General features: G+C 45.5%; 1 protein-coding gene and 1 long non-coding RNA gene across 7 annotated transcripts; both read right to left on the reverse strand.

Annotated features, from left to right (window-relative positions):
* Positions 1–4653: 4653 nt before the first annotated feature.
* On the reverse strand, positions 4654–143427 carry BCAR3 (BCAR3 adaptor protein, NSP family member). Of its 6 annotated transcripts, none has more exons than XM_045036216.1 (12): positions 143208–143427; positions 112680–113010; positions 85328–85367; positions 37295–37423; positions 34344–34786; positions 30530–30633; positions 28795–29447; positions 23306–23421; positions 18756–18927; positions 15995–16106; positions 8311–8523; positions 4654–5275 (listed from the first exon to the last, which is right to left on the reverse strand). In XM_045036216.1, exons 2-12 carry the CDS (start codon positions 112994–112996, stop codon positions 5097–5099), a joined length of 2478 nt encoding a protein of 825 aa, XP_044892151.1. In that variant the 5' UTR covers positions 112997–113010; positions 143208–143427; the 3' UTR covers positions 4654–5096. The 6 variants fall into 6 exon arrangements, with proteins under 6 accessions (XP_044892151.1, XP_023114685.2, XP_023114684.2 ...); XM_023258917.2 differs by lacking the exon at positions 143208–143427 and adding an exon at positions 120647–120787 and having other exon boundaries at positions 28795–29165; XM_023258916.2 differs by lacking the exon at positions 143208–143427 and adding an exon at positions 120647–120786.
* A 71101-nt stretch (positions 143428–214528) lies between these two features.
* Positions 214529–244849, reverse strand: LOC123379701. The gene is made up of 2 exons (XR_006584554.1): positions 244416–244849; positions 214529–214774 (listed from the first exon to the last, which is right to left on the reverse strand). It is a non-coding gene; the product is annotated as an uncharacterized LOC123379701 (long non-coding RNA).
* Between the last annotated feature and the right edge of the window lie 1288 nt (positions 244850–246137).

Here is a 246137-nt window from a genome sequence, read left to right on the forward strand (position 1 = left end):
CCACACGTGATTCTTTGTGACGCATTTCTGGTTTGAGCACTGGGGCCAAAGCTGAAGGACTTACAGTAGATATACTATTATTTCAAGTGTTGGGGAATCTTACCTGGTTTTGTAAGCCCTTGAGTGGGAGGAGGAACCTGGGCAACCAAGCTAAAGAGGATCTCGTCTGTTCATCCTCCCAGAGAAATGCCTCATCTGCTGAAGGGCAACATATGTCTAAGCTCTGGTAGCAGCTGGGAAGATTGGAAGGGAGTGTGGGCAGGCGCAGGTGTTTAGGGACATAGCCCCTTGTGGTGCAGTAATGGCCCTTTAGATTTTTTTTTTTTTTTTTTTTTAACATTTTGGCAACTTGTTCTGTGGTGGAGGGTGGCCTGTCGTGTGCACTGAAGAGGCATGAGGCGAGTGACTCTTCCAGGATTCTCCTACCCAGAAGAGTATGCTCTAAAGCAAGTGATAACACAACTGCTCTTTTCTTCCCTCTCTTCCCTTGGCTGAGCTCCAGACAGGAGTATATATTTGTTTGCCCTCCCCATCTCTACAAGTTCACCCTTCTTGACCTAACCAAGCTGCTCATCCAACCATTGTTTCTTGGTTGGCCAATGCAGGGGCTGGGGGCAGTTTTGGGTATGAAATGAGACAGAAACACAAGTTTCCAGTTCTGGCAACCAAGATCATCAGTCCCCACCCAATTAGCCCTGTCTTCTCACCCTTTATCTCTAGTTGGGAGCACCTGCCACTAGCTCTTGGCATTTAGCCAGCACCCAGGTGGTACTGTCCTGTCTGATAAGATGGGGATCAGCTGCATGTCCCTTCTCTTCAGGTGCCAAAGAACAAATTCGTTAATGACTACCAATTGAATGGGGGAAGTCCTTGGAAGAGTTTGCATCCGCATATGAGAGCATCATTTAGCTGGTGGGAGCCATGTCAAAAAAATTCTACCAACCCAACTGTTGAAACAAGTGATTTGGAAATGATTAGTGATTGCTGAATGATTTGTGCTAATTTCATCACTTGATAAAGTTTTATTGTGTAGTTGGTTTATTTAAAGAATACAAGGGTTGGGTCCCCTGGGTGGCTCAATTGGTTACACATCCGACTTCGGCTCAGGTCACGATCTTATGGTTGGGGAATTTGAGCCCCATGTCAGGCTCTGCTGACATTTCGGGGCCTAGAGCCTGCTTCAGATCTTGTGTCTCCCTCTTTCACTGACCCTCCCCTGCTTGCACTCTGTCTCTCTCTCAAAAATAAGTAAACATTAAAAAAAAATAAAGGGTTTATTTTCTTGATTTACACATTGACATCTATTGTTGATTCATATATGAATTATATATTAACATTTAAATATTTTGAATATTGCATGGTATCTTCTGAGACTTGGTTTTTCACTCAGCTCTAAGATTTAATCATGTTTATGCATAGTTCATTTTAGTGTGTATAGTTCATTTTAGTGTGTATAGTATTCTATTATATAAATACACAATTTACCCATCCTCTTGATGGACAATTGGGCTATGTCCTGAATTTTGCTTGCATAAACAATGCTGCTATGCACATTCTTATGCATGTTTACGGATACAGGAGTTCTGTATTGCTAGTTTGTGGGTTATATTTATCTTCAGTTTTTAAAAAAAATGCCACATTTTTCCTTCACAGTGATTATAACAGTTCTACATACCTACAACTTGTGTATCAAGGTTACTTAGGCTCCATATCCTGGCCAATTTTTGTCATTTCGACAGATGAAAATGGTATGTATCTTTAATTTGCCTTTCCCTGTTTATTGATGAAGTTAAACGTACTTTGCGTTTTCTGTGAAAAGCCTGTTTATATCTTTTGCCCATTTTTTTCTGGTTATCTTTGCATATCTATTCATGGGAATTCTTTATTAAGGATGCTAATTAGTTATTTTGCTGTGTAGCATAATAAAACTGGCCCAGTTTCTCAGGAGGCTGCAGTCAAGGTGTCAGTCACATGATTGTTGGCCAGCCTCAGGACCTTGCCGTGTGGATTTCTTCATAGGGATGCTCAGAACATGGCATCTTGCTTGCCTCAGGGATCCAAGAGAAAAAGACAGAAGCTGTAGTTTTTGTAACCTAATCTCAGACATGATACAGCATTACTTCTGCCCCATGTACTTGGTAATGCAGAGCAAACCTGCTACAGTGTAGGAGGGGACAACAGAAGGGTGTGAACACCAGGCTGCAGGGACGGTCAGTGACCATTGTTGGAGGCTGCCTATCATACTAATCTTTGGTTAGTTTCATGTCTTTTTAGTAACATCTCTTTGTTCTTTCAATTTATGACTTCTTTTGATGAGTAGAAGTCTGTTTTAATGTAGATTGACCAATCTTTTATATTTAATGTTTTCTGTCTAGTTTAAGAAATTCTTCCTTGATTCAAAGTAAAAAGGATATTCTAGATTTCCTTCTAAATGTGTTATAGTTTTGCCTTTCGCATGTATGTTATTTTGGTGTATGATAAGGAGGCAAGGGGCTGTTTTCTTCCCTTTCATTTGCTTAACCAGTTGTCCAAGAATTATTTAAAAAGTCATCCTTTCCCCCACTGATTGCCAAAGTTACTTCTGTCATTTATCAAATTTCCAATGACAATTTAATTACTGTAGCTTAATCAGCTTTTAGGTCTAGTAGAACAGATTCCCCCCTCCCTCCATCTTAACTTCCTAGGATGGTGTTGACTACTTCTAGCCATGTAAATTTTAGGAAAACCTTATCAAGCTTGAAAAATCCTGTTGGATTTTGAATGGGATTGCATTGAGCTTCTAGGTCATTTTAAGAACTAGTATCTCTGATACCAAATTTTGAAATCTAGGAACATGATGCTCCCATTCATTTACTTTTCTTCAGATGTTAAAAGTTAAAAATTTTTTTCACCAAATTCTTGTACATCTTTTGTTAAAACCATTCCTAGGTATCACTTTTTTTTTTTTTGCAAATGTTTTAATACCTTGTTATAAAGTATACGTTCAGAGAAATGCATAAAACTTAAATGTAAGCTTAAGATACTAGAAAGTCAACACTTGGGTCTGGAAATACATTACCAGTACTCCATACTCCCACTGTGTCCTCCTGATCACACCCTGTTCTCTTATAATTATCCTGACCTCTTCTAACGCACTTTACTTTTTTATGTATTTTTATGCTTTATGTTTCTTAGAGTATAAGGTGGTTTTGTGTTAAATCTAGAATGCTCTTTTAACTGGCAGGTTCAGTGTATTTATGTTTGTAATGATTATTGATAAATTTGGACTTATTTCTGCCATTTTTGTGCCTGCTATTCATCTCACTTTACTGTCTCTTTACATATATATTTTTTCGTTTTCTCCATTTTTTTCCTCTACTGTTTGAAACTTTGACCCTAATTTTTCTTAATAGCATTTACCCTTGACATTTTATATACTTAAAGCTAATCACTATGTTTTAGCTGAACAAAGGGGGTCCCTTTGTTCTTCTACTGATGAGAAGAATAACACTTGATCAGAACTCTAGTAACGAATCTCCCCATTCCTGGCTTCTGTTGTTTTAATTAACTTCTCAACCTCACATGGTAGACACTGTTGTTTTAATATACCTAAAAGCCTACCAATTTCTCTGCTTGACAATCCTTAAGTCTCCACCCTTTCTTCTAGATGAATTGCTTCCTCCCCACCCCACTTTCTTTCCTTCTGGAGCTGTTAGCACAGAGCCAGAGTCGGGTCCCAAACTCAATGAACCACGTTGAGTTTGATCTGAGCCAAAGTTGGATGCTTAATTGAGCCACTTAGGTGCCCCTCTAGTTGCTCTTTTAAACTATGGCTTTTTCACCCCAGGGCATTTGGGGCTGCTGTGGGCTAGGGGCCTGGGGCTCACCAAGGTGGCAGGCCGGCTATGGTGCCAGGACCATGTTCCTAGCTGCACTGTTAAGGTGAAAGGGAAACAAACCATGGTGCTCATTAGTCTCTCTGACCCAGAGAGTTCCAGCAGCTCCCCAACTATTTGGCAGGGTGCTAGGGCTAGTTCCTTTATGTTCTAGTAGCCCTTTTAAACCATGGCACTTTTTTTTTTTCCTGTGCCCCAGGGCAAACGAATCTGCTCACGGTTTTTCAGTACCATCCTTCTTCACTGCAGTTTGCAGCTTTGGGGGTGTGTGTGGGGTGGGGTCCCTTTGTTACTGTGTCACCATTCCTCTTGCTGTTCTCTGTGTGGTTTCTACCTCTTGTTGAGCAGAAGCTGTTCAGTCAGCCCTCAGTTCTTTAGGAGGAATTGCTCTATAAATAGGTGTAAATTTGGTATATCTGTGGAAGAGGTGAGTTCAGGGTCTTCCTATGTTGCCATCTGGGACTGGAAGCTCACCAGTCCCATTAGTTTCAAATGCATTGATGTCATGAAATATACTAACATCTGGGTACCTACTTTATATCAGGTGCTGTGTTGCACACAGGATATGATGAGGTTAACCTGACCAAAGTCAACTGCTAGCAAACACCACAGGTCTACCCTATATAACTATTGACTCTGTCTCCCAGGCCGAACCTTAAATTCTCCATCCCACGCTCATTAATTTTGGTTTATTAGGATATAGTCTCTAGAGAAGAAGGTAGGAGATAAGATTATTCTATGCTGATGAGTTGTTTAATATTAAAGAGACTAGATACAATTGTTTCACAAAAAGATATATTTTCATTTGACTATTTACATTTCTCATATTTAAAGAATATCATACAACTGATACCTTCTGAAATGTTTCATGCTTTTAAACTCTGTTCTATTTACACTTATCTGACAAGAAATTTAAAATGGTCAAACGCCTCAGTAATAGAAAGCAACCAGCCAACATAGCCAGATCTTCTCTTAAATTTGCTGATCAACATTAGCAATAGTTACCTTCATAATAAATTATCTTCATTTTAAAATCAGTAGTAATTTTAAACAATTCATAAATAAGTGTGCTCTGTGCAATTTACATGTTTAATATCCTGTGGATACTAAAAGCTTGTATACTGTCAGATTTGCACATTGTTACTTTATCAAACAATAAGCCTTCCCAAAGAAGAAACTGGAGAAGCTTGAAATAATATCCTAAGGTATTCTCGAGAGTTATCAAAGCTCTGCCTGCTTTACTGGAGGAGGTTCCAATTTACGTGAGAGGGCAGTTAAAATCTGGTTGAATTTCTCATATCTTTCTGTCTGATTGACTTGTGCACCTTTGCTGCCCCATAGCAATCGCATTTGAAATTCAGTCTTGAAGATTTCACTCATTTCTTCATCTGGTTGAAAACCTAATATAAAAAGAGAACAGTTAATTCAGTTTTCAAATACAGACTGAAAGACTACTTGCATAAGGTAGGTAGGATCAAAATGAACTTCATCTTGTATCAGAACTTTAAGAAGAGCCCCAAGGAAAAATCCAGGCTCTGTTTTCCATAAGGGAAGGGCAGAGCCCCATGGTCAAGGACCTGAGCACTTTCAGAGAAGGGATACCAAGGAGACTGACTAAAACAGGACAGAATAAAATTGGTGTGCACAAGCCACTGTGGGAAAGTGTTTAAAGTACCTTGTTCTGTTTTTACAGCTTTCTTGATGTACAGTTTATGTGTCATGATTCTGCAGTTTGATTTAGAATACCCTGTACAAGTTGTAGAACCATCACCACCACTTTTAGAATATTTCCGTCACCCTCACAAGTTACCTAGTGCCTCTTTGCTTTCTGTTGCTATTGTTTCACCTACAGATTTGATAGAAATGCAAACCTACAATGTGGCCTTTAGGTCTGGTTTATCTTGCACCGTGTTTTTGAGAGTATTCCATGTTGCCTGTTATCAATTCATTCCTTTTCACTGCTGAGTAGTATTCAGTTATACAGACATTCCATGTTTTGTTTATCCATTTACCAACTGATAGATTCGGACTGTTTCCAGTTTCTGGCTGTTATGAATACTGTTGTAAACATTTGTATATAAGTCTTTGCACGGACATGTGTTTTCTGTAGTAGAGGAATTACTGGGGCATATGGTAAATCTATGTTTATTTTAGAGAAACTGTCAAACTCTTTTCCAAAATGGTTGTACCATTTTATATTCTCACCAGCTCCAGCTTCTCCACAAGCTGCCAAATCTTAGTATTATCATTCTTTTTAAATTGTAACCATTCTAGACAGTATGTATTATCTCACTGTGGTTTAAATTTATATTTCCCTAATGACGAATGCTTTGAACATCTTTCTGTATAGTTGTCATTTGAAGATCTCAGGTGTAGCATCTATTCAAATCTTGTTTGTCTTAATGAATTCTAAGAGTACTTTATACAGTCTAGATATAAATACTTAATTGGATAAATGTTTAGCAAATATCTTCTTATAGTCTGTGGCTTGCCTTTTTACTTTCTTAATGGTATCTTCTGAAGAGCAAAATTTAGAATTTTGATTCATCAGCATTTTTTGGTGTGGTTCAGGCTTTTTGGGTCCTAAAATAGCTTTGCTAATCCAAGGCCACAGTGAATTTTCCCTATGTCATCTTATAGGAGCTTTATACTTTAGCTCTTACATTTGGGTCTGTGATCCATTTTGGATTAATTAATGTATATGGTATGCAGTAAAGATGATTCATTTTTTCTTTTGCATATCATATCCAATAGTTCCAGCACCATTTGTTGAAAGACTAAATCCAATGAATTTCGTTGGCACCTTTCTCAAAAATATATTGACAGCCATATGTGTGGATCTGTTTCTTGACTCTCTCCCTCTGTTTCATAAGAGAAGATCTGCTCTACTTAAAGCCAAGAATATTCAGTCAACTCTATTAGTGAAGTAGAGACCAACAGCCAAAGAGTCAGACAGGCTGTGGTTCTCATCTTTGATTACTTCTGGCTTAATCTGCTCTGTCCTTAAATATATCTCTACCATCTAGATTTATAGGATCTTTGTGGTTAAGAATAGAAGCCTTCTTTGTCCATCCTTCCATGTGAAGCCAGAATATCTTTGACAGATAACATCCTGGAGGCCAGATGACGACTTCCATTCATTCAATTAACATGCTTTGAGTCCCTGCCTTGGGCTGGGTATTTGTTAGTTGAGCAAATCTCTGCTCCTACTGGGTTCATAGTTACTTCCAGCAATGGGAACTTGCTATATAAACCTGTAGCAGGATTAACTGAGAAATACCATTAGATACCTTTAAAGTGATTTGCTATAGAGCAGCTTAAAGTGCTTTTCTCAAAACCCATTCTAATATATTGACTTAGGCAACATTTAGGGTAGTAGAGTTATTAGCCTTGTATAAATAGGCACTCTAATATCTGGTGAATTGAATTATGTGCTTTTATTTTTTGAATCCTACACTGCCAACTGTGGAGAACTTTCTGAGGAAAAACTTGAAACAGGTATGTAGTTCTTAAACCTACAGCAGATACAGTATAAATTGTTTAGACCCAAATTCTGGTTCTGAAGCAACAACTTTGCTTTATGGTGAAATAAATAGGCCTCTCCTGCCCTATATAATTTTTTTCTTAACTTTGTGGATATAACTTTGGGCCCTTGGAGAATTTCAGAAATACAGTGAAGAAGAGAAAATAGTCATTCCTGATAACCACCTTGAATAAAGCCTTCTTTCTCGTACCTGCTTCCTAAATGGTCTTTTTTGCCTACAAGCCTTCAGCTCTCCAGCCTCCCACACACAGATGCAAAATTTAAAATAAATCTGACCATGTCATGACACTTTCCCATGTTTAAAACCCTTAACAGACTCTTTCACAGCTGCAGTCCTACAGGGAAGGCCTTCCCACCTCCATCCACCTCCTTCAGTCTAGGTGGTCATTACTTAAGGCACACTTTACATGAATCCAGACCTAAGTACTGGTGGTTTATATTTCTCTCCACGCTGTCTCTGCAGTGCCTTTACCTGTGTTGGACCCTCTGATGCTAAAAGCAGGGGAGCTCACCTCCCAGTGTGACTGGGAAGAAACAGGAATGCAGATAAATGAAGTCACACAGAAGTCTAACTCCCCATATTGGCCCATCACATCTTCAAATAGCTCCGATCAGGAGTTCTAATGGTAGGTAGGATGACCAATTCCTTGTTGACCCTTTCTCTCAGCTTATTCTATGCCACTGACACAACCGAACACATAAAAAAGGATAAACAGGACTCTCAAGTCACTTAGAGATTAAGAGAAAGTAAGGATTCATCGTAAGAAATGGAATTTCATGCCTTCATCTTTCCGATTTGGTCTTTTCCTGAGACCATCCATGCTTTTTCAAAGTTCCTTCATTCTAATCACTCTGCAGAGTAGAGAGTGGCCTATAGAACATAGCTCTTACCTTCCAAGATCCTCTCGGCGTTCATCCGGTAGCTGTCTGCAGCCTCTGCCATGAGACGGGCTGTTGCCAAGTGGTTCAGCATAATCTCACAGCTTTCGTCATTTTTTTCCCACATGTCAGTTCCTTCAAAAGTGACCTCCTGGCGCTCCATTAAGGTCACAAGAGGCATCAATAGTGGGACTGATATTTTGTTGGGGGGAACACACGTAGACTCTGAAAAACAGGGTAAAGGTTTTCTATGTTATATTCTTTTTTCCAAGTTAAGCAAAGACAGTTCCAATTCAAGATGGTGACGTAGGAGGAGCCTGTGCTTACCTCCCCCCAGTGGGCACACACAACTCTGCAGGTAAATATGGAAATTCCTCTGGAAAAAAACTAAAAACTGAGCAACTCCTACATATCAGGTGAACAAAACGTGGTCCACATCGAAGTAGGTAGGAGAGGTCAGGACTCAGTCTTGTCATAAACCCCAACCCTGGCACAGCAACCCACAATTGGGAGAGAACTCAAAACTTGCAGCCTCCTTGCGTTTAAGACCTGCACCAAAGAGACAAGCCCCCAAAACATCTAGCTTTGAAAATCAACCCTGCATACATCCGCAAGACCCACAAGTCTGAGACAATCTGAGAAAGAGCTCTTAAAGGGCTTGTGTGCTCAGACTCACCTGCCCCACGGCTCACCATGGAGTCAGCCAATTAAGAGGGGCTCATTTGCTAATCTTGAAGAGTTGGTCTGAGGAGCAGGCATTAATTTAGCGCACAGCCAGGGATCCGCTGGCTGGCAGGCAGCATCTTCACGTTCTTCCTCTGCCTTGTTCTAGCCGGCAGGTGCCATCATTTTTTCTTGCTTCCTGTGGGCACCATCTATATGCTCTCCCTCTGCCAAATTCCAGAGTGCCAGTATCTCCAGAGGGGAGATTTTACATACATCTGGTGTCTCCATTTTTGTGGCTGTTCCTCATGATACAGCCCTGACCACTTGGCTCTGAAGGCCAAAGGGACTTGTGATTCCATGTCTCACAACTGTAACAACTGGAGAGACAGGCACCCCTAAGGCACAGCACAGACAGCCGACTGAGACACATCCCCAGTCTTTCTGGGAAAGAAGCCTATTTGCTTGTCCTGGAGCTTTGGCCCGAGGGGTGGGCTTCATGTTTGGCACACAATTGGGGCCTACAGAGATGCTCCCAGATAATGTAGGGTTGTGGACCCATCTTTGCACTCTCTTCTGCCTTGCTATAGCTTCCTGATACCTCTCAGAAGGGAGCTAGCTAATACATTTCTCTGAAGCCCTTTTTTTGCAACTGTCACCCAGGAGACACCTCCAGATTACCTGGCTCTGGTGGACAGTGGGGCTTATGCTTGCCTTCCCACAGGATTATATATATTTGCATAATTTAAAAAACTGATGCCTGAGGGTCTGGCTTCCAACTGACCAAATCTGGGTGCTGAGACCCTCCACTTTGGGACACTGACAGGTCTTGACATATCCGCAACTACTGGGAGCCATGAAATATAGAAAAAAGACTGCTTGGACAAACACAAAGGTTAGACAACCAAAAACTAGGTCCGGGTTGAATGATAAGGTTCATCTCCTACATGAGGCCACTTCTTCAAGCCTGAGAGAGGTGGCTGTTTCATCTAACGCACAGAAACCAACACAGGCAAGCAAAATGAAGAAACAGGAATATGTTCCAAATGAAAGAACAAAACACAGAAGAAACCTTAATGAAATGGCGATAAGTAATTTACCTGATAAAGAGTTCAAAATAGTGGTCATAAAGATGCTCACTGAATTTGGGTCAAGAATAAACACAGTGAGGATGTCAAGAGATAGAAAATATAAGTACCAGACAGAAGTCACAGAGCTGAAGAAAACTGAAAATTACGTGAGAGGGTTTCAACAGAATAGATGGAGCAGAAGAAAGGAGTAGTGAACTCAAAGACAAGACAATGGAACTCATACAATCAGAGCAGCAAACAGAAAAAAAAAGAAAAACGTGAATATAGTCTTCTTGATGACATTCCATAACTCCCTTAAACTAACATTTGCATTATAGGAGTCCTAGAAAAAAAGAGAAAGGGGCAGAAAACTTACTTGATGAAATAATGGCTGAAAACTTCCCTAACTTGGAGAAGGAAATAGACATCCAGATCTAGGAAAGCCCAGAGAGTTACAAATAAGACCTACCCAATTAAATTGTCAAAAGTTAGTGAAAAGGAAAAAATCTAAAAAGCAGTAAGAGAAAAACATGTAATGTACAAGGGAACTACCATAAGAGTCTATCAGCAGATTTTTCAGCAGAAACTTTAGAAGCCAGAAGGGACTCACACAATATATTCAAAGTGCTAAAAGAAAAAAAACCTTCCAATCCAAGTATAATCTATCTGGCAAAGCTATCATTCAGAATTGAAAGGGAAAGAAAGAGATTTCTAGACAAAAGATAAAGGGGTTCATCACTACTAAACTGGCTGTACAAGAAATGTTAAAGGGACTTCTGTAAGCTGAAAAGAAAGGGTGTTAATTATTAACAAAACATATAGAAGTACAAATCTCACTTATAAAAGTAAATAGTAAAGATGGATTAATCACTAATAAAGCTAGTATGAAGGTTAAAAGACGGAAGTGGTAAAAAGATGTATAATGTGACATCAAAAACAAAACGTGTGGGAGGTAAAAATGTAGAGATTTAGAATGCATTCAAACTTAAGTTGGTATCAACTTCAATAGTAGACTGTTATAAATTGTTAAATGTAAGCCTCAAGGTAACCAGGAAGCATAAACCTACAGTAGACACACCAAAGATAAGGAGAAAGGAATCCACGCATATCACTAAAGAAAATCATCAAGTCACTAATGAGGTGAAAAAGAAAGGGGCAGAGAGGAATGATAAAACAAAATAATGAAAGCAAGTAATGAATGAAAACAATGAAAAATGGCAAAAAGTACACCAATCAATAATTAAATGTAAATGGACTAAATTTTCAAGACATACAGTGACTGAATGGATAAAAAAAAAAAAAAAGACCCACCCTTATGCTTCCTACAAAAGACTCACTTCAGATATAAGTACACATACAGACTGAAAGTTGAAGAGATGGAAAAAGATAATTGTGCAAGTGGAAACCAAAACAAAGCTTGAGGAGCTATACTTATACCAAATAGGCATTAAAATGAAGACTGTAATGGGGCACCTGGGTGGCTCAGTCGGTTAAGCGGCCGACTTCGGCTCAGGTCATGATCTCGCGGTCCGTGAGTTCGAGCCCCGCATCGGGCTCTGTGCTGACAGCTCAGAGCCTGGAGCCTGTTTCAGATTCTGTGTCTCCCTCTCTCTGACCCTCCCCCATTCATGCTCTGTCTCTCTCTGTCTCAAAAATAAATAAACGTTAAAAAAAATTAAAAAAAAATGAAGACTGTAATAAGAAACAAAAAAGAGCATTACATAATGGTAAAGAGATCAATCTGATAAGAGGATATAACATTTGTAAATATTTATGTGCCCAACATAGAAGCACCTAAATGTATAAAGCAAATATTAACAGACCTAAAGGAAGAAACAGACAACACCACAATAGTAGAAGACTTTAATACCCCACTTACTGGACAGATATCCAGATAGAAAATCAGTAAGAAATAACTACCTTAACAACACATTAGATCTGATGGACTTAACAGATATATACAGAGTATTCCATCCAAAATCAACAGAATACGTATTCTTAAGTGCACATGGAACATTCTCCAGGGTAGATCATATGGCAAGTCACAATACAAGTCTTAAGAAGACTGTAATCCTATCAAGCATCTTTTCTGACCACAGTGGTATGAAACCAGAAATTAATTACATGAAGAAAAGTATAAAATTACAAATATGTGGACGTTGAACAACATGCTATTAAACATTCAGTGGGTCAAAAGGGAACTAAAAGAATACCATGAAAATCGAGAAACAACATACCAAAATCTATGGGATGCAGCAAAAACAGTTCTAAGAGAATTCATACTCATCAATCCCTATCTCAAGAAACAAAAAAAATCTCAAACATATTTTACACATCAAGAAACTATAAAAAGAACAAACAAAGCTGAAAGTTAATAGAAGGAAGGAAACAAAGATTAGAACAGAATGAAATAGAGACTACAATGACAATAGAAAGTATCAATGAACCTAAGAGCCGGTTCTTTGAAAAGAAAATTGACAAACCTTTAGCTAAAGACTCACCAAGGAGATGACACAAATAAAATCAGAAATGAAAGAGAAGTTTCAACTGAAACTACAGATAAACAAAGGATCATAAGAGACTACAATGAACAATTATACACCAACAAATTGGACAACCTAGAAGAAATTAATATGTCCCTAACAATATACAACCTACTAAGGTTGAATCATGAAGAAATAGAAAATCTAAACAAACTTATTACCAGTAAGGGATTCAATTAATAATCAAAAATCTCCCTACAAACAAAAATCCAGGACCAGATAGCTTCACTGGTAATTCTACCAAACATAAATGAGTACCAATCCTTCTCAAACTCTTCTGAAAAATAGAAGAGGAGGGAATACTTCCAAACTCATTTTATGAGGCCAGCATTACCTTGCTACCAAAACCAGACAGGGGCTCTACAAGAAAAGGAAATTACAGGCAATATCCCTGATGAACAAGGATGCAAAAATCCTCAACAAAATACTGACAAGCTGAATTCAACAATACATTAAAAAAGATCATATACTATGATCGAGTAGGATTTATTCCAGGGATGCAAGCATGGATCAACATATACACACCGATCAATATGACACATCACATTAATAAAATGAAGGATAAAAATCAGATGATCAACTCAATAGATGCAGAAAAAGCATTTGACAAAATTCAACATCGATTTATGATTAAAAACACTCTCAACAAAGTAGGTATAGAAGAAACATACCTCTACATAATAAAGATCATATATGACAAACCTACAGCTAAATCATACTCAATGGTGAAAAGCTGAAACCTTTTTTTCCTAAGATCAGAAGCAAGACAAGGATACCTACTCTCAGCACTTTTATTCAACATAGTATTAGATGTCCTAGACTGAGCAACTGGGCAAGAAAAAAAATAAAAGGCATTCCAACTGGAAAGGAAGAAGTAAAACTGTCACAACTAATACAGGAATTCAGTAAAGTTGCACGATACAAAATTAATATACAAAAGTCTGTTGCATGTCCATACACCAGCAATGAACTATCAGGAAGAAAAATGAAGAAAACAATCCCACGTACAGTTAAATGAAAAAGAATATGTGGGAATAAATTTAAGGAGCTGAAAGACCTGTATACTGAAAACTATATGACACTGATGGAAGAACTGAAGAAAACACAAAAAATGGAAAGATACTCTGTGTTCACGGTGTCCATACTATCTAAAGCAATCTAAGATTCAGTGCAATCCTTACAAAATTCCACTGGCATTTTTCACAGAAATACAGCAAACAATCCTAAATATGGGGGAACCACTGAAGACCCCAAATAGCCAAAGAAGTTTTAAGAAAGAACAAAGATGGAGGCATCATACTTCCTGGTTTCAAACTATATTCCAAAGCTATAGTAATCAAAACAATATTTTATTAGTATAAAAACAGACACCTACATCAACGGAACAGAATAGAGAACCCAGAAATAAACCCATGCATTTATGGCCACTTAATTTATGACAAAGGAGCCAAGAATGTTCAATGGGAAAGGACAGTTTCTTCAATAAATGGTACTGAGAAAACTGAAGAGCCCCATGTAACAATGAAAATCAGACACTGTCTTACACCATACACAAATATCAACTCAAAATGGATTAAAGACTTGAATGTAAGACCTGAAACCATAGAACTCCTGGAAGATAACATAGGCAGAAGCTTCCTGACATTAGTTTGGCAATGATTTTTTTTCTGATAGCAAAGGCAAAAATAAACAAGTGGGACTATATCAAACTAAAAAGTTTCTCCACAACAAAGAAAATCATCAACAAAATGAAAAGGCAAACTACTGAATGGGAGAAGATATTTGGAAATCATATTTGATAAGGGGTTAATATTCAAAATATATAAAGAATTTATACAAGTCAACAGCAAAGCAGAAAGAAAAAAAAAACACCAATGAAAAAGGCAGAGGATCTAAATAGACATTTTTCCAGAGGAGATACAGATAGTCAACAGGTATATGGAAAGGTGATCATCAGGGAAATGCAAATCAAAACCACAATGAGATGTCACCTCACGCTTGTTAGAATGGGTGTATCAAAAAGACAAATAACAAATATTGGAAAGGATGTGGAGAAAAGAGAACCCTTGTGCACTGTTGGCAGGCATGTAAATTAATACAGCCACTATAGAAAACAGTATGGAGAGTCCTCAAAAAATTAAAAATGGAACTACCATATTATCCAGCAGTTCCACTTCTGGGTATTTATCTGAAGAAAACAAAAACATATTGAAAAAAATATCTGCACCCCATGTTCACTACATTATTTACAATAGCCAAGATATGGAAACAACCAAAGTGTCCACTGATGCGAAGATATGGAAACAACCAAAGTGTCCACTGATGCGATGAATGGATAACGTGGGTATACTTATATACATATTTATAAATACACACACACACACACACACACACACACACACTGGAGTATTACTCAACCATAAAAATAAGAAATGAGGGATGCCTGGGTGGCTCAGTCAGTTGAGCGTCCAACTCTTGGTTTTGTCTCAGGTCATGATTTCACGGTTTGTGGGTTTGAGCCCTGTGTCGGAATCTGTGCTGACAGTGAGAATCCTGCTTGGGATTCTCTCTCTCCCTGTCTCTTTGCCCTTCCCCTGCTCATGCACTCTCTCTCTTTCTCTTTCTGTCTTAAACTTAAAAAAATAAATAAATAAATGAAATCCTGCCATTTGGGACAACATGAATGAATGGACCTTGAGGGCATTTTGCTAAGTGAAATATGTCACAGAAAAAGATCAATACTGTAACTATATATGTATATCTTACATATGTAATATATGTGTCAATACTATGATCTCACTTATATGTGGAATCTAAAAAAATGAAACCAAAAACCCCCAAAAAGTTCCTGAGCTTATGGATATAGAGAACAGATTGATGGTTGCTTGAGCCTGGGGGTTATGGGTGGGCAAAATGGGTGGAGAGGGTCAAAAGATATAAATTCCCAGGTGCAGAATAAAAAAGTAATAGGGAGGTAACGTACAGCACAGTGACTATAGTTAACACTGCACTGCACATTTGAAAGGAGCCAAGAGAGTGGATCTTGAGAGTTCTCCTCACAGGAAAGAAAAATTTCATAACTGTGTATGATGTAGGTATTGATGGGATTGTGATCGTTTTGCAATAGACACAAATACTACATCGTACACCTACAACTAATATAATGCTACATACATTACACTTCAATTAAGAAAGGTAAGCACAGAATGAGATGACTGGTAGCCCATGTCCTGTTTTGGCAACTGCAGTTCTTCTAGAAGTGATGCTGTCATCTGATAAAAAGCCTTGATGATCCATCAACAATCCTACAGATAACTCGGGTATCATGATATGTCCGGCTCAAGGCTTTGATCAAACCAGAGCAGACGTGACCTAATGGTCTCACAGACACACGCCTGCTTGTGCTGACTCTGCACTCACCTCTGCCTTCATGCAGGATTTTGCTGAAAGGCTTCAGCTGTTTCTCATAGAGGATGGCGGTCTGGGTGTATTGGTGCCGGAGGGCAGTCCATGTTTTTTCTAACCTTGTGATCTGGAAGAAAGACAGGTGTGATCATTTTGGAAAAGGCTCTCTTTAAAATAAAGTCAAAGCAGTTGAGAGCATCGTATAGAGAAAGGCTAACCCCCATCCCACCCTGTTCTGTATTGCTCTGATGGCCCATCCAGAGGCAGCTCAGTTTCTTCTGTGTGTGCACGAATCTTTGCACACACACATATACACAACTTTTTATATAAAATGCATCTCATACATTACACATTTTTTTCCATAGAAGTAGTACAAAACAAGCACAGACAGCCTTATTTTGTTAAACTTCTGCATGAAGTTCCACTTTATGGATAAAGTTTAGTCTCCCAGAGAGTTTTAGAAATTTTTTTCCATTATGAAAGTACCTTGTGAAGATTTTGCAAATGTGTCTATGTGTGAAAATATCTGGGGGGATAAATTTCCAGAAGTGTAATTACTGGGTCAAAGAATACATGCATGGTAAATGTTGATGGGAATTGCCAACTGTCCAGAGGTTATATTGATGAAAGCATGGACAAACAGAACATACAGCATTTTAATTTACTCGTAATAATGTCTGAGACACAGAGAACACTGCCCAGACCATATGATGCCACTACTCACTCCTTTATCGTTTGTTTTAGAACAGTCAAGGCCAACACCTGCCACTGACTCTGACTGCTCTGAGACAAACCACCCCCACTCATACCATAAAACCAGCAAGCCTAAGCATCTGAGGTTTTTTACATGAAATAAGAAAGAGGAACGGCACTAATACTTGGGGGACAAGGGCCAGCTCTGTGTTGGGTATTTGAGGAATTTCAATTAATCCTCACAATGCCCCGCGAGGCAGTATTTTGGCCTCGTTTTACAGATCAGAAACCAGAAGAGAATAGTTAACTTGCTCCAGGTTTTATAGCTGGTAAGAGATTCATTTCCTTGGCCTCTAAGAGCTGCATTTTCCCAGAGGACGGTGTGAAGCTACCAGCACCCGCAGGTCTACTGGGACAGAAAAGACACTACTTGTCTTCCTCTGGCCACCCCCTTCTCAATGTGCCTTGTCTCCCCTTGCCCCCCACCTCCTGTGAAGTATCTGCCTTTCTGAAAGCAGCCCTGGTGTCTTGTTTGGGCCCATCTGCTGGATGCTCTTTCCTGATACTAGAAGCTACAAAGAGAAGACATGTTGAGCCTGTAGTATAGGGACAGGTTTGGATGATGATACACAGGACGGATGTGATTCTCCTCTTGGCTTTCCCTGGGTCTGCCACTTCCCTCCCCCAGCAGTGCCCTAGCTCATTGCAGGGTCCGGAATATCCTGGAGGACCAATGCCATCAGGAAGAGTCTGATGCTGCTGGAGGCTAGGGAGCCACCTGCAAAGGCATATTAGGTGCTCGGGGAGAAGTCCCTAATTGCTGAGTGTGATGTCATGGAGGGCAAGCACATGATCCCTCAAACATCCTCTTTGCTGCTCTGAGAGAAAGCTCTGAGCTGGAGGGTGACAGACACTCAGCTTACTCTGTCTGTTGCCTCAGCCTTCCAAAATTACAGGCAGTTTTGGCTAAGAAGAAATAAATATGATACAAATTAGAAACAACGTGAGTGAAAAATTATAACCTCTATTATAGGAGTCAGTATATCATGAAAATACATCTAGATTTGCTTATTCTAAATATGGAGCCTATGAAATTCCAGTATGTCTAAAGAGTTTTCAAACTGTTAGAATATTGTAATAGGAACTGACTCCCCCCCCCCCCCAAATTTCCTTGTGATGGCATTAAGTTGTTCAGCTTGTTTTTAGGGTGACCTTGCTTTAATTCATGGCTAGACCTTGCTCAAATGTGCTCTGACTTGCAGGACATGTGACTGTAGCTGTCTCCCCTAGTGGCAGTGGTGGATTTCCAGCTGTGGTTATGAAACAGCCAAGCTAAATGACCCACCCCGTGGTTTTGGTGTTACTGGTCGCAGACTGGGTTTATGTAGGACTAGAGGAGCCTGAGGGTGAGATTTTAAACGCCTAGGGCTTGCTTGGCAGGACAGAAACGGGAAAGTGGGAATCTGGACAATCAAGATAACAGAACAACTTTCCTCTGTCAGGTCTGTTCAATTTTAAATACAGACTTTCAGGTTCAACACATCCTAAAAACAGCCCATCAAAGCATATAAACTGCAAATGCACACTTTCAGAAACTCTAATTGGGAGGTTATCTGGCAGATAAGCTAGAAATCTGAATTTTTTAACGGAAGTCTCTTTTAGCTGACCTAAGGAACATACTTTGAGACAAGCCACTCTGGGGATTCTCAGATAGAAGCTCCCCAAATGCCTGATGACCCAGATGAGAGCAGTCTCTATTATACAACACACATTAGCCAGACAGATCATCTTCATTGATTCTTAAGGAACACCGATGGCTCCTGAGGACGACTCTTCTTACTGCATGCCAGAAAGAAAGTGTGGGCAGTCAACAATCATCCACTGTTTTTAAAAACAGAACCGAAACACTTAGGACACTGCTTTGGGTTGTCCCCTAATCCAAGCTGCTTTCAGTATGATTCAGTTTACCTTCTGAGATGGACGAAAATAGTCTGTGATTTGCTAAGCATGGGCTTGCAGACCACTTTGCAGAACAATGAGTGCACACAGACCCGCAGGGCACACGAAGCAAGTGGAACCTCACCTGTGGCATTTCTAGGGCTTTCATGATGGCCGAGAAAGAATAGAGGTCCCCCATGGAGTCTTTCAGTTCCACCGCCACCTGGATGATCCTATTGAGGGTGGCTGCTCGGTCCTCCAAAGAGCCCGTGCAGCCCAGAATGTCCACTGCAATGCCGATGGCCATCGTGTTGTGTCTGGGAGGGAAGAGATCAGTGGTCAGGCCCAGGGGCGACAGGACGAGGAGGAAAGGAATGCAACCCAGCAAGAAAAGGGACTAACTTTGTTGCCTTTTGCTGCCTTAGCTCTGTGCTGGCAGCTCGGATAATTTGGTTGCTGATTTCAACAGCGAGATCACTCCCACAGTTTGCCTGTGGCAGGGCCTGGGCTAGGCCTCAGAGGGTGCACTACCAAGAGTCAGAAAGGGCAGGACAGGGCCATGTGCAGCTCTGGATCTGGGGGCATGAAGAGGACCCTGCTGGGGTAAAGCTGCTAAAAAGTACATGTGGCTCCCGGTACCTTCTGCCATGAGAGGTCCAGGGAGACACCTGGTCCCTCAACACACTGGGGACTCCCATTCTCAGGGGAGCTCTGGCCACCTCCACTGTGCCCCTGAACTGGGGAATGGAAGGAACAGGAAACGAGAGAATATACTTGACCCAAGAAGACGATATGGGTCTTGGAACATAAAAAGGGATGAGGAAGTAAGAATGGAGAGTCTGTGTGTCTGGTCAAGAGGCCAGAAAGTGAATGGCGATGTGGACAAAGACTGAATAGCCGACCGGCAGGAATTTCCCTGTAAAGTCAGACCCTAATAAAACAGAAATCTTGTATCTGCCAACAATCCTCCCTTTTCTCATCCTGTACTACCAGGGTCAAGCTCACAGACCCAGAACAGGAAGCACAGTGATGACAACGGGACTAATATGAATGGGGTCACAGAGCAGTCTCTGCCGATGGCAGCAGCACAGACCGCAGTCCTTTCCTTCTCTCCCTACATCAGCTGACTGCTTTGGGCCAGAAAGGCCTCCAATAACTTTCTTCCAGGCTGTGGTACAAGTGCTGGAGGTGAAGCCCCATCCATAGTTTTGGTTACTAAAATACAACATGCCTTTGAAACTCTGGGGCCACCTTGTTCTGAAAGTTCACAGCTAAGGATGTCACTCCACAGCCACGCTTCTCTCTGGCCACATGTGTTGGTCTCTCTCTCACTGCTCTAAGCCAAGGGTGGCATGATTCATCAAGTGGCTAGCATTACTACTTTCTCTAATGGTTATGAAATATGCAATGAGCTCTCCTATCTCTGAGTGTGTTTGTGTGTGTGTGTGTGTGTGTGTGTGTGTGTGTGTATGGCGCTTGCTTGCAGTGTGACCATAGGCTGCTCCCTGACTGTCCACTCCTCAATCTCTTCACTGTAAAAATGTGAGCAAGTCTTGTTGTGAGAAACAGACAGCGTGGGGGTGTAAAAATCATTAAAGTGCCATGGGGCACCTGGGTAGCTCAGTTGGTTAAGCATCCAACTCGATCTTGGCTCAGGTCATGATCTCACGGTTCATGGGTTCAAGCCCCATATCAGGCTCTGTGCTGTTAGTGCAGGGCCTGCTTGGAATTCTCTCTCTCCCTCTCTCTGCCCCTTCCCTGCTCTCTCAAACATTTAAACAGTAGTTGGTAACACAATTGTCTCTGTGTGCCCATCTTTCTCTGTATCTTGGTCCATTTTGTCTGTCTCTACCTCTCTACCTTTTTATTTCTCTCTTCTTCCTGATGTCTTAATGGATCCAAACAAAATTTTAATTTTTTTATTTTTATATATTTTTAATTTTTATATTTTTATTGAATTTATTCAAGTTTTTTTTAATGGTTTTTACTTATTTTTGAGAGAGAGAGAGAGAGAGAGAGAGAGAGAGACATAGCGCAAGTGGGAGGGGCAGAGAGAGAGACACACACACACAGAATCCGAAGCAGGCTCCAGGCTCTGAGCTGTCAGCATGGAGCCCGCTACGGGGCTTACATTCACGTACCATGAGATCATGACCTGAGTCGATGTCGGACGCTCAACTGACCGAGCCACCCAGGCAGCCCCCTCAAGAGTTTTCTCATTTGTAAAGTGTTAAGGTTGAGCTGAGGATTTCAGATGTTTCTTTCAACTAACAGTAACTAATTTTCCATGTTGCCTTCAATTGATTCTTTCATTCACTGTTTTTTCGTATGTTTTAAATGGCCTTTAATAAAAGATAGGTTCTCTACCTCTTTAAAACCCGGCATCATATTAATTAATTCTATCCATTCATTCAACCAACATGTGCCTAAAACCTCCTGCATATACCGCTGTAGGAAGAACAATTCAGCATGGCAGATCTGAGGCAAGAAGAGGCACTAAATGTTATACCAAGGACATCTCCACTCAGTAGGCCTGGAATGGGTGAGGTGGTAAATTAAAAATCAAGGGTGATGGGGCGCCTGGATGGTGCAGTCGGTTAAGCGTCCAACTTCAGCCAGGTCACGATCTCGCGGTCCGTGAGTTCGAGCCCCGCGTTGGGCTCTGGGCTGATGGCTCAGAGCCTGGAGCCTGTTTCCGATTCTGTGTCTCCCTCTCTCTCTGCCCCTCCCCTGTTCATGCTCTATCTCTCTCTGTCCCAAAAATAAATAAACATTGAAAAAAAAATTAAAAAAAAAATAAATAAAAATCAAGGGTGGTTTGTATTTGATTCTAAAACACAAGATGATGATGTCATTTAACCTTCTGAAATGGCTATAACCTTGGCCTTTATCTAGTAAACACACTGTAAGGAAGAAAACCGCTCCCCAGACTCCAGCAGGCAGATCCCCCAGGTCAGCCCTGGGCAGGAAGCAAGCCAGGCAGAGAGGCTCCAGGCAAGGAGGGATCAGGAGAAAGGGGAAACAGATGGAGACAGGAGTGGAATTCAGAAAAGAGCCTGGAGAAGCCCCCAGCCTGCTGACCTCAGAGCACTCTGCTGGGCCCAGAGCGCACGTCCAGCATACCTAACAACACCGACAAAGTAAGGTCTGGAACCCTGGGATATTTCAGCTGAGACGCATCACATGGCAAACAGCTGTCTCCGTTGAAATGGTGACCACTGGCCCAGCAACAACAGAGGACAAGCTAGTGGAACTGAGAAGCAGGCCCCTGGGACACTAGGGAGGGGAGAAGATGCCTGGAGAGAGAGGCTAGAATCTAAGAAAGCCTGTAAGGAGAAGTAGGAAAATTCAGAAGTCAGGCCTGCCATTCTCCAGAGGCATTAAACAACAAGGATGCCTGAACAAAGCCAAGGACCATTTCCTAACCTGCTGCCTCCCAGAAGCCTTTCGTTCAGCATTCTGGATGTCTCCTATCCATGGCTGTGAAGCCAAAGCAACAGTGGCAGGGGGGTCCTTTTATCAGCTCTCTAGCCAGGTAACCTTGAGAGCAGCTGTATGGATTCCCGAGGCTACCTGAAATGCAAGGTTTACTTTTCAGGAGCTGACATCCTAGGAATGTGATGTCCACCAGCCACATAGGGCTATTTACACTTTAAAAAGTAAATAGTAAAATACGATACTGTGTCTCCCAGTCACTACATTTCAGGCTCTCAATAGCCCCATGTGGTTAGTGGCTACTGTAATGAGATAAAAATATTTCAGCTGCCACAGAAAGATGTCATGGGGATGGTGGCCCTCGGGCCTTGCAGCCTCTGAAGCATCACTGGCCGCCCTCTTCTCATGGAAAGCTGGGGTCTCAGTTGTCCATCACAACCCATGTGTGTGTCATGACAACTAGGAAACTGGCTGGACAAACAGGATGCTTAAGATAACAAGACAGTCTTGCCCAAATCAGTGGTCTTTGCTTGTGTGTCAACAAGTCCAACTTCTGTGGTGATACAGGAATGATACAGGAATCTGGTCTAGCACTTCCTCTCTCTTTTTTTCCTAATCCTTGCTAAATCAAAGGACTTTGCATGCTCTTTAAGCAATTGTTCTACACTCGTGTTTAAGGTTTAAGTGCTTCTCTTTATAACATGCCTCGCTACCTTCTGTCTTTTTAATTTCTAAACATCCAGTGTTCACACGGGTGGGCTTTAAAGGACAGCCAGGGCCCGGGTATTTGGGGAACTTGTGAGAGAGGGGAGTGATGCTTTCGAGGTTGGGGGCTCCCGAGCGCCACCATCCCCTGCCCATCCCTCAAAGAAGACACTGTTCAGACTCTGTGCTTCCCAGCCTTTCCCACAAACTCCCACTTGGTCCTAAAGTGATCTTAAACTCAGAAGAGACAGAGGAGCCTCAGCTCAGTGAGGTGGCGAGATGTCGGAGTCAGTCTGCCTGCCACCGCCCGGGGCTGGTGGCTGGGTGACTTCCGCTGGCAAGGGCCAATCATCTGTTCTGTCCTCTACTCCCTCCTGGGGAAAGGACAGGAACGCATTCTTTGTTCCCCCCCGACTTCCTCTGCGCTTTCTCTTTGTGCTTCTCCAGGAATTCCCTGGCTCAGGCTTCCGGGAGAAGGGAGAGGCGCTGGGGTGGGTCAGTGGTGTGCCCCTCTCTGCTCTGACAGGCCGGAAATGCAAGGACGGCACTGCTCACCTTTCAATTATGTCCAGGCGCAGCTGGTGGCCATACGGCAAGGTAATGAGTTCCAGCCCTGAGCTCACACCCATGTTCTTCCTCATCTCTTCGGAGACTTCAAGTATCCTAGCGACCTGTCAAGAACACAAGTTGAAACACACCACGGACATGAAGGCAGCGCGTGAAAAGAAACACACTGAATTGGGACAGGATGGATGCACTTGTTACATTTCTTTTTGAGCAGCAGCATCCCCAAATACAGTTTCCGAATGCGATTTGGAGGATTCTCATACACGACTGGAGTCTAAAACCTGGAGGAAAGCACCTAAATTGGTCTGCAGAATCCGCACATTTTGGTGTTTCTGCCCGGCCGGAGAATGGTGTAGTTCTGCCAGCTTTTGTCTAACACAGGCTGGATCCCGCGGCCAACAGCAGCGCCGCCTGCGCACAGAGCGATGAGCCCCCGCAGTGACAAGGCTGACTGTGGCCAAGCACCCCGCTCCTTTGCTGCGGGCTCCACCGTTCATGTTCTCACTTAACAGCAGGGCTGGCTGCTATTACCCTTAATTACACCTCTCCTGGGCTCAGTAAATGCACCATACGTCTGGAAACTATTAGAGGCATGTACAGCGATTTGAAACCTGAGGTCTGAAGCACACCCACTTCTCCCCAAGAGGCCTTCTTTGTGTGTCCCAGACAGCTCTCCCCATCTTAGTTCCAGCGTGCAATCACGGTTTACTGGCACCAGCTATTAGTCGGCCATTTATAGTTATTACATGCTGCCTCGAAATGTTACAACCGAGTCACTGCATGTCTAACACCAGGCTAATGACGCTTCCCTAATAGTGTGACTACCAGATACAGTGGGTCTAACCAACCCTGGACACACAGCGGCCACGTGGCAGCCACGGAACGATTCTTCTCCTCCATCTGCTGCAGTTGTCCTGGACCCTAACAATCCGAGGCAACCAAACAGGCCAGATATCTTCATAATGGTCCACAAAAAACATCTGAAGTTTGGCTGATATTATTAACCCCGACCCTTCACTTCTGTGGTTGAGCAAAGCAACCACTGTCAGCCCTGAGGAAATGAACCTGTGGGAATTAGCTATCCAGTGGCGGACTGGGAAACAGGATGCAGAATTCCTACTATGCTCTCTGGGCCTCAGTTTCCCCTTCTCTAACACAGCTGCTAAGTTCACGTTTCTAAAGGACTTTGCAAAGGATCAAATGACTTTAAAACCTCAAAAAGCTATTTGAAAATACAAGCTGTGAGTCACCGGCATGTAGAAGAGGGAATTTTGGCTTGATCTCTGGAAAGGGATTTACACCTTGAGGATGGCAAGGCAGCCCAGATGCATACTGCAGCCACTTAAGGTCACATACACTTTGCTTGCTTGTTTAGACAGCTGCCCCATCAGAGGCTCCAAACCCAGCTTCTGGGTGGTGGGCATCCTCTAATTCACGCACACACTATGTAATGAGATTGAAAGGTTTATCATTGATTCAGTTTTGTTTTGGAAGCACTAGTAACCAGAGTGATCCCTGCTCTGAGAGAGAAGCCTCCAAGTCTGTTTTCTTTCAGTGTAAACACGCAATCCCCTGGTCCCTTTCCTGGGGGTTTGCCAGGATATGCCAAGGCCCGCTTGCCCCAAGGCTGACCTATGGGACAAGGGGATCCTGAGCTCACATGGCAGGGCTGGGATTAGGTCCCCTGGGGAAATGCCCAGAGCTGTGCAGCTCATGGATACAGAGGAGGGATGGACACTGCTAGAACATTTACTATGCAATGGACCCGGCAAGCAACATTGGTGCTCCACCATGAGGCATTCCCACCTCCCTCTGCTCTTCTGACCTTAGCTGTCCTATCTGCAGGGCCTCCAAATTCTGCCTGCTCCTCATCCTTTCTTTGGGAGCTGCTGCAGTGACCCAGGGGGAATGCTGGCCCTTCCCAGCTGTCAAGGGACCTTCTAAACTCTAATGAGATAGCCTGGCTCTGCCCACCATTTCTGCTGCCTTCAGCACAGGACTCTGATCTGGACTATGCACTTAAGGGCCTGACTCCCTCACTGAGCTGCAAAGTGCTTTAAAGGAGGCAATAACCTGGCACTGGCTCAGAAGTAGAGACTTAAAAACATCCAAGTAAAGACCTGCTAGTCCCTCCCCCCCCCTCCCCCACCCATCACCACCTTCACTGCCCACACAGTGAATCCTCTGTAAACTGAACCCTTGACACCCGAATCTCCACACACGTATGTCGTTTCCCACCCAGAAGATGCTTTTCACATTCCTCAGCTGGCAAATTCCTATTCAGCCTTGAAAACTCATCTCAGACATCCCCTCCCCTGTTCCCCTTTCCCCCATGTTCAAGACCCTGCCTCAGAGGCCCCACAGCTCCCGTACCTCCCCCTGCAGAGCATTTCCCACCTGGGCTGTGGTCTGAATTCCTGCATCACTGTCCTTCCCCACATCCCCCACCGTGGCCGGCCTGGCCCACAGTACATGCTCCATCAAGGCTGAATACCTAACACTAATAGCCACATTCTGGGCCAGGCATGGTGTGTGGAGGCTTTACATAAGTTATTTCACTTAGTCCTCACAACCACCTGGGTAGGTGGTATTGTTCTCTTTCTCTTATAGGTGGAGAAAGTGGAGAACCCGAATTAGACTCAGGCAGTTCATCCCCAGAGGCCAACTGTAACACACTGGGCCCACTTCTAGATACTGCAACAAGTGGGTGAAGACAGGCTGCACTCTGGGTGCAGGCCAGGGCGGTGCCCATTCGCAGTGTGAGAGGGGCTCAGTGGACACCCAACCCACAGCCCCAGGAAGAGGCTGGACAGGCAGCCTTGAGACACTTAGGACCATCCATTGTCATGATGGTCTTTCTGGGGATCAGCCTGGGGTAGGAACCAGCACGCGGGCCCCAAATGCTGCCCAGTGCCTGTTCTCAGCTTCCGAGTGGCCATTACATTTGGAGTGGGTAACAACAGCTCTCATTCTATTTCCCTCAGAGATGCTGACTGTGCCTGCTTTGTTGGCAAAGCCCTGAAAGTCAGTGGTTCCAGTAGGAGAATAAGGAAATGGCAGTGGACTCAGGAGAGAGGGAGGAACACTATCAACAGTGCTGTCCTTGGAAAATGAAGGTGGGCACAGTGAAGCGGACTCCTGCTCTGGGTCTCCGCCTCACTGCGCCAGGGGGCTCCATCCAGCCCTTGTTCTAAGGGTGCCTGAAGGTAGATGGGGAGGGGGGTGCCCAACCAGGAGGACAAAATGCAAAGAAAGAAACCGAACCGGAAAAAGGGCAGGCTTCATGTTCCTTCAGCTGAGAACACACTTGAGCTCTAGATTCATGGCTGCCGAGGTGGTAGGAATGTTCTAGACCCTCCTGCCAAAGGGCGGTCAGGCATCTCACCTCCTTCTAGACTTTCCTAGATCCTCCAAGCCCTGTCTGAGGTCACAGGCAAGGATTCATTCCCTCCTGGGAATTAGGCTGATCCATTTCTCCACAAGGAGCTTCCTCAGTGGAGAACTCAGGCAGGTGCGTACCAGACTCCTGGCCTGTTGGAGTACCAGGGCGGGGTCAAGTAACTAGAACAGGAATCTTAAATCCTCTTACTGCCCAAACCGGTTTAGCTCACTTTAAAGTGAGGTAAGGATTCGCGTCAGGCTCTGGGCTGATGGCTCAGAGCCTGGAGCCTGTTTCCGATTCTGTGTCTCCCTCTCTCTCTGCCCCTCCCCCGTTCATGCTCTTTCTCTGTCCCAAAAATAAATAAACGTTGAAAAAAAAAAATTTAAAAAAAAAAAAAAAAAAAAGAAGAGGGGCGCCTGGGTGGTGCAGTCGGTTAAGCGTCCGACTTCAGCCAGGTCACGATCTCGCGGTCCGTGAGTTCGAGCCCCGCGTCAGGCTCTGGGCTGATGGCTCAGAGCCTGGAGCCTGTTTCCGATTCTGTGTCTCCCTCTCTCTGCCCCTCCCCCGTTCACGCTCTGTCTTTCTCTGTCCCAAAAATAAATAAACGTTGAAAAAAAAAATTTTTAAAGTGAGGTAAGGATTTAATATGACCTGTGAGCACTGCCCAAGGACACCCAGCCAACCACGTGAACAAACCCTTGTTCTTCAGCACTTTGCCTTTCCTGGATCTTTCCCCCAGGGCCCTTCATGCTCTCACAATACACACACACACACACACACACACACACACACACACACACACACACATACACACACGGAGAGACCACCTCTCAGGCCTGGCTCAGTCCTACTTTCAGGAAGGGGTTTGTTTAGCCCAGAACAGCTAGTACCTCCTTAAATTCCTGTAGGCTGTTTTGGGAGGCGTCCTACCCGCCTTGTGAGCTCCATCAAGTGGGGACTCCCTAGGGGAGTGCTCAGAGTCCAGTTTCCCGTCATGATTCATGACCCAGGAAATGTATTTAGGAAAACTCAGCTCCTAAACAGGCCCTGAACTCTGAAGCTAATTGCCTTCACTGAGCTACACACAAATAAGGGCTTTAAATCTCACCACAGCCTCACCTGTTGTTCCAAAGCATGGATTTGTCTCTATACTGGGAGATAGGCTGAGCCCACCCTGGCCTGAGACAACTGTTTTCTAGAAAGATCCCTCTGAAGGATAACTTTGCTGTGGGGTCACCTATGAACAAAAGTTGCCCATATCTAAAAGATATGCCTCCTATCAAAACTGATTATGTAAACACATATTCAGTTATCTGAAAATACAGTCATGATATATGTTCAATCAAAGACTCAGGGTTTAAAATAGAAAAAAACTAAAATCCAATCAAATCATATGTTTAGGCCTATGCCATTTCTGTGGAAAACAAACACACATGCCTGAAATTATGTACACATATCTGTTTGCAGAGTAAATGTTAACAGTGGTGATCATCAGGAAACTAGACTTTGTGTGATTTTAGTTTTTTTCTTTTAATCTGTATAACTTTTCTAAATTGAGCAAATATTACTTGTGAAAAAGTCAAGGTAAAATTAAAAATGTTTATTCTAAAGCCCACTTTAGTAACAATAGAAGAAATATATACATTGTGTGTGTGTGTGTGTATGTATACGTGTATACATATATAATGTATAATAAAATAAAAATAACCTAGGCTCTGCTACTCCAGAAAGTACATTTTCATCTGTAGTCCACTCTCCTTGAACTTGACTTTCCCAGTTCTGATGGAGCTGAGGCCAGGGGAGAATTCCAAAATCAACACCAGCTGGGAGAACTCTATAGCCAGTGGGGGAGGCATGGCCCGTGGCAGGAGCCTGCCATCCCTCTGCCCAAGGTGATTTTTACAAGCTTCCTGCCTGGGCAAAGGTCATCCCAAGCCTGTGCTTCCCACCCTTTAAATAAATCCCCACCCAGGTTATCTTCAGACTTTTTCTATGAGCAAGCACTTAAAGGGTAAGGTAGAGTGAGGCCCAACCTGATGTCCCCCTTCCAAATTTTCAGAAGCCAGAACAACACCCACCCTGTCTGGGCACTTACCACGCAGTCCATGCTCAGCATGTGCTGGGCGATGACCTTGGGGTCATTGTTGGTGAACAGTTCTTTTGCCCGCTTCAGCATTGCTGTTTCCAGGGGCTTGTTCTCAGGGGGAAGGAGCTTTGACTCGAAGTCATTGGGTCTGAATGAGGAGGCAGTCTCCAGTCGGGGCGGCACAAACTCTACCTCGTCCTCCTGCCCCTGGTCCTTCTGGGTGGCTGGTGCCTCCCAAGGCCCAGCCCCAACATCATCGTCAAGGGTCAAGTAGTTGATGCCAGAGTTCCGGGGCCCTGGCGCCCCATTCTGCTTGGCCGTCAGCAGCTCCACGTAGCTGTCCTGGGCATAGAGGGGAGGCCTTGTTCCCCTGTCACAGCCTGCAGCAAAGCCTGGGTTCAGTTCACAGTAGTTGGCCTCAGAGTTGAGCCAGGTAGATGGAGACGGGGGAGCCTTGAGGACAGGTGCCTTGCAGGGCTTGGGGGGTGGTTTGGGGCACAGCTGGCTGTCTGAGCCCCTTAGAGCCTCCCCTGCCCTCGCGTCCGAGGAGACCCTCCGAACCACCGCCGGGCTCAGGGTGGGCTCACTGCCCGTCCTGAAAACGGGTGAGTTTGGGCAGGGGCTTGTGTCCACGCCTGGGGATTGAGGGGGCAACTTACAGCCTGTGAAAGGTAAGAGAGGGTCAGGAAAAGCTCAGCTGTACAGAGAACACAAAACAAAACTAGAGTGACAACTCCCCAGCCCTCAATGCATGCCTTCGGGTTTCGATTTTTTACTTCCCAAAGACAACTCAGTATGACTGTCCCGCTCCCAATCTAGGGCAATCTAAAGCATCTCAAGGGCCAGCGGGCCACACCCTGCTTCTGAGGGGATTCTACGAACAGCTGGGCTGCAGTGTCATTTTATGGTCAGAGAAGGTTAGTCCAGTCAGAACAGGACAATACGTGGAGCTGGAGGGCAGTGAGTAATCTAGTCTCGCCCTCAGAAACAGAAGTCTTTAGTCACATAGCATAAGGGCCTGAGTCACTCTCACAGCCAGTGGGATCTAGCCAGCTTCAAGAGAGAGCTGAAGACACCCCAGGAAGGTAGGACAAGATGCTGAGATAACCCACATAGAAGTGGTTCACCAAGGGGCATTAGGAAAATCACCTTGTGGTCCCAAGGAAGGTCAGTTACGAAAATAGTGAACAATAATCCATGGTCTACTGATATAGTTGCTTATGAGGTTTCCCCATATCCCACACCTCCTCGCTCCTCTGGCTGAGAAAGAACGGAGAGGAGAAGGGGTCTTGTCTGGATGGCTGCTCCTCCAGGAACCCCAGCACTGACCCAGCCCCAGAGATCCTGTCTCTGCCCAGGGAGGGCACTGAGACAGCAAGCTCATTTGTCATGAAGGCTATCAGTTAGCGGATGGGCGTGGGTCAGAAAACTTGGGTTCAAATGCTGGCTTAACCACTTGCCAGACGGATAACTCTGGGTATGCCTCAGTTTCCTCGGCAACTAAAAGAGGATAAGCATTCCTGCCTTGAAGGGTTGTTATGAGGCTTAAGAGCTAGCACACACGAAGTGTCCAGCTCGCTGATCCGCATCTGGATATAGTTCTACAAATCCCTTACCCTCCAGCCTAGAGGCACAGAGCCTTGTGTTGTCCCCAAATCAGGTGACTGGATGGAGCAGGGAAACAGCCTGAAGGAGATCAGGCTAACACTGTCACCCTCCTCCCAGAAAATTCCCAAAGACCTACCAATTGGCAGGTAACTTTCCGACTGGTGGGCTTTGAGGGATAAGGCTCTTCTGTCCTGCATGTGATCCAGGCAGGCTGGCTGGCTACCGCTCTTCTCCTTATTTCTGAAGCAAAAGATCAGTGGAACAGAAACGTGTCATTAAATCATAAAACCTTCAGGCAGCGTCATGGAAAGTTTTTAAGAGAAATGACTGCTTAGAAGGCGAATGGTACTGCACATCCTAACAGTAAAGGAATGTCTGTTGGAGGGGAAATGACTGCCGGGGGCGGTTAACACAGGATTGTGCCCTGGGCTCCATCCCCACGTCCTCAGGGCCAATCCGGTTAGTTCCCGGGCTGCTGCCTCGGAGCCCTTCCATCTGGTGGAGCAGAGCAGGGTCAAGATTTCACGATAGTCTCAGGAAAAACTGATGAACTGGAATGTGTACTTTTAACAGAGCTTAAAATTACTTACAGACCCAGGAGGAGTGACTTGTTCAACTAAAATGCATTTTCCACCATCCCTCGTGGTGTCGGGAAGGGAGCCGTGGGGCTGTCTGCATGTCAGCACAGATCCCCATGTCCCCCAGATAACCCACCGGATCACCCTGGGGTACTGTCACTCTCATCCTGGAAGGACCAGGGCCCCGCGGCCGACCTTATGCTGACCTGGGGAAGGGCCGAGCGGCGCACCAAGCTGGCGCTGGGAGGCACCAAGCACAGCCACGCGGGGAAAAGGCGACTGTCACTTTCCACACAATTTGCTAGCACTCCTCTGCTCCCTTGCCTAGTCAGACTGGGAATTTCTCTAGCACCAAAAAAGCAGAATCTCTCCTTTGCTAGGAGAGACTGCACTGCACCAGCCAAGTTGTAATGAACTTTCATCGGCCCTCCCACAAGCTTATGTTACAGAAATCGCAATGTTCTTTCCTACCTTTGCAAGCACCAAAGGAAAAAGCAAACAAACCAAAAACCCCCCAAACTCCCAGCAACAGAGAAATTCCAGCAACCCCTCAGAGATAAGGCTGGTCAGAGGGCAAATTCCAAAAGGCAGTGGCTTCAGCCGGGCGGTATTTATGCAGTGATCTTCAGAGCAGCCAGACTCCACTGGCCCAGAACGCCCACCTGGGACGCTCCCAACCTGGCTGAGCTCGCACACTGCCAGCCAGCCAACCAGCGGGCCTGACGTCAGGGAAGGTGCGGTGCGGGCGGGCAAGGGAGGGTAAGGGAGGGCCCCGTGCAGGGTGCTTCCTTATTGAACCCACCCCACCCCCACCCGTGGACGCTTCTGCTGCAAGAAGTGACAGGGCTTAGGGAGCTGTGCTTTCAATGGGCAATTGGAAAAGTGGCTCTGGGGGCGCCTGAAAAGTGGCTTGGTTAGGCGTCCTATTCTTGATATCCACTCAGGTCTTGATCTCCGCCCAGTGTTGGACTCTGTGTGGAGTGTGGAGCCTGTTTGGGATTCTCTCTCTTCCTCTCTTTCTCTCTCCCCCAAATAAACAAACTTAAAAACAAGGAAGAAAGACAGAAAAGTGGCTCTGTTAGACCTGCCTCATTGACTAAGAGACCTTCTCAGTCTTTCTTTCATTTATCTTAAGAAATAAATTTGTATTTTGGGGCGCCTGGGTGGCTCAGTTGGTTGGGCCTCTCAGTCTTGATTTTGGCTCAGGTCACAATCCCAGGGTTGTGGGATCCAGCCCCAGGCTCCGAGCTTGAGTGTGGAGCCTGCTTGAGATTCTCTCGCGCGCTCTGCCCCTCTCCCGTGCTTGCTCTCTCTCAGGAAAAAAAAAAAAGTAATAATAATAATAAATTTAAACTAATTAATTAATTAATATTTTAAATCCAGTCACTGAGGGTAGACCAGGAGGCAGGCCTTCTTCCCCAGCACCACACTGGGTAGGGGTTCCGTGCCTTGCCAAAAACTCCCTGGCTCTGTTCATGGCATTAACTCTCTGTTAGTTGAGCAGCCAACCCTCACAATCACAAAAGAAACGGAGCAAAAGGTGCCCCTTTAATATTTTAAGGGATCTCAAGTCCATTCTTATTACTAAGAAGAATTTCTCTATGTCACTTCTTGCCTCCCTCCCTGCAGAGTCCCACATTCCACTGCCCTCCAGAAAATCATATTTATTATGATTACTAACACCTACGTGGCACTTATTTTTCTTTAATGTTTATTTTTGAGAGAGTGTGAGCAGGGACGGGCCGGGGGCGGGGGGACAGAGGATCTGAAGCAGGCTCCGCGCTGGCAGCATGGAGCCCGACGTGGGGCTCACAAACCGTGAGATCGTGACCTGAGCTGACCTGACACTCAACCAACTGAGCCACCCAGGCACCCCCTAGGTAGCACTCTCTATGTATCGGCATCGTTCTAAGCACTTTGCAAGTCTTAAATCATTTAACCCTCACAAGCCCCATCATTCCAGGTAGGGAAAGCGAGGCCTGGAGAAGTTACATAGCTTGATCAGTGGCGGACCAGCATTTGTGCCCAGGCAGGCAGGGTCCACAGCCAGACACTGACTAACATCTACCAGAGCTTCCTAGGAGCACACGACCTGGTATGTATTACTCAGTTCTGAGCTTGGCTTCTGAATTTCTGCAGTCTGCAAACTACAGTTTATGACATTTCTTCCTGTCCAGAAAGAAAACCAATGAGTGGAATAAAACATGTGGGTTTAAGTGTGTAAGTTTAGATGCCAGGCAGCTGGAGAAGGGAAGCTGGGTAACCAAGCGGCTAGGGCTAGACTTCACCCTACCGGGCCTGCCTTTTCCCTGCTCTCCTTCTCTGGAGCAGTCAGACAGCAGGCACGAGCACCCAGCTCCATGAGAAACAGGTCCTCTGTCAGCACGTGCCACTGGCATTGGAGGGCAGGGGGCCCCAGCTGGGCATCCAGTTCTCTGGACTCTTCTCTCCCCCTGTGCCCAGGTTCGGGCCACAGCCCCCAGACTCTCGATGTCTCCAGCTCTCTCAGGTCTCAGCTTTTCTCATCCACCTTCAGACTGAGCTCTCCCCCCAAACCCCCAAAATGTTGTTGGACACTTGGCACTCAACAAGCCTATGGTCGTATCTCAGATGCGGCAACTGGTTTTTCCTCCGCGGTCCACCCCTTCTCTGGGCCCTCCTGTGGTCTCCAACGTGCCATTCTCCAACACACATACCAGAGTCCCAGGAAGCCGAGGTCCCAGGCTCTCCCCCTACTTCCCCTGCACAACCTGACCCTCCATGGCTCACTAACTGGTCTTCCTGCTCCAAACTCTCTCCTGCCTCTCTGGCACATCGCTGCCCTGTTCTATTCTCGGGACACCCTGTTCACCATGTCGAGTCTTTGAGGCTCCCTCAAACCTCTTAGCCTTGTTCTAAGGCCTCTGTGATTGGGCTGTGGTCACCTCCCTGAGCCGGCCCCTACCAGCCCCTTACACGGCCCTTTGCTTGAGCCCCACCGATCTGCCTACCCCAAGGAACTCTTGTCCTTTCCTATCACTACACGCCTGCTCCTGCTGAGCCCCCACCTGGACCGCCCTCCCCTTCGCAGCGTCTATCCGAACTTTCCCTAGCCTTCAGACCAGCCAGAATCCTCCTTCCTTCCCAAATCTCTCCTGGCCAACCCTCCCCCTCTTCCTCAGCAACTGCCTCATTTAATTTTGGCTCCAAGTCAGTTGGGAACTAATCACGCACTGCCCCATGACAGCTTTTCCAATTACACTTGGCATTCTTAGTAACATCCTTTATTGTTCTTCCCTTCCCGCGTGAGCTCCTCATCTGGCTGACTAAGCCCAGGCGCGTCCAGAGTGTCCCTCGCGGTCCCAGCACCACCCCCATGAGGCCGTGACCCACCTGAGGAGGTTTCCCCTGGTCGAGCTCTGCTCCCGGGCCTGGAGGCCGCCCATGGTGAGGCTCAGCCTCTTGCCCACGTCGGACCTGCCCTCGGCCAGGCTGCCCTCCCGGGCCCGGCCTGGGGAGGCGCCGTAGCGCTCCTCCAGGCACCGCAGGGGCACCGTCCTGTTGATGGGCTGGAAGATGATGGCTCCGCTCTGCTGGGAGATGGGCCGGCGGTTGCCCACGTAGCAGCGCACCAGGCCAGGGATGGAGTCGAAGCTCTCCGTCTCAAACTGGTACTGCACGCGGCTGTAGGCCTCACTGAGCCGCAGGACCGTCCGGTGGATCTTGAAGTGCTGAGCGAGGTTCTTCCACTGACAGGTCAGGACAAAGTTTCCGGGGCTGGACAGAGAGTCACGAACCAGGAAGTCGCCATCTCGCTGCACGAGGTTTTCTGACACCTTTGGGACAAAATGGTGAGGGGTAGAAAAGGCAAGCGCACATTCATTCCTTCTAAGAGCTGCACCGCTCTCCACTTCTTTGGGCCAGCGGCGGACCACGGTATTGTGTCTCTTCTTGCTCAGTTGGCTCTTTATTTTTCCAACGTCAAATTCTTAGAAGACCCATTCATTCGCTTAAGAACTACGTGCTGCCCACCTACTGTGTGCCAGGTACTACTGTAGGCACAGGGCTTACAGCAGTGAGTGAAGCAGAGTAGAGTCTCCACTGTCACGGAGCTCCTGTATCTAGTGGAGAGCTGCTACTTTGGTGAAGATAAACAAGCAGCAGGTATGGTATGTCCGATGTTGTAAAGTTAAGGAAAAAGTCAATCGGGAAGGGAGATAAGAAGTGCCTGGGAAGGGATGAGGGCCGTTCGTTGCAACAGGGTGATCAGGAGGGTGTCATGAGAAGATGACATTTAGGCAGACCCGAAGCAAGTAAAGTGACAGAATAAAACAAAGCAGAAAATTCATGTCTAGGGAGTCTGATCCCTCCCCACCCCCAGCAAGGGGAGGAGGGAGTTTGGTCCACATCTAGGAGCCTGGTGGATGGGGAGGAGAGGTCCACACGTTGGTGGAGGCCAGGCGCTGTGGAATCAGAGACCTGAGTGTGGTTCTGGGCACAGCACTCGCTGGAGAGCCTGTAGCAAAGTCAGGTCAGTGTCTCACGTCACAAAGTTATAGGGAGAATTATATATTTGCATACACAATATATGCAAAACACCAGTACAGTGCCGAGAACACAGTAGGTGCTTAAATATTATTATTAACTATGAGGATGCTGATCTCTACTGTGTTGCCAAAGGAAAATCTCTACTGTGTTGCAGATGTTCCTGTGGCCAGACTGCCTGGCTGTGCATTCTGGCTCTACTGAGTGACTTTGAACCAGGTACATAATCTCTTTGTGGCTCAGTTACATCACCTGTGGGACAGGGATAGTATCACCTACACAGTAGCTATGAAGATTTAAAGGAGTAGAGTGTCAGCTACAACTACCTTATTGTCACAGTGTTCAGTTATACAACCTGAAATGATGTATGACTGAAAATTTACACTCACTGTAAGTGGTAAACAAATTTTGTGATCACAAAAAAGAGAAGGACGGTGGTGACAGTCATCAGTTTTATAAACTTTGACATTTTTTCCAGGATATCCTAACATTGGAACAGTTAGAATAGCACACTACCGTGGTTACTTTAAAATTCCATCTTGGCCTTAAAAATGCGTTTTCACACAGAAATTGCACTTCTTGGAATGGGGCCTGAGGAAATAATTACAGTGATAAACATAGTCGTTATCTTACAGGGTGTTGGTGAGGGTGCCCACTAAATAGCAGAGCACCATACGATGGACACACATACAGTGTAGAATGGTTTTAAAACGATTTTATAACAGCAGAAAACTCCCAGGATATGTCATTAAATGAAGACAGTGGGCTGCAAAAGTATATGCAGTATGATCTCACACTTGCAAAGCCTCGTAGGAGGCTTTATATCAAAATGTTCACAGTGGTTACCTCCAGGTTGGAGAATTATGGGTGAGAGCTTTTAATTTTCTTCGTTTTACTCCCTGCATTTTCTACAATCAATTTTAAACTAAAAACAAAAAGTTAGAATAAGGATTATTTCTTTGAGAGTGCTGAGGCATCTGCTACATGAAAAAAAATTATCACCATGTGATGCCCTCCACACACGCCCCCCCCCCCCCCACCGCCCCTTTCCTGTCATGTTGTCCTGGGTAAATGACTGGCCAGATCAGCTTCCAATAAAAACCCAAGAGAAATTCTACACCTTAATTCTGGACTTATATTTTTTCAATTTCTAAACTGTTTAGCAAAAACCCCACATTATTCACAGCTATCACCCAAATGATAGTCACACAGAGAACATCCTAGGCCAGGACGCTGTGGTCACCGGTATAATTCCTCTACCTGCCATCTCCAGGACAGGGGTCCAGGTAGGGGAGGGCTGGAGGGTAAATAGTTGCTGGCCCCACTAGGGTACTGGTGGCCCTGCTGCTCTGTGCCACTTGCCCTGATGATACTCTCTCTTCACCTGAAATTAACGTACTGTCTTAAAAGAGAAGCAGGTTCAAAGGGGATGAGGCAGCCGGCAGCTGGCCATGAGCTCAATTATCTGAACCACAGGCTGGCCCCTCACCTCTCGGGGTCATCACCCTGCCGCCACTGCCTCCTGCCCGCTCCGGGTCTGTGGACCACAGGAGCACCTGCCTTTCCTCCATCCCCTTCCCGGGCAGGTGGAGATGTACTGTGGGTTCCTGACCTCAGTTCTTCCCGGCGATCTCCTGGGAGACAGGCCCAAGTTCGGTTTCTGTGGGCTAGGGTGTTCTATCTGTTTGGCTAAACTGGGGCCGACTCTGACATGGCGTTGGAGGGTAAGCCGGCAGGGTTCTCAGCGTGCTGGTGTTTGAGAACGGCGGGGCGCGCCCTGGCAGGAAGAGAGCGGGTACCTGGCGGGGGATGCGTCCATGGTACCAGGCGTGGCTGCGCAGGTCTTCGCCGCTCAGCAGCAGCTCCTCCTCCAGCTCCTTCTTCAGCCTCTCAGGGGTCCTGTCCATGACGTGCCTCTCCTTGGAGAACTGCAACACAGGGGCAGCGGTGACCTCCCACCCTGCCCAGGTCGGCCAGGCCAGCCAGCTGGAGAGGCCCTCCCGCCCGCACTTGGCCGCTTGGCTAACCAACCCAGGATATGCCAAAAGCCCTGTTCAGGTAGGGGAGCCTGGATAATGATTACAATTAGCTGTGACCTTTCACTTCTCCAGCTGCAAGAATGTAGCGAAATTTTCACCTACACACCGGGCCTGTGATGGGAGAGGGGGCCAAGATGTTCCTTTTATCAGTCGGGTCAGGTAGCAAAGACAAGGGGAGCTGGGCATTGGGCACCAGAGAGACATGTGCGGGGAAGGAGGCACAAACGAGCCCTGAGAGCTTCCTCGTTGTGCTTGGGAACCATCCTCCCACGGAGCTGGGAAGGACAGCAGTCCTCAACTGGCTCACAGCTCTGAGCCCGCAGGACACTGCTGCCCAAAGCGCAGTCCCCAGGCTGAGAGGGGCGGCCCTGAATTCTTTGCTACTGGCAAACTTCAATTCAGGAACTGAGTTAGCCTTTAGAAACTTTTAGAGCAATCGGACAGAAGAATTTTATGTCTCTCAAATCTAATAACGGAAGTCTGACTTTGGGTTGTTGTATGTCTTTTTCATTTCATTTTTCTAATATTTCATTTTTATGACAGGCTGGAAATTGAAACCTAAAAAAAACTGGTCCCTCGCCTCGGATAGTTTGAGAATCACTGATCTAGGTCACTGCGCAGTGGCCAGGACAGGAAGTCTGGGTGGGCAACACTGCCTCCAGGTCTAATTTAGAGTCCACGCCTACTTTCAACACGTGAACTGAACTTGGACACCTGCCCAGTTCCCAGCAAAACCCGGCTCAGGGATCACTGACTGAAGGTCATGGGAGCAGGAAAACCATGTCCCTTATGTTCTCCCAAGTTCCCCAGCTTGGCCTCAAAAGGATCACCCAATTATCTTCATCACGCTGCTCTGCACCTTAGCAAAGGAAGAGGCTCCAAATCCTTCTCCATCCAAGAAAAAGGAAACAGACTTGGGATTTTACACCCGGATTCTTATCCTCAAGTCTCTGTGAGCACGTTGGCCTAGGACGGCCCTGGCTGCAGGATGCAGGGCCGCTCTCAAAGTGGGGCTCTGGTTTACTAATTGTTTCCTTCTCCCACTCTCCTCCTCACAGCGCAGACACCTGCATCAAAGAGATGCCAACGCTGGCTGACCTAGATGCCCGCAGGCATTAGCAGTGATGTTTGCCATCGATCATTAATTATGTACGGGTACATGTGAAGACAGCTCACTGGAAGGACTTGAGTACAGAACGCAGATTGTCAACCAGGCCACATTTACTGGTAGTTTATTGTCTGTCTTGCTTCCCAGTAGATTTCAAGTTTCATGAGAGCAGAAACCCATGTGCCTTCTTCCCTACTGCCCTCCAGCAATGCCTGAACATATGAGGCACTCCACGTTCACCGAATGAGCAAATACCCCAAGGTGAGGCCTGTCTGGGCCTTTTCTTAGTTATGGAGCTTTTCCTCTTCAAATTATTTGAAGCTCCCTATCAGCTGAGCATGTGGCCACACAACTAAAGGATGTCATTCCTCAACTTCCCTCTCTTAATGTAGGCATGTGGCCACATGACCACATTCTGACCAAGGGAAGGTACAATGCCACTTAGTGGGACTTCGAAACTGGAGAGGCAGCACCGTCTGGGACCTGAGGAGGGAGCCACGTCCTTCAAATGGGGGAGCAGAAGCCCCAGTGGGGCCAACACAACAGTCCCAGATTGCCCACCCCCAGGTCTTCCTTGTGATCTTCTGTCTCGTTTAAGCCTGTTAGTTTGGTTGCTCCTGTCACTGGTAGCTGAACTAAAATCCTAACCGATACTGTGACCCTAGCTTCTCTTGAGCCCCCCCGACAGTCTGTTTACATCTAACCTAAATCCTTGTGCTGTGCCTGGGCCCACTTCTTCTTGGCCTGAGCTCTGAAAACGCGGTCACCAGTAGCCATACCCTCTGTGTCACCCTCCGCTGAAACTGCACTCACCCAGATCCAATAAGCTGTTCCCATATTTCTCTTTACATTCTCCTTCCTTCCTGATGTCCAATACCCAGGCCACTTCCCGTTACCCCCTCTCTCCTTAGCATCGTTCATAAACAGCAAGATTTCTTAGCATTTTATAAACAAATCCTTCGCTCCAGATTTTGAGATAATCCTGCTTTACATTTGTTACCAAAAATATAAACTCTGCTATCTTGTTACTTCTAGTCTAATTCCTTAGAGGAAAACCACAGTTGTGGTTCTTCCCCCTGCTGTGGACTGTGGAGATGGGGCATGACAGGGCATTACAGGCAAGTACTGAGGGAGGAGAGGAAAGGAGGCCAGTAAGACTGACCCTCCCTGGAGACGGAACACCAGACTTCAAACACTATGCCCTTAAGCTCTTGCATAATTTGTGAAAAGTTAGGAGTTTACACAATTGACTGGATTCATGGTTTGGGGGTGGGGAGAGGGTGGGAGATAAGGAGGGTAGGAGAGGGAGGGATGGAGGGAGACAGATCCAGAGCTAGCAAAAAATCTCAAGGGGTCTTCATCTCAAGCCAGTGACAGCTGTTTCTACTACATTACAAAGAGCCAGGTTGGCTTCTGGGAGCTTCTGCCTCAGCAGATGCTGTGGGCACCATGTCTCAAACGGCTAGCTGAACAAGGCAATTCAAAAGTCACCCCCATATCCCCATCCTCATGATTATTTGCAGGGGGGGGGGTGAATGCCTTCTAGAAATTTCACAACTCTTTTTAGTCACACAGATTACTGCAAATTTTATTATTTTTCCTAAGGGCCTATATTTTATGAGACTTGCCCTTACCAGCTATGATTGTGCCACTATATAGGAGTACTGTTATACTCATGGTTGGTGAGAGGTGACCATCTAGGAAAATCTGGCAAAATGTATCCATTTGTATATTTGAGAACACCGTGACTGATATTTGTGCTCCTTGGGGACCAAGAATGGTATTCTTCAGGGCGCCTGGGTGGCTTAGTTGGTTGAGCGTCCGACTCTTGGTTTCAGCTCAGGTCATGATCTCATAGTTTGTGAGATGGAGCCCCACATCGGGCTGTGCACTGACAGCTCAGAGCCTGCTTGGGATTCTCCCTCCCTCTCTCTCTGCTCCTCCCTGGCTCATGAGCACTCTCTTTCTCAAAAATAAATAGGCTTTAAAAAGAAAGAAAGAAAGAAAGAAAGAAAGAAAGAAAGAAAGAAAGAAAGAAAGAAAGAAAGAAAGAAAGAAAGAAAGAAAGAAGAGAGAGAGAGAGAGAGAGAGAGAGAGAGAGAGAGAGGAAGGAAGGAAGGAAGGAAGGAAGGAAGGAAGGAAGGAAGGAAGGAAGGAAGGAAAGAAAGAAAGAAAGAAAGAAAGAAAGAAAGAAAGAAAGAAAGAAAGAAAGAAAGAAAAAAGAATGACATTGGTGCTTCACAGGAAAGGTCACCAACCATGGGAGTGGGACATTTGGCAGAATTCTGTCAATTTGCCCCAAACAACCAGAACGTGTACCAACAGTGTACCCTTCCACTTAACTGCTGCCATCTGGAGGAAAGATGAGGTTCTGCCCTGAAATGCAGCCATTTCAGTTAAGTTTCTGGGTCTTTGGGGCCACAAAATAAACTCTAGCAATTTAGGGTAACACAGGAGTACCTCTGCCCTTGGCAATGGTTTTACCCCATCGGTGTGGCCACCCCTTTGAAGTTCTGACTGATTCCACCAGTGACCCAAGGATCCTCCTGGCCTGCCTTAGATTACATTCTGAGCAAAGTCCAAAAGAGATAAGTTCCTGCTCACACACAGTCACATGCATTGCTATCTCACGCACGGCCCAGCATTATGCATCATAGAGGGGCCGGAAGAACAAGTACAGGTCCCAGTAATCCAGTGGTTTCCAATCTTGGGAAAGTACAGCCAAGCACATCATACTAATCTGTCCCAGTTCCTACAGCCTTTTCTCCCAGTTTATACTTTCCAGCTCTTTCACATTCGTTTCTGCAGACGTCTTCTGAATTCAGTGTGCCTCAAAGACTGGCTGGACCCAAGTCATTCTCAAGTTTTCTGTTAGCATGGGATAGCGGGCATCTGTGACAGAGGGCATCATGACACCCCAGAGCAAGTACAATATATCTGGGCTCTCTCAGACAGTTTCCACTGAATGGAAATGCAGCACTCACTGGCCCTTTGGACTTTATGTTCTTCCACCACCAGCAAGAAAACCCCTGAACGATCAGTATCTCACAAAGATGCTATAAAAGTTATAAACAACCACATCATAGTAACACGACTTTTTCTCCATGCTCAGACTCTCTAGCTATTCGCCCCTGAATGTGAACTTCATTCCTAGAAGGCAGGTCTGATTTTTTGTTTCCAGAGCTTCTTATCTTAAGGAAAGGAGGTGGCAGAGGCTTGGCCCTGACTCGAGTTTTTCTGCTCCAGCGGGGGCTCCGGATCCCTCCATCCTGAGCTCCACCCTACACAGTAGCTGGGGTGTACCCTCCAGAGAAAGAGACGCTCCCGGGTTTGGTTCAAGAACATTCTGCCCTTGAGCTTTGCCAGGTTCATTCGAGCCACCACGTCCACCCACGGCCGCCACAAGAGAAAGACGCAGGCAGGTCCCATGTCTCCTGTTCTGAGGCTTGCCTGAATTGCACCCACCAGAAATTTGAAGGGTTCTTTTGGGGGACTCAGGGTATAAGAAAAGGTGCTATGTACACAAACTAAGTAGTAATTTGAGCAGTAAAGAAAGGGAGGGAAGCTTAGTAACTACTATATCATGGTTTCCCACTCACATGGCTCCACTTCTAAAATTTCGTGTTCTCTCAGCCATTAGTTCTGGGGTCTGGGGTGAGGCGGGTAAACTGGTAACTCTGGCAAATGCAGGGGGTGGAGGAGGCCCACGCTTGTCCACCCAAATTCAAGTTTAGTTAGAAAATTCCTAAGTTACCATAATTGTTGCTTTTCAGGGGAATCTGAGTCTAGCTACATCTTCCTTACTGCCAGCATTTTAATAACCCTGATGTCAACAGATGTTACAGCACAGTGTTTAAGCATAGCCGGCCTTCGCCCTCCATCTACAGGCCACTGGCCGCTGACCGGCTGTGTGGCTTTGCTTAAATAACTTTACTGCTCTGCAGAAGCCTCAGGCTCCCGGTCTGCAGAGATGGGGCTAACAGTTTGTGATGGGGTGTTAGTAAGGATGAAAGGGATCCATATCCGTAAAGCACTTAGAACATAACCCAGGACACAGCACTGTTACCTGTTATGACAGACATATGAGAATGCTACTCATCTGGTTATATAAAAGGGACAGTTCACATCAGAGGTGTTTTCGGTCTGGTGCATGGATGTGTAGGGGTTGGGGGTTTGGGAGGGAAGCAGTGAAGGAAAACAGCCGGCTGCCTGCATGAATGTCCACGGGCTGCCTCGCACAGCCCGCCTGCCCCAGCACCTCTGGTCCGGTTACAACGCCAGAACCAGTCCCAGCTTGCTGCGGCCGGCTCCAAAAATCATGCCTATCACTCTGAATCTGGAATGAACATCTCTGCAGCCCCACACAGCCCCGGCAAGTCTGTTCTTGACAGGCTGGAATAGCCAGAGCCCGGATGGTTGGAAAACATATTCTGGACGTGCTGAGCCAGTTCCACAGACGTGCTGGGAACCTTGATTAACACGGAAACCCAAATTTCAACAGTTTTCCCAGAAAGAAAAAGCTGTTCCAGCCCAGGAGGAAAGGAGCCCAGGGTCTCTTCTCCCAAGGGCTGCCTGACATTAGAGCCTGCATTTCAAATCAGGCACAACAATAGGACCCTGCCTCTTCGGAGGAGGTCTGTGTTCTTAAGCTTGGGGACGAGGGAGGGTGTGCATGCAGTAAATTGTGGGAAAACCCCAGAGAAGGCACGACACTTATTTGTATGTAGGAGACAGTGGAGAGGATTAGAAAAAGATGTCATCTGCATTATAATTAATATTTATTTTACTCTGTCCCTCTCTCTAAGAAAACCTTCCCAGTTCCCACAGAATTTTAAATTGTGCAAATCACCAGGAAAGATCCTGTCCCTAGTCCCAGGGGCTAAAGGTAGAAAGGGAAAGACTGGAAAAGCACCATTTCATGGCCATTAGCAATCGTGACCAAGCAATCTGCCAAAGTAATTGCCAGCGGGGGATGACACCCTGGTCCCTACCCTTAGGAGGGCACAGTCTCTTGGACGACCACACACAGAGAAACGGTTTAAACTCATCCCTGAGCTCTGGAGAAGCACTGCCTGGATCTTATCCCTGCCTTCCTGCTCTGGAGCCTGGCTGAGTTACTCTGCCTCGCTGTCCTTAGGTTTTCCCCTGTCAAAATGAGAAAAGTCACTGAAGCCCCATGCTGTGGGAGGGGCCGGGGGGGGGGTGGGTAGGATGAGAGCATGGGGGGGGGGATCAGGATCGGACCCTGAAGATAAAACCTGAGAAGAGGAAGGATATTTGGGGCATTTGAGCTAAGAGCAGCTGGGTTTGGTCAGATGGAGGTTCTGGTTGAGGAGGTCTGAAGCAGGCAGAGGTTTTACACACACACACACACACACACACACACACACACTCCATCTTTTCTCCAAGCATGTGGTTCAGACCCCACCTTCCTGGGCATCATGGCTGACTGGCTGACCCAGCTAGAGTTAGTCCCAGGATTTTTCTAAGTGGAACTGAATGAAGAAGACTGACTGAATGAAGACGTCATGAGGCTAGAAGCATAGTGGTGCTACACCTCATGCTGACCCACCATGTGGAGCCAATTGGGTGGAGAATGAAATGAGTGTGCAAGGAGAAGAGGATCAGGAGATGGAAGGTGGGTCCCAGTGGTGCACACATCCCTAAGCCCCAGCTGACTCCATTAACCAGCAAAATCCCCTTGTGACCTAAGCTAGCTTGCCCTGGACTCTTGTCACATGTGCCAAAGGAGTCCTGATCCAGGAGGGCAGGATTGGATCGAGGGGAGTAGGACACTGGAGGCTGAGGGACTAAACCTTCACACTCTAGATGGAGAGAGTGCCACTGAAAATCTCTGGCTAGGAAGGCAACAGGTTTAAAAAAAAAAAAAAAGATGCTTTTAGACAGAGTAATCCTGGTGCAGTAGGCAGAATGGCCAGGCCGGGGCTGGGGGCACAAGGCCAGTTCTGAGACTTGTGAAGTGTGCAGATGACGGACAAATCTCTATCGCAAGCCCGTATGGTGGGTGCCAAGGCAGGGAAACTGACCAGAATCCATTCTAGAACTTGGATGTCAGTATGAATAAATGGAATTCATCTCTGCAAAGCTTGTTTCTCTCCCCCTTTCCTAGTCACTGGCACCTCCTCTGTCCTCATCACCCAAACTCACCCTCACCCGAACCCTCAACACTGGCTTCTATCAGTCAAGAAATTCCTGATTCTATCCCTTACCGACACCCACTCTGATTCCGACTGAGATTGCTCTGTTCTGTTCTCCCAGAACTTCTGCAATGGCCTCATAACAATCTCCCTACCCTCATCTCTGGTCATACACTCTGCACTTACATGCCGCAGACTATCCCACACTCCTGGCTTGGAGACCTGAGTCAAGGGGTGCCCTAGCAAGGGCTGACATGAGATCCAGAGTGTTTCTTAGCACCCCCACAAAAAACTTGATGGGCTCCGATGCCTGGTTTTTACTCTCCCAGGGCTCAGACCTGGTTCATGAGGGACACGGACCCTTTCATGCCCTATCCTCCCAGAGCCCTCAGCTTTGAATGCCTTTCTTTTAACCCCAGTGAAGTGAACCACCACCTTTGCCATATACGGACACCGCATACCGGGATCCAGGTCTGAATTTGCTAGAAGGCCCAGTTCACAAGGGCTATGGATGGATGCCTATGTGAGGACCCCTTGTGGATATCTGCAAAATAACTAGTAGAGGCTTGACGGTGGGGGAGACGGGCCAGGGCACTGCCGTTTTGCAGTGGGGGTCTGTGAATCAGCAGCGACATACCTGCAGAGGTTCTAACGACGCAGGGGCTGGAGCCCAGGCTGGGCAATGGGGAGAAGAGGGAGGGGAGTTGGATGAGGCAGGGAGGGGAGTTGGATGAGGCAGGCAGGGGCCTTGAAGGCCAAACTAAGCCAATCCGTTTTTATCTAAGCGGGGCAGGGAATCCACTAATGAATGCTGGGCAATGAGGCAGTACGGTCCGCGGGACACAAGCTCTTTGAGGACAGAGGCCACGCCATATTTCCCTTTGGCTCCCAGAGCCTAGCCTCGTGCCTGGCACACAGCGGGTTCGCCGTAAACACTTATTGACTGGAGCCAAGCTTGCCTTCTTACCCTCTGTGTGGCAGCTTCCTGCCACTGGGTGGGGAGAAAAAGAACATTTGGAGGTTGCTCAAGATCAGGGAATCTTGGCCATCTTTCTAGACTTCGCTTAACTTGTTTCTGTATGCACCAAGCGAGTAAGAGTTCTCACTTCACAGGACGACCTGATCTAAGGCACATAGAGTGCCCAGCACCAGCACCGTGCCTGGCACACAGCGGGCATTTGCTGGAAACAATGTAGAATCTGAACACCCTTTCAAAGAGGACTCTTGGCCGCAAAAATAGTAAGTTACTTCACTAAAGAGTTAAAAAAAAAAAGAATTATAAAATCCATCAGAAGGTTTTAGAGGTACCTGGCCTTTGAGAATTTAGTTCTAATGGAACAAAAAAGCTAGGAGTTGGAACAACCAATTTCTATTCGTGCACAGGTTATTCTTTATCTCAGTTCTAAGTTGATAGTTTGGGGGTTTTGAATAGTGTTGAATGGTTCCATCTGTGCATGTGACACTGACCACCCATGAGAAGGCACTTTCCCTGGTGGCAAGCACTTTGCAGGCCTGTATTAGCAAGTGCTCCTGGCTAGCTCCAGCTGGCTCAGCTGTCCACAGTACACGGGACAGAGTGACAGTGTGAGTGTGCAAGAAATTGTCACGTGCACAAGGCTGAGAAGTCCTGGTACAGAGATTATGTGTCCTTCAGGGCCTTGGATGTTTAGTCAAGGATGTTTTTTGTTGAATTTTTAAAACTGAGCTGATTTTCTAGCCATTCATTCTATGAGCAAGGCTGGCAATTAACTTGCTTGAAATAAAAAAAAAGGGAAGGGGGGCATCTGGGTGGCTCAGTCGGTTAAGGGTATGACTCTGGATTTCGGCTCAGGTCATGATCTCACGATTTGTGAGATCGAGTCCCAGGTCATTCTCTGTGCTGACAGTGTGGAGCCTGCTTGGGATTCTCTCTCTCCCTCTCTCTCTGCCCCTCCCCTCTGCTCACACATGTGTGCACTCTCTCTCTCTCTCTCAAAATAAATAAACTGAAAAAAGAAGAAGAAAAAGAAAAAGGAAGAAGGGAATCTGTGCATGAAAAGAAGGGAAGGGGGAGAGAAAATGAAGAGAGAGGAATGGAGGGAGCAAGCTTCTGGGCTATTCTATCCCAGTCAGGAGTATCAGGCCACAGCACCCAGAATGCTACCAGTTCTCAAAAGCTTCCTTTCTTCTGCCCTGGATGGATTATTCAGTTGAGGGAGAGGTCAACAACAGTCCAGGCCTCTGATCAAGTGGCACCAAACCACTGCTCAGGTCACAGTTTTCTAGAAATCTCATCCAGATGATCACAACCAAAATTGTAAGTGCGACTGACGTTGTAGAGCATCATACCAAATTGGTCTATTTTCTGAGCGAAGACCGTGTCCTCCTGCGAGCTGGTGGGAAACCCCTCAGGAACGTGCCTTGAACAGCCACCAGGTGACCCAGGCTGGGACCATGCAGGAGTCCAAAACGACAGACCCTCATCTCGAACCCAGCCTGTGCTGCCTCGGAACCCGCATCATTGCAATCCCTAACAAAACCTGAACGTACAAGGACAAAGAGCTCCCACTCGGAAAAAAACATACACCGGATAACCATTGCGCAGAGCCTTCTGAAGCCTTTCTAAGTCTGCTACAGGACCACCTTGCAAGTAAATCTGCCTAACAATGAGATTCTTTGAAGATGTCAGAAACTCTGCCCCTTCAAGTCCCTGCCCTGGGTTGAACTGCAAGCAGTGGACTAGTTTATAACCAAATTCCAAAGTATATCAAGGGCTTGTAGAGATCCAGTTGGTATTTTTACCATTGAACACCTGCATAAATTGATCATGAACCCACAGGATGAATAAATCCCAATCACTTCTGCCACTCTTAACTCTGCCCACAGGCCGAAAAATGAAAATCCAGTTCTCCCCAAGCTTTAAGCCCAGCAACATTTTGCAGGCTCCCTCAGATGTTCTCATCTGAGGTACAAGGGCAGGAGAGAAGGTAGCGTTTGAAGATAGTTAACCTTCAAGCCTCCATGTGAAACAATTTGTATACTGGCTTCTCTGCCACCTTTTATTGTCACTCACTGGCCTTATGGCTTGCCTAAAAATGTGTTATTATTACTCCAAAGGTAAATGAAGAAGGGCTTCAATTTACGGATGCAACTTTTCCTACTGGGCGCCAGGCTAGACAAATACAACTTCCGTGCTAATAACTGTGATTAAAGCCAAAAGCTTTAGTTATTAAATAAACCATTAACTTTGTAAATAAAAGTCCCAAGAGGGAAAAAACATGTCAAATTAAAATTTTGAATATCCTATTGGGTAGATAAAAGCCAATGGTGGCACGGGCAATTGGGCATTTCGGCCTGGTCCCCCCTGCAGGTGGACACACAAGTGGCCTGGCCGTGGGCTCCAGTACACAAACAGCACAGTGGCATTACATCTAAGCGGGTGCCCTTCTTACGTGGCAGAGAAAATTTCCATACTGATTGCAACGGATGCCTGGTGGATGGCAATCAAGTATCCCGAGGAAAGGTGCCTTATTCGAATTCATACCTAGGTGCTCTCTGGCTAGAAGGGAGAGACCCTGAGCACCTTTTAAGTGTCGGGCTGTTGACAGTGGGGACCTCTGGTCTCACTTGGGTCCTGTGCCTCTGAGCCTGCTCCTTTCAATCCTCACATTAAAGCTCAGTGCAGCAGGCTCTGTAGGCAGTTCTGTCCACACACACTACACCCTCTCGGCTAAAGTGCTGCACAAACAGCCAGGAGGTTACTTTTAAATCAAGTCTGATAGCCACTGGAACACGGGGCCTCCGATTACCTCACCTTCTTGGCCAAAGTTCTGCAGGAACAATCAGGAGGTCAGTTGGAAATCAAGAGCTTGATAGTCACTGGAACACCGTGCCACCGATTAAACCCGAAGGCCTACTGAGCGCCCACTGTGCCACTCGGCGTCCTGGACTAGGTCTGACGGGAGACGCAGACGCGAGAAAGAACAGCTCCATGGCCTGACAGGGGTTACGGCCGCTTCGAGGGGACAAGACATCTTTAGAGAACGTACAGCAAACAGCCACAAGCAGTTTTGCCGAAGGTCTCGGAGTTCTCTATCCTATCTGCAGTCAGCGAGGGCTTCTGGCCCCTTCTGAGAAAGGAATCGGTAGCAAAGATACCTCATAAAATTTCAGTGAGTTTTAGCATTCTGAAACACTTCAATTAATTTGATGTTAATTTTAAGTACCTTGATGACATACTTTCTCCTTTCCAAATCCTGGAAAGAATCTCATCTTCAGAAAAGATTCTGCAGATGGGTTTTGATGCCATTTTACCATTTTATAATTAAACCTGCATAATTTATCACACTCAACACCAGATTCTTACTCCAGTGCCATTAAAAACAGATTTGCAATTTGCTATTAAATTAAGATGCTTCATTTTCCTACTACCTGTGATTTTTCTTTTCACAGACAAATGATGATACGAGGGCCATCAGACCCCAGCACAGACAGGAAACTGACATCAAAATCCCCAAGAGCTCAAATCCAAGAGATTTCATTTTATTCATTATCAAACCTTATCAAGTATTACAAAAAGAGGCTCATAAACCATAAATAGGAAAAATGAAGAGAACATCTGTGGAACTCCTTGTTTATCAAGGTTCTGAGAAGTTTCCAATAACATTTGGCTTTCCATGTGTGTGAATGAAAAAGACTAGTTTAATTTTACATTATGCACACTGGAGTCTTACCACAGCACACGCCCTAGGCGTAGCAGTAACTTGATCCCCCCAGGCTTACCTAATTGCATCAGGATTATTCTGATCGGTGTGCACAGCTCCCCCACATGTTCAATCCCTGTTACCTTTTATCACCCATCATTCTCTAGGCAAGGTCTCTACGCCTTTCCATCTCGCAGGATCATGAAGTTACTGCTTTTGATGCCTAGCTTTATTTTGATGGAACACCAAGGGACTGAAAATTATTTTTCACAGGAGACCGATCAGTCTAAAAACTGCAGGAGGAATTGGAAGTTGGACCGAATGCAGCACACCCAACACCAACCCTCGCGGCTGCTCCCCTTCACAATAGTTACCTACACATGCGAGAAACTGCTCAACATGCTCATTACACTGTAAGAGCTCCTTTCCCAGCTACCTGCCTTGGTGGCTTTGCCCATCACGTTTCTACCCTCTTGACAAAGCATTATTTACCCATGGACTCACTCAGTGCTTAGCTCCAAGGGGGTCTCATCTTTCCCTGGGAAAAGATAAACTGAAACACAAATGAGATTTTCAACAAGCCATTTGTAGCCATTTGTTAGCCTCTTGCCCTGAAAGCTCTGGGGGTACCTTCCCCTCTAGATCTAATTTAGATGATGACTTCCTAGAGCAGCCTGCAGAGGGGCAACATCCAAATCATCCCCACGAGGCAGCCCTGTTTTCTGATTCCTCCCAACGAGAAATCAGATTGCCACACTTAGGATGAAGGCTGAAAGTCCTTGCTTGCACTTAACCATTTAGTGGGTCAGTGGAATAAAAGGCTTCAAATGAAAAGTTGAGTACTAGGCGACCTATGCCACCCCCTCTGTAAACTGCTTTGCTCCCGTGAACCATGTCCTCAACTTCCGATACCACTTCTCTCTCTCACTAGGTTGGCACACAGGCTAAATGAGATAATGCAAGTGAAATATTAATCACTGGGTCTGGCAGCGATATTTCATTCCATGAGAGCAGGGCTTTGTTAACATCTATGGGGAAAGGATAAACAGAGACTAACCCTGGCTAACAGGGCAGACCCCAAGATGAGGGTTTGAAGACCAGCTGACCAAAGTTCAGAATGTGAGGAGCTCCAAACCGGAAATCTCTCCCACTGGTCATTCAACCTTCTTAATTCATCTTAACCCAAATTACGAGTGATCTGGTGGAAAATAGCTGTTCACCAAAATAGATGCCCTATTTGCTCTTCAATAAGATTATCAGAAAATCAGGGCGCCTGGGTCGGTTAAGCATCCGACTTGATTTTGGCTCAGGTCATGATCTCACGGTTTGTGGGTTTGAGCCCCACGTGAGGCTCCATGCTGACAGAGTAGAGTCTGCTTAGGATCCTCTCTCTCTCTCCCTCTCTCTCTGCTCCTCCCCTGCTCACAAGCATGTTCTCTCTCAAAAATAAATAAATAAACTTGAAGAATATCAGAAAATCAAAACCAATTTAATTCAAATATAGTTGACCCTCAAACAGCACAGGTTAGAACTGTGTAGGTCCACTTATATGCAGATTTTGGGGGGCAAATACCATACAGTACTGTAAATGTATTTTCTCTTATGTTTTTTTTTAATAACATTTTTTCTCTAGCTTACTTTATTGTAAGGACACACTGTATAATACATATAACATATAAAATATGCGTTAATTGGCTGTTTACATTAGGCTCCCAGTCAACAGTAGGCTGTCAGCAGTTAATTTATGTGGACTTTATGCAGGGGATTGTTCAGGGTCAACTGTACCATCCTTCTATTTTGTTGTTTTTAGAGAGGGAGAAAGAGCACGTGGGAGAGAGCACATGAGTAAGGGGGAGTAGGGAGAGGGAGAGGGAGAGGGAGAGAGAGAGAGAGAGAGAGAGAGAGAGAGAGAGAGAGAGAGAATATGAGAGAATATCTTAACCAGGCTCCACACTCAGCGCACAGCCTGACTTGGGGCTTGATCCCATGACCCTAGGATCATGACCTGGGCCAAAATCAAGAGTCGGACATTCAACCGACTGAGCCACCCAGGGGCCCCTGTACCATCCTTTTCTTAATTCATCTTGAATGAATGAGACAATGAATGAATAAACAAAATGCATCGTGGCTGAAAGACACTAGGAGATCTAACTGGAAAGAAAAACAAGAAATGCCAAACACACACAGAGGAAGATCCAAAGAGTCAGAAACCCTTCCAGCGTGGGGTGTAGAATAGATGACTTTCCAAATTCTCTCTCTCCAAAAACATACCATGACTAATAACTGTCTCAGACATCTGCTTTGGGGTAAAGCAATCGTATGTCAGGGCTAAGTACACAGTAGGTTCTCAGTTAAACCAAACAATTCATCACAAGATGGGTTTTGGCCAAGCATTGACTCTACCACTTCCAACACAGAACTCACACATCACTTTATTATTATTATTATCTTTTTGGATGTTTATTTATTTTTGAGAGCAAGAGAAACAGAGCGTGAGCAGGGGAGGGGCAGAGAGAAAGGGAGACACAGAATGCACAGCAGGCTCCAGGCACCCAGCTATCAGCACACAGCCTGACACGGGGCTCGAAGTCATGAACCACTGAGATCATGGCCTGAACCAAAGTCAGACGCTTAACTGACTGAGCCACCCAGGGGCCCTGACACACATCACTTTAAAGGTGTATTTTTCCAAGAGGAGCTCAAAGCACTCGACACCCATGTATCTCGTTTAACAAGCTTTTGAGAAACACAATCACCATGCCAGATGTCATGGCAGAAACAGGAAAACAGCAGCTGAACTTGAGAGGAACAAGACACCTAAAAACAATACAACTCAAATTCATCGGACATGAATATGTACGATGCTCCCGGAGTTATATAGGCAGGAAGAAGATTTAGATCTCACAAGAGTCAACATCACCAAGGCCCTGAATGTTCATGATTTGCTCAGACTTAGAGAATATTAGTTAGAATCCAAGTCTCCCAAAGTATATATAGCACTGGAAATGTTTAGTCCGTATAGAGCAGACCTAAAGGAAACATGAGGGCTGTGTGGAAATAGCTGAAGGCTTGGGCTACTGCCATCCCTAGATGATGGTCAAACAGACTTGGTTCAACTCCCTAAGGAAACTCATCCAGCATCACCCCCTACCCTCCCCCACATACTGTTTTATTTCTAGGTGTTCACTCATACCAACTAATTTGGTCTCAAAACAGACATGCCTACAATAATGGGAGGAAAAAATGCACCTGAAGGGCTGTCATGGCCGTTTAACTGCAGAATAAGGTAGACACTGCAGGTACACAGATTTTGACTCAAAGGAAAGAGAGACCTTTTAGCAATTAGAGTTGTTCACATGTGGGAATGTAGCGCCTTATGGGCACAGTACACGCCCCACGTCTCGGAAGGTCAAACATAAAGGTGAAATCACGTCCTATGAAGAAGTAGGGCAGGAAGACCAGTTAGGAAGCACAGTGCTGATGGCAGAGTCAGGGAGCAAGAGGCAGATGAGAGCAATGTTGAGGAGTAAAATCTTAAGACATCTTGAGACGTGGAAGATGAATGGGAGAAGAGACACCGGAGCTCCTGGAAGATGCTGAGCCACCAACTCCCAACACAGAAGCACAGAGGGGGCAGGTTTGTGGAAGAGGACGCACAGCCTAAGATGCCCCTGCCCTGTCTGGATGGAGTGGCTCACCAGGCCGCGGGATCCAGGGGCTGTGAGAGAAGGGCTGGACTGGGCACGCACTGGGGAATCCTCAGAATGTGGGGAAGCCTATCTCAACTGCCACCTAAGAGATGGGGGGTCGAGGGCATATCAGAAGGGTTTTTAAGAGGCAGGCTAGAAAGAGAAACTGAAGATAATGTCTTAATCCTTTGGGGCTTCTGTAAGATAAATACCATACACTGGGTAGTTGAAACCGCAAACATGTACTTCTCCCAGTTCTGGACGCAAGTCCCGGGGCAAGGTGCTGGCAGGTTCAGTGCCTGGCCTGCTTCCGAGTTCTAGATAGCTCTCTTCTCACTGTGTCCTCACACAGCAGAGGGGCAGGAGAGCACTCTTTTGTAAGAGCACTAATCCCATTCATAAGGGCTCCACCTACCACCTCCTAACACAGCACACCCGAGGTTAGGATTTCAACATGAATTTGGGGGTGGGGGGGACACAAAGATTCAGTCTCTAGCAATAGGGTGGGAGCTCAGGAAGGGATCCTGGGGAAGATCCAGGAGAACAAGTAGAGTGCGGTGTCCTGGCGGTCAAGACTTTCAGGAAGGAAGAGCCAATAATGCCAAGTGCAGCAGAGTCCCAATAAAATCAGAATTGGACGGCATCCACCAGACTTGGCAAGGCTGCCGGTGGGGTGAAGGAGGCAGAGTGGCCACCGGGAAGTGAGAAAAACAGAGACCGTGCTAATCAGTTTTTGGGTGGAGGAAGACAGGGACCAAGAAATGAAGACATGGAAATAAGCAGTATTTTTAGAATGGGAAAGACTGGAGCATGCGTACAAACTCAGAGGAAAGTGTTGGTGGAGAGGGACAGACTGAAGGTCTCTGAGGAGAGGCCAATGGAGAGAAGTCTATGCAGAGGAGGTGGTCATGGGCACAGGTGGCAGGGCCAGCCTTGGTCAGGACACTTCATCCTCGGAGGAAGTGAGGATCTGGAGCTGGATATAGTTGTGGCTTGTGGGGGTAGTAGTGGGGACGGAAAAATATTGTGCCCGATGGTCTTAACTGCTGCTGTGAAGAAACAAGATCCCGCGAGTGTGCAAAAAGGGCCAAAGGAGAAGGTGGAGGGAGGCAGACCCCAGGGGGCTGAGCAGGGACAAGCCGAGCCGATGGAAGGCTTCGAGGACGTGGGCCTGAGCTGGGGGAGGCGCTCCTCAAGCTCATGCTGCCCGCAAAAGGACCGAGCCCAGACCTCCCCCGCTCCCCACCCACACTGTTCACTGGCTCCCACTGCCCTGCACAATCCGCTCACCCACCACCTCTCTTTCCTCTGCTCTCAGCTTCGGCCAGGCGTCCCTCCAGGGTGTGATGCCCGCTCTCCTGCCTGTGCCCTCTGCCCACTGCTGCTTTAGGAGCCGTTCAGTGTTACCTCCTCCTGGAAGTTCCCTGACCCGGGGCTGCATTAACACCTCTGCCCAGGGTCTCACAACACGCCGGGTGTCACGCCTGCCCTGCACCTCCCATGCACGTTGGAGAGAGAGCTGCTTGCACTTTCATCTCCCCACCAGACACGGGAGCTCCTTCAGGGCAGGAGCTCGGACGGCCCCCCAGCACCCAGCAGGCCCTCGTATACAGGCAGGGCGTGGGGGGCGGGGATGTAGGTAGGAGGCTGGCTCACGGGTCTCTCAAATTCCATCTTATTAAGAAACTAGGATTCTAGCTTGTTGGTTGTCTGTGTGTAACTGCTTTTGTAAAAGCACACGTGTTTCAGAGTGGACACTGGGGAGAGCTGTTCTCTATACAAACTAAAAGACTGATCATAGTTCTTTCATAAGCCAGAAAAATAAGCCATGACATTCTCATGGCCAGAGCCAGATTCCAACAGTAGCCCCTGGGGCTGTGGACACGCACTGGAAATCCAGACGAGGACGGAGAGGCCGCAGTCCAAACCCACGAGGCGCTCCTCCCCTCCCCTCCCCTGCCAGGACAGCCCGAGTTTCCTCTGCTGGCCTGGAGACATCCAAAATCTGCATCAGCTAAAAGGCCCCAGAGTGGTCTCTGACATCTTCAAACACAGCTACAGAGCCCTGGGCCTTCCACATACCCCAGACCCCTCACATGGTGTAGCAGGAAGGCCTCTGTGGCCCCAGCATGCAGACTCTCCAGCGCTCTCCCCAGCGTTTGGCACAGGCCCGCTTCTCTGTCGTCCTGGAGGTGCTGAACCCACTAACAGAATTTTCCCAGGGTCCCAGTCTCATTTCTGCTTCCCACCCACGTTTCTCCAACAAAAACAAGGCCTCGGCCAGGATCCAAGCTCCGGGGTCTGCGGAGAGGGGGTGCCGGGACCCAGCCGCTGTCAGCCATATCCTCCCTTCCCCTGATGCTGAAACCAGATCCCACAAGCTCCCAGATGCCAATGGAATGCATTTAGGTCTCTTTTAAAAAAAGCTGTGCTAGGCTTATTTTGGAGGGCAGGAGAGATAAATGAGCAACTAGCAGCCGCCCTGAGGAGGGGCTGAGTCACTTGGAAAGACACTTCCCGAGTGCCTTTTTCCACTTTGCACAGCTCGTGCTGATGGTGCATCAGCCCCACTGACTAAGGCAACCCAGGCCATCATCAACACCAGGATGGAAGACAAGTGCCCAAGCTGTCACGAGAGCAAACACACCATGGGACTGGCCACAGGGAAGGCAAGCAGGACCTTGGCTCTACCACATTCACTCTGACATAGGAAAGCAGTTTCTAATGCAAACAAGTTCCAGGAATCCAACCGTCTAGGGATGGGCAGATGGGACACCTCAGGCTGTAAATGTGCATTCAGAGAGCTCCCAATACTTTTTCTAGGGGCATGGGAAATGACCGAAAGCAAAAACAAAACCTAAGAGTAGCAACGGCTCAATTCAAGCTCTTCCCGCTATAGAGCACTTGATGGCTGCAAAGACGATCACATCTATGCGTGGGAAAGTATATGCATGCATAAATTCCACCGCCTTCTAACCATGACTTCTCATTGCCAAGACCAATGCCACCGGACTCAGTGACTGGTTAGCCGAGACTAAACAACTCATTTATGTACCGTCTCTGTGCTCCAACCTCTCTGTTTAGGCTCCTTCAGAAACACAGCTATTCTGCACTTGCAAGGGAACTCCCACCTCTTAGGTTCCCCTGGAGTGAAAATCACACAGACCTTCCCTCAGGAGTGGCCACTGGTAAGGAGGCAAATTTCAGCTCCTTTCCCCCGGCCTCCACACAAGAAAAATCAGAGACACAGGGACGAGAATGGCGGTTTGTTCTTATTGCCAGTTCCAGAAATGGGATCGATTGTGCTTCTCACCAAATTCTTTCTGTGGTTCATGAGGGACCTAAAGGTGGTCCCACCCCGTCTGTAGGAGGATTACCTATTCTCTGAAAATTACCTCTGCATGCCCCACCCCCCGAAGCCTCTCCTGAAAACTGGGGTTCACACTATTCTTCCCCAACTGCATTGTAAACTGAAGTATTAATGTGCACACTGTCTTCTTGTTTTAGGTTTCAATGGTCTTAATGTGGTATCATAGAAGGGACATTGGAGGGCTTGAAGCCAGACAACCTGGTTTCTATCCTTGGTGCTCCATTGAATGATTCTGGGTAAGCAGTTTCTCCTCTGGGGGAAGGGGTAAACTATCACCCCGCCAACTCAAAGCACTCGTTTTGAGACTCCAGGAGGACAACTCACTTGTGTTCCTTGTGAAGGAACTCAGACCCTGGAAAGTCTTTTGGAAACATAATGAGATGACACTATGACCTAATGCTCCTGTGGTAAGTCCTTCAAAGCAGGGGCTCTCCCTCAACGGCCACTTTCCACCCCACCCTCCCGGCAGAGTGCTTACGCATGGATGGGCTATTACATTCAATGTTCAGGGACTTTTTGACTTGAACATGCCTCAGTAATGCTATGGATCGATAATATCTTCACTCCAAACTCTTTTTCACCGGGCATAAGCAAAATAGCCTTTCCTTTTCTCACCTAAGACCCACTGGTCTTTTGTGAAATGGCTGCCTTCTGTGAACCCCTTCAGGGATGTTAAGGTTGTGACCCTCAACATGGCTGGAACATCTCGTCTCTGGCCTCAACTCCACTGGGGCCAGCAAGGATTGCATATCCTTGATTCTCCTCTCCATTCTTGGCCCCCTGTTTCACTCTTTTCCAGGGCCTTGGTATGCAAGTCCACACGAGGCCCCTAAATACATTCTAAATTCCATCAAATCTCTGCAAGTAAGATTTTATTCCCTCAAAGCACCAGCGTGATTGGTCTCCTATGTAATGAAGGAGCTTTTATATTTTTAGTTTTCTTCCCATACAACAAACACTATTAATAACATTCTAGTTTCTCCAGAGATGATATGGATTAGACCAAATGGAAAGTTACCATGGCTACCAGAGTGTTATTTTTGGTATGAGAAATTCATGCCAAGGGAAGCAGCATACACGGTCAAGAACTGGAGCTTTATTTCCGCTTCGCTATCAGGCAATCAATCCCAATGTAATTTTGCAACCCTAATTGCAACAGAAACTAATTATGAGTGGCAAGACCCGAAAACCCTAATTAAAGTAGGAGTCAATAAAATAAAGCGATGCGGCATTATCACCGGGGCAACTCTGGCGGAAAGCACAGGAGGTAACCGCCCAAGCAAAACAGGACGGGAAGCACACTTCGAGGTTCAGTGGGGAGCCCTAAGTTGGGTCTGAAAGTGTCAGTTTCTGGTGAGTGAGCACATCAGGTCCCTTCCACAAAGATGCACCAAACTGGGAGCGAGGTGGGAAGCCTTGGGTAGAAAGGAGATGTTTCTACCATCAGTCAACCACCAGGAGTGGCAGTCACAGGGAGGCCAGGGAGGGAGAGCTGAAGAATGGCTAAATCAGGCTCACCCCATGTAATACTGTGGCCTTTCTGTGCAGGCCTCCGAGGACATAACTGCAAAGGAACTGGGGCATCCAAGCAGAATCTCATCACTTGGGCCCAGATATTTATGGGCTATTTCCTCACATATGAACCCTGAGCGGCACTTTTCTGAATTAGCAGAAGTTGGCTTCTGGAAGGACTTCTGTTAGAGTGAAAACCTACTGCCAATCCCTGAAGTGTATGGTCCCTTTGGGACCTCCTGGTCTATCTTTGACAGCTTTAAAATACTGTTAATGGCATGACTTCATCCACCCGACGCTAGAACGATCCATATTTAGGCCAGAAACCACATGGTCCTCATATCACCCCACTGGACTCCAGGATAGAAAAGGGCTCTTAAATCAGGGAGGAAACACTTTTAACCGATGATTAATTACTCACCCCCGCCCCCGAATTCCTTGACAAAGACAAAAACAAACTTTGCTAGATGGTTAGAAAGCTACTCGGAACACTCCAACAGGGCAGTAAAATAAGAAGAAGCCTACCCTCCTCTCCCGCAGGGTATATTATTTCTACAAAGGGCTCTTTCTCCCTTTAATAGGTTTTCCTGTTAGGTTTGCCTGAGAAATCTTCTCTTTCAAGCATTATTAAAAAGAAGGAAGCGGAACATCATAACCCTGCACTAAATAAGTCAGTCCCTCAGGAGACGGAGCTCCAACATCTGGGTGGGAAGAATGTCACGAGAGCTTCGGATTCCTACTTCCCAAGAATAAATGAGGTCTGTAGTCAAGCTAGGACCGACAGGATTTCTTCCACGGCGCACAAACCCACGAATCAATGAGAACCTGTATTAATCTTCATTCCTAGTGTTGTCACAGGCAGGCAACACGGAACACAAGTCTTGTCTCGAATTAGTCCAATGAGGTTCTTTGAATATTTTCGTCAAAATAGTGCACTGACATATTACGCAAAACCTTTGGCACTTGTGTCTCGTAACCAAGGTTCAAAATGGGAGTAGTAAAGAAAAGGCAGTTCCAAATGCCGAAATGTTTTGGAACCCGGCTGAGACTTGCAAGGAGTCGTCTGGTGGTTTCTGCATGTTATATACGTTATTGACATAATGGACTAGCAGGTTCAGCAGAGAGAGAGGGGCTCAGCCACCTCACACTCACTGCCAACAAGGGAAGAGAGACACAAAGAGAGAAAGAAGAAAAATAGCTCCGTCTTACTGAGTTACTTTGGTATAGAATGTCAGCCCAAAGAGACTGAAAGTGTCTTGAAAAACACAGCTTCATCCCAAAACACAGACTAGGACCTCCTTCTGTGCAGCTGGATTCTGCTTCCAGGGGAGGCGGTTCACTAGGGGCTTAGCAGGGTCTACCGACCAAAGAAAGCACCTCTGTTTTTACAGCCAGCAGGCTGTAAACTTTTTCTGGTGCCTTTTAGAAGACTAACGCTTTCAAGGCCCCTAAAAGAATCTCCAATGCACCTTATCTCAAAACTGCACCTACCTTGGCTCCAAGGAAAGACTTGCGGTGATAGAAGCAGCACAGGGCTGCCGAGAGGGCGTGGAAAGCATTGCATTCCTTAGGCATCTTTCAGTGTCCAGTCCCTGGACCACACACGTTCTTTAGGGTTAAAAGAAATGGGGCTTGGGTGTCGGAGCCCTGGCCCCACGGCGGCAGCAGCTTGGCTGCTGCTGCCCGCAATCCCGTGGCCGGTCCGGTCGGGGGAGTGAGCCACTCCTTCTCCCAGGCCAGGCTGGGACTCTTCCCCTCCGCTGAAGCCAATACGATCCACTCGCTCAATTCTGGCAGGCTAGTGTCCAGCCTGCCATGCACACAGTGCCAGAAATTCTCATGTGACCAGACTTGCTTTCTGATGAAATTCTAACCTCTCTTAGAAGAGGCTTTGGGCTTTAGCTGTCCCCTCAGTTTAGAGACCCAGCAGAAATCATTATCCCCTTCAGGCAGCCTGTCCTTTCCAGGGCTCTAGGGCAGCAGACAGTCTGCTCCTAGAGGCTTTATCTGTTTGCCTATCACTCTACCAGCTAAGCGTTAAGGAAGCATGCATCACACCACCTTGTGATCAGACAGAGGCTCCTTTGAGAAAAGGACCTAAAGGTGACTGGGGTGTGACTTTCCTTTAGGACCAATCCTACAAGTCCTAAGAAATGTGGGCAGGGTCCCTGGCCCCACTGTCCCACCCCACCCGCACTACTATTTATTTTTAATTAGAATGCTCCTGGCAGGTAGCTTGCAGCTGATAACGTTGGCATAGCCATCACTGTGGGCAAAGCAATACTGTCTTCCGGTGTTTAATTAGCAAGTCTGTTAGCAAACACCCCAAGCGTCCCATGCCCTCCCACCTGGCCGAGTGGTCTGTTGAGAGGATGGGGGACAGGCTGTGTACTTCCTTCTGATCCTCCCTACTATCGTCTCATTTCCCTCCTTCACTTGGAAAACTCTGAATTGTCCTCTCTGCCTCACCCAGATCCAGGACTTGGACCGTGAGGCCCATGCAGTACGCGTAGCCAAGCCATCCTCCTGTGCTAAGAGGCCTTTGCCCCCAGGGAGAGCCTCCTATGACCTTCGGGGGAAAGTAATCACCTCCCTTCTAGCATTCCAGTTACAGTGGATGCTCAACAATGTTTTTTGTTTGTTTTTTGTTTTTGTTTTTCAAGTTAAACCCAGGTTTCTGCCTGTAGCTCCTCTCCTACTGTTCCAAACATTACCTTTCTGTGGCTTTGGCCACTCAAGACTGGAATGTGTCCTGAAGCTTTCTGAAACTTCACACAGGCAGAAACTTGTAATAAGGAAGAAACAGAACCTATTCAGTGCAGAAAGGAACGACACCAGATGAGGCATGAGGGAGGTATGAGAAATATCCAACAGGATTAGTGGCAAATCCTCGGGAGGCCTCGGCCTTTGGACTAGGTCAAGTTGGCCTGTAAAAATAGAGACGTGTTTGTTCAATGCCTGGTGAGCGGCTTCTGTGCTTGGATGCGGCCTGAAGGGGCAGAGGGGCAGCCTCATAAATACAGAGGGTGTGGGGATGGAGTGACAATAAGTCGGCACCACAGGGATGGTGGGAAAAGGGGAGGGTGACTTCCTTTATGCTCCCTCGGTCCTCCTCTGTGACTCTGGAGGTGAGATGTGCAGTCATGAGAGCTCCTGGGTCCATGGAAGTGCTCCCAAGAAGCCCGTAGCAAGCAGGAAGGGTGACAGAGTTCACGGGGATTCTGAGCTGGAAGGGCCCCTGGAGATGGGCCGGCTGGTGGCTCAGTACTGTCCTCCACAACCCGAGTACTGTATCCATGAGCAAGCGTTTACTCTGTTTGCCCTCATTTCTATTAGCCGGGGTTCAAAGGTAGGTCCACCTGAGCAGCCGGAGCCCATGGCCTGTGTAGATGGCTCATCAATCAGGCCAACAGCCACCAGGTAAGGGGCCCAGTCTTCAGCTGCTCATCCCCCTTGGCAGGAAATAAGAAGCACCACCAGGCTAAGAAACTCCCCAAGAGGCTACAAAAAAAAAAAAAAAAAAAGAAAGAAAAAGAAAAAAGAAAAAAACAAAACAAAACAAAAAACCACACCATCTCCAGCCCGGGAAAAGGAAGGGCAACAGCTTTTTAAATCCGTCTCTCCGTCAGAGAGATTCGCCAGCCAAAGCCTCTGAACTCCTCCCGGACCCTCAGAAAGTCTGAATGAAATGCATTCCTGAAAGAAATATGCAAATAATTCAGCCATGTAAAATTACCAAGAATTATGTCATCAGATGCTCCAGGGCCAGGGTAAAAGCAAAACAAAAGATCCTCAGGTCACTGGAGAATCACAGCTCTTGTCACTTACCCTGTTTACTCTAAGAAACGCCCCCAAATGTCGAAAGAATTGATTCTGTCAGGATTAAAGAATGAGCTAGTCTTACTAGGTAAGTGTTTCCTAAGCATTTACAATTTTTTTTGTTCCATACCAAAAATAATTTCTGAAACAGCACTCAAAGGTTTTAATAAATTTCTCCTGAAATGGCCAAGGAGGGAGACTAAAATAATGTGTGGTTGTTGCATCTAAAGATGATAACTGCGTGAATTTGCAAAGTGCCCTTCACTGACTTGTTATGCTTCTAAATATCTGCATCCACACTGATCAATTCTCCCATGTTCTCCCCACAGTGATTATTCTATTCTAGTTACAAAGAAACAGAAGACCAGGACAGTATGTCACTCAGCAGAGAACAAAGGACCAGGGACTCCAGCCTGTGAATGCAGAACCTGGTATGCAGTCACGTGGAAATACGAATAAGAGATTTTTTAATGTCTTATAATTAAACCTGTTACTCACACGGCCCCATGAAAAGGCAGTGACCTGGGGCTGGGGTCACTCTCTGATGATTTGGTGCACGTGAGTTAGGACCAAATTTGGATTCCGGCTTTTCAACACATTACGCCTTTCTCAGGACCAGGGTCAGCATCTCTAGTGAGACCCCAGGGACTCATGGAGAGGGGGAGAGGGAGAGAGGGAGTGGTGCTGGGTGTCTCACAGAGCTCCTGGGAAACTGTGCTCTCTTGCGCCCCCTCTGGCCTCCGGGAAGACTTGCTCCTCTGCACCAAGGAACACAACCTGTGAAAAAAGCCAGGGCAGCCAGGTAGACCCTCGAGGGGGTCTACCCCATGCCTTCAGGTCAAATGTTGTTCACTCAATCTGGGAAGAGGGTTAAAAAGGCCAGAGGAAGGCCCCCGCTCAAGTGTTGTCCTCAATGCCATTGTTTTCCTTGGGCAGCCCTAATACTAACCTGCCCTATATAGTAACCATGGAAACAGGAGTTGCCTGCCAGCCATATTCCACAGACGGTGCTTCCTGTCGGCAGCAGCCCTTGCACTGAGGGAGGCTGAGAGCCCGCAAGAGTCCCTCTCCCAGAGTGCTACCGTCTTCACTAGAAGATCAGGGTCCCAGTGAGGCAGGCCCTCTCTTCGACCTGGCACGGGTGGGGAGAGTTGTGTAGGGAGAGAGATGTGCCTTCCAGGTATCTGCTTTTACCTGTTTCAGGGCAACTAGGAAGACCACGTTGCCAGTACGCCACCGTTCCCCTCCCCGAAGCCAGCCCAGAATCAGGGCATCACGCCTTAAGCGCACTGAGGTGCGCGTCATTGTCAAGTAGCCCCGTGGACAGTGACACTGCCCACGGTGGGCAGCACGCTGTCACCGGAGGGTACTGGTCCAAGGCTGCAAGGCCTGGGCTCGTTCCTGCCCACAGGGACACGCTCAGAGCATCAGTCAAGGGGTGAACACCAGTTGTGGAGGTCACAACAGCTCGGCCTCTCGCGGCAACTCCTGAGACTCCGCCTCCCCAGCAGGACCTCTCTCCTGACTTTTTGCCTCCACTAAACCCCGGCATTCAGACTCTTGGTGAACAAAAACAGCTTTAATGAGCTAGGGAGTAAGACTGATGCTACCATTCCCTTTTCCCTGGTGCCCCACGCAACCGAGAAGATGAACCCGGATGGGCCCAATCCTAAGTATCCAAGACTGCCTTCTGCAGGTTCTGCCCCTTGAAGAGCACCCTGGGAAGCCCAGAGCCAAAAAAGGTGCATTTAATTTTTTTTCATGTTTGTTTATTTTTGAGAGAGAGTGAGCGAGCGAGCACTAGTCGGGGAGAGGCAGAGAGAGAAGGAGACACAGAATCCGAAGCAGGCTCCAGATTCTGAGCTGTCAGCACAGAGCTGGACATGGGGCTCGAACTCACAAATTGTGAGATCACCACCTGAGCCGAAGTCAGACGCTCAACCGACTGAGCCACCCAGCATCAGAAAAGGTGCGTTCCTCTGCAACCCTGTCTCCCAAAGCTTCCCAGACACCTGGCCTGACTGCGGTATTCTGAGCACGACAAAGCAGGAGGCGAGCTGGTGGTGGAGGAGCTGGTGCGCCTCTGACTGCCCACCCTCACGTAAGTGATAGGACGCAGGGCTCGAGGGGAAACCTCTGAGGATGAGGAGAAGCCATCAGGGAAGAAGTCTCCTTCCCCTCAGGCCAGACTCAGCAGCTACACAAGCTGCCAAAGACCATTGGACACATTTTCCTCTATGCAAACGAGATTCATCTCTTGCTCAAAATGCACACTGCACCCGGTGGGAGGGGGGTGGGAAACACTGGCCACGCTCTCAGGGCCACTCTGTGTGTTGCTGTGGACAAGATGTTTGCTTGTGCCTGCGAATACAGAGGGTGCGTTTAAGAGGGTCTACCGAGCACATCTCGGTCTGCCAGTCCTCAGATTCCTCATGGGGGTGAAAGACTATGGCTGTCAAATGGCCTCTGTCCGGAAGCAGTATTGATCTGCCTACCACATCAACAAAGGAACTAAGGACAGTATTCACAAGCACGTTTCTTCCTGCCGGGTCTTACGGACCCCCCAGTAAATTTCCGTTTCTCTAACTGGCTATTAAAATTGTAAAACTGACATCGTGGAGCTGAATTACGTGAGTGCCCAGCCCTGACTCTGCTTTCTTGCACTATCACACACAATTCCGTCCCATACATCCCACCACCACCGCCTATTTTCTGATATCACCCCAGGAATCCTGCTACACAAGCCCAATTTTCGGTCTTCAGCATTAAGGCAAAATGAAACGTGCAAGCATGGGGCAGAATTCCAACCTCGAAGAACAGACTTGGATTCTGGTGGTCTCTGTCTTTTCTCACAGTCCATGAAAACCATCCAGCCTCCTCCCAGAGCAAAAAGGCACACGCTGTAACGTTTTACATATAATTTCAGGGGATACTTAGCCCCCTGAAGCCCATCCATATGCCCCTGGGAGTCTCACTCATCCAAGATGAGCCAGCCTCTCCACGCTTCTTTCCATTCTACACTCACGATGCACGCACCTCGCCCAAAGCGGGCATTTGTTTTTCCGGGCATTGTAGCTCCGAAGTTTTCTGTGCTGTGTGCTTTCCTCTTTTTCCTTCCTTCCACTTTGGTAAGTGTGAGCTATATAAGCAACTAATAGTGACCACAAATACCCCTCAGAAGCCCCTCCCAAGCAGAGCTGGAGAAATGCTCTGAGGGGCGTCTGCAAAGCCAGGACACGTGAAGCCTCCCCGGCCAGGACCAGCTGCACTGTCTCCCATCTCCACTGCCCCCAGCTCTCCCATCTCACAAGCATTTCTGCAAAATGACATCTTCCAACACTGAGCTGTGAGACACATATTTGCATGCCTCAAAAGTGACACTGGCAGGTAGGGTAGAAGGAGAGCCAGGGTGGGTTCAAGTCTTTACTGCACTGCTAGCAAGCTGAGTGACCTTGGGAAATTTCTTAACTTCTCTGAGCCTCCGTTTCCTCCTCCAACTTACCAGGTTTTTTTGAGGCCCAAGTGAGACAACCCATAAAGAGCCGGGCACTCAACACATAGTAGGCACTCAGCAAATGGGAGCTTCGGTTCCCATTTGTTCCTACTGCAGGGCATATTCCTGATCCCACCCAAATGTCAGACCACATGCCCCCCACAGGAGTGTGGACGGCTCTGCCCTGAGCCACCGACTGACAGGCTGGTACAACAGTGACTCCTGAACCTTGAAAGCCAGGGACCGATGAGGAGGCGTTTAAGAGTTTTCTCAGTCTTAAAATATTTTTAGCCTTCAAACTTTAAGATCACATATGAAAATCGCACATATGGTTTTAATCACACTTGCTCAGATGTCTCCAATGATTTTCTTACTCCAGAGCCGCTGTCGTTTGGAGACCTGTTTGTTTCAGCAGGTGGCACGTGTGTCCACGGCATCTGCCTACTCGGCCCTCACGCAGGGGGAGCTCCCGGTCCATCCACAGCTACTGAGCCCTCGATGCCCCACCCTATCCCAGCCAGTCTGACTGGGGATCCTGAACACCCCTCCCCACAGGACCTGGGTCGCACTTCCAGTTCCCCATTGCCCCCCTCACCAAGTCAGCTGCAGAGCTGGGAGTCCATCTACACATCCTGCCTGGATGTTCTGCAGGATGCTCCTCCAGCCTCGCCCCCTTGCCTATCCCAGCCCTCCAGGGTCTTGCTCTAGGACTAGATCTTCCATGTGAGGCTGGAGTCCCTAGAGGACCACCTTCCATGTGCGTGACTCCTTCATTCCGCATCAGCCCTTACTACTGGCTACTCTGATACCAATCATTTCTTTTTCTTTCTTTTTTTTATGTTTAGTTTTGAGAGGGAGAGGGAGAGAGAGACACAGAGGGTGAGTGGGGGAGGTGCGAGAGAGAGCGGGAGACCCAGAATCTGAAGCAGGCTCAGCACAGCACCCAGCGCGGGGCTTCAACTCACGAACCATGAGATCATGACCTGAGCCGAAGTCAGATGCTTAACTGACTGAGCCATCCAGGCGCCCCCCGTCCTTTTATTTTTTTTTTTAATGTTTATTTATTTTTGAGAGAGAGAGAGGGAGAGCGAGCACGAGTGGGGGCGGGGCAGAGAGAGAAGGAGACACAGAATCCGAAGCAGACTCCAGGCTCTGAGCTGTCAGCACAGAGTTTGATGTGGGGCTCGAACCCACAAACTGTGAGATCATGACCTGAACCATAGTTGGATGCTTAACTGACTGAGCCATCTAGGTGCCCCACTTTTATTTTTTTTTTAATGTTTATTTATTTTTGAGAAAGAGAGATGGAGCACGAGTGGGTAAGGGGCAGAGAGAGAAGGAGACACAGAATCGGAAGCAGGCTCCAGGCTCTGAGCTGTCAGCACGGAGCCCGACGCAAGGCTCTAACTCACAGACTGTGAGATTGTGACCTGAGCTGAAGTCAGATGCTTAACCAACTGAGCCACCCAGGAGCCCCTGTTGGAGCACCTTTAAACCCCCGTGAGATGAGGGGAACCCCTCCCCAGCTGGTGGTGGGGCCTTGCTTGCACACCACACTCACTGTCACCACTGAATACTGAAGAATACAAGTTGGGTTCTCAGCAACCCTCCCCGACCACAGACTCCAGGGCTGCGTGCCCAGCAGACTGCAGCAGTCACAGACATCCCCCACCGCTCAGCCGGGGCTCCTCCAAGAGCCAGCATTTCACCCCCGTGCAAGGCCCCCAAGAGCCAGCATTTATACTGAGAGCTTTTACCATGGTGAAAGCTTATTTAATACTTACACTGGGAGACACATATTATTATCTCTATTTCATATGTGAGATCAAACAGTACTTAGAGTTAATAATTAAAATGACTCTCAATCAGAATAGCTGGATCAATCGGATGTGATAATGGAAGCATGACTAGCACCTGGTTGCCTGGAGTACCTTATCTTGTGCAAATCCAAAAGGCAGAATCGTGGCTGCTGCAACAGCCCCCTCCCTCCCCCCCCCCCCCCCGAGACAGATATTCTTAGCAACAGAGGCAGCGGGTCTCACCTGAAATAGCCCATCAGAGATCTTCACTCATTACTGACGGGAAAGGGCAGAACATGTACAGATGGACACTGAAGCAGAATCTGTAAAGAGCCAGGAGGCAGCAAAACCCTATAGCACAGGGGATGACTGCAGGGCCAAGGGACCGCCTTTTTCATATATAGAAACATCATCTAGGCCTATTTCTCTACAGGAGAAGGCCGACTCAGAGGGTGTGTTGCATGGGAAGGCTCATATTGATTACCAGCCAGTTTGTTCACTTCCTAGAGCAGTCAGGTGCCAAGCACAATGCCGCCTACAGAGGTGACATCCAGATGGTCAACACTTCTGGTGCCCAAGGTGGGACAATGGGTTCCTTTTGTCAGTGACTCAAAGGACAATACAATCCCTGGCCTTGTAGTGTGTACTCAGAGGAGAGGGAGGGCAGGGTGGAGGAAGGGAGAGTTACCAGGGAGAGCGGCAAGAAGCCACCTGAACCAATCTCGAGGGACACCACAGCAGCCTCAGGGCTGGAGTACTTGTGACGGCAGATGTGAGAATTTTTTTGAGGCCAAACTATAAGCAGAATCCACAGCCCCTGTTCTCCAGTGCCCATGACTTCTCTGTAACAGTATGGATCTGACAATCAGACTGGGAGGCAATGGGTATCCAGCACATAGGAGATAAACTTGAGAAGGATGAGTATAGGGTTTGAAAGGGTCAAAAAGAAAATACCTCTACAAAACCTACCATTCATATGTCAGTATTTTACATATGTACCCCAAGGAAACAGAGACAACCAGAAATAGCGCCCAATATACTTTTGTGATCCTGAACATTCAGGGGAAAAATTATATAAATAGCAGATAGTGGTTATTATGTTTAAAAACTTTAACCCGTGGCATGTACATGCATCTTGTTTTGGATGTGTGAACTAATCAGAATTCTGAACACTAAATAGTCCAGGTGGACATGTGACCTAAGTTAGACCAATCAGAGTCCTTCCCTGGGAGTTTTCAAACCAGGGTGGAGGGAGAGGTCCCCTTTTCCCCTTGGGCCATAAACTTTAAGATTATAAACTAGTGCAGCCTACAGCCATGTGCTCCCACTATATAAACAAGCTGATCTGGGCAAATGCAGCCAGCATGCTGAGAAGTAGAGTCTGGACATATCTTCCTTCTTCAGCACAATCATCAACCCAGGCCACTCTACCCCTGCCCTTCCCAGTGGTAAATTTCCTAGCTCACATCATCAGTTTGAGAGTTTACTTTATGATTGTGAGATCAGGTAAGATTTGAGGTCGACACAGAATACACTGTGGGTTCCACTGGGGTTCACATGTGTAAGACGTGATCTCCACATCTGAGAAACGCTCAAAGGAAACCAACATAAACTGATGTTACATGAAAACATGTATAATGCACACCCATTAATAATAGGGTTGTTCCCTCATGTTTCAGTGATGGGTGGAAATTAATGGTGCTTCACAGCCTCCAAGGATGTTCCATGAAAGAACTGACTTGCCTTGAGTTTTCAAGAAGAAACTGACATGAATTCGCCTCTGGGAAAAGGGATAGGAATTCATGGAGTTGGAATGTCCTGTGCCACTGAACGTAGGTGTGAGTTTTGCTCCCACATCCAGCACCCCTCCCAAGCTAGGAGAAACCATTCACAAATGGGTCATTCAACTCTGCTCATGTAGGCAACAGCACCATCTTCAGTTCCTGGAGGATGTTTCCAAAGCCTATTATATTTTGTGGAAAGACAGACGACCTGATTCAGAGGTGTTGTCTGAGACATTCCCTTACTAAGGCCAGGTGGACTTTACCAGCTACAACTGATTACCTGGGAGAGCAACTCTCATGTCTTCTTTGTAGGTCAAAGAAAGGGAAATCTGCATCATCCCCAAAATATATTCAGATCTTCCCAAATTTACTCCTTATGCAGTCCTTAGGTGGACATGGCCCAGAAAGAGCTTCAGAGTCCCCACTGTCAGTCTCTGTGGCCCTATGCGGCTTCCTTCATGCACTGCGATCATTTTATTTACCTCAGTGAGGGGCCCCAGCTCTAACACCTGGCTGTTGAAGCACTCATTAAAGTGACCTATGTCTTTGTTTGCTTCAGGACTTATTCATTGTCTAACTCATTGTCAACACTCCAATGCCCAGAAGGATTGGGGCCAATGCCTGAACAGGATAGAGGCCAGTGAATGGTTGGAGAAGGCACAGGGATTGTCAGTCTGGGTCCACAAACACCCTGGAAGTAAGACGTACAATAAGTGCACATGCATATTTCTAGACATAGTTCTTATCCATCCCGTTTGCAAAAAGATAGGCACTTCCTCAAATAATTCAGAACCACAGAAGCCTAAGGCAGGACTTGCCACATGAGGGTTATGACCCTCGTTGGGTGCACCAGGCTTGCCATCCCTGTGTCTGGATTAGGACTGGTCCCTTCTTCAGCCCTCAGAAGCACCTCATTCTCAACCGTGAACTGCCTGGGGTCCCAACTGGAGAGAGGCTCCCAGAACACATGATTCCCCACTCCTACCACCTGCAGGAGCAATCATTAAATGCTGTGAAACCAGGAGATAAGAGGATGCAGCCCTATTCTGCCTGGGCTCATTCCAGCAAAAGCTCAAAGACAGAGGGGAGGACACTGGGCCATGATGGACTCAACATGCTTCAAAACACACCCACCTGGGCCTGGGGAAAATGAGAACTCAACTGGAGACTGGTGGTCACAGGAAACAGTCCCTCAGCTTCATCACTGCTTCTGTACAAAAAGCTCTTTTGAGAGTGTGAATGGAGGCTTTATGTGGTTAAGTTCTCATCCACAGGCTAATAAATATGTGAAATGGCCTCTCAGACCAGGTTCCTGCAGCCTGGACACTGAGGTCATTCAAGAAACAATTAGATGCCATCTGGAGAGAGCTGGGACTCCAAAGGAAATTGCCTCGAAGGGCCAAACAGCATGTTCTTGTTCCCAGGGTCTGACACATCCTTATCTTCACTGACATAACCGACGGATGGAGCTCAGCCAGCTAACCCACACTGGGAGCACAGAATGGGCAAATGTGGTGGCAATTAATAAAAGCTTAAGGACCAGAAGAATGTTCATTTTCAGCCTGCCTCAACTTAATGTATCCCCTGACTCACTTTCACATCCAAGCTGAGCATGTCTGCCATAACCCAGACCTTGGCCTCACCAAGCTTTAGGTTTTCACGGCTTTAAAATAAAGCAGTCAGAGCAGAACAGCGACTGTTTCTGGGCCAGCTCTTCACAGTATATAATGAGCGACGCGATCATATGAAACAGAGTTGGGATTTGTTGAGGCTTCACGATCCATTCAATTGTAAAGAAAAGGCCCCATAACTGAAGACCCTTATTTCTAGGACAGATTCCCAACCTTATTTTTAAATAAAAACGTAATGTCTCTTCTGTATTAATGATCAGTATCTTTTAAAGAATATATGGATTTAGATAAACAGGAGATGATTATTTGTATTCTAAGTGTTTCTGCAGCTTTATAACAGCTCTTAAGTAGCAGGAGAGCAGGAGTAGCATGTCCACCTAAGGACTGCATAAGGAGTAAATTTGGGAACTCTGGGATGGCAGAGTTCAAAGTGCAGCGGGGAGGGGGGGCATGGGGGCCCTTTAGGGGAGTCCATGAGGCCAAAACTATTTTCATAACAATACTGAGACATTTTTTGCCTTTTTCGCTGGGTTGGCATTTCCACCAATGAGGTAAAAGCAAGGACGGGTCAAACTGCTGGGATTTTAGCACAAAGCAAGGGAGACGTCCCAAACAGGATACCGCCTCACCGCATTTCTTAGCTACCAGTTTCTTAAATTTATTTTTTTAGTATTAAAAAGGTTTTTTAAAATATTTCTTTAAATTTTTTTTCCCCAACGTTTATTTATTTTTTGGGGGACAGAGAGAGACAGAGCATGAACGGGGGAGGGGCAGAGAGAGAGGGAGACACAGAATCGGAAACAGGCTCCAGGCTCCGAGCCATCAGCCCAGAGCCCGACGCGGGGCTCAAACTCACGGACCGCGAGATCGTGACCTGGCTGAAGTCGGACGCTTAACCGACTGCGCCACCCAGGCGCCCCTAAAATATTTCTTTAAAAAATAGGCAGTTTCGCCTAAAAGTCCTTGATGAAGCAGTAAGAATTACTTGCTTTATCACAGCTGGACCCTGGAGCCTAGGTCTCTCTTTAATATTCTGTGTGATGAGGCAGGACACGGGCACACGGCCCTTCTCCCACACACCCAAGTCCAGTGGCTGCCTCTCGAGGGAAAGCAAGCGTGTGTGGAACCAGCTCCTTTCTCCTGGAACACCACTTTTACTTCAAAGAATGTCTGACAAACTGTGGTTATTCAGACGTGGCTAGTTATCTGGCAGGTATTTTCTAAAAAAGGAACAAAGTGAGCCTGTCACTTATAGGAGAAAAATTGGTAGTATTTGTTGCCAGTGATGAAAACTGAGCTTTCGACTGAAAATTAGAATGCGGGGAAACTCGTATTCACGACCACGAGTTTGACAGCTTCCCAATAGCTTTAATAATTTTTTTCTGATAAGTGGGGATATAAATGAAAGTGAGTTTTTAATATTGTATAATGAAATATATTAACATTTTGAATATCTGCATAACTCAAGCAACCAGTATTTTTCAAACGCTCAATGCATGATGACACAAAATCACACACGGGTAAAAGACCCAACTTGTCACAGAGACTAATGGATTTTAAGGGAATACAGTATAAAGAAAAAAAAAAAAGTTCATGAATATGGTTTCAGATTCCACATTATAATTAGCCTTTATGGAGCTACAACTTTTCAAGTTTTAGCATAACATCAAAGAAGAATAGCTCCAATTATCTGAAAACGCTATTAAAACAGTCCTGAGGGTTGTAAAATGGGTGAAGGGGGTGGCAAGGTACAAATATTCAATTATAAAATGAATAAGTCATGGGGAGATACAATGTACAGCATGGTGACTATAGCTAATAACACTGTATTGCATATTTGAAAACAGCTAGGAGAACGAATCTTGGAAGTTTTTGTCGCAAGAAAAAAATTTTATAACCATGTATGTTGATGGATGTTAACCAGACACAGTGGTGTGCATTTTGCAACATGTACAAATACTGAAGTTATTATGTTATATACCTGAGACTAATATACTGTTACATCAATTACACCTCAGTAAAAAGAAATACCCTTCCCATCTTGAACTATGTGTCTGTGCAAGGCCAGATTTTCTTCAGACTTCAACCAAAACAACACAACAGACTGAAGGCTGAATAAGGTAGGAGAATCAAGCAGTATTCTATGACACTAAAGAGATTTGCAAAAATGTAAAACAGTGCCATTCCTCTCACAAAATTTTGTTTTGGAAAATGATTATTTTTCAGAAAAATAGTTATTGTGATTTTAAATAAGTAAATATTTAAAAATTCCTGTATTTCACTTTCTAAGACAATAAACCACTAGTTAAAAAAGCTCACATAACAAAGGCTCCTTGGGGTCCCCCCAAATTTTTTAAAAGTAGTTTTTAAACTTTTTTTTTTTTAAGTTTATTTATTTCTTTTGAGAGAGAGAGAGAGACGGAGAGAGGCACGGAGAGAGAGAATCCTAAGCAGGCCCTGCCTGCCATCAGCTCAGAGCCCAACGCAGGGCTCGATCTCACAAACCATGAGATCATGACCTGAGCTGAAATCAAGAGTTGGACGCTCAACAGACTGAGTCACCCAGGTGCCCCTGGGGTCCTCAATAATTAATAAGAGTGAAAACAGGTCTTGAGCTCAAACAGTTTAAGAACTTCTGCTCTAATACACCTAAGCTCCTTGTTTTACATAATTTTGATTGATCCATAAGTTTTCAGCGTATCTATGAAGTAGACTAATAGAAGGGTGTTTTTATTTTAATAAATAACTCTACCATAAAAACACTAACGCTTATAGAGAAGATTTGGAAACTGGGAGAAACGTGTAAAACAAAACAAACACTCCCTAGCTGCAGGAAGTGAATTTTGACCTATAACTCTCAACACTCAATCATTCTACCCTTAGTTTTCTCTTAAGGAAGTCCGCACACAAATGTGCACCAAGCCCCCTGAGTTGCAGGCAACGCATCTCTCCTGCATCGTGCTTCACTCCTCTGCGCTCCCACGCACACCGATCAGGCAGGAAATGCTGAAGACCGCCTTCGTGCGAGACCACAATCGCCCTTCTTCAACACCTCTTCTGCTGTCACAGGCCCACACTCTCCTGTCTCACCTGGACAGTCACAATGGCCTCCCAACTCCTCTCCCTGTTCTTGCCCCCGCTCCTGCCATCTGCTAGCCACACTGAACCCAGTGTCATCCTGACTTGGCTCCCCACCTCACTCAGCAAAAGTTACCTACGGGCCCCAGGCAATCTGCCCCCTCCCTCTTATCACTCTCTTACATCAGCTTCTACCTTTCTCTCCCTCAAGTTCACTCCCTTCTAGCCTCTCTGGCCTCAAGGCTGTTCCCGGGTGGAAGAGGTACACTCCTGCTTCATGACCTCGCCCTTGCTACAGCCTCTTCCCTTTAGACATCATGCTTGACTGGCCCTTCCACTCAGGTCACCCTCTGGGTGAGCCTCTCCCTGGCCACCCTATTTAAAATGTGGCACCCCTCACCCCAATATTTCATAGTTCTTTTCCCTGATAAATCTTTTCGCTTAGCGCTCATCACTGCCTCACGTGCTTGCTAGGGTGTCTTCCCCATCTCCCAGTCCTCCTCCCCAGAGTACAAGCTCCACAGAGGCAGGGACATTGTTTTGTTTCACTGCCATATCCTCAGCCCCTAGAACACTGACCAGAAGGCAGGTCTTCAATATATATTTATTAAATGACTATGACATATGTAGCAAATAGGGCTATATTTTTAAATAACCACAAGACTGTTTTTAACAGCATTGAAAAGAACCCAAATGTCAGTGGGGAATTGGCCAATATAATCGTATTTCATACAATGGGATACTGGATAGACGTTCAAAAGAAGGAGGTAGATCCATGTATTTAACATGCAATGATGTTCAATAAAAAAATCAAGTTGCAAAGCAATATGTAGTTATATGTTATTTTTGGCAGTCCATCAATCAATCAACCAATCAATATAATTGTTCTCCAACTCAGCCTTCTTACTTCCTTAATCTCAGAATTTCCCAGGAACACTTGAGCTTCCTCACTCTCTTCCCACTCAAGAAATATGTGAGTACCTATCCTTCTCGTAGACTCCCTGCTACCCTCTCTCCTACTCCACTCAGCCTGGGCACACATTGCCCCACAGGCATGGGGTCCTTCCTCAACAATCTCTAATAGGCTGATACCTGTTTTCTGCCTCACCTAATACCAGCTTTCTTCTGGCCATTTTTTTCAGCTGTCAAATAGCAATTCAAATATCATTAAAAAAATTTTTTTTAATATCTATTTTTGAGAGAGAGACAGAGAGAGACAGAGAGAAAGAGACAGAGCATGAGTGGGGAGGGACAGAGAGAGAGGGAGACACAGAATCTGAAGCAGGCTGCAGGCTCCGAACTGTCAGCACAGAGCCTGACGCGGGGCTGGAACTTGCAAACTGTGAGATCATGGCCTGAGTGGAAGTCAGACAATTAACCGACTGAGCCAGGCAGGTTCCCCCAAATATCATTTTTTCCAAGGATACTTCTTGGTTGCCACAGGTAAAACATCAGATCACGACCAACTGCCCCTCCCCACTCAAAATCTACATGCAGTGTTACAGCATCTTAAGAGCTTTTTGTCCAAGAATGTAAGACAATTCACTCTATTAATAAAATGCCTTTACAATTTTAATCTGTTTAATATAAACCCAAAGAAAACCACCTGCCTCTTTATTTACTTTAAACACAGCCTTTAGTTCTGAAGTTAAAATGTTAATAGTTTAATATCAAAAGCTCCCAGAATATTTAGACAATGAACTGTAGCCAAACGCTGCACTGTTGTGACATATTATTTCCACTAGAGGGCGGAATTGAACAACGATTGCAAGGCTTAAAAAAAAAAAGCATGGCTCTCATTTGGGAGCTGATAACAAGATCTGCTGAGGAACTGATAGGTCTGAGCCACAGAGGTTGTCAGAACTACACTTTAAAAAAAAAAAAGTATATATACCTCTGCCTAAATGTGTGACTATTTAAGGTGACAACAGCGATCCCACAATTTTTATCCTATACCAGGTTGGCGAGAGAATGAAGACAGGATAGGAAATCTTCTTGCTTTCATTAAATAAAATCACCGGAGAAATTTCTGGAAAAGTTTTAGAGATGCTGAGTGTTACTTGCTTCTTGGGAAACTTTAAGACCTTTAGAACACCCTCATTCCTTCTTCCTTCCATTTAAATGCCCTTTGCATCTGGTTTTATGTGGTCATCAGTCAGTCACTAAGTATTAAGAAAAGGTCCATGCCCTCAGAACTCACCTTCTAATGAGGCTTTTGGGGTTGTTTTGATTTTTTTTTTTAACGTTTATTCATTTTTGAGACAGAGAGAGACAGAGTATGAATGGGGGAAGGTCAGAGAGAGAGGGAGACACAGAATCCGAAACAGGCTCCAGGCTCTGAGCTGTCAGCACAGAGCCTGACGCGGGGCTTAAACTCACGGACCGCAAGATCATGACCTGAGCCGAAGTCGGATGCCCAACCGACTGAGCCACCCAGGCGCCCCTTGATTTTTTAAATAAACAAATAGAACTTGGGACAAGTGATGATCCCCAGAGTAATGACATAGTGACGTGGGGAGGCAGCTTTCAGCAGTGGGGTCAGGTAAGGTCTCTCTGAGGCAATGAAATCTGAGTCACACCACACAGCAGATGACCGTGATAGTAACTAAATTAGTATTTGCTGAGCGCTATCTGCATGTCAGGCACTGTGCTGATAACTTTACATGTAGCAACTAATTTAATTCCTACATGCTCCCATTTACTGTCAAGGAAACCCATCTCCAGAGAATTTCAGAAATTTGCCCCAAGTCACACAACTAAGCTAGGAGTTTGGATCTATGTTGGCTTCCTACTGCTGTAACAAAACACCACAGATTTGGTGGCTTTAAAATAGAAATTTATTCTCTCACAGTTCTGGAGGCTAGGAGTCCAAAACTAAGCTGTTGGCAAAAGTCACATTCTCTCTGAAAGCTCCAGAGGAAGACCCTTCCCTGCCTCTTCTTGGACTGTGATGGCTATATTCCTTGGTGTTGTTGGCTTATCCACACATCAACTCCAATTTCTGCTTCCATGGTCACATGGCATTCGTTCTCCCTGTGTGTCAGTGCCTTTGTGCACAAATTCCTCTCTTCTTATAAGAACACTGGTCTTTGGATTAGGGTGCACCCTAATCCAGTATGATCTCATCCCAGTGTGATCGAACCTGCAAAGACCTTCTTTCCAAACAAGGCCACATTTACAGGTACTGGGGGTTCGTACTTCAATATATGTTTTGGGGCAACACAATTCAACCCACTTTAAACCACTCAACTGTAAAAGAAGCATTCATGCCAAAGAAAAGGCAAAGACCGGGGACCAGTAGGAAAAGCCAGGATGGAGGAATATCCCACTAAGGCAGATGGCAGAATGAGGTCAGAGGTAGACAGGCCACATGAGGAGGGTTCTGAAGTCCGATTATAAAACGGAGCCTAGTCAGATGCCATAGTTTCGATTCTTGCTTGCATGCTAGTTTTCCAGTCTCTTTGCCACCTCTCTACCTGCCATTGCTTGGGATCCCAGAGGAGTCCTCTTACTTTCAGTCAAGGATGAAGGCTGCGGCATAAAATACAACGGTGAACCTAGCCGTACTAGGCCAGACAAGGCTCCTTTGAGCACCTTTAGAGGGCAGCTCCAGGGTTTGACCTTGATTCAAACCATCAAGTTCAGGAGGCCCAGGGAGAATTTACTTTTGACTTGGGACACTGAGAAAAGGCATCTCAGTCTGCATTGGGGGGAGCAATCTGGCCTGAGGAAATTATCCAGACAAGCCCCAGGCAAGAACCGTCAGGATTGCAGCACCTGTGCTGTCCCCACACACCTGTTCAGCCAGCAAAACTGAAGGCCTTAGATGTGATGGGCCCAGCGGGAGATGCTGCTCAGAGCAGACAGGTCTACCCCACAAGATGCCACGTTGCATCCAAATCGTGCAGGATTGCCACTGTAGCATCACTGTGAATGTGCAAGGTCTCACAACTTGCACAAGGACTCGTTGCTATGTCACCAGGCGAGATAACAGTGATGTCCATCACGCAAGGCTGAAAGCCTACTATGCATTTTTATTGAAAGCCTAGCATGCATTATTGAGAGGCAAACCAGGAACAGTGAATATACATATAGTCTAGAGCAGGAGTCAGCAAATCTTTTCTGTAAAGGGCCCGACAGTAAATATAACAGGCTTTGCTGCCCATTCTGTCATATCTACTCAACTCCATGGTTATGGCGAGAAAGCAGCAACATGTAAATGAATGGGTGAGGCTGTGTTTCAATAAAGCTTTACGCATGTTGAAACCTGAATTTTATAATTTTCACATTCCTCTTTTGATTTAAAAAAAACAAAAAACAAAAAACATTTCAAGTGTGAAATCCGTTTTTAGCTTACAGGCCAGACAATAACAGGCTGCAGTCCAGATTTGGTCTCCGGCTATAGTTTGCTGATCCTACCAGTCTAATGATATCCCCACATGCTCATCAGTTAACTTAATGTCATTGTGGTAACAAGGTCTCCAACTGGAAATTTCCTGTCCTCCCCTAAAATATTCACTGGCTTCTGGGCAAGATGCCAGACACTCGTGTGACCTCTGGAACCTCCTCTGGCTTCCTCTTCCTCACCTCCTCCAGTTAAGTCCGCCAGGAACTGTCAACTCACCTAATAAAATGGCTCTTAATTCTCTCTTGGGAAGGCCTCCAGGCCCTGCCCTGACTTTCCCCGCCCACTGCCACTATCTAAGGTTAGGCTCTTGGAAACACTTTGCTCCCACCTCTCACTCCACTGAGCAATTACCAACACGTGATACATGCTCACAACTATCTGTTGAATGAGCCAATGCAGTAAAATATCCATAAGCTCAGCACTTTCGCCATGTGATCAGCAGTCTGAGGTAGCCCATCTCCAAATCAAACATTTCCCCTACTGGGGTGACAGCCCTTAAGGGCTAAAATATGGTAAGGTTTTAGTTTGCCTTTTTAAAGTCACGCTCACTGAGGTTTAATTTACACAGAGTAAGAATCACCCCTTTTAAAAAGTATCATTCTGTGAGCTTTGAAACAACCATAATCAAAGTGTTTCTATCATTTTAAAAGTTCTTTTGTTCCCTTTTGCAGTCAACCTCTCATCTGTTTTCTGTCACTAGTAAGTTTTTATACTGACAGTCCATTCTTTTTCAGGCTGACTATCGCGCCATTGTATGGTATCCTACAGTTTCGCCATTCACCAGTTAAAGGGCATTTGAACTGTTTCCAGTTTTTGTCAATTATAAATCATGTCGCTATGAACATTCACATATAGATTTTAAATGAGCATACAATTTCATGACAAGATTTTGCTTTTTACAAATGACCACATTTTCAAAGACCTGCGGGAAAAGATTCCTTTGAAAGAGGGACTGTCCTCGACCCCTATTCTTCAGTCTTCCCACCCTGCCTCTGTAATTGGTTTTTAAACGGTAGTAACGTTAAACCTCCCAAGAAGATTTGCAGAGAATGTTTTTGGGGTGGAGTAGGAGAGGGTGGATGGGAGCTCTCACTCGCTCCTCTGAATGTGAGCCCCAGGGCTGTTTCACATTCACCGTGGGCAGCGTTTGATCTTCTGGTCCCACAGGGCACGGTGCCGGCTCTGCGGATGTGCACACTCAGGCAAAAACCTGCAGAGCCAGCCAATTGGGCCGTTATTTGGTTCATATAACTTGCTAAAATCTCACGGAATGTACAGCGTACCATTGTTGTCGTAAGTCCCTTTCATGACTTTGTTAGCTGGCTAATTCAGAGCAGACTAGCCTGTTTTCCCCGCTGGAAGAAAAGACGTCCCTCAAAGGCAGCTATTTAACCGTGACCATGGCTGCAGCCATCTTGAGCACAAAGCGAACGCAGCCTCGCTGGCCCCTCTCCCACGAGGTCCCAACGCCGGCCCGCGCGCTTATTCTTGGCGCTGGAATTCGCATAATTACTCCTCTTTTAATCTGCTGGGTGACCTAACGTAGCCCGGGCCGGCTGCAGGAAGCAGCCTTGCTGAGATCTGAGCCTTGGGCAGCCTGTCTTATCTGTAGGGCCCTCTCACAAGGAGCATTTCGGAGAATTAACCCCACAGAGGACTGATTGCCAAGGATCCCCAGACTCGGGAGCTGCTCATGCGCGCTGGGTGGTGGGGACGGGGGACGGGGGACGGGGGGGGGGGGGGTTCGTTGAGGGGAACGAGCCGTCGGAGGATTCCGATCCCCACTCAGGATAACAGCTCCAGCCCTCTCCTTTCTCCTAGCCTGCGAAGGAGCTCAGAAACCGCAAATCATTTCAGAAAAGCTCGCAAGTGGTTCCAGCAAGAATCCACCCAGCCTGACTACAAAAGAAAGGATATTTGTTCACTAGGAGGCTAGCCCGGGACAAAAGGCTGCATTCCGTCCTGACACTTGCTAACTGCGGTCGCCTGGAGAGCAGGCCTTTGTCCACAGGCGGGCATTGTGCTGTTTATAGCCTCCCCACGAAAATGGGCTTGCCTACATCTTGGCTAATTTGAAAAACAGTCATCCCGATTTTCTTTTCTGCTTCCTGGCTTTGTTTTCCGATCTATCTTTCTTAAGGGCATTTTAAAATGAAAAATCTATAATTAACATTTCTCTTATAAGAAAACTCACCCAGCTCTGCCCAATCATCACCTCCCCTAAAAAAATGTGTTTTTAAACCATTCCCAGCAAAGAGATGTTTTATTAAAATGACTGTAAGGCTTGTGTGTGAAGAAGCATCTACAAAGAATCTTCAGTCTAAAAGGAAGATCTATAAAGGGGGAGAAGATAGGAAATAAATTTGTAAAATTTAGTGTATGGTGGGGGGCAACTCTTGACGCTTGAAGAAGTAGCCCCAAGAAAAAGAAAAGAAAAAAATAGTGAAAATGAAAGTAAGTTTCACAGGTTCAAGAAGGGGTTACAAAAGTGAAAGCATAATGGATGGTAAGAACAGCTGCAGGAGTGTTGAGGTACAATCTTTTGAAGTAATGTGATGGGTGGGCAGTTAGTAGCTCTCACATCCTTGGTCTTAATGTCTGAGACACATCATCTTCCAATCAATATGGCACTTTTATGGTCAAGAGTGATAGATGAAGAATCCCTTACCGCTTGGTATAAAAAAACTTTCCCCTCCAGCCTATCACAGGTATAGATGATCCTTAAAATGTTCAAAGGACATTCACCCATTCCCTGATTTTCTAGCTGTGAGAAGACAGAAGCCACAGAGAGAAGGTGCAAAGTCCAAAGTCACACAGAGGTAGACCGTTCTCCCCTCTCTGTGGGTTCTTAGGGGTTGTGTAATCTGGAGTCCACTATGCGAATGTTATTCTGGGAAGGTTAACACACTGAGCTATTACCATTTATTAACATTTTAAAGACTTTTTAAATGTTTATTTATTTTGAGAGAGAGAAAGAGAGAGTAGGGGAGGGGCAGAGAGAGAGGGAGAGGTAGAATCTGAAGCAGGCTCCAGGCTCTGAGCTGCCAGCACAGAGCCCAACGCGTGGCTCGAACTCACGAACTGCAAGAGCAGGAGATCATGACCTGAGCTGAAGTTGGATGCTTAACTGACCGAACAAAACAGGCACCCTCATTCATTCACATTTTAGTACATTTTATCAAATGTTCTAGTAGTTACCAGACACAGGTCTAAGAAAGTAGACACTAAATAAATACATTGTAATGGGGGTAAAAATATGACAAAAATCGAATGGGGCAGTGAGTAAGTAAAGAAGCCCAGAATATAAACTCTTCTTCACAATTTTGCCTAGGGTTATTTCCTCCAAAAGCTATTTCCTGTTTAAAAAAAAAAAAAAAAAAGTTTTTATCTCCAGTAAGGTATGCTAGGTACGCAGAGGAAAATTCCAGAGCTGTGCACAACTCATGAAAGTTACTAACAACTAAAGAGCAGGAGAAAGGTGGAGGTACTGTGGAGGTTTCTGCTTTCCAACCTGGAAGAAGTGATTTCTTTTGGGTACAGTGAAAAAGACAATTTTATGTGGTTACTGAAAAGGACCTCATGATTGCACAAAACAGTTAAAACCAGACTTTTAAGATGAGTTTAAGCATGAGCTACTGTGGGGGAAAAATGTGGGGAGAAGGGAAGGCTCGGAAAATAAGGAAAAAGTTGAGAAAGGGAAAACTGGGGTGCCTGGGTGGCTCAGACGGTTAAGCCTCTGACTTAGGTCATGATCTCATGGCTGGTGAGTTCAAGCCCCTCATCTGGCTCTGTGCTAACAGCTGGGAGCCCGGAGCCCGCCTCAGATTCTGTCTGCTTCTCTTTCTGCCCCTCCACCGCTTGTGTGAGCGCGCGCGCGCTCTCTCTCTCTCTCTCTCTCTCTCTCTTAAATATAAATAAACATTAAAAAGTTTTTTTTAAAAGAAAAGAAAAAACAAAACTCCTCTCTAACGGTCAGAATTAAAGAGACAGAAACAGTAGAGAGCAAGATTCCAAAAATCCCCTGGCTACTTTGGAGCTGCTCTAATTTTCTTAGCACATCCAAACATGGTATTCAGCTGATGGGTCTAGGTGCAGTTGGGAGGCCCCAGCAGGAAGTGAAAGAACCGCCAACAGCCCTGGGGCTTCTCAGCCATGCATGGTTCCCTCCATTCTGGGCACAGAGGAGCTACTTGTAGCCTAGCAACCACGGACTGGTCCCCTTTCACGCCGTATTAATTCGCTTCGATACAAACTGCACAGAGTGTTAGGAGGACACAGAGTACAAACTGGACAGAAGTGAATTTTGGATTCATCCTCTACCCAGCTCTCTCTGCCACAATACTGCAGCCCCAGCACCACCCAATCCCTCAGTGCCTTGGCTCCCCCAGGCACAAGGAGAGGGAGCCAGTCCCAGATCTCATACCTGGGCACTGGGAAAACCCAGTGAGGATGGTTAGAAAGCCTCCCATGGGAAAGAGAAGGCATTTGAAGACAGAGACCTGGGCCTGTGGTTCTCCACCGAATGAGAAGAGCTGTCTATTGGCCACGTCTGGCTGCTTCCACCACTGAGAGAACTCTCAGAGATCAGCCCACCCCCATTATGTGGCCCATAAAAATGTGCTCCCTTGAATCTTGTTTTTTGGGCTGATAAGTCTCCAGAAGGGGACTCTACACAAGGCAATGACTTTTACATAGAATTTCTACTTTTCTACGTGCCTAAGAGGTATTAAGTATACCAGGGGATCAGAGAGAAGTAACAGCTCTGAGTCAGGAGGGGCCAAACTGCATCCCAGTTCATCTACAACTATCTCACCTCCCTTGATTATTTTCTTTTTTTTTAATTTTTTTTAACGTTTATTTATTTTTGAGACAGAGAGAGACAGAGCGTGAACAGGGGAGGGGCAGAGAGAGAGGGAGATACAGAATCTGAAACAGGCTCCAGGCTCTGAGCTGTCAGCACAGAGCCCGACGCGGGGCTCAAACTCACAGACCGTGAGATCATGACCTGAGCCGAAGTCAGACGCTTAACCGACCGAGCCACCCAGGCGCCCCTCCCTTGATTATTTTCAGTCACCCTCCAAAGTCACTAGGCTCCAGCGGGCACCATTTACAAGGCCTTCATCACATGGACTGGTCAGCCAGGCTTGAGAGGGCAACCAAGTCTGAGAAATGCTAGGATGAGCCTGCACTGGCCCAAGAAGCATGACACATGGGTCAATTTAGACCTGGAGGTCAAAGGCCTCCATGAACATGCTTTTGGAGCTTCTGTACCCAAAGAAACAAATGGAAATATCCCACATTTGCCCAACAAATCCCCAAACTGCCCCTCCAAACCAGGGGCAAAGTGAGAAATAAAAAAATAATAATAAATGTGAGGCACCCAGGAGAAGCACAGAGACATCATTTATAAACCCCGGACCAGATTCAGACAAGGTTGGGAGCAACGAGTGACCTTCGGAACACCTCAACAGGTCCTTGGAAAAAAGTACCCTTGAGCCACTAAGAGCGGTCCCATCACGTCTCACTGCTGGGGAAGGCAAGGAGAGCCTAGCAAGCAGAAGCCACCAAGAACCCGCATATCTCTTCTTACCCAACTTAGAATGGCCGATATTCATGAACGTGATGTGACAGCTTAAATAATACTAAAACAGATCATTCCAGGATCTATGTTTAACTTAGAATTCATCACTGGATTATCTTAAAGGCTTGGACATTGTCAAAGAAAAACCAAGTTACTGGACTAAGGGAAGGGTCTGTGCTTGCTAATAAGCCCAGCCTGAGTGAGCCTACAGTGGGAGACACCCATTTCTGAAACATGACATGGTGGCTTTTAAAAGGCAGCTGTGATTTACACACTGCCTAATTCCAGGGCACATTTTTTACATCATGGTCAAGTCAAATCATAGTCCTGCGAATAGCACCCCCCTATTGTTTTGCAGCATACAACCTGCATAAAAACAAAGGTGGACGTGTTCAGGAGGGAGACAGGCATCATTTATAAAGCTCTTTTGTACTCTGACACAGCAGCCATACTGGTTTAGGACTGTACATTTGTTGCAGTGACACTAGAGTTCAGACGTAGCCTGGGTATGAGAGAGGAAAAAATAATACCCACCTCCCTTCCAACAAACTTTATTACGACTACCTCAAGCGACTAAGTGATTCTAACAGAGCTTTCTCTTCTCTCTTCCATCCTCTGGTCTAAAGAGAGAAGAAATGCCAAAAATGGGGCAGGCACAGGCACACAAAACAGCAATAGGCCTAAATACCCCCAAACCGTGATGCTGCCCTTACAATAATGAGGTTGGAATGTGGCTCCCAGGAGGCAAGCACCTTAAAACTTAACATACGCCATTTCTCCTAAAACTTAAGGATATATGTTGTCATCAATCCAAGAAACTGTGACAAATCAAAGTTCTCTCTTCTACCATAGCAGGTACCAGATTTCAGTTCTCAAAAAGAAAATAAAGCAAACATATATACACAAACACACCCAAGAAGATGGTGTGGGGAAGGGAGAAAGAAAAAGCATCTTTTCCTTCTGTTCAGAAGGATACCACTGTTTCCAGGTGTTGCCTATTTAGAAGCATTGAATGTCAGCCCCACTGAAAAGCAGCGTATTCCCACAGCTCACAGTCCTAGATTAGCCACCACAGAGGAGAGGGGCTGTTGGAAAGGAAAGCCGACCCAGAAAAGCTCAGGGAGCCTTCAGTCCTCCACCGAAGATAAACACAGGCTCACAATTCGTTATCTACCATCCCCAAATCCAAAACACTCTGAAAACTGAAAAATTTCAAGTCAGTCATTTGGTGGCAAATCAAACCTGACCTCATCGGGTGGCAAAACGTGAGCTGCACTACATAAGATCATTTGTAGTCTGTTTATCTCACTTTGTGTGAATACTCTTACGTTTCACTGATGAACTAATGAGCTTGAGTACGGAGTACTGACCCTAGACCCCTCTGAGGATGTTTTTATATATATGTACCCAATACCTTCCTAAAAAAATTCTGAATTTAAAAACCCATCTGGCCCCGAGGGTTTCAGATAAGAGGAAAAAGACTGTAGACCTATAATAGGATGACGTAAGACCTCTACAAAAGTTACTGAAGGCCTGAGAGAGTCAGATTACCCCCTGGTTGTTCCAACGTGAGAAGCTTCCTACACAGGCCAGACTGCAGCATTATTTGGCAACGCTGTGTTAAAAAAAGGGAAATCGATTACGCAGTGTCCTAATTACACGTTAAATCCTGGTTTCCTACCTTCACATATTCCAGGGTTGGGTCCAGAAGATGCTGATCCCTGAAAAGAGAAAATGGTAAGTATGAGAACTGAGAACAATGCATTCTTGCACTGAGTAAAACGTATCCAACGTTAATTCCCCCTATTCATTCAGATTATTAAGATGGGCCCACCTCCCCCGCAATACTCCCAGCAGACAGATAAGGAAGTTAGAACAAATACAGATTCCTTTCATGGTGTGTGTTGGGGGTAGGGGTAGATGGTAGGACACCACCATAATTTTTGTTTAGAAGCTCCAAGTGCTTTATCACATTCAGGCTCCAAATGTTAGACTTCCATGTAGTGAGTCTGCTTTCACTCGAGCATAAAAATTAGCCTAGAAATCTGAAGGAAAGAACACGGAGGATAGAGGTGGGTGTAAAGCAGGACTGGATGCCCAAATGAGGGGTACTCTGGATCAGATAGCTGTATCATGCTCACTTTGACAGAAGAAAATGGAGACTGAGGTGGGCCCAGTGGCTATCCAAGGTCACCTAGCACCAAGGGGAGAGGACGGAATCTGTATACCCAGCTTTCTAGACCACATTTGCCTTTTTTTTTTTTATTGCTGCCTCCATTACCCACCCACCCCTGGTGTCAAGCAGAGAAATCCATCCCATTTTCTTTGGCACCCAAGTATTCTTCTCTCCCTATTTAATGTCTGCTCGTGTCTGTCATAATATGACGCTGGAATTGACCAGAGAGTGAAAAGTAAACAGCAGGTGACCCTAAGGAGGCTGACTTCTTACAGAAAGAAGAGAATCTGACTAGGCCAAAGGAGAGGAGGGGGAGACGTGAGAGTGGCTGTTTTCAGTGCTTGCAGAGTTATAATGAGGTGGCCCCTCAACAGAAGGTGTGAAAAGACAGCTGCCTTCAGAGTCTTAAACTTCAGAAACTCAACACATCCTCACAGAGACAGCATCATTTTGAAAGGAGAGAATGGCCGTGAAGCCTGTAAGAGTAGTCTTCTCAAGGGAGTGGGCCTTAGTGTGAGGGTGAGGGTCTCTCAGAAGCCCTACTGATAAGTAGCTTCCTCCACAAGGGTTGGCTCAACCCCCAAACCCGTGGGCTGTGACACTTCCCTGGCAGTGGAGAGACCTCGAAAGATGGCAGCACTTCTTCCCAGGACAAGAGAGAAGGTCACTGCCGGAGCAGTGACCCCTCAGCTCAGGGATACCACTCCCAAAGCCATGCTTGGCCTGGTTTGACCGTCCATTCGGGACTACGCCCAGGGCACCTGCACAGAGGCAGCGTGGCATCTGAGATGCCCCTTTCCACGTCAGTGGATTAGGTTCTGGAATGAGTCCCTTTGCAGGGCCAAAAGATCTGAGAACAGCATAAGCTCTCTGTCCCTGGGTGCATTCCCATTAAAGAGGGCTATAAACCTCGAAGCCTTAAAACTCTTTGCCTTCAAGTTCATTTATCCGGCATCCAGAGTCCATCCGCTGTGCCAGGTCGTCACTTCTCCTGCCACATGCTCTGGACACCATCTCAGTGTCACCAGGCTTTGCATCCATGGAACCATCTGGCTAGGGACTCAAAATTTTGTCCACAGCACTTGGGCTGTGCTCCCTTTTAAGTTCTTGAACCCCTGTTTTTCTACTGAACTAACATTTCAGGCATACAGCCATCTAGTCTTAGGTTAATCATCTGGCCCAGAGGTCTGGCCTTGTGAGGGCAGAAAGATGTTAGAACTACTGAAATGCTGTTCTCTTCAGATTTTATTCTTAAGTACACTTAAAAATGTGTGTTATGGGGGCACCTGGGTGACCGAGTCGGTTGAGCGTTTGACTCCGGCTCAGGTCATGATCTCGCGATTTGCCCACTCCTGTATGGTGGGCAAATGGGACTGAGGCTCAAGGTGAGAGAGAAAAGGGGGCGTGTGATGGCTCAGTCAGTTAAGCGTCCGACTTTGGCTCCGGTCAAGATCTCACGGTTCTTGAGTTCGAACCCCCACATCAGGCTCTGTGCTGACGGCTTGGAGCCTGCAGCCTGCTTCGGATTCTGTGTCTTCCTCTCTCTCTGACCCTCCCCCACTTGTGCTTTGTCTCTCAAACATAAATAAACACAGAAAAAAAAATTTTAGTGTATGTTATGTACATTTATACATACATGTCTTCATGCATGGATAAATAGTATAGGTACGGGCAGTTGAAGTCAATGGTTCCCATATGTTTTTGGTCTCAGGATCTCTTCACACTCCAAATTATTGAGGACCCCAAAGAGCTTTTGTTTATGTGGGTTATATGTACTGATTACTGATATTAGAAATTAAACAGAAATTTTCAAAATACTAATATTAAAAAAATAAACTTATGTAAACAATTTTATTACAAAGAGGTATGTTTTCATAACAAAAATTTAGTGAGACGAATGACACTGTCTCACATTTTTGCAAATCTTTTTCATGTCTGGCTTCTAGGGCAGCTGAATTCTCATATCTACTTGTCTATTCAGTATGTTGTGATAGGTCTTGGTTTAGAAAAAAGTCCATCCTCACATAGACACATAACTGGAGAAGGGAGTGGTTGGTATTTCATTTCCAGATACTTATGGCTATTCTTGATACCATACCAAAACTCAACAAGTGGTAATTTCTAAACGATCAGTTGTAACGCGGTATCTTAAACCATGTCTGGTACTCTTTTGCATCTGTCTTGCACCTTGATTGGGCCTTTTATCCATGTGTGATTCTGTAAGCACTGTTCTGGAAAATACTGGTTCACTGAGTTATGCAGTTATTCTAAGTTTTGACACATTTCATTAAAATATAAAAAAAGAATCACATTTGTTAATATCATCACTGATCTCATCAGAACTTATAAAGCCTTGGGAAATATCAAGCTCATGGAGGAGGATATAAGTTTTCCAAACTTCTAACTTTCACTTGAAAGTTTGAATTTTTTCACTGGCAGCTTACACTGTCAAATATTTTCCTTGAGCTTCATTTCATTCATTTTGGAGAATGTATTTGCCAAATACCGAGACCATATAGTCATGGTTTGCCATTTTAACTCTCCTTTTTTAGTGCTCAAATGTCATCCTTTTCGTAAATTCTTTTTAGCATTTTGTCCAGGATCTGCTCTTCTCAGCAGATTTAGCTGTAAAATCCTTTTCCTTTCACCTCTGAAAGTTGAAAAGTTCCTCTCTTCCTTTCTCTAGACACACATCTGAAAACTCTCTGAGCTGGTTCCCTCAGAAGAGATCCTTCTAACTGTCTCAGGCAGAAGTGGGGTGACCAACGGGCCAGGCCAGGCACTGTGCCCGCGTGGCTCCTGAGGCCATGCTGATCAGCAGGACCCGCACTCAGAGACAAGACCGCCTAGGGGCATAGCAGCCTGTGCGCTCCCATCCAGGGAGCCTGGGGTGCTCTCCAAAATGCCCCCCACCTTAGATGAACCTCGTTCCTCTTTGATCCTTTACTGTACACTTCTCTGGGCGCAAGAGAAGAAACTGGAGGCTCTGGTGAGGGATAAAACTCAAGGCCCCTCTTGACCCTGCCCCCAACTGAACTCTGCTAAGGGAGCCTTGTTCACTCTGCTTCAAGAGCAGAGGGGAATCCAAATGTCCTCAGATTCTAGTTCTGGGCTCCCGGGGGTGCCCTCGAGAATCCTCATGTTCTCTGTCTCCTTTTTAGAGAGGCAAGGAGGGGACACAAGGAGATATAATGAAACCAAGTAGGTGTGTTACAAATCCAAAGGCTTTAAAAATCATTGCCTTGAACTAAATTAAAATGATGTTTATAAGCAGAAGTGCTGTGTCTCCTTTCTCAGCCAGTCACATCATCCCGGCTAACCAAAGATAGGAGCTAGAAAACATAGCAGTTGGCCCTGTAGCCCCAGCCTCTAATTTGAAATAGAATATCCAATTATTCATACAAGTCTGTGCAGCAAACACTCCTTAAGCCACAGATTTATATTCTCTGACAGAGATCACTAGAAAACAAACAGAGGGACTTGGCAATATAAATGAAAAGTTTTTTTTTTGTTTTATTTTGCTTTTGCACATGATGAATCCCACCCATGTGAATCCATGATGTCGTGTGCATCTCTTCTTACACCTGGTGAGGCTGGCAGGCGCCCATGGGCCCTCTGTCAGGCATGCTGCCCCGCAGGGCACGGTCCACAGACCGCAGGAAAGCAGCAGAATGAAACTGGACTCTCTTGTTATTTTGTTCTCAAGTTTATTAAGTTTTAAATAACATCACTATGTTTACGCCAGTTAAATTATTCTCTCCAGCACCCTGTTTTCCTAAGTTCAGACTGAGGGATGTGTGGTCAGAAGTCACAGAAATGGGGTCTTTCCTATTTCAGTTTGTTTCTCGTCAGTAACCAGGTTCAGAGTTCCTCCCTCTTAAGAGGACACTTGACCTACAGGTAAGCTATTTGGAGTTACTCAACTATCTTGAGTAAGTATATAAGCAAAATTTCACTACCACAGATCTTTTCTGAGTGCTTGGCATACAGATGAGAAACGAAGCACCCTACATCTGTCTTAAATTATAAAATGCTTTAAGTGAATGAATGTTTTGACTTCTTTAAATATTACAGAATAAATTGATGGCTAACAGTGTTGCCAAACAAATGTCCTTTTGGAAATAACATAAAGAGGAATCATTTGTAATAAGACGACTCTTTCATGCAGTGGAGGGATGAGAGAAACTAGATCCAACTGTTCCCGACTGAGTAGAAAAAAGGCTCCACGCACACCAGTAATCTGCAGAGTTGGCTCCCCTCCTTGGTGCACACGGCATGGTATTTGCATTCTGGTTCATTCTATCATGTATTTATTTGTATACAGTTCCTCCTCTACTAGGAGACACTTCATTCCCAGTACCTCCATAGTTCTTGCATCCATCCTACCAACATTATCAAGCATCTACAATATGCTGTGCTGTAGGCCAGACAATGGAAACAGAAGAACCAAAGACAAAGGCCCTGCTCCCAGAGAGGCTGCAATCAAGTGGCAAAGACAGATGAACAGACCCAGCACAACTCAAGTTAAGTTTCAGTGGGAAGGAAATACCATGAAGGGCCCTTTCAGGCAACCTTTGAGCTAAGGTTTGAGGACCGGGTAGAGACTCATCGGGTGAAGAAGCTGTGAGGTAGGTGGTGATGAGAAATGCCCAGGAAACAGCAGAAGCATGTGCAAACACATGGGGACACGGGACAATGTGGCATACCTGGGGAACCACAGCATTCAGAGGTAATTCCGCTCTGGTCCAGGCCACCATCATCTATCGCCTGGACCCCTGCAATGCCTTCCCGGCTCCACTGTCTCCACAGGAGCCAGCATGATCCTTACCAAAATCAAAATCCTCTAATAACTCTCATCCAATCACAAGAAAAACCCTAGAGTCCTTACCAGGGCCTCTGAAGCCCTCTTTGGCATGGTCCCCACCAGCTCCCCAACCTCACTCTGGTGCACAGAATTCTAAAGATATCTTCCAACAAGATTCCCCACCCCCACCCCGAAAGTCAACCAAACAGTAATCTCAGTACCGCTGTGAAGGGATTTTGCACATGTAAGCCCCAAGTCAGCTGACATTAAGATCTGGCAACGATCCAAATGGACCAGACATGCAAAGCGAGGGGGCCTGGACACGAAGGACCCTGTTACCAGGGTGACATTACAACATGGCCTGTGACAAGGCCCATGGCACGGAACTCTGGGTGGCCACTACATGGGAGCCGTCCCCTGAAGACAGCCAGGAAGCAGAGATCTCAGTCCTACCATCACAGGGAACGGAGTTCTGCCAACAACCTGAACGACTGTGGAAGCAGGTTCTTCCCAGAGCCTCAGATGAGAACACAGCTGCTGACATCTTGGGTTTGAGACCTGTAGGCAAGAACCCAGCTGAGCTCTGTGGGACTTCTGTCCTACAGGAACTATGAGGCAATAAACGGGCATTAAGGCACCAAATTCGTGGCAATTTGTTACTCAGCAAAAGCATACTAATACATTCCACTCATTCCAGCCAGGTCATATTGACTTTTCTTTCTGGCACTCAAACATGCCAAGCTGGTCCCTGCCTGTGTGGCTTGGCATTTACTGTTCCTTTGCCTAGAACATTCTCCCTGCAGTTCTCAAAGGCTCACTCCCTCCTATCACTCGGGTCTCCGCTCAAATAACACCTCCTCAGAGAAGCTTTCCTTAAACACCTATCAAAATGAGTACTGCTGCTACCCTCTATCACCTTATCTGACATTATTCTTTCCCATATTATCTGATATCACATGAAATATTTATTTGCTCAGGTCTTTCTTATGGAATATAATCCTACAAGACTGAGACTTTCTCTGCTTTACTCACCTTGATATCCCCTGTGCTCTGCACACAGCAGTTGCCCAGTAACCATTTGCTGAATTAATGAATAAAAGAACAAGTAACAGAAGCACAGGGTTGGGGGAAGCTCAGGAGTGGTGGGGGGTTGGAGATCAGGATGAAGAAGAGGCAGTGCCAGAGCATAAGGGGTTTGGAGGCCATGTAAACATGTCTAGACTTATGAAAGCAATGGGATTTGTTGACAAATCTTAAGCTGCAGAATAACCAGAGATTTGTGTTTTAGAAAAATCCCCCTGCACTGGTGTGGAAAACAGATTCGTGGGGGGCCAGACAGAGTCAGGAAAACCAAAGGAGATGCTGGAGCAGTCTGGGTGAGAGAGGGCAAGGCCTGGACTACAGGAACAGAGGGAGCAGGGACGGTGTATAGATTAAGGAGACTTTTTTTAAAACAACTTTTTAAATGTTTATTTATTTTTGAGAGAGACAGAGAGAGACAGAGAGGCAGTGGGAGGAGAGGAGGCGCTGAAAGAGAGGCAGACACAACCCAAAGCAGGCTCCAGGCTCTGAGCTGTCAGCAGAGGCCGAGGTGGGGCTTGAACTCATGAACCTGAGCTGAAAATTCAGCCGCATAATCTAATCCACTGAGCCTCCCAGGTGCCCCAGGAGAGTTTTCTAAGTGACAATAGGTGGTAAATGACTGGATTCAGTGGGTCAAAGGGAAAAGAGAGGTAAGGGTACTCACTAAATTCTTTCTAAGGGAACTAAGTAGATGGTGCCTAGCACACCTCAATACACTCATTAGGAATGAATTAGCATGGTGCCTGCATCTGACTCTTGATTTTAGCTCAGGTTATGATCCCAGGGTTGTAAGATCAAGCCCCATGGTGGGCTCCGTGCTGAGCGTGGGGCCTGCCCGAGATTCTCAGTTTTTCTCTCTCTCTAAAATAAAATAGTTAAAAGAATTAAAGAAAGAAAAAAGAATAAACCAACAAACACCTTTTTCAAGCACGAGAAGAACTTTCAAGGTTACTGGGATCTGCATAAGAATTAGCCCCATTACCACCTATTGTCCATGGTTCGCAGTGCAGTATGATTGCTGGCATTCAGCTACTGAAGGTTTCACATGAGCTCCCTTCCTTTTCAACTGTTAAATAAGTTACTTTCAGTGGAGTCTTTCACATCTTTCAAGTTATGAACACACAAATCTTTCCCATAAACTACGAAATATAACAAACATTTAAGGGATCCCTTCACACCAACAAAAATAGTTAACTCAAGAGGGAAACACAGAGAACAACTAGGTGGCTATTAGATACCAGCCAAGAATACCTGTTTTACATAATTTTACATAATTCTTTGGTCTTCTCCATCAGTCCCACCCCAGAGGGCAACCACTGCTTGTTTCTGTCTTTTTCCTGGGGCTGTAAGCTCCATGAGGGTAAGGGCTATTTGTGTCTTGCTCACCAATGTATACCATGCCCTTTGAGTCATATTTGTCACAGAGCAGCCAATTAATCAATAAACAAGGGCGAGAATGGACAAATAAAAATATAAATCATCAAAACCCACCTTTGTATATAGTCCAAATAAGGCCTCGGGAAATCAGAAATTTCTACTACAGGGCTTTCATTTGCTTAATATGGTAGACCAGATATTCCAAAAACTAGACAACGAATTAAAGTATGAATGTATTTTCAAATGCATTGGTGACGTCACAAGAAAGATAAAGCCTCAAGAAGCACAGACATGAACAAAACAGATACAGAAACAGAGAACACGTCAAAAACACAAAACATGGACAACAGCAGGGTAAGGAGCAGGGCAGGGAGGATGAGTCTCGGGTCTGCAGAGGTGAACAGCTCACCATAGAGCCACGCACAATGTGTGAGCCGTCAGAATGCGACTAACACTACCTCTGCGTAAGGAATGTTCAAAAATAAATAAGAATTAAGTAGGTAGCATGCTCTCTAGCAAAGGGAACCAAGAAGGAAACCTACTGTCCCACTACAAATTCTGATGGTGAAAAAAAATAACGACAGCAGTAACAGTCTCCCCTAAGAGCCTGTAGCCACAGATCAGCTGTCTTGTCAGCTGAGATTCAAATTTATACTGCTCTGCTTGGACAGAGAAGCCAAAACTGAGAAATTAAAGAGTTTGGGTTGGTGGTGCCACTAGTAAGGAAACAGCATAGACACTTTCTGGGGGGAAACTTTATCAACAGAATGCCATTCAGGATATCCACAAATGTGGTTAAACATAAATTTCCCTTCAGAAATAACCATCTGCACAAGGAAGCAAGCCCCAATCACTGAAGTCGGCAGAAACAACAACAGACTGAGATCCTCGAAGACCTCAGATATTAGAATACCAGACACAGGCTACAGAATAGCGATGTATGATAAGTTTTTTTTAAGTTTATTTATTTATTTTGAGAGAGAGAGAACACAAGCAGGGAAAGAAGAGAGAGAGTATCCCAAGCAGGCTCCATACTGTCAGCACAGAGCATGACATGGGGCTTGAACTCATAAAAACTGTGAGATCATGACCTGAGCAGAAATAAAGAGTTGGACACTTAACCACCTGAGCCACCCAGGTGCCCCTAACAATGTATGATAAATTTTTTAAAAAGTAAAAGATGGAATCAAAAAGTGATCTAAGAATAAACAGGTGGTCATAAAAATTAAAAAAACAGATTATAATATATACATATAATCTGCTACATAGCAGATTAAACATGGCTAAAGAAAATATGACAAATATATAAAGAAACTATATGAAATACAGCACAGAGAGAAAAGGTGACAGAAAATATAAAAGAGATGTTGAAGGTAGAATGGGAAGGTTAATTACATTTAACCTGAACTCTACAAGAAGAAAATCCGAGAGAAAGAGCAATAGTCAGGGAAATAAATAATGATGGGAAATCTTCAAAATAAATGAACGATACCCATTCTCAGATTCAGGCATCCCGGTGCATCCTAAGCAGTATAAACAAAAATAAAGTCCCACCTACACACGTTGCAATGAAAGCACAGACCCTCAAGAACAGAGAGAAGACGGTGAAAGCAGCTGGAGAGCAAAGGAAGGTTTTGCCCTCAGAGCAATGACGATGAGGCTGACAGCCTGTTTTCATCAGCCATAGAGGAAAGGGAGGAGCTCAAAATTTTCTGCCCAGTGAAACTACCAAGTATAAGGGTGAAGAAAGACAATATTAGATAAATAAAAGCAGAGAACACCATTTAGGAAGAATGAAATGGATGCCCAAAGAACAGCCTAAGATCTAAGAATGAGTGTTGCACAAAGTAACTAGTAAACATATAGGCAGCTCCAAACCAGCACTAGTGGGATAAAATGAGATGAATATATAATTTGTGGAGGTAAAAATATATATATAAAGTGCTGGCAAAGATGTGGAGAAGTTGGAACCCATATGCATGGTTGGTAGGAATATCAATGGTACCACTGCTAGGAAAAACAGTGTGGAGGTTCCTTTAAAAATTCAAAATAGAATTGCAGTATGATCCAGCAATTCCACTTCTGAGTAGACACCCAGGAGGACTAAAAGAAGGGTTTCGAAGAGATATTTGTGCACACATGTTCTCAGCAGCATTATTCACAGAAGGCAAAATGTGGAAGCAACCCAAAGCATCCGCTGACGGAAGAGTGGATAGACAAGATGTTGTATACAGACACAGTGGAATATTACGGGGCCTTGAAAAGGAAGGGGATTCGGACACCTGCTCCAACAGGGAGAAACCTTGAGGGCTTTATGCTAAGTGAAGTAAGCCAGTCACAAAAGGACAAATACTGTATAGTTTTACTTATATGAGGTGCCTAGAGTAATCAAATTCACAGAGACAGAAAGAACAAAAGTGGTTACCAGGACCTGGGGTGAGAACATGGGGAGTTGTTTCAAGGGTACAGAGTTTCCATTTTGCAAGATAAAAAGAGTTGGGGAGACTGGTTGCACAACAATGTGAATGTACTTAATATTATTCATTAACTCATTACTCATTAACTGTACACTTAAAAATGCCTAAGATGATAAAATTTACATTATGTGCATTTTACCACAATTTTTTAAAAAAAGACAAACTAAAACATAGGACAACAATGGCATATAAGCCAAGTGGAAGGCCACAGCCGGGGCTAGTGTTCTAAGGTCCTGTATTGTCCAGAAAGAAGTACTGTTTCACTTTATCTTTTATGAAGTAATTATATTTTAAAAGTAACCATTAAATGAATAGTAGAGTATTTATTTTTAATTTTTTAAAATATTTTTTAGGGGCGCCTGGGCGGCTCAGTCGGTTAAGCGGCCGACTTCGGCTCAGGCCATGATCTCGCGGTTCCTGGGTTCGAGCCCCACGTCGGGCTCTGTGCTGACAGCTCGGAGCCTGGAGCCTGCTTCAGATTCTGTGTCTCCCTCTCTCTGCCCCTCCCCCGTTCATGCTCTCTCTCTGTCTCCAAAATAAATAAACGTTAAAAAAAATGTTTAATGTTTATTTATTTTGGAGACAGAGTGTGAGCTGAGGAGGGGCAGAGAGAGGGAGACACAGAATCTGAAGCAGGTTCCAGGCTCCGAGCTGTCAGCACAGAGCCCGACGTGGGGCTCGAACCCAGGAACCACGAGATCATGACCTGAACTGAAGTCAGACGCTCAACCAACTGAGCCGCCCAGGCACCCCATGAATAGTAGGGTATTTTTAAAAAGACAAAATAAGGCAATTTAAAAAACCCATAGGTTTTAAAAAATGTACAGCTAGTACAGACTAACGGAATAAGCAGCAGCTATAAGCCCAAAGATTGTACATCACTAAACACAGTAACTCTTAACTAGATTAAATTCGCAAAACAGATTTTCAGAAGGTAGAATATAGTACATTTGGATATAATAAAAGTGATATTTTGAAGGAAATGTGTAGCTATAATGCTTATTTTTAGGAAAAAAAAGACCGAAACTAATTAAGTGTCCAGCTTAAGTAAAAAAGAGTAAACACAAATAGAACAGAGATTTAAAAAAAGGTGGGGGGGAGAGAAATTAAATATAAAACAATGACACAACAGGGAAGCAACAAATAAAGCCTTGTTTTTGGAAAGCTTAATAAAATAAACCTCTGACAGATGTAATCCCTGGGGAAAAGAGAGAAGGCACAAAACGATATAGGAATGACGAGGGCATAGCCACAGACACGAGGGGGCACAGTAAGAGAACACTATGAACACCTTTATGCCAATAAATTTTAAAAACTTAGCGAAAATGAACAAATTCCTAGAAAATACTAAAACAGACTCAAAAAAGAAACAGAAAACTGAATATAGCCATTTAAAAAAACTCAATCAGTTCAATATCTTCCCACAAGCCTAGGTGGTTATACTATGTAGCAAGCTCTGCCAAACTTTGGAATTATTTGTTACTTGAAAATGATATAAAAGCTTCAAGAGGGGTGCCTGGGTGGCTCCGTTGGTTAAGCATCCAACTCTTGATTTTGGCTCAGGACACGATCAAGCTCTGTGTCAGGTTCTGCAATGACAGCGTGGAACCTGCTTGAGATTCTCTCCCTCTCTCGTCCCAAAATAAACAAACTTTAAAAACAAGAGAGAAAAGGTATAAGAAGTGGAAAGGAGAACAGAACTGTCACGATTCACAAATGCTCAGTGTCTACATTAGAACACAAAGAATCTTGGGGCTCCTGGGTGGCGCAGTCGGTTAAGCGTCCCACTTCAGCCAGGTCACGATCTTGCGGTCCGGGAGTTCGAGCCCCGCGTCAGGCTCTGGGCTGATGGCTCGGAGCCTGGAGCCTGTTTCCGATTCTGTGTCTCCCTCTCTCTCTGCCCCTCCCCCGTTCATGCTCTGTCTCTCTCTGTCCCAAAAATAAATAAACGTTGAAAAAAAAAATTAAAAAAAAAAAAAAAGAACACAAAGAATCCACACAGGCCCTATAAAGTAGGGCAAAGTTCCCGAAACACTGCAAAATCTTCTATTTACAACTTACTGAGGGTATGGACTAGAAGGCTTGCATGTCTGGGTTGGAGTTCTTGCTTTGTGGGTGTTCATTCATCACAAATAAATTCATTCCTAGAACACTTAACTGATATGCAAGACAAAGAGATGAGTGGGACCCGTGGGTCCCTGTTTACCTAAAGTGGCGGGGCCAAGGAGGTCTACCAGTTTACCACTCTTAACCAACTCATGACCAGGGCATGTCACACAATCAGGGGAGGCAAAGCCAACAACTGGGACCAAGTATGCCCTCCATTGGCAACTTGATGGCTGCAGCCTGTTCCTATATGGGTATGGCCTTAGAATCTAGAGCCATCACCCTCCCTTCTCTATCAGGAAGAGTCATCAACATTTCAGAATCTTAGTTGGAGTGAAGGGGGGACAGAAGGATTGAAGGAAGGAAGAGGCAGCAATAGGTTTTAAGTCTACTGAGAGTGTGTGTCCACTGGACAATATTCCTTACTAGATCATGTTCTTTTAGGTAAGATTAATATGTGGGACAGTCTAGCATTCTCATTTTATATTTTACTAGATGATATCCATGGTGTTAAGCCTTGCTCATCTCACCAGCCTCGTCTCCTCACCTGGCTCCTGATGCTCCAGTAACTCCAAACTGTTTGGAATTCCCTGAACCTAAAGGCCTGGAGTCCCCACTGTCTTCCCATTCATTTCCACCTTCCCTGACCACTCTTCCCCTTGCCTCCCACAGCTCAAAGAAGAACATCTTCCCAGCACTTCTTTTTCATTCATTATAAAACTTTATAACAAATAATTATAATTCAATACAATATGTGTACTCCTGTCCATCTCCCTTACCGGGCTATGAGCTCACAGAGAAGAGGGACCATATTTCATCTTATTCATCTTTGTTTTTTTTAATGTTTATTTATTTTTGAGAGAGAGAGAGCGAGAGAGAGAGAGAGAGCGAGAGAGCGCGAGAGCACGCACACACGAGAGCAGGGGAGGGGCAGAGAGAGGGAGACAAAGAATCCAAAGCAGGCTCTAGGCTCTGAGCTATCAGCACAGAGCCTGATGTGCGGCCTGAACCCACAAGGCGTGAGATCATGACCCAAGCCAAAGTCAGGTGCTCAACCGACTGTGCCACCCAGGCACCCCTATTTTATTCACCTTTGTATCCCCAGGGCAGAGTTGCTCCATAAATGTCAGTTTGAGTGAATGAATGAACAAGTGTGAATTTGTGTGTGTCCAAAAGACCTCCACCCCAACTTACCCTTTGTCACACTCCCTGGGTTCACCAAGAGATTAACAACATTGGAAGGAGACAGGGAATGAGAGAGAAATATTGTTTTTGAGAAATAGGCCTCCACAGTAAGGAGATAATTTAGCCACAGGCCTGTGACTGAACCGTGGCGGCCTCAGATAGAACCCCCTCAGCAACGGACCGTCACTGCTATTCGGGCAGTGCCTGGCTTCTCAGCCCCACTGAGACCAGAAGTTTTCAAAGTGACACTGAGAGGCTGGCTGCTCCTGCTGAAAATGAATCTCTCTGGATATGTTTGAAATGTCATGTTTGAAGTTCATTAGGGAGATCACCAAATGGACAGAGAGTTTACTACAGGGCCATTTCCATTGGTTTCTGGGAAAATGAGAAGAAATGGATGCTTGAAAGATGGCTGGCCTGGAGAGTAGAGATGAAGGTCCCGGAAAAATACCCACCGGGATGTGATTTGATGGACAGGTTCTTTACTGATGCTGGGAATCCCATGAAAGTCCCCTGCCTTTCTTTCACTAGGCAGGGGCATATTATGTATACAGCCTTCGCTAACTTAAAAAGGGGTGCAGCTTTAAAAACAGAGAACTGCAACACTTCTAGATGTGCACTCAATATATTTTGTTTCGTCACCTTGCAAAATAAATGAGAAGAGATTCACTCTCCCACATCTCACAATGTATTTATTGACCTTATTTGTTAACATAGGCTTCACTAGGAGTCGACAGGATTAAGGTCGGTGCATATTTCATATTTTCCTCCCAGGGTTAATATATGACGTGAGAAGTTCCTTTTCACTAATACACAAAACCTTAGGGATATTCTTTAAGGATTAAACCAAAAGATCTGCTTTGGAGTAGAGGAGTGGCCTCGACAGAAGTTCACTGGTCTGCACTGGGGGAATTCATCTTCTATTTCTGGTTGTCTAGAGCTAAAAGCAATTCACCAGATATGCGATCTGGGCAGCCAAGTGTGACCACTTCCCTTCATCTGAATATTAAACTTTAGTTAATGCTCCTAAAATCACATTAGCTTCTTTGATGACCATAGCACACTGCTGACTCATTCTGAGGCTGCACTTATCCAAATCCTGCAATATTTCTCATATGTGACTATTAAGCCAAACCCCATACTTTGACTTTGCTGAATTCTAGTGCAAGTCACTAGAGTCTTTTCTTTTAAATATTTTTGAGAGAGAGAACGTGAGCGTGGAAGAGCGTGGAAGAGTGTGGAAGGGGCAGAGAGAGAGGTGACAGAGGATCTGAAGCAGGCTTCACACTGACAGCAGAGAGCCCAACGCAGGGCTCAAACCCACAAACTGCCAGATCGTGACCTGAGCCTAAGTCGGATGCTCAACCGACTGAGCCACCCCGGTGCCCCAAGCCTCTCACTAGAGCCTTATGCAATTAGATTTGGTCTATTCTTTCAAAATGCCACGATCTCTTTTGGATCTCATTTGTGTCATTTTGACATATTCTTCTAAGATTCACGTCACCCCCCAGTGTGATCTTTATGTCCATATTACCGTATAAACAGTTTTTAAAAAACTAGCTAGACTAGGCAGAGCGAGACGTGGGTCAGTCAGGACACAGTCCACAGCACGCTTCATGTACTACCATCTGGCCTGCCTCTCACCTGAAGGATATCACCAGTGATTGGCATTTGCTCACACACCTTCTCAAGCTTCCTCTATAGGAAGGAAATTAATCTGGTCTGACTTGCTTTTGGCAAAGCCCTAATACGCTAACGGTCGATGTTTCCTCCAGCAAGTATGCAAAAATCATTGTCCAGTCCTTTTAGAGTATTTCCTGAGATCAGTTCAATCTTATTTTACAGGTTTCTATGGTCTCTCTAGTTCCTTTCTTGAAAATTAAGATATTCATCTGCATCTTTGCCGTAGCTTGTTACACCTACACTCCTCCAAAGTTGGTCTGCATTGGCGTGGACCTTGAGGTGCCTGCATCGTCTTGGCCTTGGGCCCTCTCGGTCTTCTTGGGCCTTGGGGCTTCACCTCATCTGGTGGCATCAGAGCCCCCTGCCATGGCCTCTTCTACTCCAGCTGGGAATTCTCTTCCTTTACATGGATCCTACCCTTTCCAATCAGGGAAGTCATTTCCTTGACAGAAAAAAAATGCAAGCCAAACAGCAGCTCAGCAGTTTGGTTTCTCTCACCTCCCCCTCTTTGGTTTCATTGTTCCAACTATAACTTCTGAAAGCCCTTTTTGTTACCCTTAGCATTTTTCACAATCCTCTGCTCACTCTGCACTGTTTCTTTTACAACCCAGAGCCACCTTCTGATGTGGTCCTTGGTTGCATAGGTGGCATGGCCCAACCTTTCTTTGGTCTGGGTCCAAGGCCAGGACAGCACAAGAGCAAGCAGGCAGGCCCTGGGGGAAGGATTATCTAGAAAGTACAACTTCCAATCACCCAGTCAAGGAGAAAAAATAATGTGATACCTGGAAATATGTTAAGGTCAGAGGCCAAGAAAAGCAGAAGAGAACTAGGGAATGATATGAAGGGCTATACCGTGGCTAAGAAGCTGGGTCAGCAGCAAAGAAGGTGGACATAACAGACGCTGGGGAGGTCAGATGGTTCAAAAGGGGCATCCCTTTCTCCTGTGGCTTTGAACTCCTCACACGGACGCAGTCGCTGGCCTGCCTTTAGAGCTCTACCACCCAGCACAAGGCCAGGCACACGGTCGATGTTCAACGTACCCGAGGATGAATTCATCAGAATGGCCCTGGCTCATCCCGCCACATAGGGGGATCCTGTAAACCAGTGAGTCCAGCTGGAGACAGTCCTGCATGCACATCCCTAAACCAAGAACAACCTGGGTGGTCACATACCTCATCCTCCTTCGAGCTGTGTTCAGCACGCTATATCTGGTTGTCCTCAACTGTGTTTCCCTTTCAGAGCCATAGGCCATGGGATCCTCTTTATCATTTCCTTCAACTTTGAGAATCTTTCTTCTTAGAGCCCACGTTGGGGGGGCGGGGCGCGGGGGGATTACTGTAGATGAGGACACATTTCCCTTCCTGGCTATCAGAGATTCTAAGGCCTGAGTACATCTAAAGGTCCTGCTTCTTCCACTTTGCCAGCCAATTCCTGCTTCTGAGTCAGTTTCTACCTCATTGGAAAATGCAGCAATGCCCGATTAATGTGTGCATGACATATATTATAAGAATGGCAGTGAAACCACCTCCTCAGGCAGATTTCCTAATCATGTTAAAACAGCATCACTTAAATATCCTACATATTCTACTCTGGTAAGTCTATAGAGGAATCCAAGACTAATACAAAGCAGTACTAGTTGATAAAAATTTGACACGGTGATAGATTACCCTGTACTCAGAATTCTAGTGACAGCATTAAGCTAAAAGCTATAGTTCACATCTTAACTTGGCAGCAGTCAAACTGAGTAGAGTAAGAATAAGAAACACCATATCAAGGCCAGTACGTCTCTTGGCAGGCAGAGAGGATGGCATCAGTGACTCATCAGACTTCAGGCTGTCTAAGCCCCAACACAGCACTTTTGATAAAAGCAGATGCTTTGTTTGGCTGGTGACTCTTCGCCCTTCCTCACTCCATCCACCCCACCCCCAGCTGCTCTTCATCTCCTTCTGAAACGGTGTGTGTTTGCAAAGGCTTCTTCTCAACTAATTCAAAGGAAGAATAAAAGTGGTATGGTTTTGAGATGATGTCCCCAGGACCTCTAAGAGGAAAGACTTCACCGAGCCAAAGAGACAGAACACACACTCTCTACCTGCCTTCCAGGCCAGGCAGCCCGCCTCAAGGTTGCTACTCACCCAAACGGTGGAAAAGCAGCCGTCACCCCTCAGGCAAAGCCTGCATGTCAACCACAGTCATCCATTTACCTTCTCTGTCCATAGAGTCATCACAGAACATGTGGGACCCGGTGGGGAAGGAAGTGCAGGGGCGTGATCACCATGCTGCTGACACAGGCTCACAGGGAAGGTGGCCCTGGGGACATGTCTGCTTTAATTAAAAATGTTTTATAAAGACTCAAGTAATGAAAAGATGTGTTTTGTTTTACTACATGCTAAAAGATTAGATCTTTTCCTATTGAATTTTGTCTCTCATTCTAATTTTCATGTTTATTTATTTTTGAGAGAGAGAGAGAGAGAGAGAGACAGACAGACAGAGACAGTGTGAGGCAGAGAGAGAGGGAGACACAGATGTGAAGCAGGCTCCAGGCTCTGAGCTGTCAGCACAGAGCCCGACACAGGGCTCAAACCCACAAACCGTGAGATCATGACCTGAGCCGAAGTCAGATACTTAACCGACTGAGCCACCTAGGGGCCCCTGTCTCTCGTTCTAAAAAGAAAAACCTTCCTTTGGATAGCACCCCTGTGCAACTCCAGCCTTGCTTCTCTGCTCCCCACCAAAGCCAGCCTATGCAAAGTCAGCCTCCACGGCTGACCCCTTGGAACGGATATGCCAGGGATCCTCAGGGCTGGGTCCCAGGGTTCCTTCCCTTCATGCTGTACCCAGCTCTCTCCCTTGGGGAGGACATCCCTTTCCATGGCTTTAATTTCACTTCTATGCAGACTCTCCTGACTGTATAACTTTGAGCGTGGATCTCTCTCCAGAGCTCCAGGCTTATAACACTGACTGGTTAACACCACCACTTGACATGCATGCATCTCGAACTTAGCACACCCCAAAGAGAAGTCTCAATTCTCTGCCATCCACCAAACAAAAAGCAGTCCAACAAAGGAAGCCCTGTTCCCCTCCCAGTCTTTCCCATCTCAGTAAATGGCCCCACCTCACACACCAGCTGCCGGAGCCATGCCTGGTGGTCCCCTTCCCTCACCCCACATCATCAAAACCTCACAAAGTCCCGTAGACTCTACCCACCAAATAGATCTTGAATCCACCCCCTCTCACCTTCTCCACCACTATCCCAGCACAGACCTCTAACTGCTCCCTGCACTTTTGCAGCCGCTTCCTGTCCCCTTCTCCAGAGACCAAGTGATCTTCTAAAAACTGAATCAGATCACATTATTCCCTTACTTAAAACCCTTTAAAGGCTTCCCTTCGCCCTCAGGAGAAAATCTAAATTCCTTACACCAAGGTCTAGGCCAGTGCCATCCAATAGAAATACAATGTGAAAACCATATGTAATTTTTTTTTTTTTTTTACAACACCTGGCGCTCATCACAAGTACACTCTTTAATCCCCTTCACCTATTTCATCCATCCCCCCACCTACCTCCCCCTTGGGTACCATCAGTGTGTTCTCTATGGATAAGAGTCTGCTTCTTGGTTTCTGTCTTTTTTCTCCTTTGCTCATTTGTTTCTTAGATTCCTCAGGTAAGTGAAATCATATGGTATTTGTCTTTCTCTGACTGACCTATTTCACTTAACATAATACTCTCTAGCTTCATCCATGTTGTTGCAAATGGCAAGATTTCATTCTTTTTGATGGAATGTGTATGTGTGTGTATATGTATATATATATGTGTGTGTGTATGTGTGTATGTATATGTATATGTATATATATACACACACATATACATATTCTTTATCCATTCATATGAAAACATATGTAATTTTAAATTTTCTAGTAGCCAATTGAGAAGAAATAGGTGAAATTAATTTCAATATCTTATTTAACATAATATTTAAATACCATTTTAACACATAGGAACATAATCAATATTAATCAAGTATTTTACATTCTCCTTTTATATTAAATCTTCAAATGTCCCCTCCCACAGAGAGGCCTTCCCTCCACGCAATCGAAGGAGCTCTGGGCTCTCTGATATTCCCTTCCTTGCATCTCCTCATTTTGTGGTTATGTATTTTTTTTTTTATTAAAAAAGTTTTCTTAATGTTTATTTATTTTTGAGAGAGAGAGACCCAGTAAAGAGTGAGCATGAGAGCACAAGCAGAGGGGCAGAGAGAGAAGGAGACACAAAATCTGAAGCAGACTCCAGACTCTGAGCTGTCAGCACACAGCCCGACGCAGAGCTTGAACACACGAACTGTGAGATCATGACCTGAGCCGAAGGTGGATGCTTAACGGGCTGAGTCACCCAGGCGTCCCAATGTGGCTATGTATTTATTGATGCATTTGTTTGCATGCCCTCTAAACTGGGCACAGCGTAAGGACAGGACCCACATGTATTTCATTCTCCATGGGTACTTGGTACCTAGCATAGTGCCTGGCACAAAGTAAGCTCAATAAACATTTACCAAAGAATAAATAGCTAAGACACTAATATTAAGCACAAGGATAGGCAGGAAAGGGCTGGTCCAGCGCACTGAAGACAGGCCCTGTTTTGTGTCTTAATACAATGGTGTGCTGATCTTTTAGTGCAGTGTGAGGCTGTCATACCTTTAAGCATGAATGGTGGCCAAGACACACTGCTATAGGGCAGCTCAGGGCAGACCCAGAGAGAGGGATTCCAGCCAGACACCGTCAACACGTGGGAAACTTTCTCCCACAGAAGCCTCAGGCATTGAACGTGATCTCAGGTTACACACAAGGATTAGGGGCCTCCAGGAGGAAGGACAGATGGATGGAAACCTACATCTGAGCCCCTTCTTCATGCCAGGTTCTGTGCTAGGCACCCCCACGTGGGATTCTATTTGACCTCATAGCTACCCTTTGAGGACGTAGACAATCAGAAAGGTAAAGTAACTTACACAAGGTCACAAAGCTACTGGGTCTGGTTGCCGGAATCAGTGTCAAGGTCTCTAGCAGCATTCTTTGATATCCATGACTATGTCAACATCTCAGTAAAGGCATCGGTGGCCTTCAAGGTCAGGTGTCACACAGCAGAGTTGGGGCAGGAGAAGAATAAAGTGCTCGTGATGAGGTGGGAGCTGACAGCAAGGACGTGACCTCCTCCACCCAGACTCCCAGGAAGGCGGTGCCAGGCTCAAGTGCGGAAGTCAGAGCTCTGCCGTTTGGTGCAGCCTTCATATTTAGTAACCAGTGAACCTTCACAGCACTCCTCAGAGGGAGGTATTTTCACCCCCATTTTATAGTTCAGAACTTGCCCCAGTTCACACACCTAATAAGTGGAAAAACAAGGATCTGAAAGGAGACGTCTGGGTTAAGAGCCTGGTATTTTCTCCTCCTCTCCATGGAAGGAGTTATTTTAGCTTTGGTTACTATGTCTGCAGGTGCATCTGGGAATCACAGACAGTCCTGGCTGCACAAATGCTGGGTCAGTTATGTCAGGTTTCTCAGACTTCTGTAATTTTTATTTTTATTTAAAATATTTTTAATGTTTTATTTTTGAGAGAGTTAGAGACAAGGCATGAGCAGAGGAGGGGCAGAGAGAGAGGGAGACACAGAATCTGAAGCAGGCTCCAGGCTGCAAGCTGTCAGCACAGAGCCCAACACGGGGCTCAAACCCACAAACTGAGATCATGACCCGAGCCAAAGTTGGACACTTAACCGACTGAGCCACCCAGATGCCCCAGACTTCTGTAATTTTTAAATAAGGGCACAATCCTTAAAACAAAAAGGCCATGTGCGGTCTTTGGGACCTCTAAGAAGAGAGAGCTTGAAATTCTGCATCCAACCCTCCAGCTACCCCCTTGGGGACCGACTGCATGCTGGCAGCATCACAGAGCCGTGAGCGGCAGGGCGGCTGCAGCCTGCCAGCTTATGGGTCCTGGGGCTCCAGCACAAGCCCTGCAAAGGCATCTCCTTCCCATCAACGATAACAACAATGATCTCTCCAGCCTGTATCCTCTGGCTAGGCTGCGAAGGCCAAATCCACATGTGATAAGAACACGAATCATTTGTAACTGCACGGCACCTCCTGTTTACAATAGGCTGCTACGTATACCGAAAGGTGTGAAAAACTCTCACAGTTTCTGACTCGCAGAAGACTAAAACCTGACCTTTCCCAAACAGCATACAAGAGGCCTAAGCAACCATGATTTGTAGGTCCTGGGGGCAGGGGCAGAGAAGATACGGAGCAGCATCATTAAACAAAGACTGCTTTGTGTAATACTCTGATCATCTTCTTGATTGTGGTTTGCACTCAGTTAAAAAAAAAAAAATCCTTCAGTTTTCCCCAGAAGAACAGCTGAGAATGCACAGATCCCAGGCTTTCGGTTCAAATCATCCTTGTCAGTGGACGACGGAGGACCACTGTGGGCAGCTGGCGGACCCACAGGCATTTCCCCGTGCCTCAACCCTGGGGACGATGGTGATGGGTGGCGGGGTATGTGTGCAAGATGCCCAGCAGGGGCTGAGCTCACCTCTGACCCAGCTGCTCCTGGCTCAGCACACCAGGGACCACCGGGGCCTGGGCATGCACCGGTCCGTGGAATTCCCTACCCCATCCACAACAGCTGCATCCAAACACCAAGGAACATTTCAAAATGTTAGTAAAACCCAACTTGAAATTTTAAAAGGAAAAATTCAACACAGGGACTATAACCTTCCTGGAGACATTCTTGGCTATTAAGCAACTGTCACTCTGCTAACTCAGTAAATGCATCTTCTATTAAATAGAATCTATAATCTAGTAGATAGCCTTTTTCAACTCTAAACCCAACTTCTCCTCTGTGCACGAAAAGCTTCCAATTTGCAGAGAGGAGACATGCCCATATGTAAATAAAACGCACATATTTGCATGTGGACCTTTGCATTATAGGTCCTTCTGGTCAACTACGAGCTAAAGGCTGATTTCTTTTCATGTCTGGGGAAACATCTTGCTTTGTGAAGGAGAAAGCAGTAGTTCTAGAACTCGGTGGTTCTCAAGAGGAACAAATGAAATAAATGTTCCAGGTGAGGGACTGACATAGCCCAGAATTAGATATTTAAATCAGTGTTTGGAGAAGAGTCTGCACAGATCCTATGCCTTACACTTTGCTTCCACTTTAAAGAGCAGCCGCTGCAACATGGTACGTTACTTACTGCCTGGGAAAGCATACTGGATTTTAATTTGGGATAATTCTGCAGACTTTCTGGCCCCCGTCAGTTAAAACACTTGTGACTAGTCAGTCAGCTCCACTCATGCAAACTAATGAAACATCACATTGTCCCGCCACATGCTCCCACAGCACAAGGGGCAGAAGGAATTAGGCACTCGGCAGCTGTTCCCAGGAATGCATGCCTCCACGTACCCACAGGCAGGAAGCAGACCCGGAACGGTCTCCCAGAGCTGATCCTTCAGCTATCCTGACAACACAGCTCAACAACAGGAACCAGTCTCCTCCAAGCCCAAGGAAGTTCCCAGATTCAAATAAAAATTCATCCTTGAAGATAAGTGAATCAAAGGGACATCAGTCAAACAACGCTAGTGTCAAGAGGAAATCCTGTCTGCAGACCTCTCTGGGAAGCCTCGCTCTGCCTGCAGAACAAAGGCTTCTTCTGTGACATCAAGCAGCAGGTTTAAGAGCAGCCTGGCTTCTCGTTTTGGCCACCTTTCAAAACCACAAGTACATCCAAGGGCAGCCAAGGCAACAACAAAGCCAAGAGATACAGTCTCCAAATGAGGGGAGACCCACTCTCCCTTCTAGGCCTGCCTTCTGCCTGGCTCTTGGTGGCCAAGACTCCATTTCCCAAGGTGGGTGTCCAAGGTGCTGGGTTCAGACTCTGGGGGCTGAAGTTTTCCATGCAAGAGGACAGCTCAGAAGACACCCACAGCCAGTGCCAACCTTCTTGGGAGGCTGTGGAGTACAGTGTCTGAGGAAGACCCTACAGTACTGTCTGGGTTCTAAGCCCAGCTCAGTTACCCACTAGGGTCTGATCCTAGGAGCCTCAACATCCCTGAACCACTTTCTTGACTGTGAATGATAATAACAACGCTGTCGCTCAGGATGAAATCTGCCATGTCTCTCACACAGGGTTATCATGTTTATACAGGATGATTTATGAACATAGCCTTGAAGATATTTTAAACCTATAAAATGTAAGAGATAATAATTCATGTGCATAGGACTCATGTTGATAAGAAAGCTTGACACTACACATTTTTAGGTCAAAGGGGAGACTTCCTCTGCTTTGCCTACCGTCTTCCACAAGGTGGATGTTCAATTAATACGCAATTAAAATACAAGTGACTTTTTCATGATAAATAAGCTAAACGTATTTGTTAGGAAACTACCAAACTTGCAATTTATCAGAATATTTTACAAGACAAAAAGGTGTTGTCTGGCAGGTTTCCCTGGGGTATACATGACAAGGGGGTCTGGGCTTCCTCTTATGGTCCCATTATCATCATGCCCACACCAAACAGGACAAAATGGAAGGTTTTCAGACTTGACATCTGGGCAAGTCACTGTCAGCTGAAATTAACCTTTGAATTTGCTATGAAAAGTAACAAGGCCAAAAAAGTTTACCTGAAAGAAGATCCGCATCCCCCCCCCCCCCGCCCCCACCCACACAAATCAATAATCTTGTTAAAAGTAGACCTAACTAGTCTCACCCCCTGGAGTCAGAAATCCAAAACTCTTAACTTGAAAATACACATGGCTCCCAGCCTGCAGTGGTGAGTGAGCAAGAGTGCTGGGTGGTTGGTGTTTTCTTAGCACCAAAGCTGTAAGAGCTGAGTTAGGAACAGAAATGCTGTTTCTCCCTCATGGCAGTTCAGTTGAGGCACTTTAGGCAACCCCTGTCTCTGGAGCCCCAGACTTTCATTCACACTGTTTGTCCCTAGCTTTTCATATGCACAAATTTGGTGGATCTTGTGGCTTGCTCCAAAAAGGAACTGAGGCAGCTAATAATCTTAGTAGGAATATTTAAAAGGATGAAAATAACACAAGGTACTTTGAACTCCGCAAAATTGGGAACCCCTCACGATAGTTTTTAAAGTGCATTAAGGGGGTGCCTGGGTGGTTTGGTCGGGTAAGCATCTGACTTAGGCTCAGGTCATGATCTCATGGTTCATGTGTTCAAGCTTAACGTCAGCCTCTGTGCTGACAGCTCAGAGCCTGGAGCCTCTACCTGTTCTCTTTCTCTTTCTCTCAAAAATAAACATTTAAAAAAAAAAAAAGCGTGTTAAGTGAACCAAATATAGGGGCATCTGGTTGGCTCAGTTAGTAAAGCATGTGACTCTTGATCTTTGGGTTGTGAGTTCAAGCCCCATGTTGGGGGTAGAGTTTACTCAAAAAAATAAGTCAACAAATAAATAAAAAAATAAAAATAAGTAAACAAAATCTATTAATAAGACTGAGGAGCAGGAGACTAGGACTTATGATCCTTTGACATGACCTTCTCACTCAGGAGAATTCTGAAGGTGATGTGTTTGTTACTTCCTGTATTCACCTTTAACAGTAAGATATTTTAAGTCAAGGGGAAAAGATGTGAATTTAGATGAATGATAAACAAACCTCGTTAAGTCTTCCACAGCCCAGACTTCAAACTTAGGACTTGCACCCACCGCCTGATAAGATCTTTTACAGAGATCTGACCTCTGTCCAAGTCATTTTCAAATCAAAAAGCTTTGAACTCCTGGCAGGTTGTCAGCTTGGGCCTTGGGTGTTTATCAAGAACTTCCTCGAGATAGAAAGGGTGACTCCATCACCACCCCCAGCTGCCCGGAGATTCCCCCTTGGAAGAGCTGGCACCCAGCCAGGACCTTAGATCTTCAAGGAATGAGTTGGTGAATCGTCTCCATATGGTACACAGTAGATATGTAGCTCACTACAGAGTTTCACTTAATAAATAAAAAGTGGCTACAGCAAGTTCAGGAATAGTTGGTTCTGACTCCACCTTGTGCGGCCTGGTATTTAGTGTTTGTTTCTGGCTGGCTGGGAGCTCTTTTTCTTTGCTGCCTCCTAACCCTTGCGAGAGGGAGCAGTGATTTCTCCGCTTCTTCATCCCCACCTGTCAGATGCCAGTGGTGCAATGCGAACAATACTGTACACAGGTGTGCACTCCCCACTGACCTGTGCCGTCCATGGGCCGTCTGCTGGCTCCTCTGAGCTGGGCGGTCACCCACCTACATTTTGCAGAGCAGGTGCAGGGCTTTCTAAGCCCCCTGACACCCTGGGGGAACCTTCTGAGCTGATGCCAGAAACATTTCAGAGCTCTCCAACACTCTCTACAGAGAATACCTGGGCCTCCACTTATTTTCTTCTTATACTACTGCAATTATGCAACTAAAACTAATTCTGAACTCTTGCCTGTCTAGCTCTCTCCCAAAATCTGTACAGTCTTCCTTTCAGCTTGCTACACTCCAGCCACAGGCCACACCAGCTTCATTTTGTTTTTTTTCAAACATGAAACACTTGCTCTACCCCCAGTCCTTTGCACTGCTCTCCCTATGCCTGGAACCACCTTCCTCTGGTTCTTCCCACGGCTGCCTTCTCTCATCACGCAGGTCTTAGCTTAAATATCATCTCCTCAGAGACCTATCCACTGTATAAAGACACAAGCCCAATAAATCTTCAGTATATCACTATTTCCTCTATAGCACTCAATATAATCTGCAATTAACTTATTTATTACCTGGGTCCTTCACTCAATATTAGCTCTGGGAATATACCATCTCAGATGCCCTACTGCTGTCCTGTTAGTTCACGTATTTCCTTACCCTGTAAAAGGGCAAGAGCAGATTGCTGGAATGATTTGGCTGCCAGAATGTCTTCAAGGTCGGACCAGCCCTCCAGTTAAGATACTAAGAGGGATGGGGCAGAATTTTCCTGGTGAGGCACTGGTTACAAAATCAATGTACTCTAATCAACCTAGGTGCTCAATATATAGACATTGAACAAAGAAATGAGCTAGGATCAAAGTGGCTGTCTGTGATACAGGGTTGGACAAAAAGAGACACCAAGAGATACAACAGAAGGAACCAGCCCCTTCTCTGCCCAACAATATCACAGGGTGCTGATCTTCCCCAATAGGAAAAGAAGGGCAGTTTCTAAACCAGCTCTAACAAGCAGAAACCAATCACAGCCAGGCCCAATACAAATCCTGTCAAGAAGTTTTGACAACCATAAAGCTTATTTACCCAGATCCCTAGTGGATAGGAGAAATCAATCCTTGTTCTAAACTATTCTGAAGCTGACCTGATGATGCATCCGTACCAAATTTTATTTCAGCATGTTGGAGATGCAGGTTCTAATTTATAGACATCTTGGCATCTCTACAGAATTAGATGGACATAGTTCAGAAGTTGACATTATAATAAAAAAAAATACTTGTTCTTCGTTCTGAGGGACTTTGTGATACACAGGAAGTTGACTTTAGAGATCTCTCACATACTGGATAGTAAGAAATGGTTACTTTTTTTTAGGTGTTACAGTTTTTTATATTATGTTGTGTTTTTTAAAAATAAAAGTACTTATCTTTGAAAGACATATACCAAAATATTTACGATAAAATAAGAGCTGAAATTTACTTCAGAATAATAGCAAAGGAAGGAATGTGGGCAGGAGAACAGAAAAAGCAGGACTGGTCATGAAGCCGGGTGGTGGGTCCTTGGGAATTAAACTATTTGCTCTACTCTGTAAAGCTGACATATTCCCTAATGGAAAGACTTTTGGTTTTTTTGTGGTTTTTTTTGAGCTTATTTATTTATTTGTGGGGGGTGGAAAGGGGCAGAGAGAGAGAGGGAGAGAGGGAGAGAGGGAGAGAGGGAGAGAGGGAGAGAGGGAGGGAGGGAGGGAGGGAGGGAGGGAGGGAGGGAGGGAGGGAGGGAGAGAATCCCAAGCAGGCTCCACACTGTCGCCACAGAGCCCAACGTGGGGCTCAAACTCACAAATTGTGAGTGAAGAGTTGGAACATTAACTAACTGAGGCACCCAGGCAACTTAGATTTTTTTTTTTTAAGTCCCTTAAAGACAAGTCATTTTCACTTGTGGAATTAAATAAGTCACCTGAAGGTGAAGGTTTCGCCTTTCCGGTCTTGCAGGGGTTGCTCCTGGATGATAGCCGGGGTCACCGGAGAGTTCTGCCGTGGTGACTTGGAATGGGGCAGGGTCCCCACGTGACTGAAGTTATCGCAGGACCTGATGGGAGGAGGGGCCTTTTTCTTCCGTGGAAGGGTGCCGTGTATAGACACGTCTTGATAGGCATCAGTGTGATGCTCAGCAGGAGGGGACTTGCTGCTCAGAAGGTCCATGGATGAGGCCAGGGGGAACTGGTGATTCACCGGCATGTTTCTGGGAAGGCTCACAAATTTTCCGGCAGCCATGATTCTCAGCTTCTCTAAGGGGGAAAGAAAAGAGCGAAGGCATGAATCTTAGATAATCACAAGAACTGACTTCCTGCTCACAAAAGGAAATGGAAATGTACCGTTAAACAAAAGAACACGTTCACGGAGCATTAGAAGACAAACAGTGAATGGCATCACTAGTGAAATTTAATACAAATGGGAAGTTTACTCATGCCCTATTTTGATCCTACAGAGGAATGCTCCTGGGTTGGCAGCAGATCCGCCAATGGAAAAGGGCAAGCAAGTTTCAGAGACTCTAGGGGCACATGAGCCACTTTCTTATTTCAGATGACTGAAGCTGATGGAAAAGCATGACTGACAAAAAAGAAGACTATGGAGGAAGTACTCAAGGTTTCAATATAAGTGCATCAGAGAACACATTATAAATGTTAGATAAGTGGTTCACGTCTTTCCACCACCCTGTAAATGATAAGAACAGGTGGAGATTATTGGAATTCCTCAGCTGCTAGAACGCCTCCAGTGCCAGACCAGCCCCTCAGTTGTGCTACCCAGGGCAACAGGGCAGAATTTTTCCGGCAAAGACCTGGTGCTTACAAATAAATCAATGTACTCTAATTAACGAAGACGGGCCAGGGTCAGGGGTTAGGAGGTGGGTCACTCCTCCGTACATTAGTGGGCTCAGCTGCAGAGGAAAGCCACTAGGGTGAGGGATCCGTGTACACTGTCCCCCAGAGGGGTCAGGAATCTGCCTGCCACCAGCAGGGTTAAGCAATACGCATGGTGCCTGTATAGTCAGGGAAGAATGGGAAGGGAGAGAAATAAGAAAGAGGGGGTGGGGAGCACACGGAAAGAAAAGGAAAAGGTGTACTAGGTCGTATGTAAAACTAGACCCAACAATTATTCCCAGCTGTGACCACTAGCAGAAATGTTCACCCTGAGCCAGAGTCAGCACCCACTCACCTCCCCCCAAAAATCAAACTATACTTTTGACCTAAGTCAAATTCTATGAGACATTTTTAAGGCTAATACATAGAGGGAAGGAAACACAAGCCTGAGTAAAAATTAGAACTAGGCTCTGGAGACACTGAGGATCCAGAATCAGTCCCACCAGCCATGATACCAGACTAGTCTGGACAACACGGCAGCATAGCTAAGCCTGTTGCACTGTCTTCTCCAAGGCTGCGGAGCAGAACATTCCTTTGCTCTGCCGTCTGTTCCAAAGCCCTGCAGCCCCCATTGCTTACAGAGCACCCTTCCTGCTACAAAGAGGACAGCTCAGAGTGAAAATCATCACTTAATAGTAACACTGCTGTCAGTTCCACTAAGGAACTGGAGACTTGGGACATGGCTTCTCCATGACCACTAAGAAGAACAATGCTCTCCAGAAGCTCACGTTGTAGCAGGCAGAACTGGGTTAAAGACAGCGCAAGGGAAATAAACCGTCGAGGACATGAACAGTCCAACAGAGAAACATACAAGTTGTGGGGGCTGGATAGGAGGAAATCCTTCACTCAAGGTATATAATCCTAACCTTGTCCTCAGTTCTTTCCCAAACCTGGTAATTCTGGGGCTTGTCTGCTCCATGTCTAACCGTGACCACACAGAAGGCCTGGCTCACGGCGGGTGGAGAACAATAGGGCTGTGAGTCCCCGCATGGGCTTCTCCTGGGTCTGGCCAGTACCTGGCACACTGTCAGCACTTACTCAATGTTAGTCATCATTATTTAAAAAGAAATCCAGACTCCCTGACCCTCCCTGCCTGACCACCAGTGACGTAAGCCCAGTAGGATTCCCTCACCCTATACACAACACTGCCCCCCACAGTTGTAAATGCTTGCCTGCCCAAGCCGTCAGCACCTTCTTCATAGAGGCCTACATCATTTCAAAGAACCTTCTAGGGAGGCCCAGAGCACCCCACAGAACCTCTTTCTGTGCAAAGGGCCACAGTGATGATCAACAATTTGCAGGTCATTATGATGGGCTAAAGTTGCCCTGGCTCCAGTGTTTCTGGCAGCCTGTTTCCTCTCTGCTTACCCAAGATCTAGATTTCAAAACTGGGCCAAATGCTCTAGAATGCCCTCCAGCCAGTTCCCCATACCTCAGTTTATTCTCTGAATCGAGGGTTAACACTTGCCCTTCCTATTCTCAACATTTAAGTGCCTTCTCCATATGAGAGGCTCAGAGAAACAATGATGTTTATAAGTCCCAATCCCTATGAACTCTAAGAATCCTAGAACTCATCAATAGGGACCCTTCAAATGCTGGAGGGAAGAACAATTTGAACAAAAGGACTCGAGGAGGGCAACGCTGGAGATGTGGAGAGGAAGTATTCTGGAGGGATTTTGAAAGGTAGAAAATTGTTAGGAAAAGCCTTGCAAAAGGATGCTGTAACAGCAAATGCATAAAGGCAAGGAAGTGCTCCCACAGGCTCACAAACCACAAGTTGGGCTATGCGGCTCACGTGGAGAAGTCAGGAAGCATTTCCTAGGAGCACCCAGCGTGGGAACAGATGGTGAAGTCTTGAAAGTTGTATCGAGGGGTCTGGACTGGGCTGTCGGTGCTAGGGAAAATCTGGAAGGGAGGGACAGAAGCCAGTCCGTGCCCAGGAAGGTAGCTGTGGTAATTCTGGAAAGGAAAGAAGGGAGGCAGTCCGGTCAGGCTGATGGCAACAAGCCAGCAGGGAAAGATGAAGTACCCTGACCTGGGGCAGTGGCCAGGGAAAAGAGGGACTGAGGGAAGAATGAGGAGCTCCAGGCCCCTGGCAGGGAGGACGAGGGCCACAGCCTTGGCGGGATGGTGTGGTGCTATAACAGGCTGAGTTGTACAGGAGAGGACTCCCGCAGGAGGGAGGCTCACAAGCTCACCACTGAGCTGCTGCGTGTGAGGAAGCCATGACGTGGTTCAGTCGAGGAGGTGAGATATTGGTATGCACAGCTAGGAGCCAGGACAGGAGGTAGATTTTTAAGAATCATCAACATAAAGGGAATATTTAAACCTGAGAGCAGATCCCTTAGCTTGTAATTATCAGCTGTGATAACAGATGTGAAAGTACCTCTTAAACTGTCAGGAACCATACAATATCCATGAATTATATCCCTGCTCTCTCTCAGCATGGCTGCTTCAAGCCCAAAAGGCCCAAAGCAAGGGCTGAGCTCTGAAAACCTGAAGTGGTGGTCCTCAAGCTGGCTGCACATAAGAGTCCTCTGAGAAGCTTTTAAAATCCTGACACCCGAGCTGTGACCCAGACCAATGAAATCAGAACCTCAGTAGGTAGGACCCTGGCATCATTCTTTTGAAAGCCACCGGTACTGTCCAATGTGGAGCCAGGGTTGAGAGCCACTGGATAAGCGAGTCTCTTTGGTACAGAGCAAACTTAACACTCAGATTTGTTACCTAAGGAACAGAACAGAATAACAATGAGGAGGGGTCAGTCAAAAGAAGCATCAATTCATTCATGCATTCAACACACACAGTATGGAGGGTCTCTGTGGCAGGCACTGTGCTTGGTATTGGGGACAGTGTCAAACAACTGTCCTCATGAGGTTACTACTCTATGAGGGAAGCAGACAGGAAGTATCAACCACATGTCCTGGTGATTCCCAATGCTATGGGAGCACAAAGAGTGGGAACCAGGGTCTAGACTCATCTAGTGGCCAGGAAAGGCTTCCCTGAGGATGGGATGTTGACCTGAATGATGTCAAGAAGAGTCTAATAACTGGAAGAAGATGAGCTAAGTTGAAAACTCCAGAGAATTCTCAGCAGCAAATTGGAAATATGTAAGCCAGGCTCCTCTCTACAACCCACTGCCTCTAAATTGGGACTCTTCCCCATTAAAATACAGGCCTGCCCTATGTGTAGTCACTTGGAAAAACTGGCTCAACGCCAGGCCCTATGTCAAGCTTGAATCAGCCTAAGGGTGGTGGAGGTGGGCCCAGACCACAGACAGCACTTCCAAAAAATATAACTAAAAGTGTGGCAGAGGACCGAAGGGGTAACTATAGGTAGAAGGAACTCATTTACAACCTTTTTGGTCCTTGTACTTCCTACTTGAGCTTTATCTGCTTTTAATTTTTCCAGACCCCAGGAACCTAGGGCAAATCCAAGGGATAGAAGTACATGGTGTGTAGTTGGAATCTAGGTTCAAGGTAAGTACTTTTCATTTTGAGAACAAAGCCACTTACTACATTTGACCTCACTAGGCAGAATCTGAGCGTGTTATATGTAGGTGGGATCTCAGAGAATCAAGTCCCTTCCCTTTTCCAGATAAGCGAAGTAAATGTTCATTCATTCAATATATATTGTCTGGATGCTTACAATGTACCAGGGATGAGGACATAATAAACCAGATGAGCTCCTGCTCTCATGGAGGCTACATTGTGATGGGCGGGGGGGGGGGGGGGGGGGGGGGGGGGGGGGGGGGCCAGTAAGGGTCCAGTCAACACAGACCAGAAGACAAAGTAGGTTACATCCTAGCTGTCAGTGCCTCGGGGAACACAACACAGGATGAAATGATAAAACATACTGGTTGGGATGGAGGGCTATTTTAGATTAGGGTGGTCTGGGGGGCTTCTCTGAAGAGGTTCTTTGACAAAAGAGATGACACCAGTCAAGAGAAGATGGGCAGGGAGTTCTAGGCAGGGGACTGGGCAGATGCAAATGCCCTGAGGTGGGAATATGTGGTTGGAAAAGGATAGTAAAGACTAAACCCAAATCTCCATTTTCTGGCTCCCAGATTTTCCCTTCTTAGAGATGTTTGAATCAATGCTCCTATTCATTCTGTACTTCTTATGTACTATTTGATTTTTTCAAAAATCAAACATGGTAGGGGCGCCTGGGTGGCTCAGTCGGTTAAGCGTCCGACTTCAGCTCAGGTCACGATCTCACGGTCCGTGAGTTCGAGCCCCGCGTCCGGCTCTGGGCTGATGGCTCAGACCCTGGAGCCTGCTTCCGGTTCTGTGTCTCCCTCTCTCTCTGCCCCTCCCCCGTTCATGCTCTGTCTCTGTCTCAAAAATAAATAAAGGCATTAAAAAAAAAATTAAAAAAAAAATCAAACATGGTATAGTTCAGAACCTAGGCTTTTAAGTAAGACATTCAGAGGATCAAATCCCTACTCTGCCATTTACTTACTAGCTGTATGGCCTGGGACAAATCAGTCAACCTCTTTGACAGTTTCTCATTTGTACAAATGGGTTAAAAATACCTCTTTCATGGGGTTGTCCTGAAAAATAAATGCGATCATGTATGGAAACCCCTGGGCATACAGCAAGCATTCAATAAATGGTAGGTCTCTTTGGAGCAGGTCAGGGAGCAGGTCTGTCTTGCTTATCACTATATTCCTTTTACAAAGAGTTCACTAAAGAAGTCACTGCTTCTGGTCACAGCCAGGAAGGATGAAGAAGGAAATATTTTAACTCCAAGTAATAGATATAAACACACCAAACCAGGTAGGACATAGATGCAGACACACACAGGCGCACCAAATGAGCCTACATGCTCATGGGTTTGAAAGAAAAAGCCCAAGTGAGACTTTGGCCATCTGATGTCACCTCTCTCTACTATGCAGGTAAATAGACACTGTGTCCGACTCAGTCTAATGTCAGACCTTGAAATGTATACAAAGGTCAAAGATTCTGTATCTCGATATGAAAAAATGAGACCTCAGTGAATGTTCAGAGCTGAAATCTCAGTAGGGACAAGAGTGAGCTTGACAAACTCCCAACATATGTGCTACCTTCCTGGTGCTACACAGCCAGTGGCTGTGCTTTGAAATGCTTGTGAACAGAGCAGCCCAAGTCACTTGCTTTACAACGATGTCTTGAAGAAACTGATGATCATGTGCAAGTCAATGCAGAAACAGGCAGCCCTCTTGTTTGGAGTTTTCTAGTTTATTTCTGAAATGAGCTATTTCCAAGTTAAACGTATCGATGGTCACCTGCTGTGGGCGTTAAAAACTTTCTATCATATTTTAAACTCTGGAAATGTAACTGCTCCTGCTGTCCAATTATGACCACAACAGAGAAGTTTTCGTTTGGATACGTAGTTTTATATCTCTGCAGAATGCAACAGGAAGAGAAGTTAGAACCGCTGCACATTAAAAAATTGGCTCGTGCACTTAGAATGAAGTTTTTCTTTGGTTTAGAAATTAAGAGGATCCCCCCCCCCAAAAAAAAGAAAGAAATTAAGAGGATCCCTGTTTTCAAAGTAAATTGATGAAGTCTGGCCAAATGATTGAAGTATGAATAATTCTTCCATGGATTGTATTTCAAGCAACACAGCCTAGAATTTACATGATCAAGTTCTTAAGATTAGCATTCATTTGACAAGCAGTCCTTTCTATATGAATAGGAGATTGAGATCTTAGTCATCCTGGAAATGCCAGCCTTCTCAGCAGAGGCTTAGAGAAAGCTGGAGTCAAGGAGGTGATGGAGGCCCTGGCATGGCAAACGCTTTACATTACGCTGCATACATTCCCTTGCACACCCCCATACAAGGGCTCGCCTGTGGTTTCTCCACTATTAACTTGGCAGATCCGCCCCACGCTCTGCTGAACCCCCTCTCCCAGCACCGAGGCCTCCCCTTCCTCCGCCTGGCCTCAGTCCTTGGCAACAGGCAGGGAGATTATCCGCTCCCAAACTGACCTTCCCTCCGCCAATGTATTTTCCTCGGACAGATCTGTGTGTAGCCTTGGGAGATAAATGTCAAGGTTTAAAAGAATCTCAGAATGCTTGGCTCCACTTTCTATCTTAGATAATGGCTTTAGGGGAAAGCAGACACGGAGATTCGGCAACCGGTCTTTCCCCTTCGCACCTTTCTTCAAGAGAGTTAATACCCAAATCAGGGTTTCCCGCCCCAGCCACGACCCACCGTGTTGCCCACGAACTCTTCGCCTTGCCAGCTGCTTCAAGCCCACTCGACCGCTCCCAGACAAGTGTCTACACCTGATCAAACTTTTAAAGTGGTGGCGGCCGCTGCCCCTAGGGAAAAGGGCTGAGCTCTAACCTCTTCCCGTCGCGTCCACCGTCCCTCCCTTCACCTCCCCTTCCCTCCGCTCCCCTCCCCGACGCAGAAGGAGCAGCACAACCAACTATTCATTCTTTCTCAACAAAGGGCGAGAAGGAGGGGGGTGTTGTCAACAGTTACACTGCGGGCTCCTTCGCTTTCTTTGCAAACTTTCCTAGAAATGAGTGGAGAAACTTGCCTCCTGCAAGCCCAGGGCTTCCAGCGGAGCCCCTTGGTCCTCGCGTTCCCTCCCCCCCCCCACCCCCGCCCCCGAGCCCCGAAGAGTGGGACGGGACGAGACGGGGAAGGGCGGCCAGCTGAGCAGCGGGGACGGGCAGAGGCGGGGGGTCGGGGGAGGCCAGCGCCCGGGCAGATACTGCTCAAGAGCAAAAAGCAGAGATAGATGCTCGCCGCACGTCGCTGAGCGCCACTTCTCGGGATTCTCGGGAATCCCAGCCAGTTCCGAGGGCGCCGAGGGCGCAAGCCGGGTCCCCACTTCGGCCACTCCCGCCCCCCAAAGGCCAGCTCTGCCGGGGGCAGGGGGAGCGCTGCCTCAACTTTGCCCCTAAGTTTCTCCAACAAACTTCCCAGACCGTCCTCCCAGGGGACGCGGCGGCGGCGGAGCCCCGGGAGAAACAGCACCCCCGCGGGGCGCGCGGCACAGACTCACCTCCCCGCGCGGCGCTCGGTGCCCCGGCTCTCCCCGGCTGGGGCTCAGACGCGCCGCTCGGCGGGCCCCACGCCGCGGCTGCTCCCCGAGCACCGGCCGCTCATGGTCGGCGGGGCGCGCCCGCAGAGAAGCCCGCGCGCGGCTAGCCTGTGCGCCGGACGGCTCCGGCGGCTCCCGCTCCGGCCCGGCCCCGGCCCCGGCGGCTGCAGGCGCGGCTCTGAGCCCGCGGCGCGCGCTCCGGCCCTCAACTGGTGATTTGCGGCGTCGCGGCCCCACCCCGGCGAGCGGATTCGCGCGGCCTCGCGGAACCCCCCGCGACATTTACATGCGGTGACCCCGCCAAGCCCTCCTCTGCCCGGGTTTTAGAGTTCGGTTCTCGTAGCTTCCCAAGAAGCCAGTCTTGAAGAGAAGATTGGCCACTTCCAGGCTGTACCCCTCCCGAAAGACAACGCTTCCGATTCCACTCCTCCCCCCTTCCCCGCGTTATTTAATTACCCAGCAGATCGGCTTTGCTGTCTGCGGACACCTGGCTGGCTTTCAGTTTAAAGGGCTTTGATGAGACAAAGATTCAGGTAACCACAAATAACCAAACCGCTGAACAGGCAAATCAATCACACCCACCTGGACAAATTGAAAGCAAAGTGGGGAGTGGAATTAGCACTTCAGTACTAGGTGGCTCAGTGGGGCGAAAAAAATTGGAGGTCTTAACACTATCAGATATCAAGACCTATTATAAAGCTATAGAAATAGTAACTGGCAACAAGAATAGACAAACCGACCAATAAAATAGAGAGTCAGGAAGCAGATCTACGTTAAATGGTCACAATTCATGTCAGAGATACTGTTGTGATGCGCTGAGAAAAGACCATGTGTCTTTTCAGTAAATGATGCTGGATCAGCTGAACATTCACATGCAGAGCAAGGAAGAATCTTGACCCCTACCTCACACCATGCCAAAGAAAAAAGGCAATTCCAGATGGATTTTAAATCTGAATGCGAAAGATAAAATATTAAATTCAAGGTAAAAAATCAAAAAAACATCTTCATGACCTCGAGGTAGGCAGACTTCCTAAACACATATAGTACTAACTATAAAGGAAAAAAACTCATCATTGGACAACATTAAAATTCAGAACTCCTGTTCCTCAAGACACCATTAGTGAATAGTCAAACCACAGAGGGAGAAAAGATCATTGCAACCCATGTATCCAATAAAGGACTTGTATACAGAATCTACAAAGAACACTTACAAATCAGAAAAAGAGGGCAGGATATCCAACTGAAAATAGGCAGAATGGTTGAATAGCATTTCTTAAAAGGGAGGGGGGTGATAACAGGCATTTCTCAAAACAAAACAATAAACATATGGAAAGGCTCTCCATTATCAATCACCCCCAAAATGAAAACTGAAGTTGCAATGTCTCACTTTACACTGCCCAGAATGGCTAAAATTGGAGAACTTTGTATAACACTTTACAGACCTAGGTGGTATTATCTACTAAAACTAAATTAACATGTAGCCTGTGACCCAGCAATTCTATCCTTAGGGATCTTGTCTACTGAACAGAGAGGTATACACATACTCACCAAAAGACATGTTCAAAGATGTTTATAGCATCTCTCTTTATAACAGCCCCAAAGAAACAACCCAACTGTCCATCAGTGGAAGAGAAGATAAACTCTGTGAAATACTATACAGTAATAACGACTACCTCTATACTCAACAAGATGCATGATTCTCACAAATATAATGTTGAGTGAAAGAAGATGAACACAAATGGGTACATGTTATATACGTCCACTTATGTGAATTCCAAAAACAGTCTAAACATACCTATGATGTTAGAGGTAAAGATAATGGTTATCTTGAGGGTTGGGAAGTGATGGAAAGGGAGCCTAGAGGGGGCTCCAGATGTTAGTAATAATCCATTTCTTGATCCAGGTGCTGGCTATATCAATGTATCTATTTTATAAAAATTAACTGTCCTTCAGTCTATAAAAACTAATTGGCTTGTGCACTGTTCTTCTTGTATGTTCTACTCCAATCAAAATGCTTTAAAAATTGTGCCATGTTGTGTATATTTTATGTCATTTTCATCCTCCTAAGAAAGAACTATATTGGCAAGTCTGTAAGATTCTAAGTGCAGCATCCCTAAGAATCAGTTTCTAGGGGCACCTGGGTGGCTCAGTGGGTTAAGCAGCCAACTTTGGCTCAGGTCATGATCTCATGGTTTGTAAGTTCGAGCCTCGAGTTGGGCTCTGCACTGACAACTCAGAGCTTGGAGTCTACTTCAGATTCTGTGTCTCTCCCTCTCTTTGCCCCTTCCCCACTCATGCTACCTCTCAAAACTGAATAAGGGTTAAAAAATTAAAAAAAAAAAAAGAATGAGTTTCTACATTTTCCTCATAGGTGTTTTTGTGGGTTGGTCTTTATCTTCCCTACCTCATGACAGGCACATGCTTTTTATTTTTGTTGAATTTTCCCAAAATGTTCAGCGCAGTGAATGTCAAACAGAACAGCTGGTTTATTTCTGAACTGAATGATTAGAAATACAGTGACTGACTTTCTGCTGCTCTGAAGTGTCACTAAAAACAGTGATCAAACTTGCATTGGATTTTCTTGATTTTCAAAATTCCCTGAGCACCTACTATATGTAAAGCTTATACTTTGTGGAGCATCATAGGCAGGTAGCCATAAAGAAAGACTAGACAATTCACACCTAGAGAGGTCTTGGCAAGTCACTGTTCCTCTCAGTTCTTCCTTTTCCTCATGAGTGAGTGAGCAAATGCACATGAGGAGTCAAGGGAATAAAAGTGCGAAAGTGACTGGCATATAGTGGTCATCGTTAGCTATGCTCTGATTCATGACACAGTCTATGTCTTTCCAAACCCCTGTGAGATGGGAAGTGTCTTTATCCCCATTTACATGGGAGGAAACAGACTCAGAAAGGTTAAGTAACCTCAACCATAAATTGATTCAACAAAGATTCGTTGCATGCCTACTATGTGCCAAGATCCATAGCTACTAGTAAGAGGCAGAGGCAGAATTTGAATCAGGTGGTTTCACTTCAAGTTCAGTGGTCTTTCTGCCACACAACTCCTTTCACACTTGTATCCCCAGTGCCTAGCTCACAGTAAGTGCTCAATACATTAATGGCTGGATAATAGTATTTTTTTTTCAACGTTTGTTTTTTATTTTATTTTTGGGACAGAGAGAGACAGAGCCTGAACGGGGGAGGGGCAGAGAGAGAGGGAGACACAGAATCGGAAGCAGGCTCCAGGCCCTGAGCCATCAGCCCAGAGCCTGACGCGGGGCTCAAACTCACGGACCGCGAGATCGTGACCTGGCTGAAGTCGGACGCTTAACCGACTGCGCCACCCAGGCGCCCCTGGATAATAGTATTTTTAACATACAGTTGATCCTTGAGCAACATGGGTTTGAATTGTGCAGGTCGACTTTATAGAAGGATTCTTTTTGATATATATAGTACCTTTTACTGTAAACATATTTTCTCTTCCTCGTGATTTTCTTAATAACATTTCCTTAATAACAATAACAACATATAATACATGTAACATATAAAATATATGTTAACTGACTGTTTATGTAAGGTAAGGCTTCTGGCCAGCCACAGGTTATTAGTAAAGTTTTGGGAGAGTCCAAAATTATATCCAAGGGCACCTGGGTGGCTCAGTTGGTCAAGAAACCAACTTTTGATTTTGGCTCAGGTGATGACCTCACATTTTGTGTGAGCCCCACGTTCTGTCAGGGCAGAGCCTGCTTGGGATTCTCTCTCCTCTCTCTGTCCATCCCCGGCTCATGCTCTCTCTCTCTCGTTCTAAATAAACTTAAAAAAATTTAGATGCAAATTTTCAACTGTACTGAGGTTGGTGCCCTTAAACCCTGCATTGTTCAAGGGCTGACCGTAATTTTTGATTAGGTAACACTGAAAAATACATATAATGGCAGACAGTGAAAAGTCCCCCTCTCAACTCTGTCTCCCATCTGCCCAGTTCCCCTCCCATCAGAGGTAACAATTGCTATTAATATGTAGAACCATAGTTCTACACTTTGCCATTTTGTTTTGTTTTGTTTTGTTTTACCTAACCGTATATCTTGGAGATTTTCCCATTTTAGTACATGTTACTCCTTTGAAGAGATGTGCTGTAACTTACTTAATCAGTGCTCTATTCATGGACATTTAGGTTGTTTCCAACCCTTTCTTAATACAAACAATACTGCAATGAATAATCTTGGATATATGTTATTAGTATGTGCAAGTATATCTGTAAGATAAATTTCCCAAGGTACAATTGCTGAGCCACAGAGTATATGCCTTTGTAATTCTCAGAAGTAATGCCAAATTGCCTCCCATTGGCATCACACCAATTTATGCCCTCCAGCAATTTAAGGAAATGCCTATTTTCCCCTATGCTGGGCCGAAGTTATCATTAAACTTTTGAATTTTTGTCAATCTGATAAAATGTGAATTTTAGTGCAATTTTAATTTGCACTTCTCTTAGTATAAGTGAGGCTGCTCATCTTTTCATGTTTAGTAGCCACTTATTTTCCCTTTTTGGAATTTGTACCCCCATTTTTCTATCCATTTGTAGGTCCTTTTATGACCAACGTTCTACAACTTCCTTCTATATTAGCTCTCTGTGGAATGAGCTGCAATCTTTTTTTCCAGTGGTGATATTAAAGAAAAGAGATGATATATGCTAAGCACTATTATTTTAGGAAGCTCCTTCTGGAAACCAGGCAGAATGAAGCAGAGAAGTGAGAGGCAGGATACTGATTAGAAAGCTGTGGTAATTGTCACATGACAAGGTCCTTGAAGAGGCTGGTGGCAGTGGGGATGGAAGGACCAAAATGAGCAAAGTTATCGCCAAGAAATAATTAGCAAGAGTTAATAATTAGCAATGATAACAGAAGCTACAATTGGGTTAGGAGTAACTACTAACCAAATACTGTGCTTTAGGTCTTTACAAGCCTTAAGCCATGAGCTGGTATGATATCACCCCATTTCACAAGTGAGAAAAGTGAATTTTTAGCAGCTAAGTAACCCACCCAAATTTGCACTAGATGTAGGTAGCAGCACCAAGGCTAACTCCAAGTCCATCTGACCCCAGCTGCCTGGCAGGTGGAGGAAAATGATCAAAGGTCTGCAGTCCAAGTGCCTGAGTAATGCCTGTCTTGACGACAGATGTAGAAGTCAGAACGCAGCTGCCTCTGCTAGAGAATAGCAGGATCACTTTCAGGTACACTGAGCATTTTTCAAAGCCTCTCTCGTGTACATGATCATTCTTTCCCCAATGTCTGTGAGTCAAAGAGGGTTAATAGTATCCCTATTTTACTGATGAGAAGACTGAGGCACCCTGAAATCAAATGACCAATCCCAGTTCAGATGTCCTATTCTCTGGGAAACCTTCCCAGAAACCCGGAACAGGCTCTCCATCAATATGTGCCCCATAGCCCCCTCTCCTTCTTGGAATTCATTACAGTTCATAGTCACACATTTATTTTTGTTATTTCTGTTTAACATCTGTTGTTCTATAGACTCTAAGATCCATGTCTGGTTTTACTTCTGTTTTGTCCCTAGTTTGGGGCCTGGCACATTATTGGTAGTTGGTACATAGTTCCTGAATGAATGAATGAACTCCAGGACTCTAGGCCCTTTGCCCTTTCATTTTACATGAATGCTAAAGCTCCCTCATAAGCTAAATAAATATAATGCCAAGGACGTGAGCTGTGCTATAAACAATTTTCAGATTCAGATTTCTTCAGGTGCACAGGCAGCTCCCACATTAATGTTTAAACAGTAAAACCCTGGGCTAAAAGAGACTCATAAAAGGACAATGTAACCAGTGATACGGAGTTGATGTCTTCTGGACAGTGTAAGAGGCTTTGTCAGGGAGCACTCCACCTAGAGTGGATCCCTTCCTGCCACAAAGTAATTTGTTGATCCCCACCCCCTCCAGGACATCACTAGTTAAGAGGCTGCTGGGGCAGACATTGGGTGAAACGTATTTTAAGGAAAAATAACTCCTAAAATTCTGGCTTTCCCCAGCCTTAAATGGTAAAAAGTAAGGAACACCAGATATTTAAGCTATAACTGATAAAGACCAAACGGAAAATCTGAACTTGAACAACTGCAGACAGAGAGACAGAATTCCCTGAAGTTATATATAATAAACCACTGACACAAAGAGCTGGCCTCTCTGACACGCACTTGAGCAGCAAGCACTGCAAGATTTTCAGAAGCCTCACCATTCAGGTTCCTGCTCTGTGAAGAGCTAACCATGGACTTGGTGTCATGGAAATCCCCAGTCTACCAAGCAGGGAAGTCAACTCACCTCCCAAAAGGTCTGTGTGATGGCTGCCAACTAACTCAGTCATATCGGCTACAGAAGTCATTGCAGGAGGGCCATGGCTGCATAGACCCTCACATACTCACTGAATGAGTGAGTGAGTGAAAAAGACGCAGTTCTTGACAACAGAGGCTCACTTTCTACACAAGATACACCTTGGCCTGGTGGTCTACATTTGAACTACTATTTCAGGTCCTGCCTCATCACCAAAGTCTGGACACTTGTTCCATAGTTACTTTCTTAATTTAATGACAAGGTTTGCATGAATTAACGTCTCCACTTATTTAACAATTGAAAGAGAATACACCAAAATATCTCTGGATAATTCGGGAAATCCAGATGATTTTAATTTCCTTACTTACCCAGCTCTCCTTTACAGGTTTTCCTTTTCCAGCAAACGTGTATTATTTTTATTATTAAAAATGTCAATCTGGGGCGCCAGGGTGGCTTGGTCAGTTGGGCGTCCGACTTCAGCTCAGGTCGTGATCTCACAGTCTGTGAGTTCAAGCCCCACGTCGGGCTCCGTGCTGGCAGCTCAGAGCCTGCAGCCGGCTTCAGATTCTGTGTCTCCCTCTCTCTCTGCCCCTCCCCTGCTCATGCTCTGTCTCTCTCTGTCTCAAAAATAAATAAAAACGTTAAAAAAAATTTTTTTTTAAATGTCAGTTGGTGTGCCTGGGTGGCTCAGTGGGTTAAGCCTCTGACTCCAGTTCGGGTCATGATCCCATGGTCCATGAGTTCAAGCCCCAAATGGGGCTCTGCGCTGGTGGTGTGGAGCCTGCTTGGGATTCTCTCTCTGTCTCCCTCTCTCTCTGCCCCTTCCCCACTTGTGCTCTCTCTCTCTCTCAAAATAAATAAATTTTAAAAAATAAAGTAAATAATAAATAAATAAATGAAGTCACTTAAATAGGGTGCCTGGGTGGGTCAGTTGGTTAAGCTTCCAAGTCTTGGTTTCGGCTCAGGTCATGATCTCAGCTGACAGTGTGGAGCCTGCTTGGGATTCTCTCTTTCTCCCTTTCTCTGCATGTCTCTTGCTCACTCGCTCTCTGTCTCAAACTAAAGAAATAAACATTTTTTTAGAAGTCACTAAAAAACAAATTCATTAGGCCCTACATTATGGAAAGCATCACTAGCCTGGGGAGATAGGGAGCTGAGTATGTCATCAGATAGCACAGCATAGATAGATAGATACAGAGAGAAAGACTGGATCAGCTGAGGCCCCTGTGCTTTGGAACACAGAGAAGGGAGAGCTGAAAAGTACTGGGGACAGACTGTTGACGCTGGTGAATTTGCCGAGAAGGAGTTTGGGAAAAGAAATGCTTCACTATGGAATGAAGGAAGAGGAAACACATGTATGTAAAACCTAGTACAATGGCCACTTGGCTGCCATCTTGAATCATGATGGGAAGGGGCTTAGTTTCGATGCTGCAGGTTGCACCAGCACGGGGTGGAGGGGAGCCCTGCAGCAGTGTCGAGTGCAGCAGAAGGAACCTGGAAAGTTGTAGGAAATGAAGGGAACATGAAGCCTGCCAGCTCCCCTAAACAGGAGGAGCCAGGCTGAAAGAAAAGCCTGATGTGCTTAGATGTACTAATTCAATCTTTGATAGCAAAGCTGGTCTCCCAGATAAGTGGGCTTCAGCCTAATAGAATGGTTTGTGGGATGTTGGTAGCACTCACTCACCATCTTAAAAAAAAAAAAATCTTCCTAACAATGTTATCACTTAAAACTCCATGATCAGCTGCTTATTCCTTTGTGTTAGGCACCAACTTCTCTCTACAGTTCTCTGTTCTGTAAAACAATGTTAATCCTTAATGGATGACCTAATAGAACACTACCTCTGAATGTGTTCTTTGCCCCACAACTCTCCTTCTGGGAATCTCTCCGGCAGAAATACTCACTCACCTGTACACACTAGGATATTCTAGGCAGCATTGTTTGCAGCTTAAATAAAAACGTGTTTATCTGTAGAGAGATGACTACATTACACTGTGCAACTGATAAGAATGAGGTAATTCTATAGGAACTGATACAGAAACGTATCTGAAACGTCATAAAGTGAAAAAAAAAAAAACAAGTTGCTCTGTTAATGTAAAAGTAGCAAACATATATTAGTGTGGGGTTATGTGTCTACATGGACAAAATGTCTGAAAGGATTTTCTCCCATCAAACTGAGAGGTAAAATTGACAGGTGAGCAGGAGAGGACTTTGCTTTGTCCTTCATGTTATTCCAAATTGTTTGAATTTTTTCCTTGAGCACTGACTGTTTTCATAATTAATGATAACTTACATAGTGCTTTCTATGTGCCAGGTACCATTCTAAGAGCTTTATGCACGTTAACTCATTGAATTCCAACAATGATCTTATGAGGTGGCACTATTCTTAGCCCTTTTTATGGATGAGGACACAGTTCCTGCCCAGGTCACACAGTGATATGTAAAGGCACTGAGCTTTGAACCCAGGCCATCTGGCTCAGGTTTGTGCTCTGAATCACTAGGTTATAATATCTTACAGAGAGGATATAAACAAACAAATAGCAGTGCTTTTTTTTTTTTAATTTTTTTTTCAACGTTTATTTATTTTTGGGACGGAGAGAGACAGAGCATGAACGGGGGAGGGGCAGAGAGAGAGGGAGACACAGAATCGGAAACAGGCTCCAGGCTCCGAGCCATCAGCCCAGAGCCCAACGCGGGGCTCGAACTCACAGACCGCGAGATCGTGACCCGGCTGAAGTCGGACGCTTAACCGACTGCGCCACCCAGGCGCCTCGAAGTTTCTCTTTTTTTTTTTTTTTTTAATTTTTTTTTTCCAACGTTTATTTATTTTTGGGACAGAGAGAGACAGAGCATGAACGGGGGAGGGGCAGAGAGAGAGGGAGACACAGAATCGGAAACAGGCTCCAGGCTCTGAGCCATCAGCCCAGAGCCCGACGCGGGGCTCGAACTCACGGACCGCGAGATCGTGACCCGGCTGAAGTCGGACGCTTAACCGACTGCGCCACCCAGGCGCCCCAAGCAGTGCTTTTAGAGTCAGACATAACTACATTTGAGTCCCAGTTTTTGTGGATTGGCTACATGGTTCTTGGCAAACATCTTACTTCTGTCAGTTTCCTCATCTGTAAAATGGGGATGATGGTCACATACCTGATGACACTGCTGTGAGGACTGCACAAAATATAGTCGGTGCCTGGCACTTAGTGACCACTTGAGAAATAGAGACTGTTTCCTCAATTGAGATTAAATTACCAGCCGTTTTGTGAATATTAATGTAAATGGCTGGTTTTTTCATTGGCTGTCTGGAAGCATCTGATGCCTTCAGGATAAGCAGAGAATGAGGGGGAATTGGCTCAGATGCAGAATGTGGGAAGTGCTGAATTAACCCTTCACTTTTTTTACAGTTTTGCCTAAAGCCAGTGCAGTTAAGAAAATAAAATGAATAATCCTTATATGGGTTTTTAAATCACTCTGGGGCAAAACATCATCACCCCCATTTTTTGAATGAGGTAGGAGGTTCAGGGGTTTGCCCAAGAGCAAATCAAATAACAGAACAACAGCACTGAACCAATTAAACAACAGAGCCAGGACTGACATGTAGATTTTCTCATTCTACAATCCCTGCTCTTTCCTGGACCCCCACTGCCTGAGTAGGTGTGGGGATGTCATGGCTGGGGGGTGGTGACCACAGCCTCTCAGAAGGAAAGCACTATAGAAATGATGACAGTACGGTAATAATCACGCCTCTGGGAGAAATGTTTCATCAGTTCATCAGTTCATAGGCTGCCACTGCTGAGTGGGGACAATGGCCTCCTCCCACCTCAGAGCTAAAGTTGATTCACTGATAAGTGTGACAGACCCCCTCCCTATGGGGTCCACACAGCTCAGGGTCAGATTACACTATCCCTTTCTCTCCATTGTTTAAGGTGCTTATCAAAAACAGTAGTCATCATTCTGCAAAACAGGACGCAAGCCATCCTGGAGGACACTGGTGACCTCAGCAGGCAGGTGGCTGCTGAGAGATGGTCGGAGGGTCCATAGTGGAGGCTAGCTCATGGCTCACAGCTAAGCAATCTCTTGCCTCTGTCTGATCCTTCCTCATTTTCGACTCAAGAGTAGAGAGGGTCAGTCAGGAGCAAAGAGAGGACACTCTGTTTGTGAGGCTCCAATGGTACCACCCATTTTTCGAGCTCGGTCAATCCTGGCCATGTAGGGGTTACTACCATTCTCCAGAGGGAAGAGATGGCAACCCGAAATGGATTGGAAAGATGCAGAATTCTCAGCCTTTTTTCCAACAAGACATGAATGTTGTAGAACTCACTCCCAGGTGAGTGCAGGGGTATGCAATCCCAGGGCATGATCCCACAACTTTCTCTTTCACTCAGGACACCCTTTGCTGCCCCAAATGTGGATAATTATTAAGGCTGGGATTCATTACACTATTTTCTTTACTTGTGTGTATGCTTGAAAAACACCATAATGACCAGCTAAAATTTAAATTTGAAAAGCCATTTGGAAGGCAAGCGCATAAAAGTGATATTAAGATAGAGACAATCTTGTGTCTGCCAGATGACTTTTTAAATACGTTATTTACAATCTGCGGTACTGCGTTATTAGTAATGAAGTGCTTGCCACACACATCTCAATACCCAAGTGCAAGGGCATCTGGGATAGCAAGCTGGAGGGCTGGGTGAGGTCATCAATTTGGTCCTTTCCTTTCTGGTTCCTTCTTCACATGAACCCCTCCCCCCCACCACACACACACTCAGTTGGTGTGGGGCACTCCTCGTGGGTGGCGGCCATTTGGAACTCCTTTGAATGGGGTACCAAGATTACCGAAAGGTAAGGACACAGTCAAGCACGCCTAGAATTGGTATAGGTGTCTGCTATGAGGGTCAGAGGACACAAGGGTCTGTGGGAGGAAACACAGCCTGAATTCAAATTCATAGCTATGTTCACCAGTGCTTGACTAAGAGCTTTACACATCACCTTGGTCAATCCCTTCAGCAACTCAGGTGATTAAGCCCATTAAATAGATGAAAAAACAGAGGCCGAGTAACCAGCCAAGTTCACATAGCGAAGACACGGAAGTCTCTCAGCTGGACTTCCTGACTCCGCTGTCCACATCTCCTCCCAGTGTAAACCCCTATTTCTCATAGTGCATGGGGGAGTCAGGGTTGAGTTGCTTGAGAATGGCATGACATAGCAAAGTGACTCTTAAAAGAAATAAGCCAGCTGGGTTAACTCAGTGCCCGGCACTTGGTAGGCATTCGGTAGATATCTATGAACTGGACTTTAGAACAGACTTTCAGGCACAGGGTGCGAGCGGTGGGAGTTTTCAGTGGGTTGGGAATCACAGTCTGCCTCCACATACACTTGTATTTCCTCCATGGCAGGAAACCACATAGAAGGGCCTTGCCCTGGGTCAGCAACCTTCCTACAGGGGAATGTGCCAGTCATCTTCCTCGTCATCCCCAGGCAGCCTGAGGAAAATTCCTTTCTCCTGTTGTAGATTTAGGGGGGCTAACTAAGCTGCTGCCCTGTTCTCCTCCTGCTCAGAGGACCCGTCTGAATGAGAGCAGGAGGCAGACTTCTTGGTTGTCAGCATTTCCAGGAAGTTCAAACCCCCGTGTGCTCCCCATGTGACCTCATCTGTCTCTGTCTTGGGGCTTCTGAACTTGGAAGGCATAAGAAGAACTCTTCTTCCCAGCGTGACCAGGCAGTGACAAATGCACCACATGGGAGGAAATTAGTGAATAATCCTTGCATATTCTGAAGTGAGTCACACTGGCCTTTCTTAAACACTGCACTCCAGATGATTCGACTTGTGGTTTCTGTTTCTTCAGAGTATGTTATTAATGAACACCCAAAGTACTAAGTGCCGGGGACAGCAGATCAGGTAGTCCCTGACCTTGAAGCATGTATACAGAAATAATACTATACTGTTACCACCTCTGGTAACAAAGTAAAAATAAAGAACAGGTAAGATGCCTCTGTGAACCTGGACTGCAGTGATTCTGGTAACTACTGGAGACAGAAACTAGTCAACGGTACCTCCAGGGACCCTTGCCCCCTGTACTCTCCCTCCCCAGTCCCTTTCTCTGGGTTCTCCATGCAGATTGCAGTCAACAGTGATCCATAGTGACTGACTCTGCCAGGTGCTTGAGCACCTACGCCTGGCACTCTGTGCTTCGCCTGTCTAATCTGCACAGCAGCCCCCAGAGGTAGATACTATGCCCTTCTTCCCAGAAGAAGAAATTGAGGATCAGGGAAGTTAAGTTGTTTAAGGTCACATGTCTAGCTAGAAAGCATCAGAGGACTGGAATATAGATCTGATAGGGATTCTAAAGCCCATGTCTCTCCTCCCACACCTGGCTGCTTCAACCTCACCTGCCTCCTTGTGGAATTTCAGGTGAGGAATGCATACTGAGTTGGGCAGTGGTGGTTGTCATACTGGTGGCCGCCGACTCCACTTATGTATCTATCTGCTGCCGGCTCCAGGACCCAGCAATGCCCTGCTTGAATCACCACAGGGTGAAAAGAGGAAACCCTCCAGTCCTAGGAGGGTTATCTGAGCCTATAAAATTTCAGAGATGGTGTAAACTCCTTCTTAGAATGGCCTTTTAGCTTTTTATTGGCTCTATTTGGAAACAGAGATGAGGTAACTTAATAAAGCCCCTCTGTGTTTTGAAACCCAGTGACAAGTTCCGGCCATTTTCTCTTGGGACCCGCCAGGATGACAGCCAGACAACAAGGAAGAGGAAGAGAGGCAGAGGAGTTGCTTTGACTTTCAACCTTCCCCCTATTTACAGATGAGACAATTCAGAGGAGAGACGATCCAAACCCACATCCACAGATGATTCAGCGACTAGTGTTCCAGGCACACTCTCCTGTCTTCCCTACCAGGACCAGAAGTTGACTATGATCCAGTTCTGTCACACAGTAAAGAAAGGGGAACCCTCGCTCACCATCCAAAATAAGCCCTCTGGGCATGGCTTCTCTCCACCCTCTTCAGGGCCCTCTTGCCTGGCCTGCCTCTCTCTGCTTCCTTCCCAGGGCATCTTCCAAACCTTTCCTCTATCCATTCTTCTCAAAATCCCCCCTTCTTCACCCTGGTATCAATGTTCTCCAGTTGGCCTGATCCTAAGAATCACCTGGGGAACTTGAACATGCAGATTTCCAGGCTCCTCTCCTACCGGTCTGGGTTGGAGAGATCCAGGCAGAGACTTGGAGAACTCGTGTTTAACGAGACTCCATGTGTCCTTATGATCACACATTCTTGGGAAACCCTGGACTGTGCTCTCCCTGTCGTCAGACACTCCTCCAAAACCAGCCTGGAGCTGGCCAGTCCTCAAAGCCACCTACGTCTGTCCTGTGACAACATCTCCGGTGCTCCAGTGTCAAAGCACACTGACCTCCCACCTCCAGTGATCTGCACCTGAACTCCATCCCACCTACCAGGTACCACCTGCCATACTTCCTCTCTCCTTTCGTTCACCAGCGGCTCTGCAGTTCCTCTGCTGAAAGTGCTCTCCGTGAGGAAGACAACAGCCTTCAGAGTGCATGACCCAGCAGGCATGATTCGGACATTGCGTGATCGACCTTTCTGTTACATGTGACACTGGTGACCGCTTCCTCGTTCGTGAATCTTTCTACTCCCTTGACGTCTAATACATCATTTCCCCCTGGTTCTCCTACCTCTGCAACCCTCTCCAGCCCATCTTCCTTGTGGGTCCTCTTTCTCCAACCACCCTGAAAGCCGATGCATCCAGGTCCTGAATTCAGCTCACTCTCTCTGGTTATCACACACACTCCATAGTTTTACTGCAACCTGCTTCTTGAGCTGCAGTCTCACATCCAAATGGTCTGCTAAATGTTGATTTTGGTACAGACAGTTCAAAACCAGTACATCCCAAAGCTAACTCACCCCGAAGCCAGTCCTTCTCTTTTCTTCCACATGTCAGGCTACTTGCCTGAGCTGGAACCCCGGGAGCTGTCCTGGGTCTCAGTCTCCCTTCATCACCGCCCCACACAAATGCACACACGCAGCCAAACTATGCACCAAGTCTTGGGGACTCTATGCCTCAACGGTCCTCAAATCCATGCCCTCCTCTTCTTCTCCTCTACACCAGTAGAGGTCCTTCTCTTCTGTCACCTGGACTCTGTCACCTTAGCCTCCTGGCTGGTCTCCTGCCCTTCCATCCTGCCCTTCTCTAACCAGTCTTGCACCCAGCCGCCTGAGCGATGCTGCTAAGATGTGGGCCTGATCCCATCTCTCCGCCATTTACAGCCCCTCAAGAGCTTCTTGCCACCCACAAATTACAGTCCAAACTCCTCAGGGTGGCTTCCCTGAAGCCCTCACTTGTCCCGAGCCGCCACGTCATTGCTCAGTTTCCCTCCTCCTTCATCCAACTGCCTTCCGCCCCACCACTACCCCCAGCCCAGGCAACTTCCCCCATTCCCCACAACTTCTTTGCTGGCTCTACACAGCTGGGCTAGTGCCCTTCAAACATGTCCCTATAACACACTACATTTACCAGATTACCTGGGAACATCCAGCTATTAACTAGGGAGAAACTTTGGGGATTGTTTTACAGGTTTACAGCGTCTCTCCACCCCTAGTTGTTACCACAGTGACCAACGGCTGGCTCTTCCTTGCACCTATGATTGTGCCTCCAGTCAATTCTCACCTCCTTCTGCCTTTCAGAATACAGCACGAGGACCACCCAGGGATCGGCCCACCTCTATCTCTGTTCCTCAAAGGGAGTGGCCTCTCCTGGCTATTGGCAAAGCTACCAGAAACTTGGCTTTGAACCATTCGTGTCTAACAGGTGGTCCGGATATTCTGACAGAGACTGTGGGTGTAAAGAGAGGGAGAGATGGAATCATAAAATGCCATGTTTTCAGACCACCCTGAACCCCAAGGGCCAGTCACTGGTGAAGGAATACTGTACTGTGGAGTCTAGGTGGGAGAGAGGACACTGATCCACATACCTGCCCCCCTCAGGAATTCTGGGATGTCAGAGCAGGCCTTTAGGAAGGTTGTTTCCAAGCCAACCTGCCAGACCTCTGGGAGGAATGGTGAAAAGCTAAGACTGATGCTAGAACGCCCAGGGCTATAAGGTGTATACTACCATAGTGGAGGGAAACACTGCCCTCAGCCTCTGCAGGAGCTCTTTGGATGGACAAGGTATTCACACTCTCTAGGAGATGGGGTAAATCTCCACCTGGGCTTAGATTGCTCAATAATGTCACAAAGATTATTGCTGAATTGGACTCTATGGAGCCCTTCAAATGTCCTCTGACCCAGCCCTAGTACTAATGGATCACAAACTTCTTCAAAGAGGGGCTGGAAAAGTTGATAGTGCCAGGCTATCTTTTGTAACCTATCAATAGCTGGCCATGCTATGGAAAGGGAAGTGGAGACAGGAGCAGTAAGTTCAGAATAAGCAGCAGAAGCAGCATGGCCAATCCAGACCATTAAAGCAAAGAATGGAAAATGGGCTGCCGTGCACAGTTGTGCAGGTTGTTCACTGCAAAAGGTTGCTCAACTGAAGGAGCAAATGGAGGCTGAAATCTAGCCTGTGCACCCATTTCCCAAGCTCTTTGTCCCGGTGCAGAACTGCATTTGCTGGAAAGAAGAGGTGCCTGTTTCTAAATGGCAAAAAGGTACCATTTGGGATTGTTGTGACTTGGAGGGAGAAGACACTGGCAGCAGCAATGAGAAAAGCTTATATGAATGCAAGAGAAAGCCAGGATCTGGCAGAAGACAGCAAGGGCTTTGAGAGCCCCAGGAACCCTAATGGGTGGAAGCTCAGAACGTCAGCTTATTGATATGCTGCCCAGACCCATGATTATGCCCTACTCCTCCCTATCACCCCCTTTACCATCATCCTGCTCCCTCCCAGCCCACCCCTGGCCATCCAAAGTCTCCCTGGCCAGAGGAAAGAAGGCCAGTCTATCCACGGCTGTGGCTCCAGCCGCCCAAACCCTAATGACTCATTCCTGAATGGGGTGGAGGATACCTGGTAAAGACAGGCAGTCTCCCCAAGCCCACCCTGTGACTACCACCAGTCTTGGCTATTATCAGAGACCTCAGCTGGAGAGCTAGGCCACCAGCCTTTGGCTGAATGCCTAGTGAGAAAGGGCTGTTGCGTTTCCCCCCTGGTTCCGTTTCTATTTATAGCCTCACCTTAATAGCATCCACTCCTGGTGACAGCTCACAGGTTCTAACCTGCCAGGAGCACTTCTAGAAAGATTATAGCCTTGTTCAGAAAGCTAACAGCACAGAACAGAAAGGAGCCTGGGGATGGCCTCCTGCCTTTTTTGCTTGGGACCGAAGATGGACAGGCAGGTAGAGGAGCCTCTAAGGCACAGATGTCCAGGGGAGGCAAGGGGAGGGGAAACTAGCTTTTCTGAGCCCCTGTTTTGTGCTGTGAGTAGCTGATCGTATTTCAGTCTCCAAAAACCCTGTAAAATAAGTATCATTATTTCCATTTTACAGATGAAGAAACTAAACCTCAGAGAGGAGAAATACCCTTGGCCAGCTGGTAAGCGGCAGGGCTCTGATTTGAATTTTCTGATCTTTCTGGCTCAGACACATGGGGTTTTTTAACCCAAAGTATGTCACCTGCAAAGTATCTCCCTTGGGGAGAGAGAAACTCAAAATAGTGAAAAGGAACAGAAAAAGCTTACAGAGTTTTGCTTCAGCAGCTGAAGCCAATCTCCCTACTATCTTCTCCCTCCCTGATCATACTTCCTGGGCACCCTCAGGGGAAAATTACACTCCTTGCTCCCCGCACCCCACCCCTAAGGATTTTTATTCAGGTGAAATAATTGTATTAAAGCTGTACCTTGTGGCGGGGAGGAAGGGTGAGTAGAAGAACTCATGAGCTGATTAAATATGAGCCAGCAAGGGAGAAACTTCTTTCCCTCCATCCAGCTTCTCAACCCACTACTCAACCAAAGCATCACCTCTCAGGGAATAGCTGCCAAGACCCACAGTTTAGTTAATAAAATGTGAGAGCAGGAAGGGGCTGTAAATAATAATAACAATGTTTACCTAGTGCTTTTTATGTAATAGCCAAGCACCGTTCCAGGGATGGGATATTACACAGAGACCCATTTAATACACACACACACACACACACACACACACACACACACACACACACACACACACACAGTACAAATGGGAAAACTGAGACCCAGAAAGGTGACAGAATGTGCCCAAAGTCTCTCAGCTCTTAGGAAAGGGACTTGGAATCAAGCTCACACAGCCTGGCTCCTAGATGCTCCCCTGCCTCTCAAAGGTCATCTCTCCTCACTGTCCCCTCTGCCCCCACAAAGGCAGAGTCAGGCAAGGTGTTGGGTCTTCTGGCTGGGACCCAGGGCTCCTGTCACACCCGAGGGGCTTGGCACACTCAAGACTCCAGGAGGGTGTTAATGGCACTTCATTCAGTTCAGATTTCAGATCCCACCAAACTAGAAAATACTTTCTTTTTTTATTATTTTTTTAAACATTTGTACTTACTGTTGAGAGAGAGAGAGAGAGAGAGACAGCGCACGCGCATGTACGAGCATGCATGAGTGGGGGAGGGGCAGAGAGAGCGGGAGACAAAGAATCCAAAGCAGGCTCCAGGCTCTGAGCTGTCAGCACAGAGCCTGACACGCGGGGCTGGAATCCATGAACCGTGAGATCAGGACCTGAGCCAAAGTCTGACGCTGAACCAGCTGAGCCACCCAGGCACCCCTGAAACCAGAAAATTCTTAAATACCTATTTATTTGCCTGACATCTGTGCTCTGCTGGGCTTATCGAAGGCTAGCTAGAACTTCCACTGGATTCTTCCCATTTCCCTTCAGCAGAGATACGAACGGAAGCCAGAGGGACGGTGGCACCTTGCACCTCACACACCCAGCAGGGCCTGGCAATGGCTCTAAGCACTCCCTGCAAGGCCAGCAAGTATTTTGATAATCTTTCCCCTATGGGATTCTCCTGTGGAGAACACATGGACGCAGTCGGGAGCAATCTTTCAGCAGATTCCACAGGAAGGAACACTACATCACTGGAGGGCATTTTGACGCTCAGGGCTTGGGAGAAGGGAAGCAGGCTTGGAGGCAAGGGCTGCCCAGACGTTTGTGGACCCCTCAGCCCCCAGTGTACAGGGGTGGCTGGCTGCAGTGGACATGGTCGAGTGGGAGGCAGACGGGGTGGGGGTCGAAAGCACAGCCTACAAAGTCAAACCTGGGCTTCAGGACTGGCCCCGCTGCTTGAGGCCACGTGACCTCCAGTGAACCGCTTCACCCTCTCTGGACCTCAAGTTCCGCCCTGGAAAACGGGGATAATAGAGCAGTACTCACCTCTTGGACTGGCCCTGGAGAATCAGACACAATAACATTAGCAAAGCATTGAGCACAGGGCCTGGCACATGCATGCACTGAGTCACTACCATACAGACAACTGTCGTCGTGAGATCCTTCTCTTTCCTTGAAAACGAGCTCATGGGGTGTGTCCTCTGCTGCCACCGGTCCCCTTTATTGAGCCTCCTTTAGGGGACCTGGGACCCCACATCTGACCCCAAATGTGCCTTTGGGAGGAGAGGGAGAATCCTGAAACATTGTCCCTTGGGGCCACAAGTTCCTTCTGCCGGCACAGAAGTTCCAGAGCCCATCCTGGCTCACAGCCAACTCCCGACACGTGTCAGGTCAGCTGGGCAATGAGAAAAGCCCCACAGACTCCTAGCATGGGACATTTCTTCACAAAGGCATATAACTTTGAAAAAGATAAAACAAAATTAAACGTTTACAAGAAGAGGAATAATACAAAGCCACTGGGGACAAAAAAGACTTGGTGCAGACCAAGGGGCACAGGGTAGAGTCCAGGCTGGTCAGGACCTCAGGGGCCTGTCTGACACGGTGGCTCCCCCCACCCCTCATGCCCATTTTCTAGCCCCACCCCCAGGGACTCTTTCAGAAGACTGATTTGCATCTTTGGTATCTATAGGCCCCAAATGATACAGAGGATTGCCCTGGGGCCCAACATGCTCCTACTGACTCAAGGTCAGACAGTGGATCCCTGAGACAGAAAAGCCACTTCCTGTGTCCCTAAGCCACCTGCCTGATAGCTACTTTCTCCTCTGAGGGCACCCGAGTCACCTGCAGGGCAGGGCGGGACCTGGTCCAGAGAAGGGGCTGGGAGAACGAAGAGCTCAGGCCACACACAAACCTGTGGTTTGGGATGGTGTAGAGTGGACACACTGCTCATCCACAGAAGAAACCTAACCCTCCTGTAAAGGGATTGATCCATCCCACCTGAACTTTAGGAGAGATAGTCTCACGTCGCAAGGTCTTGGGGTCAACACACTAATCCTTGTACACATCCCGCCCCCTTCCGCAACCTGTGCATACCCACATCACTGCCCTCCTGATCCCAGATCCCTCCTGAAGCCACAGGGCCCCTTTTTTTAAACGATCCAAGAATCCTGTTTGGTGTTATGGGGGGGGGGTGGAAATGTGTGTCTAGGTGTAGGGGTGTGTGTGTAGGGGTGGGTATTCATGTAGGGAGGGAGAAGGTTGACAAGAAATCCAAGCACATGGGCCAGAAAGAAGTCTTAAACACAACTGCAGCCTATCTCCTCTCTATTACCCCAACTTATCAGCTCAGGCCCAGGGTCACAGGAGGTCAGCAAGCCAACCTAGTTCCCACACCTGGCACGTGGCTTTGAGCAGTGGAAGTGGCTGCCGTGGCAACTAGGTCCTGAAATGTCTGTGGAGTCCTGGGCTCGGGCCCAGATCCTGTATGGTGCGGACAGCAGTGTGCCCTGTCCCTGATCTGACTGTGCTGTGCCAGTCCCAGAAGCTCCCTCAGAGGCAGGCATGAAGCCAGAACACTTCATTAAGACTGGATGTCTGATAACAGCCCCGGCCCTCTGGAAACCTCACACTGGCCAGTGGCATAGAACCCGCCAGGTCCCAGCCCTCCCTGGAGCTCTGGGCATCCGATTTCAGTGCACTTATGCTTCAGCTACTCCCACAGGAAGGAGAGGGCATGCTCCCACCCTGTTTTTAATTTCAGGAATACAGCAATCACCCATACTTGTGGTTTCATTATAGTCAGAGTGGTAGCTACCCACATTCTTCACAGACTTCAAACCTGATCCCAGAAGAGCCCCAAACTGTGACTCTGGAAGTAGACAAATAGGCCCAGGAGACCAGCAAAGGGACCCCACTCTCTGTGGTAATGGATGAGAACACAGGTACAGAGAAGTAGACACATTTAACCAAAGTCACACAGCTAGTGAGAAGGCAGAGCCGGATTTTAATTGGGCGCCATGGCCGTGGAGCACTTAGCCACTGTGCTGCACTCTGTCTCCGCAAAGAGATAAGGGCCATGCCCTAAATGCCCAGTGAGGAGCTGGGACCCCATCTGGGTGTGAGAGGAAGTCACTGTGTTTTTAGGCAGGAGAGTGACCTGATCTATTACACTTTTTGGGTAATGTTTATTTATTTATTGAGAAAGAGAGAGAAAGCATGAGGTTGGGAGGGGCAGAGAGAGAGTGGGAGAGAGGATCTCAGGCAGTCTCCACTATCAATAGGGAGCCTGATGCAGACTCCATCTCGTGAACTGTGAGATCATGACCTGAGCTAAAATCAAGAGTCAGAAGCTTAACCGACTGAGCCACCCACGCACCTCTATAGCACTTTTAAGTGCTATAGATCTGCTATACTCTATAAGTGCTATAGATACTGCTATACTTTAAGTACTGATCTGCTCACAGTGGGGAGAATAGATTGTAGAAGATCAAGTCAGAGACTACATCATTAATCCAGGCACTAACATTATTGTAACTGACTAGCATACCGGCAACTCTTTGTTTTTAATTTTTAAAGCCTATCAGACATTGCACTTTTATTTTTTGTGGTTTATCTTCAAAGACTTTGGCAGCTAAAACAATACATCTTTTCTTTCCTTAAAAAAAAAAAAACCTCCAAAACTCAATAGACACACCCTCCAAAATGATTTAGGATAGGAAAGCCAGTTTTTGCCAGTCTTACCTAATTCCACTATAAAGCATCTTTTCTATGGTCTTTAGATTGTTATCAAATGAAGCCAATGATCTTCCTAAGTTGGGAAGTTGATTCTTGCTCCACCCAGGGTTGTTTCCACAGCTAGGAAAAGGGGGTAGAGTCTTAACTCCAGTGGGAACTTGGGGTGTGGGTTTATGTGTGGAAGAGAAGTTCATGGGCTATACAAAATTTAAGCATCTGATCTTGAGCATTTAAGGGGGCGGGTATTAGGACTACAGTGATAAATCATGGCTCCCCAGACCAATTTACCCTCTGACACTGACTCTGGATGTGGTGTCTGTGTGTTCCAGGAGCTCTTGTAAAAGAAAACAATAAAGGCATACTGATAGACCTCCCAGGGAAATATGCAGAAATGTTATTTCATACAAACCTCCAAGCTCCTGTAAACAATTGCCTAAGGTACTTATGTGAAACGCAACTTCTAAGGGCATCTGGATGACTTAGCCAGTTAAGTCTCTGACTTCCGCTCAGATCATGATCTCATGGTTCCCGAGTTTGAGCCCCACATCAGGCTCTGTGCTGACAGCTCAGAGCCTGGAGCCTGCTTCAGATTCTGTATCTCCCTCTCTCTCTCTTCCCTCCCCTGCATCTAGCATTTCCCTTCCAGCCCAGCTACCTTCTGATGCCCAGAGTGGGGTGGCCTGTTCTGGGGTGCAGGTTCAAGGCAAGTTTCCCTGCCCTGACACCCTTTCCCAGATGTCAGGTTGTCTAACTTCTGTGTGACTCCCTTGCCTCATCACTAAAATGGTAACTATTGTTAACTATTGTTCACCCCATAGTGCACTTGTGTTTCTGCAAGTAAAACAGAACAATTATCATCATTAGTGATGACATCATATGATCATTACTGGAAGTGAAAGGGTAGGAGAGGAGGTGGTCAAATCTAAAGCACACACTCAAAGCTACGATGAATAAGGACCCAGAATTACCCAGGAAACAACCACCCTGGAGCCTGGGCAGGTTAGTCAGAGGATTCTCTTAAGCTCCCGGCGCTACTCCAGAAGCCACTTCATAGGCTGGATCAACACCATTCCACAACCCCGGGGCCAGCTTCTGCTGGCTCAGCATTGCCCTGAGCTCCAGGGCCCAGCACCAGGCTGGCAGCTTCCTACCTGGCTGGTCCCAGTCTCCCGAGGCTGGTTTGGATCAGATGCAGCTGTTCCTGTGGCTGAATGCAAAAAGCAAAGGCCTTCTGGGTTTGGTGTGAGGAAATTCCGGGAACTCAGGCAAGGCTGGGGCTGCCTTCCAAGGCTGGTTCTGCTGAAAGGGGAGTAACCCGGGTCACAGGCTGGTCGGACCTGGGTCTGCGGCCTCTTCTGGGATTGCCTTCCGGGCTATAGAGCTAACACTGCCCATCCAGCCCAGATGCTTCCCTGCCTGTTGTCTGAACAGCTCACAATTTAATTCTAAATAACAGTGACTCACAGGACAGTGGTTCCCTTTTTTGCCAGAGCAGTCTTCTATAAATCAAGCCTTTCTCCTAGGTGGAGAAAGGTCTTTACTTTTCAATAGAGCAGGAGGCAAGCAAAGTGTTGTGATTGGAAGCACACACGTGCAGATTATCTGCATTTCGAGGTGGTTCCACCATTGACAAAGTGGTGTGACCTTGGGCAAGTTATTTAACCTCTCTGTGCCATAGGTTCCCCACCTGCAAAATGGGGATAACAGTAGCACTTACTTTATAGGGTCATGATGAGGGTTAAGTGAGTTTAGAGCTATGCCTGGCTCATAGTAGGTGCTTCTTCTATCAGTGTTTGATAAAAGTCCAATCGTGGAGAACTGCTTATGTAAAATCTATATAATGGAATACTACACAGCTACTAAAATCTGTATTATAAAAGAATAGCAATATGGAAATATATTCATCATCTATTATTAGGTGAAACAGTAGACTCTACAACAAACTACAGTGTAACCATTATTGTTGAAAAAATAATAAAAAATAAATCTACATACATGGAAAAATGTACTAAAATACACCAAAAGAGTGTTTTTCTATCTTCCAAAATTTCTGTGTTCTCTGTATTACTTTAGTAATTAAAAACAAATAAGAAAACAATAAAAATTATTCAGTAATACAATATAGGAACAATTATTTAAGTGTAGTAGAGGTGCAAAATCCAGATTAAATGATCATGCTTTACAATGATGATGATGATGATGATGATGATGATGATGAGTGTCACCTGGGCGGCTCAGTTGGTTAAGGATCTGACTTTGGCTCAGGTCATGATCTCGTGAGTTCGAGCCCCGCGTCGGGCTCTGTGCTGACAGCTCAAAGCCTGGAGCCTGTTTCAGATTCTGTGTCTCCCTCTCTCTCTGCCCCTCCTCCACTCATGCTCTGTCTCTCTCTCTCTGTCAAAAATAAATAAACATTAAAAAAAAAATTAAAAGGGGCGCCTGGGTGGCTCAGTCGGTTAAGCGTCTGACTTCAGCTCAGGTCACAATCTCACGATCCGTGGGTTCGAGCCCCGCATCGGGCTCTGGGCTGATGGCTCAGAGCCTGGAGCCAGCTTCCGATTCTGTGTCTCCCTCTCTCTCTGCCCCTCCCCCATTCATGCTCTGTCTCTCTCTGTCTCAAAAATAAATAAACGTTTAAAAAAAAAAAAGTATCCAGTGCTTGATTTCAGCTCAGGTCATGATCTCATGGTCAATGGGTTTAAGCCCTGAGTCGGGCCCTGCACTGGCAGCACACAGCCTGCTTGGGATTCTCTCTCTCCCTCTCTCTTTGCCCCTCCCCTGCTGGCATGCTCTCTCTCAAACTAAATAAATAAACTTAAAAAAATGATGATGAAGATGATGATGATGATATTGGTTCTAACACTCCCTAGTCTAGATCATTCAGAGCTGAGGCTAAGAAGTAACCACTACCACGTGATTTAATGGTTGGCAAAATGTTATCATCAAAAGGAAAAAATAACACTACATGCTTATATGGCTACGACATACTATTGTGCTTCTGGGAATAATCAAAAGCTAATCATACCAACACAGCCAGATTTAAAACTTACCTAGGCAACAGGTGACCCACATACGTAAAATAAACAAAAAAGCAAATGACCATGTGTAAAAGCAGTGAATTGAGAGTGCTTTGCAAGGTGGTGAGTGAAGGGGTATCATGCAAGTTGCATGCAGGGACAGGATGGGGTGGGGTGGGGGAGGGTTCCTCCAGCCATTGAGTCAGAGGTTTCAAGAAGGAAATGGAACTTCAGGCTGCTAAAATAAAGGAAGGAGATAAGCATCTCCTTTTACTGCTCACTTGTGTCGAACTCGAATGGAGAAAAGAATAAGTCGAGAAGTATCGCCTGAAACATGACCTTCGGTAATAAGCAGACTTCTCTACTCTGTCACCAAGCCACTTCTCCCTCTGCTCCAGGGCTTGACAAAACAATGAAAACCCCCAAACATGCTGCATGTGGGCTCTGATGGATGAGGCTAATGTGAAATTGAACCCTTGGTGTGACAGAGAACAGGTAGTAGGAAGAATCCCCAGACCACTTTAACCTCACCTACAATGTGCCTCCTCTGGTTTTGCCTGGTGTTCTTAACACCAATAGTTTCATACATCCTTTCCCCACATCCAACCAACTGGGGGTCCCTTTGCAAGTTGTCATGATCTTGTTCATCTCCATACTTTTAATCCATAGATTCCCTCCCCAGCATCCTGTTACCCTCAGAAGACACGAAGACATTTGCAAGGAAAAAATACTAATTGCAAATACTGAAATGTGCTGGCTGAATGAAACTTTTGACTGACAGAAACTGGTTTCAGTTCCTACTTTGTGGTTTCCACCAAAGTCCCTCATGTTACTTACCTACTCACAAACCACATTGATATCCACATGGAAAGGATCATCTCGACAATCCCCCAAACCCCTGAGCTGGCTGGAATTCTTTCTTTCTTTCCAAAGACTCATGGGGTCCTGGGGTTGCCCTCCCAGGCCTGTGTCCAGTGCCCAGCCAGGACAAGGTTGGCAGGTTGTTTTTCCAGCAAGAGCCAACAGTGATTAGAATACCCAGGTGCTTTCTGTTGATGCTTGTGGGGAAAAGACTTCTAAGCTTCAGGTTTATAAAAGCAAAATTGGTATCAGGAGGAGAAATGATCGCGCAGTTGAAGAAGGCAATGAAAAGCGTCACCCGAAGTGCCACAATAACCTGAAAAAAAGTCCTCATTGTGTTTGGAGAAGGGAGGGCCGGGGAGCCCAAATGAAGCCAGCGCTTTTTCCCTTCCAAGAGCATTTGGTTCAAAGCCACAGAGAAGAAAGGAACAACAGGGTGTCCACAGGTGACCCCTCAGGCACATGTGATAACAGCAGGCCTTCCTGGTGGTGGGGGTGTCTCTCGTCCCTTCCTCTGCTTTCTGACCCCAAGAGTTGGAGAGGCTCCATTGATTTACAGCCTCGTCTCTTTTCCCTTCTTTCCGATCCTCCCAGTCTGCGGTCTGGTCAAAAGCACACTCAAGGGAGGGAGAAGCCAATGAATCTGCCTAACTGGGGAGGGGTTTTGAGCAAGCGCTGACATTCTGACACGAACTTTGTTTTCAAACGCCCCCCACCCCCACCCTGCGCTTCAGTGGAGCAAGGCTGTGGTGTGGACAGGTGTTCGCAGGGGCCCCCAGAACACAGAGCCTTTTCTTAGCATAGGGCGACCCTGACGAGGAGGTCTTCAACTACTGGCATCAGACTAGGATTGACAGTGCTGAGTGCTCAAAGGAAGCCCTCCTCTCCATTAGAGTGGCAAGAAGGGGGGAGGGCAATATCTCCTGGCAAGAAGCAGGGAGGGCAGTATCTCCTGGACTAGACATGGAGAGAGAAAAAAAGATGGTGGTTTAGATACAAAAGCTGTTGTGTGTATGTTTTTAAAATTCTATTTCTCGGGGCGCCTGGGTGGCGCAGTCGGTTAAGCGTCCGACTTCAGCCAGGTCACGATCTCGCGGTCCGGCAGTTCGAGCCCCGCGTCGGGCTCTGGGCTGATGATAGCTCAGAGCCTGGAGCCTGTTTCCGATTCTGTGTCTCCCTCTCTCTCTGCCCCTCCCCCGTTCATGCTCTGTCTCTCTCTGTCCCAAAAATAAATAAACGTTGAAAAAAAAATTAAAAAAAAATGTAAAAAAAAAAAATTCTATTTCTCACTTATGGGGTTTAGATTGGAGGAAAAAAATTATCTGATCAATGCAACCCTCCTCTGTAAGGACCATCATATAATTCTTTCACATCTCTATCTTAAATATATGTTTTTTAAAACAAGAAAAAATAAGTTAACTTTCTATAGTCAAGTCACAAAATAAATCTATCTGTTCAATGCTCTGTTTTCATTGCTTTCCCTCTGCAAAGGTGTTTTGGGGAACACTCAAACCTTTATTTTACTTATTTTTAAGAGAGAGAGAGAGAGTGCACAGAGGTGGAGAGAGCAGGGAGAGAGAATCCCAAGAATCTCTGCCAGCACAGAGCCTGAGCTCGATCTCACAAACTGTGAGCTCATGACCTGAGTCAAAATCAAGAGCCAGTGGCTTAACCGACTGAGCCACCCAAGTGCCCCCACTCATACCTTTAGACTTGTTTTTGCTACACAAAAAAGATCAGGCTAGCTTGACCAAATCCATAAGGGAATGAAATAAAAATCCAGGTGCCCCAGTACTTGTTAAGCAGTATAAATCCATTCCTGGTGGGACAGGGGTTAGAAAGGTAGACGAGGCTGGCCAGGGGTGGCCTCCCTCCCTGCACCTGAGCCCTTGTTTCTGTCTTTGCATCTACTGGAGGGGCCAGCCCAGGAAGCCAGGTGAGCATAGCTATGCTACACCTGGCAAAGCTGGGGCCGCAGAAGGCTCCCTGCTCTGCTGGTGCAGGGTATCTGCCCCCTCTTCCTCAGCCCCTCGAAAGGTAATTTGAGTACTGAGAACTAAAACCCAAAGTCACTAATTTGGAGAGACCTTACCCCAGCAGGGCTAATCAGAGCCGGAAGGGCCCATGAGCTCTGCCCTGGGGCAAACACATCTTAGGCGCTCAAACTGGGAAACTCATCCCTTTTCCCTAAAAGATGGCTGTTAGGGTCCCTTCTGCAGGTCACGTGCAGCCCCAAGTGATGCCTGTGAGTTCAAGCCCCTGAGCGGGGACTACTTTCCAAGGCGGCACCAGCTGCCCCGCCCAGTGCCACTGCTCTCCTACTTTCCATCTCTCTATTTCATCCAAGTGACTGTTCCTGTCCTTGAATGCTACACACAGATCCCTGACTGAGTTCTCCAGGTTTTCTGAACACCAGTGTCTCTAATAGCCTCCTACTCCCTGGTTAGGTCTCCAACTGTCTAGTGACGTCCAGCAGACTTCCTAGGCCTCTCTGTGGCTCCCACTCCTTCCTCCTTTCGCCTTTCCCTCCGCAGCCTCTCCAGACACCGCACTTCTCTCTCTCCAGCCACCTCTTCCTTCGCTGGCTCTTCCTCCTTCCTGCCACCATCCTCTCTTGTTCCACACCCTTTCCGCACTCTCGCCTGACCTCTGCTGCCTACGATCATCCCCAGCCACCACCGTAACTTGCCTTCAGGGTCCCGGGCTGGCATCACAGGGAGACAAGGAGCTGCCCCCACTGAGGATGGCCTCCAAAGGGTTTTCCCGATTCCAGTTGTAACAACTCGTGATGGAGGGCAAAGCAGGATAATATTCCTTAGGCCTGGGTTGCCACCCTCTTCTTCCCACTAGTCTAAGAACCTAGGCTTCCTTGGAGTCCCCAGGCTGGTCCCCCCAAAATCTGATTTCTTGTTGCTGCTAGAGGCAAACTTCTTAGTAAGACCCACAAGGCCATGCTTGCTCTCTGAACCCTTGCCACATTGGTCTGCCTTCTGTTTCTTGAATGTGCTCTATAGTCCCTCCTACTGTAGGCCCTTCAGTCACCTCTATCTGGAACATTCCACCTCCTTTCCCTCTTTTATCTATTAACTCCTTTTGTTACTTATCTGTTGCTATGTAACAAATTAGCCCCCAAATCTGCCAGCCTAAAACAACACAAATTTGCTATTTCACAGTTTCTTTGGGTCAGGAAACTGGGAGCAGCTTAGCCTGATGGTTCTGGGTCAGGAGTCTCTCAGGAGGTTACATGTGAGCTGTTAACCTGGGTTTCTGTCATCTGGAACCCCTTCCTAGCTCCCTCACTAGGTGGTTGGTAGACCTCAGTATCTTCTGGACTATTGGTGGAGATATGGGTTCTTTGTCACATGACATTTACGTGGGCTGCCTGAGTGTCTTTAGGATATGCAAGCTGACTTCTTCCAGAATTAATGACCAGAAAGAGAGAAAAGGAGGGGTGCCTCGGTGGCTCAGTGGGTTAAACATCTGGCTCTTGATCTCAGCTCAGGTCTTGATTTCAGGGTTGTAGGCTCAAGCCCTGTGTTGGGCTCCATGCTGGGTGTGAAGCCTACTTAAAAAGAGAGAGAGAGAAAGAGAAGGAGCCTAAAACAGAAGCTGCAGTCTTTGGAACCTAATCTCAGAAGGGACTTATCATCCCTTCTGCCATATGTTATTGGTTAAGTACACCAAACCTGGTACAGAGTGGGAGAAGACCACACATGGTATGAATACCAGCATATGAGGGTCATAAGGCCTATCATGGGAGGCTGACTTAATTATCACTTCCTTTTCCTTAATATATATTTGTAGGATTTTCTGATTAAAGTTTGTCTCTCCCATTTGATCGCAAGCTTCTTGAGAACTGGTATCTGTTTTGCTCATGTATCAGTTAGCTCTTGCTTTTAAACAAACCAACTGAAGACTCAGTGGCTTCAAAACACATCCATGCATTCGTTCTCAGGTGTCTATGGGTCAGCTTATGCATCTGGCATCATCTACTGGGTTAGCTGGGGCTGATAGGCCCAAAATGGCCTCATTAATCTGTCTGGGGGGTAGCTGGCCATTGGCTGGAACAATGAAAGTCAATGGGCCACGTGTCTCTCGTTATTTAGCAGGCTAAGCAGGGTGCGTTTGCATGACAGGTGTAGGGTTTCAAGAGTAGGAACCGAAAGGTACAAGGCCTCTTAAACGATTTGGTAAAGGTACAACAGCCCTTCCACCACTTTCTATTGGTCAAGACAAGTCATAAAGCCAGCCCAGATTCAAAAGGTAGAGAAATAGGGGCACCTGGGTGGCTCAGTTAGTTTAAGCATCCAACTTCAGGTCATGATCTCGCGGTTCGTGAGTTCGAGCCCTGTGTTGCACTCTGTGCCAACAGCTCAGAGCCTGGAGCCTGCTTCAGATTCTGTGTCTCCCTCTCTCTCTGTCCCTCCCCTGCTCATGCTCTGTCTCTCTCTCTCTCTCCCAAAAATAAATAAACACTAAACACACACACACACACACACACACACACACACACACCCAAAGGTAGAAAAATAGACACAAGCTGGGAGAAACTGCAAAGTCACACTGCAAAGAGGTACGGATAATGGGAAAGGGAAAATGCAGCAATGTTTGTAAACAATTTATGACAGCACACCACAGTATCTCCAGAGCCTAGCACGGTGCCTGGCACATACAAGGTATTCAATAAAAAGTATTTCTTTCTTTCTTTTTTTTTTTTTACAAGTTTATTTCTTTATTTTCAGAGAAAGAGCATGAGTGGGAGAGGGGCAGAGAGAAAGGGAGAGAGAGAGAATCCCAAGCAGGCTCTGTGTTGTTAGTGCGGAGTCTGATACAGGGCTTGATCCCATGAACTGAGAAATCATGACCTGAGCTAAAATCAAGTGCTGGACACTTAACTGAGCCAGCTAGGTGCCCCAAAAGAGTATTTCATAAATGAATGAGTTTGTTTGAACATTTTATCTTTAGTTGTCTTTGTTTTGCTTTTTTTTGTTGTTGTTGCTGTTGTTTTTTTGCTTTTCGCCCATCTCCGTTGCTGTTGTGCAAGCACTTTGAAGACAGGGAACTTATCTTATTCATGTTTGTGACCTCACGATATTGACACAGCATTGGGCGGGCTTCAGTAGTGATGAATAAGCGTAATGCCAACTCTTTCAAACCCTGTCCACACATCACTATCATTTTGCCTTCCTCAGGGTTAAAGGCTTCCATAGCAGATTTGTGTAGGCTCTGCAATGCAACAAACCAGGGCTTGGATCCTGAATCTGTCATTGACCAGCTGTGTGACTTCGGCAAGTCCTTCACCCAGCTGAGCCCCAGTTTCTTATTCCACAAAATGGGGGTGACTTCCCCAGAACCGCTGTATGGCTTCAGTGCAACTGGATGTGTGAGTACTGAACACAGTAGTAGGCACTGAATAAATGTCCCCCCCCTTTCCCTTTACCCTGATGCCCCACATCACCTTGACATCAGACCCCTCTAGCCCCTGCCCTGGCTCTCCTAGCCTTGCCCAGGAAGGCCACATCTGTTGCACACCCCTCAGGTCCCTTGAGCACAATCACTGATGTAAACATAACAGCTAAACCCCAATCAGCAGTGCAATTCCTACGGACACAGATGGGCAGGAAAACTGTCCATCACAGGTGATTTTTGTCACCGCCTGGTCGAGCTTCTCTAATCCTGAGGCCAGAGGATCTTCCTCTTGTGCCCCTCAGGTGTCTGGAGGCCCAGCTGCCTTCTGTTGCTCTGTCCTACTGATCATTCACCCTCCAGTCACCATACAAGTGCTTACTGCTCAGGTCCTTTTAAAGATCCTCTATGTATTTCTTCTTCCCGGCTTGGCTGTCTTATCTCATGTTCTTCCCTTTCTTTCTTGACACCTCCTTCTCCCCTCTTCCTCCACCCTTTACTATTTTTGACCTTTTTTCCATATGCCAGGCAGCATGCTAAGCATTTTACATTAATTGTCTCATTAATTCTTACATCACACCTAATGGCATAAGAACTATTATCACACCACTGTTTCCCTGATGAGACTGAGGCTCAGAGAATTCACCTAACTTGCTCATGGCCACACACTTGGTAGGTGGTAGAGCCAGGATTAAGCCTGGGTTCTTGCCCCAAAGCTTATACCATCTCCCTCATTTTATACTCCCTTTCCTCTTGTCACCCAGTTGTTCATCCTGCAGGGACTTCCTGGTAGAACATTCCTTCTCCTCTCTAGACGGCTGGTCTTAGAAGTTCTTCAAAATTACCTCCTTCCTCCTCAGCTCCTCACTTTCCTTTCTCCCTTGGGCAGCATAGTTCAACAGAACTTTCTGTGATGATGGGAATGTTCTCTGCACTGTTCTTTACCATAGTTACTAGACACATGTGGCTTTTCAGTACTTTTGATATGTGATCAGTATGACAGAAATTGCATTTTAAATTTTATCTAATTTTAATTAACTTAAATGTAAATAGCCACCCGTGGCTATTGGACGACACAGCAGTACGGTGTCATCTTTGTGTTGTGTCTACCGGAGAGAGGATGGGAAGTGGAGGTGGGGAAGGATACATGGGGAGAAAAGCAACTTGAGGAAGCCACAGACTATTTTCTCGTGAATCAAACTGACCTAAGACTAAGCTTCTCGTAAGGAAAAATCATTTAATAATGACCAGATTTCTGGTCCAAGATCTTTTCCTGGACTTCTGCCTTCCAATCACCAAATTCCTGGTGAGGTCATCAAGAATGCCAGGCTTTTGGAATCATGTGGAGGCTCTCCAGAGGACAGCCTTCCTAAGCAACATGCAGGCTGAAATGTACTCATTTCAGTGTAGGGAGAGTGAGAAATCACTGAAATAAGGTTTCCTTTTTCAGTGTATTGCTGCTGAAATCCAAGTGCCATCCATATGACCTTTGACTTGCAATTTACAATTCTATAGAGCTTCCCACTCTATAGAATTTCTGGAAATGCAGATTTAAAAACTCACCAGCAATAGTTTCAGAAACCCAGAGTGGCACTTTTTTTTGTCTTGAATTAAGACAGCTTCCAGGATTTATACACAAAGAGACCTCAGAAATGGTTTCTTGATGAATTTGATAATCATGAGCCTTCAATGATTAACAAATTTCTATTGGAAAAATCTGCCCAGTTCTGGAAGCAAAAAATTCATTCTTTTACTCATTTATTCATCTAACTATCCATCCATCCATCCATCCATCTATCCACCAACAAACATTTTCTGAGTTTATAGGAAGGTTTAAAATGCAGGTGGGGAAGGGAGCTGAAAAGAAAAAAAGAAAGACAAAAACTTACAGATTCAACTTCCTTTTAATTTCAAAAGCAAATAGGTAGGTTTTATGCTAGTAATCCAAAGGACGTATAGCACTGAGTCCCTGTTCTTAGTGTTTTCTACCAGGTATCTTTTATCTGTCTATCTATCTATTAATCAATTAAATATTATCAAGTCCTTTTACTGCACAGACTGTTCATTTAGTTATTATCACATAATTGTGAAGTTATAAAGCATTTTAATTATGTTTTTTATTATGAAACTGACAGCCTTAATAAACTGCAATTTATCTTTTCATATACCTGCTTCTATCTCTAGAGTGGGGGTCCTAGAAGGCTAGGACATCACATTGACTGTTGTGTCCTCACACCCTAGAGCACTGCCTGGCACACACTGGGTGCTATTAAATGTTGGAACATAAAGCCACAGAAATGTGACACTTGGTTAGATCCATGATCCACCCAGTCAGCAGTTTGTCTCCAACATGGGAGTCAAAATCCCAAAGGAATCTGAAGAACTTGTGCTGAGATCAATTCATTGACTCCCTCCCTTCCTGATTATATGTCTAGCTTCTGATGTCAAGGGATAAGAAATTCTCTAAGTACACTAATCACAAACAGGACCTCGTTTTTTTCCCCTCATTTCTTTTTGTACATGTGTCCTAAAACCTCATCACGTTCAAAAGTTGTTTGTTCCCTATCTACTTCTAACAACATAATATTTGGTGAAGATTTCAAGATTATCATAGTCTTATCCATGACTTTCACAGTTTTTATGAACTTTTGTCACATCCAGTTTTGACTTGTGCCTTTACAGACCAGAATGTATTCTTGAGAAAAGCCTTTTTTGAATATGGAAGTCACCCATTTCGCCTTTTTGTCATGTCTGTATAGTCTTCTCTGGGGACCTTTCATAAGGTACAGGGACAAAAACTATATAGAATATTCATTCTTTTATTTATTTATTTGATGACTCATTCAGCAAATATTTATTGCATGCCTACTATGTGTCAGCCACTGCAGTTCTGTATTGGGTTAAGACTGAATAAAATTATAAATCCCTTCTTGTTCCTCCCTTCCTGATGCTCTCTCCTGTTCAACTTCTAGAGCAAACATTATGTTTGCTCTTATGGGCTGAACTGTATTCCCGCCAAATTCAGATATTGATGTCCTAACCCTTAGTACCTCAGAATGTGACTATATTTGGAGATAAGGCCTTTAAAGGCATCACTAAGGTAAAATGAAGTCATACAGGTGGGCTTTATCCAATATGATTGGTGTCCTTCTAAGTAAGAAAAGATTAGGACACAGATACGCACAGAGGGAAGAGCATGTGAAGACATAGGAAGAAGAGAGCCATGTACAAATCAAGGAAAGAGACCTCAGACAAAACCAACCCTCCTGACACCTTGATCTTGGACTTCTACTCTCCAGAACTGTGAAAAAATTAATTTCTGTTGTTTAAGCCACACAGCCTGAGGTGCTTTGTTATGGCAGCCCCAGCAGACTAATAGCTTTGGAAACTCATAACCCCTGTGTATATATCCTTTTATTTCTTTTCCTTCATTTTCTTCTCTTTTCTCTTTTTTGTTTTGTTTTGAAGTGTTGATGATCTCTTAGAGATATTTTCTTTACTTTTCACATGTGTGTCCTCTTTCCTTGGCTAGGTCATAAGTTCCTCAAGGGAAAAGCCAAGGAAACAAGACACCATCTTTAGGATTTTCACCTACCCCTGAGCAATAGGCAGGGCCATTTTATTTTATTTTTTAATGTTTATTTATTTTTGAGAAAGACAGATAGATTGAGAGTGGGGGATGGACAGAGAGAGAGGGAGACACAGAATCTGAAGTAGGCTCTAGGCTAGCTGTCAGCACAGAGCCTGACGCAGGGCTCGAACTCATGGACTATGAGATCATGACCTGAGCTGAAGTCAGATTCTTAACTGACTGAGCCACCCAGGCACCCCAATGCAGGGGCCATTTTAGAGTTGAGGAAAAAGAGGCTCTGGAGAGATAGCCAAGTTGCCCGAGATCTCTCCAGTTGGCCAGGGAGGTGAGGGTGTGCTGGGTTCTCCATACACCTGCCTGGTCTCAAAGCCATCACACCTGCCACCTCACCAGTCTTCCTTCTTGAGTGCCTGAGCTGGTGGCTCACAATTAGTTAAATACTTCAGAGAGCTGAGCTCAGAGCTGACCCACAGCAGATGCTCAAAAACTGTTTATGGACTTCAGTGATTTAAATCAAGATGGTTTGGCTGACCCAGGGCGATTAACCTGACAGCACTTCTCTCACATAGTGGACAGACGGAAGCTCTCTGGGAGAAATGTAAAGACCCGGGGTGTCAGGAATCACTATCTCTTCCTCCCCCCAGCTAACAGATAAAAGCTCTGTCTTGACTGTTCACTTTTAAATTTTCTGTCAGAACAAGTTGCAAACATTAATGCATTTGGTAGCGCTCAGTCAACTGGCAGTTATTTGTTGTGACAGGGCAAAGATGGCATCCGCCAAGGATGTTGACATCATCCAACCCAGCCCAGTTTCCTTTGGACCAAGAATGTCAGCATCCTTCTCCAGGGAGGACAACTGTTTCACCCCCAGCAGAGGCCTGCAGGCAACAGGATGCAGAAAGAGCCCCAGGGCAGGTTGCAGGGGCAGGCAGGGCCAGGAGCAGCCTCCACAGGAGTCCAACTCTACCATGGTTTAAAACACTCGGGAAACAATGGCCATTTAAATGCTCCTTTGGTAGTGAAAATGGTTATAAAAATAGATCTGACCTTTTGTGTTTTTCTAATCTTGCACCATGTGTATTTATCACCTATTCAAAAATAAATTAAAAAAAAATTGTTTTAAGTTTCCCATGGTCTTACACCCAGAGCTTGAAACAGTGTAGAAATGACTTAAGAGCGCTGGCCTAGGGGGTCAGTGAAATGGTATTAATTTCTGCTCTACCACTAACTTAGTTTCTGAAACACAAATTCTTCCTGCTTAAAATCCTCAGAAGCTCAATCACCCACAGAATAAATTCAAACTCATTAACTTGGCCTGTGAGATGAGGAGTGATCTAACTCCTACCTACCTGTCTGAGTGTAAGATCCCCCCAGAAGCAGACCCCTCCATAAGGATTTGGGTGCTAGTGCAAGATGGCTAAAGGGAAGTGATCCTTAGAGCATGGTAAGGCAGTGGGGGCATGAGAGACAAGGAAGGAAGGGATGCCAATAAGGGGTGGGAAACGTGGGTTCAATCCCTCAGGGTCCCGCTGAGAGAATGTGTAGACACTCCTTAGAATTATCTGACCAGGGTGAGGAAGCTGAGGGGTTTGTTCACCACCTCCCTTCCTCACCAGTTGAGGGTTGACCTGAGGACCCTGACTCCTTACCCCTTCTCATCTGCCTCATGTAAGGGCTGAATACATTCTTAGGACCAAAGAACACTCAGGCAGGGAGACGTGGGTGCTTGAGATAGAAACTACAGATGGGCTGGACAGACCATAACAACGTCCACAGTGCCCTGCCGCTCTTTCCATTGAGAGGTGAAATCTACTTTTCTACCCCTTGAATCTGGATTCGCCTTTTGGCAAAGAGCATGCAGAGCATACAAAGTCATAGGAGTTCTTGGCCTAGGTCCCAAAAGACCTTACAGCATCTGCTCTTACACTCTTGGAACAGTGCTACCAGCTGGGAATAAGGCCAGGCTCGGTTGCTGAAGGATGAGAGACAAAGGGGGCTGAGAGGAGTCATCAAGCTAAGCACACTCAGGTCAACCAGCACCCCGTCAACTTGCCAGCTGACCAGGAACACATGCCCTAGTGAGCCCAGCTCAGCCTAGAAGGTCGACTTGGCCTAATTTGCTGAGCTCACAATCATAAACTAAATAGGTTGTTGTTGATTCACACTACTAAATTTGGGGGTGGTTTGTTATGCAGCAAAAGCTAATTGATACAGCAATTTAAGGGAACTGACTGAAGCTGTAGGTAAGCTCTAGAGTAGGACAAGGGACACCAACAGCTTCTACCACACTACCTGTATTATTCTCTGTTGCTGTGCAACAAATCACACTAAAACATAGCAGCTTAAAACAACCTTCTATTATTTCATATGGTTTCTGAAGGTCAGAACTGGGGAGGGGCTTAGCTGGGTGGTTCCAGCTCAGGGTCTCTCATTATGGGCGGGCAGACACAGGAAGGTCTGACTGGGACTGGAAGGTGTGCTTCCAAGCTCATTCACGTGGCTACTGACAAGTCTTTTGTTCTTTACTGGCTGTTGGCTGGAAGCCTCAGCTCCTTACCACATGGGCTTCCATAAGACTGCCTGCGGCACGGCTGTATTCTATCAGTCCACACAGACTAACTGTGGAACAATGTAGGAGAGGGCTGGCCAAGGTGGCAATACCAGAAGTGGGATTGCTGGAGGCTGCCTACCCCACCGTCTTTTCTCTCTCATCCGCCCACATCCCCCCGCCATATACTCCACCCTTCAAATGGCTCATTCATTCCTTGAATACTTAATAATGATAACAGCTATTACTGTTTTTGTAAGGCCACTAAGTGCCAGGCACTGTGATAGTCAGTTCATGTATGAAAGCCGTATCTTTTCTTCATCTGTGAGTCCTTGTCCTCCTGGGAAAGATGTCCTATGATATTGTGTTATAGTAAGAAATATGTATTTGGTCTCCGTTCTTCCTCCTGGCACAGAGCTCTTAGAACCCTGGGAATTTCTGACTGATGGGGTAAGAGGAATGTCTTCCGTTATTCATAATGAGCCCCCTTCAACCATATCTGCCTTCCTTGGAGGGTGGTGCCTTCTCACCCCCAGTCCCCTCCTGAGGCCACAGTGCCTGACAGAGAACCAAAGTCAGAGCAGAACCAAAGTCACTGTGGGAGTCACCCCTGCCACTCACAGGCAAAGATCATAAAACTTCTACCTGCCTATAGTTGTTTTCACTTTTGTTTTCCAGTGAAAGGAATCAGAATTGCTTTTGTTAAAAGAAATGAACAACAGCAAGAAAAGGTAGAAAGAAAGAGAACATTCTGAGGAACAAAAGAAACACACTCCCACCCAATACCACACACACTTGTTCTGGGAGCCTTTTGTCACTTGGGAGAAGAAAACAACGAAGAAGCACGCTGGAACCCCAGTGCTCTGTGCCTGTCCTTGTGTTCTCGAGGTACCTACCTGTCCTGCCACACGCCCGCATCAGGATCTTGAGTGGCTGCAATGAGACTGAGCCAACTCCATGGGCACTGCTGGCTGAGGCCATGCTAACCCCTGATAGTGTGCACGGATCACAGCCACTGGCAGTAGCTGGATTGGCCGCTCTGGAAGCCTTAGAAATTCAAAGATGCCTCAGTCTGGAAAAATTTCATAAGCATTTAGGTGGGGCAGGAAGGAAGGGGAGAAGAGGCTCCTGTGAAGTCAGCACTGTAGGGGCCAGTGGTGAGGGGAAGAGCGATGGTTACTCAGTTCCTGCCATGCCCTTCAGACTGGAGCCCAGGTCCAGTGGCTCATAATCCTGAACATCCCCTCCCCTGGGAAGCCCTCCTTGACTGCACACAGGAAGCATTCCTCTCTAAGAACACACATGGCCTTGTGTTGTGATTCTCCCTTTAATAACACTGAAATTTTGGTAGACACCCACAGCCCGGTGGGCTAGATGGGTGGGCTAGAGACTTTGGGAACCGAGTGGGACCCTCGGTAAGTGTTTGTTGACCTGAGGATGATGGAGAATATCTAAGGCGAGGCTCTACATGTGCTCTGAGAAGGAGAAACACCACTCACCATGCCTGTGCTTCTGGTGACCTCCACTTGGGAACTGAATGCATCCTTCCCACAGATGGCAGTTCCTGAGACGCTGAGTGTAAAGTAGGGAGGGGGTAACCCCTGGAACAAGGATTCCTTGGGCTCATATTCTGTCTCTACCACCTACCAGCTGTGTGGCTCTGAGCAGGTTAGAAAATAGCAAAGGCACCCACTGTGAGGACTTGTGAGGATGGAAGGAGTCACTACACACGTGAGTAGGTAGACCTGTGTCTGCCAGGTGACAAGCACTCTGCAATGTCAGCTCTTAGCATCTGCCCTGTCTTCCCCAGAGCACAGAAGCAGAACTCCAAACTCGTTCAGGGACTGCCCCGAACGTGCATGGGGACAGAGAGCGTGCTAGGGACTGGCTGTAACTGCTGCTCCAATAAGCTCACACCAGGTCCTGCGAGGGAGAGGGTAGCCCTAGGTCAGTGTTAAAGGAAAGGGCTCTATTGGGGAGGGGGGTAGAGGGTGACCTTGGCTCCAAGTGCCTGATCCCATGGACTTGTGAGCCTCCCCAAACCTCTGCACCCTGGTTTGGGACTCCAAATGAGGGCCTGCTTGGACCTTGGGCCTTTCTGTTTCTGGACTCCTGGCCTTTGCTGCTGTCCTCAGGGACAAGCTATTTTAGGTAGCAGTCAAAATAAAACTGAGATTAACCCAGAATTCTTGGCAGTCAAACAATACCATAATTATGTGCTTTTTAACTTCAGAAATCGGGCAGCTGAAGCTGAGCCTCTGGGGTGTGTGGGGTGCTTTGAGGATAAGAAGCCTCTATCCAGCGCTAAGTTACCTTCACATGCCGATCGCCACGGTGGCCACCAAAGAACCTTCAGGGTCTTAGGGACACTATTTCTCCCCAGGGAGTCATATTGTCTGAACAGCAATACAACTTGCTTTCACACTAGACGCTGGCAGGTTGGAAGGGTGACTTATTACTTTCTATATCATAAATCCTTCTCCCAGAAGTCCTGGTCCCAGGGGCTGGTGGCCGTGAGGGAACAGAGGACGCTTGTGTTCAAGGGCTGGGTTTTCAGGGCAGGAAATCACCCAGAGGAATGTATTTGTGCTTTGATTGCCGACAAGGGGCGCGGACCCCCTAGTCGGGCAAATAGGCCCCTTCGTCTTTGCCAGGAGCCGAGGGGGAGGGGAGGGAATTAGTCACACACAAGAGTAACAGGATTAGGCCCCTGAGAGTAAAATCCTTCACTCCAACCAGAAAGAGGAAAAAGAATGGGGGATTCAAGTAGATGGGGGGAGGGGGTTGAGATTATGTCAATAAAGGTCACTGCATGAAGAACAAAGAGGCAGCCGTGATTGGAGGCTCCAGGCACATCTTTAAGCTCCCAGGCAAGATCTCATAACACAAGGAAGGGAAAAAAGAACCAACAGGTCCCAGGTCCAGGGGCAGCCCCAGAGGTGTGGCTGAAAAAACAGTTTCCCACCAAACACTCATTTGGCCCTAGGAACAAGGGGCATCTGGAAACACGATGCTCTTAGAAGAGTGCTAGATATTTGCCAGGAAAGTTGACCTTGCAGGGAGAATGGAAATAGAAAAAATACACCCCAATGCTCTCTAGCAGAGCCACCCGGTTGATATGGAGGCAAAAAGACACCTTGGATGGTGACAGACCTTCTCCATTCCTTTAGGGGAAGGCCATCTGGGTTTGGGCACTCTGCATGGCAAAGAAGTGATATGTGGGATGGTCCCTTGGCCCCTGCCCTCCCCACTGGGAATGCATACGGTTCCACTGTTGTAGTTGAGGGGTTTGCCCCTTTCATGGCTCCAGGGGCCCTTCATTTACCTCCTACCCAGGGTCCTGAGACCCAGTCTTCCTGACAGTTCTCTTGGGAGGTGCCCTGGGAGGAATGCATATCTTTAATGGAGGATGTGGACTTCCTACTTGGTTTTAGTTTGTGTGATTATTATTTTTGTCTCAAAAGCCTGAAACATCTTTCTCTGCCACACAAGCCAAAAGAAACCAAGCCTCAGGAGGTTGACCCTGGGGACTGGACATGCCCAGAGAAACAAACCTGTCTCAAAGACAGAACCTTGAGTTTGGACTGGGGGCAGGCAAAGGAAAAAGAGGCTTAATGATAGACAGTGAAAGAGGTCAGCAGTTCTAAACAGGTGGGCCTGGAATGCAGGCCCCCCAACTGTTCTTCCTGGTAAAAGGTGATGGGTTTTCCCGCTGGAAGGGCTGCTTTGCTCATACTTTTCATCCTGTGTGGTCTTTAATTGGAAAAGGAAGTCTCATTCCAGTGTGAAAAAGAAGCCACTTGGCCACCCGCCTCTGGGGACTTCATGGCGGGGCCTTTGTCCCTGCAGACCTGGACAAAATGGGCTGGCCCTCTGTCTAGGGCAAAAGGGGCTTTGGACAAACAGGTTGGGTGGCAATAAAATGATTAACAAGGGCCAGAAACTGATCCCATTGGGCCTTAGCCAGTGTTTTGGGGAGATCAGCCAAAGTGAAAATAAGGGAAACATTAGAGGGGAACAGGGGCCCCATGAATTAAGATGCCAGCTGCTGGTGGTTGGGGCTCCACATCTGGCCTCCCAGGCTGCGGACATTATAAAGAAAGGACTACCACCACACTGATCTCATTGTAGGAGGACTTCTGAGGTCTGTGTCCATTACCGGCCAATAGTGTCTTCCAGGCTGCTCCCACCTGACTAACACTAACCTCAGGCCGATGTATACGTGGGAGCCCTCATTTGTTGGATTTTTTAGAAATTCCCAGGAGATAGACCCCCCCACCCAACTTGTACACATAAGCAGAGCCTGCAGAATTCTGAAAGCTGCCTTAAATTCTTGCTCATGCAAGAGGGTACATCTAGCTATCATGTTTCAGAAAATGCTTGCTTCCTGCCAATGTGGTGAGGCAGCATCTACAAGGGCAACTGGTTATCCAGTCTGAACAACCCCGGTGCTCCTCCTGCTACCCAGCCTGGGTGGCAGAGGACTTTCTTCCCTGAAAAGCTTTTCTCTAGTGGGTTTTTTGGAGAGGGAGTCCCCTTCTGTGGGATAAGCTGTAGGAGGGGATGGAGGAAAAGTGATGGAATGTCCCCTGTGCCTTACATGCCCCACCGCGCTGCCTCTCCTACCCCTGACTTGCCATCTGTACCTGAGTATGCTGGGGCTGGGGGAGGCATTCTCGAGTTTCTCCTCTCACCCACCTGCCTGCAAATATCTCTGAGAGGAGTGAGCCCTCCAAGCTGTTGTTAGCTGATACTCCAGGAAGCAACCTACTGAAGGGCTCAAGGGAATCCACGAGCAAGGGAGACGCTATGAGGCATACTTTGTTTAAATACCAGTCCTCAGAGCCTTCTGTCCTGCAATCCACTTCTTCCCCCACACTATGCTTCCTCTTTATCCCATAGCATTCATTGCCTTCTAGCACATTACTACCCAGTTACCTCTTCATGCTTGCCATCTATGTTCCACCCAAAATAAGCTCCATGAGGGCATGCTTGACATCTATGTCTCACCCAAAATAAGCTCCACAAGAGCAAGGACTTTTGTCATTTTTGCTCACCAATATGTCCCAAGGTGTACAGAACGTTTCCTGGCACTTGGTAGGCATTCAAAAATACATACTGAGTAAATGAGTTTCATATGGCATGTAGATGCATTATGGTATGTGAAATATTAGATGAAGCCTCCAAAAATAAGCATAGGTAGAGCCTGTGATGGTCTTAAAATGACCCAGCCTGCCCTGTACTTCTTTTGCTGATAAAGCTGAGAATCTTTCCATATATTTACCAGCCATTTACCAGGTGTTTTTGTTTCTGTTTTTGTTTGTTTGTTTGGTTTGCTTTGTTTGTGAGTAAAATGCCTGTTTTTGCCTCTTGCTCATTTTCCCCCTTGGATTGTCTTTCTTTTTGATTTATAGGAATTCTTTATATATTCTAGAAACCAATCCTTTATTGATTATATGTATTTCTCCCAGTTTGGAGATTGTCTTTTAATTTTCTTTATGGTGCATTAATTTTAATGTGTTTAATTCATTAATCTTTTCTTTTAAATCTGTGTCTTATTTAAGGATGCTTTTTCTACCTAGAGCTCATAAACAGATTCTCCAGTAGTTTTTCTAAAAGTTTTAAAGTTTTGTCTTTCAAATTTAATTCTTTAATCCATTAAGGATTGATTTTGGGGTATGAGGCAAGGAGAGATCCAATCTTTTCACTTATAAATCCTTAATTATCTTAGCACGTATTGACCAGTCTCTTTTCCTGAGATTTACAATACCACTTCTGTCATGCATCAAGATTCTATGTGTTGCCAGTTGTTTCAGGGCTCTCTATTCTATTTCATTGGCCAATTTTTTCCATCCTTGCGTCAATACATTTCATCTTAATTGTTAATAGCTTTATAATAAGTCTTGATATTTGGTAGGGCGATTCCCTCATCCTCATTCTTTTTCTTCAGAAGTTCTTGGATATTCTCAACACCATATTCCATTTAAAATTTAGAATTATCTTATAAAGTGCACCCCAACATTTTGTTAGGATTTTGATGGGAATTGTATTGACTCTATTGATCCATTTAAGGTATATTTATACCTCTATGATATTGAGTTTTCCTGTCCATGGGAACAGATTATTTATTTTTTAGATTTTCTTTAGTACCTTTCAATAAAGTTACAATTTTCTCCACATAGTTCTCTTACTTTTTACCATCATCTGAGCTGTGGCTTACAACTCATGGCATTTTTCTATAATAATTGACAGTCTTTTTCTTAGGGTTTATCTTATTATTTATGGTTTCCTGGATTCCATGAAATATGTACTTTTGTTGCTTTGCAAACAAAACACACTAAATTTTTAATTTCCTATAGGTGATGATGAAATACAACTGATTTTTGTATATTGTTTTTATATCCAGCAACTCTTATTTTTCTAATAATTTATAATCTGTTGTTTGTCCCTTCTACTGACTCTTGTACATGGTAGTTTTGTTTCCTTGCGTATTTGCCAATCTTTCATTGTGAGCATATTTGCTTGATCTTAATCCTTGGGAATCCCATGGACCTAAAGTGGGTGTGTTTCCTTTAGAGATAATTTGCACTTGTTTCTGTCTAGATTCAGACTGATGCTATTAATATGGGACCATTTAAGCCCCTTAAGAGGTCCCTGGGTTCAATGTGGCAGGCTTACCTTGCTACTAGACCAAGGCTTATACTCCTGGACTGGCTCCCAGAATAACACTTATTCTCAGGTCAACTTTTACTCTTGGTTGTTCACTGCTCTACCCAGTTTTGGTTTCATCTTCCATATTCTGGGAGAAAAGATTGGAGGAGAACTTAGAGTCACCATACTTCTTGTAAGACTAGCAATGTATTAAACATTATACTTTATTTAAGAATTTAGGATCTAATAGTTTTATAATGGGAGAGTCCTTTAGCACATCTATAGTCACCACCTCTTGCCCTCCATTCAGAGAGCAGGTACATTTTAATCTAGACTCTACACTTTAGGTCAAACTACCAACTTAAAAAAAATTACTCTTACAAAAGTAATATATGTTCTCTGTACAAAATTTGAATTAAGCAAAAAAGTACAAAAAAAAAGAACATTTAAATCATCTATAGACACATTTGCACCCTAGGATATAACATTTTTTTTTTTAATTTTTTTTTTCAACGTTTATTTATTTTTGGGACAGAGAGAGACAGAGCATGAACGGGGGAGGGGCAGAGAGAAAGGGAGACACAGAATGGGAAACAGGCTCCAGGCTCTGAGCCATCAGCCCAGAGCCCGACGTGGGGCTCGAACTCACGGACCGCGAGATCGTGACCTGGCTGAAGTCGGACGCTTAACCGACTGCGCCACCCAGGCGCCCCTAGGATATAACATTTTTAATATTTTAGTGTGCATAGTGGCTTGAGTGTGGTCCCCAAAAAGATATGTCTGCCAACCTTTAGATATTATTATTATTATTTGGAAAAAGGATCTTTGTAGATGTAATTAAATTATGGATCTCAAGAGGAGATCATCCTGGATTAGTGTGGGCCCTAAAACCAATGACAAGCCTTAGAAGAGGGGAGAAGGACAAAATAGACATGGGGAGAAAGCCACATGTATGCAGCCACCAGAAGCTGAAACAGGAAAAGAAGGATTCTCCCCTAGAGCCTTTAGAGGGAGCATGGCCCTGCCGACACTTAGATTGTGAACTTCTGGCCTCCCGAGCAGAAAGAGAATACATTTCTACTGTTTTAAGCCATTCAGTTTATGGTAACTTGTTACAGTAGCCCTAGGAAACCAACACAGTGTAGATCTGCTATAGGTCAAATTCCCCAAGAAACAGATTCTAAAACAGAAGTTTGCATACGGGTAGTTTATTGGCCAGTGCTCTCAGAAATGATACCTGTAAGGCTATGAAGGAGGTCAGATCAGGCAGGGGAAGTGATGAACTGAGCTGTGGTTGTAACAGAGGCCTCAGCCTATCCGGGAGCCCTGAAGCTGGCACAGCCTTTCAGAGTTGTCTCAGACTGAGGCCAGGGAGCCAGACTGTGGCACCTGCATCAACCAATCATGGATGTGGGAAGTCCCATGGGAGGGTAGCTCTCTTCAGAGGAAAACAATGCCTGGGAAGGGACCACCACTCCCAGTATCTAGGGAAATGAGAGGCTCTGCCCTAAAATGGGGAACTGGGGATGCCTCAACTTGCACTGAAATACCCTTCTAGTCATTTCTGTACTTCCGTCTAATATACATTTTCAGTTTTAGCATTTAATTTTTGAAACACTCGAACTTCTTTATGTATGTTTCTACATAAATTTAGCAGAATATTTTAGCTATAAATTTATTATTAAAATATCACTGAGCTTTATGTGTTAAAGTCTACAGAAGAAGCTCATTTTAAGGAAGTAGAAGTATTCCACATGACTAAAAGTATCATGTGATTTTTCCGGGAAATAAAGTTTTCCTTCTATATATACCTCTCAGTTCCAGACATCCTGGCCTTCTTTCAGTTCTTCCAGATGCCTCTCTTGACAGTAGTTTGTTTTTGATGTGCATGCTGTTCTCCCTCCCTGGCCAGCTTTTCTCCGGGAGCTCCCCCACCTCCCAGTCCCCTGCCTCTCATATGTGTGGCTCCCTCCTGCTCATCGCTCATTTCTCAGCTGAAACACAGCCTCACAGAGAGGCCTTCACTGGTGTCCCCCAAATGAACTCCCCCCAAAACACTTCAAACTTTCCTTCTTATTCCTCACCACACTTGTGGTTTCTGCTTCATCAGGACCTAGCACTGAGCAGACAGTGGGAGTGCAAAGATACTGCTGAACTGCACGTAATCTTGTCCTGCAGTGCCTGGGGTCTGATTCAGTCTTATTTACTGCAACAGGCCTTCAGCACCCACAGGGTGTCATGGACTTATGGGCACTTGCTAAACGGGGTCTGTGGCACCAGCCCTACAGTAGCCCTGGCACCACTGGCCTTCTAGTAAGTGCTCAAGGGTATTTCTGGCTTGCTTTAAAAACATCTCTGGGATCTTTCCTACAGGATTTCCAAGTAATATATGTGAGACCCCCTCCTCTGGAAGATGGAACTTGGCTTTTCCCCCCACCTTCCCTGAGTGTGGGCTTGCTTCCCAGGAGTGCAGTATGGAAAGAAGAGACAGTAAGGTGACAGCAGAGACGTGATCACTTAGGCAATCCAGGTTCACATCAGCGATAAGTTATGTTGATCATGTGTACCCTTGATAAAATAGTGGTACTCCACCTCTGTGTTCTTCCCTCCCCAAACTCATAACTTTAGTCTAACCATGACAAAAGCATCAGACAAACGCAAATTGTACAAAATACCTCACCAGTATTCCTCAAAACTGCCGAAGTCTTTTATTTTTTTTTTTTTAAGTTTATTTATTTTGAGAGACAGGTCAGGAGCAGGGGAGAGGCAGAGAGAGAGGGAGAGAGAGAGAATCCCAAGCAGGCTCCACACTGGTCAGTGTGGAGCCCGATGTGGGGCTCAAACTCACCAACTGTGAGATCATGACTTGAGCTGAAATCAAGAGCTGGCCACTTTACTGACTGAGCCATCCAGGTGCCCCAAAACTACCGAAGTCTTTTAAACAAGGAAAGTCAGAAGCTGTCACAGGCCAGAGGAGACCAAGGAAAAGTAAATGCAATGTGGTATCCTAGACAGCATCCTGAAACAGAAAGGGTGGGAAAACTAGTGAAATCTGAATAAAAGGCAGAGATTACTTAATCGTAATGTACCAGTGTTGGTTTCTTGGTGTGACAAATGTCCCCTAGTGATGGAAGATGTGAACAATAGAGGAAAGGCAGGTGAGGGGTATATGGGAATTCTATTCTATCTTTGTAACTTTTCCATAAATCTAAATCTATTGTTTTTTTAAAAAATCTGGGAGAAGAACAACACCAATTCCATGCCAGGGAAAAGGCTCTGGGCCTGCTCCGTCCTCTGATGGGCCTATTTTATTGGAGTGGGGAGGTAGGCTGGAAAGGAAGGAGGTTCAAGGTCAGGGACTCAGCTATAAAAACATGTCCTAAATGAGCTGAAAACATCAGTGGGAAGCCTGTGTCTTACATAAATAAATAGCAGATATTAAAATATTGCAGGTGCTATCTGAATCCAAGCAACTTTCTCTCCCTTTGACACAGTGAATGACTGAAAGCTTCCAAAAGGAAGTTCAAAAACCCACACTCTTCTTCCCTAGCTCAGGTCATGTGTAGACAGTGTTAACATCCAGCATCTCCTCACAAACAGTTCTATTCTATTCAGGAATGGGGAATGTCCTGGGCCCCTGGGGGCGGGGGCAACGGGTGGAGGGACCAGTGCTCTGAGGCTGTAGCTTTGAGAGGCCTTCTGTCACCCATCCCACCTCATCTGAGCGAAGAAGGCAGGACGGACTCTGACACTGGAGGCTCCCGGGAGAGCCCCAGAAGTGGGCCTGGCAGGCAAAGCTGTGAAACAAGTCTGTGGAACACCCAGGCAGGTCACTTCTTCCTAGTGCCAGCAGGCCCAGGAGATACTGTACTCTCCAGGGGAAATAAGAAAGAGAAAAAGATAGAAACCTAATTAGCATATTTAGGGAAAAGAAAGAAGTTCACAGAACCAGCTTCACAGTATGAAGCCAAAATTAGCAGAGTCGGGGGCACAGGACAGGACCCTGGAGATAGAACCTGCTCCCTGGACAGGAGCTCAATGCCAGAGGAACTTTGTAAGGCCAGCAAAGTCACAGGGACAGGAAACCCGCAGTGAGAGTGGGGAGTGGGCAGACAATGAAGGAGGACTGAGAAGGAAAATCTGATTGGGAAGACCTGTACTGTATTTATTTTTTTATAGTTTTTTAAGAAATGTTTATTTATTTAAAAAATTTTTTTGAAAGTTTATTTGAGAGAGAGAAACAGAGCATGAATGGGGGAGGGGCAGAGAGAGAGGGAGACAGAATCAGAAGCAGGCTCCAGGTTCTGAGTTATCAGCACAGAGCTTGATGCGGGGCTTGAACCCATGAACCATGAGATCATGACCCAAGCTGAAGTTGGGCACTTAACCAACTGAGCCACCCAGTCTCCCTATAAATATTTAGATTTGAGAGAGAGAGAGCAAACAGCGGAGGGGCAGAGAGAGGAGGACAGAGGATCAGAAGTAGGCTCCACATTGTCAATAGCAAGGCCAACAGGCCTGTGGGGCTCAAACTCATGAGCCACAAGATCATGACCTGAGGCAAAGTCTGACTCAACCTACTGAGCCACCCAGGCACCCCATAAAGACCTACACTTTACAAAGTGACTTCGGCAGTTGCTGTGGAGTTAGAACAGCATTTTCTAAGCCACGGCCCTTGTGATGACCAGGCTGCCCATGTCAATCAATCACTGGATCTCGGCCTATGGCTCTCTACCATCTCCTCTTGCCCCCTACCCCTGGGAGCCTCCACTGTCCTTCAGCCACATCATCTGCTTCAAAACCTTGAACCCCAGAAAATGTCTGTGAGGAAATCAAGAGATCTTCCCTCCCCTAGTGTCTGACTTCTCCTTGGGCAACAACTCCAGAATCTCTAGATATAGACCGGGCCCTGCCCAGTGGGACTTCTCTGCCTGACCTGCAGCAATGAGATCATTTCTAGACAAATATTGGCTACACCCAAGCAATGGCAGCAGAAGGAGAAATGTCTGCTGTGCATCTAAAACCCTCTGTCAGTGGGGTTAGTATCAGAGGCCCCTGAAAAGCAGCACACAAAATACAAAATTGAGACCCGGGCAGCATTTTACCAGGCTTTAATGGGAAAGGAGTTAGAGGATACAATCTTTAATAGAATCTAGGTTCTAGACAGCTTTTAAAAGACTTTGAGGAGGGGAGCCTGGGTGGCTCAGTTGGTTAAGTGCCCGACTTTAGCTCAGGTCATGATCTTGCAGTTTGTGAGTTCAAGCCCCGCATCAGGCCCTGTGCTGACAGCTCCAAACCTGCTTTAGATTCTATATCTCCCTCTCTCTCTCTCTCTCTCCCCCTCCCCTGCTCATGCTCTGCCTCCCTCACTCTCAAAACTGAATAAATGCTAAAAAATTTTATTTTATTTTATTTTTATTTTTTATTAAAAAAAATTTTTTTTTCAACGTTTATTTATTTTTGGGACAGAGAGAGACAGAGCATGAATGGGGAAGGGGCAGAGAGAGAGGGAGACACAGAATCAGAAACAGGCTCCAGGCTCTGAGCCATCAGCCCAGAGCCCGACGCGGGGCTCGAACTCACGGACCGCGAGATCGTGACCTGGCTGAAGTCGGACGCTTAACCGACTGCGCCACCCAGGTGCCCCTAAAAAATTTTATTTTTAATAAAACTAAATAAAAGTCTCTGAGGATTCAGGCACCAAATGAGATACTCCCTCTACCCGCAACGGCCCTGCAGGGTCCACTCCAGCCCATTTAACCAGACTCACCCAACTTCCTATTTGGAGGAGGGCTTTAGATGAGAAGAAAACCATAGGTTCCCCCTTTGTTTATAGAGATTCAGAAGCCACTTTCTACCAGAAGAGACACGAAGACTCAAGTTCATCAAAGGTTTATTCTGTCTGTCCTATGAAGTATCTCAGAATCATGGAAGGCTAAATAACACCACCATGTGATTCTTGGAAAATAGGATTATTTTCAGAAAAACAATTCATGGTTCTAAGGGATCTGGAATGAATATATTACAGGGGGATTATGAAGTGAATGCATAATATCTCATATTCAGTGGTAAACATAAAATAGTGAGAAGACATTTGTAGAGAGTCAGGAGATTCCTGATGTTACTCACCACCACCCAGTTTTGTAGGTCTTTGGTCATTTATCTTTAGCTTGATTATCCAAAAAATGTAGCTTCTTCTTCAGTGGAATATGTAGTTCATTGAAATATCTTGGATGTAGATTTTGCTTTTGAGAGCACTGAATTCCTATAGGAAAAGTAAAGAAGCAGAGGTACCATGGAACACAGGAACTGAATCTATATAATATGCATATATATATATATATATATATATGTGCATATCTATATAATGTGCATATATATATGTGCATATCTATATAATGTGCATATATATAATCTATATAAGGTCCAAAATTAAACCAGTAATATGGAGTAAAGATACAAGTTGATCAGGGCGCCTGGGTGGCTCAGTCAGTTAGACGTCTGCCTTCAGCTCAGGTCGTGGTCTCGCGGTCTGTGGGTTCGAGCCCCGCGTCGGGCTCTGTGCTGACAGCTCAGAGCCTGGAGCCTGTTTCAGATTCTGTGTCTCCCTCTCTCTCTGACCCTCCCCTGTTCATGCTCTGTCTCTCTCTGTCTCAAAAATAAATAAACGTTAAAAAAAATTAAAAAAAAAAAGATACAAATTGATCTAATATAAAACTCACTTTGGACCTGTGAGACCCATCTGGACCAAGGCTGAGGCAAATACAGTTCGTATGAAAAGAAAGGGTGCATATGAAGAACTCCCAAGCCAGAATACTGTGAAAAATTTTTAAGCAAATGAAGTCCATTATCATAAAAATAGTTGGCAAAAAAGAACAATCCCCAAGAAATAAGCAGAGCACAGAGGATTTCAGGGCAGTGAAAATACTCTGTATGATGCTCTAACAATGGATATATGTCATCATTATACATTTGTCCAAACTCATTGCAAGTACAACACCAAGAGTGAACTATAAGGTAAACTATGAACTTTGGGTAATTAAGATGTGTCAATGTAGATTCATCCTTGGTAAAAAAAAAAAAAAAAAAAAAAAAAGCCATTCTGGTTAGTGATGCTGATAATGGTGGAGGCTTTGCATGTGTTCAGGCAGGGGGTAAATGGGAAATCTCTGTACCTTCCTTTCAAGGTAAAGAGAAAAAGTCCCTAAGCAATAAGTACACTGAAAATTCCAAATGTTTATCTTCTAATCCCCCCTCCCCAAACAGTGGGAGCCCCTCCCCAGACTGTTACAGTTGTTACAGAACACCCTGTTGGGCACAAGGACAAGAGGACATAGGTCTAGGGGCAGCAAAGCTTAGAGGGAGACCGTCATGGGGAGGCTGTGAGGATTAACACCCCACCTTCCTTGCAAGGAGCTTTCAGCCCCTCAGATGAAAGGTACGTCACCACAGACCAGCACCCTTTCCTCTACTCAGACTCTAGCACAGCTGGGTGGGGTTTGTGGGTATGTGTGTGCATGCATGTGTGTGTGCATGTGAGCGTGTGCATATGTGTGTGTGTATGTGTGTGTACATTCACTCCTTTCTAGACCTTCTTCTTTGCTCAGAGCCTTGGCCCACTGGGTGATAGTGTAAATACTACTCAAACAACATTTTTTTCTTTCAAGCATTAGGCCACACAGGCAGCAGACAAGTTAATCTGAAAAGCAGAATTTAAAACCAAAATCCAATCTCTGAGGAGTAGAAACCAGTGGGTTTTCTCTTGAAAATCTGGCCTTATGTTGTTCCTCCAGGAAGTGGAACAAGGTCTTTATTGGAGGAGAAAGCTCCAGATTACTGAGATGAATAGGGTGGCTGGCCTCTATCAGCTGGCAGACAAGATCAAGACAGATAACAACAACACATTTGTAATTACCCAGTATTTTCAGGTAGAGTGCAAAGTGTTGATGGACCTCATATAATAACATAATTTTGGGGAAGTATGTAAGAAGTGGGCAGTGTAAGCCCATTTCTGATATGGGAAAGCTTGGGGCCCAAAAAGATGAGGGATTCTCCATACTCTAAAGCTTCAAAGTGGGGTCTACAAACCCCTCAGTAGTCCAAGAAAGCATTCTAAGGTTAGCCATAAGCATTCTCCGTAAGAATTTTTTTTAAGTTTATTTATTTATTTTGAATGAGAGACACAGAGTGTGAGCAGGGAAGGGGCAGAGAGAGAGGGAGACAGATAATCCTAAGCAGGTTCTACATGGTCAGCACAGAGCCTGACGTAGGGCTCAAACCCACAAGCCATGAGATTATGACCTGAACTAATGTCAAGAGTGAGATACTTAAGCGACTAAGCCACCCAGGAGCCCCATGTCTCTGTAGGAATTATTACTTTTTTATTCATTTTGATGCTAATTTTAAAAAATAAACGTTTTGTAACATGTGGTTGGCCACCTGACAACTCAGTACCAACATGGTTTCAGGCACGCACTGACGTTTGTATTTATAATCATGTAATCATATGATCATCTGGAAGTGCCTGCCTTTATCCTTCAGGTAGTGTTCCTCAAGCTGGGGTGCATGGATATATTTTTAGGGATCACTGGATGCCCTAGTTTGGGAAACACTGCTTCATGACACACAGCATTCCTGTAGGATCTGCCACAAGGTGTGGCTGAGCCTCAGGAACGAGCCAGAGGGAAACAGCGGGACTGTAAAAGGGTGATTTCTTTGTCAGAGAAGCCAAAGAGAGGGTAGCACACGAGGTTGTGACCTGGCCTGGGCTGACCTCTGAGGAGGTCAGATGGGGTGGTGAGGACGTGGTGTTTGGGAGCAGGAATGATGCCCCTAAACAGGTGGTGACAGCCTTACAGTTTTGCATGGGCCACCCAGGGGTCAGACGTCATCATGGGCAGAGGCTAGGACATCCAGGTGGGGGAGGGGCCTGGCACAAGAGGCAGAGCCAGCCGTAGTGCCTGCAGAACTTAGGGCAAATCAGGAAACCAAGGCAGGGGTCAGAGCTATTACTGGGCCAACCCGGAGGGGCTTCAGCAGGCACACACAGGATGCACATCCCTGGCATCCCAGTACCAGGTGTAGGGTGGTGCAGGGCCTGTGTGAAAGTCTTTCCACGTAGTCTACTTCCCTTCACCCTTCAGTTGTCATGACTTAAATGCCAGTTCTTCTGGGAAGTTCTCCCTGGCCTCCAGACTAGCCTCTCTGCCGAACACCCACAGCCCCCTGCCCTTCCCTGTGACCTTTCTTCCTTTGGTGATGAGCTGTGCCAGGACTGGCCTATGAGGTTCCTGAGGGCAGGGGCTGTGCCTGGTCTATTCACTGTTGTATCCCCAGTGCTGGGAATATAGGAGGGCTCTGCAGGTATCTGTGGATGAAATAAAAACAATGGGAATTCCAGGTTTGGTGGGTCTGAGCTTCTAGAACACCCACTGGTCAGAAGTGATCTGGACCAGGCCACATTTGCCGGGGCTGCAGTGTCCTATGCCAAAAGCTGAGAAACAACCTTCCACAGGAATGTTCTGTCGTGCCAAAAGTCTGAATTGCAGGAAACTTTTGCTGCCATCCCATAGGATCTCCTGATCTGACTGCCCAGATAAGGGCCTTCTTCTCTGACTCCTTAAGCCCATGTCATTAAAAGCCATGAGCTCTGTCACAGCAGGCAACACGAGCCCATGCTGAGATGTTCCTAAGCCCCGGGAACTTTTACTTTGGCATAATCCTATATCAAAAAATCACTAAAATGTTCTGTCACCTCACATGAAATATAACATATTTAACCAGGCTAAGAGGTGAATTCAGATGCAGTTGACCAGCTGGAGTCATGTTGCATTTTGTAGATGTTTCATTAAAGATTTATCAATTTTAATTTCACAGTTTCCTTTTCTTATTTTGTAAAGTTTATGTTGTTTTTCAAGTCTTAAAAAATTTTATAGGCCTATATAAAGCTCATTCATCCACTTATTGGATAAAGTGATCCTGGGTCCAAGGTAGCGATGCTCCTTGGCCTGGAACTCCCAGACAAGCTTCTAGCATCTGCTGATAGAAGCCAAACTTCTTTATAAGACTTGGACACATCTACTCAAAGCACAGCATTTGGCAGCCTTCCTAGGGACCCTGTAGGCAGAACAGAGGAAGAACATTCCCGCCACCAGAATGGAGGGCCATGTCTCTGAGTGGGTGGTGAGCATTAGCTCCCAAAGAAGGCATTCGGAATGCAAAACAATCCAAGCAGCCTAGTCATTGCACTCTGACCATGGTGAGGAAACTCTGGAGAATCCAGGAGAGAGAAAACAAGGAGAGTGGTAGGAAGGGGGTTTGGGGGTGGAGAAGAGCTAATTTAATACTATAATTTTTACATTAAACTCGGAAAAAATTTCCCAAAGCTCAATTCTAAACTAACAGATTGAACATGCAATTTTACAAAATGGGGAGTAGTAATGAGGAATATAATTCCAAAATAAGCCAGGATTGGGGTGCCTGGGTGGCTCAGTCTGTTCAGTGTCTGACTTTGGCTCAGGTCATGATCTTGTGGTTTGTGAGTTCGAGCCCCATGTGCTGATAGCTCAGCTGTGCTGACAGCTCAGAGCCTGGAGCCTGCTTTGAATTCTGTGTCTCCCTCTCTCTCCGACCCTCCCCTGCTCATGTTCTGTCTCTCTCTGTCTCAAAAATAAATAAAACATTAAAAAATTAATATATATAATATATAACATATATTATATAATTATAACATATATTATATATTATATATATATATATATATATATACATATATATATATATATATGCCAAGATTATACTAAGTCCTCCAAAAAGGTAGGTGCCCTCAGGCAGTTCACATATGTAGATCAAATCTCTGTGATTCCCTGGTACAATATGATAGTATGAATAAAGAACGTAAAGCAATAATTACGGGGAAATGGACGAGGAGACAGGGATTGATGGGACCTGAGGACCTCAGAGAGATCTCACAGAGATCTTTTTAACTAGATCTTAAAGGATGAAAGGAATTTCTCCAGATGATAATAGGAGGGAACAAAATCCCAGGAAGAGAAGGCAAAATGAGCAAAGCTATATAAATAAAAAATAACAATGTCTAACTTTCACTGAGTGCTTTCTATGTGCCCGGTTCTGCACTAAGCACTTCATAGTAATTCTCCTCCTACCACTCTTATGGTAAGAAGGTTATCCCACTGTATGGCTGAGGAACCTGAGGCATGGGGAGGCTAAGCGATTTTGCAATCAAGCCCCAGGGCCCTGATCTTCTAACCCCTTGCCAGGACCTGTGCAGGTATGGCGGGGAGGGGAAGGGGGGTCGGAGGGAGAGGAGAGGGAAGGAGAGGGGAGGTGGGAGTCCAGTTGAGGGGATATAGGCTCAATGGCCAGGTCTAGAGAACTGGATAATGAGACTGAAAATGGAAGTTGGACCAGACTGGAAGGATTCTTTGATGCCATGTTAGGATTTGGCTTTTATCCCATAGGCCTTCCTCAGAGTGGGGGTCTCTGGATCATCTTGGACTTGTGAAAATACAGATTCCAGGCATGGCCCCCGATCTGCTGAAGCAGAAGCTCTAGGATGGATCCTGGCAATCTGAATTTTACAAAGCTCTCTGAGCGGTTCTTCTGCATACACAAGGTCGGGAACCCCAGCTGCAGGTTATGTGAACATATGGCCATTTGTAAGTTGGGTGATAAGTGGTCAGATTTGCTTTTCAGAAAGCAAAGTTTTGAGCAATGGATGGGTTGGAGAGGGGAAAGACTCAAAGCAGAAGATCAGCCAAGAGCCTGCTGTCCTCTCCAGCCACGTGAGAATCTGGACTGATAGTGGTATGAGAGGTGTTTCAGTGACAGCATGAGAAAGACAGGGATTGGATCAGACTGGAGAGTGAGGTATGACCAGTTAATTATTCACAAGTTCCTGCTTGGGTGGCTGATGATGAACTTGGGTCGTGAGAGAGCACAGACATGGTTTAGAAACTCAAGTTCAGACTCAAGCTCTGGTACCTGCCAGCAGTAAGACACTGGCTCCTCAGTTTTCTCATCTCCAAATAGTGACAATTTTACCCACCTCATATGATGGTCGTGAGGATTCAATGACACACCATAAGGAAACACTGCATACACATGCCTGACACTCAATACTTTTCACCCTCATCTCCAAAAAGGAAGATTACAAGTGAAATGAAATAAAGGGGAGACCTTGACTTATGAGCATCCCCTACCCCACACCGTCGGAACCCACCCCACGCCCACCCTGCAGGAGGGTGATGGAGCCGAGCTTAGACCTCCCTCTGCCGCTGGTCTCAGCGCCAAGGATGAGCTGAGCTGGGAAGGAATGTGCTGAGGCTGAGCAGACCTGGCCGCGGGTCAGAGATGAGTCTCTGCCTGGCATCAGCATCTTCCATGGCAGCTAACAGCTCCTCTGGCAGCACGCCTGTGAGGTCCATCACCAATGGGCTGGGCAGGCCAGGGCAGACCAGCAGCCAGGTCCAGGAAAGCTGGATGGAAGATGCTGGTGGGGAAAGCATCGGCTCTGGGAGCTTTAGTAGCTGTGCTGAAGCTGTCCTGAGCCAGGTGAGGGGGTCTAGGGTTAGCGCTACGGCTGCCAGACAAAATGTTTCATGTAATGCTTACACTAAAACATTATTCATCATTTATCTGAAACTCAAATGTAACCAGATGTCCCATATTTTTTGTTTGGTAAATTTAGCAACCTTAGTTAGGACCCTTAGTTAGGACACCTTCAGGTCCACACAGGTTAATCCTGGAGCCAGTACCAGAGAATAGGACCCATGGGAGAATGGGTGGGGGTGGACGGGTGGGGGAGGTGGGCTTTGGCTCAGTGCTCTGAGGGTGACATGGCTCCCTGACCCCCATCGAGGAGACTGGTGGATCTAGACATGGCACTGCCTCTGACCTGGAATTCCGACCTCGACCTGCCAGTCACACATTGAACTTCTTTCTTCCTCCTTGTCATCCATGTTAACCTCCCAGATCTGGTTCCTGGTTTTCCAGATCTACAACTGTGAGCTGAACTTCCCTTCCCCTGAAAACTGCTTCCTTGTGATTGGCATGGCTATGTGACAGCGGCCACATCCTCAGGTGACCCCCACTCCAGTTATGAGATGTGCTTTCGGAGTCACAGAGGAGCTGGTGAGATGGGAGTGGCAGTGGTACAAGGGTGGGAGAAATTAGGTTTATGATACGCAGCAATCAAAAACAGTCATGTATCGGGGCACCTGGGTGGCTCAGTTGGTTGAGTGTCCGACTCTTGATTTTGGCTCAGGTCATGATCCCAGGGTTGTAGGACTGAGCCCCTTGTCAGGGCTTGTGAAGCCTGTTTATGATTCTCTCTCTCTCCCTCCCTCTGCCCCTCTCCCCAGCTCATGTGCTCTTGCTTTCTCTCAAAAAAAAAAAAAAAAAAAAAAAAAAAAAAGTTATGTGTTAACGAGTGCCATGCCTAGATGTTCAAGTCTCCTGAATTTAATGACCTGTATATTTTTATACATCCAGTAATGACTAAAATCTTTATCCTTTGATCTTTTAATACAGTGTTACAATCATCTAAAACTAAAAAAAGACTAAAAATGTACACTGTGTAATTTTTTTAAATATGAAATTTATTGTCAAATTGGTTTCCATACAACACCCAGTGCTCATCCCAACAGGTGCCCTCCTCGATGCCCATCACCCACCCCCATCAACCCACAATTTGTTCTCAGTTTTTAAGAGTCTCTTATGGTTTGACTTTCTCCCTCCCTAACTTTTTTTTCCTAGGGTAGATCTATTTTTAATTGTTTGAGGAACTTCCACACTGCTTTCCAGAGTGGCTGCACCAGTGTGCATTCCCACCAACAGTGCAAGAGGCTTCCCATTTCTCCACATCCTCACCAGCATCTATAGTCTCCTGATTTGTTAATTTTAGCCACTTGGACTGGCGTGAGGTGGTATCTTAGTGTGGTTTTGATTTGTATATCCCTGATGAGGAGCGACGTTGAGCATCTTTTCATGTGCCTGTTGGCCATCTGGATGTCTTCTTTAGAGAAGTGTCTTTTCATGTTTTCTGCCCATTTCTTCACTGGATTATTTGTTTTTCGGATGTGGAGTCTGGTGAGCTCTTTATAGACTTTGGATACTAGCCCTTTGTCTATGTCATTTGCAAATATCTTTTACCATTCTGTTGGTTGCCTTTTAGTTTTGTTGATTGTTTCCTTTGCAGTGCAGAAGCTTTTTATCTTCGTGAGGTCCCAATAGTCCATTTTTGCTTTTAATTCCCTTGCCATTGGGGATGTGTCAAGTAAGAAATTGCTGCAGCTGAGGTCAGAGAGGTTTTTTCCGGCTTTCTCCTCTAGGGTTTTGATGGTTTCCTGTCTCACATTCAGGTCCTTTATCCATTTTGAGTTTATTTTTGTGAATGGTGTGTAAGAAAGTGGTGTAGTTTCATTCTTCTGCATGCTGCTGTCCAATTCTCCCAGCACCATTTGTTAAAGAGACTGTCTTTTTTCCATTGGATATTCTTTTCTGCTTTGTCCAAGATTAGTTGGCCATACTTTTGTGGGTCCAATTCTGGAGTCTCTATTCTATTCCATTGGTCTATGTGTCTGTTTTGTGCCAATACCATGCTGTCTTGATGATTACAGCTTTTTAGTAGAGGCTAAAGTCTGGGATTGCGATGCCTCCCGCTTTGGTCTTCTTCTTCCATATTACTTTGGCTATTTGGGGTCTGTTGTGGCTCTGTACAAATTTTAGGATTGCTTGTTCTAACTTCGAGAAGAATGCTAGTGCAATTTTGATTGGGATTGCACTGAATGTGTAGATAGCTTTGGGTAGTATTGACATTTTAACAATACTTATTCTTCCAATCCATGGGCATGGGATGTTTTTCCATTTCTTTGTGTCTTCTTCAATTTCCTTCATAAGCTTTCTATAGTTTTCAGCATACAGATCTTTTACATCTTTGGTTAGATTTATTCCTAGGTATTTTATGATTCTTGGTGCGTACACTGTGTAATTTTTGATTCAGTTAACCTTGCCTATAGAAATGTAGCCTCTCAGGCCCAGGCAGGACCAGCTTCGTGGATGTGACTGGTACAGGACTCTGAACTCAGAAGGACCCCGTGCTTGGTCTACTGCTATACTATCACCATCTTGCGATTCTTAATGACTTTTGAACCAGGGCCCTACATTTTCATTCTGCACCGAGCTTCATATATTATGTACTTTGCCCTACCCTGAGGGCATGGTGGGATATGCCCCAAAATTGAGTTTAGCACATGCGGGACAAAAAGAGCTTCTGAAACACCAGCCTTGAAAACCCTACACTTGTGCTGTGGTGGCACAAAATCATAAATAGGAAGGCATTTTCATTTGGGGGAGGAGAGTCAAGTCAAATCATATCAGGCAGGTATTCTGTCACCTGGAAGGCAGCTCACCGTGACAGGAAACAGTGACGACAGCTGCCAAGTGTGGCATGGGAGGCCTAGGGAGGCCTAGGAAAGAGAGCATGTCCACAAAGATGCTCCTTCCCACAGACACAGGGTAAACAGCACAAACCTAAGAGTGCGCTGTGGGGAGGGGGGCCTTCCCGCCTCCGCTATGACCTGGGCCATCCGTTTCAATCCCACAGAGCTCAACCTCTCCATCCGCAGCCAGAATCTCCCCCACCCCCACCAACCTGTCAGGCTGGCACTGGGCCTCCCCTAGTGGACTCTGTCAGTGGGCCCTGATGTGCCTGGGACTTGCAGCAAGGGACAGAGCACTGAGAGCCAGAAGGGGGTACTTGGGCTTGTCTCCTCTGCTCACTCAGCACTCATTTCCTTCTCTTGTCTTCCTGCTCTGTCCTCTCCCCTCCCGACACTCCCCCCCCCCACCCCATCCCCCTACCCCATCCAGGCTGGAAAACCCTGATGCATCTGGATTCCCACAGGATCAGTCGCTTAGCGGAGCAGAGGTCAGGGAAGGGATGGCCTTTCCCATCCTTTTTGTTCTAGTCCAGCGGCTATCTTTGCTATCTTAGGTGATAGGCATTAGGGACTGCTGCCAAGCCGTAAGGCCGAGTGGGAAATTCAGTAGAGCGGGCTTTTTGTTTATTTCTAATAGGAAGTCAGGAATTACCCGAGAGCAAGGGCTGTGTTTCCAGCTGACAGCCTTGTGTTCAGCCTGGGATAAAAGTGCTCCTGCTGATTCCACATCCTCTGCCACCAGCCTGATTGATAACAGCTGCAGATGACCCTGGGTAGAGCTTGGCTTTCAGCCTGCTCATCTCTGCTCAGGAGTCCTTGCTTGGCCAACATCGAGTGACCAGCGCCCAAATCTGCCAGATGGTTTCAGACAATATGCTCACCAGAGTCAGATGTAATTCAAGAGGAAGTTCTAAGAATGTCACTCAGTGGTTGGGTTGGTTGTAGAGGCTCATATCCCACCAACATCCCAGTAACATCAATGGCAGCAGGGCCCAGACTTAGCAGCTTGCAAAGTGGGAAGGACATGCCAAATAATAATAGCTGATATTACTATTAATGCCTGACACCTCCATGGAGACATTACAGTGTGGCATTAAGATCATCGGTTCAGTTCAGGCTGCCCAGATTTGAGGCCTCGCTCTGACATTTGTTAACTCTGTGACCATGGGGAAGTTACTTAACCTTTCTGTGCCTCAGTTTCCTCATCAGTAAAATGGGGATAATGAAAGTGCCTACTTCATAAGGTTGTTGTGAGGATTAAATGTGTTAATATTCATAAAAATCTTAGAATGATGCCTGGTACATAGGAAGTACTTAATTACTGTCAAGTATTACATTTTTTATCCTCACAATGACCCTATAAGGAATGCATGTTGACAGATTAAAAACCAGCTTCAAAGAGTTTAAATAACTCGTCCAAGTGACACAGATGGTAAATGACAGAGCCCTGACTTCGATCAGAGCCTGTATACCAACCCCCATACCATGGCGCCTCAGTACAGAGAGGTAAATGGAGAGGTGTCTGGGTCTGGCATCTCTATCCAGCATTTCTGACCCGAAAGATGTCCTATTGAGTTGACCCAGGACACTGGAGACAGGGAGGAAGGGGGTTGCAGGGTGCCAGAATGAAGACATCTCTTTGAAAGAACAATCTGCCAGCCAGAAGACTCACTCCAGAAGGAGTAGATGGAATTAAGGTGAGGACCCTAGACTTGTCCCATTCACCCTTCCCGCTATAATCCAAGAAGCTCCTCAGAGTGAGATCATAGCAAGCAGGGTTGCTTCAAGTAACTCCCTGAATCTGGTCTTTCATGGTCTCAGAGAGAAAGTGGAGGCTACAGTTTAAAGCAAAAGGTACTCTTGATTGCTGTGGTTGACAAGGTGCTAATGGTTTCTAATAATCTCCAAATCTCCATTAAGTGTTCCTCACCGATGGGCTATGATTAAAACCCCTGCTCCCAGGGGACCCTGGTGAGCGTCTCTCCATCTGCCAGGTTCCATTTCCTCTAATTGGCTTGGGCACCTGGGACTGCTTAAATAGAATTTACACCTATTAGAAGCAGTTTTCCATATACACAGATTCCATCCTTGTCATCTACTTTTGGTGAAAGAAACTCTTCCCCAAATTGAATTAGACTGAGAATAAAATCCCGGAAACTAAAAATCTCGGGTGTTTCAAAACACTGACAAAGCCATCCTGGGTTTCTGCTGAAGTACTTTTTTTTTTTTTTTACAAATTGAAACAGGGACCTTTTTTTTGTAAACCTACTATTTAGAAAACAAACAAACAACGAAACACACATACAACTATTTCAGAAATGCCACCACACAGAAAAGAAATCCTCTTGCCAAAATGCCACCATATAAAGAAGGCAACTGAAGAAAAGAGTATTTGTCAAAATGCCACTGCCATTATACCAAGTGGAACTGAAGGAAAATGAATATCCTGCCAAACTCTATAAACCTTTTTCCAAATCGCTTATTTTTTTAAAATGCAACCTATTTTATTAAATGTTTATTGAACCACAGACTGTGAAGTTTCTTTATATAAAAATAATAAAAAGTATTTGATAAGGTTTTGGTAGCAGAAAAAATTGGGGTGCTACATTGAAAATGGTCGAGAGATTACTGGGTTGGGTAACAGGGCACCTGTATTTTTCACATAGGTGTTAGGTTCATTATTTATTGCTGCTTCACAAATCACCCCAAAATTTAGTGGCTGAAAACAATACCAATCGCTTATTGTCTCGCACACGTTCCCTGAGTCAAGAATTTGGTTCTGGCTCAGACTTTCTCATGAGATTCTAGCTGGTGCCCAGCAAGGAGAGTTATCTGAATTTTGCCTGGGGCTGCAAGAGCCCCTCGCAGGGTGGTCCACTCACTTGGCTGGCAAGTTGGTGTTGGCTGATGGCAGAGGCTTTGGCTCTTCTCCATGGACTTCTCCATGGACTGCTTGAGTGTCCTCACAGCATCGGGGCTGCCTTCCCCAGGAGCGAGTCAAGAGACAGAGGTGAAACCCACAGTGGCATTTGTGACCCCCATCATGCCCCCTACCAGACCCCGTGTGGGCAAACACTACACAAGGGCTTGAAGACCAGAAGGCAAGAATCACTGGGGGCCACCTGGGAGGCTGGCTACCACAGGTAGCTCTAACACTGCCCAGTTTCAAAAAGCCTTCTGTGATCTTCCAATTTGTGCCAAGTGTTCCTTTCTTGTTTTTTTTTTTGTAACACCTAACCACATTCATCACCCCACTAAAGGCTTATGCTTTTTCAGTTATAGATGCATAGAAATTTAGAGCTGAATAGCACTGTAGCAATCACCTATTCCAATTCCAAATGCCTCTTGAGATCATTTATTCAAATGATATGTTGGGACACCTGGGTGGCTCAGTTGGTTAGGCATCTGACTCCTGATTTCGGCTGAGGTCATGATCCCAGGATCACGGGATTGAGCCCTGCCTCAGGCTCCACACTGAGCATGGAGCCTGCTTGAGCTTCTTTCTTTCCCTGCTCCTCTCCTCCACTTTCTCTAAATTAAAAATAATCTTAAAACAATAAAATAAAATGATATGTTTAGGTGTTCTTCTCCTTTCCAGACTGTAAACTCCTTGAGGACAGGGACCATGTCTTATTTTCATGGGTTCTCAGTGCCCAACACAAAGCCTGTAATGTAAAGGTGCCCTTGAAGGTTGATTGAAATGTTTTACTCACCTTGGTTGAATCATTTCATTCTCTGGACCTGTTTTCCCATTTGCATTGGACTGGATGATTTTTTTTTTAATTTTTTTAACGTTTATTTATTTTTGAGACAGAGAGAGAGACAGAGCATGAACGGGGGAGGGTCAGAGAGAGGGAGACACAGAATCTGAAACAGGCTCCAGGCTCTGAGCTGTCAGCACAGAGCCTGAGGCGGGGCTCAAATTCACTGGCTGCAAGATCATGACCTGAGCCGAAGTCGGACGCTCAACCAACTGAGCCACTCAGGCACCCCCAACTGGATGATTTTTAAGCCACTTGCCATTTTATCATGTGAAGAGTCTTTTTTCCTAATGGAATGAGGTCATGTGGCTTGATAGCTTTTCATTGCTTTCTGGAAGTATCTCCTTTTGGTTTGGGATAGAGAAAGTCCACTGGCTACGGTACTATAGAAGTGGGGCAGCTTATAGCAGACTCTCATAAAAACACTGGTGGAATAAATTGTCAGCCTAGGGTCCAGTCTTTGAGCCAAGACTAGTTCCAGAACACTTCCCAGCCGTGTCGTGGGAAGGGAAAAGAGGGATGACAAGTGAAGACAAAGAGACTCCCTTACTCTGTGAATTAATCTGATCATTGCTGCCTTGCTTAAAAGTCCTTTTCATCCTTCATTGCCAACAGGGCAAAACTCAAATTCCTTAGTCTGCATCCAGGCACCTTCTCTTTCATGGACCCCTTGCTCCAGGCATACATGCTGGCCATACCCTGTCCAGAGCTGTTTTCTTTACTGGTCTAATCCCTTACCCCTATGTGGCCTGTTCCAAGCAAACTCTACGCCAGCACCTCCAAAAACCACTCATACTGAGTATAAGTTTTTTTGGAAGTTGTATTCCCAAGAAACACTTGAAATAAATTTTTAAAAAACCAACCATTTTCTTTAATGTTTATTTATTTTTGAGAGAGAAAGACACAGAGCGTGAGCGGGGGAAGGGGCAGAAAGAGAGGGAGACACAGAATCTGAAGCAGTCTCCAGGTTATGAGCTGTCAGCACAGAGCCCGATTTGGGGCTCAAACTTACAAATCGCGAGATCATGACCTGAGCTGAAACCAAGAGTCAGATGCTTAAGTGACTGAACCACCCAGGCACCCCTTGAATTAAATTTTTTTTAAGTTTATTTCGAGAGACAGAGAGAGTGAGCAGGGGAGGGGCAGAGAGAGAGAGAGGGAGAGAATCCCAAGCAGACTCTGCACTGTCAGCATGGAGCCCAACATGGGGCTTGAACTCATGAACCGTGAGATCATGACCTGAGCAGAAACCAAGAGTTGGACACTTAACTGACTGAGCCACCCAGGCGCCCCACACTTGAAACTAAACCTATACCAAGATGAGTTTAAAAAAATTATGCTGTGTAATTTTTCTTAAAACATTTCATCTAATAGGGAATGGGAAAAAGACTCTAAATGAATTAATTGAGCCTTTCTGGGGTTTTATCTGATGTACTAAATCATACTAGAGAGAAAACTGAGCCCAGGAGAGAGAAAGATCTAGAGATAACCCTTCCATATCAGTGGGCTAGTTCCCCACACAGAGGTTGGTAGTCCTGTAAACAATCCTGACTACCCCATAGATCTCACATATCACAGTCTCTACTGCTCTGGAGCATACAGACTCTGCATTGGGAGCTTCATAAAAATTTACTCATATTTCTCCACCCAGCCCCTCTCACTGTTAAAGAGATGGCCCATGAGGGGAAAGTGCTGACCCTGCTTTTCCCTGAGGCGCTGGACTAATGCAGTTCCAAGCAGGTGGTGTTTTCCCAGGTTGACTCCTTTGTTTAGAAAATGTTTGGGGACTTTGCTGAGAGCAGTCAATCACCCAGGAAGTACAGACAAGCCCATTCTTACCAAGTTATTCCTAAGTACACTGACCTCATTATTTGCCCATAAATGTGAATTGATATTTATTTAATGTGTCTGTTTGTATAGAGATTGTCGACTGTTCTGTGTGCCTGTCATCTCTCTGTCTACACTGCTGTTTCTTAAAAAGGAGGGTTACGGCTTGATGATGCAATATGTCACAGGCTGCTGAGGAAGGGCACTGGGATCCACAGTAGGAGAGGACAGAAAGTGCAGGGGAAACCCGTGGATCTAAACCAGCTAGGCCGACTAACCAGATCCTGAGAGGCAGCGGGCTGGATGCCTCCAGAACCTGCACTGTATATCGCAGCTACCCAGAGCTTTTACTTCACGATGTCGCTTCACCCCTGTAATGGCCCTGTTAGGTAGGCATTATTATCACTACTTCACAGATTATAAGAGCTGAGGCATCGAGTGGGAGGGTCTTTGTCACATTAGAACTTTATGGCAAAATCACTTATTCTTTTTTTAAAAATTTTTTAATGTTTATTTATTTTTGAGATACAGAGGGACAGAACATGAGTGGTGAGGGGCAGAGAGAGAGGGAGACACAGAATCTGAAGCAGGTTCCAGGCTCTGAGCTGTCAGCATAGAGTCCAACACGGGGCTGGAACACGCAAACCATGAGATCATGACCTGAGCTGAAGTTGGATACGTAACTGAGACACCCAGGTGCCCCCCAAATCACTTATTCCTCATGGAGCTTGGCTACAGGGTCTGCTCTAGGTAAAGTCTGACGTTGGTGGGGTTGCCCTGCTTAGTTCTGGTCTCCCCCTCAGGACACATTCTAATGGGGGTGAACAGCCCTAAAACTAGCTGAACTCCAGAGTAGCTGAATTGAGAAGAGCACAGTGCTTCTCCAGTAGTAGCACTTCCCATGAGCAACGGTGAGTACAGGAGACAATGTGGGACCCTCCCTTGGCTCTTCCATGTCACATCACACAGGCCACCCACCTGCAGGGTATACTATAGAAGCTGACCCTTCTGCACACGAGGGAACCAGGATTTGAGAAGACCCCCCCCCCCCCAACCCCCTTGAGAAATCAAGAAGCACACTGGGGCTTCCCTGCAGGCTCTCTTGGGCACCTCCCTCGCAACCTTCATTCTCCCCCACTGTATTGTTGATTATAAAAGAGACCAAGCCTGAGGCAGATGGTTACCCTCCCTTTCCTCCAGAAACCCCTATCCCACCTTCCCTGGCTCGGCTCTCCCAGACCTCCCTCACTGACATGATTTATTGCTTTCATTAAATGGGATGCTCAGCCAAATTCAACGGATTTCATGTCTTCCCTACGAGGAAACCCCCTTAGGAGGCAAGTTGACATAGTGTCTGAAAGAAGAAAGAAGCTACAAATGAAAGCAATTCGCCCCAATTGTGCAGTCTGTCTTTCCCCTTCCAGGCCTTCTCTAACTTGACTGAGCTGGGCCAAGACCCAAAGGCATTTCTTTTGAACTTAATTATCTCCAGGGAACCGTAGCTAGAAATCAGGCACACACACGTCTGCCCTACACGACAGGTACACTCTTGTTGGATGGCTGGGGTCTCGGGGTCAGAGGTCTTACGGGTGACAGCAACTCTTTCCCACAAACAAACAGACCCTTTTAGAAAGCCAGTGATGAAAGGTCTCCCAAGGGGGAGCCCACCGTGGGGGCAGAAGCACACTGTCCACATCACCTGCTGGTTGAGTCAGGAGACAGTCGGTGGGGCAGAAGAGGGACGCTGAAGGCTTGGCCGTGCCACCCAGGGTAGGCAGTTGGATTCAGCCTCTGCCTGCCTCTGATTTAGGCACTTTGATGACAGACCGTTTCGCCCTGCGGCAAATGAACAGAGCCTCTGTCAACAGCATCAGTGCGGGGAGCCGGGTGGCCCGCTGCTCAATTGTTTCCAGAACTGCTTTGTCATAGGCTTTTCTGGTTATTCACAAAGTACTCAACATTGTCTTCTTGGGCTAAAATCTTTCATGCAAATTAAAAGTGGGTGATAAATATGCATTTGTCTCCCATCCACTATCTTTTTCCCCCCTGAATCTACCCCCACCCCCACTCCCACCGCTTTAGCACAATCAAATAAACATTCCATAGTCTCTTACTACTTGATAGGCAGAAAAAAGGGTCCTGGGTCTCGTGTTGTCTCCTCCAGGTGTTTAGAACTCTGTGTGTGGTGGGGGTAGGGACTTGTCTTCTTGTCTTACTCACTTGCTCGTTGGTTTCCCACCTCAAAAATGAGGCCATTCACAAATTTTATGCCTGGGCATATTTCTGAGGGTATGTGATAAGTGAAAGTATCCAGAACTCCTCAGAAGGTAGAAGCTTTTATCTACTCATCTATAATAATCGGGTGAACCTAGAGGTTGATGAGAGGTCTTTGGAGTGACAGAAGGTTACAACTTCAATGAATAGTTCAACAAAGTTCTGATGCTCTCCTTGAGTTCTATGAATCAGCTCTTGGATTTGTAAACATGTTGGGTAGGAGGATGTTGACAGCATCCAACTTGATGAGTCTCCCAGGACAGGCACAGAAGGCACAGCCACCAGCCCAGGTGCCAAAGGAGCCTAGGCTGGGTGTCATGCCTGTCCTAGAGCTGGAAAGGGAAGATGTCCTGGCTGAGATACTACCAGGTCATGCTCAGTCCCAGTCTCTCCCTCCCAATCCATGCCCCCCCTCCCCCACCATACTCCTTCAGGATGCCTTCTGCAGTGAACATGTGCAAACACTACATGCAAAGTTTGAGACTTTCCATGTTCTTAATTCCTGAAGAAGGAAAACTTCATGGGTAGTTCGGAATCTTAAAAAGAACACTAACACCTTTCACTGAACATAGCAACGTTCTCAGAGCAACATAAAGGGAGAGGCCATTGCTAAATTGGTTCTTCCTACAATGGGTGGGCACCCTCAGGGAGCACAGGGTTGGCCTGGCACGTACACCTATAAACATACTTGAGGTGCTTCAGGCTCAAAACCCAAATCCATACTCTCCCATCCTATGCCACCCCTTAGTTTTGACTTTCTTTTTCTTTGTTCTTCTTTTCCTGGCCAAACTTCTTGAAAGAGTAGTCTACACCATCTTCACTAACATAACACACATTCCTGAGTCCCCTATACTCTAGTCTTCACTCCCACTTGCTCTTGAAAATGCTTCCCCCAAGGCCCCTGGATGCCTCTCAATCATCCAATCCAGTGGCTGTTCAGTCCTGCTCAAAGCCCTCTCTTTACAGGGCTTCTGCAACACTGCACTCTTATTTTTCTGAATCTTCTCTTAGCTTCTGATTCTTCCTTTCTGGTTTCCTTCACTGACTTTGTACCTTTTCTTCCTTAAATAATGGCTTTCCCCTGGGTTCTGGTCTTGGTCTTGGTTTTCCTCATTCCTCATATTTTTAGTAGACATCAGTCTTTCTTTATGGCTGAGCAGCCCCTCTGAACAGACTTCTGTAGGAGAATTCTCCACCTTAACAGTTAAGGTGGAAGCAAAGATAGCATAGGTACTCAGTTTCTCAGCTTCCCTTAAAGCTGGCGTACAGGCATGTGACCTGGGCTCTGGCAAATAGGTGCACCTGAAACCCACCTTCGAGACGGGAGCCAGGCTCAAAAAGGCATGCACTGGTGGGCCCCATTCTGGTGAGGATAGATGCTGCTATCTCCAGGTGTTAGAGATAGTGGCCAGTGGCCAGTAGTACAAGCTGTGGTCTCCTCGCCCCGTGTTACGATGGTCAGTGTGGGGGGTCACCCTTTGCTTTCCACAAAGACCCTTGTCTTGAGTAAGGGTTACATCGCCACATGTGCAGGCCTGTCATCTTCACCCCATGTCTTGACTGAGCCTCCTAAATACCTCTTTATTGTGTCTCCTGCTATGTCCAGAACCATTATATGAGTGTAGGATCTCATTAGCTTTCACCTGCACTATGAAAACAATCTCCAAATGAGTTTCCCTGCCTCTTGCCTCATCCCTTCCAAGCAAATCTGCACCACTGCCAGAGTGGTCTTTCCCAAATATAAACCCGACTGTCATTCCCGTGTTTAAAACCTTCCAGTAGCTCCACATGGCTTCCAGGATAAAATCCAAACCCCTGCACATGACATTCAGGGTCCATCTCCCACTGCTGCCCCACATACCCCATGCTCCAGCAACGCCCAGCCCCTCGTGTTTCCTGCACCTGCCACACTGATTTACACCTTGAGGCCTTTGCTTACTGCGATCCTGGAAGCTCCTACCTACTCCAGTCTCACCCACCTACCAGCATTGATGATCCACCAAATGCCTGTGCACCTGACCAAGAACCAAGCCTGCTAGTTCACTGGAAGGCCCTCACCTTAAGAGAATGGAATTGCCAGCTCCCCAGAGTCTTCTGTCCAGTGTCCGTGGAGCAAAAGGAACTCTAGGAAGCCTCCTATTCTTCCTCTCTTCCTAACTCACTCGCTTATTCCCTCAGCACATATTTACTGAATGACCACTCAATGTTAGCTACTGAGCCAGTGCCAGGGTGGGGCAGTAGACCATCCTCATGGAACACGGGGCCAGCTGAACTCCCACTGTCTGAGGCTAGCCTGCTTGCCCAGGCTTCTGCACCATCTCCTGAATTCCACTCCTGTTCACCTCCCCACCCCCAAACAGCCAGCTTCTATCTCTGTCTTTCTTCTCCTCTCACAGGGGATGGCATCCTAACTCCTGCATCCTTTCCTCACCTGGCCTGATCTTCATCTCTGTCATCCACCCATCCCTGGGAACGACTCCCTCCTAGAGCCCTTGGTGCTGTGCCTGACTCCATTCCTTGGACCAGATGCCTTGACTATTAATGCTGGTCCAGGCTGGATTGGAGGTGGCCACTCTCAATGACCCTGTGACTTTAACTTTTAGCTCTTCTGTATCCCAAAGTATCTGGTCTGATCACCACCACTTTCAACCTCCCTTCCACACCCCACTGTTCATTTCTCCACTCATTGGGTCACTGCAAGTCTTGCTATTTATAATTCCTTCTTCCCCCATGATTCCATGCTTGGCAAATTTTACTCTTCCTTCAGACTGTGCAAAGGTCGTCTCCTCTGAGAAGTCCCCATCTCGCCTCTACTTTTCCTGCACACTATCTTTGGGGTATCCTTGTATCTTTATTAGCTGTTACCCAATCCTACTGGAACTGTCTTCCCCACTCAACCGCAAACTCCACGAGGCTGGGTCTGTGTCTTAAAGCATTACTGTACTCCCGTGCCTGGCCCAGTATATGACATAGGGTGGAATATAAGATAAATATAAATGCAGTAAATGCAAGGAGAAAATCCAAATCCCATGCTGAATTCCTATCTCTAAAATTAGATCACTTTCCCTATGTTCCCATTTCCATTAATGGCACATAAGTATTCATGCAAACAACAAGTAGGTCTTCTCAGCCCTACTTTCTAAACCTAACCCACCTTCCATTTCTCCTTTTCCCTTCACTCAATGGCAAATATTAAATGACTGGCTCTCCAGGAGAAAAGCCCTGTTTTGTAGTGTTTGCCATTTTCCATGGTGTAGACAGTCCCACCATCACTGACTTCAAGCTACCAAGGTGATGGCGCTAAACATGGAGCTGGGAAAAGGTGTGCGCGGTGACTCATGTGAGGCAATAACAGGATCCAGCTCCAGCACACCACTGCCTCTTATCACCGTGAGTCAGTGCCAAGTCCAGCTAACCCTCCCTTAACCTCCAACATCCAACTCTTCTTCATCACTTCATACCTTCTTTCCATACTGCACCTTTCTCCAGGGGAACCTGTCTTTCCAGTGTTACAGTTTTTCATTGCATTAGTTTTCCTGCCGCTGGGGTAACAAATTGTCACCGACTTGGTGGCTTAAAGCAACACAAATGTATTTTCTCACAGTTTGGAGGCTGGAAGTCTGAAATCAGTTTCACTGGTCTGAAATTAAGGTGTTGGCAGGGCCGTGTTCCTTCTGGAGACTCCAAGGAAGAATCTGCTCCTTGCCTTTTCCGGCTTCTGGGAACCGCTAGCATTGCTTGGCTTGTCGCTACATCGCTCCAATCACTGCGTCTCTGTGGTCACGCTGCTTTCTCCCCTTCTGTCTGTGACAAATCTCCCTCTGCCTCTAACAGAGACACCTATGATTGCATTTAGGGCCCACCAAGATAACCCAGGATAATGTCCCCATCTCATGATCCTTAACTTAACCACATCTACAAAGATCCCTTATCCTATAAAGTAACATAACAGGTTCCAGAGATCTTTGGGGGTCATTATTCAACACACTACATTCATTATTTTTAAAATGCCTAGCGTTCAAGAATATGCAATGGGAAAAAGATAGTCTTTTCAAAAATGGTGTTGGGAGAACTGGAGAGCTACATGCAAAAGAATGAAACTGGACCACTTTCTTATACCACACACAAAAATAAACTCAAAATGGATTAAGGACCTAAATATGAGACCTAAAACCATAAAAATCCTTGAAGACAGCACAGGCAGTAATTTTTCTGTCATTGGTCACAGCAACGTCCTTCTAGATATGTTTCCTGAGGCAAGGGAAACAAACGCAAAAATAAACTAACTGTTGGGACTACATCAAAATAAAAAGCTTCTGCACAGCAAAGGAAATGACCAAGAAAACTAAAAGACAACCTATGGAATGGGAGAAGATATTGCAAATGACATATCTAAAAAACGGGTTAGTGTCCTAAATATATAAGGAATTTATATAACTCAACATTCCCCCCAAACAAATAATCCAATTAAAAAGTGGGCAGAAGGGGCGCCTAGGTGGCTCAGTCAGTTAAGTATATGACTTTGGCTCAGGTCCTGATCTCACAGCTTGTGGTTTCAAGCCCTGCATTGGGCTCTGTGCTGATAGCTCAGAGCCCCCAGCCTGCTTCAGATTCTGTCTCCCTCTCTCTCTGCCCCTCCCCTGCTCATGCTCTCTCTCTCTCCTTCAAAAATAAATAAACATTAAAAAAAATTTTTAATGGGCAGAAGACACGAACATCTCTCCAAAGAAGACACACAGATGGCTAACAGACATATGAAAAGATGCTCAATGTCACTAATCATCAGAGAAATGCAAATCAAAACCACAATGAGATATTACTTCACACCTGTCAGAATGGCTATAATCAAAAACACAAGAAACAAGAAGTGTTGGCAAGGATGTGGAGAAAAAGGAATCCTTGTGCACTGTTGGTGAGAATGCAAACTGGTGTGGCCACTCTGGAAAACAGTATGGAGGTTCCTCAAAAAATTACAAATAGAAGTATCATAATATCCAGTAATGCCACTGCTGGGTATTTACCCAAAGAATATGAAAACACTAATTGGAAGGGGTATGTGCACCCCTATGTTTACAGCAGTATTATTTACAATAGCCAAATTATGAAAGCAGCCCAAGTGTCATCAATAGCTAAGTGAATACAGAAGATGTGATATATATACAATGGAATATTGTTCACCCATAAAAAGAATGAAATCTTTCCATTTGCAACAACATGGATGGATCTAGAAGGTACAATGCTAAGTGAAAGAACTCAAAGAAAAATACCATGTGATTTCACTCATATATGGAATTTAAGAAACAAAACAAATGAACAAAGGGGAAAAAGAGAAAGAAACCAAAAAAGCAGACTCTTAACTATAGAGAACAAACGGATGGTTACCAGAGGGGAGATGGGGGTGGGGTGGGGGTGGGGATGGGTGAAATAGGTGATGGGGACTAAGAGTACATTTACCTTAATGAGCACTGAGTGATGTATAGAATTGTTAAATCACTATATTGTACACCTAAAGCTAATAAACACTGTATGTTAGCTACACTGGAATTAAAATTTGTAAAAAAGACAAAAAGAAAAATAAACATTTAAAAAATGCTTGGCCTTCCCCAATCAGTGTTGTCCAAAGTGCTGACTGAGCCAGAAAGGAGAGTAAGCACCATCTTTTGCCCCCAACAGTGTGCTTGCTGCATTCTCCTGTGCTTTCTTCCACTTGCCTGGCCTTTTCCAGTCTGTTTGGTTTTCACCTCTGGTGACCTTTCAGCCATTAATGATTTTAATTTCCTGATGACAGCCTTTTGACTCACAGTAAATAGCAAGTTGGCTTTCCAAAGAAAAACAAACATGAACTTATTTTAATGGTTAGATAACCCACTGGATATTAGCTTTTAAGTGTGCTGTGCTCTACACTGGTGTGTGGGGTGGGGGACGAGCTAGGTCTTTCATCAGGACAGTTCTATAGGATGTGGAGAAGTTAAAGACATGGCCCTATCAACCCCAAGGAAATGTTGATCGTTGGTAATAAATTATGTCAGGAACATATCCCTTTGGACACTAGATATAATGATCCCATAGGATGCCCATTCATAAATGTTCATGTACTTAGAAGCCCATCCCTACCCCTAAATGTAAAATTTTGGAAATAGGGCAAGAACCTAAAGCAGCCTAGAGTGTAACCTAGCATAACCACTATTGGCATGTCTGGTGCTGATAAAGCTTTGATGATCATCTTTATGCAAACTGTTTTTCCATATTCAAGGCCATTTCTTTATATCCATGAAGTCCCAGAATGAATGAATCCAACTGAATATTGCTAAAAATATTTCATATCACTTCTGGGCATCAGTGCTCTGTACCATTTTTGGCCCAGAGATCCAGACCTCTTGTAATCAGCCCACCTCTACCTGTTCAAGCTTCCTCTACTTTATTCCCCCATGAGATCCATCCACAACAGCCAGGCTGGTTGGTCTACTGCCTCCCATTTGTCTGTGCTTTGGCTCTGGTATAGTTTCTCAGGTTCCTCCAATGGCCGCTCTTCTCAGACTGCTCATCTCTCGCCCCTCTTTCAAGGACCATTCAAGTCCCCTCTTAGGAAAATCTTCCCTTAAAAAGGCAGCCACATTAGGGGGGTGTGTTATGCAGGGAAACAGTATCTGATCTGGAGTCGCAGTCTCTGGATTCATGTCCATGAGACGTCTGAGATAAAAGTCACTTATCCTTCTGGGGCCTCAATTTCCTGATTCGTAAAACAGGAGCTATGATCCTGGCTCAGGCTACATTCAAGGTTGTTTTCCAAAATAAATTAATGGGGAAAAAAAGGAAATAAAATAATGAATATGAAAATGTTTTAAAAGTTTCATAAGTGTACAGCATTGTTATTTCTTCCTTCACTAATTCTCCTTTTGTCCTTAATGTCTGTGCTACATATTTAATAGTACTTGATATATAGTCCTATTTATTCTTCAATAGCATCATATACCTGGACCTACATTCCTACTTGATATAATGTTGTATAGGAAGATGGCTTATTCCCTATGGCTTGCGTGTACCTCAGCCTTCCTGCTAAATTGGGATGTACAGGAGTAAGAATGGTGTGATTGGCATTGTCTGCTTTTGTTCTGTGTGCTGCCCAGCACAACGCTAGACACAACAAAGGTGCTGAGTAACATTTGACTAGAAGCCTTACTACCACACTATGCCAGCTTAACTTCCGTCTTAAAAAGTTTAAATTAATCATTTAGTTGAGAATTACAAGATAATCTGCATTAGCTACAGGTCATGGTGTACATCTCAAAGATATGTTACTGTGTCCTTCAACAGAAAAATTGCGGCGATGATGGTGGTCGTTTTGTACGCCTCTTTCGCTATGGCTTCCAAAGCAACCGGAGAACAGACTTGGATTTATGTTGGTCAATGTTCTTTCATGGTTCTCCTTTTCTTATCACCTTTACCTACACTTTCTTTTTAAATCATATTGAATAAAGTAACAGGAAAAAAAGTAGGTTAACAAAATCTTCAAAGTGGATTTCAACAATAGAAAGGTAAAAATTTCTAAAATCAGATTCTTTAACAATGACTAGCAAACGATGTAATATAGGTTGGCCACTCTTAAAGAAAATCCAATTGCTAGAAACCCAAATTTATAAAATTAAAATTGGGAAGTATATTTTCATGGGAGTCTTTTACTAGGAGATTCCTCATTCTTATAAAACTCTTGAATCAACTAAACAGACAACGCAAAAATGTTTAATTTTCACTTACCAAATCAGGCTCATAAGTATCGAGTAAAGTAAATTGCACCTGCACAAACGGGGTAATTTTATACTCATTAAAATCTTAGTTCTTGGTATTCACTTGCTCAGTGAATCATTTGCTTAAAGGTGATCTTGATTTTTTGCTTTTCCTGCTTTGGTTGAAATATATAATAAATGGGGTTTCCTTATCTTAAGCGGAGGCATCAGAATTGGTCTCAATTGAAAGAATTTGTACTCCAACTGAGCAAAGACTGTTCTTTCAACTCTCCTTTGATACTTGGCACTGAAACAAGGAATCTAAAATTAGCTGCCTTCAGAATCCAGGTGTGGACTAAGTGGAAGCAATTCAATTTGCCCCAGGAAGTCACAGAAATCGTTGAAATAGCACATAAGGGTCTGGTCAAACCGCTTCCTTCACTAAAGCCAACTTTTCAGGACTGCCTCCCTCTGCAAGGAACAGAAAACCACCATACTGTAGTGCTGAAGGGGATCAGACAGAGCATCTCATATATACTCTTCATTCTGCAGCTCATGGGAATAAGTGACTGGCCTCTCTGAGCCTGTTCTCACATCTGCAAAATGGGGTCATATTACTTGCCAGTCTACTTCTCAAAGGTACCGGGAAGATTAAGTGAATGGGTTTTTTAAACTGTAAGCATAAGGCATGCTTTATTCATTTCCACAGTCATTTTGGTGGTTTTAAGTCATGTCTATACATTCTTTAACACTCCTCCCATCTAGAAATCCCCTCCTTCTGAATATAGGCAGCCAACCTTAAAGGCTTGCTTACAACCAAGAGAATGTAGCCAGCTTCTGAGGCCAGGTTAGAAAAGGCAACTCAGCTTTCACCTGATTCTCCTGGGACACTCACCCCAGGAGAAGCTTGGCACCATATTACAAGCCCAGCTACCCTGAGACCGCCATGCTGGAGGGAAACCACATGTCAGCAGTCCTCACCTTCAAGTCCCTCCCAGGCCAGGCACCAGTCATGTGAGGGAGTGATCCTTCAGATGACTCAAGCCTTCAACCATGGAGACATCCCAGATTTTGAACTTTCCTAGTTGATGTCCCAGACATCATAGAATAGGGACGAGCCATTCTTATTGTGTCCCTTCTGAATTCCTGACCCAGAGAATCCATGAACATAATAAAATGGTTGTTTTGTTTTGCAACTGAATTTGTGCTATTTGTTACACAGCAGTGGTAAAGCAAACAGTCACACTGAGTAATGAGGATCACAGCAACCACAGAAACAACATCAAGCACAGCACTTGCTATGTGCCAGAAACATTGGCAAGCGTGGCACACATGCTTGCCCCGGGCAGGGACCCACTCCTCCCGTGTGGTGAGTGACAGTCAGGCCCTCAAGGCAAACCTTTGGGCTTCCACTATAAGGGCCTTTCTCTCATGTCCAGTCTGTTTGGTTCCAGTCTATTTGGTTCCTCTAGTTCCTCTCTTTTCCCATCTGCCACTTACAATCCCCTTCTCTCAAGAGATGGAATAAAACTTGGTTTTTCTGACTTGGTCAACTTTCAGACTGGTTTGGTATCACCAGGGAGGTTTCTAGCATTCTTCTGGCAGCCATTATGCCTATCCTGAATGCTGAATCAGCCATGTGGCAATATCTCAGAGCCCTGCTTTGCCTCATAGGCCAAGCCCATCAGATCTAGTTTTTTCTGAGTCGCCTGGAGAAAATAACAATTCACAGAGCAACTCATTCACACATTCTAATCTCAGAAACATGCTGTGTGACCCATTTGCTCTTGGCCCCCAGAGCCATTAGCACACTTGTGACAAATTATCTAGAAGTCCTCCATACCAGTGCCAGCTCTTCTGGGCTGCCAGCCTCCAGATTTCTCCTACACAAGGGTGTGTGGTCCAGGCTGCTGCCCTGGCAGGCCTTCCCCATCTGGAAGGGAAAATCCACTCCAGCTTTAGCCCTGATACCCCAGATTCCTTGAATCTGCAGATCCACCCAAAGGCCCCAGGTAAAAACGTGTCTTTGAATGTTTTTAGGAACAGCACTCAGAATGCACCTCTTTGCCATGTATTTAAAGATCTACTTTGGCTTTTCAGGCTTATCCTCTGAACAGTACCACCTGCACACTCAATTTGACCAGCTCTCAGCAAGTGCAAACTTCAGGCACCTCTGGCTGGCAAGGGGCTACTCTCTTCAAAGGCGGACTTGAAAGAAAGTAGGCACTAACTCTTCCACTTAAAACAGTCACTCCCACAGAGTGTGAAGGGAGCTGGCTCATCCATCCTAGCAGTGAAATCCCCTGTAGAGTCCACACCTCATCCTCTGTCACGTGATGGCAATGCTCCTAAAAGGGCTACGACTAAGCAGCTCCAAGTACCTTGGAGCTTGGAATGGCCCCAGAACTCATGTGTGGGGGGCTGGGAGGTTTCAAGTCAGCATTGAGCTTCTACTAAGTGTTGGGCGTTGAAATTACTAAGATGCATATAAGACAAATTCCTGCCCTTGCTCACAGATGATGAAGACATTGGTTCTCAATTGACTTCCAGGTATACCAATGGGTGTCAATCGGTTGTGAGATGTGTCACAAGTAATTTTCTATTGATAATAGGAAGTACCAAAGATCTGAAGTAAGAGTGGCCTCGTGGTTATACGTGCGGTATTGTTGCTTTCACTTGTCCTGACAGAAAAAGGCATTTTACAGTGGGGCAACATGGTAAGTGTCACACTTGTGAGTGTCATCTATCTTGTGCCTCAAGGAGAAAGGCTGAGAACTGTCCTGAGCCCAATGAGGGCAAGGTGTGGGCCTGCTACATACACAGACAAAATCCACATAACTAACAAAAGAGCCTCCTCTACCCTTTCTCATAGAGAAGAGACTGCCAGCAGTAAACTGCCTTTCCAGAAGCTGACAAACCAAAAGAGACTGTTATCTTTTGACTCTGGCAAGATTTTGTTCATTTGTTGTTTGTTTAGGAAAAGAATAGTGTACCAGTTACAGCTGTGACAATGTGTTTATTACTATGACCATCACCTCTCTTAGCTGGTACCTCACAGGTGACCCATGACCAACCATGTGGCAAACGGTGCTAACTTCATCTCTTCAGTAATAATATTGCTATTTACTTTTATAGTGCTTTAAACTCACCAAACATTTTCACATTCATTGGCTCTGGTAGGTTCAACTTGAGGATGCTCTGAAGTAGGTCTTACCCCCCATCTACACGTGAAGAAATGACTTTGGAGAGGTCTTGCTCCAAGTCCATAGCAGGTCAGTGACAGCTGAGATTCAAATCCAGGTCTTCTGTTTCCAAACTGTGCTTCATGTGTTTACCCAGACTGTGTTAGACTCAGCCTCGTGAGGGAGAGGAACAAAGGTGCAGCTATATCTTCAGTGCAACATCTAAAGGGAACGGTGGCTGGTTTCATATTGTTAGATGATGTTTCACCAGCTCAGGGAAGCCTGTTTCTCTGTAGTGGTGATACATCAAGGTTTCTCTGCTTGACCTGTCTTCTTGGCTCTATGTTGTGAGCCCTCTTGCAGAATTTCCTCTGCTTTAGGTACACACACACACCTCCCCCCAGTACACCCATACACTTATGACTGTTCCAGACCTGGCAGGGAGGAGTACTTCCACTTAGAGCTTTAATAAGCAGTTCAAACCACAGGTCTGAGAGCCTGAGAGCCTACAAGTCTTACTTCCTGCTATTGGAAGACCAGAATACGTACCAGCTGACATGGTTGCCTACTGGGCTGGCATTTTGACTCTTTTGCATGTGGACTTAAGGGTACTTCACTGTGACTTAAATCACAGGAGATTTTGCAGAGAAGGAATAAAAAATGCTCCCATAGCTTTACCCCTTCCTCCCAACACACACACACACACACACACACACACACAGGCAGACAGACAGACACACATGCACGCGCGCGCGCGCACACACACACACACACACACACACACACACACACACACACACCCCTGCCCTACATCAGGCTTTGGCTCTGTGACTAAGATGATCTATCCAGGCACCTTCGGCCTGGAAGAATGTGGTGTCCATACTGTGACATGGGCACTGCTCATCATGTGCCATTTAAAGCCAAGGACCTTTCACCCCTCGGTTTAAGTGTTTCTCAATCAAAGTGCTTATTGAACTTCAAACCGAACGGTCACTTAAAGGCTGATTGCAGCACTCCCACAGTCAAAGAAATGAAACTTTTGGCTTTGTTAATGCTGAGTCTTGGCTCAAGGTTTGAAGGCTGCATGGAATTTTGCCCTGTTCTTGCAAACATTTGGAGAACTGCTCAGTCAGCCTTCCGGGAAAAACACGCCCGCGTCCTACTGTATGCCTTCAGCTTTGGTCTTGTCAACACAGGGATCATTGAGAGCCTAACTCTAAAGCTCTGCGCTCCTTTGTTCTCTGAATATGGAGGACAAGATGCAGAGTAATCAGAAAACAAATGATGGAATTATGGTTATCAGTGGGGATGCACTTCATCTTTCCCCAGGACTTGTATGATATCATTGGACCCACATCTCAGAGATGAAGTTGAGCTAGACTTTTTATCACCATTATGTGGATGAAGAGTAAGAAATGTATAAATACATAAAGAGACACAGAGCAAAAGAGTGTATGTGTGTCTGCATGTCCAAGTGCACACATGAGCTCTCATAAAGAAGGAAATACATAATCATTTAAAATTATCCAAGTTGACATCTGATGATAGGGGCTTTTGTATCATTTTAATTTTTTGTTTCATATTCCACATCAGGGTTATCTGGAGTCATGTTGACTGCAGGGCTCAGACCAAAGAGTGGGAATCCCCACAGGCAGGAGCCAGCCTGCAGTTGAAGTTCACTGCTCTTGACAAATAAGCAATGGGAGAATATGCCCCCTGTCATGTGGGCTGCATGGCTCTCCCATCTAGAGCCTCTGACAATTTGAGTGGATGGTAAACAACCAATAATAACACAGACAACATGCAAGAATCGATGATCAGAATTTTACAGCTATGTTTAATATTAGAGGACAAAATTAAGCTGCTTTTTAACTGCATGCAGTGTTCCAGGATTGAGTTTTTTCCCTACCCTGTTAGTTTCCTTAGTAGCATGAGTTTCTCCTCTTCCAGAAAACAATGTCTGGCCCAGGTCATCCAAAGGCTATTCTTGGAGTGCTCACTCTTAACCTTCTCCCCTCTACTCTGTCCCTGCAACACCAACCCCTGGTCTAATAATCAACCTTCCAACTAGTATAAATTTTTTTTTAATGTTTATTTATGAGAGAGAGAAACAGGATCCGAAGCAGGCTCCAGGCTCTGAGCTGTCAGCATGGAGCCCAATGCAGGGCTTGAATCCATGAACCACGAGATCATGACCTGAGCTGAAATTGGATGCCCAGGTACCCCCCTAACTAGTATGGAGCCTTCCTCACTACATGCTAGAAACCAGCCTCTGGCCAACCTGCAGAGCCCAGTATCTGCTTTATGTTATACAGGTTATTTTAAACTTTGCATTTCACTTTTCTTACTGTCTGAGATCTCTTGGTTTTGGTATAAATGCTCATGAAGTAAATTAGTATCTTATGCTTATTTTTCAATTTCAACTGAAATTGTTATAAAATCTATTTTTTAATGTACCTTTTATTTTTAAACAATAACATTAACGGAGACTGAAGGGGCCTTGGTTGGTTCCTAAGAGGTAATATATCATTTGGACAAAAGTATGTCTGTACCCATTGTCCCTCCTGCATAAAGCACACCCCAGGGAATGCCCAGCTACAGCCTCTGGGAAGAACTGCAATGGTTTTTGGCACTAACAGCACTCAGAGAGTCCCACGGCTTTTAAAATGATTCCCCTGCATTCCTATGGCTGCTATGTCAGGGACTATGTAAAAGTTAGCCTCAAACGTGGGGATGTCTGGACTTATAAAATTTGCACTCTAGGCTCCTAGGGGTGCCTGGGATGGGAGAGGGAGAGATGCTGAGCTGTACAGGCCTCTCTGGGGTCAGGGAAGGGTGGGAGGAAGTGAGGAATACACAGTGACTAGTTGTGGTCCAGCTCAGCCTCCAGGTAAGAAAGTCATGATGGCCGGGGTCTGCTCTGGACCTGATGGGCAGGTGTGTGTTTCTGGCCCCTGGGTTCTGGGGAAACAGTGTCTTTGGGTTCCTTATTGACGTGCAAAGAAGAAAACCCTCACTTCTGCTTCCTGTCATAGTCAGGGGGATTGTGTTCAGACTGAGGAAATCTAGTGGTCTTCGAAAGAAGCTCACAAAAGAAGCTGAGGGACAAGGCCAGGCCAAAGAATGGGGCTAGGCCTGGCTGACAACCTCCCTTTGGTTCCTCTCTTTTCCCAGAGTGGACCATACAGCCGCCTCTAGTTTCTCTTATCCCCACCTTCGCATTTACACCCCACCTATCTAATTTCCTGGCCAACTTCAAAAGGAGGGAAGTAATGACTTTGTAAGGTAAGTTTGTCCAGACACAGAATGAGATGGTTTCTTCATTAGGTGTTTAGTCACCTGTTAGATAAATGGTCAGCCCTCTCTAGAGAGCACCATGACTCTTCAGTGCTTCTCTACCTCTCCTTTTCCTTCTAGAGGGAGGAGACAATCCTCCCTGGGCTGCAGAGGGCCAGGCAGGTGTCCTTTAGAATTAACTCCTTCTCCCCTGGGTCATTCTTTCATCAACCTCCCCTCCTGGTGGTAGGGCATCCCCCTATTTCTTCTCCCCCACCAGCCTCACTGGGGTTGTAAAAGTAGCCTGCAGACTGCTCATGCCTAGACGTCAGCTGACCAGCCTCCTGTCCAATATCTCTAGGTGTCATGGGTTGGGTTCCCTGGCAACAGACTTTGAGAGAGAGATCTACATGCAACTGGCTTGCTGAGTAGTGTTCTTGATGTGAACACCTGTAACGGAGTGAGGGAAGACGGCTCAGGCATACAGTGGTCAGTGTCCAGTGTACAGAGGCCTCAGCTGATCCCACAGGGAGCTCTGAGGCTGGGATGGTCCTTCAGAGAGGTCCTGAATGGAGGCAAAAGACCCAGAGCTTGGAGCTTCTGCATCATCCAGTCACTTGAATGCAGTCATCCCTGGGCTGGGGGTATAACCTTGGGCAAGGCAGGGCCCTTTGGCTAAGGGCAATTTCTAGGGAGGGACCCAGCTACACCCCCCCATCAATGGACAACACTCCTGGTAGTAAGGAGAATGAGTACCTCTGTTCTGAAGAGAAATCTGGGCAACACATTCCTGCCAGGGGCCAGAGAAAGCTGTGGCTTCTAGTTCCCACTGTGGTTCCTAGTTCCCGCTGTTTCAGGTCAAACTCTTGGCCTGACCGGTCAGGAGATGAGGCCAGCAAGGGGAGGAGGGAAGGAGAGTTTTCAGGCAGCCCTGCCAGCGGCTGGAAAAGAACAAGCATTAGGTGTTTGCTGCTTGGCAGACGTGGCCTATAGAAGATGAACCAGCCGCCATTTTGGGGAGGGAGCTCAAGTGACCTGCCTTAGGCTGAGGTGGAGAGTCCAACACAGCCCAATAATTCTTCTGGGAAAAGCTGCTAACTGGGAGCTAGTTCTGGCATGGTCTAAATCTAGGCTACATTACTGGATTCCCAAATATTATTGTAACCCAACTCTGCTTTGAGCTTCCCGGTGTATGTCACTTTTATTAAAAAAAATATTTAAAAAAATTTTTTTTTAACGTTTATTTATTTTTGAGACAGAGAGAGACAGAGCATGAACGGGGGGAGGGTCAGAGAGAGAGGGAGACACAGAATCAGAAGCAGACTCCAGGTTCTGGGCTGTCAGCACAGAGCCCGACGTGGGGCTCGAACTCACGGAGTGTGAGATCACAACCTGAGCCGAAGTTGGATGCTTAACCGACTGAGCCACCCAGGCGCCCCCCCCAAAATTTTTTTTAATGTTTATTTATTTTGGGGAGAGAGAAAGAGAGTGTGTGTGAGCAGGGGAGGGGCAGGGAGAGAGGGAGACACAAAATTCAAAGCAGGCTCCAGGCTCTGAGCTGTCAGCACAGATCCCGATGTGGGGCTCAAACCCATGAACTGTGAGATCATGATCTGAGCCAAAGTCAGACACTTAACTGACTGAGTAACCTAGGCCCTCCACCCCCCAGTATATGTGATTTTTAAAGTAGGGCAATCTCGGGGCGCCTGAGTAGCTCAGTCGGTTAAGCATCTGACTTTGACTCAGGTCATGATCTCATGGTTCATGGGTTCAAACCCCACGTCAGGCTCTGTGTTGACAGCTCAGAGCCTGGAGCCTGCTTTGGATTCTGTGTCTCCCTCTCTCTCTGCTCCTCCACCACATTCTCTCCCCCTCTCTCTCTCAAAAATAAATAAACATTAAAATTAAAAAAAATAATAAAGTATGGCAGTCTCATGGGGACCTGGGAGGAGAATATCTGAGAAATGTTTTGAGAAATACTGACCAAAGCTAGAAGCAACATCTGCCTATCTTTTTATCTTACTTCATTAAAAAAAAGAAAAGTTTATTTATTTATTTTGAGAGAGAGAGCATGTATGAATGAGCAAGGGGAGGGGCATAAAGAGAGATAATCTCAAGCAGGGGCTCAATCCTGTGAACCCTTGAGATCATGACAGAATCAAGAGTCAGACGCTTAACTGACTGAGCCCACCTAGGTGCCCCTCTTTTTTATCTTTCTTATATGTATTTATCTTCCTCCTTCAAATAACCTGAATTCACCAAGTCACTTAATCTGATCCAGTTCGTCTCCCCTCTATCTGTTTCACCCACTTGGCACCATTGCCACATCTTTATTTTTCCGTCTCATTTGGGAGGAGGGACAGTGGGTAGTGGCTGAGGAGCGGCTGTGTGAGTACAGAATGGGAGAAAAGTCCCACACTGTGCCACCGCCAACCCTTCTCCAGGCAGAGTAGGAGAGTGGTTCATGAGGCAGGTGAATGGTGAAAGGTTCCGGGCCTGTATGCCCCAAGAACACACCCCATTATCTCTCTCCCTATACTACCAGGCAGAATTGGATAAAACACCAGCTCATTATCCCCTAAACTAATCCCACAGAGGACAGGCTGATGCAACACGAAGCCTGTGACACAGTTAGCCAGCCCCTGGCAACAGCGTTCGAAGTATGGCAAGGGTGAAATATTGCCCTACTGGCTGAAAGAGCCTTTGCCACCAACAAAGAGCCATTGTGACAACAGGAAGACTCCAAAAAGCTGGGTGCAGTGTAGACAGGAAAGAGCTCTACTTCTCCCCCTCAAGAAAGAGAGGTTTAACCCTCCAGTGTTTGGCTAATTTCCTAGGCCCATCCCCATCTGGGCACCCAGGAGGGGCCAGCGGCTCTTGGCTGGAAGGCTGCCTGCTGGGCAGGTCAGGGATGGCACCTGGGCCTGTCACCAAGTGGCTTCTGTAGGTGCTAGAGGAACAGAGCGCCACAGGAACCTTACAGGGAGTTTTTGTTTTTTGAAGCCTACTGCTTTTCCTTGTTTTCATTCCATCTGCATCAATTAAACATTTAAAAAATCAAATGACAAATGTTTATTGAAAACCCACGAACACGGACACTCTCTGAAAAACCCTTGTTCTCTTCTTATACCTGCTTCTACCCATCAGGTCCTCCTCCCTCTCCTCTGCCGAAATACCCCTTCACGACCCAGCCTGAGGTCCACCCCTTTCTCCAAGGCTTCCCGGTCACCCCTGCTGGTGACAACTTCCCTTCCTCTCTCTCTCCCTCCTGCATCGTGTTCCCAGCCCTCTCCATCCCGCCTGGGTGTCCCCAAACCTATTCTCTTCCCTCCACGTTTTCACATCCCTACCACCCCTGGTCTAATGATTGCTCCTTTCCTGCTCTTCCTGCCTTTTTTATCTCGCCCCTTCCAATCTGTTCTGCATGCTGAACTATTTGTTCCAAAAGACAAATATGACCGGGTCATCTACCGGTCTGAATGTTTCTATAATAGCTAACACTTACTGAACGTTTGCTGCATGCCATGCTCTGTGCTAAGTGCTCTGCATGAAAAACTCATTCAAAGCTCACAGTAACCCTATGAAGCAGGCACTGCTTTTCCCATTTCACAGATGAGGAAACCAAGGCCCAGAGAAGTTAAGTAACCTGCCCAGGATCACACAGCCGGTAAGTGGCAGAGCCAGCATTTGAACCCATGCAAAGAGGATTCAAAATACCACCCTCTCTGGGGGTGCCTGGATGGCTCAGTTATTTAAGTGTTTGGACTCTTGATTTCAGCTCAGGTCATGATCTTACTGTTTGTGGGATCGAGCCCCATGGTAGACTCTGAGCTGACAGCATGGAGCCTACTTGGGATTCTCTCTCTCTCCCTCTCTCTGCCCCTCCCCCACTCGATCTCTCTCTCTCTCTCTCTCTCTCTCTGAAGATAAATAATAATAATAATAAAAAAAAACCCACCACACTCTCAAGCAGTGCACCATAATTATACTGCTTCTCAATGGCTCTCCACAGCTCTCAGGATAAAGTCCAAACTCCTTAGCACTCAAGGCTTCTCATCTTAGGCTCATCCCTTTCCACTTGCTGATATGTACCCTTTACTCCCCTACACCCCAGTGGTGTGCAGCTAAAGGTTTAACAATTGGATCTCTGCAAAATAAAGCCCTGATTGGTAACATTTACCAGTCTCCATGGTGTCAGTCCTCCCACGGGGACAATTTCAGGATGTGACCACAGCATCATTGAATGTGGAGTTGGGGAGAGGTGGGCACAACCAGCTGGCAGGAGTAGCTCTGGGTTCAGGCACCCACACACTCCACCCGTCTCTATCACCCACAATGACTCCGCCCACCCAGGACAGTCCCTTGGACCACAGACCACCCATCTGCCCTATCACTGACCCATGGTTCATGTGTGGATTTGGAAAGCTCCACTAAAAGTCGATATTCATTTCTTCCTGCTCACTACCCACCACGGGCAGTCTGAGAGCAGGGCTGAGAACATCGACTAGGCCATGAAGTCTGCTGACCATCCTTCGAACAGGCATGTGTCCCCCTGCATCTCTCCCACAGCCCCTGCCCTCCACCCAGAACACGCTACCCACAGCAGTCACATCTTTGCCCCTAAGACATAGGCCCAAGACCCAGAGCATCCCTGCTGCCCTACTGCACCTTGCCCACAGCAGTCCTGGCCTCTCATCAGTGGATAGCTGCCTGAGGCTCATCCCTTAGCCTCTCCTCTTCTCAATCCACCCACACTTCCAGGGGCTCACGTCTTCATGTTTCATGATGTGATAATTTCTGAATATAGATGTCACTGGATCTCCGCTCAGACATCCCCCAGGCACCTCACGCTCAGGACCTCTCAGGCCTCATCTATCTTCTTTATCCACAGACCTAGTCTTTCCTCTCCAGCCCCAACCTCTGTGACTCCACCCCACAGTCCTTGGGAGCAGTGTCCTTCCAGCTGCGGCACACCTGTGTGTTTGCATCTCCTGTCTGAGCAGGGACTCACCCACAGGCCAGGCAACCCCTGGGTGTTCCTTCTCAGAAGCTGGAGAATCTCCCTAAAGTCAGGCATGAGCTAGAACAAACACCCCAGGGGGTAGTCCTAGCAGAAGGGGACACTGCTGTCTTCTCCCAGCTCCTAATTAGAGACCAGGTAGTTTCCCCAAGTCAAGTACTGGCTTTCCCTTCAGTGTCCCTGATGCAAAGTGCAATGACCCACTCCTGCTGGGTGTGTGGCTTAGGAGCAACATCTTCTTATTAATTAAATATTTAATATGGTATGACTATGTAAATTGTGGACGCCATACACGAATGCCAGTTTTTACAGGTTCATGAATGAAACTTAACGCTTCCACGAGACTACAGAAATCTGCCCTGTTCTTGGTCATTCTGAATCTTGTGGTACCTGGGGCAGCATCTTAAAAAAAATTTTTTTTAATGTTTATTTATTTTTGAGAGAGAGAGACAGAGACAGAGCACGAGCAGGGGAGGGGCAGAGAGAGAGGGAGACACAGAATCTGAATCAGGCTCCAGGATCTGAGCTGTCAATACAGAGCCCAACGTGGGGCTCCAACCCACAAACTACGAAATCATGACCTGAGCCGAAGTTGGACGCTTAACCGACTGAGCCACCCAGGCATGAGGCAGCATCTTTAAATGCAGCGCGAGGTCACAGAGATCTGTGGGACAGCAGGTTAAACACAGAGAAAGTTTACACAGAGGAGGTTCTGGCTTCACAGCTGAGCCATCAAATTGCACTGATGACCCCTCTGAACCAGTGCAGAACCCCGTGGGGCAGTGACTGAAAAGCACTTCAGAGAAGTGAAAAATTGGGACAAATGTATTAGGTGGCACTAAGAGTGTGTATACGAGTGTGTATGTAGGGTGTAACTGCCCTGAGCAGTCTCAGAGATTGTCCAGATAATGACTGGGCTGCCAGCTGCCTTTCCAGCCACGCCCCAAGGTGATTGTGCCCAGGAAGTGGGCGGCCGTAACTCTCTAAAGGTTTATCTGCACAGACATTTCTGTTTCTGAATGGAGGAATGTTGCCTCTCCTATTGCCTGGTCCAATGACCTCTGTTCAGAGGAAGCCCTGGCTTCAGTGCACACCCAGCCAGAGGCTGATCACATCTGCCTTCTCACACTTCCCTCCCAGCTCCTCTCCTTGGAGCCCTCTTCCGGTTATTTAGGTAACCACAAGGTCTCCCCCATTTTGATGGTGTCAGCTGGAATCAGGTCATGATAAACCAATTGTGCTGGATCTTTCATGTCTATCTGTTGAAGGTTTCCAGGGAATTTTTCTAGTGCTTATCTGATTAACTGGGGCCAATTCACTAAGCTCCCAAGTAATGGAATCTGCTTTAAGCTTTGAGACATTGAAACAAAGACACTTAGACAAAGATGGCTGAGATAAAAATTCATAGTACAACAAAGGCTATGTTGTAGGGACAGAAAGACAAAGACCTTAGGACAGAATTTATATAGCCATGGGGGCGGGGGGAGGGGAAGGTACCTCAATCTTATGAGGCAAATTGGTGTCAGAGTGAAACAGGCCTCCTCTTCTATTTAGCCAGCGTGTCATTGTTTTTGAAGCAGCTGAATGATTTTGAATCTGGTGTAAGATTATCAAGATCCATCAAGAACTAAGAAAGAGCTACAAGAAACTAAGCACTCAACTTGATTTACTCTATTTTGGAAATAAATATAATATCCAGTTCAACATTTGTATCAGGCAGATCTTCTAAAATCAGAGTTACAAAAGTACGTATTTCTAGGTGTGGAAAACACCATCTGTCAAAGAGCTCTGAGCCCTTTTGAGCTCTGCCTTAGTCTAGGGGCAGGGATATTGTGGGGCTGGCACCTTTCATGATGGGTGGGTCAAGGTGGAGAACAAGTGGGTTCCTGCAGGGCCATACTATCAGAGTCAATGGCCAGGGCAGTGATGAATAACCTTATCTGCAGAGAGAAACCCTCAGGGAGAAACCAAGTGCCAAGGAGAGAGGCTGGCAAAGTCCTACCCAACAGGCTGAGTGAGACAGGAGGGATGTGGACAGCTGCCAAAAAAGCAGGTATGCAGATAGGAGGGAACCAGTAAGTGGAATCCATGCCAAAGGATGAGATAAGTGAAGACAGAAAATTGCATCCTGGGGGTTTTCAGCTGAGAAGTGTGGTGTAAAAAGTATACAGCCCACGTGGGGAAGTCGGAGAGGCACTGGCCACTTAGAGCCGAGCTGGACAAGTATCTGTGGGAGAATGCCAGGAAAAACACCATTGCCCCCCTATTCTAGAGGGGGATGTGCTGAACTTTGGGAAAGTGGAGAAGTTAGAACTAGAAGCAAAAGTGTGATCTGGTCACCCAAAGAGAGAATGCATAAACAAAGTAAGAGGGGACTATGTAGAGGAGAAAAGTTTAAATTAAAAACTCGGCAGCTATGAGAGATTTGATTTCAGCCAGGCCCCATCCTGTGGGGGCCCCCCTGGGGGGATGTACAGATAAGGCAGCCTCAGAGGAAGGAAGGCTAGAAGGGCTCTTTGGGGCTTCTCCTCTCATGGAGTTAAGGTGTCTGGCAGCCTCCAGAATGGGGCCCTTCATGGAAGAGATGCAGGTTCCCCTCGAGCCATAAAATCTCTCCTCTGGTTCCCCATGGGCTACAGTAGGTCACCCAAGGGGATTGAACAGCCACAGATAAAAGCCATCCTTTTTAGCTCAAAGGCCATCCTCTCTTGCCTGTTCATGGCCAGCAGGCTGCAAGACATGAGATCTGAGAGTTACCACAGGTCCCAAGGGCCTTGAGCGCTGTCTCAGAAAGGCCCTTGAGGGGCTCTGTGGGGTAAGGTCAGTGTGCACACTTCCAAGACAAGCAAAGAGAGCCGGCTCTATAATTTCCTAACACGGAGGGAGGAGACAGAGGAGCACAGACCATATAACTTCCCGAAAAGCACAGCTGGCAAGCTCACCCACACTGTGAGGTTACAACTCCCTAAACTAATTAAAAGGCAGAGCATGAGAATGTCTGGATTGCTGCATAAGCATCTCTTGGGGGAAAATATGTTTATGGTATTGCATACCCAAGGCTCCCTCTTCACTTCCGAGAGCCAAGGCTGACACAGGTGATTATGGCCTAGAAGTGTTAAGTGTGAGTGTGTGTGTGTGTGTGTGTGTGTGTGTGTGTGTGAGAGAGAGAGAGAGAGAGAGAGAGAGAGAGAGAGAGAGAGAGGGAGGGAGAGAGAGAGGGAGGGAGGGAGGGGGAGAGAGAGAGAGAGAGAGATGGGGTGGATAAGAACTCAAGTAGAGAGATAGATAAACATAAAAAAAATAAAAAACATAAAAAAGAACTCAGGGAGAGAGAATTACACTGCGATGGGAAACAGCCAAGACAGGATACATCTTCCCTGTGATTCTCCTCAAGGACACAACAATAAGCAAAGGGCTTGAATTGCTCCAAGAAGGAACTGGTATGGCCATTAGGGAAAAAACAAACAAACAAACAAACAAACATGAAAAACAAAATCAGAAAAAATTTAAAACCAAAAGAATCCTACAACCTATAAGGGCATTTCAGTCTCTGGGAGGTGTTGTTTTACTCTCTAAGTATAAACAGCTACTGGGGCGCCTGGGTGGCTCAGTCGGTTAACTGTCTGACTTCGGCTCAGGTCATGATTTCTCAGTTTGTGAGTTCGAGCCCTGCACTGGGTTCTGTGCTTACAGTTCAGAGCCTGGAACCTGCTTCAGATTCTGTCTCCCTCTCGCTCTGCCCCTCTCCTGCTCACACTCTGGTGCATGTACTCTCTCTCTCTCAAAAATAAACAAACATTAAAAAAATTTTTTTTTTAATTTTAAAAAATGGTAAGAAACATGAAATTCCGTGAGACAACTTGGCTCATGATGTCATGGAGCTTCCAGGGAAAGCCATCTGCTTTAACTGCTGGGACCCAAGAGTTCTGTTTCCTTAAGATCCTGCCTCATTACCTACAAAACTGGGACAGGTTATATGACTTCTCCAGGTCCTTATTCATTTTCCCAAGGGAACAGTTGAGTGGAGCAGGCATTGTGGGTGGATTTGGAATAGGTAAAATACTCTGAAGCTGCTAAGGAAGAAAAATTAGAATCAGATACTAGAAAATCTGCTCTGCTTTCTAAATTGCATGGTGTTGTGGCCTAGATGAAATTATCACAGATCTTCAGAGCTATTGAGACCTGCAGATGTTCAAATCCATGGTGTGAAAGACCTTCTGTGTTACTGGGGTGAATGCCTCACCCAGCATCAGAATCCTTCCAACCATACTCCTGAGACGGTGCTGGGGCCAGGGAACTCTCTAGGTCGCCAGGAATCCATCCCTTCTCTGTCAAGGCATCCAACATAGCATGCCATGGTGCTCGCCAAAGCTGCTTCTTAGATTGCACTGTATCTATCTCCCTCCTACCAGAGGCTAATTCTGCCTTCTGTAAAGGCTGGAGTAAATCAGATCCCACTCACCCATGGCAGCACTTCACAGAAAGGTGAGTTATTATGCCCCCAGATGCTCTCTTCTGCAGGCATTCAACCTTATCTCCACAGCCCTCACCATCCTTGTCTCTCTTCTCTGAATGCACTTGTTCCCCTACGCTTCCACTGATTGTACAAATATTTAAGGAGTGTCTACCAGAAAGACAGTACATGTTGTGTGTGCACAGACAAAGCACAATCCCTGTCTTGAGGGGGCCCCCTGGCTTGCAACGGGGGCGCCGTCAAGCAGCTGCAGTATGGTGTGGGAAGTGCTATGACAGGGCTCTGGAAGCTCAGAGGATGGAGAAGCTGGCAGGCAGAAGGGCACACATGCGTGTGTGTGCATACGTATATGCATGCACACGTGTGTGTGTGTGTATGTGTGTGTGTGTGTGTGTGTGTGTGTGTGTGTGTGTGTGTGTTAGAAACTGCATTCTAGAGTAAAGAGACAGAAGGACCAGTTCTGGGAACAGCTGTGGTTTGGAACTATTAGAGTCAGGGTTGTGGGTCAGTGAAGGGCCAGCGGTAGGCTTGAGAGGTCAACTGGGGCCAGATCATGAAGGACATCGCATGAGACTATTCTGAGGGCAATAGGGAGCTACTGAAGGCTTATAAGCAGGAGACTGACACAATCACATTTAGATTTTGAGAATAATCACTCTGATTGCAAGTTGGAAAGAAGACTGGAGGCAGACGTGACAGGAGGCAGGAGATGCCATAGCCATTTCAGAGCAGACCCAAGCAGGACTCTAACCTCTCTTATTCTGAAAGCTGAACTTTTTTTTTTTCAATTTTTATTGAAATTTATTTTGAGATAGAGAGTGTGAGGGGCAGAGAGAGAGAGAGAGAGAGAGAGAGAATCCCAAGCAGGCTCTGCATTGTCAGTGTGGAACCTGATGCAAGCCTTGAACCCACGAACAGTGAGATCATGGCCTAAGCTGAGGTGGGACGCTTAACATGACTTGAGTCACCCAGGGGCCACTGAAAGATGATGAGTTTCTATCAATCCTGCTTGTGATTATGAACTAGCCAGGGTCCACAGCTCACTCTTGTTTCACATGCACGGGCCACTGAACCTTTTCTGTAGGGACAGCAATGCCAGCTCTTTCCCAGCATCCATCTCTACAACCAATCATTTCAAATTTAATCTTGTCATTTCAGTTCCTCCTTTCAGGCTATTGAAACTGTGCACATCTTGATTCAACCCCCGCATCTTTACTTAAGGGGAATTACTGAATGATTTGCCAAAGGACACGGGGTTAATCGGTGGTGAAAGCAACCCCAGAAACCTGAACCCAGGTTTTCTGACTCCTACACCAGGCAGCCTGTTACTCTGCCTCTCTAGGAAATCGATCTGTTTAGAGGAACTGGAATCAAGATTTACTTGGAAGAACAAGTCTTAGTTTACAGACCCCAAAGGCAGGAAGGGAGGACCCCTTACCCCTTTCTAGTATTTCCTCCTGCTGACTGAAAGGATCCCTGAGTTTGAATCTAAGATCAACAGGGATGGCGTTACATGTCCTCAGGCAGCTGAAGGTCACAGTTGTTCAAAGCCAATCACGGAGGCACTTGACAATGTCAGAAGGCTGAGAGAATTTCATAGGGTGAAAAAAAACCTTACAAGCTAATGAATGCTTAACAAAAGCTCCTCTATGGAACTGAACTAGTTCAGGACGTAAAAGCTGTTCAGGGAGACTGGACAGGTGATGGGAAATGGGACACCCTGTGGGTGGGGGCGGGAGAGAAAAAAGGGGAGGGGGGCTGCAAACAGAAAGCTTCTCTGGCTGAATGCCCAGAGAATCAGGGTCTTTCTCAGCTGGGATCTAATCCGCTTGGCCTCTGGACAGGATTTTTTGGGTGACTGGTTTTCCCCCGGGCCCTGCTCACTAGTGTCTGACCCTCGGTGCAGGGAATCAGCAGTGGATTACATGCAGAACCCAGTGCCCAGATTTACCAGCATATCAGTCCACCCCTACAATGCACACCATACCTTCATTAGCTCTTTTCCTCTTTTCTTATTTTTCTTAGATGTCAATGCCTTCTTTCTTTCCTTTTTTTCTTAAAAAAAAAAAAAACAGCCCTCATACTCCATCTCCTCTGGCGAACTCATGGGAAGCCCACCCCTTCCGAAGACCCAACCCCTTTCCCATAAGCCATCCTCTCACACGTCACTTGAATCCTGACCTCAGGTTCCAGGAGCGCAATGCTTTTTCTGTTCTTAAGCCAAATGCCATTATGGAAACATTAGACCTGTTGGCTGAGCAAGAATTTTATGGATCCCTTCAAAATAAGCATATGTTTGTCTTTTAATAACTGTCAGTTCGCCCAATTTCATAAAGGGAGCTGAAAGCCATAAGGAGCAGGAGCAATTCCAAAATATACTCTTCAGGTAGGACTGTGCGGACAACCTTTACCTACTTTTCAAACACCAGGCACCATAAGCATTTTTTTTAAAGAGGAGAAACAAATTAAATCATATGCATTTTGCTGCGGGCCCCAAGCTGGAATAGAAGCCCCACACAGCGTGTGGGAGTCCTTGCCCTCTCCCAAAGCCTTTCCCTGCAGTCTAACAAAACTCTCCTCGGTGAAGCAGGAGCCTGAACTTATCCAGTTCAGGAGATCAGGTGGCAAGAGCTTCACTAAAGCCATCGACTGGAGAATACTTGTTTCAATAGCATTTTCTATAGCTTTCTGTCTGGTTTCTCACACATCTTCAATGACACCTAAAAAGCTTTGTTGAAGCGAAATGTGTTTGTCTGTGCCTGGGTGACTCAAATTGCTTCTCTTCCTTGCCAGGAAATTCCGATTTCTGACAAGAAATGCCCACATAAAGTCCCACATGGCAGAAAAGCAAAGCCTAACTGACACAGAGACTTCCAGAGCATTAAACACTGACTGCTTAAATTTAAAAAAAAGAGAGAGAGAAATAAAGAAAAGAAAGAAAAAACTAAAATAAAAGCTTACTCTGCTTACCTACTCAGTGTGCCACTTTTTTTTTTAATTTTTAAAAAATGTTTATTTAGTTTTGAGAAACTGACAGAAACAGAGCGTGAGCGGAGGAGGAGCAGAGAGAGAGGGAGACACAGAATTCGAAGCAAGCTCCAGGCTCTGAGCTGTCAGCACAGAGACCAATGTGGGGCTTGAACCACAAACCATGAGAAAATGACCTGAGCCAAAGTCGGATGCTCAATTGACTGAGCCACCCGGGCACCACAGTGTGCCACTTTCAGAGACAGAGAGATACTAGGCACTGAGCCGCCCTTGGCCATCAGGGCACCAGTCCGCATGATCATTTTTGTGTCTCACTTTCAACATACTACCAACTGAACCATTGCTACCTCCTGGCAAATCTGAGTTCAACATCCCTCAGCCCCGGTGTCCTTTAAAGCCAGCGGACTTACCTAATGATTGGATGCTGATGCTTCACCTCTCCCAGGCTGGGGCATCATACACAAGGGGATCCAGGGGTGTATCCGCCACCCTCAGCTGGGAAGCTGTCTGCTTTCACCTGCAGAGCTGCCTCAGGTCCAGGCATGCCCCCCACTGCCCAGCCTCTAGCTGCCCAGCAGCAGGAGAATCACCAGGTGAGTGGTCAGGTACAGGAGGTTTGCTATGTGATTGCTTCATGCCGCAGACCACTTCCTGTCCTGAGTTGGAAGAATGAAGGAGGGTTTTTTTTAGGAAACACAGATTTTTCAACAAAATTCCTTTTCGATGTGTGTACAAGAAGGTGCATTGCAATGTTATCTGTAAGAGGAAATAACTGAGAAAAAATGCTTGCCAAGTGGTGACTGAAATAAATTATGGTACAATAGTTCCCTCGTGCCCTTATAAGCCAGGAGTATGTTCCAAGACCCCCAGTGGATGCCTGAAACTACCTATACATACATACTCTAATAAAGTTTAATTTATAAATTAGGCACAGTGAGAGATTAGCAACAATGATAATAATAGAACAATTATGACAATATACTGTAATACAGTTATGTGACAGGCACCTGGCTGGCTCAGTCAGTAGAGCATGTGACTCTTGATCTCGGGGTTATGAGTTCAAGCCCCATGTTGGACATAGAGCTTACTTAAAAAAAAAAAGTTATGTGAAGTGGTTTGTCTCTCTCAAAATACCTTATTGTCCATACTTACTATTCTTCTGGTGATGATGTGAGATGATAAAATGCCTATCTAATGAGATGAAGTGAGGTGAATGATGTAGGCCTTGTGATGTAGTGTTACATATGTCAGAAGGATCGTCTGCTTCCACATGGCAGCTGACTTCAGATAACCGAAACCACACAAAGCAAAACCTTGGATTAGGGGACCTACTGTATTTCCATAACGTGGAATTAAAGAGAAGAAAATCTATATTTGCTGCTGTGAAAAAGGTCTCAAAGATATACTGCTGGGTGAGGGGAAGAAAGCAAGTTGCAGATAGTATTTGTGATAAGGTCCAAGTTGTGTTTATTTTTGTATACGCTGAGAAAAATGTCTAGAGTGATTCACAAGAAATTTGGGACTGTGGAGGCTCTGGGGAGAACTGGGAAGGAGAAATAATCTTACTTTTTTGGCACTTCTTGGATTTTCTTCTTTACCCTCTTTATGTACATGGTATTTTTACAATTAAAAGAGGTTTGTTTTTTTTTTTTAATTCCTTTCTTGCCTAATGAAAAATATTTTTTTCAGCTAGCCCGGAGCTTCCAACAAACAAGATTTGTCCATTAACAATCAAGCTGCAGTGGATGACTTTGTAAAGAGAAACTCAATATCCCACAAAAGTATATTAAATAGTGGACAATAGACAAACTATGGAAAGAGCTCAACTGTCCGTTGACTGATGAATGGATAAAAAAGATGTTGTATATGTGTGCATGTATATGTACATACATACACATACACACACACACACACACACACACACAGTGGAATATTATTCAGCCATAAAAATATGAAATCTTGCCATCTGCAAAGATGTGGATAGAGCTAGAGTGTATTATGCTAAGTGAAATAAGTTACTCAGAAGAAGGTAAATATCATATGATTTCACTCATATATGGAATTGAAGAAACAAAACAGATGAACTTAGGGGAAGGGAAAAAAGAGAGAGAGAGAGAGAGGGAAGCCATAAGAGACTCTTAACTACAGAGAACAAACTGAAGGTTGCTGGAGGGGAGGTAGGTAGGGGGATGGGCTAAATGGGGGATGGGCACTAAGGAGGGCACTTGTGATGAGCACCGGGTGTTATATGTAAGTGATGAATCACTAAATTCTACTCCTGAAATCAATTTTACCATATATGTTAACTAACTACAATTTCAATAAAAACTTTGGGGGAAAAATATTGAACAGTAGAACTCAGGGAGTCCGGGGGAGGGAGATGTTTTCAGAAGATAGATTCTGATACTGCCCCAAGTTGAGAAACACTGAATGAACATACTGCATTTTTATTTTTATAATTTTATATGCCAGAAAATTTCAGCATATAAGGTAGAGAAAACACTACAATGAACCCTCATGTACCCAAACCTAAGCTTCATTAAATAACATAGCTAATCTGTTTCATACCTAAACAATCCCTTAGTCTTTCCACCTTCCAAACATCATGTCATCTTATCTGAGGGTATGTATTCTGTTAAGAACGCTCTCTTTTTTAAACATTACCATCATACTATTAAAATAAATTTTAAGAAATTATCCATAATGCCTTTATACCATTAAATATCTACTAGTATTCAAATTTCCAAACAAAATCTATATATTGTATTTGGTTGCTATGTCCATTATGTCCACTTTAATTTATAAGTTTCTCTCCCTCTGTTTTTCCCTTGCAATCTATTTGTTGAAGAAACCAAGTCATTTGTCCTATAGAATTTCCCACATTCCGGACTTTGCTGATTATATGCCTGTGGTGTTTTTGAGTGTGCTCTTCTGTCCTTCTGTTTCCTGTAAATTGGTAGTTAGATCTAGACTTGTCTGATTATGGTCTAGTTCTTCAGCAATAATATATAATGCCCTAAGGGCGCCTGGGTGGCTAAGTTGGTTAAGTGTCTGGCTCTTGGTTTCAACTCAGGTCATGATCTAACAGTTCATGGGATCAAGCTCCATGTTGGGCTCTGTGCTGACAGTGTGGAACCTGCTTGGGATTCTCTCTCCCTCTCTCTCTCTCTCTGCCCCTCCCCTGCTTGTACTCTTGGTCTCACTCCCTCTCAAAATGAATAAATATACATTCAAAAATTTTAAAAAATATATATATATAATGTCTTGTGTCTTTGAATTGTGTCCCCCTAAAAGATATGTTGGAGTCCTAACCCCCATGCCTGTGGATATAATCGGTTAAAATGAGGCCCACCCTAATCCAGCCTTTATAAAAGGAGGAACACTTATTTTTTAAAAAATTTTGTTTAATGTTTATTTATTTTTGAGAGAGAGAGAGACAGACAGACAGGGCACGAGCAGAGGAGGGGCAGAGAGAGACACAGAATCCAAAGCAGGCTCCAGGCTCTGAGCTGTCAGCAGAGCCGGACGTGGGGATCGAACCCATAAACTGTGAGATCATGACCTGAGCCAAAGTCGGGCACTCAAACGACTGAGCCACCCAGGCACCCCTAAGAGGAGGAACATTTAAACACAGACTCAAGAAGATGGCTTTGTGACCACAGAGGCAGAAATTGGAGTATTGCATCTACAAGTCAAGGAATGCCAAAGATTGCTGGAAAATAACAAAAGCTAAAAGAGGAAAGGAAGGATCCTCTCCTAGAGTCTCAGAGGCAACATGGTCCCGCCAATACCTAGATTTTGGACTTCTCCAGAACTGGGAACCAGTAAATTTTTGTTTTAAGCCACCAGTTTGTGGTACTTCGTTATGGCCACCCTAGGAAATGAATATACTCATCATTGTCTAGAACCATTATTTCTTTAAAGGCTTTGAGGATGGTGATATTCCCTCTAGACCTTCCTATAAAAAGAAACATCTCCTCTCCTACTATTTGGTTACCCTGAAGTTTACTTTACATGGAAAGGTATATTCTTTCTCTTTATTCACCTGTCTTCAGAACAATAAGGTGGTTCTCGAGCATCATACAAAAGTGACAATGGCAATATTTTTTCTTTCTATCATTATGAACTTGTGAATTTTCAACATGATTCATGTGTTTTAATCTTTTTTAGTTTTTCTTACTCATGTTTAAATGGTCCAATTTGTGTCACTGAAAGCCTTGATAAGTTGACTTCTGAGTCCTTTTGACATAATCCCAGAAATTCTGGGTACGTGGGATGCTCCAGGCTCATCATATATATTCCTTCCTCGGACCAGAACCACTCACTTCCCCAAGGAGCCCTGGGTCCATTTAGTGAGAAATGCTATTTGAATACTGTGAGCTGGCACTAGGGGCATGCATTGCATTTGATTGCTCATTGTTTCTGGGACTTTTTAATGGACAGAGCTAGGAAATAGATTTCTCAAAATAAGAAAAGTGTATCATAAGTTCATACCAATACTTTTTATTCAAATTTAAGACTATAAAATGTTTACTAAATTTTTAATACATTTTTCCATTGAAGTATAATTAATATACAGTGTTATATTAGTTTCAGATATATAATATAGTGATTCAACAATTCTATATATTACTCAGTGCTTGTCACAATAAATGTACTCTTAATCCCCTTTATCTATTTAATCCATCCCCCTACCCACCTCCCTTCTCTGTATTTAAGAGTCTGTTCTTTTGTCTCTTTTTTGTTTCGTTTCTTAAATTCCACATAAGAGTGAAATCATATGGTATTTGTCTCTGTTTGACTTATTTTACTTAGTGTTATACTTTCTAGGTCCATCCATATTCTTTATATATAAAGAAGAAAGATCTCATTATTATGGCTGAATAATATTCTATTGTATATATACCATATCTACTTCATTCATTCATCTATAGATGGACAGTTGAGTTGCTTCCGTACCTTGACCATTGTAAATAATGCTTCAATAAGCACGGGGGTGCATGTATCTTTTTGAATCAGTAATTTTGTTCTCTTTAGGTAAATACCCAGCATTGGCATTACTGGATATTATGGTATTCCTAATTTTTTGAGCAATCTCCATACTGTTTTCCACAGTGGCTGCACCAATTTGCATTCCCACCAACAGTGCAGAAAGGGTTCCTTTTTCTGCACATCCTCGCCAACACTTGCTATTTCTTAACTTTTTGACTCTAGTCATTCTAGGAGGTGTGAGGTGATATCTCATTGTAGTTTGGATTTGCATTTCCCAGATGATTAGTGATGTTGAGCACGTTTTCATGTGCCTGTTGACCATCTGTATGTCTTCTTTGAAAAAATGTCTGTTCAGGTCCTCTGCCTATTTTTAATCAGGTTATCTGGGTTTTTGTTTTTGTTTTGGGGGTTGAATTATTTTAGTTCTTTATAGTTTGGGGGCATTAACCCCTTATCAGGTATATCATTTTCAAATACCTTCTCCATTCACTAAGCTCCCTTGTTTTCTTGATGGTTTCCTTCACTGTACAAATGGTTATTTTGTAGTCCCCATAGTTTATTTTTGCTTTTGTTTCTCTTGCCTAGGGAGACATAATTAGAAAAATGTTGCTACAGCCTATGTCAAAGAAATTACTATTTATGTTTTCTTCTAGGAGTTTTATGGTTTCAGGTCTCACATTTAGGTCTTTGATCCATTTTAAGTTTATTTTTGTGTATGGTGTAAGAAAGTGGTCCAGTTTCATTCTTTTGCATGTAGCTATACAATTTTCCCAATGCCATTTGTTGCAAAGATTGTCTTTTCCCTAGTGTGTGCTCTTGTCTCTTTGTCATACATTAATTGACCATATAATTGTGGGTTTATTTCTGAGCTCTCTGTTCTGTTCCATTGACCTATGTGTCTAATTTTGTGCCAGTACCATACTGTTTTGATTACTGTAGCTTTGTCATATATCTTGAAAACTGGGATTATACCTCCAGCTTTGTTCTTCTTTCTAATAGCTTTAGCTATTTGGAGTCTTTTATAGTTCCATACAAATTTTAAGATGATTTGTGCTCTGTGACAAATACTGTTGGTATTTTGATAGGGATTGCATTAAATCTGTATATAGCATGGGGTAGTATGAATATTTTAACAATAATGATTCTCCCAAGCCATGAACATGAAATGGAATATCTTCCCATTTGTATCATATTCTATTTCTTTCATCAATGTTTTATAGTTTTCAGAGTACAGGTCTTTCACCTCCTTGGTTAAGTTTATTTCTAGAAGGTTTTCTGTAGATGGAATTTTTGTCATAGGAAAGTTTCAGGGAAAAAGTAATGTTACTGTTACAATGGGACCCATAAATTACCCATGATTATGAGCTTATTTATCTTAGACTCAATTAAACCATGAAACAAAACCATGGAGTCACCAGAACCATTGAGAGGCTGGCTTCTCTTGGATTCTGGGACCTCTCACCTCCAGGAGCTAGGTCCCTTGGTAACCCTCACCCTCACCGCACACCCAGATCTGGACTCAAGCTTATGACGTTTGGTCAAAAATGACCCAGCCTTTCCATTTCGAGGCCTTTCACTGTTTTCCTCAAGCAGCAGGTCAGGTGGCCTGTAGGGGGGGAAAGTTCCAGTAAGTCAGCCTGACTGGTGTGAAGCAGCCTATAGCAAGTGGAGTGGGTTTCTTGGTGATGAAGAGCTGGGTGGCTGGGGACAGAGCAGCTGCCTCTAGGGGCTGTGGTTCATTCATATGTCTGTTGAACACCCAGCGTGTCCTGGGCACTGCACAGCTACTATTTAGGACAAGATAAAACATGCAGTTAATAGTTACTGTGGGGCAGGCATTTGGCTAAGCATTTTAGCTATGTGGCCTCATCCTAAAGTCACCCTAAATACTACTACTCTCTTTGCAATAAGGAAACTGATCCTCAAATGGGCTAATTAGCTTGCTCAGGATCATACAACTAGTAGTATTGGAACTATGATTCCAACCTGGTTGTTTTTGGCCATAGCTTTAGCTTTATCCACTTCTCCCATGTCCTGCCAAGCTTCTAGCCACCTGGCACTTCTGGTTCCTCCAGTAGGCCCCATTCCTCAGTCTCGGGAACTTTCCTAAATACATTCTTTTTCCCAACCTTTCCTTGCTCAGCTAAATCCTACCCATCCCTCAGTTTATACTCAGATATCATTCCTTAAGGGAAGCCTTTCTGAAGTTGGCTCCTTCCCTATTGTCCTTATCATACTATCATATAATCACATTAATTATCAACCCTCCCACAAATTCTGGCTCTTAGGAAGAGGAGAGTGTTTGATTGTTTCAGTTATTAAAAAACCTCCAGCTTTGGTATGGAGTCATGGTAGGGACCCAATTTTCTGACTCTGATCTCAGGTTCTGATATCTTGGTCAACATCAAAAAAAGGAGGTTAGGAGGAAGGGCAAGAAGGGGAGAGGGAGTGGTCAAAGCAAGCAGTGGAATTTCTAGCAATCAGATTTAGTTGTATAAAACTGAGAGAGACACTGTGGGCACTGACTTTTAGGCAATTCACTTTTTTTTCCTTCTTGGAGGCATGGTGAAGAGAAATTACCCAATGGTTAACAGAAGCATTGTAGGAACAACTTCTGAGAAATGAAATCCTGCAGGGCCATGTGTACGCCAGGAGGCGAGTGTGCTCTGTTCACCACTTTCATCCATCTAGTCATTCATTCATTTGTTCACAAATATTTACTAAGCTCTGCTCGTGTCAGGCACTGCTCTAGGCTCAACAGAATAGGGCAGAGAACAAAAGGAAGCCCTTGATCTCTTGGGGCTTACATTCTAGAAGGGAAGATAGTTAACTAATAAACAAATACAGAACGTGTCAGGGGACATAAGTGGAATTAAGAAAAAGAAATCATTCCCTTGGTTGCCTTTTGTTGATTATTTCCTTTGCTGTGCAGAAGCTTTTTATCTTGATGAGGTCCCAATAGTTCATTTTTGTTTTTATTTCCCTTGCCCCCAGAGACATGTCAAGTAAGACGTTGCTGTGGCTGAGGTCAAAGAGGTTGCTGCCTGTACTCTCCTCTAGGATTTTGATGGTTTCCTGTCTCACATTTAGGTCTTTCATCCATTTTGAATTTATTTTTGTGTATGGTGTAAGAAAGTGGTCCAGCTTCATTCTTCTGCATGTTGTTGTCCAGTTCTCCCAACACCATTTGCTGAAGAGACTCTCTTTTTTTCCATTGGATACTCTTTCCTGCTTTGTCAAAGACTAGTTGGCCATATATTTGTGGGTCCAATTCTGGGTTCTCTATTCTATTCCATTGGTTTATGTGTCTGTTTTTGTGCCAATACCATACTGTCCTGATTATTACAGCTTTGTAATACAGCTTAAAGTCCAGAATTGTGATGCCTGCAGCTTTGGTTTTCTTTTTTAACATTACTTTGGCTATTCAGGGTCTTTTCTGGTTCCATACAAATTCTGGTATTGTTTGTTCTAGCTCTGTGAAGAATGCTGGTGTCATTTTGATAGGGGTTCCATTGAATATGTAGATTTCTTTGGGTAGTATAGACATTTTAACAATATTTGTTCTTCTGATCTATGAGCATGGATGTTTTACCGTTTCTATGTGTCTTCTTCAATTTCTTCCATAAGCTTTCTATAGTTTTCAGCGTACAGATCCTTTACCTCTTTGGTTAGGTTTATTCCTAGATATCTTAAAGTTTTTGGTGCCACTGCAAAAGAGACTCTTAGATACAGAGAACAAACTGAGGGCTGCTGGAGGGGAGGTGGGTGGGGGAATGGGTTAAATGGATGATGGGCATTAAGGAGGGCACTTATTGGGATGAGCACTGGGTGACATGTTAGGGATGAATCACTGGGTTCTACTCCTGAAGTTAAGACTACATTGTACATTAACTAACTTGAATTTAAATTTAAATAAATAAATAAATAAATAGATAGATAGATAGATAGATAGATAGATAGATAGTTAAAAAAGAAGAAGAAAAAGAAATCGGGGTAAGATGATTGCAAGTAACAAGAAGGGCTGTTTGGGTGCAGGGCTCAGAGAAGGCCCCTCTTTGAGAGGAACCTGGGTGAAGAGCGGGGTGCTGCACAGATACCCGGGGGAAGGGTGTCCCAGGGTTGTATTAGTCATACCAACAGAATGTCATTCGAAACCTGAGCCTCCTCCTTCAGCCCTTTTAACTGCTTAGTATTGAATTCATCCAGGAAATGAGGACAAACTTACCAATGTCTGTACATGCACTCTGCTAAAGCTTTTTCCACCAAGGCAATGGCTTATGGCAGCTGTGCTATCCATCTCCCAGCCTGCAGTGTCACCAGGCTTCTCCTGCAGGCTCCTCTCCCTCCTCCCCTGGCCCCAGGACAGGAACCACCCTACCCCAGCGTCTCATTCAGAATTTGGGGCCAACTCATCCTGGGGTGACTCAGGTTCCTGCCACCCTCAGCCTCCACCCTAAAGGCAAACCCCGCAGGGCAATGCCTTCTCTGCTCTCAACCTCACATTGTTTTCACCATCCTTTCCACTAATATCACACCCCTACTGCTCCTGAACTCCCTCCAGCCCTTCGCTGTAGGTCCCCTGTGGCCCACACCCTGGACCTCCACCTTTCCCCCCAGTGCTCTCTGATCCTCTGTGAGGGCCCCTCCCAGCCTCCCTTTACTACCTTCTCCAGGGCAGTCTGCTCATTGTCCCACATCCAGGGGACCCCAAATGGACCAGCTGTCCTAACTCTCCTGGTGCTTTGCAACATCCACTGATTCTGAAGCCTCTTTTCCTCTGTGCTTTTCCTCATCGATGCCCCTATCAAATCCTGGGTCTCCCATAATAGTTATTGAGGAATTGGCTCATAGTGTTCCTCCCACTCCAGCACTTACAACCACCTTGGGGAATCTGGCTGAAGAGTCTCTTAAAACCCTGGCCTCACAATTTCTTGGCTTCTTCAAATGCAGTGACCTTCATCTGTTCCCTACTTGGCCACCCACAGCAATCAAGCTGTCCAAAGCACAGAGACCACAAAAGAAAATAAAGATGGACCAACAGGAAGCAAAGAGAAAGCAAAACCAAAATGGCGGGAGCCAGGATTTTCTCTAGAAACGGTGAGGACGCTCAGAATTCCCTTTTGAGGGTGGATTTGACATGCTTTATGGATGATTTCACTTGGTTTAAAAATGTACATGGTTTGGTCAGAAATGAGAGCATTCTGGCTAATAAAACTTTTTTTGTTTAAAGAAAATGAGTCATGCATACATTATTAAACATACAAACAAGAATAAATTATACTGAAACCGCAATGAATATCACTTAACCCTTATCTGCTGAGTAATGCCATCCCTCACATTTACATAGTGCTTTTGCACATTTTATTTCATTTTATCTGAAAACAGTCCTGTCCAGGCTCCCCCGTATGATCCTTCAGTGACTCAGACTCGTTCAGGAATCTGGATATCAGTGCATTGTATCAACTGAGGCACTTCCTATAGGAAGGGAAAGGCTGCCAGCATGCACTGGGCTGTGGAGTGGAGGAGACAGCCCAGTGCTGCAGGGCCCAGCTGACTAAAGCTTTTGCCCCTAGTCTGATGGGTCTGTGCCAGGGGTCAGCAAACTCTCTGCAGAGAGGCAGAAACTAAGACAATGCAAAGGAAATAGCATGGCTATGTCTCAGTAAAACTTTCTTTACGGACACTGAAATTTGAATTTCAGTTAATTTTCACACATCATGAAATATTACTTTTATTTTGATTTTTTCAACTATTTACAAACGTGAAAAACATTCTTAGTTAATGGGCCGTTATAGAAACAGCTAGTGAGCTGGATTTGGCCCATGGGCCCCAGTTTGCTGACCCCTGTCCTGTGCCAATATACCTATAAGGAACTTGACAGCTGGCATTCTGTTCACAGACTAATAGTGAGAACAACAGCTGCCATTTTGAACACTTTATTCATGCCAAATACTACGGAAATATTTTACATACTATCATGCAAGTTATTATGTTATCCCCACTTCACAGATGATAAAAACAGGGCTCCCAGAGAAAAATCTGCCTGAGATCATGCCACCAGTAAGGTTAGAGGGTTCCTCACCTGTCTATAGAGACTGCTCTTAACTAATATGCTGTAGTGTCCCTCACACCAGCTCTCCGCCATATACATTTCTGGGTCTCAAGTCCCCTTGCTCTACCTACTTATCCTCCTATCTCATCCTGTTGTTTGACTGTTTTGATTCTTGCTTTCACCTTCTCTTTATTCCCCACTTTAAGACTTATCTTCTCTCTGGCCTGGCGACCATTCAGGCTGGATACCTAGACATTTATCTCTTTAACTTTATCCAAATCCATGGGTTTGGGTCATGGAAACTTGAGCCTGGATAAGCTGGAAGCATGCTGCCTTTCATGAGGCAGATTGGAGCTGTTGGAGCCAAAGGTGAGTTTCACCCAAAGCCCTTACAAGATGTGGCAAGTATCAAAGCCAGAAAACCCAGACCAATGTGAAGTCTAAAGATGGGGGACCCAAGAGGGAGGGGCACCAAAGGCCAGGACCTGGGTGGAGCCAGAAGGGAAGGGAAGGGAAGCAAAGTTAAGTCCTCCTTGGTTTCCCTGGATGGAGCCAAGCTCCAAGGCTCTCCATTGTGGTCAGTTTTGAAGGGCAGTGGGCAGGCAGGCCTGGCTTGAAGGTACATACATGGTCAGAACAGGCAGGCTCATCTTGGGGCTCTCTTCCTGTGAGCAGCAACAGTCCTGAGCACTACTCAGCATCTTTAGCTCCACTCCATATTATGGACCCTAAAGGCAAGTGTTCCAAATGAGTCCAGATGAAACTATCCACATACTATAGAAAACTGGAGCCCAACCTGGCCAGACTGATATCTAAAGGACACTTCAGAAGTGCTGACACTGTAGGGCACTGTGGTTCCCAAGAAGTCAGTTCATTTTGAGGCCAGTCCACAGATGGCAGAGTCCAGTCCTGGGTGGAGAGGGGTAGAGAGGTCATGGAAAGAATCCAATCTCAGCAGAGAAAGTGGAGTCCATAATACCCCCAAATCACAAACCGGAAGAGCTATTATAGGACTGATTAATTTAACTACAGAAAACGTAAGAAAATCTATTGAACAAAAAGAAATAAGACAAGCCATGAAATGGAAAAAGATATTTGCAACACCTACAACTGACAAAAGATTAGCGTCCAGAATATATGAAGAACTCCTATAAATCAATTCTATAAAAAATGAGCAAGGGGTGCCTGAATGGCTCAGTCAGCTGAGCGTCTGACTCTTGGTTTCAGCTTGGGTCATGGGTTCCAGCCTTGTGTTGGGCTCTGTGCTACCAGCGCGGGGCCTACTTGGGATTTTCTCTCTCCCTCTCTCTGTCCCTCCCCTGCTCATACTCTCTCAAAATAAACAAATAAGCTTTAAAAAAAATAGTTTGGGGGGTGCCTGGGTGGCGCAGTCGGTTAAGCGTCTGACTTCAGCTCAGGTCACGATCTCGCGGTCCGTGAGTTCGAGCCCCGCATCGGGCTCTGGGCTGATGGCTCAGAGCCTGGAGCCTGTTTCCGATTCTGTGTCTCCCTCTCTCTCTGCCCCTCCCCCGTTCATGCTCTGTCTCTCTCTGTCCCAAAAATAAAATAAACGTTGAAAAAAAAAATAAAAAAAAAATAGTTTGGAAAGCCATTTTTAAAAAGATGGGCAAAATATACAAACATGCATTTCAGAGGAAAGAAAACATGAATTAGCAAAAGCTAAGAAGAATGGCAATATCAAAGGGTGTGGAGCATTCCACTCTGGCAAAGTGTAAATTGGTTCAGTCACTTGGGAAAACTATTTAGTATCATATAGTAAAGCTGAAACTACAGATACGAGATATCCTATCACCTGGGACTTCCACTCTTATATATGTATACCTGACGCTAGGGTTTCTCAACTTCAGCATGGCTGGCATCTTGGACCAGATGGTTCTGTGTTGTGGGGACTGTCCCATGCATTGCAGGATATTTGGCAGCAGCCTGACCTCTACCCATCAGATGTCAGTAGCAATGCTCCCTACCTAGTCATGGAAATCAAAAATGTCTGGGACATCTGCTGGCTGTCCCTAACTTGACATTTCTAAAAATCACCCCTGTTTGAGAACCACTCCTCTAGGCTCTTGTGCACCAGCAGAGTTCTACAAGAATGTTCATAGCAACACTGCACAACACAGCAAAAAGCATAAACACATGAGCAAAAAAAAAAAAAAAAAAAAGACTGTAAAACATAAATATCCAGCAAGTGAATGGACATCTAAATTATAAATAATTGCAAGGAAAGATCACACAGTTCTAAAAATGAATGAACTTCTCCCAAAAATCAAAATTACTCTTATAAACGTTGGGGAAATAAAGTTTTAGAAGAATAGATTTAGTATAAGTGTTTCTATAAAGTTTAAAACATAGGGGTGCCTGGGTGGCTCAGTAGGTTATGCATCTGACTTTGGCTCAGGTCATGATCTCATGGTTTGTGAGTCTGAGCCCCGTATCAGGCTCTGTGCTGACAGCTCAGAGCCTGGAGCTTGCTTTGGATTCTATGCGTGTCTCTCTCTCTCTGTTCCTCCCTTACTTGCTCTCTCTCTCTCTCTCTCAAAATAAATGAAGATTTAAAAAATAATAAAATAAAACATGTGAAGTTAAATGGTTTATTATCTAGGAGTACCTACATAGATGGTGTAGTAGACTGTACTTCCCAAACATGGCTGCAATCTCTGGTTTCATATGCTCTTCCAGAACCTTGTCACTCTTCACTCAAGGTGGAGTCAGTGTCCCTTCCCCCTTGAACTCAGGTAGGGCTTTGTGACCACTTCAACTAATAGACACTATGAGACTTCTGAGGTTAGGTCATAAAAGGTGATAGAGCTTCTGCCTGGTTTTCTCTCCTGGGACGCTCACCCTTGAAACTCAGCCACCATGTTGTGAGGAAGCCTGGGCCACATGGAAAGGGCCACGTGGATTTAAGCAAGACTAGGCCTCACCCCAGCTCCAGCAGCCAGCTGAGGAATCGCTTTGGAAGTAGATCCAAGAGCCCTCAGTTGAGCTGCCCCAGCTGATGGTGTGAAGCAGAGATTAGTTTTCCCTATAGAATCCTGCCCAAATTACAGATTTGTGAGGGAAAAAAAAAAGAAGAAGAAGATCGTTCCTGTTTTAGGCCACTAAGCTTTGGGGTAAGCAGCCAACAGCTATCTAGAATAGATGGTAAAAACTATCATGAACAACATGGGTTGAGAACATAAAACTTGGGACCAGAGTTACTAATGGGAGAGGATGGGGAATGTGATTGAGCAGGTGAATGTGGGGAACTGCCTGCCACAGAACGTTCTAGCCTGGTGGCTGAGCCTACCCTCATAGATGAGTGAAGCCACACACCTCTCCTATTCCTAAACACCTGCTATGTGGAGGGTGAGCAGTCCTGTGTGGCATTCAAGAGCTAAAGAAAAAAGTTCAGCCCACAAGGGGAAGAAAGTGCCTCGATTCCATGGTGTGGACACAGCTGGCCCCACCAGTCTGCTGCCGTCTTCATGCAGGCCCGAGCTTTTCTGAAGGGCTAGACAGAGACTGTGCAGGGAAGGCTCTCCTTAGGCAATGCTCTTCTGGCGGTTTAATCAACACTTACAGTTATCTGCTGACATTTTGGAAACAAAAGCAAGAACCCTTGAAAGGACAACAGTGAACACTCTGTGTCTGAGCCACCAGGAATATTCAGAACTGATCCTCAACAGTAGCATGAACACTGGACACTTATCTTCCAGAGAGAAGGTCTTTGTGTGCAGACCTGGCTCTTGGCAAGGTTGTGGTGGTAGAAAACTGACACTGATACTCCCTGTATGAGCTTCCCTTACTCCTATTGAGAATTCCATGTCCTGTGGATCCAGTGTTTTTCAGGCAGTGAAGATGGCAAATGCAAGGTCTCAAGAGGAATTCTGCTCAATCGTGGGGATTCCCAGGAGGGCTGGTCTGGGAGGGGTAAGGCTGGAACTCAGCAGCGGGATCATTCTGGAAGCTGAGGCATATCACTCATTCCTGGTCTCTAAATGAGTAGAGACCTGGGGCACCTGAGTGGCTCAGTTGGTTAAGCGTCTGACTTTGGCTCAGGTCATGATCTCACAGTGCGTGGGTTCGAGCCCCGCATCGAGCTCTGTGCTGACAGCTCGGAGCCTGGGGCCTGCTTCAGAGTCTGTGTTTCCTTCTCTCTCTGCCCCTCCCCAACTTTCACTCTGTTTCTCTCTCTCTCAAAAATAAACCATTACCAAAAAAATTTAAATGAGCAGAGAGCTGAAGATGCCCTTCAAACAAGCAATGGTGACCTACCAGTATCCACCAAAGAGAGAGCAGATTTAAAAAGAAAGAAACCCCAAAAGGTAGCTTTTTATAGAAAGTGCTTTGAAAATTAAAAAAAAAAAATCACTATTATTTGCTATTTTTCTATGATAGAATCTGGGTCTATTTTTTCTAAAGCAGAAAAGCCTCAAAGTCAAATGCTTCTGAGACATAAAATGCAATGAGTAAAGGGTAATAGAGAGTGGTGGGGACTGTAGCAAAGAGACTAAGGACAAGCCTTTACTAAGGGGGCCACCACTACTCCCCTTCTGCCTGTTGCTGAGATGAGGAAAGCTTGCCCTGGAATGTACTCAATCTCCTGGTTGTAAAGAGAAGCCAGAAGTTCAGACACTCACATAAAAATTCACAATTTCCAAAATAAGATGCCAGCTAAAACAAACATGCATATGAGTAGCATTTGGATGTGTGAAGAGGTAAATAACTACCTCACGGAGTTGTGGAGAGGATGAGTGAGATAGAATTGAACCAACAATCATTACTTACTAAACAGGCATCAGAAAAACCTAGAAACATAACAAAAATAATCAGCGTCTATTCACTGTATTTTCCAAAGACAGCTGCACTGGTACCTTCCATCTCACAGGCTATTTTTATTATGTAATCTTGACATTCCTTCAAGTGGTGGGGCTCCTTTTCCTCTCCTGAACCTGAGAAGGATGTTATGACTTCCTGAAGCAACAGTATGGTGGAAGTGATACTATGGGACTTTTGAAGCTGGGTCACAAAAATGCCATGCATTTCTGCCTTGCTCTCGGAAGATGGTCACTCTGTCACCCTGCCTCCATGCTAGGAGGGAGCCCAAGCAGCCTGTGGAGGCCGATGTTGAGTAGAACCAGAGCACCCAGTTCACACATCCAGCTGGGCTCCTCGCCAAGGCCAGCTCCAACTCGCCAGCAATATGAGCAAACCATCTCGAAAGTAGGTCCTCCAGCTCTAATTTAAGCAGCCCCAGCTGAAACCATGTCAAGCAGAGACAAACCAGCTCTGCTGAGGCATGCCCAAATTGCAGATTCATAGGCAAAGTAAATCAATGTTGTTGTTTTAAGTCATTAAGATTTGGGTGTTTTTTTTACACAGCAATAGATAACTGGAACAGGTTCAAACAACAAACTATTAGCCAGAGACACTCCCGGAAGAGTAAAGGAAGAGATCCAAGGTCAATTCAGGATCTCCTATGGCAGAGAAGCAAAATTTTGTGGGTCAAAAGGAAAAGGTGTTTTTCTTCCAGATTTCCAAGGCTGAGGCAGAACCCAATGAGACAAGTAGTGGAGGGGAATGGACACACTGAACCCTAATTCAACCTAACAATCAGACTGAAGAAGGCACTGTAACCCTTCCACATCTGAGTGTACAGTCCAAATCCTTTTCAAGTTTGAAGAGCATTTCTATTTATCATCTGGACAAGTGTTCCCCAGAACAGGTTCTCATACTACCCTCCCTCTATATCCAACTTTCTTAGAAGGGGGTCTGGGAAACTGCATTTTTTAAACCACCCGCTAGAGGATTATCTGTGCCAATTTACATCCACCCATCTCTCATGTAACGCTTTCAGACATTTTCTTGGGGTTATTATTAGGATAATGCTTATGGCTTAACATTTAGACAGCCCATGGCTCTGTCAGGGGAAGAGCAGGTGGGTCATTTTTTTTTTTAATGTTTCTTTATTTTTGAGAGACAGAGAGAGACAGAGCATGAGCAGGGGAAGGGCAGAAAGAGAGGGAGACACAGAATCTGAAGCAGGTTCCAGGCTCTGAGCTGTCAGCACGGAGCCCAATACAGGGCTTGAGCCCATGAACCTTGAGATCACAACCTGAGCTGAAGTCAGATGCTTAACTGACTGAGCCACCCAGGGGCCCCAGGTGTGCTGTTTCTCAGCCAGCAGAAGCCCTACCTCCTCAGTGACTGGGTATGATGGGCTTGGCATTAGGCTTCAAGAGGTGCAGGGAAGGGATCATCCAAGACAGATGGTGGGTGAAAACTTAAAAATCAAATAAAGTCAGAGACAGTTGTGCAGACCAGAGCCTCAGTCCCCCATCACCCCATTCTTTGGGCATTCACCACCTTTTCCCCTCACCAAGTCACTTGCTCAGTCCCAACGAGGACCCCAGCTGCACCTGCCTTCTCTTCAGTAGTAGAAATAGGCTGCAAGAACTTAAGCTAAAAGTTAAAAAGTATGTGATTTTAGTAAAAGTGATAACTGAAAATGTCATTAAATATTTTCTCTTGAAGCAAAAGGAAATGCTTGCCAGCCAATGAAGATATAGAATCTAACACGTAAAAGCCTACTATGCGCAGGGCACTTTGCTAGGTACTCATTGCTGGGGAAGGCAATTGGACCATCTGTATCGGACAAAAGCCACAAAAGGTTACATGCAAGTTGCAAAAATATGTATATAGTATTACCCCATTTCTACAAAAATTATACCTACAGGTATATGATGGTATCTTTATCAGGTGATCTGGAAGCTGAAACACCAAGCTAATCACTGTGGTTGTAACTTGGGGCTGGATGGGGTGGGGTCGGAGTGGGAGGCAGTGTGAGATTGTGAGGAAATTTCATTCCTTTTTTTTTTTAGAGAATGATAAAGGGAGCTCACGTGCAGGGCTTGATGCAGGGCCAACGTGGGGCTCAATCTCAAATTGTAAGATCAAACCCGACTTCGGGCTCCATCTCAGGACTATGAGATCATGACCTGAGCCGATATCACCAGTTGGCATAACTGAGCCACCCAGGTGCCCCTGGAAATTTCACTTTCTAAAATAAATTTCTCTGGGGCGCCTGATTGGCTCAGTCAACAGAACGTACAACTCTTGATCTCAGGGTTGTGAGTTTGAGCCCCACATCGGGTGTAGAGATTACTTAAAAATAATATCTTTAAAAAAATTTTTTAATGAATTTCTCTGAAATGTTTCTCTTCTGTTTTTATATTTTGGTGATGGCAGTGTATTAAGAAAATGTAATAAGAAATATAATAAAAACTGTAAGGATTCTTTTAAAATACAATACTAGTACTTTAAAAATCTTTGTGGGGGTAATATTTGTACACAAAAATGCACCTATTTTAAGCATACACTTTTGTTTGGTGAGTTTTGATAAAAATACACACACCTACAAACACCACCTCAATCAGGATATGGAATATTTACATCACCCCAACAAGATTTCTGTCCCTTCTACCCCAGACAACCATTAATCTGCTTTCCTCACTAGAGATTATTTTTGTCTACTCTAGATTTCATAGAAGTTAGAAGAAAATGTAATGTTCTTTCCTGTATCTAGCTTCTTTTACTCAGCATGTTTTTTTAAATTTTTTTTTATGTTTATTTGTTTTTGAGAGAGAGAAAGAGAGAGAAAGAGAGAGAAAGACAGAGAGAGAGAGAGAGAGAGAGAGAGAGAGAAACATAAGCAGGGGAAGGGCAGAGAGAGAGTGAGACAGAATCTGAAGCAGACTCCAGGCTCTGAGCTGTCAGCACAGAGCCTGACGCAGGGCTCGAACCCACAAACCGTGAGATCATGACCTGAGCTGAAGTCAGACACATAACCAACTGAGCCACCCAGGTACCACTCTTGCTTTCGTTTTTTCTTAATTGATTTATTTTGTGTGTAAGAGAGAAAGAGATCACAAGTGGGGGAGGGGCAGAAAGAGAGAGAGGGAGAGAGAGAATCCCAAGCAGGCTCCGTGCTGTTAGCAAGAGGCCAATGAGGGGCGTGAACTCACAAACTGTGAGATCATGACCTGAGCTGAAATCAAGAGTTAGATGCCTAACTGACTAAGCCACCTAGATGCCCCTCACTCAGCATGTTTCTATGATTCATTCATATTGTTATGGATTGGTCATCTGTTCCCTCTTATTTATGAATAGTGTTCTATTGTATAAATACATAGCAGTTTATTCATTCCTCAGATGATGGACATTTGGATTACTTCTAGTTTTGAGCCATTTTGTATAGCATCAAATTGTTATGAATATTTACGGACAGGTCTTTGTATGGGAATATGCTTTCATTTCTCTGAAGTATATGCCTCAGAGTGGAATTGCTAGGCTCTAAAGTAAATGTATGTTTAATTTGATTTTTTTAAAAATAGGTGTTTGGGATGCTCAGTTGGCTAAATGTCCAACTTTGGCTCAGGTCATGATTTCATGGCTCATGAGTTGGAGCCCCACGTCAGGCTCTGCACTGACAGCTTAGAGCCTGGAGCCTGCTTTGGATTCTGTGTCTCCCTCTCTCTCTGCCCCTCCCCTGCTTGCTCTCTGTCTCTCTGTGTCTCAAAACTAAATAGACATTAAAAACAAAATAGGTGCTTGCATTTTGAAGCAGCAATTCTCACAATTTAAATAAATAATCAGGGCTGTATACAAAGATTTAGCTATCTGGATCTACATTACAATATTGCTTATACATTTGCTACAATTTAAGGTATGTATAACCCTGTTATGGATTACCACATGGCAATTTAAAGGGATATTTCAGCCTTCCAGTTCAGGTTAAAGACTTAGCATAGGTATTTACCTTCTCAACTTCCACCATTAAAATAACAGTAAGTGGGTTAAAATGGCATAGACCCACAATAAACAGAGACAGGGGCCATCAATAGTCAGAGATTTCGGGGAGACTGGAGGAAGATGGCAGCGTAGGAGGACTCTGGGCTCACCACGTCCTGCTGACCACTTAGATTCCACCCACATCTACCTAAATAACCCAGAAAACTGCCAGAAGACTAGCAGAATGGACTCTCCATAGACGAGAGGCCCACGGAAGAGGGTAGGAAGGGCGGAGAGGCGGTGCACGCTACACGGACTGGCAGGAGGGAGCCAGGGCAGTGGAAAGGCAGCCAGCCTACCCGGCAAGGCAGAGCCCCCAAATCTGGCTTGCAAAAGCAGAGGGGCCGGATGGAGTGTGTTCTGACAGCCAGCAGGACTTAACATCTGGAATGTTATAAGTCAACAGCTCTGCTCCAAGAGCGGGAGGGCTAGAAGACAACGGGAGGGAGAGTTGTTGAGCTCCAGAGGACAGAGCTCAGCTTGGCGGGGAACAAAGGTGCTGGAAAGCGCCATCTCCCTCGCCCATCCCCCAGCCAAAATCCCAAAGGGAACCAGTTCCCATTAGGGAACTTGCTTGCAACGCGCAAACACCCAACGCTGTGCTTCTGCGGATCCATCCCTCTGACGGGTCTGCCTCCCTCCAGTACCGCAGGGCCCCTCCCTAAGCGGACCACCAAAGGCAAAGCGAGCTGAGTCTGCCCCTCCCGCCCCTGTGCACCTTGTGGATCCACCCTGGCTAATACGCCAGATCCCATCAAAGCAGCACACAAGCTTGGCAGTGTGCAAGTAGCCCAGACAGGGGCCACACCACTCCACAGTGAGTCTTGCCCCTGGGAGAGGGGAAGATAAGGTACACACCAGTCTGACTGTGGCCCCAGCGGTGGGCTGGGGGCAGACATCAGGTCTGACTGCGGCCCTGCCCACCAATGCAAGTTACTCCAGACAGCACAGAGGAAGAGCCCTGAAGTCCCAGGCCACCCCAGGGACTATCCAAAATGACAAAACGGAAGAATTCTCCTCAAAAGAAACTCCAGGAAGTAGCAACACCTAAAGAACTGATCAAAAACGATTTAAGCAATGTAACAGAAAATGAATTTAAAATAATAGTCATAAAATTAATCACTGGGCTTGAAAAAAGTATAGAGGACAGCAGAGAATCTATTACTACAGAGATTAAGGGACTAAGAAACAGTCAGGAGGAGCTAAAAATGCTACAAATGAGCTGCAAAATAAAATGGAGGCAGCCACAGCTCAGACTGAAGAGGCAGAGGAGAGAATAGGTGAATTAGAAATAAAATTATGGAAAAAGAGGAAGCTGAGAAAAAGAGAGATAAAAAAAAAAATCCAGGAGTATGAAGGGAGGATTAGAGAACTAAGTGACACAATTAAGCGTAATAACATACGCATAACTGGGATTCCAGAGGAGGAAAAGAGAGGGAAAGGTGCTGAAGGTGTACTTGAAGAAATCATAGCTGAGAACTTCCCAGATCTGGGGAAGGAAAAAGGCACTGAAATCCAAGAGGCACAGAGAACTCCCTTCAGATGTAACTTGAATCGATCTTCTGCACAACATATCATAGTCAAACTGGCAAAATACAAGGATAAAGAGAAAATTCTGAAAGCAGCTAGGGATAAACATGCTCTAACATATAAAGGGAGACTGATAAGACTAGTGACGGATTTATCTACTGAAACTTGGCAGGCCAGAAAGGAATGGCAGGAAATCTTCAATGTGATGAACAGAAAAAATATGCAGCCGAGAATCCTTTATCCAGCAAGTCTGTCATTTAGAATAGAAGGAGAGATAAAGGTCTTCCCAAACAAACAAAAACTGAAGGAATTCGTCACCACTAAACCAGCCCTACAAGAGATCCTAAGGGGGTCCTGTGAGACAAGGTACCAGAGACATCACTACAAGCATGAAACCTACAGACATCACAATGACTCTAAACCCATATCTTTCTACAATAACACTGAATGTAAATGGACTAAATGCTCAACCAAAAGACATAGGGTATCAGAATGGATAAAAAAAACAAGACCCATCTATTTGCTGTCTACAAGAGACTCATTTTAGACCTGAGGACACCTTCAGATTGAAAGTGAGGAGATAGAGAACTATCTATCATGCTACTGGAAGTCAAAAGAAAGCTGGAGTAGCCATACTTATATCAGACAAACTAGACTTTAAATTAAAGGCTGTAACAAGAGATGAAGAAGGCCATTATATAATAATTACAGTGTCTATCCATCAGGAAGAGCTAACAATTATAAATGTCTATGTGCCAAATATGGGAGCCCCCAAATATATAAAACAATTAATCACAAACATAGGCAACCTTATTGATAAGAATGTGGTAATTGCAGGGGACTTTAATACTCCACTTACAACAATGGATAGATCATCTAGACACAGGATCAATAAAGAAAAAAGGGCCCTGAATGATACACTGGATCAGATGGACTTGACAGATATATTTAGAACTCTGCATCCCAAAGCAACAGAATATACTTTCTTCTCGAGTGCACATGGAACATTCTCCAAGATAGATCACATACTGGGTCACAAAACAGCCCTTCATAAGTATACAAGAACTGAGATCATACCATGCATACTTTCAGACCACAATGCTATGAAGCTTGAAATCAACCACAGGAAAAAGTCTGGAAAACCTCCAAAAGCATGGAGGTTAAAGAACACCCTCCTAAAGAATGAATGGGTCAACCAGGCAATTAGAGAAGAAATTAAAAAATATATGGAAACAAATGAAAATGAAAATACAACAATCCAAATGCTTGGGATGCAGCAAAGGCAGTCCTGAGAGGAAAATACATTGCAATCCAGGACTATCTCAAGAAACAAGAAAAATCCCCAATACAAAATCTAACAGCACGGCTAAAGGAAATAGAAGCAGAACAGCAAAGACACCCCAAACCCAGCAGAAGAAGAGAAATAATAAAGATCAGAGCAGAAATAAACAATACAGAATCTAAAAAAACTGTAGAGCAGATCAATGAAAACAAGAGTTGGTTTTTTGAAAAAATAAACAAAATTGATAAACCTCTAGCCAGGCTTCTCAAAAAGAAAAGGGAGATGACCCAAATAGATAAAATCATGAATGAAAATGGAATTATTACAACCAATCCCTCAGAGATACAAACAATTATCAGGGAATACTATGAAAAATTATATGCCAACAAACTGGACAACCTGGAAGAAATGGACAAATTCCTAAACACCCACACACTTCCAAAACTCAAACAGGAAGACACAGAAATCTTGAACAGACCCATAACCAGTGAAGAAATTGAAGCAGTTATCAAAAATCTCCCAACAAATAAGAGTCCAGGACCAGATGGCTTCCCTGGGGAATTCTACCAGACATTTAAAGCAGAAATAATACCTATCCTTCTCAAGCTATTCCAAAAAATAGAAAGGGAAGGAAAACTTCCAGACTCATTCTGTGAAGCCAGCAGTACTTTGATTCCTAAACCAGACAGAGACCCAGTAAAAAAAAGAGAACTACAGGCCAATATCCCTGATGAATATGGATGCAAAAATTCTCAATAAGATACTAGCAAATCGAATTCAACAGCATATAAAAAGAATTATTCACCATGATCAAGTGGGATTCATTCCTGGGCTGCAGGGCTGGTTCAACATTCGCAAATCAATCGATGTGATTACATCACATTAATAAAAGAAAAGATAAGAACCTTATGATACTGTCAATCGAAGCAGAAAAGGCATTTGACAAAATTCAACATCCTTTCTTAATAAAAACCCTCGAGAAAGTTGGGATAGAAGGAACATACTTAAACATCATAAAAGCCATTTATGAAAAGCCCACAGCTAATATCATCCTCAATGGGGAAAAACTGAGAGCTTTCCCCCTGAGATCAGGAACACGACAGGGATGTCCACTCTCACCGCTGTTGTTTAACATAGTGTTGGAAGTGCTAGCATCAGCAATCAGACAACAAAAGGAAATCAAAGCATCAAAATTGGCAAAGATGAAGTTAAGCTTTCACTTTTTGCAGATGACATGATGTTATACATGGAAAATCCGATAGACTCCACCAAAAGTCTGCTAGAACTGATACATGAATTTAGCAAAGTTGCAGGATACAAGATCAATGTATAGAAATTAGTTGCATTCTTAGACACTAATAATGAAGCAACAGAAAGACAAATAAAGAAACTGATCCCATTCACAATTGCACCAAGAAGCATAAAATACCTAGGAATAAACCTAACCAAAGATGTAAAAGATCTGTATGCTGAAAACTATAGAAAGCTTATGAAGGAAATTGAAGAAGATATAAAGAAATGGAAAAACATTCCATGCTCATGGATTGGAAGAATAAACATTGTTAAAATGTCAATACTACCCAAAGCTATCTACACATTCAATGCAGTCCCAATCAAAATTGCACCAGCATTCTTCTCGAAGCTAGAACAAGCAGTCCTAAAATTCATATGGAACCACAAAAGGCCCCGAATAGCCAAAGGAATTTTGAAGAAGAAGATCAAAGCAGGAGGCATCACAATCCCAGACTTTAGCCTCTACTACAAAGCTGTCATCAAGACAGCATGGTACTGGCACAAAAACAGACACATAGACCAATGGAATAGAATAGAAACCCCAGAACTAGACCCACAAAAGTATGGCCAAGTAATCTTTGACAAAGCAGGAAAGAATATCCAATGGAAAAAAGACAGTCTCTTTAACAAATGGTGCTGGGAGAATTGGACAGCAGCATGCAGAAGAATGAAACTAGACCACTTTCTTACACCATTCACAAAAACAAACTCAAAATGGATAAAGGACCTGAATGTGAGACAGGAAACCATCAAAACCCTAGAGGAGAAAGCAGGAAAAAAACCTCTCTGACCTCAGCCGCAGCAATTTCTTACTTGACACATCCCCAAGGGCAAGGCAATTAAAAGCAAAAATGAACTATTGGGACCTCATGAAGATAAATAGCTTCTGCACAGCAAAGGAAACAATCAGCAAAACTAAAAGGCAATGAACATAATGGGAAAAAATATTTGAAAATGACATATCGGACAAAGGGCTAGTATCCAAAATCTATAAAGAGCTCACCAAACTCCATACCCGAAAAACAAATAATCCAGTGAAGAAATGGGCAGAAAACATGAAAAGACACTTCTCTAAAGAAGACATCCAGATGGCCAACAGGCACATGAAAAGATGCTCAACGTCGCTCCTCATCAGGGAAATACAAATCAAAACCACACTCAGATACCACCTCACGCTAAAATGAACAAATCAGGAGACTATAGATGCTGGAGAGGATGTGGAGAAACGGGAACCCTCTTGCACTGTTGGTGGGAATGCAAACTGGTGCAGCTGCTCTGGGAAACAGTGTGGAGGTTCCTCAAAAGATTAAAAATAGACCTACCCTATGACCCAGCAGTAGCACTGCTAGGAATTTACCCAAGGGATACAGAAGTGCTGATGCATAGGGGCACTTGTACCCCAATGTTTATAGCAGTACTTTCAACAACAGCTAAATTATGGAAAGAGCCTAAACGTCTATCAACTGACGAATGGATAAAGAAATTGTGGTTTATATACACAATGGAATACTACTTGACGATGAGAAAGAATGAAATATGGCCCTTTGTAGCAATGTGGATGGAACTGGAGAGTATTATGTTAAATGAAATAAGTCATACAGAGAAAGACAGATACGATATGTTTTCACTCTTATGTGGATCCTGAGAAACTTAACAGAAGTCTATGGGGGCGGGGAAGAAAAAAAAAAAAAGAGGTTAGAGAGGGAGAGAGCCAAAGTGTAAGAGACTCTTAAAAACTGAGAACAAACTGAGGGTTAATGGGGGTGGGTGATGGGTATTGAGGAGGGCACCTTTTGGGATGAGCACTGGGTGTTGTATGGAAACCATTCTGACAATACATTTCATATTAAAAAAAAATAGAGATTTCAACAAATTTCTTGGAAACAGAAAGGGTTGGGTGAATATTGACTAATACAGCAGGGGGACTGGACTGTAACCAATGAGGGCTCAAGTCAGTCCACAGACCCTGAGAGATGCCTCAGCCTGCAAGTGAAAAGGATTCCAGACAGCAGACATGGCAAATGGGTCTGAAAAACCACTGTAGTTCCCTAATGCAGGAGCCGGCACCTTTGCTCCCTGATTGGACGGGGCCAATCACTTTCTCTGGGTCAAACACTGAAGGGCTCATTTCTGAACAAATTGTACAGGCTTCCTGGGAGAACTATGGCAGCCAATGGGGAGTTTAGAAGTCCAGAGTGGAACCTTCAACACTACTGCCTTCAGGGACCCCTAACAAGAACAACAACAAACACCTGTCTTCCTGCCAGCTTTGCCTGGAGAGAAGCCTGGGAGCGGACCAGTTCTGCCTTGGCTCTTCCAACCTCCCATCAGCTCCTTAATGCCTCAGTCTTAAATAGGAATGAAGAACCAAGAGTAAACAGATATGGGAGGAAAGTTGGCAATAGAAAAAAATTAAGAAAAAAATGAATCAGCAGGCCAATACGATTCTAGAGGAAATAGAGATGAATCATGGGACAAAAGAGGATTAAACAAAAACTTTTGAAAACCTCAGCAACAACTGGGCAAATATCACAGTGGTAAAATAAGAGAAGGTGCTATGAAGAATAAACAATCAGTAAACAAAGAGTTCTTTAAAATCCAAAATATGTTTGAGAAAAAATGCTACTACTAACAATAATAGGGTTAGAACATAAAGTTGAAGAAATTTCCTAAGTATAGATTTTAAGATTTTAAAACAAATGCAAAATATGGCAGAAAAGCCAAAAGAAAGAAGGGGGTGATCTAGAAGTTTGAGATCTAAGTAAGAGGAATTCCACAAAGGGCGCTTGGGGGTCTGAGGCCGTTAAGCGCCGGACTTCGGCTCAGGTCATGATCTCAGGGTTTGTAAGTTCGCGCCCCATGTTGGGCTCTGTGCTGACAGCTCAGAGCCTGGAGCCTGCTTTGGATTCCGTGTGTGTCTCTCTCTCTGCCCCTCCCCCGCTCACACTCTGTTTCTCTCACGCACTCTCAAAAATGAACATTAAAAAAATAATTTAAAAAAGAGGAATTCCACAAAGAGAAAAAATAAATATAAAAATAGTAAATAATTTTCTAAAATGACAAAGGGCATGTCTTTGACTGTCAGGGCCCAGTGAAAGCCCAGCACAGAGAAATGAAAAAGTATCCACACATGGTCATAATCACCAGAAGCTGTCAGAACACCAGGAGTAAGGAGTGGATGCTAAAAGATTCCAAAGAGAAAAAAACTCAAGTCTCCTTTGAGGGATTTGATGTTGGACTTAGAATTGCAGACACAGCCAATTCATGAATCAAGGGGAAAGCTGAGTAAAGGTATTTGCAGTATCAAAGTATTTTATTTTATTTAAAAAAATTTTTTTAATGTTTATTTATTATTGAGAGACAGAGAGACACAGAGTGTGAGCAGGGGAGGGGTAGAGAGAGGTAGAATCCGAACGAAGCAGGTTCCAGGCTCCAAGCAATCAGCACAGAGCCTGACACCGGGCTCGAACTCACAAACTGTGAGATCATGACCTGAGCCGAAGTTGGTCACCCAACCAACTGAGCCACCCAGGCACCCTGTATCAGAGTATTTTAAATTCTACCTCACGCATAGTTTATCCCAGGGAGTTACCTGAGGACATTCTCCAGCAAAATGAGAAAGGAAATGAAGAGAGAGGAGGCTCTGGGGGTCCTGAGAAGAGTGACTCTACTCACTGAAAGCCACAAAGGGAATCAGCCGCAGACCAAGAGAAACAGGAGCAGGAACATACGGAACTACAGAGAGCGACAGGCAGTGGGTTCTGGCTTTGCTTTCTGGTTTGCTTTATTTTTGGAGAGGAGGTGGAAAGGAGAGAGAGAGAACCAATAGAAAAATAGCATGATTGAAAGCCTGGAAAACATGATGTGTGGATAAGATTAAGGAAATCGGTGAAATGTAAAAAAATAAATAAATTTGTTCCAGAACATTCTCTTTTGAGAACAGACATTGGCCCCATAAAAAAAGTACTACAAACCTAGTTCCTACTTTGATCTGCTATGAACTGTATTTACATAGCCAACAAGGGATGAACATCATTTTTTGGTCTTCAACTCTTAGAATCAAGCTCAGACCCAGGTAAACAGCAATGATAATTTTAGAACATGTTGGGAGGTGGAAGGAAAGATAGGAAGGAGTGCCATGTCCTTACCTTACAAAGTGAGGAGTAAAGAGATACTATCTATAGTTGACAGGAAGTGGGGGGTTAATTATGTCCTTTGAAGTTGCAGGGACCAGGAAGCTTTGGGAATGGGGGCTTAACTATATTTAGAAGAGTGGGGGGAGGAAGTAGGAGTGGGAGAGCAGTGAACAGATCCTCACATATCACAGTGGGAAGTCAACAGAAAACACTGAAGTTGCTAAATAACAAAGAGCAGCTTATTTAGAAATGTGCAGGTAACCAACAAATGAATTTGAAATAGGAATATTTAAAATTTGTCCCAGGAGAGTGAGACTGGGGGGGGGGGGGGAAGGGGGGAGCAGGTGACTCTCGTTTTGCATATAAGGTCTTTGGTATTATTTGATTTTAAACCATTTGCATACATTACTACTTGAAATCTTTAATGTGGAATTTCTCATAAGCAGTTTATAAGACTGTGGAACATAATGGCCTGCAAAAAGTTAGAGGGATATAAAGCCAACTGGTGTTGAAGTCATTGCTGGGTCTTTGGATAACAAATTATTTTATTTTCTTGTAACTTATACATATATACATCTTTTTTTTTTTAATTTATTTTGAGAGAGAGAGAGAGCTAGTGAGACTGAGCTGGGGAGGAACAGAGAAAGAGAGGGAGAGAGAATTCCAAGCAGGGTCTACACTGTCAGCGCAGAGCCCAATGTGGGACTTGAACTCTCGAACCATGAGATCATGACCTCAGCCAAGACCAAGAGTCAGTCACTTAACCAACTGAGCCAACTGAGGCACCCAGGAGCCCCCAAAAATAACTTTTAAAGATGGACCCCACAAATTTCTCCTGGGGGCACAAATTATCTCCAGGGGAGGAATACTCAAGGCGGTTATGGTTATGCCTGATCTGAAGTGCCCACCTCTCCCCTGTCCCCTCCCTGTCTCAGATGCAGGCCACTGGTCCAGGCCAGCCCAATCTGATGTCAGGGTCAGGAACCCTAGGATTCTGCCTGGCTTCAAACATATTACTAAAAATCTCACCAACCTACAGCATCAGCCTCCTCCATGCCGGCATCCAGCAGACTTCCACCGTCCTCCACAGGTCCTAGGACCCTAGGACCCTCTACAACCACCAGGGCTGAGCTCACTGGGCTCTCACCCATGTTTTGGGCCCAGATAGGATTGGTCAGGGAGTCACTCAGCCCGGTCCAAATACGAAGGTCCCTGGACTTCAAAACAAACCCATTTGTGGCTAATGAAACAGGGTGGGCATTTTGCTATAATACACCCCACATTAGGATAAAGATACACGGCATAGAGCTGTACTGTAGAGCTGGAATTCCCTTACATTCATTTATCTGTTCATTCTATAGACAAGAAATCGAGACCCAGAGAGGCTCAGTCACTTGTCCAAGGTCAAAACCTAGATCTGATTCCCAGTCTTTTGTCTATAGAATTTTAAAAGGAAGATAATTAAGGTGTCTCAAGTTCTTTGGATTACAGGTAACAGAATCTCAGTTTTAAGCCAAAGGAAAAAAATGACCAGAAAAACATTAGAATCCAAGGGCATGAAGTTCAGCTCAGGAGGGATCAGAGTGAGGTGGAGAATGCCTACAGACAGCCGCTCACCTCTGTCTCTCTCTCTCCAACTGGCTGACAGGCGTACATGGCTCCCAGGACGTAGCCCCACATGCCTGGGATACTCCTCAGATGGGAGGATGGATCATGCTGGGCAGACACAGGGTCTGGGCCAGCATAAGCACAGGGTGGGAGGGAAGTTATCTGGAATATCTTTGTTGCAGGGGGTTGGGGGTGAAGTTCTGACAAGCGTTGAATGCTTCTGGGCTATCCTGCTGGGGACATTATTAGTACAGGTACTGTCCTCATTTTAAAGGCAAAGGCCTGAGGCTCAGGGCAGATAAGCACATGGCTATTAAGTAGCACAGACTGTAACTGACTCTCCTTCCTCTTAGTGTAAGAGGCTTTCCTTTATGCTCCTCCTCTCTTGTGAAATGATGCTATTAGCATTGGGAGCCCTGGAACAAATCCTGCCTCTCCTATTTGCCATTCTTTGGGGAGACCTGCAGTTATGTGAGGCTCAGTGCTTACTGCTCAAAGCCACCAGGTCTGTGGGCCTCTCTGGGTCCTCGAAATAATGCTGAAAAGTGACTTACCCGCTTTGTTGCCTTAGGGGCTCTCTCCATTTCCTGGTATTTTGTCTCCGTTCAGGAGTGTGTCAGGGCGAGCTCATTCTAGCTCCCAAGAGTCAACTGCTCTCTTTTTTGGAATTTTGCAAGCTAGCTGACATCATGTTGGCTGCCTGAAATTGGTCATTCTGGGAGAATCCTACAGCATGGAAATTGACAAATGCTATCAATCAGGGTTCTCTGGCAATCCCTGTCAGTTGTTAAATATTTACTAGCACATCACTGTCTCCATCTGCCCACTTCCTGCCTGGAAGACTATTGAAGATGTTCATGTGAAACCTCACACTTAATTTTCAGTTCTGAACATCCTTTATATATACTGAACGGATTTTTAAAAATATCTTTGCAAACATGAATGCTTCATATCAATTTCGGTGGTAACTCCAGGCCAAATGCCTAAGAGAACAAATGGATTCTTTGTGTAACTCAATTCCCACCCCCACCCCCCACCCCTTTAGCTATAATGCTTAAACACTCTTGTTTTCCACACTCACTGCCATGTCTTTACCTCAGGTCCTTATCTCCCATGGAGCCTATCGCTGAGACCCCTATCTGGTTTCCCTGTCTCCAACCCCCTCTTTTCCTACTCCGTCCTCGAGCAGATCTCTGCCTGGTCAATCTTCTGAAAGCCCTGCCTCTGCCACATCTCCTATCAGAGGCTCCAACTGGCTCCCAACAGTTCAAGCTCCTGAGCTGGTGCTCAGACCCCCCCCCCCCCCCACCTCTGTCTTTTCGCCCATTAATTCCCAGGGAATTCAAGTCATGAACTTGGACTGGACTGATCTTGGCTTGTGTGCATTCCCTCTCCCTAGAAGGCCTTCCTTTTCTGAAACCTAACTTAAGTGTTATTTCATCCATGATACTGTCTGTAAACCCCATGGTCCAGCCAGAAGTGACCCCAGTCACCCTTGGACCTGTTAGAACTCTTTAATTGTGGCTCCCACATGTCCCTAACAGCCATGGCTACTCTAAGGTGGGCTGGACACAATCATCTACTACATCACTGCAACTCAAATTGTGGTTCAGACTGGCAGCCCCTGGGACTCTATTAGAAATGTAAATTCTAAATCCCCATCCCAGGCCTAAGTGAATCAGAATTCTGGGGTACCCTCCAGGTGATTCTAATGCACACTGGTCTACACCCTTTCCAGGTGGTTTTTTTTTTTTTTTCCTACACAACATCCTTTTTTATGGCTGCTCCTTATAGTATGTGTTTACTGTTAACGTTTTCCCTGCCCATTCAGATTCTAGAAGTCTTTACCTTCTAGGATTGCCCAAGGCTGTAGGTGGTTGGTTCCATCTGCCCCAAATTGCATGCCTTTTCTATATTTCACAGGCCCAGGAATGTTCCCTGTGTCCCTCGCGCCTCCTGAGATGTGGAGCCTTGAGCTCTATGCTGCATTCAGCTAGGTACGCCGTCCCTCCTTCACAGACTGGCATTAACTACATTAACTCCCCTCAAAACATTTAGATCAAAGGCCATCTTGTACCTCAGGCAATTCTGTTATCAGGTAGGCTTTGGGTGCAGCCACTTTGGTCAGCCCAGGAGACAGGGCTCCAGAGAGGTTGAAGCCACTTTTCCTGAGGAGAGCATCTTTCTCTGCCTGGAATCAAGTGTGGCCACCATAAGGCCCAACCTTCAGAGAACTAGGGCAGTCCCTCTTCACCTTTTTGGTAACTTTTTATTTG

This window comes from Felis catus, chromosome C1 (assembly GCF_018350175.1).
Source record: "Felis catus isolate Fca126 chromosome C1, F.catus_Fca126_mat1.0, whole genome shotgun sequence".
Classification (NCBI taxonomy): Eukaryota; Metazoa; Chordata; class Mammalia; order Carnivora; family Felidae; genus Felis; species Felis catus.

Excerpts from the sequence above, each read along its gene's own strand:
- BCAR3 (XM_045036216.1), bottom strand. The coding sequence starts at position 112,996 with ATGGCTGCCGGAAAATTTGTGAGCCTTCCCAGAAACATGCCGGTGAAT. Across the intron at positions 37,424-85,327 it reads CAACCCTGGAATATGTGAAG|TTCTCCAAGGAGAGGCACGT; the intron begins GTAGGAAACCAG and ends CCTGTGTTGCAG. Across the intron at positions 8,524-15,994 it reads AATCCTGCATGAAGGCAGAG|AGTCTACGTGTGTTCCCCCC; the intron begins GTGAGTGCAGAG and ends CCTGTTTTTCAG.